General features: G+C 46.3%; 2 protein-coding genes and 2 pseudogenes across 5 annotated transcripts; 2 read left to right on the top strand and 2 right to left on the bottom strand.

The window, feature by feature from the left end:
* Positions 1-46,096: 46,096 nt before the first annotated feature.
* Positions 46,097-78,233, bottom strand: SLC15A4 (solute carrier family 15 member 4). The gene is made up of 8 exons (XM_030938929.1): positions 77,641-78,233; positions 68,904-69,199; positions 64,323-64,491; positions 63,773-63,850; positions 63,171-63,339; positions 54,039-54,194; positions 52,455-52,613; positions 46,097-47,233 (listed from the first exon to the last, which is right to left on the bottom strand). The coding sequence occupies exons 1-8, from the start codon at positions 78,184-78,186 to the stop codon at positions 47,073-47,075; spliced, it is 1,734 nt and encodes a 577-aa protein (XP_030794789.1). The 5' UTR covers positions 78,187-78,233; the 3' UTR covers positions 46,097-47,072.
* Positions 78,234-104,432: 26,199 nt separating this feature from the next.
* GLT1D1 (glycosyltransferase 1 domain containing 1) lies at positions 104,433-221,645 on the top strand. Of its 4 annotated transcripts, XM_030939930.1 has the most exons (13): positions 104,433-104,663; positions 112,767-112,915; positions 124,330-124,435; positions 135,797-135,848; positions 144,093-144,140; positions 148,997-149,033; positions 151,475-151,531; positions 162,542-162,637; positions 163,602-163,651; positions 181,479-181,522; positions 183,195-183,315; positions 191,598-191,696; positions 219,619-221,645. In XM_030939930.1, the coding sequence occupies exons 1-13, from the start codon at positions 104,596-104,598 to the stop codon at positions 219,778-219,780; spliced, it is 1,089 nt and encodes a 362-aa protein (XP_030795790.1). In that variant the 5' UTR covers positions 104,433-104,595; the 3' UTR covers positions 219,781-221,645. The 4 variants fall into 4 exon arrangements, with proteins under 4 accessions (XP_030795790.1, XP_010387071.2, XP_030795789.1 ...); XM_010388769.2 differs by lacking the exon at positions 144,093-144,140; XM_010388770.2 differs by lacking the exons at positions 112,767-112,915; positions 144,093-144,140 and having other exon boundaries at positions 104,498-104,663.
* On the bottom strand, positions 180,261-181,359 carry LOC104682211 (annotated as a pseudogene).
* Positions 221,646-250,218: 28,573 nt separating the features above from the next.
* LOC104682213 lies at positions 250,219-253,554 on the top strand (annotated as a pseudogene).
* The last annotated feature ends 34,804 nt before the right edge of the window (positions 253,555-288,358 follow it).

Below are 288,358 nucleotides of genomic sequence, written 5' to 3'. Positions count from 1 at the left end.
ATGCAGTCTTCCCAACCAGGGGTACTCATGTGAATCACGGAACATAGAAAGTGGCTTGAGAGGCTATTTTATCAATTCTCTCGAGGGTGGTTACATAACTAACACCTTTCTAGACCCCTGGGAGAAAAGTTCATTCCTTACGTACAATGGATGGCTCAAGGCAAGAGAGTGGAATTCTCTTGGGAACACTGGTTGAGAAAACTGTAGATGTCTAGGAATCATTGTCACTTTGTTTGTGATGCTGAAAAATGGGAAATGACTGACGTAAATGTTTAGACAAAAGGGGTAAAGATACATTCATATAATGGATTAGGAAGCAGCCAGTGAATATGTGAGTATATATGGATATATACTGATCCATTAATATTTCCATGATAAGTCAATAAATTTAAAAGAAAGTTATACCCACTAAGATGACTTTATTTGAAAAGACACATCAGTGGGGTGGCTCTCACCTGCAATCCCAGCACTTTTGGAGGCCAAGCCAGGAGGATCGCTTGAGCCCAGGAGTTTGAGACCAGCCTGGGCAAGATGGTAAGACCCCATCTCTGTAATTAATTAATTAATTAAAAGATCCTAGCAAGTGTTGGTGAGAATGTGGAGCAATGGGGACGCTCACGCACAGCTTAATGGAGATGTAACATAGTGTTTGTGGCTGCTGTGGAAACCAGCCCAGCGGCTCCTCCAACGCTTTCCATATGGCCCAGAAGTTTCACTCCTAGGTATAAACCCAAGAGAAATGAAAATATATATCCACATAAAAGCCTGTACACAAATGTACACAGCAGCATTACTCACAACAGCCAAACAGTGAAAACAACACAAGTGCCCTTCAACTGATGAATGGATCAGCAAAAAGTGGGGTATCCACACAACAGAACATGACTCAGCCATAAAAAGGAATGAAGCACTAGCACACGCCACAATGTGGATGAGCCTCGAAGACATGAGATATGGGATGCCAGACACAAAAGGCCACATAGTGTACAATTCTATTCATATAAAATATGAAGAATACACAAATCCAGGAGATCAGTGCTTGCCAGGGGCTGGGAGAGGGTAAATGCGGAAGGGCTAATGGGCAAGGGGTTTCTTTCTTAGGTGACGAAATGTTCATTGATTGTGATGACTGCATAGCTTTGTGAATATACTTAAAACTATTGAATCTTACACTTTAAATGGGTGAAATGTATCATATGTAAATTATATATCAATAAAACTACTGCAAAAAAATAAAAAAGAGTTATGGGTGAAATAGGATTTTTTTTTTTTTTTTTTTTTTTTTGCGGCACCCAGGCTGGAGTACAGTGGCACAATCACAGCTCGCTGCAGCCTCAAACTCCCAGGATCAAGTAATCCTCCCACCTTAGCCTCCCAAGTAGCTGGGATCGCAAGTGCATGCCACCACGCCAGTTAATTTATTTATCTTTTGTGAAGATGGGGTCTTGCTATGTTGCCCAGGCTGGTCTCGAATGCCTCAGCCTCCCAGAGCACTGGGACCACAGGGATTACAATAAGCCACTGTGCCAGGTCCTGGATTTGCCTTTTAAAAAATCCAAGGGTGGAGGTTTACTAGGAAGGGTTTGGGGTTGGCTCTATGATAAAAACTGCTGAAACTGTATTCCTAAGTGAGGAACACAGGAGAGCTCATGACACACTTCTCTCTACCTTTGTGTCTAACAATTTCCAAAATAGAAAAAATTTTAAAGTGAGATATGGTAGATAAAACTAGCTTGGCAGAACATTGACAAGCGTTAAAGCTCAGTGGGTGAACATCATCATACTCTTCTCTCTACTTTTGTGTAGGTGTAAAAAATTTAGTTATACAAAGATTTTTTTCTAGTAAGATGAAAAACAATATAAAGATTATAATCCCATTTGAGTGAAAACAATAATGCATTTTATACACACACTGATGTATACATGTGCTGATAGAAGCATGCCAGGAAGATGACAAGCAACTCTCAGTGGCTGTCTCTTGGTGGGCTCTGGTGAGGAATGGCTTTGTTTCTACTGTATATATATTTAATGGTTTGTGTTTTTACAGCAAGCAGGTATTGTGTGCAAAGAAAAAATGGAAATAGGTATTTTTTTTTTTTTAATTCCAGTAATTCCTCCTCGTCTCAGTGTCCTCAGCTAGGCCACGTGAGTCCTACCCGCCAGGCAAAGCTACTGGGAGGTTTAAGGCATTCACACCTCTGGGCCAGCCCCAGAGATACTCAGCTAAGAGACCACACTGCAATTCAAATTCCCTTCTCCTTCCTTCACAGAGTCCTCAATGGCTGGCTATGATTTCAGCGTTGGTGAATTACCAGTTCTTGGCCCATGTATCTTGCCACCATCTTTCTTCATTGTGATGTAGTCTTTTAGCCCTAGGCCTAAAAATGCTTCTTACAGGTGTGCACCAAGCATATCCAATACAAAATGGTTTGGCGGGTCACAGCGTGGGGCATGTGTCTGCTGGAGCACCGAATGGTTCTCCAGAGGTCTGCGAATTATTACTCTCCCCAACATGTTTGCCCTTCTCCAGGTGAACACCCCGAGCAGACAGGCTCTGACCTCCAAAAGTTTGCTGGACATGCTAGAAACAACTGGGAATGTGCCACAGGCTGTCACCAAGCCCAAGACCTCAGCATTAGTTCGGATGTGACTGCCTCTTGCATTCAAGGTCTCATCCAGGTGATTTGAGGCAGGGTCTCTTTCTCTTCCCCAGTTAGACAAGATGATGCCAATAAAGACGTTTCTAGTCACATGGAGAACAGACAGCACCACGGCATAAAAGGATTGCAGGCTGCACCCTCCACTGCCAAACAGAGTTTTGAAAATGACGGGCGGGGCATGGTGGCTCACGCCTGTGATCCCAGCACTTTGGGAGAATGAGGCAGGTGGATCACAAGGTCAGGAGTTCGAGAACAGCCTGACTAACTTGGTGAAACCCCATCTCTACTAAAAATACAAAAATTAGCCAAGCATGGTGGCACGTGCCTGTAATCCCAGCTACTCAGGAGGCTGAGGCAGGAGAATCGCTTGAACTGGGAGGTGGAGGTTGCAGTGAGCCGAGATTGCACCATTGCACTCCAGCCAGGGTGACAGAGTGAGACTCCACCTCAAAATATGTGTGTGTGTGTGTGTATGTGTGTATGTGTGTGTGTGTGTGTGTATATATATATATATATATATATATATATATATATGAAAGACACTTTTTTGTTAAATGAAAGAGTTTGTCAAGGCTTATGGCAAAACAATGGCAAACAGGCTTAAATAACCCTGGAATTCATTTCCACCCAGGACCCTGGAATTAAAGTAAATACACGGGTAGTCAGTAGGGAGCGAGGCCTCCGCTGTCCCTGTTAACACACATCGAGAGGGAATGGAGCTGGGAAAACCTTTCCCACCTAAAGCAAAACCAGTTTCTTTACCAAGTAAGAAAATTTCCTTTGTCTTCCACTGTCAATTTTGTCGATTTTGCCAGAAGCGAAAAGAAGAATATTTTGTTGTTGTTATGCAACAGTAAAAATAACATTGCTTTGCAAAAGCCTGGAATCAAAAGATACGAGGCTGGGGAAAGAAGCAGTTATCCCGGTGGCTTCATGAAAGTGCAGAGGCAGCTGGTGGAGCTTGTCTGAGCTGGATTTGAGTCCCTGGCCTGCCCCCTGAGACAATGAGACATGCCCTGACCCAGACAAGTTTTTAACTCGGTGCCTGTTCAGCTTTTTGGTCATTCAACATTGTTTTTAATAGGAGGAGGGAAACAAACTGATTTGCCTATTCATTCATTCATTCATTCATTCATTCATCATTCATTCATCATTCATTCATTCATTCATTCATCATTCATTCATTCATCATTCATTCATTCATTCATCATTCATTCATTCATTCAAGAAGCATTCTATGTGCAAAGTTCAGTTCTAGGCAAGGTAGAAGCTGCAATTAACAAAACAAGGAAACTCCTGAGGTCACGGATCTTCAGTTTTACTAGAGAAAGATAGAGAATAAGGAAGCAAATAAATAACTGATACTATCCATAAAAAGTTATGAGGCTATGCTGCAATGTGGAAGAAATTTGAAAGCATTACACTAAGTCAAAGAAGCTAGTCACCAAAAAAAAAAAAACAAACCCCACATATTGAATGATCCCGTTTATGTGAACCACCAAAGACATGCAAATCCATAGAGACAGAAAGTAGATTCACGGTTTTCAGGGAATGGGAAGGGAGAAACAGGGAGTGGCTGTTCATAGGTACTGAGCTTCCTTCTTGGGTGATGAAAATGGTTCTACAATTGATTAATTAGTGAAATAGATGTGCTGTGATGTCTGAGTTATATCTCGATGAAGCTGGTGAGCAAGAGTTAGGATGGTAGCTGGGTAAGTCATCACTGGGCACCTGCTGTCCCAAGGTGTAATGACTCGGCAACACATCCTCATTATTGATCCTGAGAGGTCAGTTGCGTGACTCAGCGGATCTTGGCTGGTTGCTCACGGTCCAGTCAGCTGGAGAGATGGCCGAGTAACCCAGGATGGGCTCACTCACATGCCTGCTGGGTGGCTTGCTGTCTGCTGGGGCAAGTGGGGTTACCAGGTCCATGTGTCATTGTCCCCAGGCCAGTCTGGGCTTGTGCATATGACACCCCCAGGATTCTGAGAAATGTCAGTGGTGTGTAAGGTTTCTGGAGGCCTCAGAACAGACACAGCATCACTTCTGCCCCATCCTTTAGGAAAAAGCAAGTCACAAGGCCAGCTCTGAGACTAGAGGTGTAGATTATTTTTTAACACCTTTATTAAGATGTTCTATTAGTCCTTTCTCACACTGCTCTAAGGACATACCTGAGACTGGGTAATTTATAAAGGAAAGAGGTTTACTTGACTCACCGTTCCACAGGGCTGGGGAGACCTCAGGAAGTTTACAACCACGACAGAAGGTGAAGAAAACATGTCCTTCTGGCCGGTCGCGGTGGCTCAAGCCTGTAATCCCAGCACTTTGGGAGGCTGAGACGGGCGGATCACGAGGTCAGGAGATTGAGACCATCCTGGCTAACACGGTGAAACCCCGTCTCTACTAAAAATACAAAAAACTAGCCGGGCGAGGTGGCGGGCGCCTGTAGTCCCAGCTACTCTGGAGGCTGAGGCAGGAGAATGGCGTAAACCCAGGAGGCGGAGCTTGCAGCGAGCTGAGATCCGGCCACTGCACTCCAGCCTGGGCCACAGAGCGAGACTCTGTCTCAAAAACAAAACAAAACAAAACAAACAACAAAAAAAAACATGTCCTTCTTCACATGGTGGCAGCTAAGAGAAGTGCGGAATGGAGTGGGGGGAACATCTCTTATAAAACCATCAGATCTCCGGAGAACTCACTCACTATCATGAGAACCAGATGGGGAAAACTGCCCCCATGATTAAATTATCTCCACCTGGGGATAATGCCACGTGGGGATTATGGAAACTACAATTCAAGATGAGATTTGGGTGGGGACATAGTCAAACAATATCAGATGTAATTCACATCCCATCGACTTCCCTCATTTAAGGAATACAATTCAACAGATTTTAGTAAATTCAGTGTTCTGCATACACCACCACAGTCAACTTAGGAACTTTCTTATTATCCCCAAAGAAACCCTTCACCTCTAGTCATTACTCCCAAACTCCCCAGTCCCCCTGATTCTCCCCCACAGTCCTTGGCAACCACAAATCTCCTTTCTGTCTCTATGCATTTGCATATTCTGGACATTTCACATAAACGGAATCATAGAATACGAGGCCCTCTGTGTCTGGCTTTCTTCACTCTTAGCATGATGTTCTCAAGATGCATCCATACTGTGGTATGGATCAATGCTTCCTTCTTTCTAGGGCTATGTGTAATATCCTGTTGCAGGGATGCCTCGCATTTAAGAGGTGCATAGTTTTGAAATAGGCTCCACGTGTTTATGAAGGAGCTGCAAAGTCAAATTGCAAGGAGCGTGGATACAGAAAGGGGGAGAATTGAGGCCATTTTGGCAAACTGTCTACCCGGCAGCATCAGTTCATTTACTGCTTTTTGCCTGCATTGATTTTGTTACAGGTGACAGTGTTCCCAGTCCCAGGCAATGCATCATGATTGGACCAAGCCCAGCAAGACTGTCTCATTCCTTTTGCCAATGACTCATCCAGAGGAAACATGTGACACAGTTCTGACCAATGACGAGTAAGGAGAGTCCGCCAGGGTCTCTGAGAAAGCATTTCTTCCCTCAGAGAGAAAGAGCTGCACAACAAGCCCTTTAGTCTCCTTTTCAAACGGTTTTCGAGGCTTATTTTGACCATGCATGATTTTTGCTTTATGCTCCATCTATGCATCTATCCCTGTGTATACTGAGTTGAAAAGTGAGTCCCTCAAAAGACCCAGAACCTCAGAATGTGACCTTATTTCGAAACAGGGTCTTCACAGGTGCAATCATGTTAGGATAAGGTCCTCCTAGATTAGGCTGCTTCCTAATCCAATGACTGATGCTCTTCTAAGAAGACAGAAAAACAGGCTTGGTGTGGAGGCTCATACCTGTGATCCCAGCACTGTGGGAGGCTAAGGCAGGAGGATGGCTTGAGCGCAGGGGTTTGAGATCATCCTGGGCAACAGAGTGAGACATCATCTCTACAAAAATGTTTGAAAATAGTAGAGTGTGGTGGTGCATGCTTGTGGTCCTAGCTACTCAGGAGGCTGACATGAGAGGATTGTTGAAGCCTAGGAGATCAAGGCTACAGTGAGTCATGTTCACACCACTGCACTCCAGCCTGGGCAACAGAGCAAGACCCTGTCTCAACAGAAAAAAAAAAAAAAAAAAAAAAAAAAAAAAAAAAAAGATTATAAAAAAAGAAAGAAAAAGAAGAGAGAAAAAAACAGACACAGAAAAACCTGGGAGATTGGGAGAACACTGTGTGAAGACAGAGCAGGGACAGGAGTGATGTGTCTACAAGCCAAGAGAAACCGGCCTGCCAACACCTGGATTTCTAACTCGCGGCCTCCAGAACTGTGAGGAAATGCATTTCTGATGGTTTAAGGCACATAGGGCGCTTTGTTACAGCAGCCCTAGAAAACTAATCCTCCACGTTATTCCATTATTTAAGAAATAGGCTGGGTGCAGTGGCTCACGCCTGTAATCTCAGCACTTTGGGAGGCCAAAATGGGTGGATCACTGGAGGTCAGGAGTTCGAGACAATGCTGGCCAACATGGTGAAACACTGTCTCTACTAAAAATACAAATATTAGCTGGGTGTGGTGGCGCATGTCTATAGTCCCAGCTACTCGGGAGGCTGAGGCAGGAGAATAGCTTGAACCTGGGAGGCGGATGTTGCAGTGAGCTGATATTGTGCCACTGCACTCCAGCCTGAACAACAGAGCAAGAATCCATCTAGAAAAAAAAGAAAGAGAGAAAAAGAGAGAGAAAGAAAGAAGAGTCAGATTCTTTACAACGAAGTCCAAGACTGCTCTTCAGGGAAGGAGATGACTTCTTAATGAGCCAGCCTGGGGACCAGGGTGCAGAGAGACAAAGCCTCCAGAGAGAGGAAAGGAGGGGGAAGCCAGAGGGAAGGACCACAGACAGGGCTTTGGAGAAAGTCTAGGATTAAACCCTGCTGACCACAGGCTCAAGACCCCTCCTGTCCCCAGAGGCCACAGCCCCCTCTCGGCTTGACTCCCCCAACATGGATCATCACGTTCCTTCACCTGCAAATGAGTGACCTTCAGCATGATGGCTTAAAAAAAAAGCAGCCAGCTTGCGCCACTCTCCTCACAGAGCTGAGCCTTTTTATCGTAGGAAAGAAAATATATGATTTCTCATTTTACAGGATTATGAGCCATTGATGCCCGCTTTCCATATGTTAGGAGCATATAAAAATTTTTGAGGGATGAAAGTGAATAACTTGAGGTCTGCACACAATAAAGTAATTTTCTTTTTTATTATAAAGCAGTTTGGTTTGAGATGACAAAAAGATGCTGTTAATATTTGGGTGGGCTGCATTTTTATTCCTTTGGTCAAGGACAATGAAAGACTCATTGAGACTCGGGAAGATCATTCAGCTGCCTTCCGCTGAGGCTTTGTAGCAACTCAAGTAAGAAGCTGGATGAGATGTTCCGGGGCATGATAAGACCCTGAGGTTTATCCCCAAGCTTGCTGCTTAGTTGGTTTGTGCACACGAATGTGCGCACACAGACACATGCACATGCATGCACACACTCATGTGAACACATGTGCATATACAGGCATACACACATGGACACACGTGCACAGTAAGAGAAACACATAGACACATACGCGTGCACGCACACTTATACACATGAACACACACACAGACACACATAGGCACATCCATACAATGCACATAGGAACACACATCCACACACACGCAGACACACACACAGCTTCCTCTCCCCACCACACCTCCCCAGGTCTCACAAAATAGATGTGATCAGTCTGCTGGGATATGGCATTCCACCTTGGGTCTATTACCATGGACTACAGCTAAAATTTGGACTCCCTGGGACCCAGTGCTGTTTTTCTATGGATCATGTAGACTTCTTAATGAAAGGCTCAAATCAGATGAAATCCCTAGATCCTAACAAATAATGAGAATACTCTTCCCACCTTGCCTTCCTTCCTGGAGCCCTGTCCCCTAGGAAACTGTGGCAGGTCAAGGACCCTGGCCATGTGGGTGGGATCTGTGGAGGAGAAAGCACTAGGAAAAGGCAGCTATTGCCCAAACCCGTGGGTACTGGAAGGCTGCCCCCCAATCCCCCTATGGAGAAGGCACCTGTTCCACCTCCCAGCAGGGCAGCAGGCTGGAGATAGATTCCTCCAGCCTCATAGGGCAATTAATGACAGCTCATGACTGCTTTTCCTTATCCATCATGATCTCTTCTGCTATGATAGGGCCCTTAATATACTTGGCCCTTTTTTTTTCAGGTGAAATTAAATAAAATAATATTAACCATTTTAAAGTGAACAATTCAGTGGCACTTGGGACATTCACAATAGTGTGCAATCACCACCTCTATCTGGTTTCAATAGAGTTTCATTACCTCAAAAGAAAATGCACATGAAGCAGTCTCCCCCCATTCCCTCGCCCCGGCAACTACCAATCGACTTCCTGTCTCTACGGATTTCATGCTTCTGGATGGTTCCAGTAAATGAAATCATATAGTATGTGTCCTTTTCTGACTGGCTTCTTTCCCTCAACATAAAGTTTTCAAGGCTCATCCATGTCGTAGCTCACATCAACCATTCATTATTTTTCATGGCTGAATAATATTCCACTGTATGGCCATATCACATTTTGTTTATTCATTCAACCATTCATGGACATTTGGGCTGTTTTCACCTTTTTGACGATCATGAATAGAGCTGCTATGAATATTCATGTACAAGTTTTTATGTGAACATTTGTTTTCCATATTTTGGTGGGGAGTGAATCTAAGAGTAAAATTACTAGGTCAAAAGGCAGTTTTGTTCAGTTTTTTGAGGGTCTGCTAAACTGTTTTGGTCTTAATTCAAAACTTTTTAATTTTTATTCATTTTTATTTGCTTCATGTATGTATTTATGTATGTGTGTATGTATGTATGTATGTATTTATTTATTTATTTGAGATGGAGCCTCACTCTGTCATCCAGGCTGAAGTGCAGTGATGTGATCTCGGCTCACTGTTCCCTCCACCTCCCGGGTTCAAATGATTCTCATGCCTCAGCCCTCCAAATAGCTGGGATTACAGGTGGCCATCACCATGCCTGGCTAATTTTTATATTTTTAGTAGAGACGGGGTTTCATCATGTTGGCCAGGCTGGTCTCGAACTCCTGGCCTCAAGTGATCCACCTGCCTTGGCCTCCCAAAGTGCTGGTATTACAAGTGTGAGCCACTGCACCCCACTAATTTAAATTTTTTATAGTTAAATATAACACAAATACAGAATGCCAAAAAATTGATAAATTGTTAATCTGTTATTAAATTAGCAATTATATAAATTATAATTTATTAATAATTAGCAATGTATATACATTGTAAATAATATATTATTCTAAGTTGAATACCCTGGCAACCACTGCCATACCACTCGCGGAGAAACCTTCTTTGTGCACCCACACACACAATTATTCTACCTGCCCCTAAGAGTAGCCGTCATCCTTATTTTTATACATCTTTTTAAAGATAAATTAACACTGTAACTTGGTAATCTTCTCATTTTCGAACATAAAGTTGATTTTATTCAGTAGCTGCCTAACATTACATTGTGCGGATGAGCCATCGCTTCTTTGACCAGTTTCTGTAGTCGAACATTGGGATTGTGTCTGGTGTTTTTCTGTGACCTTCAGGAAGCTCTCCAGCCCTCTAAGAATATTATTCTTCTGTGAAATGAGGGATGGGGAATGTGAGGGTTAGCATCTGGCCAACTGTAAAGCACCCTGAAAAATATAGGTTCCAGGCCCCCAGCTAAACCCGATCAAACCCTACGTGCTCAGGGAACACACGTGCTGGCTGGCCACAGCGGTCACTCCACCCTCTTTGTTCTTACAGCGTGACAAACGCTGCTTTCACTCATTGGTGGTCTATGGCCCCTCCCGTTGAATCCTGGTGTGACCCAGTGACAGCTCCAGATGACAGAGTATGGCAAAAGTGATACCATGGTACATCCTAGTGAAGGTCCTGGAAATAACACCCTCCAAGCTGGCTCCCTCTTTGGATAATGCTTGCTCTGGGGAAGGACAGCTGCTTCACCATGGTTTAAGGACATGCAAACTTGTCCACATGGAGAGACCCACACAGAGAGAAACCCACATAAAGAGACCCCATGGGGAGACCCCAGGAGTGCCCCTGAGGCCCACAGCCAGCAGCCAGCTTTAACCTTTAGACACATGAGTGAGGGACCCTGCAGACGCTTGCAGCCACCCATCTTCGGATCTTCCAGGTGAGGCTCCAGCCATCCATGGAGCAGAGACAAGCAGTCCCCACTGTGTCCTCTCCAAATTCCTGAGTGAAGAAATCTGTAAGCATAACCAATGACTGTTTGATGCCACTTTGTATGGTAATCCGTTATGCAGCCACAGTAACTGGAATAGTCTGATTTTTTTAAAGGAAGTACACTCCAGATGATCTATACAAGATGTTGTTATTCTGTGTGATATAAAGAAGTTTTGCTGGGTTTTTTTGTTTGTTTTTTGTTTTGGTTTTGTTTGTTTTGAGACAGAGTCTCACTCTGTTGCTCAGGCTGGAGTACAATGGCACGATCTCAACCTCCATCGCCTGGTTTCAAGCAATTCTCCTGCCTCAGCCTCCCAAGTAGCTGGGACTACAGGCACACACCACCATGCCCAGCTAATTTTTTTTTTTTTTTTTTTTTTTTTTTGTATTTTCAGTAGAGATAAGGTTTCACCATGTTGGCTAGACTGGTCTTGAACTCCCGACCTCAAGTGATCCACCCACTTCAGCCTCCCAAAATGCTGGGATTACAGGCATGAGCCACCGTACCCAGAAAAAAAAAAAAAAAAAAATTTAAAGAGTTGCTTCTTGGGACTTCTTGGGAGAAGATGGAAAAGACATTCCAGCAACTGCTTTCAAGAAGTTTTTAGCTAAGAAAAACAAAAACAACAAATAAATGTCTCCTTTCCATTTGTCAAAAGTGGGTGATTCCATACCGGGCAAGTGCAGAGGGGAGTCCGCTCCAACAAGGAGAAACGCATTCAGAATTCCTGCATTATCCTCCAGCTCAAAGTGGCTCCAGCAGTAGGAAAACTGCATTGCTGCCTAGGAAAGAAGCCCGGAAATGTGCAGGATTCCTGACTCAGCCAGCCAGCAATGCCGCTGGGGAAACAGCCCTTCCCTGTTTCTCCTCTGCTGCTGTTTGAGCGTGGATTCCCCTCCGGAATATCTCCTTTCCTGGTCTCAGGATGGCAGCCAAGGTCTCAGGCATCACTGAGGAGTCTGACTGAAAGGAGGGACTGTTCATTCCTATGCATCGCTCTTTTGTAAAAATGGGAGCATTTCTCAGGTGCCTCCAAGCAGCCTCACATGGCCCCCTTTGGCTGGAATCGTTTCACACTCTATTTCCTCAACCCGTCCCTGGTGATTAAAATGAGATTCCCATGACTGGCATAGGGAAGCACATGATTCCGGAGAGGGGGCTGAGCATTAATCCAGTAACATCAAGATTCCTTTAGAAAGGAGCTGACTATTTGCAGTGATTTCTTTTTTTTTCTTTTTTGAGACAGTGTCTAGCTCTGTTGCCCAGGCTGGAGTGCAGTGATGCAATCTCGGCTCACTGCACCCTCTGCCTCCTGGGCTCAAAGGATTCTCCTGCCTGAGCCTCCCAGTAGCTGGGATTACAGGCGCCCACCACCACACCCAGCTAATTTTTGTATTGTTAGTAGAGGTGGGGTTTCGTCTTGTTGGCCAGGCTCATCTCCAACTCCTGAACTCAGGTGATCCACCGGCCTCAGCCTCCCAATGCGCTGGGGTTACAGGCGTGAGCCACCGCGCCCGGCGACCATGATTTTAGGTGGGTTCCTTCAGGAGCTGTGAGGAGAGATGAGAGAAGGCTTCACGCAGGTGGTAGCGAGCTGGTCCCTGAATAATGAGCCTAACGCAGATGAAAGGTCCTGGAGAATTATTATTTAGTGGTGACTTCTGTTGAGACTTGTTAAGGCTAAGAACTCCTAAACCATTCTTCCCAATTTGTGGCCTCCAGTCATTTTTCCTGACTGACATCTCAAGATGTTTGCCTGCAGTCAGCATTTTACCAACCTTGATCAGATGTCCACAGACTACTGCACTGTTTAACAAGTACCCAGTGACACTTTCTTATCTGTGAAAGTCTTTAGCGGGACTGGGGACTGTGTGAATCTGATTGAATTTTCCATCAGCCTTGAGCTTCATCTTAGCAGTAACAACAAGCTCCCAGAGAGAGAAATCGACCCAGAGGTAATTAAGGACCATGTAGTATTGGGAAAATAATTATTGGGGGAGGAGGACCCCAGACAGTAGTTCTCAGAAGTCACGGTGGCCAGGTAATTCATTGGCAAACAAAGAGCAGAAGGTTGCTCCCTGGGAAGAAAGAAAATGATGTGGTGATGACTATCAAAGAAATTAGACATAGGAAATGGAGTTGTCATTGTTATGGGAAAGAAATCGCCCCTCTTCACTGATGGCACAGGAAACTTCAGGGCTTCCCCTGCTGTAAGAATAGTAGAGTGGGGTTGGCCTAAGAGAGGGATTGAATTTAGAAACAGCTGGTATTTGGAGGAAGAAAAATGTACTGTATGCTAAGTGCATTTCACATGGAATCCAGATAGCAGCTGAGCCGCACTGTCCTTCAGAGAAAAGGTTAAATTTGACCTCAATCCTATTTTATTTTTTTATTTATCTATTTACTTATTTATTTTGAGATGGAGTTTTGCTCTTGTTGCCCAGGCTGGAGTGCAATGGCACAGTCTCAGCTCACTGCAATCTCCGCCTCCTGGGTTCAAGCGATTCTCCTGCCTCAGCCTCCCAAGTAGTTGGGATTACAGGTGCCTGCCACCACACCCGCCTAATTTTGTTGTTGTTGTATTTTTAATAGAGATGGGTTTTTGCCATGTTGGCCAGGCTGGTCTCAAACTCTTGACCTCAGGTGATCCGCCCACCTCGGCCTCCCAAAGTGCTGGGATTACAGGCGTGAGCCACTGTGCATAGCCCTATTTCATAACCATAAAATTTTATCCATTATTTTTGCAAGTTCCCCACGTTTTACTCTCATGTGGTGTATTCATGTTGGATACTTGGGGTATACCCTGATACCCCAGACATTTGAAACTCTGGCCCTTTGCTACAGAAACCCATTCAAGGTGAACCTCTTGGATTTCAGTTGTTGAATACAATGAAGAACACCAGGAGGGGTCGCTCGTAGAGCACAGGCGAGAACAGACTCTGCTGTGGGGGCGAACCCCTGAGCTTGGGGGCTTAAGGCAGCTCACACTCTCACGCAGTGCAAGACAGGAAGTCCTGCTAATAACTGCACTGTACAGAGCATGTGGTCTCCACAATCATCACAGCAGAATGTGAGTGTGGCCAGCTCGCAATGGCCCCCAAGGATGTTGTCCTCTAAATCCTGGAACCTGCGGATAGGTTACCTTATATGGGGGAAAAAAAAGGGGGGGCTTTGCAGGTGTAATTAGGTTAAGGGACAATGTTGGGGAGATTATCCTACATTGTCCAAGATAAGGGACATGGGAGGACGTAGTCACAAGAGAACTCGTGCATGGGAGGCAGAGAGATGAACGGCACAGCAAAGAGACAGAGAGGAGATGGAGTATGGAAGCAGAGGTGCTGTGAGCCCAGGAATGCTGGCAGCTGCTAGAAGCTGGAAGAGGGAATGGCAGAGCCTCCTCTGGAACCTCCAGGAGGAACCAGCCCTGCTGACGTCGTGGCTTTTGTCCTGTGTGTTAGTTTCGTTGGGCTGCCAGAACAAATTATCACAAGCTGAGCGGCTTAAATGACAGAAGTGCATGGCCGCACAGTTCTGGAAGCCAGAAGCCCCAAATCAAGGCTTCACTGATGCGTGAGCCAGCTTCTCAGCACCTTCCCTTTTCCCACTCAGGATAGCTGGAAATGGTCGCTCCTCCTCCTAAATGGGGAAGAAATGCAGAGAAAGCTCCAAGCAGAGGGAAATCCCATCCAAAAGGAAATGTGTGATTCAGACCCAGGAAGTTGCCAGGGCTGTGTTGACACTTGGTGCCCCAGTTTCCCTATCGGAAAACGTGTATAATAAGAGGCTGTATCTCATGGGGTTGACAGGAGGATTCAGTGAGTTAGCCCAGGGCAGAGGGTTTAGTGGGCAGTGCCTGGTGAGCATCTAACACATGAGTGCTTTGATCGTCTGCATTGGGACGTTATTCGGAGCAGCCCCGTGTGGCCAGTTCTGGGCTGGGCACTGTGGGGGCAGACGTGAGCAGAGCCAGACTCTGCCCTCAGGTTTCTCGCCATCCAGGTGCGGGGAGGAGGCTGAACCATCACCACACCCCCATATGCACAGCACACACCTGGCTTGAGGCTCGGCCAGGGCTTATCCTAGAGAGTTCTGTAGAAATGAACCTCAGGCTGGGTGCGCTGGCTCACGCCTGTAATTCCTGCACTTTGGAAGGCCGAGGCGGGCAGATCACCTGAGGTCAGGAGTTCGAGACCAGTCTGGGCAACATCGTGAAACCTTGTCTCTACCAAAAAAATACAAAAATTAGCCGGGTGTGGTCACGCATGCCTGTAGTCCCAGCTACTGGGGAGGCTGAGGCACAAGAATCGCTTGAACCCGGGAGGCAGAGGTTGTGGTGAGCCGAGATTGCACCACTGCACTCCAGCCTGGGCGACAGAGTGAGATTCCCTTTCAAAAAGAAAAAAAGAAAGAAAGAAAGAAAGAAACCCCCAACCGGGAGAAGTGGCCGATGCCACAGCAAGCGGCAGTTTAAAGCTTGAGTGATGGTTTCAATCATTTCTCACTTTAACTAACCGCATCTTGCAAGTCCTCAGTGTACAACCGACCTGAAAAATCTGATTTGGGCAGAAACAACTCCATTTCAAAGCTGTTTGGGATTCAGGCTCTGAAGGCAGCAGGGCTGTGGCTCTGGACGTGTCCAGATGCCACCCTGTGGGCTGCCACCTGCAGCGGAGGAGGGAGCAGGGCTGGCAGACAGGGCTCAAGTGAACCAGTGAACACACGTGCGTGCAAGTGCCACCCGCCACTTGCTGTGTGTGCACAGACAGGACACTCAAACTCCCAGAGGCTTAGTGCTTCCTCCTGTCAAGTGGGCCCCATGCCATGCTGCTGTTGCAGGATTTGTAGAAGATACCTGACATGGAGTAAATGCAGCAGAGTCGCTGTTATTGGGTGGAAGTGTCAAGAAGGGGGCTTGGCTGAGCATTCCAGGAGTACAGTCATCCATGTTCATAGTCGGAGAGGTTGTGGCTGCCAGTGTGAGCTCTAAAAGAAAGACCCCAGCTTATGGGCTGACTTGACCTCTGGGGAAACTGTGGAGGGAATGGCCTAACTGCAAGCCCCCCTTCCCACTCTGCTCCCACAGATCTGGCCCCCCAGCTGCTCCACCGTCCTTACCGTGGAAACCAGGCACAATGCCTGCCCGTCCCAAGCCCTGGGCTTCACTCCGTTCCCTGCCCCCATGGAATTCCAGAAACAATACCTCCTGTGGGAACCAGGGCACCCACACCTTCTTTTCACTATAGTGCCGGCCCCCAGTCCCTGCTAGCACAGGCTGCTTCCAACGACAACCTCCATGTGGCCCCATGTGGCATGTGATGCCCTCTCACCTGCGGGGAGTACATGTGGCTGACAAACCATCGTTTACCTCATCCATTCTGTGCCAGGTGCCACATTTGCTATCTTTATACCCAAGGGTGGGAGTTCCCTCACCCATGAGGTGAATAGCAGGTGATCAAAGGAGATAGGAATGGAATCTAGGTTCACATGAACCTGGGTCTGCACCCTAGCCCTGCTACCAGTGGCATGTCCCTGAGCAAGTCACCCACCTTCTCAGAACCTCGGTTTCCCCATCCTTAATGTGGAGATAATAATGTCCAAGCCTTATGACAGGAATACACATGCACTAATTCATGCATAACCACGCAGGAGACGCGGTAGGCACAGCATGGAACCACATACACTACATGGAATGGAACACTTAAAATGGGTTATATGTAGATTACATCTCAGTAAAGTTGATTTTACAAACACACACAGAAAGAGCTGGGTGCGGTGGCATGTACTTGTAATCCCAGCCACTAGAAAGGCCAGGGTGGGAGGATCACTTGAGCCCAGGATTTCAAGACCAGCCTGGGCAACATGGTGAGACCCTGTCTCAAAATACAAGCAGAAAAAATTCTACAAGTTGATGGCTAGGTGTGGAATCCCTCTCTCTCTCTAGTGCCTAAGTGAAACTGCTCTGGAATCTGACAGCTCAGTTCAAAACCCAGGCTGCCCCATCATCAGCTTTGCTACCTTCAGAAAGCTGCTGCACTCAGCTGTGCTCCAGTTTCTCTATCCCTAACTTGGGGATATTAGCAAGTCTTTTCCCATCGGGCTGCTATGAGGATGAGATGAGATGACATGCCAAGTGCTTTGCATGGTGCTGGGAACACAAGGATTTTGTAAATAACCGTGAGCTCACACCATCTCCCTCCGAGGGATGCCCAAGGCCGCAACGCTCCCCAAGCCTTCAGCCAGAAAACAGGGACACTGTGCTCAAGGTGCCCCACCCTCCTGAGGGCTGCTGCCTGAACATCTTGTTTTAACAACTATGTGGTGAACTCCTACTGTGTGCACGGCACGATGGGAGAGGAAAGAAGCGGTGAGCAGAGACGAGCACTGCTCCAGAAGGTCCAGTGGGGTGGGGTGGAGCAGGGAGATGACAATTAATAAGGAAGAAAGATGGGGTGGGAGGAATGAAGGGAAAGGAAAGAACAAAATAAAAAGGGAAAAGTTGAAGGAAAGAAAGACAAAGGGAAGAGAGAGCAAGAGAAAAGAGAGAGGGAAATAACAAAGAAAAGAAAAATAAATAAGGGAAGGAAGGAATGAAGGAAGAAGAGAGGGGAAAGGAAGGAAGGGAGAGAGAGGGATAAAAGAACAGAAACAAAAGAAAGGGAAAGGAAAAGGAAAGGGAAAGGGGAAAGGAGGGAGGGAGGAAGGAAGGAAGGAAGGAAGGAGAAAATGAAGGAAAGAGAATGAGTTGCTTTGTGTTAGAGCCAAGGTCTTTCATGAAATTCTGAGCAGGGCTCAGGAGAGAGCCTGAGGTTTGCAGGTGGGTCTCAGACTAAAAGATTAACCCGCTCCGAAGTGTACATTCTTATTTGAGTGTGGACATCTGTCTCCAGATTGAAATCATCAAAGCTGTCTTCGACACAGCAATAATCTGTTTACAAACCTGTAGACATGTCCCTTGGCTCAGAATTCATTAAAGAGCAGTGGTTCTGCTGACACAGGCCGTCCCCCAGGGCGCAGCAGCCGGTCTTGGACTGAGAGGAATGGCTCCGTCTCCACCTTACGGCAGACTCTCCCCACCGCCCCGTACTGCCTCAACTAAATCAAACCACTACTTTTCTCTGGTTGTCTTCTCAAGATGGGGGATCTGCCAGTAACAGCTGTGCTTGCAAAACAGCTCTCTTTGAAAGAAACTAAGATGGATAGCTGTAAACTGATTGTAAAATTGCTTAGCCACAGAGATGGCTGGGATGCATCCAGATCACCGAGAGAAAGACCAGGCCATGGGGAGTCACAGGAAGAATAAATCCTGGAAGTGAAAAGAAAGAAATGCCTCTTTTCGTTTGTTTTTCTAATATTTCTTTTCAATTTGTTGAATACAAACAATTCAGCTTTTGCAAGACAATTTTCTTGCTCTTCCCGAGTTTCCTCCTGGGCTTCTAATGTAAGGATGTCTAACTCTGGGACAGAAAGCAAGGAAGGGAGCGCCCATTCTCTCCCTGCCCTCCTCCCACGCCCTCTGCAGAGGATTCCCCTGCTGCTGCTTGGGAAAATGGGTCTGAGCTGCAGAGCCACACTAGTCCGACAAGGGCCTGCCAGAGAATTCCAACTGAGGGGAGGAAGTAGGAAGCCCAGTTGGCCATGGATTGCATTCCTAAGTCCACACTCCCAAATCCACCAGTGGGGTAAGATGGTTGCTAAATTAACAAATCCTATAACACCTTATATGGTATGTGCAAGGTGGTAAGTGCTATGGAGAAAAATCAGGGAAAAGTAGCAGCTAGTAGCTTCAGTGCAGGGACAAAGAGGTTGCAATTTTTTTTTCTTTTTCTTCTTCTTCTTTTTAAATAGAGACAAGGCTTTACTCTGACTCCCAGGCTAGAGTGCAGTGGTGTGATCATAGCTCACTGCAGCTTTGACCTCCAGGCTCAGGTGATCCTCCTACCACAGCTCCTGGGTAGTGAGGACTACGGGTGTGCACCACCACATCCAGCTATTTTTTAAATTTTTGGTAGAAATGGGGATCTCACTTAGTTGCCCAGGCTGGTCTCAAACTCCTGGACTCCAGTAATCCTCCCACCTCAGTCTCCCGAGTAGCTGGGACTACAGGTACATGCCACCACACCTGGCTAGTTTGTACACTTTGTATACAGATGGGGTCTGACTACGTTGCTCAGAGTGGTCTAGAACTCCTGGGCTCAGGTGATCCTCCCACTGTGGCCTCCCAAAGTGCTGGAACTGCAGGAGTGAGCTGCCACACTCGGCCATTGCAGTGTTTCCTGCACATGTGCCATCCGAGGCAGAGGAAACGTGAAATGGAACGGAGACTGGTGGTGCCTGCCACTGTCAGCGTCTTCTCCTTCCTTGTTGTCTCAGTTACGTGTTGCTGCCTAACAAATCATATCAAACCTCAGTGGCCTCAAACAACCATTTATTATGATCATACCTCATGTGTCTGTGGGTCAGTCCTTCAAATGAGGCACCGCTGAGATGGCTTAGATGGTGGTGGCAGAACCTGCTGGGTCTAAGCGAGCATCTCCCACTCCCTCAGCTTCCTTACAACATGGCAACCACAGAGCGGCTGGGCTTCTTCTACAGGGGTTTAGGGCTCCAATAAGGTCAAGCCAGAGGCTGTCTTTCCTCTTCATGCTGACCTCAGAAAGAGCAGAGCATCCCTTCCACTGTACCCCACTGGTCAACACAAACACGGGCCAGCCCAGATCCAAGGTGAAGGGAAACAGATCCCTTGCAATGGGAGTGTCAAAAGATTTGCCGCCATCTTTAACCCACCACAATTGCATACAAATAGACAGCACCTTCTGGCTCCCTTGTGGCCATGGGGCTGAGTTTCATCTCATAAAAGTGATATGGGACATATGCTTCCATGCAGAATTCTATTTTATTTTACTTATTTTATTTATTTATTTGTTTTGAGACAAGGTCTCTCTGTAGCCCAGGCTGGAGTGCAGTGGCATGATGATGGCTCACTGCAGCCTGCACCTCCCAAACGGAAGCCATCATCTCACCTCAGCCTCCATGAACTCCTGGGCTCAAGCCATCCACCTGCCTCAGCCTCCTGAAGTGCTGGGATTACAAGCTTGCCTCCATCCTTCCAACACTTACCACATCCCTTTTGCTTACTAAACCACATTTGCCTTCTTTGTATCCTTCAAACAGACCTGATAGAAGATCTTTGTTCTTCTATCTGCCTGGTGGACTCTTCCCCCAAGGAAGGGCAAATGGGGGTCAGTTTTGTGGGTTCTCACCATTTCTTAACTCCCATTCCCCTCTCCTCTGAAGCTTCCCCAATCTAAGGGAGTTGCCCCTCCACCACCATCATGGCTCCTTTTTAGGCTCCCACGCAGCACTAATCTCTCTGTGACATTGTCTCGTTTTACCTCTTTACTGGTTCATCGTCTCTCCAGCTCCCCTCCCTCAGCCTCCAACTAGATTTTAAGCTCCATGAAAGCAGATTGGAAACTGTGTTCTTTCCTGCGCCTTCCACAATGCCTGGCACATCACAGGGGCTGGGCACATATTTATTGAATGAATAAAAGTTATGCAAATTTATCCGCGCTCAAATGTCTTCTTTGGTTTCCTGAAATAGATACTCCTGACCCCCAGGATTGTGTATAAACAATAGAGGTTACAATATCCACATCACACAGCCATACAGTTAAACATACTCTTGCCCATAAAAATCTTGCACCAATGAAGTGCTCACGAATGCTGGCAGCCCTGCTATAGCCCGTCCTCTGTCAGCATTGGAGGTTTTGCGCGTGTCACTTCTCTGAGAGCAACTCTGCCTGCTGAGGCTTTTCCTCTGATTATTCCATTTTCTTCCCAATTTATTCAAAGCCACCTGAATGGAAAAGGCTGGTCCCAGAGGCGTATAAGCCCCTCATATGTGTTTGAAATTTGTCCAGCCTCATCTCCCAGGCTTTGGGACCTCTGGGAATTGCCAGTCTGACAAAGAAGTCCTCCAGCTAAAGCTCATCCTCCCCTCCCCTCCCCGCCCCTCCCCTCTCCTTTTCACTCTCAATGCACTTCAACAAAATATTTGCTCTTTTTCTAGGAGCTTCCTTAGTCTGAAGTGATTGGAAAGAAGGTTGTTCTAGCATCTGCTGCTTCTAGAGAGTCAATATTTAGACGACACAAAAACAAAACACAACAGCGCAGCCACAATGCACCCACTGCTCTGGGGAGAGGGAACATCCCTTTGCTGGACTGAAACATTCCGGTGCCAGAGACAAGCCGCTGGCAGGAGCTTCAAGGCCTGATGCAGCCCAGGAACTGCAGTCAAAGTCCTGGCCTGATTTTTAAAAAGGGAAAAAAGGCTGAGCACGGGGGCTCACACCTGTCATCCCAGCACTTTGGGAGGCTGAGGTGGGCAGATCACTTGAGGTCAGGAGTTCAAGACCAGCCTGGCCAACATGGTGAAATTCCATCTCTGCAAAAAAGTAGCTGGGCATGGTGGTGGGTGCCTGTAGTGCCAGCAATATGGGGGTTTCTCCATGTTGCCCAGGTTTGCTGGGATTAAAACCATAAGCCACCATGCCCAGCTTAGATATGTTTCTATACAGCTTCAGTTAGCCCAGTGGCCTGTAATCCCAGGAGGTGGAAGAATTGCTTGAGCTCAGGAGTTCAAGACCAGCCATGGCAACATGGAGAGACCCCCATCTCTACAAAAAAAAAAATTTTTTTTTAATTAGCTGGGCATGGTGGCATGCACCTGCAGTCCCAGCTACTCAGGAGGCTGAGGCAAGACGATTGTCAGAGCCCAGTAGTTCAAGGTTTCAGTGAGCCATGATCGCACCACTGTACACCAGCCCGGGCTGAGAATGAGACCCTTGCTCAAAAATTTAAAAAGTTTCAGTTAGATAGGAGGATAGGAGGAAGAAGTTCAAGAGATCTATTATACAACATGTGACTAGAGTTAACGATGTATTATATTACTGAAAATTGCTAAGAGAGATTTTGTCTTCTCACCACAAAAATGCTAAGTATGTGAGGTCAAGTTCATGCATATGTTAATTGCCCAACTTGCCAGCGACTGAAGACTCCGATTCCATTTCACAATGTGTACCTATTTCAAAATACATTGTTATACAATAACCATATATAATGCTTGTTCTTTGAAATGATGTTGTAAACCCTTACAGAGCAGATCTTAGCTGGTTTGATCGAGGTGTCTGCACGGTTCATGATTGTGTCCAGTCGAGTTGCAACGGTCTAGCAAGTCAAAGCTGTGACCGACCAACTTCTAAGGTGGACCCCAATGGCCCCCACCCCCTGTGTCCACGCCCTTGTGAGATTTGCTCCTCTTGATTACAGGCTAGATGGAGTGACTTGCTTCTAACAATCAAATCTAGCAAAAGTGATGGGATATGCCTTCTGAAATCGGTTCCAGTCAGTCTCTGGCTTCCATGTTGCACAGGCTCTCTCAGTACTCCTTGGGCCCTCTCTTTCCAATCTCTTGCTCTGGGGAAAGCAAGCTGCCATGTTGTGAAAACCCCATGGAGGGGTCGGAGTCCTCAGTCACAAGCCAGGGAGACTCTGGGTCTTACCGACAGCTCTGTGAGTGAACTTGAAAGTGGATCTTCCCCGCCGTTGAACCTGGTGGCAGACTCAGCCAACATCTCAATCGCCACCTGTGAGAGACCCTAAGCCAGAGAACCCAGCTGAGCTCTCCCTGGATTCCTGACCCACAGAAACTGTGATACAATGAATGTGTATTGTTTTAAGTTGCTAAATTTGGGGGTAGTTTGTTACACAATAATAGATAACAAATAGAAAGTTCTAGCTGTAAAAGATATATTTCTTTTTTTAAAGATATATATATATATATTTTAAATAATATTTTATTTTATTAATAGAGATGAGGTCTCACTATGTTGCCCAGGATGATCACAAACTCCTGGGCTCAAGTGATCCTCCTGCCTCGGCCTCCCAAAGTGCTGGGATTACAAGCAGGAGCCACTGTGCCCTGTTTAGGTCTATTTCTATACATGCAGAGTAAGTGGGCCTCAAAGCGTTTCCATCAAGTTGAGGTGGATAAAAAACCATTTTCAAAACAGTGATCAGTTTCTGTTTGGTGCTATGATTCAATCAGATTCCAGACCGTTTGAGTCTTTGAAGAGCTACTTTGTAAATCCACCCAAGTGTCCTACAATGATAGAGAACTGTTTTGTAAAAGCTTGAGATTAGAATTGCATTCTGCTCACAATCACATGGAAATCTTTCATCAGAGTATTCAGACAACGACACATCACAAACCTTAGCTTTTTGGAGCTTTTAACAAACAACAATCCTTGAGAAAAAAAAAAAATTGGAAAGCAGAAAAACATCGAATTTTATCTCTGCGGAAGGACCGGAGGAACAAAACAAACTGAAGGATGAGAGTATGAACCTGCAGCGAGATCTAATTTTGAAATCATAGGATTGTGTTTTGAAATATCCTGACCTGGAGGAAGAATCTTTTGATAGAGTTCCTGTATTTAATTATATAAATTTATATTCTGTGTCAAAATGAAGTATAATTGAGAAAGCTTACCATTCAGCTGGATCTAAATTTGGTAAAATGTATCAAGAAATCTTAAGTAGAGGTGATTTGTTTGATAGGTTCTGTATTGGAAAAATATTTGTCAAAGAAAGGTTCCCTGAATAGAGGCAAAAAGACCCTTTCCTGTGAAAATATTTGGGCTGAATATTTTATTATTAATTTAAATATTTTAAAAGTTAGTGAAAGAAATTTTATGTAGCAGCTCTTGTTCTGAGCTAATATTAGATTACATTAAAAAAAAGTATTCTCTAGAAAAATAACACTGGTACAGTATTAGAGGCATATATGACTAAGAAAATAATGAAAGTGTGTGAATCTGCAGTAAGCATAATTAGCCTGTTTATTTTTTATTATTTATTTATTTAATGTATTTATTTTGAGACAGGGAGGGCCTGGCTCTGTTGTCCAGCCTGGAGTGCAGTGGTGCGATCTTGGCTCACTGCAGCCTCCACCTCCTGGGTTCAAGTGATTCTCCTGCCTCAGCCTCCTGAGTAGCTGGAATTACAGGCATATGCCACCAAACTCGGCTAATTTTTGTGTTTTTAATAGAGATGGGGTTTCACCATGTTGACCAGGCTGGTCTCGAATTCCTGACCTCAAGTGATCTGCCTGCCTCAGCCTCTCAAAGTGCTAGGATTACAGGCATGAGCCACCATGCCTGGTCTGTTATTTAAATTAATATTTTAAAAAAAATTTTTGAGACTGAGTCTTGCTCTGTCGTCTAGGCTGGAGTGCAGTGGCACATCTCAGCTCACTGCAACTTCTGCCTCCTGGATTCAAGCGATTCTCCTGCTTCAGCCTCCTGAGTAACTAGGATTAAAAGCACAATTCACCACGCCTGGCTAATTTTTGTATTATTAGTAGAGACAGGGTTTCACCATATTGGCCAGGCTGGTCTCGAACTCTTGATCTCAAGTGATCCACCCGCGTCAGCCTCCTAAAGTCCTGGGATTACAGGCATGAGCCACCACACCAGGCCAAAATATTTTAGTTAACATAAAGAATTTAACATTTTTTTCTATAATGTACATATGTAAGTTTTCTTTTTAATAGTTTTTCAAATGTTTTATTTGAGGAGGAGGAGTCTTCAGTGAGCCGAGATCGCGCCACTGTACTCCAGCCCAGGCAACAGGGCAAGACTCTGTCTCAAAAGAAAAAGAATCACATTCCAGAACAAATCCCTGCATGAGCCAGTCGCACCTCTGGCTCTCTCACCTCTTCTTCCTCTCCCCCAGGTCGCTGCTGCAGTGACAGGGGCCAGCCTGGGTTCTTTCTCCCCATGAATTGTGACACTTCCAGGGCTGGCAGTACCACTAGATCAACAATACAGTGTAGTCTCTGTGTATTCGAAACCCTTCCATCCCTCCTCACCCAGGGCTGGCGGTACCACTAGATCAGCAGTACGGTGCAGTCTCTGCGTATTCGAAACCCTTCCATCCCTCCTCACCCATGCTATTACTTTCCCGGGATGGCGGTATATTTTCTCAACCCGTGATATGAAGCTAAGCCATGAGCCCTGACTGTTTGGCCAACTGGACAAACAGAGGTTCCAAGCAAAGGCTTTCCACAGGCCCACGTGGTTGGCGTGGTCTCCTGGGTCCCTGCCCTGTAAAGTAAGAAGAATGCCTCCTGGGGCTGTCTGCAACTCCTTCACCCCGAGTTCTGGGAAGAGAGACAGGTGGAACCAACCTGAACCAACCTGAACTTGATCAGCCGAAGGGGAGCCTCCCAGCAGACTCCCAGACCCTTAAACATGTGTCCCCGTGAGCTGCTGATATGTTAGGTTGTTTGTTACACATTTCACAGCAATAGCTAACTAATACAGACAGTGTATAAGATCTGGATCTTATCTGTCCATTCATTCACATGGGCAAATATTTATTGAGCACCTGCCCTGTGCCACGGATGCAATGCAGAACAGAGCAAACTCCTGGTGCTCACATTCTAACGGCGAATACAGAATCCCATGGCATCAGAAAGCAAGTGTGTCTCCAGTGATGACAGATGATGCAGTGGAAGGCACAATGCTAAGTGAAATAAGCCAGGCACAGGAAGAAACACGCAGCACTATCTCACCTACCTGCGGAATCTTTAAAAAGTCAACAGGCTGGGCGCGGTGGCTCACGCCCGTAATCCCAGCACTTTGAGATGCCGAGGCGGGCAGATCGGCTGAGGTCAGGAGTTCAAAATTAGCCTGGCCAACATAGTGAAACCCCTTCTCTACTAAAAATACAAAAATTAGCTGGGCGTGGTGGCGCACATCTGTAGTCCCAGCTACTCGGGAGGCTAAGGCAGGAGAATTGCTTGAACCCCGGAGTCGGAGGCTGCAGTGAACAGAGATCACACCCGTGCACTTCAGCCTGGATGACAGAGCGGGACTCCGTCTCAAAAAAAAATAATAATAATAAAAACGTAAAAAGTAAATAGGGAGAAACAGAGTGAGGTTGCCGGTGCGGGGAGGGGAGGAGATAGGGAGGCACAGAACAAAGACAACAGAGTTGCAGTTATGGCTGGATGCTGCGGTTCACACCTGTAATCCTAGCACTTTGGGAGGCCGGGGTGGCAGATCACCTGAGGTCAGGAGTTCCAGACCAGCCTGGCCAACATAGCAAAATGCCATCTCTACTAAAAATACAAAAATTAGGTGGCATGGTGGCAGGTGCCTGCAATCCCAGCTATCCAGGATGCTGAGGCAGGAGAATCACTTGAACCCAGGAGGCGGAGTTTGCAGTGAGCCAAGATGGTGCCACTGCACTCTAGCCTGGGCAATAGAGTGAGACTCCATCTCAAAAAAAAAAAGAAGTTGCAGTTATGAAGGGGGAATAAGTCTAGAGATGGAGGCACAATGGGAGGATTGTAGTCAGTAACACTGTATCCTAAATTGAAAATTAGCTAAGGGTAGATTTTAGGTGCTCTTACCACACACACAAGAGGGAACTCTGGGCCAGCATTATGGTTCATGCCGTCTCAGCACTTTGGGAGGCTGAGACAGGAGGATATCTTGAGTCAAGGGGTTCCAGACCAGCCTAGGCAACATAGCAAGACCTTGTCTCTACAAAAACTTTAAAAAAAAAAAATAGCTGGGCATGGTGGGAGGTCAAAGTGGGAGGATCACTTGAGCCCAGGAGTTTGAAACCAGACTTGGCAACATAGTGAGACTCTCTTACAAAAAATAAAAAATTATCTGGGCATGGTGGCATGCCCCTGTGGTCCCAGCTACTCGGAAGGCTAAGGTAGGAGGATCGCTCGAGGCTGGGAGGTCAAGCCATGATCCACTGTGAGTGAGCCATGATCCACTGCACTCCAACCTGGGTGACAGAGTGAGATCCTGACTCTAATTAAAAGAAAAAAAAAAGGAGGTACCTATGGAGGGTGATGGGAATGTTCTTTTGCTTTCGTGTAGTAAAATCATTTCACCATGTACATGTGCATCAACATAGCATGTTGTACATCTTAAATATATGCAATAAGAATTAACTAATGAATTATTTTTTTAAAAAAAGAATTGTCTTCTTGGCTGGGTGGAGAATATGCTCTAGGGGGCAAGGGTAGAATCTTGGGATCGAGGTCAGAGGCTCTTGTAAGAAAGGGTCCAGGTACTGCACGAGGAAGGTGTGACTGGGATGGAAATTGTGGTGAAGGCTTGGTCAGATTTGTGGCTTACTTTGAAGATGAAGGCAATAGGATTATTGTGACTTGCGCATGGACTGTGAGAGGCAGATAGCAAACGTGTAGCACGTACAATGTGCCAGACCCCAGTCTAAGCATGCGGCACATAGTGATTTGTTTAAACCTCAGTGACTCGGGAAGGAAGGGACCATCATCATTGTCTTAGGTGACGTCCTCCAGGTGCAACTTAACCATTGGGAGTACGGCATTTGAACTTAGGCAGTCTAGCTCTAGAGGCCAAGTTCTTAACATTTATGTTTTGTGAGTTAATTCGGGAGGTGTAAGTCCACTTGGAGAGATGTGGACACTCTTGGGAGGGCCATGGTTTGTTCTTTGAGCCCACAGTCCTTGCCACTAGCCCAGGGCAGAGGGAAGAGGTCCAAGGGACAGAGACATGATCCAAAAACTTCTCAGAAGAGGCAGCTTTTAGACAGTGTCTTAGAAGCTGATGAGGTATTCACCAGCTAAAAAAGGGAAGACGGTCCACCGATTCCCGTGCTGGAGAGAAACATACCTGAGACCCGACTCAGGCTCTTTACATGCAGCCCTGTTCTGGAACAACCCAAACACCCAGTCGCTGGAGAAGGGATCGTGAAATTATGGTACCTTCCTATAACAGGGGATCGAATTAAAGTGAAAATGAATGGACGACAGCTAAGTCCATCAACAGGGCTGCATCTCACGGGTGAAATATTAACAGGGGATCGAATTAGAGTGAAAATGAATGGACGACGGCTAAGTCCATCAACAGGGCTGCATCTCACGGGTGAGATATCAAAGCAAATCTTAAAAGAAGACACACAGCCGGGCGCGGTGGCTCACGCCTATAATCCCAGCAGTTTGGGAGGTCAAGGCGGGTGGATCACCTGGGGTCAGGAGTTCCAGACCAGCCTGGCCAACATGGTGAAACCCTGTCTGTACTAAAAATACAAAAAATTAGCCAGGCATGGTGACATGTGCCTGTAATTCCAGCTACTTGGGAGGCTGAGGCAGGAGAATCGCTTGAACCTGGGAGGCAGAGGTTGCAGTGAGCTGAGACTTGTGCCATTGCACTCCAGCCTAGGCAACAAGGGCAAGACTCTGTCTTAAAAATATATATATATATTATTCTCATATTATTCCTCTTTATGCAATGTCTATGTTTTACATCATTTTTAAAGTATGAAGTTTTGTATAACTTGTGTAACTAAATAAGAAGGGGCTGTCCATTAGTGGAGAATGTGCCTGCAAAGCCCAAAGGGTGTTAATGACTGGAGGGAAGGGGACGTCATCGATGGCGATGAACTGAAGTTCAGTCCAGTCTACGCATCTTCACTTCCTTTACTCTTGCACCTACAGTGCTTTCCAAATGATGTAAGAGGAGTGATTGTGATCCCTCCTGTCCAAGCTCTGGGCATGGCTTCTGGAGGAGAAACATGAAAGTAGCCAGAAAATTGGCCAGGAGAGGTGACTCACGCCTGTAATCCCGGCACTTTGGGAGGCCGAGGCGGGTGGATCACTTGAGGTCAGGAGTCCACTTGAGGTTGAGACCAGCCTGGCCAACAGATGAAACCCGGTTTCTACTAAAAATACAAAAATTAGCCAGGCATAGTGGCACGCACCTATAATCCTGGCTACTCGGGAGGCTGAGGTGGGAGAATTGCTTGAACCTGGGAGGCGGAGGTTGCGGTGAGCTGAGATCGCATCACTGCACTCCAGCCTGGGTGACAGAGCGAGACTCAGTCTCAAAACAAAACAAAAAAAATGTAGCCAGAGAATAAAACTGACCCTTGGAGGGAGGAGTGTGTGTTGTTTATATGCAAATGTGTTTGTGTACGCATGCTGTGTGTGTGGTGTGTGTATGCACGCCTGTGTGAGTTTGTGTGTACAAATGTGTGGAAGCATGTGCATGCATGTGTATGCACATGAAGAGGCGGTTGCCAGGTTGTGCCACTGGCAGGTCCTACACTCGCTGCAGAATCAGGAGACGAAAGGGGGTCTTTGTACGGGCTCCAGCATCTAGCATTGGAGGGACTGTGGCTGAGGGCTGAGGACTGACCTCAGCCACCCCACTCCAGGGTCAGTGAAGATCCCTTCTTCCTGAGGCCCTGGAAAGTCCCCCAGGAGACAGCTGAGCCGGCCCTGATATATGGGCCTGCTAACCCAGCTTGGCTGGAAGGAGGCTGCCCGTCTTCGTTTTTATAACCTCTGGAATGAGGACTCACAGGCAGCACCCCACCCTCCATCACAGCCCTAATCACTGGCTACTAGAAGCCAAATGAAGCCTGATTCCAGTTTCCACACAGGCGGGATGCAAGCCACCATCGTCGGGAAATGATGTACAGCTGCACATCTGTGGCATGAAATAACATCGACCCAGAAAATGAGAAAGCTTCTTTTCAATCATGTTTTGGAAATCAATGAGCAAGTCTCACTCAGGCACGTGTATAGTTTAACACCTCCTCAACACTGGCTAATTTCTCTAAAAATGTTTGACTGATACCTAATAATTATGCATGTTTATGGAATACATAGGATCTTTCAATGCATGCAGACAATGTGCAGTGACTACATCAGGGTGTTTAGGATCTCCATCGTCATTTCTTTGTATTGGGAACATTTCAAGTCTTGTCTTTTAGCTATTTTGAAATAGGCAGGCAACTGAGTTTAGCTGTTTTCATGGTATTTAATGTTACAATTATTTTTCATCTTTGGTATGTTTCTCTTTGTTATTATTATTTTTGAGACAGAGTCTCGCTCTGTCGCTCAGGCTGGAGTGCAGTGGTGTGATCTCGGCTCACTGCAACCTCTGCCTCCCAGGCTCAAGTGATTCTCTTGCCTCAGCCTCCTGAGGAGCTGGGACTAAAGGTGTATGCCACCATGCCTGGCCACTTTTTGTCTTTTTAGTAGAGACGGGGTTTCACCATGTTGGCCAGGCTGATCTTGAACTCCTGACCTCAGGTGATCCACCCGTTTCAGCCTCCAAAATGCTGGGATTACAGGCGTGAGCCACTGTGCCCGGCCAATAATAGTGTTTTCTGTAGTGAAAATGGGATGACAGTAGATTTTAGGTGCTTTTACTACACTCAAAAAAAGGTAACTATTTGAGATAATGGGTATGCTAATATGTTTGACAGTAGTAATCAAAACATCATGTTGTATGTCTTAAATATATACTTTAAAAATGAATACAAATGATACATAAAGTGAAAAAAAGAAGAAACATGGTCTTCAGAGCAGACTCTCTCTGGTCAAACCCCCGCTCTCCTGCTTCCTAAATGAGCAATGCAGGGAAGGGGCTGTGTATCTCTGTGCGTGTTACCTTGTCTGTGTAATAAGAATAGTCGTGTCTGCCTCCAGAACAGACAGAGTTTCTGTCATATTGAGCCATGAAGCTGGCAGTACTATATTAGGGAAGCCCCAGGAAACTCATACGTGTGGACATAGCAACACTGATAGTGGCACAGATGGGTCTGATTTGGAAATGCTGCATTCCAGGTGGGCCCTGGGTCCCTTTTCTTGTACCACCTCTTTGCATGGTCCCCTCTGATGACCCAGCTCACACCCCACTGTCTGAGGGTCTGAGGCTTGTGCCCCGCATCAGCTTGTGACTATCTCTGGGCAGGATCTGGTTGGTCCTCCATTCAAAAGCCACCATCAAACCAACCCTCTGGCAAAGTGGCCCTGCCTGAAACTCATGTCAAGGTGAAACTGACTAGCACAAACCATTCCCTGGATCAGGGACCACCTATGGGTGGTGACGTAAAGCAGTGCAGGCAGAGTTGTGTGTTGAGTTGGTAAACTACTCCCCAGAGTGCTGGGAGCTTGGCTGTTGAGGGTTGTGGACTTGGATAAAAGCCTGAGATCCAGACAAAAGCCTGAGATCCAGACAAAAGCCTGAGATCCAGACAAAAATAGGTAAAACTGGTGGATTAGTCTGTTCTCACGCTGCTAATAAAGACATCCCTGAGACTGGGCAATTTATAAAGGAAAGGAGGTTGAATGGACTCACAGTTCCGCGTGGTTGGGGAGGCCTCACAATCATGGCAGAAGGTGAAGGAGGAGCAAAGGCACATCTTTCACGGCGGCAGGCAAGAGAGTGTGTGCAGGGGAACTGCGCTTTATAAAACCATCAGATCTCGTGAGACTTATTCACTACCACGAGAACAGCATGGGAAACACCTGCCCCCATGACTCAATTATCTCCCACAGAGTCCCTCCCATGACACGTGAGCATTATGGGAGCTACAATTCAAGATGAGATTTGGCTGGGGACACAGCCAGACCATATCAATGGGTAACACAATATGTAGCAGACATCTGTTAATCTGTTGAAGTTTCCTTCCTCTTACTTTGGAAACACCATCCCAAGGCAGGGTGCAATGACTCACACCTGTAATCCTAGCACTTCGGGAGGCGAAGGCGAGACAATTGCTTGAGTCCAGGAGTTCAAAGACAGCCTTGACAACATAGTGAGACCCCGTTTCCACAAAAATAACAATAAAAATAAAAAAAGTTAGCTGGGCATGGTGATGCATGCCTGTAGTGCCAGCTACTCTGGAGGCTGAAGTGGGAGGATTGCTTGCACCTGAGAGGTTGAGGTTACAATGAGCCACGATTGCACCACTGCACTCCAACCTGGGCAACAGAGCAAGACCGCATCCCTAGAAACAAAACAAAACATATCCCAGAATTTCCTTGGGGAGCCACAGTCCCCCAGTCTTTATCCATGTGGTTTGGGAGAGCTGGTCCTGATTTGCTTTCCAGGGCTGTGGTGTGAACCAGTCCTGGCCAGTGGGAGGTTTGCACATTCCTGGCTGTGGTGATGAGCATGTGTCTGTAACCCTTCCAGTTAGAACCAATGAGATCAATTCTAAGACTCTTATTGGAACTTGTGGGAAGGAAAAACCTGGTTTTCACAGGGCTCAATGTTGACAGAATAAAAGCACGGAGTTCCTGGTGACCAGAAGCTCTTGCAGCCTTGTAGGATAAACTGAGAGTGAAGTCAACACAGATAAAATCATACCCAAAAGATGGGAAGAGACAGAGTGCTGGTACCATGACGTGAGCTGCTGGATCCACCCATACCTGGAATCCATGTGTAGGCTTTTATTTATTTGCAGCATTTAGTTTCCTATCATGCTTAAGCCAGACTGTGTTGGATTTCTGATGCTTCTAGCCTTATATAGAAATCTCTCTCTCCAGTACTGATGAACCTTCATAGGGTTACATGCAACAGCAGACAGACCTTCTTTTTACTGCGGGCAAGGTTAGACCACATAAAGTCTCTGTGTCTTGGATGAACTTCTCTCAACAAGGTAAGAGCCACCTGAACTAATGAGTAAAGGAAGTAATGGCTTTACTTAATTGGAATGATATAAATTGCTATAATGTGAATTGTCTGCACAAGACAGAAATTCATGGAGGTGTTCTGTTCTAACCTGTGACATACCATTAGAAAGAAATTCATGGAGGTGTTCTGTCCTAACCTGTGACACACCATTAGAAAGGTTCTGAAGCAAAGGGTCTGTTTTCCCCTGATGCTGGACTTTTCAAAGCACAGCAATTTTGTTTCACTTTGAACGGCCATAACGAAGCCAGCAGCTTACTCAGCACTTTCTGCCAACTATTAACTTCTCTCACATCAATGGCCAGACACTCAGACCCTGCCCAGCCCGGGTGGGTGATGCCAATTCACTAACCAGCCAGGGAGAGGGTATAGTTGTGCCTACTCTGAGGGGCCAGAACTGCAACAAATCAGAAGAGATGCCCCTTCCAAAGGAGACAGCCTAGGGCCTAGAATCCAATCTTGACCAATTTTCTGATGTCTTTGGAAGTCTGGATTTTCTTTGTTTTCTTTTTCTTTTTTGAGACAGAGTCTCACTCTATCACCCAGGCTGGAGTACAGTGGCATAGTCTCGGCTCACTGCAACCTCTACCTCCCGGGCTCAAGTGACTCTCGTACCTAAGCCTCTTGAGTAGCTGGAATTATTGGCGCCCACCACCATGCCCGGTTAATTTTTGCCACTGCACTCCAGGCTGGGCGACAGAGCGAGACTCCGTCTCAAAAAAAAAAAAAAAAATTTGTAATTTTAGTAGAGATGGGGTTGCACCATGTTGGCCAGGCTGGTCTCAAACTCCCAATCTTAGGTGATCCACTTGCCTCAGCTTCCCAAAGTGCAGGGATTACAGGTGTGAGCCACTGCACCTGGCCAGAAGTCTGGATTTTATAATGTAAAAAAATCTTGTGATTCTTTCTCCAGTGTTGTGTTTAGTGGTGTGACTAGCGTTTCCCCAAAATTCATGCCCACTCAGATCTTCAGAATGTGGTCTCATTCCGAAACAGGACTTTAGCAGGTATCATGAAGACTGAAGATGAGGACTGGGCACAGTGGCTCACCTGTAATACCAGCACTTTGGACGCTGAGGTGGGTGGATCACCTGAGGTCAGGAGTTCAGGACCATCCTGGCCAACATGGTGAAACCCTGTCTCTACTCAAAATGCAAAAATTAGCTGGGCGTGGTGGTGGGTGCCTGTAATCCCAGCTACTCAGGAGGCTGAGTGGTGGCAATGCTGCCACAAGCCAAGGGATGCTGGAAACCACCAGGAGATGGAAGAGGCAAGAAGGGCTCCTAACATAGATAGAGCCAGACCTGCCAACACTGTGATTTCAGACTCTGGCCTCCAGAACAGGGAGCATAAATGCTTGAACCCAGGAGACGGAGGTTGCAGTGAGCAAAGATCATGCCACTGCAATCCAGCCTGGACAACAGATCAAGGCTCCATCTCAAAGAAAACAATAAAAATAAAAAGTAAAGAGAATGGAGATGAGATCATTGGGAATGGAGTGGACCCTAAATCCAATGATAAGTGTCCTTTTAAAAGACAGGAAAGGACACAGACACAGAGAGAAGGCCTCGTGAAGACAGAGGCAGAGATGGGAGCAATGCTGCCACAAGCCAAGGGACGCTGGAAGCCACCAGGAGATGGAAGAGGCAAGGAGGCTCCTACCACAGAGCCTCTGGAGGGAGCCAGACCTGCCAACATCGTGATTTCAGACTTCTGGCCTCCAGAACAGGGAGCATAAATTCCAGCTGTGTAAGCCACGAAGTCAGTGGAAATTTGGTCCTGCAGCAGCCCTAGTGAGGACACTGAGTTATTAGGTCAATTGAAGAAAATATTCTCCAAGCTGAGCAGGGTGCCCCGAACGCCACACACAGCCAGAGGGTGCCTGTTGGTGATCTCAGCCTCCTGTAGGCTCAGGATCTGACCCGCCCCAACCTGGTCCAAGGCTCAGGATGAAAATTTCCTCCAGCACAGCAAGCAGCTGTGGAAACGCCGGCTCGTGAAACTCACAGGGGCAAACACTTGTCCCTGGAAGAACAAGATGAATGAGGGGAGGGTGTCTGGATCCAACGCTCTGGGAAGTGCCCCATTCGTGGTTCCCAGACCAGTTCTGCCTTGGGAACAATTCCAGCACGTGTGCAAGGCGTCTGTCCAGGTCAGTGCCCCTGAGTTGGCCGTCTCTGTTCAGGTCTGCCCATGCGGGCAGTGCCCTCAGTTCACCAAGACAAACTTGCCGGAACTCAGCCTCTGACTCCACAGTGGGGATGCCTGGAAACCTGCTCAGCCCTGGCCCTTGGCTAACCCAGGAGCTGGCAGCTATGCTCAAGGAACCCTGCGTGTGGAGGGAGGATGGGACTGACGGATAGCTTCCCCCTGCCTACCCCATCTTGTGTCCAAGCAGACAGCTCTGAGATGCATTCGACAAGGCTCCTCCAAAGGACCCAGGGAGTCCGGCCCCGGGCACCCACGGTGGCCACCAGCTCTGGAACTTCTCTTTCACCTGCTCTCCTTCCTCCCTGGTTTCACTCCCTCATCCTCACTCCTGCTCCTGAGGCCGCATCTCAGGCTGTCTTCCAGGGAAGCCCAGGCTTGAGGTATGGTCATTCTCTCAAAGTGCAGGAGCAAATCTGCAAGGGCGTATATCCCCGCACATGACAGACGACTGGTGTGTTCAAAAATCGTACTGACTTTGAACCTAAGAGGTTTTGGAAAAACAACTTGAGTGACCAGGTTCCATACAAACATTCTGGCGAAAGCTAACGGTATTTTTCTTCTCTGCACAATTTCGTTATTAGAGGCATTCAAGAAAATTCCTTTGCCGTTTTTGAAAACAGCCTGAAGTTCTATGTTTCGGCCACTAGATAGCAGGCTGAATAAGAAATGCTGGACAGCTAATGGGAATCTCACCAACTGCTTGATCGAAGGTGGGGGCTGTCCTTAAAAAGTGGTTTGTTGGGAGGCCAAGGCAGGCAGATCACCTGGTTGGGAGTTCGAGACCAGCCTGCCCAACAAGGCGAAATTCCCATCTTTACTAAAAATACAAAAAGTAGCCGGGCGTGGTGGCAGGCGCCTGTAATCCTAGCTACTTGGGAGGCTGAGGCAGGAGAATCGCCTGAGTCCGGGAGGCGGAGGTTGCAATGAGCCAAGATCACGCCACTGCACTCCAGCCTGGGCGATAGAATGAGACTCTGTCTCAAAAAAAAAAAAAGGTGGTTTGCCGCTGGGGGCGGTGGCTTATGCCTATAATCCCAGCACTTTGGGAGGCTGAAGCAGGCAGATCACTTGAGGTCAGGAGTTCAAGACCAGCCTGACCAACATGGTGAAACCCAGTCTCTACTAAAAATACAAAAATTAGCCGTACATGGTGGTGCATGCCTGTAATCCCAGCTACTTGGAAGGCTGAGGCAGGAGAATTGCTTGAACCCAGGAGGCGGAGGTTGCAGTGAGCCGAGACCATGACACTGCACTCCAGTCTGAGCAACAGAGCAAGATTCCATCTCAAAAAAAAGAAAAAAAAGAAGTGGTTTTCTCCAGAGTCCTGCTCTGTGTGGAGTTTCACTGCCTCTACGTGTCAGCCCTGCCTCCCTCACCTCCCTCCCAGGCCTTCTTTCTGTTCACTGCATGCAACAAGCTTTCTCCCAACTTTGGGCTTTTCCCTTAGTTCTCCTGGCCTGAAACTCTGTCCTTCGATATTAGCAAGGCAGCTCCTGGTCCCTCGGTGTCCCTGAACAAGCCCACCTAAGACAGAACCCCTCCTTCAACTTCGTCATGCATCACATCATCTTCGATTGCTTCTTCAAAACCCTTTCACTTTCTGAAATGTGACTGTTTGCTGACACGTTTATTATTTGTCTCTTGCATGAAAATGTGAGCTCCAGAAAAGCTGAGTTCCTGTTCAGTTCACTGCTGCACTGCTGCGTCCCTGTCTAAAAGGGAGCTACAGCATAAACTGACAGGTGGCTGAGGGATATTTGTTGAGTGACTGAATGATAGGAGCGAATGAATGAACAACCTCTGATGCACAATAAGAACCAGGCTGAATCTCCTTCTCTGACTCTCCTTTTTATTGAGATAGGGTCTTTCTCTGTGGCCCAGGCTGCGGTGCAGAGGTGCGATCTCTGCTCATTGCAACTTCCATCTCCCGGGTTCAAGTGATTCTCGTGCTTCAGCCTCCCGAGTAGCTTGGCTTACAGGTACTCACCACTATGCCTGGCTATTTTTTTTTTCTCTTTTTGAGAGGGAGTCTTGCTCTGCTGCCCAGGCTGGAGTGCGGTGGTGTGATCTTGGTTCACTGCAACCTCCGCCTCCTTGGGTTCAAATGATTCTCCTGCCTCAGCGGAGACTTGAGAATCTCCTGAGTAGCTTGGCTTATAGGTGCTCACCATCACACCTGACTAATTTTTGTATTTTTTTAGTAGAGACACGGTTTTGCCGTGCTGGCCAGGCTGGTCTCGAACTCCTGACCTCAAGTGATCCGCCCGCCTCGCCCTCCCAAAGTGCTGGGGTTATAGGCGTGAGCCTCTGCGCTCAGCCTCTCTGACTCTCTTGGCACTGGTTCCAATGTTACTATGATTCACTGTGGATGAGTCCGGTTGAACTCAGCATGGTGTCTGGAACATTAGAAAAATGCTGACCTGTGTGGTTTGGTTTATGTCTTTGAAATATCTGAGCCCTAAAGAGCAGTAAGCGGGAAGTCCTTTGGGTGTACGAGGCTTGGTTTGGGTTAAAGATTTTAAATGCTGAGCATAAATCCATTCTGAAGCTTCTCTGACCCTCCCTGAACTGTGTCCGTTCCTTTCCTCTAGAAAAGACAAATGACTTATATAGAAGTGAAGTTGTAAATTCTGGTTCATTTGAAGGTGGGTTTGGATACGTCACCCACTTACATTCAGAGTAGTCAGAGATTGAGCTGGGCATGGGGGAGTGCCAGGGATGTTACAGCCTGGAAATAGACAATTCCAAGGGCTGAGAAGCGGAGTGACCGTGTGCAGCAGGGCCTGGCAGGAGAGGTGGGGGCGGCTGAGTCTGAAAGAGCAGGAACAGTCCTGCCTGTGTTCACTGTTGCAGCCTTTTGTTCATCATGGAGTTTTTTTTGCATTAATTTTGAGTTTTTAAAATATTGAGTTAAGTATTTTTTATCCTGGCTACTGAGATTTTTGGCACTTCCTTCAACTCCGTGCCCCATCTCAGCCCTGGGGCATAGGACAGCTTCACAATGCGGCCTACGGAGGAGCTGGGGTAGGGAACAAGTCCCTGGTTTCTCCAAATTCAAAAGACCCAGGAGAGAACGCTGAACTACCTTAGGGCTGTGAGATGATCACTTACTTCTGTAGCTTCAAAAACATGAGGAAGCATGTGAGTGCAGCATGGAAGATTAACTACATTCAAACAAATATTCTCCATTAATTTCCTATTGCTGCTTCAACAAAGTATCGAAAACCTTGTGGCCTAAAACGGCACAGATGTATTATTTTTCAGTTCTGGAGGTCAGAGTCGAAAATGGACTCACTGGTCACTCCAGACACTGTGCTGCTAAAATTCCTATGTGACAGCCCAGTCCCCAGTGTGATGGTATCAGGAGGTGGGGCTTTGGGAGGCCATCAGGCCTCGAGGGTGGCACCCTCGTGATGGGGTTAGTGCCCTTATGAGAAGGGATAGGAAGGAGAGGATCTCTGTACCACGTGAGGACACAGCATGAAACAGGAGGTGGGCAAATCAGGAGGGGCCTCACCGGCCGTCCAATCACCCAGCGCCTTGACCTTGGACACCACAGCCCCCAGGACTCTGAAGAATCTATTCCTATTGTTGAAGCCGCCGCTATAATATTCCGGTTATAGCAGCCTGAGCGAATTAACACATTGGCTAAAATCAAGGGTGCTGACAGAGCTGTGTTCCCCCTGCAGGTCCCAGAGCAGAATCTATTTCCCGGCCTCTTCCAGCTTCCAGAGGCGCCCAAACCCCTGAGCTTGTGGCCCCTCCCTCCTTCTTCCGAGCACGTCACTCCCACCTGGCCCTCGTCCTCCCATCTTCTGATTCTGATACCTCCCGCCTCCGTCTTTCACTCATGAAGAGGCTTGTGACCTTGGGGCCCACCTGGCTAGTCCAGGACAATCTGCTCATCTCCACGGCATCAACATAATCGCACGAGAAAGGTGCCCTCCGTCATGTGAGGTGACAATCACAGGTTCTGGGATCAGGGCAGGACACCTGGGGTTGGGGGCTGGGGGTGGTCATTATTCAGCTCACAGCAAAGCTGGTCTGAATCCTAACCCAAAGTTAATTGAAATGGAAAAAATTCAAGAGTTCTATTGCACAACACAGCTCTAGTTAACAGCCAGGTATTATGTTCTTGAAATTGATGAGAGGTCTCAAGTGTTCTTCATCACAAGTAAAATATGTGCACTAATGCATATTAATTAGCTCGATGTAACCACTCCACCAGGTATGTTTCCAAATGTGTTGTACACAATAAATATTAATATATACAATTTTTGTCAATTCAGTAAGTTTTTTTAATGGAGAACAAGCTCATGATCTAATGCCTGCTCCCAACACTAACTCACTTTAAGAGGCTGCCATGGGTGAAGGACTCTGTGAGGCACTTGCTTAGGACAGGGGCCTCGCCTCAGCTGCCCTGCTCCTGGCACTGGCCGGCAGGTCATTTTAAATGAGGGGCTCCTGGCTGGGCACAGTGACTCACACCTGTAATCCCAGCACTTTAGGTGGCCGAGGCGGGCAGATCACTTGAGGCCAGGAGTTCGAGACCAGCCTGGCCAACATGGCAAACCCCGTCTCTACTAAAAATACGAAAATTAGCCAGGCTTGGTGGCAGGTGCCTGTAATCCCAGCTACTCGGGAGGCTGAGGCACAAGAATCGCTTGAACCTGGGAGGCGGAAGTTGCAGTGAACTGAGATTGTGCCGCTACCCTCCAGCCTGGGTGACAGAGCGAGACTCTGTCTCAAAAATTAATAAAATAAAATAAACAAATGAGGGGCTTCCGGTGGGTGACAAATCTGCCAGATTGAATGCTGACAGCATCATCAGGGGATCCCGGAGGCTGCTGGCAAAAAATGCCAGAGGCGAGTCCTCCTGGCCCAGGGGGCCTGCTCCCGCTTGGAGAGAGGGCACAGCTGGCTCCCTGGAGCAGGCGTTTTCACACTGGTCTCCATCTGCACCGGTAGTCAAATGCTGCAAAGTGCCTGAGCAGGATCAGACATCTACAAACGGGTGCCCCTCCCCGGCCCACCGACCTCACAATCCCTCCAAGAAACCTATGTGGAGGGGACGATTTCCCGGCCTGGGCATCGGGAGGTGCGAGGGCCCAGGGGTGGGGCTCAGGGGTCGGTGCTGGGCAGGAGTGGTCCTGGGCACCAGCCCTCAAGGGTCCACCTGCTCCCGAGGAAAGCTGTGCCCATCCCGCGCACACTCGCTCCCTCGTCCCATCTCACGGCGTCTTCCCGCCTGCTGGAGGTTTCTGTGTAGAAGGCCGTGCCCTCCCAGAAAGGACTGGCGGTCCAAACCCTGTGGCCCATCACTGAGTGACAGCTCTGAGTGGCTCTTTCCCATTTCCCTGAGGGATGTGAAATTGCAGTGTGAGCATGAAGAGCAGCTCTCCAGAAGAGCTTCTGCCCGGCGAGATGGGATTCTGGTTACAGCGGCGTAATGAAGTGATCCTTCATCAGCCCGAACGCGCAGAGCACAGGTTTAACTTCTGGTGGGTATAAATGGGCTACTGCGGTTTTCCTGACTTCAGGAACATACGACCTTTGTGTTCGGGATGTAGAAAAATTAAAGTCCTAGACCAAAAATGAAAAGGAAATAAGGTGGCCTGCTGGGGCCTGTTTTCTCTGCTTGGGGAGTTTGATGACTGGAGAGCAGGGAGGGCTTTTCTTTCTTCCTAATTCAGTTCTCTGAAGCTGGTCATCTTGTTCATGTCCATATCTGTACTCAGGAAGCAAATCTGTGCAGTAATATAAAGAATAAAATTTCAAGTCTAGATCTGTAGGAAAAAAGTTTGATTTTGTAAGCTATTAGCACTGCCGGTCCTGGAGGGCGCAGTTTTAGCATTCTTACCAGCTTTGTGCAGAAGGCATTTTTGATTGACGATGAGCTTCTCCTGTGCTCCAGGAGCTTCACGCAGGTGGCTTCGACACCCTGGAATTTGGCTGCCAGGCAGCAAAGGTTGGTTTCTGTGCCACTGGAACAGGCAGGATCACAGCCTCTAAGGAGGTCCCAGTTCCCTTCTTCTGAGGACACCAGTCACATTGGATTTAGGTCCCACACTGATCCAGTGTGGCCCCATCTTGATTCCATCCACAAAGACACTTTGTCCACATGAGGTCACAGGTTCTGGAAGGACATGAAGGCTGGGACTATATTAGTCAACCCAGTACAGCAGCCATCTGCTTCTCTACCAGGATGGATGCTGAGAGGTGGCTATGTCACAGGAAGGCTGGCCCCCATGACCTCCAACATTCATGCTGGATTGGGCCTGCCTGGCCCCAAGTCCTGCAGAGCCATGGTGGATGCATGGCTTTTTCCACTCCCTCTTTTTTCTCCTCCAAGTTCACAGGCCCCTGTGTTTCCCCCTTAGACTCTGCTAACAGTGAGGACCTGGAGGCTTCTTTCTCCCTGAATGGCATCTTCTTGCCAGGCTCAGGATCCTGCTGTGTGTAAGGGCCAGTAAAAGCATCTGCACCATTTACACCTCATTTTCCACTCACTAAATCCAAACCCCAGCCTTCACCCAACACAGCGAGCTAGGTCAGGAATCCAGCCCTTTCCCACAAAAATAATAGTCACATGGCCGGGTGCAGTGGCTCTCGCCTCCAATCCCAGCACTTCGGGAGGCTGAGGTAGGTGGATCACTTGAGGTCAGGAGTTTGAGACCAGCCTGGCCAACATGGTGAAACCCCATCTCTACTAAATTCTTGGCCAGGTGCGGTGGCTCATGCCTGTAATCCCAGTGTTTTGGGAGGCTGAGGCAGGAGTTATTACTTGAGACCAGGAGTTTGAGACCAACCTGGGCAACATAGTGAGATGGTGACTCTACAAAATATAAAATAAAAAAGTAATTGAGTGTAATGTGAGTCTGTAGTCCCAGCTATTTGGAGGCTGAGGTGGGAGGAGTAGCTTGATCCCAGGAGGTTGAGGCTGCAGCCAGCCATGATTGCACCACTGCACTCCTGCCTGGGCAACAAAGCGAGACCCTGCCTCAAAAGAAAAGAAAAAAAAGCCGGGCGCGGTGACTCATGCCTGTAATCCCAGTACTTTGGGAGGCCAAGGCGGGCAGATCACCTGAGGTTGGGAGTTCAAGACCAGCCTGACCAACATGGAGAAACCCCATCTCTACTAAAAATACAAAATTAGCTGGGGTGGTGGTACATTCCTGTAATCCCAGCTACTTGGGAGGCTGAGACAGGAGAATTGCTTGAACTCGGGAGGCAGAGGTTGCAGTGAGCCGAGATCTCGCCATTGCACTCCAGCCTAGGCATCAAGAGCGAAACTCTGTCTCAAAAAAAAGGCGAGGTGCAGTGGCCCACGCCTGTAATCCCAGCACTTTGGGAGGCCAGTGTGGGCGGATCGCCTGATGTCAGGAGTTTGAGACCAGCCTGACCAACATGACGAACCCTGTCTCTACTAAAAATAGAAAACTTAGCCAAGCGTGGTGGCAGGCGCCTGTAGTCCCAGCTACTAGGGAGGCTGAGGCAGGAGAATCACTTGAACCCAGGAGACGGAGGTTGCACTGAGCCAAGATCGTGCCACTGCACTCCAGCCTGGGCGGCAGAGTGAGACTCCGTCTCAAAAAAAAAAAAAAAAAAGAAAATTGCCACTTTACTCCGATGCCAGACTTTCAGGAAGAAGCTTATTTTCATTTCTCCATTCTTAAGTGGAAACCTCCCTTGCCCTGCATTCCTCTTTTCTGTGAGTCCCTTGAGGGAGTCTCCTCTCTCCTCCAGCTGTCTGCAACCTGTCAGGACCCCACACAGAGCTCAGCTTGCCGGCAGGAGCCTGTGACAGCGTGGACCACCCCATCCTCTGGACATGCTCCCTTCACTTGGCTTCCAAGACAACTCCTTAGCCTGGGAACCTCAGGTCCCTACTCCATCAACATCCAGGCCCTCGCCGAGCTCACCCAAACTCAGGCGACAGGTGTCTACCCGCAGGTGACTCCAAATGCATCCTTTCCAACCTCAATCACTGCAATCAGATGTGCAGAGCTGCTTTTGGACATCTGTCTGGAGAAGCCCTTTAGGCTTGAAAGAAGGGATTCGTGATTGACTTGAGAGTTCCAGAAAAGGATTAATATACCAATACAGTTTTTATTTATTTATTTTTTAGACGGAGTCTCCCTCTGTCACCTAGGCTGGAGTGCTGTGGTGTGATCTCGGCTCACAGCAATCTCCACCTCCCAAGTTCAAGTGATTCTCCTGCCTCAGCCTCCTGAGTAGCTGGGGTTACAGGCGTGCACCACCACGCCCGGCTCATTTTTTGTATTTTTAGTAGAGACGGGGTTTCACCATGTTGGCCAGACTGGTCTCAAACTCCTGAACCCAAGCAATCCGCCCTGACGGCAGCTCTGGTTAAGCAACAGGGAGATGTTAGGGACGGGTAAGGGAAGTTATGCAATGGACCTGCCCAACTCCCACCATCAAAGCTCTAGAGGTCAAGGGGCTCATCCTGTGCTTCTGGGAAATGCAGTGCTACCTGTCGGCCTCCTCAACTCCCTATGCGTTCTGTGGCTGAATTCTGATGGCACTAGAGACACAGCCCGGCACAGAGACCAGCACAGAGACCAGCACACAGGTTTCTGTGCTGTTCTCACTGCTGCGAGGCTGTGACCAGGCCTAGTCCCTGAACATCTGGGGGTGTCTGCTCATCTCGTCTCGAGACACGTCTCTCACGACGCATTGGTTTGGGATTAGGTCAAAGAGAAAAAACAAGGTCCCTGGCATTGGGCTGGCTTTCACTCCAAGCAGCCCTGTGACAACCTGAGCTTGCTTAGCTCCTTTGGAAACCAGCAAATGCTGAGTTTTCTTGTTACCATCCAGCTTTCCATCATTCGGCTGTTTCTTTCGCCCTTTACATTCTGTACTTTTCATTTGCTTTAATAGATCCTCGTCCAACAAATCACTTGGTAGGCATTATCTCCTTTAAAAGGCCCTGCTTCCAAAAGAACAACATGTGAGAATGAACATTTTAAAATATTTACTCAAGTGACTTCATCGAGAATCCCCGTAAGGTGTCTGGCGCGTGTCAATAACAGTGCATCACTTTGTGGCACAGCGACTTCCTATCACTGCAGCACTTGGCCCCTGCTTTATGTGCTTTTTTCCCCAGGTGATGGGATTTTGCACCAAGTGAAAGAATTGGTGATATTGAGGATCATACATTTTTTATTACCTGGAATTCGGAAGTGATCAGGGTTTTGGACGGGCCTGGTATGACTGTGAGATGCTGGGCTGTGGGGAAGTGTGATGTGGTGCTGTGCGCTCCCCAATCCTCCTGGAAGCAGCATCTCGGCCCCTGGGTGTGGGGGGCACGAGGCCGGCCCCAGGGACCCTGAACTTGCACAGCCCGTCAGCAAATTCAGGCAGGACGTGCAGTCGCAGTCTCACCCTGGGGTCACTGACCACAGGCCTGGTGGGTCCCGTCAGTCTTAAGAACTTTTTCTCCTCATCTGCCCGTGACACCATGGAGAAATGAAAAGCCCTGTCCTGCCCAGCTTCCCCGAATAGAAAGTCGGGGTGAGCATCTTCACGTGGAGCGAGAAGACATTTGCTTCATGAGGCCAACGAAAGCCAGTTACACACACACCAAAGCCTTCAGGGCAGACCCATGTTTTGTGCTTATTTATTCAATTACTGCTTCATGCTGTAGAGTGAACCTCATCAACTACTATCTAAATTCAGATGAAAATGTAAAAAGTTATCTGATAAAAGAACAGGCTTTACTCTCACAGAACACTTCCGATGCCGGATGGGAAAGAGGCTTTCCTTCCCCGCATCACACGATGCTCCGGGGGACACGAGCATCCTAGAGTGTCCTGGAATATGCCCTGCCATCACCCACCTGGAGGCGGCACGAGCATCCCAGGGCTGAGGGCTCAGGTCCACGAGGCTGCCCCCCGGCAGGTGCCAGGCGCAAGTAGTGGGCTGTCACCTATGCTTCTGACCAACGACAAAGCAGGGACTCCCTCTTCAGGTTCAGCTGATTTGCCAGAGCGGCTGTGAGCTCGGGTAACACTGGACTCCCGTGTGCCCGTTTATTATCAAGGCTGTGACGAGGACACGGAGGAACAGCAGGTGGAGCTGTGCAGGGTGAAGTGTGTGGGAAGGGGACCGGGAAGGCCCCCGGGTATGCCACCCTCGGGGAACCCCCATGAGTTCGGCAACAAGGAAGTTCTCAGAACCCCAGGCCTCTGCGGTTTTATGGAGGCTTCATTATGGAGTCAAGAATTCCTGGAGGTGGGGGCGGGGAGGGCTACGAGTCCCCCACCTCCTATCACCAGGCTGGCTCCCCAAGCAAGCAGCCCCCCTCCTGAGGCTGTCCAGGAGCCACCACAGATGGCCTCATTAGAACAAAAGATGCTCCCATCACCCAGGAAATTACAAAGGCCTTAGCAGCTCTAGGTTAGGAGCTGGGGTCAAACGGTCAAACAGCAAATACGAAAATGAGGGCTTCTCCTAGTGCCCTGTCTACAGGGGTTGTGGGAGTTTTGTCCCAGGGATTTAGGGCCCAGACCAAATCCGTTTCTTATCTCATCACAATATCACAGGCTGGTACCCTGATGACTCTCAACCCTTCAACTGACTTTCTGGAGAGAATTTCCCTCGTAACATCAAGGGTGCATCTAGCTAGGAGCAGGAGCTGGCGGGACAGGTGGAAGTATGTGGTGGCTCCCTCACTGTTCACACAGCCCGGGCATCAGAGGCACGAGGCACAGGAGGAAGAGTCCGAGAGCTCTCCCAACACCACCCGCCTTTCCCCTTTCGTGCAAAGGCCTTCTGAAGAAAATCCGTTTGACACCATGGGTTACTTTTACATTTGATATATCCTGAAGACATGAATTCTGTCTCTGGAAAGTGGTATCCTTCCTAGCACAAGGCTTTTCAAAACCTGCCCCACTTGTTTTTAACCTGGGCTCACACCTCCGGCCCCTCTGAGATCCAGTGATACCATCAGTGCCATCTGTCTTCACTCTATTCTACCTCCATTGGTTGAAATTTCCTTGTCTTTTTCTGTAGTTCTTCTATACTTTGTATTACGCAACGAACAACAACGTGAGGGTTTTTTGGTTTGTTTTTTGTCTTCTCCAAATGCTGAAACTATTCTTCAATGCAGAGGAGGCTGCAGAATCAGCAGACGCCCCGGAGCATCCCAGGGCTGTGCAGCAGCGCCCTTCCCCACCCTCCCCTCAGTTCCCGACTCGGGAAGCTCTGTGCCTTCCATGCAGCGGGGAGGAATCCTCACGACACCCGTGAGCACACGCCACACCAACAGCGACCGAGGACAAACCACGCAAAGAGCCAGCTCATGGATTTCGAATTTGAGATGCTTTTTATAATAAAGTTATGCCAAAAATACAGCAACAAATACAGAAAAATTATTAACAAACGTAGAAGCCCCAGATACATGTACAATAACAGTACAAAAATGTGACCAAACAGCTCAAGTTCACATTTAACACTTCCAATTATTTTTCATTACACTATTTCTGTTTAGAAGAATGTTTTCCTTACATACAACCATGATCGGTCTTTAGTCCCAATCGTACCATAATAAAGCTATATATAAGCACTGGCTAGGTAAGGTGGGAAATACCCTGTGAGTTGCTCTGTGGCTTGAGATGGGACACATGGTCTCAAATGACTCTTATGCATGCCTTGCCTTAAGAAAGAAAAGTAATGTTGATGGTTTAAAAAGTAAGTACTTTTTGAAGCAGCAAATGAAACGTGTTTACTACCAGCCTAAATCAAAGAACATGGCAAGAGCAAGATTGTTCTTAGGAAGGAAACCATAAATATGGCATTTATGTAAAATCCTTGCAGCATCTGACCATGCTTTTATCTTAAAAAAAAAAAAAACCCTCACTTTCCTCAATATAAGTAGCAGTTTATTAATTTTTTTTTTTTTACGGTGAGATCACACAGCTATGGGAAGCAGGTGATACATTTGTTTAAGAAACTGGGATGCCGACTAACGTGTAGTTTCCCAAGACTTTGCAGTCTCCAGGTGTGGGTTTTTGTCAAAAAGGGAACCCAGCTAGAGGATTCACAGAGACCCTGAATGACAAACAACATACTCAAAATCTGCAGCTCTCCTCCTGGAGGGCCCAGCGTGCCAGGAGACACACTGCAGTAAGGCACTTACCTAGCTCCTTTGGATAGAAGGAAAGAAGAAATCAATCCAGGCAACATGCAAGTTTCAGTGAAGGCAGACGTGTTATGGGAATTTAAAGTCTTGCCTGTTCTCAGCGCACCCGTCAGTTACTGACATGTCAGCCTCAGAAACCGCACATGGCCTCAGGAAGGTCAGGCCCTCCCACCGGCGGGCATGCCATTGGCTCTTGATCGCTGATGGTCTCGATGATGGTCATATTTCACAGAAATAATGAGGAAAAGCAGGAGGGTAGCTCCTTGAATAGCAGCCAGGAGAAAAAAGTAATAGTTCAAATAGCAGCCGTTAATATTACCTGGAGAAAAACAAAAGGAAAGCGGCAGGTAAGCTGCACTGCTACAGGTATTTTTCAAGACTTTACTATTCAATCTGGTTCCTACTAAGGTTTAACTGGAGTCATAAAAAAAGAAACAAATGTTTTCTCTGTAGTCCAAAATACACAAGTATCTTGCTTTCAAAACCACTGGAGAAGCTCCCTGAAGTTAGATACATCTCCAACGGCGGCTCTGGAGGTGGGCTCTCTTCAGCCCCCCACCTGCCTCCAGCAGCCCATCCCCCTCTTTTGTAAGGTAAAAGGAGGAGGTTCCCTGAGGAAACTAGAGGAAAGGTAGCTGCCCAGTACTCAGGAAAATCCCTGCGTGGCCTGCAGAGAAACATGCGGTAGTGAAGGCGACAGTGTCAATGCAGAGTGTGCCTAAGGCCACGTGACAAGGCTGCAAATCAGGAGCAAGGGGACACCTGCCAACCCAGCCTCCTGTGACTGCTAACCCCCCACACCAGAACACCTGGACAAAGTAAAAACATTACCTTCCTGTGTTCTCGCCACCAGAAACAAGTGTTAGCCGGTCTGGTGTTATTTCCTTCCTGCCTTTTCTCAGGCAGTGTTCCTCCCTTCAACTACTTCAAGGGAACTTCCTCCATTTATAGTTATGATTGCCCTGGAACTGCATTGTTGAGGAAGGCAGACATGAAGGTAACAAAAGAGCACCTGACTATCTCCTTGTCGAATCCCGAGGTGAACATGTTTATAACTTGGCTACAGAACCTGTGTGCTTTTTAGCATCACAGATCACACTATGACACAGCCTGAACATCGTGAACTCTGGATTCACTGCATGGGTCACTGATGGGAAACCACACACCCAACCCACCAGGGCCAGCAGCTGGGCAATGAGTCAAAGGATGAGATGAGCTGGTTTTTGAATGTCTTAAACATGCTCAGGTTTTAGCATCCTCAACCTGACACAAGCAGATACCTCTGCATACTTTAATACAAAGAGTTAGCATAACACTGAATACCCAACCCAGTCCCACGCACTATGGAGGCATTTTACATGCAACGTTTGCATCCCAAGCAGGCTGGACAGTGCAGAGGCTGAGGTCATGGGCCATGCAGCTCAAGTGATAAGGCTTGAATCCGGCCTCTGAGATCTCTGTGCTCAGTTTCCTCATCGGTAAAAGGAGCAGCGTTTCAGAAATCGGCACTCAGAAAGGAGCCTGGACACGGTGAGCCTGGACACGCACCATGGTCATAATCCCCCTTTCACACAGGTCTGGAACTGTCCACTCTGCAAACTGGCATCTCTCCATCAGAGAATAGAGTTTGGCCAGCACCAGCTAACATCACCACTCAGTGTGGAGACATGGGAACGACGTGTGTGCAGAGAACGGCAGGACATTAGCTCATCACGACTGATCATCCAGGACACGTCCAGACCAAGCCGAGTGTCGCCCTGTGCTCTCCACCACGGCTGCTCCTGCCACCATGGCCGTCCCTCTTGTCTCCGTTCCACGTACATCACCTGCCACTGGCTGGAAAGCACTGCTGCACGTTTCCGCACAAGGTCGCAGGTGCATGTGGCCGGCAACATCACGAGGGAAGCGAGTGCTTTGGAATCGAGTTGCTCCATTTTCTGCTCCTCTTCAAAAACACTTTCTCATTTGTTTATTTTAAAAAGTGAGACTTCGGCCGGGCGCGGTGGCTCAAGCCTGTAATCCCAGCACTTTGGGAGGCCGAGGCGGGTGGATCATGAGGTCAGGAGATCGAGACCCTCCTGGCTAACACGGTGAAACCCCGTCTCTACTAAAAATACAAAAAAAAAAAAAACTAGCCGGGCGAGGTGGCGGGCGCCTGTAGTCTCAGCTACTCGGAGGCTGAGGCGGGAGAATGGCGGGAACCCGGGAGGCGAAGCTTGCAGTGAGCCGAGATCACGCCACTGCACTCCAGCCTGGGCGACAGAGCAAGACTCCTCCTCAAAAAAAATAAAAAATAAAAAAAAAAAATAAAAAAATAAAAAAATAAAAAGTGAGACTTCCTTTCTTCTGAAGATCTTTTTAAAGTTGAGTTATTCTGGCACTTCCTTTTTCTATCTGAACATATATCGCATGTTCAACAGTGCATTTACCAAATAAACACAATATAATACACGTCGGGGCCGGGCGCAGTGGCTTATGACTATAATCCCAGCACTTTGGGAGGTCCAGGTGGGTGGATCAACTCAGGTCAGGAATTCAAGACCAGCCTGGCCAATATGATGAAACCCCGTCTCTACTAAAAATACAAAAAATTAGCTGGGCGTGGTGGCTGGCACCTGTCATCTCAGCTACCTGGGAGGCTGAGGCCGGAGAATCATCACTTGAACCTGGGAGGTGAAAGGTTGCAGTGAGCCAAGATCACGCCACTGCACTCCAGCCCAGGCAACAAAAGTGAAACTCCATCTCGAAAAAAAAACACCCTCGCATCTGTATGATCTCACACATTTTTATAGAATGCTCATTCACACCAATTAAAGAAGAATACAATTTCCTGTGTCTACGAGTAGATCTGGAAAGAGAGCTGCTAATATCCTGAATTCTACCAGACTAAACCTTAATTTTTTTTCAACAGATGTTTTACAATATTCATTCAATCCTTACGACTTACCAGGCTCTGTCCTGGACACTCAATGGAGACGAAAACCCCAGCTTCCTGGAGCCTGGCACTAGCTGTCATTGCTGTCCCAACACTGGCATTTGACGCTACTGAGACAAGGTTGTCATCAAAATATCAATGACATCATTTTATGTGCCTATTTTGAAATACGCATCTCCTCAAATGTACCAGTCACGGAAAACTTCCCAAGCTAAAGCTGGCAGGCCACGTGAACTGAAGCCTGCGCTGTCCTGCAGGAGTGGAGGTGCGGTCCGAGCCCGCAGGCAGACACACACCACGCCTCGTCAGAGTCTGTCTTAGGGTGGCACTACACAGGGTATTTGGAAATGCCTAAGTCACCTGGGAGAAAACCTCCCGTGCATTCCTGGGCGTCTTCACAGACAGAAGGATAATTACATAGGAAGACAGCAAACACTGGGGTTTTGACATTTGACAAGACAGACTCTTGGGCCCTCGAGGAATGAGCACATCTGTCCCGCAGGCTCACAGGCAGGACAGGTATTCACAACAGCCCACACTGCCAGCATCTGGGTACCCACCGACAACGGCATGGATAAATGCCTCATGACCGCTCATATGAAGGAGCAATACTCAGAAGTACAGGGGAGACACTCACAGACAGAAGTGGTATGTGAAAGGAGACAGCCACAGTCCAGCACAGGACAGGCCAGGGTAACCTGTGGGGGCCAACGCTGGAACAGCACAGGTTTACCTTCTGTGGGGGGCAGTAAACTAAGGAGAGATGCAAGGAGGGCTTCCAAAAGGGCCTCCACTGAGATCCAGACTGCAAACACAGCAAGCTGCGCTTAAGATTAGAGACCTTTACTATTATGGTATGCACGTTCTCACCAGCTTAAATAACACTAACAAAAGGAGCCTGCTGGGAGGCAGGCAAGAAAAAAACAATGTAACAAAACTCTGGGGACTCTCCCTTCACAGTCCTGTGACTTTACAGAAAGCTATTTCCTGTGCCAGTCACGAGATGCTGAGGCAGGGCCCGGGATAAGGGTGGCACAGACACCCCCGGAACCTCGCCTGAGAGCTGCTGCTCCTTCCAAGGCCCACTAATTCAGGGAGAGCTCTCTCTGAGGAGAGGGCTTCCTGTGGATTTCCCACGTCACAGCCTTTATTTCTCCACCCAGGACGCCAAGGGCTGCTCGACAGATGAGCTCCAACTCTCCTTACTGGTGTGAACCAAGGAGGCTGCCATGCAGCCGAGGGGCACAGCCTGGGGGCTGCTGGCAAACACACCTCCTTCATGGAACACTTTCCATTCTTGAAAACAACAGACAGATCCTGGCCCACCCCCAGCACACTCGTCCTGAGTGCACCAGTGCAGGAAGTCCACAAGCAACCTGTCAGACAGAAATGATGAATGAAGGGTCAACTATGAGATGTGAAATTAAAGTAAGAATGAGGATTAAATGACTAGAAAGCAACGAGAATGACCAGCCAATCCTTTATGACACATGTAAAGATAAAACACAAACCAAGAACCAGAATCCTCGTCTTCAGAGCTATGGACTTTGGTCTTTCTTTGAAGGAAGTCTGTCCCATGTACCACAAGGGGATCTTACTCCTCGGGCTGTTCATCTTCAGGAGAAGGCGAAAATGAAATGCCAGCCCCAAATCCACTTGCCCTCTTCAGAGCAAGCAGCCCTGAGCTGGCCATGGAGGTGGCACCCACAGCCAGAAAACATCGGTGACAAGTATCCAGGGGACATTGGTGGCTTGGAGTTCTGGGCCTTACATTAGGACTCCACAGGCCTACACTCGTGGAAGGACTCTGGGAATTCTGCAGTTTCTGCAGAAAAGTCCCTAAATGTTCATCAGATTCTCAAGGGGATTTGTAACCTACAAGTGTTAAGTACTACCAGACCAGAGCAAATGCCACATGATTATACAAGAAAACGTAACAAGGTTGTTTTCGTAGATAAAATATTTTTACAAAGGAAAAGAAAGAAGAAACCTTCACTTGCTGGGTCCATTTAAAAGCATCGTAAACCTGGAGAAAACAAAACTCATCTTTTATGAGTGGTTCTGTTCAACACTCAAGATGCCAACTACTGGTATTAATTGTAAAAACCCATTATGATTGATCATGAGTAATACGTTTATTTTTAAAAGTAACTTACTATCTATCTTGTCTTTTTCATATCAGAAAAGGTGCTGTGAGGAAACGAAAATGAAAGTGCACCGCCAAGTGAAGGAAAGGGAAGCTTGGGGTGCAGACTCAGCTGCCTCATGAGGACTGCGTTGGATGGGGGTGGAGAAGGTGCCTGTCCGTCAAGGACATCCCCATAAGGAGCGGTGGGTGCAGCAGCTGCTCACCGGGCTGTGGTCAGGGCAGGCTCGGCCCCTGGGATGAGAAGAGAGACTTGCTTATCTCTTGAAAACCGTTCATGATATAAGGAAAAAAAAGTGATGCAAGCAGCACAGCGTGGTGCTGTGGAAGGAGCAGCGGACAGGCAGCTCAGGACAGGCCATCCACGTGAAAACACCTCCGTTCACTCAACCATCTCCTGAGCGCCCACGTCTCCCCGTCACTGGCTGTTTTCAAAAGGGACAGGATGCTGACTCTTACCAAAGTCTGTGTGGCTGCTCATCCATCCGATGGCTTTGATAGACACCAGCGCCAGCAGTCCAGAACCCACGAACGACCCGACACCAGAGAAGAAAAAGAACAAGCCCATTATGGCACTCTGCATGGACTTGGGGGCAGCTGAGTACGCAAATTCCAGGCCTGAGGAAAGAAAAGGAAGGGTCGTTTTAGTGAAAGGGTCACCTCAACACATGGGATCAACGCTTTCACCTAATATGGCAGAGGAAGCATGGGGTCTCCTAGGGACTGAGTCCTGCAGACAGGCACAACCTCTTTCCTTACTAGTGATCAAGAAATCAATGGCTACAGGCCAACTGTTCATTCTCCTAGCCATTAGGACAATTCCTAAAAAATTCAATGAGCAAAAAGTTAAAACTCCTTGCTCTCAAGCTTAAAGGTAACATGTGATTTGTTGGCTCTTAGACTTTTGTGTTCCTTAAAGAGATTAAAGAAACAAATTTCCTATATTGTCAAGGAACGGGAGTTTGAAAACAAAGCATACACACTAAACTGGGAAATCTACATACGGATTTTATTTCAAAGACAATATACTTTATCTTTTTTTTGTTGAGATCGAGTTTTGCTCTTGTTGCCCAGGCTGGAGTGCAATGGCACCATCTTGGCTCACCGCAACCTCCACCTCCCTGGTTCAAGCGATTCTCCTGCCTCAGCCTCCTGACTAGCTGGGATTACAGGACAGCGCCACCATGCCCGGCTAATTTTTTGTATTTTTAGTAGAGACAGGCTTTCACCATGTTGGCCAGGCTGGTCTCGAACTCCTGACCTCAGGTGATCCACCTGCTTTGGACTCCCAAAGTGCTGGGATTATAGGTGTGAGCCACCGCAACAAGGGCAATATATTTCAAAACTATTTTGGCAGGCCCATCTATAAATTTAGATTTTTATATAACTAGACACGGAGATTTGTAGTGTATTCTAAACAGAAGTCCATTCCATTGTGATTTACTCCCTTTACAAATTCATTAGCCAATTCTGGATGAGTTTTCTAAAGTGAAAACCACCACTGACTGCTACCCGCACATCCATCCGCCTCTGCATATCACTCATTTTCTCTTCTCTCTCACTCTCAGCAGCCGGGCAGATCGGCCCAGAATACACTTGTTCAACCACTGCAGGATCTCGCAAATAGGAAAAGGGAGGCCTGTGAGAACACGTTTCTAAAAATTAGATCTGCTTATTTACGTACACCTAAACGAAGCGCACTGAGAGCTGTGAGCTCAGCCCAGCCACCACGGTGGCACGGCTGAGGGCTCCGCTGGGAACCAGCCAACCACGACTGGTTTCTTCTTCTCTGTCCTGTGGCACTTATAGGGTAGTTAACAAACTTTCGTGAAAATATTTTGCGATACTGTTTTTACACAAAGAAAGGAGAACCTCAGCACTGGTGTATTTACTTAGCGATTCATATTCTAAACCACACACTGCCAAAAACTACAGAAGTGCTGTGCTGTCCTCGTCTCAACATATTCCAACAGCACAATGAGAAGGCCAGAGCGTTCATGCTTGTGCCTGGACTCAGACACCTCTGGCACTAAAGGTCCTCACCTGCGATACTTGCAAATATCTCGCTGATCCCAATCAGCACGTACTGCGGCACCTGCCACCACAGTGACAGATCGGCCGCATGGTAGACGACGTTACCAATGGTCTGATTAATGGTTTTCTCTTTAACAAGGTTCAGCCTTTTACTTTCCAAAATTCCTAGAATTCAAAAGTAGGTTAGTGTAATATTCATGTATTAACATTTAGAGTTAATCTAAAAATCTGATGTTTGCTACAAGACTTCATAGCGAACGTGATTCTGATGCATGAAAGGACCATGTCTAATCACAGCTTCCCCCAGGACTAACAGGCCCCCAGCCTTCAGCCTCCTAAGCAGGCTGAGTGGAGGTCATGCCGTAGCACACCTATTTCACTTCGGCTTTTTACAGCATCTTATATAAAATCAGATGTCCAGTACGTTTCATTTAATCCTCAAATATCTGGATTGCTCACCCATACCTCTTTTGTCTCTTACAAAGGGGAGTAGGAGAAAGTTAAATAGTCCTACTGTGGAATTAACAGTAGTGCTATTTTACCTAACAGCAGGTAATGTTGAAATGTTTTTCCAAACATAGTGATGGATCGAAGGTGATCTATTTATTTATTATTGTAACAACAAATGATGATAATCATGATGATGATGATGTCGGTTTTCCTGCATAGGGTAGGCTTAATCTTTGCAACAAAGTAAGCTGACTTCACAAATCAACCTCTGCTCTCAGCAGCACTGAGATCTCACTGTAGGTGCAGGCTAAGTTACTGGTCACCTGTCAAGTGCAACAGAAAGACAAGAGAAAAACAAGCAAGGGCAGCAGCTGCTACTCTATAAACAAAACTCAACCAATGGAAATAAAGTGTAAAAGCATCTACTTGTAGGTCCAAGTCCTTAGGTTAAAGATACCGCCAAGTTTTATAAAGAATTCTTATTGCAAATTAGGTCACAGGCCCTAATATTTAAAGTGTATATAAACATATGTTTATTTTAAAACGTGAGTATGAAGAAAGATCTGGTCAGAGGGCAATGGAATGAAAATATTTAAAATGCTCCTTCTAAAACCTGAGCATGAGAAAGGACTGGATATGATTCACAGGGCAATGAGAAGACAAACTCTGGAATTTCCACCCCAAATCTCAACGGAAATGCCAAGCAAAGTAAAAACATTCTCCATGATCAAGGTAGAGGGAGACCTTACCTTCCAGCCGACCCACAGTTGACTGCCACCAGAAAACCCGCAGCCCCACCCTGGAAGAGCGTCCAGGGAAACCCAATCCTTCCCCTCTGCCCTCCACGGTAGAAACATAAACGCCGACCCAGGCAAGGACAGCCAACTATTTAGAGCCCTTAGTTGCTCTGGAAAGGGGCATCTGAGGGCATCTTAATCAGGCAAGGCTGGTAGTGACAGTAGGGACTGTCCCCAAATGACAGCCTTCCTCCCCAACACGGCAGCTGACAGCAACCATAGCTCTGCACCCCTAGCCCTGGCATCAGTGCCTTCAAACACCAAGAATGAACTGTGTGGCAATGGCCTCCCCTGGACACCCAAGATCCCCAGCTCCCGCCTGCTCCCCTGGGACCGTAGCTGACTGTAGCCACTCCTTGAATGGGAACAGAACCAAAGCAACTCAAGCAGAAATTGAGATCTATTTTGGAAATAAACACGAAAGCTGAATACCACTTTTCTCCTTCAGAGGGAAGGAGAGCCTCGGGACGGCACACCAAAGTGTCTGCAGGGGGCGGGACAAAGGAAGGTTGCTCACGCGGACAGTAAGTCGATTTTATAACCTGAATGGGAAAGAGAGTACTACTGCCACCAGCACAGTTCTACCAGATAACTTTTCTTATTATTCAAGGAAACACAGGCTCTGAAGACTAAGGACGAAAAATGTAACAAAGAAACGAACAGGACATTGGCTTAAGAGAGACACAAATGATGAAATCAAGAATTAGGAGAAGAGAAAATGAGAAAACAAGTAAGCCTGATTATCGGTGAGGTTGTTAGCAGAGAGATGAGGAGCAGCAAAAGCGCACGCACAGCCGACACTGCGGAAACCAGGATTGGGACCGGAGCCCCCAGTCAGGAGCGAGGCGGAGACAGAGCCAATGGGGAAAGTGACCCTGTCTGGGAACAACTGAGAGCCCTGGAACAGCTGGGACAGGCGGAAAAGCAGCAGGGTTCAGGCTGAGTGACAGTGGCATGGCAAGGGGGCACCCAGTAAAAACAAGCATGTGATGCGACGCTGGATAATCAACACAGCAGTCAGGATGAATGAGCCAGATCCTTCCGATAAAAGTCACCCACTTATATCAGTTCAAAAAACAGAAACAAAACTGAACATTACGGTTAATACACAGAACTAAAGCATAATATAACCCAAAGATTATAAATAAAGGAGGGGACAGGCCAGGATGTACCAGACAAACAATCATAAAGGGAAGAGGTGACAAGAAAATACCAAGAAGACAGAAAAAGAATCAAAAACCAACATAACCAACAGGTCCCATGTACGAATTGTTCCTTGCGTGATGAGCCGCTTTTGTTGACTGATTCACAGACAGCACCTCATTTATTACTCACAGTAAGCTGGGGGAGAAATAACGTAAGCGCACTTGGAGATGAGGAGAATGAGACTTGGAGACAACTGGCACAGCTGAGGCTTCACACTGGACTCTCAACGATGCCACACGCGCTACCTTCCAACCCGACGGCTGTTTCACTACGGATGACACGTAGTATCCACAGAGAAAACACAAATCATGAACTTTAATGTGAATTAAAATACCATCCAGCTGCTAGAATCTCACAGGAATACACTTTTTTTGGTCCTTGTCAGAACAAGTAGATGAAAAAAAAAATACAGCTTTGTTTGGCATAAAGTTTACAAACTACAGACACAAATAGAAAGCCAGGCCCCAGACCGACTTCATGACAACAAATAATTCCTGAGGCCTACAACATGCCTGGGACGACTCGGACAGACACAAAGATCTGGGTCCTTGTGGAGCTCCGTTCTGACAGGCTTATATTTCAAGCCCACACGGTGTGTTAGAAAGTGTTCGGACAGGACCTGTCTGTGCCTTCCGATTCACCACAGACCCACTCTGTTATTCTTGGACCATGCACTCATCCACATGGCTTCAGGCCCGCTGCCAGTGTTGGAGTCTAAGACTCCTGCTGTAAAACACCTAATTAATATCGTTGGTAGTATTACAATACATGAATCATCCTATTCACCTACAACACTTATAGAGGGTGATATTTGGCCATAAAGGAAGCCTTGAAATCCCCAATGCAGGAATTATAAAAGCCATAATCTCTCCTGACTCAGCAAAATTTGCCACCACTAGCAAAAGTATAAACAAAAACATCAATATTGTAAAACTTAAAAATTCTCTGAAATTAGTCTTAGATCAAAAAGAAAACCAAACCCAGTTTCAATATTCACAGAAAACAAGAGAACATTATAACAAATCAAAGCACACGAGAACAGACCAAAGCAGTAATAACAAGCAAATTCATAGCCTTAAATTATCTTTTCATTATTAAATAGACTAAAATAAGTACAAGTGAATGAAAGCCAGGCACAGTGGCTCACGCCTGTAATCCCAGCACTTTGGGAGGCCAAGGTGGGCAGATCACAAGGTCAGGAGTTCGAGACCAGCCTGACCAATATGGTGAAACCCCGTCTCTACTAAAAATAACAAAAATTAGCCAGGCGTGGTGGCAGGCGCCTATAATCCCAGCTACTGGAGAGGCTGAGGCAGGAGAATTGCTTGAACCCGGGAGGCAGAGGTTGCAGTGAGCCGAGATCGCGCCACTGCACTCCAGCCTGGGTGATGGGAGGGAGACTGCCTTGAAACCGAAAAAGTTATCAAACAAATTTCCTCTCAGAGAGGTAATGGACTCAAGATGACTTCAAGCAAATGCTTGGAACTCCTTGAGAACAGAAAGATAATTATTGTCCCCTTAAAATATTCTCCTGCCTACAGAGAAAAAGAGAGTACACCAACTCTTTTTAAGAAGCTGTATCAACCCCACCAAAACCTGCCAAAAACAACCATAGACCAAGGCCAATGCTAGATACAGATGCACACGTGCTCAATGATACAGCAGCAGAGTCAGGTCAGATGATCAACATAAGCCTCTTTTAACAAACAGGGTTTGTTTTCTAAAACGCAGGAACAGTTAGATATCAGGAATCTAATACAATAATATAAATAAAATACATGAGAAGCCCAAGGCAGCCAGGAAGAGATGTAATTACCCTTGGATACCAAAAAAAAATCCAACATTCATGCTGGCTAGATGTTTAATGTCATCACAAATACCTACTTTAACAGGCAATGATAAACTTTCAACTTAGCTGTGAGCTAACAGTGGCAGTCCCATTAAAATCCAGGATGAGACTAACGTTGAATCAAAGAAAAAGAGAAAGAAAGAGAGAGATAATTATTACAAAGACAGAAAAAGAAACTATATTATTTGAAGACAAAGAATGACCATTTGAAAACAGTTCACTGAAACTCACAGAATTTTATAAAATCCCATATATGAGGAACCAAAAATACATAAAGTAGTTAGGAATAAACCTAACATAAAAGGTAGAGAACCTAAAGAAACTTTCCAAGATTCCATAAACAAATTTACAGGGAATTTTTTTTTTTTTTGAGATGGAGTCTCACTCTGTCGCCCAGGCTGGAGTGCAATGGCATGATCGATCTCGGCTCACTGCAACCTCCACCTCCTGAGTTCAAGTGATTCTCACGCCTCAGCCTCCGAGTAGCTGGGATTAAAGGCATGCGCCACCACGCCCGGCTAATTTTTGTATTTTTAGTAGAGATGGGGTTTCAGCATGTTGGCCAGGCTGGTCTCAAACGCCCAATCTCAGGTGATCTCACTCGCCTTGGTCTCTCAAGGGAAAATCTTTTAAATGGGAAAAAAAAATCCATAAGCTAAGAGATAAAAATGTGAAATCCTTAAACAACCATGATCTATTATGTAACAACACAAAAAAGAAAAACCTATTAGAAAAATGGGTACAACACAAACTATACACAGCATATAACCGTGTACAGTAATACTCCGTGTGGATCCAGGTAAACCATGACCCAGCTAAGACGACAGAGTTTGAAAGTTTTGGGAAAGAATCTTAAACATCACTAATAACATATGTCAAAACAACAATACACCATTTTTCAACCCTTCAGCTAAGAAAAGATTAACAGAGAAAAAAAATCAGTACTGGCAAGGATGCCAGAAAACGAGAATTCTCACACACTTCACTCTACTTTCAATCAGGTAAGTTACCCTCAGGAAACAGTAAGACAAGAGCATATGAGCTTATGTAAAAGAGTGACAATACGGTCTTGTTTGAAATAAGAATAACCTGGAATCAAATATCCATTTAAGAAGAGTGCTGGTTTTTAAAAACGATATAACATTCAAAAATGGAATATGGTATAGTTGTTAGAAAGCACAATTTAAATGTGTAACTATTGATACGGGAAGATGGTAAGCACACAGAAAACAAAAACAGGTTCTAAACTGTCAGGAGTTCCACTTGTTTTAAAATAAGTAATTTAGCCATACCCAGAAAATGTTCTAGAAAGACACAAAAACAGCTGCAGTGGTCACCTCTGGATGGGGGGTTATGGATGAACTGAAGCCTCCCTTTGGATCTATTTTTAATGACCATAAGTTGACCATATAATAACTTTTAAAAACTTGCTGTAGACCAGTGGTTTTCAACTCTTTTCTAAGGAAAGCTCTGACCTTTTTCCCAGAGAAAGGTTCTTGGTTGATTCTGCCTCAATTTCAGGATGTGCATCCATGCTCTGAAGTCCAGGAGTGACTCCTGCCTAGCAGGAGCTGTGGTTAACACAGTCCCAACGACACAGAAAGTGGGACAGAGCAGAACAGCAGGCGGAGCGATCCAGGTGGACCACCACCCACCTGTGATGATGGAAGGGCCTACCACCTTCCCGCAAGACAGTTCAGCTACATATACCACACGCCTTCATGTCATACGATGACTACACTTCTTGGGATTTAAGAAGGAACATAAGTAAAAACATTTCACTATAATGATTACTAGAACAGTGCAAACTAGACGCAGCTGCATGTGTCACATGGAAGATTATTAATGATACATTAAGTGATTTTTATAAGCAGGTTACAGAGGACAGTATAAACATGTCACACATCATGTATTTTTATAATTTTCCTCATGTATTTACATAAAGTTATTAGTGGATTTCCTTGGGTGGTGGAATCTTGAGAGTTTCTGTGTCTGTGTGTGCATATCTTTTATGTATGCGTGTGTGTATTTTATGGCTTATATGCCTTTTGGTCCTCTTTTTGCCATTAATATGCATAATTTTTATCATACTTTCATAGCTTTTTTACATTTGATTTTTCTTAATCAGGCTCCAATCAGCTTACACAATAGGATTCTGCTTTTGCAAAACCATAAAAGATGTATGTGTACAGACACACAAACAAGACAGACACCAAAATATCAGTAGCGAGCAGCTCTAAGGACATTACAGTGGATCTTTATTTTCTCCTTTATGATTCTAAAGTTTCCTCTTCTCCAACGCGCATCTTTTACTCTTGTAAAAAATTACTCTTGTAATTTAAGAACAGAAACCCAATTTTTTAAGGGGAAAAACTAAATCTAACAAATTAACATACTTTTTTTCTTAAGCTGAGCAGAAGAAGCCCCTTGGACCTGCCCAACTTGCATCTGAACATCTTTAGAGAAAAAGTGGCCTCCACCAGGTATGGCACTAAATGGAAGACCGTGATTTATTATGGGTGTAGGTGGTAAGCGACCAGCAAAATCAAGGTTCTTTCCCATTAAAATTTTGGTTTGCTATGATGGTTTCAAGTCTCTACTCAAAGACCATTAACATCCCTAAATAATACTCACTAGAGCTGGGAGTAAAATCACATCAAACATGGGCAGGTGTTTTATTAAATGTAATAGACTGTACTCATGTCAAGTTACAAGATACATGTAACTCTTCCCAACTACCGGCAGGTAAAACTTCTTCCCAACACTGGGTCACCTGGGAAAGAAAGCCTTTTTCAGAACGCACACACGCTGCGAATTTTCCACTTCTATGTCACCAATTCAGAGGCTCTGGTGCTGCTGCAGTCACACCAGGTCAGAGCCCATGCCTCACCATGGGCGCCAGCACTCAGTAAGAAGGCAAGCACTGTGCAGAGGCTGACTCTGGTCAGAAAGTGCTGGACTTGATCTATTGTGGATTTTGCTAGCCCTTTTTTTTTTCTTTTTTTTGAGATGGAGTCTCGCTCTGTCACCAGGCTGGAATGCAGTGGCGCGATCTCAGCTCACTGCAACCTCCGCCTCCCGGGTTCAAGTGATTCTCCTGCCTCAGCCTCCCGAGTAGCTGGGACTACAGGCGCCTGCCACCATGGCCAGTTAATTTTTGTACTTTTAGTAGAGACAGGGTTTCACCACATTGGTCAAGGCTGGTCTCAAACTCCTGACCTTGTGATCCACCCGCCTTGGCCTCCCAAAGTACTGGGATGACAGGTGTGAGCCACCACGCCCAGCCTGCTAGCGCTTTTTAAAGACAAAACTGAGGGAACGCAATGGGGAAATCTCAACAGTGACTGGTCTGGCACTTGTATCCTGCACAAACACATATAGAAACCACCAGAGTGGCCTGCGTCGCTCTCAAGGCAGCCCACAGAAGTGATTCAGCCATTTATGAAACTGAAAGATAGGATGTTAGGAAAGAAGCCCAAATCAAGTATTTACTGGAAAAGCCTCCAGAAACCAAGGAGATCTCCTTTCCCACAGGGAGGGAATGAAGACTTCCTTCCCTGGCATCAACCAGCGTGGTGACGGGGCACAGAGAAGGCACTCCAGCCCCGGGGGGAGAGAGAGGTCTGAGGCCAAAGCTGAGCCTGCGCTTTAGGGAGGTAGGACAGACAGGCAGACCCAGTCTCCAGTACAAAGACTTCCTGCATACAGCCCTTCTGCGTGTGCACTCTGCTGAACCGCAGCCTGCAGCTAGAGCCCTGCGGTCATTCAGTTCTTCTCTGCCTATGCTTATTTCCCCATGTGCCACAGCTCTGGAAGAGAAGCTGAATTATAAAGAACGCACACAGCAAAAACTTCACTCAGACATGACCTCACTTTAATTATCTATTTGAACAAAAGAAAATGCAATAGTCTTCTAAAATGTCCCAGTCTCTAGAATAGAGATTTCTTAAGCTCAGGGACTAATTTCTTTAAATCTATTAAGTACTGTATCAATATGTTCAGTCTGGCAAAAGTAGATGAAGGCTGCTATGAAGGCAGCATTGTTGGAGAATATTAAATTCCATTTCAGCAGCGCTTAACACTGAATTCCTCATAACAGCAGATAATATATAGCTGGTTCAAGAATATCAACTTTTCTTATTATGTAACTAAGCTGTTTTATCATTCAATAATTTTCAAATATTAATGAAGGGAGAACTCCAAAATAACTGAGAAAGTCAGCGATATCCAGCTTTATCAGCAAAAGATAAACAACTCATTTCAGCACATACAAATTACGAAAACAGAATGGAAACCCTCAAAAGGATAACTCTCCTCATCAGAGTTTAGAGACTTAGGCATTCGTTCTTACGAGGTTTATTTGTAGGGGGAGGAGATGCTGCCCATGAGCCTATAACAATCTAGAAACATTTTTGTCACCAGAAAAATGCACACAGAATTTTACATAAAAAATTCAAAGGACTCACAGACACCCTGACACTTGTTAATAAACCGAAGGTTAGTAATCTGAAGGTGGAATTCTCATCCTCGAGAATGATACAGTACCTTTAATTTGCACAAATTCATCTGTTCAGCATTCAACAGCCTAATTCTAAACCAGAAGGTAGAGAAAAACCTCCCTTTAACTCAGTCCAAAAGTCCCTTTTCAGAGCAACCCAATGGTTTTAGTACCAGAAGAAAACTGACATATCCTTAGGAAAATAATCTTCAACTTAAAGTTTAAAATAAAGGATCAGTGCTGTAAAATAACTGATACACATCCTCTTTCACAGACATGCACTTCCTGAACAACCTGGGGCATGACTGGGTGTCAACACTATATTCTGAATCCACTCTTACCTGCAGCAAAGGCCGAGCACATGACGAAGAACATGCCCACGGCGATCCTCTTCAGGGAGGATGGCAGCAGGCCATTTCTTCTCAAAATGGGATCGACCAGTTTGTCCTTCACAGGGATGAGCAGGAGGATGAGCACAGCATCAAACATGGTCAGCCAGGCTGCAGGGAGCTGGGGTGAAACACGGGAGGAGGCGTTTACTCCCCGCAATACACCACTCATCTGGAGAATCAACATCTCAATGGGAGAAATGCATGTAAAGAACAGTTCCTCTCCACAAGGTACAACCGCTTCAGTTTAGAGTCAGCGGAACTGGGAAAAGCTTCCTTTCTAAATGAATCTGCATTTGCTTTTCTGTGCTTTGAGGGGAAAATCATCAGGTGAAAACTACTAAGTAACGCTGAATTGATGTCAGTCAACCTAATCTAGTAAATGATACAACCAACGAAAAAATACTCTCTAAAATAAGTAAAAACTCTGTTTCAATAACAACGCTTTTTGTTGGTGCTGTTAACATTTATAACACATTTACAGTTGGTAGAAGGAATCCATTTATTACATAAGCCCGAACTGACAATTTTGAGATTGTTACAATTGTTCTTACCGTGTGAGGAGTGGTTGTAATATTTGAAATTTCTGGAATCCTCAAATGAAGACTCTGTAAAACATACGTTGTCTGCATCTAGGTATAAAAAACAGTATCATTATATGTGAACCAACTGTGCCCTCAAACACTCTAAGCACCCTGTCCCTCCCCTAAACTAGGCTCTGAGATGCGACAGCAGTGACTCCCAGAAACAGACAATGGCTCAAGTTTGAAAACAGAAAGGTCAATGATTTGGTCATTGTAAAGTCCTCTGGAGATCAATTTCGAAAAAGAACAGCCAGTTATCCAAAGGAGAAATCACATTAACAAGAGGGGCCTGGAAAACCCAGAAGCATACCTGTTCTCAGCTTCTTTTTCAGAGGCTTTAAACATAGTTAAAGCAGCCAAAATGACTCCATAACTAAAACCAAAAATGCCAGGATTCTGTAGACTCATGGAAAAAAAAAAAATAATCTAGTCCTAACTACTTTAAACATGGCCAAAACAAGTGCTAGGCTAAGACTTCATAGGAAGATAAAGGAAATTAAACCTGTTTGTCACCACTCACTTGGAAATACACTGTCCAGTAAGGTATCAAAGCCAAGAAAACAGGGACAATCTTGACCAGAGCTTTCACATCTTCCACTTTCTCTTCTGTAAATGGCCCTCCATGAGACATCTTACATGAATCAAACAGACTTTGTTTAGAAGATTGCTGAAAGACTCCAATGCCTTCACTTTGGGAAATAAAATGAAGGAATTAGTTTTCTTCCCCTCCCAGCAATCAATTATTTGGTCACAAATTAAGTTTGGAGGTAAGAAACCAGCTCACTGTATCGAATGTGCTTCAACTCATTCCATCACTTACTAATTGTACACACCCAACACAGCTACCTGAATTATTTCTAAATGTCACAGAATGTACTGAAACAGCTGACAAAGGGACTTTCTAGTCAAAGTGCAATTGGGCTACTGTGATTCTAGCGTGGCCAGAAGATCTGTGATGACAGTCTGAACCATGGCTAAGCGCAGCCCCAGCGCAGCTGCCGGCTCAGCAGTCTCCGCGTGGGGAGAGTCTGCAGCCCCACCGACACTGGGAAGGACATCAGCTATGCCACTGGATAGCATATGAAAAAATGCACTGGATTGTGTGAATTTTTAATCAGCTAATTTATCAAACATCAAGACCTGACGACCAATACCAATGCTGTGAATAAAACCCTGCTGCTTTAAACTGAGTCACTGGCAGGACAGAGGCAGGGTTCTATTCTCAGAGGAAAGCTGTCAGCTCTCCGGTTAAGGAAGAGCTGAGGGGCAGGGCAGTGCTGGTGGTGATGACAGGAGGATGTCCCTGGCTCTGTCCCAGGACAGCAGGAAATGGGGAGTGCCCAGTGCACCATGCCCCTACTTCCTCCCTCATTAACCATGTGGTGTTAAAACTCTTCAGGGCCCTATTGCACAGAGGAAGATGTCTGGGCACAGAGAGTGAGAAGGCTGCCCAAGGTATGGCCAGGACTCGGACCCAGGCAGTCTTGGCTTTACAGCCTGAGGCCCTGACCCCTGCAGGACACCACTGCCCCTCCACTCCCTGCCATTGCCCTCATATCTGCGGGTCACAGCAGGAACATGCACCTGGCATTCCCAGGTACTTGTACTAATGAGCTTCACTTACTCCCTCTGGGCCCGTTTCATTATTTAGAAGATGAACAGGCCCCATTAGACAGCTCTGCACTCTCTCCCAGTGCCAAAACACTCTAATGGGGAACGGGCACCAAGGATCTCAGGGGTAAAACGGGAAAACAAAGTGGACACTATTCTCTAAAGCCAAGAAGTACCAGGAGAGAGTTAGACTGTGTTTAACTGTGGGAAGCCAACAGAAATGGCACCTGTCAGTTTTCTAGTTTATTAACTCATGTCCCATTTTACTATGGTGCCAGTATTTTAAATTCTTTATCTTATAAAGCCAACATTTTAAGTCTGGACATTCAGAGCGGGGAAAAATAAAAGCGCTGAAAACTATGACTTAATATTTTAGCCAAATTTTGGACAAGAAAACTAAGTTCGATTCAACAAATACTGATTGAGTACCTGCTGTAGGCCTTGTATTGCTCTACCTGGAGTTTGCTAAGGGAGAGAGTTCCTGTCCTTACGGACTTAGTCTAGTGGGGGAAAATAATCAGAAACAAAAACACCCAAAAGTGAAAATAAATTCCAAAGACATTATACTGTCACTTGAAAACATTAACTTCTTCAAGTACTGCTTTTTTTCATAAAGGAAATTAAAAGTCCTTTTGTACCTAATACAGATACTATCAGTGGTTTACCACATCATATTAAATATGTTCCACCAAAAACATTTAAATAACAAACAACAAATTCATTTTCACACAGAGAATCATTCACACAGGTTACTGGTTATATTACTTTAGCTTTACATAATTAAAATATTTAAAAGCTGTGAAATCAATATGCATCTGAAGCTTTACTGGGTTATACATATTGTTAGGTGCACTATTTTGCAACACACAAAGGTCCAACACGCAGCCATGGTCACAGGTGACACCCGAACACCCACAAGAGCCCTCCACTCCTCCCCACAAAAGTTGACAAGCTCATTTCAGGACGCCTGTGCCCAAGTCTCTGTGAAAGCCACGTGTACGTGTTTGTATTCTCCAGGAAGAGAGTCCACTGGTTCTCACGGATTCCCAAAGAAGTATGTATCTCAAAAAGCTGTGGCACCATTTCTACTCTGGCCTGATGAATTGAACAAATGTGCCTCATTTCTCATTTAATAGCGAATACTGTATTATCTTCAAGACACAGATCACCCTGGACGGAAACTGAGATTGGGCCAGATGAAATTAAGTGTCACGGCTGTAAAATGCGGGTATGTCATGCTTCTTCACGGGCCAGATGAAACTAAGTGTCACGACTGTAAAATGCGGGTATGTCATGCTTCTTCACGGGCTAGATGAAACTAAGTGTCACGACTGTAAAATGCGGGTATGTCATGCTTCCTCACGGGCCAGATGAAATTAAGTGTCACGACGGTAAAATGCAGGTATGTCATGCTTCCTCAGGCTTTGGGGGCCCAACTTTTTTAAGGCACCCTCGTCACAGTGGTCACCACTGACACGGCCCTTATCGTGTGCCTGGCATCCTGCTGAGGGCCTTGCACACATCACCATGCTCAGGCCTCACTGTGATGCCATGAGATGAATCCATCTCTGCTGTACAAGAAGGAAAGCTGGGCTTCACAAGACCAGTAACCTGCCCAAGGTTACAGAGCCAGTTCATACAAACAGCAGAATTTGAGAATTCCTCAGACCATCACCTTTTCTGTAAGCTAACCCCCACTTTTTTCCCCTTATTTTTGCCCAAGAAGACTTTCAAAGACAATCCTAAGAGGAAATTAGTTTCCTAAGTAAAAGTAACTCCAAACCCACTCCATGCTGCCATTTGTGCGTTAAAACCCAAGTATGTCCACAAAGCAATGCTGTTCTCCTGCAGAAATGTCTATGGGCTACCACCCACACAGATACTAAAACTTGAAGGGTTGTTCCTGAAAAATACTTCTAGGATCTGAAACACTGCTTTTGTCTAATCAATTAAGGCCCTGGCAAAAGACTAGTGTCAGCTAAGATGGGGCTACTTAAATTTTTTTTTTTTTTTTTTTTTTTGAGACAGGGTCTCATTTTGTCACCCAGGCTGGAGTGTGGTGTGCAATCATGGCTCATTGCAGCCTTGACCTGACCTGCTGGGCTCAAGTGATCCTCCCACCTCAGCCTCCTGTACTTTAATTACTAAAAATTCTTCAGTGTGGTCCCACCATTTGCAGTTTTGAATTATGTGTCTGAATGCCACAATGACCCACCAGCATTTCCAATAGGTCATCTAGACTGGTGAGATCTGCCATGACTCCACACAGGGACAGCTGGAGAAATCAGAGATGTTCAGGAGCAAAGAAGTAGGCACACAGGGCCTTTTTGTGTAGTTTCAATCTACCACGTGGAAGGCATATTAGACACATTGGCTATGGCTGCAAGCACATCAGTAAGACAAACACAGACGAGCCGGAGGGAGGCAGATGTGTGAGTGGGCCTACAGAAGAACGTCCAGCAACCTGTGCCGTGCCACAGTGGGCTGCACGGCTCAGGGACACAGGACACTCCGATGGCTGAGTCATCAGCCTTCCACCCAGCAGCCACCAGGCATTTCTATGTTGATCAAAACATTCCATGAGGGGAATGACTACAAAAGTTCCCAGAGCCTTCTCCGGAATGACGGAAACAATCTATGCCTTGACTGCACTGCTGGTTACACAACCTGAGGAAGTTTGTCATAATTCACAGAACTGTACAGATATGAGGGGTAAATTTTACTACCTGCAAATTATTCCTCAATCAAGAAAAACACAAAAATTTCTGAGTTCTTTTCTTGGGCTTAAGTTCTGGACTTCATTACCTGGCATCAAACATCACCAACCAAACATGAGTCACAGTTGGTCAGTGACTTGGAGGGGTTCTGAGGACACAGGCCTTTCTGTTTTAACAGTTCATGGGACTTCGGTGCTAACGCTGAGTAAGTCCCATGAGATCATCTGGTTACCCTCAGTGCATCTCGCCATTCTGCTATTGCATCTTCCTGTCAGAGTGACAGACCTGACCGCTGTATGATGGAGCTCACGCTGACCTTCAGGTGAGAGGCAGTGGCTTACTTTTTAAAAAGCAAAGACAGGTACTGACAGCATAAGCAACTGCTTAGTTTTTCATTCAAATGTATTTCAAAGCTTTTTAAAATAAAAAGAAACATGTATAAAGCATGTCTTCTGTCTCCTCGATGCCCTCCACAAATTTCTATCTTTATAATCTGGCACTAAAGGAGCTTCTGTCTACACTAGCAGTGAGAGAAAGTGCAACGTGGGGTTAAAGCATGAGCTCTGGAATCAGGCCACTGGCCTGTCTTTAAGATGGGATAATAAGACCGCATCCACCTCCTTGGGGAAATGCAATGTTAAAGGAGAGAAGACATGTAAACCCTCAGCCCAGGCCCAGCACACAATAAGCACACAACAAACCTAAGCTAGGATGTTAATAAAGAGATCGATAAAGTCCTATCAAACAGCCCAAGATGAGAATTAAGTGCTTACCCACTACTCTGGCCCTCTCCACTTCGCTTCTGGAAACAGCAGGAATACGTCAGTATCTTGAACATGTCGGTGAAGGCACTGCCATCAGGAGGCTTGGTGATGAAAACGCTCTGGCCACAGAGGAAGACCACAAAAGCAAGGCCGACGCAGACAGTGGGGATCGCATAACCAGTGACAAAGCTGATGTTCTGCTGAATATAGGCAATGCCACCTAATGACAGGATCGCTCCCAGGTTAATGCTCCAATAAAACCAATTAAAAAATCTCCTAGTGGCTTCCGGACCTCGATCTTTAACCTAAGATAACAGGGAGGAAAGACACTTGAAAATATATGACAGTCTTCAAGGATGAAAAACATATACAGTCAAGTGGTTAAAATTACCGTTGTCATCACAACCTTTACAAAGTGCAACACAATCAAAATGGTGTTTACAGAAACGTTCACGGATCTCGACAAAAAACATACCCCACGCTTTTCATTACTACAGGAGCGGGGTAGGTTTCACTTAATTACACTAAATCCCAACAAATCCTAGAGAGTTTTTCCGAATATGTGGACCACCTACTGTAGAATTTTTCTAAGTATCTGAACCACTTGCCTTGGAATTACCTGGAATGCTCTTTAAAAAAAGAGTCGGCTGGGAGTGGTGGCTCACATCTATAATCCCAGCACTTTGGGAGGCCAAGGCGGGTGGATCACTTGAGGTATGGAGTTCGAGACCAGCCTGGCCAACATGGTAAAACCCCGTCTTTACTAAAAATACAAAAATTAGCCAGGTGTGGTGGCGGGCACCTGTAATCCTAGCTATTTGGGAGGCTGAGGCAGAAGAATCGCTTGAATCCAGGAGATGGAGGTTGCAGTGAGCCGAGATCGTGCCACTGCACCTGGGCAACAAGAGCGAAACTCCGTCTCAAAAAGAAAAACAATAACAAAGAGAGTCACAGGACCCACGCTCCAGACCTACTGAATCACCATCTCTGGGGCCCAGGCCCAGGAATCTGCATTTCAAGCAACTTCCCAGGTAACTTCTACTCACAGTTAAGTTTTAGAACCAATGTTATAAAGCTCCATGCGTTACTGAGCTACATGTGCGTACCATGCGGCATCCCGCAAATACGCTTAGCCCCAAAGAGAAACACTGCAGGCGACATTTGTTCAGTGAGGCCAAGCCACCACCCACACCAACCGTATCTGGTCTCCTGAGAATCAGAGATCTCGGTAAACTTGAAGCAAAGAGGAAATTACAGACTAAAGATAAAACCACATGCTATTTGTAGATTAGACAGGCTATTAATGGAATGGGAGAAATTCTGATAAGGGTGGGATTTCCAAAAGGCTCAAAAATCACTGACTTTCTGGACTCAAACAAAAGGACTGAGGTAATCACGCAACATCTAGGCTTATGCAGTTCACCAGGCTACTTCAATGAAGCCCAAGCGCTGGGAACAGGTCATTTGGGGGCAGACACACCAGAAGCCTTCTCTGCCCACCTGGATTTTTACCTCTACATAAGATACTGTGCAAATGAACCCTGTACTAGACAGAGACCTTTCTAGTGAGTTTCATTTCATAAATTTATTTCTAACAAACTTATGAGAAGCTGATACTGGATCTCATAAAAAGACTCTCTTGCTGTCTTAAAAACTTCTACTGTCTCATTCTTAAGACACAGGTTATGAAAGAGTTAGAAAATTCTTATTCCAATAATAGATCTAGTTTCTGGATCCACAGAACAATCTGCTCTACTGAATCACAAATTCTCAATGGGGCCAAAACAACCAATTATGGCTGGGCATGGTGGCTCAGGTCTGGAATCCCAGCACTTTGGGAAGCCAGGGCAGGCAGACCATCTGGGTCTAGGAGTTTGAGACCATCCTGGGAACACAGAGAGACCCCCATCTCTACAAAAAGTTACAAACATCAGCCAGGTGTGGTGGCGTGTGCCTATAGTCCCAGTTACTTGCAAGGCTGAGATGGGAGGATCCCTTGAACTGGGGAGGAGGTGGTGGTGAGCTGCGATGGCACCACCACACTCCAGCCTCTGTGACAGAGGCCCTGTCTCAAATGAAAAAAACAGATATGGTATGCAATGAGCACATGCATCTTTTTAGCAGTCATATATTTCATATGGTATTTGAAGCTCTACTTTTTAAAGATTAAATCAGAGGTGTAAAATTTATGGTTAAAATTGTGTGCTTCTCTCTAAAGGAAATAAAGCAAAAGAAAAAAAAATTGTGTGCTCCTCAAAAAGAGACTTGTTCGAAGTCCAAATGATTAAGCATGGCTACTGTGGTGATAGGTAATTAATTATATACAGTAACACCACTTCAAACTAAAAACCTAAGTTTAAAACAAAATCACATGTTCTCAAGAGTTCAAACTCTCCTCCTATCTATGACAATAACGAATAGAGGTCCTAGACCAAATGCAGACATCTCTATTGAATAAAGAGTATGAGGTGAGAACTTCTTAGACATCTAAGACACTTCTTCACTAGGACACAATGCGTTTAAATACTGCTCAACAACGGACACCCATTCTCATGCTATACTAGACATGGACAAGGAAGAAAAATGAAAAATGTGAGCAGAGAAATGGTTATCGAGAAAACAAAACTAGAAGTGTGAAAACAAACCAAAAAAAGTAATTTTTTGACAAGCATAAAACATACCAGTAAACATAATATCTAAACTTAATAGACACACAAATGATTTCATAACTGAAATGCACTCGGACCTTCCCTTTCCCCACAGTGACACTGCACACACCTTCCCAGAGTCTCAGATCTATGTCCTCTTCAGGTGAAGCATGAGAAAATCAGTATTTGATTAGTCTGGGAAAATCCTAACCTTAAAATGCCGTTCATCCTCATTTCCTGTGCAATTGTGGTGGCCAGTTTATTTCAGCTCCTCGAGCAATCCATCAAAATTACTTTATAAACCAAAATGACTAAGCCCTAAATAACGACACAGTGGGCATTTCTGTACCAAGGGAAGCTGGCTGCTGTGAAGGCCATCACATGCTTCCCAGCCCCAGGCGGGCAGGCCTCAGCCTCCCTGCCCATCGGCTGCATGGCATCACCGTGTGAGCAGCAGCCACATGCCCTACCAAGGGCAAACAAGGTTTTCACATGACTGGTCAAATGATACCACCAAAATCAATTTGGAGAAGAAAAGCTAAAAGAATAGAATTGTGTACAGCACACCAAACAGTTGGCTGACAGAAGAATTCCTTAAAGTGGAGTGTCAGTTTTTCCTCTGGAAAAAAAAATGCATCATTTGCTCTGTTTATCCGTAACATAAGATTTTCTTCTTTCAGGACACTATTTTAAGTAATCCATTCACCAAGAACGAGGGTGACTTTTGGAAAAGGTGCGGCACTGGGGGAAGATTCGGGGTTGACATGATTTACATGAACATACATCTCCCTTGGACCCACGGCTCACACACCCTCTAAAGACACCAGCGAGGCCTCCTCCTCAAAGCCACGCAGCCTCACCCCATTGTCTCTCCTATCAGAACGTTTCCCAGAGGCTCTACCTGGGAGATGAAGAGGCAAGTGACAAAGAACCATAAAAAGCACCTTAAAAATACAAATAGGTTTCCTCTCCGTGAGAAGGTCCAAACCAGGACAATTTAACCCTCGCCTGGGGCACAGCAGAGCGTGCTTCAGGCCTGCACACCTCAGGGTCCCCAGCCAGGCCTCCTGCCATGAAGCAGCGGCGCCAGGACAGGGAACTGCCACCTGGCCACAGGCAAGCACCCTGGCATAGGGCACTCTTCCCCTCAAATGCTTTTTCACTCTGATTCACATATCGAAAAATTTACCCTGTAAAAGGGTACAATTCAGTAGTGTTTAGCATATTCAGAGATGTACATCCATCACTGCCATCCAAGTCCACATTCTCATCATACCAACAGGAACTCCTGTTCCCTTTAAGTCACTCCCACGCCCCTCTCCCGGCCCCTGGCAACCCTTAATCTACTTCCAGTCTCTGTGGACTTGCCTCTTCTGGGCATTCCACATCAACGGAATCACACAACTGGAGCCTTGTGTGTCTGGCTTCCTTCACTCAGTGGAACGTTTTCGAGGCCCATCAGTACTTCCTTTCTTTTTTAATGGCTTAAAAATACTCCATTGTATGGATATATTACCTTGAGTTTATACACTCATCAGTGAACATTTTCTCATATTTTCATTAAAAAACAGTCCAAATGTATAGAAAAGTTGAATTGCAAAATGCACACTTCCCTACCCTTCACTTGGAACCTCAGCACTCTTTTTTGTATACATAAAAAATACTGGCCGAGCACGGTGGCTCATGCCTGTCATCCCAGAACTTTGGGAGGCTGAGGTGGGTAGATCACCTGAGGTCAGGAGTTTGAGATCAACCTGGCCAACATGGTGAAACCCCTGTCTCTATTAAAAATACAAAAATCAGACAGGCATGGTGGCTCACACCTGTAGTCCCAGCTACTCAGGAGGCTGAGGCACGAGAATAGCTTGAACCCGGGAGGCAGAGGTTTCAGTGAGCTGAGATCACACCACTGCACCCCAGCCTGGACAACAGAATGAGACTCGGTCTTAAAAAAAATACTTCTGGGTGATCTATTTACAGATAAGCTCCAGCAACCTATTTCATGCCCAAAATTTCATCATGAATCTCCTGGAAATAAGGACATTCTTTTTACGGCAGTGAGATTACCACACCTAAGAAAGGCAACATTGGTCCGTTATTAGCTAATAGGTGATCTGCAAACGATCCCAAGCATCCGAGAAGAATGGCCGTGAAAGCAGCTGGGACCCAATCACTCAGCACGCGTTGCAGGGGGCGGCCAGGTCTCCCGAGTAGCCTTTCACCCACAAGGTCCCCTTTACCCATGACAGTGTTACATCGGAAGAGATTAGGCCAGCTACCTTGTGGAAGAAGGCACATCTCCTTTCAACATCCACATTTAATTGTGGACGAAAGAGCACATACTGTGTCAGATTCATTTGAGATAACTGAGCACCATTTCCTCCTCATTTTAAGAAGTATCAATTACTCGCCTATTATCTCCTGGAGAGCACCAGCTTTTTTTTTTTTTTTTTTTTTTAAGTCAGGCTGCCAGGGCCCCAAACCAGCTCCCATAGGCACTTGCTGTGCAGCCTTGGCAGCCAACCCTTTAGGCCTCTGTTCCCTGTATAACAGGCATGATTGGCTGGGCGTGGTGGCTCGGGCCTGTGATCCCAGCACTTTGGGAGGCCGAGGTACACGGATCACCTGAGGTCGGGAGTTTGAGACCAGCCTGACCAACATGGAGAAACCCCATCTCTTCTAAAAATACCAAATCAGCCAGGCGTGGTGGTGCATGCCCGTAATCCCAGCTACTTGGGAGGCTGAGGCAGGAGAATCGCTTGAACCTGGGAGGCAGAGGTTGTGGTGAGCCGAGACCGTACCACTGCACTTCCAGCCTAGGCAACAAGAGCAAAACTCCATTTCAAAAAAGAAATAAATAAAGTGAAAGTTCTTATATGGCATAGATATGAATTCCTTCCTCTGGTAATAATTAGGTTATTCCAGGAAGTATAATGTCATTCTTTAAAGTAAAAATATATATATATATATTAAAAAAAGGCATAACTGCAGCACATACACCATCAACTGTTGCGAGGCTTAAGTAAGATCATGTGGGAAAAGCACAAGTAAGAGGCAAAATAGAAGCTTTCAAGTCCACTTGTGTGGCGTGGCCAAGTCTTTAAAAGATAGAGGCTGACTGTGCTACCAGCCCCGTTCCTCCATGAGCCAATGGCACCCCAAGGCCAAGAGCCTGGGTCTTGAGATCCAGTCCTGAAGAAGCATTACGGAGCGCACGCGCACTGGGCCCCTCTTAGAGCAGTGGTTAAAAAAGAATCAGAACTGGAACGGAAGTCCAGCTTGACCACTCACTACCTATAGGCAGTAAGAAAGTGATCTGTTTTTGTGCCTGTTTCCTCATCAATAAAATGGATCTAAGACTCCTGTGAGGTTCAGATTTGGTCATGTATGTAAAGCATAAGTCACTGTACAAATTGAACCCAGTTCCAATTCAGTACATTAGAAGACTATCATTTCTAACATCATTCTAAGGTGTCTCCTGACTAATGGATAGCCTTACACAGGCAGAGTGAAGCTCACATTCAAAGGACAGGCTTTTGAATCCTGGCTCAGTCACATATAAGCTGTGTAACTTTGGGCCAATGATTAAGCCTCTCAAGCCTCAGTTTCCTCATCAGTAAAATGGGCACCATACGTGTCAGGTAGACTAACCAAGCAGTCTTGTAGACACGTAGCATACGTGTCATGTGGACTCACCAAATACTGTACTTAGCAAGCACTGTGCCTGGTGCACAGTAAGCTCTCAGTAAATGTTCCTAAAAAACAGGCACTCACAGATACTTAGGCAAAAGCCTAACAGTCGCCTTCCCTACTGCTCACATGCCACGGTTTCAATGTCTGACCCTCCAAATCTCAAAAGAAATGTGATCCCCAGTGCTGCCGGTGGGGCCTACTGTTTGGGTCATGGGGACAGATCCCTGAAGAAAGGCTCAGGGCTGTTGCAGTTAGGAGTGAACTTTCCTATGACAGAGGTTATTTACAAGCCTAGCACCTCCCTCCCCTCTCTCACTTCCTCTAGTGCATGTGATCTCTACACAGCTGGCTCCCATTTACAAGGCCTTCACCAGAGCAGATGCTGGCACCCTGCTTCTTGTACAGCCTGAAGAACCCTAAACCAAATAAACCTCTTTTCATTATAGATGACCGAGCCTCAGGTATTCCTATATAGCAACACAAACAGGGACTAGACAACCCACCAGTACTTCCTACCCGTTCTACTTCCATGGCTGAACTCCACCCACCCACTTCACCCACCTCCACTGCCTCCACTCTAGTTAGGAGAGACTCCCACCTCACATCCCCAATGTCACCACTTCCTACACAACCCATTCTCTACAACAAGCATCTGCACACTTCTGTGAAGGGGCAGGCAGTTCACACTTTGAGTTTTATGAGACATTCCATCTCCATCACAGTTACTCAACTCTGCCACTGCTTAGTGAAAGCAGTCCCAGCATAGTGGCTGTGTGGCAGAAACAGGTGGGGCTGTGTTCCAACAACGCGTTATTTATGGAGACTGAAATCTGATTTTCATAAAATTTTCACTCCTCACAAATTATCCTGTTTCCGACCACTTAAAAATGTAAGAACCGGCTGGGTACCAGGGCTCATGACTGTAATCCCAGCACTTCGGGAGGCCGAGGCAGGTGGATCACGAGGTCAAGAGATCAAAACCATTCTGGTCAACATGGTGAAAGCCCCGTCTCTACTAGAAATACAAAAATTAGCTGGGCATGGTAGTGTGCACGTGCAGTCTCAGCTACTCAGGAGGCTGAGGCAGGAGAATTGCTTGAACCCGAGAGGCGGAGGTTGCGGTGAGCTGAGATCCTGCCACTGCACTCCAGCCTGGCAACAGAGCGAGACTCCGCCTCAACAAAAGAAAAAAAAAGAAAGAAAGAAAACATTAAGAACCATTCTTAGCTTGTGAATCCTCAGAAAAGAAGTAGACCTGACCTGCTACCCCAGCTGTAGTGCCTGCTCTGCACATGACATAAATAGTATCACTCCCTGCTGGAACCCAGTAAAGCTCCCGACTGCATCCCGAAGGCTTTAACACTCCTCATGTGATCCGGCCCCAGCCTTCCACCTCACTTCCCACTTTTGTAATATTTTCTGAAATGATCTGAGTTTGCTATTGCTCTTAAAGGCGCCTATTCTGCATATAATACTTGGTGGCCATTTCCTTTGCCCTCCTGAAGAGCTGCAGTGGTTCCTCCCTCACTTCTTGGCAGTTACAGCGGCAGGGGAGCAGCTTGATGCTAACTTGATTCAAACTCATTTTCATCTGAGCTTTCCTATCCAACCTAGCCCAAAACTCCTTTAAAGCCACAAAGACGCAATATGAGTGATTTCCCACTTCTTTGTAAAGGAAGCTAAGGCAACAATAGCGGCTTCCCTTCCCTCAGTTTCCCGGCCCGGGGCCCTGCCCCTGCGAATCCCCATGTCTGGAAAGCTTCTCAAACAACTGCTCTTTCCCAGCCTTCTGGTCTCAACTTACACGGCCTGAACATAGAGAGGGTTCCTTTCATTTAATAATTTTTATTTTTACTTTTTTATTTGGAGACAGTCTCACTCTGTCGCCCAGGCTGGAGTGCAGTGGCACGATCTCGGCTTGTACTGCCTCCCGGGTGCAAGCGATTCTCCTGCCTCAGCCTCCCGACTAGCTGGGATAACTGGCGCCCGCCACCACGCCCGGCTAATTTTTGCATTTTTAGCCAGCCTGGTTAGGCTGGTCTCGAACTTCTGACCTCAGGTGATCCACCCGCCTCGGTCTCCCAAAGTGCTGGGATTACAGGCGTGAGCCACCGCGCCAGGCCTCTCTTTTCTTTAAAGCCACTGTGGCCATCACTGTGTGTATATAGACCTCACCCCGCCCCAGGCAAACCCCTTCCAGCACCTATCACACCGGTCCCTCCAGTCTTGGCCCACCTCTGGCGGGCTTCCTCTGCACTAGACAGAAGCCCCCGGGGCAACGGGCTCCCTCTGCGGTCAGAGGCAGGGACTGGGGCTGGGACCGGGGCAGGGGCTAGGGCTGGAGAAGAGGCTGGGGCTGGGCAAGGGCTGGACAGGGACAGGGGCAGCGCGGGGGCGCGGCTCACCTGGTCGGCGCCGAAGGGCGTGATGTTGGCCTTGACGGTGGCCACGCCCAGGCCCACCAGCACCAGCCCCGCGAAGGTGGCCGGTGCGCAGCAGCGGCCGGCGGCGTCGGGACCGGGCGCCGAACAGTTGAGCAGGCGCGCGGAACCGCAGAGCGCGGTTCCGGTGGCGGGCGCGGCCAGCAGCGGGAAGGCCAGCATGCCCAGCAGGTAGAGCGCCAGGCTCAGCAGGATGGCGCGCGCCCGGCCCAGCCGCGCGTCGGCCAGCCAGCCTCCGAACGGCGAGCCCAGGTAGGTGAGGCCCATGAAGAGCAGCAGCGCCTGGCTGGCCTGCGCGCCCTCCCAGCAGAACGGCGCCCCGTTCAGGAATAGCACCAGGTTGGACGTGATGCCGTAGAAAGCGGCGCGCTCCAGCAACTCCGTCAGCAGCACGGCCCCGCACGCCGCGCGGCGGCCCGCGAACGCCCCAGCCGCCGCCGCGGCCGCCGCCGCCCGCCGCGCGCCCAGCAGCGGCGCCCGCTCGCCCGCGCTGCCCCCCGAGCCCTCCATGCGACGCCGCCAGCTGCCTTGCCCGGCCGCCGGGTCCCCTGTCCCAGAACCCAGCGACTCCGCCCTTCTCGCGAGAAAGCCGGGCCCGGGACGTCCCTATTGGGCGGGCTCGCCGCCGCTCAACGCCCCACTCGCCGGAACTTCCGGCCCCTCCCCGGAACCTAGGCGAGGAGGTGGCCGGTACTGTGGGTCAGCGACGGTTTGGGGAAGCTGGGGGTTGCGGAGCTTGGCCGCTGAGAGCCTCTTCTTGGTTTTTTGAGGCAGGGTTTCCCTCTCTCGCCCAGGCTGGAGTGCAGTCATGCGGTCCTGTCTCACTGCAGCCTCAGCTGCCCAGGCTCAAGCGGCCCTCCCACCTCAGCCTCCCGAGTAGCTGGGACCACAGGCGCTCGCCACCGCCTCTGGCTAATTTTTAAACAGTTTTTTGAAATGGGGTCTCGCTGTGTTGCTCAGGTTGGTCTCGAACTCCTGGCATCAAGCGATCCTCCCATCTCAGCCTCCCAAAGTCTTGGAATTACATACATGAGCCACTGCACGCAGTCAGACTGAGGGAGTTTAAACAAAGCCGGAGCCTAGCCCTCTTCGGGCTTCGGTTCGGCCCAGTAGGCAGCCAAAACTCACACTGAGACGGCGGCTGCGCTCCAGGCGGGTTTGCTCAGGCCGCCCCTTGCTCCCTGCCCTGGGCGTCAGTCCTGGAGAGGACCCGGTTTCTCAACCCGTGCACCGTTGGCGTTTTGAGCCACGGGACTTTCCTGTGCGTTGCAGGATGTTCAGCAGCAGCTTTGACCTCTGCTATCCACTAGGGGCCAGTTCCACCGTCTACCACCTCAGGTTAACAACGGAAAGTGTCTTCCAGACTTTGCCGAAGGACCCTTGGGGGCAAACGCCCCCACTGAGGATCACAGGCTTAGAACAAGTCAAGCTTCCAGCCCATTTCAGGCTTTCCTGGAGACTGCCCCTAAACCATCAATGGTTGCGTGGCTGGCTTCTCATCCTTCAGCCTTCCACAAAGTGTTGACTTCAGAGAAACTTTTTTTTTCAGCCCATCCGAGGCCCAAGTATCCCATTCATTCCGTCATGTTACTTTCTCCTTATTACCTGTTACTCGGTTTTTTTTTTGAGACGGAGTCTCGCTGTGTTGCCCAGGCTGGAGTGCAGTGGCACCATCTCGGCTGACTGCAAGCTCTGCCTCCCGGATTCACGCCATTCTCCTGCCTCAGCCTCCCAAGTAGCTGGGACTACGGGCACCGCTCACCACGCCCGGCTAATTTTTTGCATTTTTAGTAGAGACGGGGTTTCACTGTGGTCTCAATCTCCTGACCTCGTGATCTGCCCGCCTTGGCCTCCCAAAGTGCTGAGATTACAGGTGTGAGCCACCGCGCCCGGCCACATTTTTTAATTTATTCGTTTATCTTCCCAGCCTGCATGTGTTCACAGGCGTAAGCTTCCTGATGGCAGGGTTCTCTTGTGTTTTGTTCCTCACTATGCCCCTGCCTCTGGGACAGCGCTGGCACATAGTGGAGTGAAAGAGGGCCGCCCAAAAATGGCCCTCAGCATGTCTTCAGAAATTGAGACCCCGGCCTGGGATGATGGCTCACGCCTATAATCTCAGCACTTTGGGAGGCTGATGCGAGAGGATCACTTGAGCCCGGGAGATAGAGGCTGCATTGAGCAGTGACGGCATCACTGCACTCCAGCCTGGGTGACAGAGTGAGACCCTGTCTCAAAAAAAAAAATAAGAAAGAAAGGAATCGGAATCCACAGCTGCTGCAATGATTCAATTAGTGTAAGACCACCTCCTCTTCCATCATCCTTCCCTCCAGCTAAGACGAGGATGGAGCCAGTACCTGGGAAGTTGGCTTGCCAGTAGGTCATCTGGAGAAGTAATCCTGCCAGTAAGTCTTGAAGTTGCATGCATTCTCTTTTTAAAAAGCTTTTTAAAACGTTTGACAGACTGATGGTCAACACAGTGCTGCCACACTGCAGGCAATATATATTTAATGAATGTCTAATGAGAGAATAATTGAATGCCCGACTTGGACCTTTGCCACCTATCTGTTGATGCTTGTCATTTCCAGCTGTCAGCTCAAATATCACTTACCTAACCCTACCACACTAGGTTAGCTTCCCCTGTTTTAGGGCCTTGGAACTCCCTATACTTTTTTCCCACAGAACCTGTTATAATTTATACTTATTTTGTGCAACTATTTAATGCCTGTCTTTAAAGCTGGGATGGCTGGGATCTTTGTTTTAGCTACTATTGTAGTTCTAGAGGCTTGCACAGCGCTTGCCAATGATAAATAGGTGTAGAATTAACTGGATGAGTGAATGACTGACCATTTGTTGAATGTAAATGATGCAAATCACCTTATGTTTTCATATATGTGTGTGTGCATACATATACGTATATCTGTGTGTACATACATATGTACATGTATGTATATGTGTGTGTATATATGTGTGTGTCTATACATGTTCAAGAGCATATATTAGTATCCTAACTTATTATTCGATACTAATATATGTCCTTGAACGTGTACATGTAGACACACACACATATATGCCTTTTTTTTTTTCTTTTTGAGATAGAGTTTCGCTCTTGTCACCCAGGCTGGAGTGCAGTGGCACGGTGGCTCGTGCCTATAATCTCAGCACTTTGAGAGGCTGAGGCAGGCAGATCACTTGAGATCAGGAGTTAAAGACCAGCCGGGCCAACATGATGAGACCCCATCTCTACTAAAATTATAAAAATTAGCCGGGTGGTAGTGGTGCGCACCTGTAATCCCAGCTACTCAAGAGGTTCAGGCAGGAGAATCGCTTGAGCCTAGGAGGTGGAGGTCCCAGTGAGCCGAGATCACGCCATTGCACTCCAGCCTGGGTGATAGAGCAAAAGTGTCTCAAAAAATAGAGAAAGCAATAGAACTCAGACGTCAGTGAAAGGCTTATGTCAATGAGTCCAGTGCTGCTTCCACTTTGCGGTTGGCAGATGAGACAGAATCTTTGAGTATTTGCTGTAAGACTGATAAGTCTGACGCTCAGGCAAAGTCTAGAGTAAAAGTAACATTAAACATGGAATGAAAGCAAAGCAAATGCCTTGAATCACGTGATAACCCAGTATCCAAACAGTACTGAGTGCACTCTGCCGTTTTTGGGCGATAGTGAACCCAGTGTCCAAACAGTGCTGAGTACGCTCTGCCGTTTTTGGGTGATAGTAAACTAATCCAATTGTATTACCTCGTTTGAGAAGACTGAAGGTCCAAACAGTGCTGAATACACTCTGCCATTTTTGGTTGATAGTAAACCCAGTGTCCAAACAGTGCTGAATATACGCTCTGCCGTTTTGGGGCGATAGTAAACCCAGTGTCCAAACAGTGCTGAGTACGCTTTGCCGTTTTTGGGTGATAGTAACTAATCCAATTGCATTACCTCATTTGAGAAGACTGAAGGTCCAAACAGTGCTGAATACGCTCTGCCATTTTTGGGCATGGTAACTAATCCAATTGCATTACCTCGCTTGAGAAGACTGAAGCTAAGTTAAAAAAAAAAAAGCCAAGACCACATATTACAAGATCACATTTATAGGCAATGGCCAAAATAGGCAATAGGCAAATCCATACAGACAATGCAGATTAGTACAGTTTCCCGGTACTGGGGGAGGGGAGGGGAAGATTGGTGCACATCTCTGTGAATGTACTAAAAACCACTGAATTCTACACTTTATATACATGAATTATATGGTATGCGAATATGTCTCAATAAAGCTGGTACCAAAAGAAAGTGAACTAACAGTTACAGTTTGAAAGGTTTCAAGTATAAATTTGGATGCCTTGCTATTTGGGGAAAATGTGAGCTCTGGCAATGCTGGACTTGTGATTACCTGTTACATTAGTATGATCCCACCACGTTGAACCACGCCCTATACTATTCAAGCCTTTGTGTATTCCTCACAGATCACACCACAAGGCCTGGCCTATGACCTGTTTTGACCAAGGGAATACATCAAAAGGGTCTCTGGGCCTGGTCTGGGCACAGGCTTAAAGTCTGACACTTTCCACTTTCATGACTGGGGTGTCCTGAGCCGTCATATTAGAAATCCACCTACCTTCCATCATAGGTTGAGGAGGAGTCTGCAACTATATGGAGATGGGATTCTCAGCATCCCAGATGACCTGCCTACTGAATGCAGCCACACAAAGACCAGCAGAAGAACCACCCAGCTGAGCCTCAGCCCAGATAGCAGAATTGTAAACAAATAACATGGTTGTTATTTTAAGCCACTAAATTCTGGGGCAGTTTATTATGTAGCAACAGGTGATGGAAACACATTTGCTTCCCCCATAGCCACAATCTGCTGACACTCAGCAGCAGCCACTGTCTTTAGATGACAGACACTTTCTGACTTTCCTAAACCCTCCCCACTCACTATTGTCTTATTTTTCTTATCATAGAGAACATTCTCCATATCTGCATAGTCCAGTGCAGGAGCCACTAGCTGTGTGTGGCTATTGAAACTAGTTAAAATTAAATAAAATGAAAACTTCTGTTCCTCACTTACACTAGCCATATTTCAAGTGGTTTGTGACTAGTGGCTACCATATTGGACAGCATAGTTTAGTTCACACCATCATTGCAGTAACTTCTATCAGCAACTCCATCCTTTATTTATTTATTTATTTATAAATACATTTATTTATATATTTATAAATAAATAAATTTATTGAAAATAAATGTATCATGTATTTATTTTGAGATGGAGTCTTGCTCTGTTTCTCACTATGCCCCCTGAAGTGCGATAGCGCTATCTCGGCTCACCGTAACCTCCGCCTCCCAGGTTCAAGTGATTCTCCCACCTCAGCCTCCCGAGTAGCTGGGATTACAGGCACCTGCCATCATACCAGGCTAATTTTTGTATTTTTTATAGAGATGGGGTTTTACCGTGTTGGCCAGGCTGGTGTTAAACTCCTGACCTCAGGTGATCTGCCTGACTTGGCCTCACAAACTGCTGGGATTACAGGTGTGAGCTACCACGCCCGGCCAGCAACACCATTCCATACTAAAATGTAATGGATATGATTGACTAATTAGCCGACATCCATACTCTTTCTTTTTCCAAACAATCCTGATTCTCTTCAGGTATTTGTCTTCCTCAACCCACCCCTGCCCCCACCAGCTTCCCGTGTAGCTCAGGAGAACCTGACTTCATCCTTGTTCCCAGATGAAACTAGCCCACACCAGTACTAGTCTCATGCCTCTTCACGGTGTCTAGTTCAGGAACACAGACTCTAACGTTTCAGGACACGAAATTTCCCTGGTGCCTGTGGTTACTGACCCAGGATTGTAATGGAATGAGTTGACCCAGTCAGACAAGAGGCAAGGCCACTTATCTGCTGACTGTGGGTGAGACACATGCTCCCAAACTAGACATGAGTTAGGAAGCCTGCAGCTCTAATAGCTCCTGATGGCCATTGACAACCATGAGATGAACCAGCTTAGGATGAGACTGACTTGGGGGATGGCACAGGAGACTCACTGAGAAGTGAGATAATAAGTCTTAACATTGTTTAAGCCACCATGTTGGGTTTTCTGTTCTTTGTATTACTTGTGGCCCCAAGCCACCTATCATAATTCTATCAAAATTCTATCAGGGCAGCCTGAATTTGTTCTCATGCCTGACCCATGAGTTTTCTGCCTGGCTCCTGCAGTGATTGGGTTTGCAGCCCTTGTACTGAGCCCCAGTGATGGGATAGCTAAAGAATTGATGTAAGATGATTCCTCCCACTTTATTGGATATGCTTGCAATATACTCCTGCCCCAAAAAGTGATCCTATGAGTCTCTCCTTTGCAGCTAAAATTAATAAATGACCTGACCCATTCAGTCAGCACCTAAGGGATAGGTAACCGTGTCTTCCAAAATAGCGTTTTGTCTATTGGCTCTTCACCTCAAGGGCCCCCTGGAAAAGGGGCAAAGACACTCTTTGCAAAGGTGCCCGTGGTGTGGACTAGACTTGGAAACACAGTGTTCTCCCTTCTCTGGTACCACCTTGTCTCCTGAGCCTCACGCAGTGCGGAGCTCAAGTGGGTGCGATTTGAGGCAATGAGTTGAGAAACCGTCAGAGACAGGACATTCAGGGACTCCCTGACTCATCTGGCTGTTTCATGACATTTCTGCCTCTTGTTTCACATCTCTATTGAGTTGCTCACACCTCGCTGCCAGACAGTTGCCTCTCCTTACTCACAGTTTCAGCTTCCTCAAAACTTCGGGTTATAAGCAGCCATCATAGCCTTTCTGTGCCATCCATACATCACTCATTCACTCAACAAACAGCTGTTGAACACCTGCCCGCTGAGTCATGACAGCTCAGCCTCAGCTCAACTCAGCCTCTGCACTCTCGGCCAGGGCTTCGGCTTCTCCGATTTCCCAGTTCCCTTGGGAGGGACTCTGATAGGTCCTCCTCATCTTCGTGCATCAGGCCACAGCCTAAGTCATTAGCCATAGTACAGCCACAGGCCATGCCATACATCTTTTGAATCTCCTTAGGTACGGAGAGTTGCCATAAATTCTGTTTACTTCAAGGAGTTGCTGTTGCAACCCTTCTTTCTGGCTACAAATAATCTTGATAGAAGCAGAAGGTATAAAAAGTGAAATCAATAAAAACACAGGCAACCAACGGAATAGAATCAGGTATTAAATCCTTGAGCCTAAACCAAAGCCACACTAACCTACTTTTAGCATGAACTAATTCAGCTCCCAGAATGACTTGGCATTTATTTTAACAGAGGATGTGAGAGTGTATGGTCAGGGAGCTGGTTTTGATTTGACTTGTTTCAGGCACTCATTTTATTGGACCCTTGCGAGTAGCAACGTCTGTTTCTTGGGTACTTTTCCACCTGTGTTTAAAAAACCCCCAAGACATTTGCAAAAGTTGGGCTTCGCCAATAGAAGCAGGGAGGTGAAGAGAGAGTAAGTGAAAGAAAATCAACTTCTGCTTCCTTCTATTGCAAGAAGCGCAAGATGGTGTGACCACACCTAAGATCCTATTTTAACCACCACTTTCACAATTCCTTGTAAGCAATCTTAGCCAAAACTGTAATCATATAATAGTTCATTAGTAATTATAAGTGAATTTGTTTTCTAGATTAGGCCTTACAGGAAAGATGAAGGAAATGAATACAAAGAACAAGAACAGAATCACTAATACAAAAGAACTCATTGTATGAAGTGAAATCAGCCAGGCACAGAGAGATACATACCATATGTTCTCACTCATATGTGGAAGCTAAAAAAGTTGATCTCGGCCGGGCGCGGTGGCTCAAGCCTGTAATCCCAGCACTTTGGGAGGCCGAGATGGGCGGATCACGAGGTCAGGAGATCGAGACCATCCTGCCTAACTTGGTGAAACTCCGTCTCTACTAAAAAATACAAAAAAAAAAAAAAAAAAAAAAGTTGATCTCATAAAAGTACGTGTTTCAAAATCCTACCTTATGCCACATAATTATGTACAATTATCATGTCAATTAAAAATAATAATGAGGCCAGGCGTGGTGGCTCACGCCTATAATCCCAGCACTTTGGGAGGCCAAGGCCAGTGGATCACCTGAGGTCAGGAGTTCACGACCAGCCTGGCCAACATGGTGAAACCCTGTCTCTACTAAAAATACAAAAAATTACCCAGGCATGATGGCGGGTACCTGTAATCTCAGCTACTCCGGAGGCTGAGGCAGGAGAATCTCTTGAACCTGGGAGGCTGAGGTTGCAGTAAGCTGAAATTGCACCATTGCACTCCAGCCTGGGCAACCAGAGTGAAACTCCATCTCAAAAATAATAATAATAATAATGAAAGCCTGCCTGGTGCGGTGGTTCACGCTTGTAATCCCAGCACTTTGGAAGGCCAAGCTGGGCAGATCACTTGAGGTCAGGAGTTCCAGACCAGCCTGGCCAACATGGTGAAATCCTGTCTCTACTGAAAATACAAAACTCAGCCAGTCATGGTGGCAGGCGCTTGTAATCCCAGCTACTAAGTAGGCTGAGGCCGGGGAAATGCTTGAACCTGTGGAGGCTGCAGTGAGCTGAGATTGTGCCACTGCACTACAGCCTGGGCAACAGAGTGAGACTCCACCTCAAATAAATAAATAAATAAATAAATAAATAATAAAAAAAAAGCAAAAAAGAAAAATCTCTGTGTATGTTAATAAAGGGTTCTGGTCAGGTATGGTAGCTCATGCTTATAATCCCAACACTTTGGGAGGCCAAGGCAGGCAGATCACCTGAGGTCAGGAATTTGAGACCAGCTTGGCCAACATGGTGAAACCCCATCTCTACAAAAATTAGCCTGGCATGGTAACGCAAGCCTGTAATCCCAGCTACTATTCAGAAGGCTGAGGTGAGAGAATCACTTGAACTCGGGAGGCAGAGGTTGCGGTGAGCCGAGATCATGCCGCTGCACTCTGGCTTGGGCAACAGAGCAAGACTGCGTCTCAAAAAAAAAAAAAAAAAAAGGACAGGGAGGCGGGCTCGGTGGCTCACGCCTCTAATCCCAGCACTTTGGAAGGCCGAGACAGGCAGATCATGAGGCCAGGAGATCGAGACCCTCCTGGCTAACACAGTGAAACCCCGTCTCTACTAAAAATACTAAAAATTAGCCAGGCATGGTGGCGGGCGCCTGTAGTCACAGCTACTGGGGAGGCTGAGGCAGGAGAATGACATGAACCCAGTAGGCGGAGCTTGCAGTGAGCCAAAATTGCACCACTGCACCCCAACCTGGGCAACAGAGTGAGACTCCGTCTCAAAAAAAAAGATCAGCAATTCATCAATTCATGGGGAAAGGATGGATTGTTAAACAAATTATGTTGGAATGAATGAGTAAACATGGGGGAAAATAGGCTTCATATTTTGTACCAACATAAATTCCAGATGGATTAAATATTAAAATTAAGAAACTAAAACTATAAAAACACTAGGAGAAAATATTGACAAATATATAATCTTCGAGAGAAAATGCCTTCCTAAGCCTAACACTAAAGGCAGAAGGCATGCAATAAAAAATTAGTTTGACTCCATAAAGATTTAAAACTTATGTGCATAAAAAATAATAATTGCTGTTGAGAGCACACAAACTAAGAAAAAAAAATTGAGGTACATAAGACAATTTTTCTTTTGAGACAGTCTTGCCACCCAGTCTATAAACTCTCTTTCACAGAACTTTTTATATCTCCATATTCCTGAGTTCTATTTATCCTATTATAAGTATGTACAGAATGACAGTCTTTCCATAATATGCCTTTATTTTATTTTATTTTATTTTTGAGATGGAGTCTTGCTCTGTCACCCAGGCTGGAGTGCAGTGGCATGATCTCAACTCACTGCAACCTCTACCTCCCGGGTTCAAGTGATTCTCCTGCCTCAGCCTCCCAAAAGTTAATGTTCTTATTTTATAAAGAGTTCTAAAGAATATTATGAAAGGATAAACACCCAGCAAATAATATTGGCACAGTGAGTGGCCAGGCTCTTTAGTGGACAGCAGTTGTTGGAGTCCTATTCAGCATCCATTCTCCCTTCTGGTGACTGCACCTTGATTTTCCTTAGCTAATCAATGCTGCCTGTGATGTAGGTAGGGCGGCTTGACCCTCCAGTCCAAGAGTGGGCAGTTGACCTACACCTATCCAATCAGTAGTATCCCATCTATTGAGCTAAAGTACTTGGTTTGGGCCAGGCGCGGTGGCTCACGCCTATAATCCCAGCACTTTTGGAGGCCGAGGCGGGCAGATCACCTGAGGTCAGGAGTTCGAGACCAGCCTGGCCAACATGATAAAACCCCGTCTCTACTAAAAATAGAAAAATTATCCAGCCACGGTGGCACGTGCCTGTAATCCCAGCTACCTCAGAGACTGAGGCAGGAGAATCACTTGAATGCTGGAGGCAGAGGTTGCAGTGAGCTGAGTTCATGCCACTGCACTCCAGCCTGGGCAACAGAGTGAAATTCTGCCTCAAAAAATAAATAAATAAACATAAAGTAATTGGTTCAGAGATGGACATGTGATCCTAGCTGGTCAAAGCTAATCCAAGAATTTATTCTGGAATGAGCAGGAAGAAGTGATTCTCTTTTCTGTTGGGTTTGAGATTATGGAGATACATGCTTGGAGTTGCCAGAGGCCATCTTGTGAAACCAAACAACTAAGCATCCCAGAAGGAGATAGAGATGAGAGAAACACTTGTTTTCAAAAGACAGTTTAAATCCCAGCATTTTGGAGGCTAAGGCAGGTGGATCACCTGAAGTCAGGAGTTCAAGATCAACCTAGCCAACATGGTGAAACCCCGTCTCTACGAAAATACAAAAATTAGCCAGGCTAATTGTGGTGTCTGCCTGTATTCTCAACCACTTGGGAGGTTGAAGCAGGAGAATTGCTTGAACCTGGGAGGTGAAGGTTGCAGTGAGCCAAAATGGCGCCAATGCACTCCAACCTGGACAACAGAGCAAAAGACAAAAAAAAAAAAAAAAAAAAAAAAAAAAAAAAGGTCTGTTTATAGATCTTGGTTCTGATCATAGCTAAAAGTAGCTTTTTCTTCAATATTAGACATTTTAATTGCAAGACCATAAATTCTGTTTTTGGTTAAGCAAATGTGACATTCTGTCAATTGCAATAGAAAAAGTCCCAACCAGCTATGTACAAAAATCTAATCAAAATGGATAAAAGACTTAAATCTAAGACCTAAAACTCTGAAGCTACGACAAGAAAACATTGGGGAGGGCCAGGCGTGGTGGCTCACGCCTATAATCCCAGCAGTTTGGGAGGCTGAGGCGGGCACATCACCTAAGGTCGGGAGTTCAAAACCAGTCTGACCAATGTAGAGAAATCCTGTCTCTACTAAGAATACAAAATTAGCCAGGTGTGGTGGCACTTGCCTGTAATCCCGGCTGCTTAGGAGGCTGAGGCAAGAGAATCACTTGAACCTGGGAGGCGGAGGTTGTGGTGAGCTGAGATCACACCATTGCACTCCAGCCTGGGCAATAAGAGCAAAACTCCCATCTCAAAAAAAAAAAAAAAAAAAAGCAAAAAGAAGAGGCAACACAAGACAGGGGAGGCTGGGCACGGTGGCTCATGCCTATAATCCCAGCACTTTGGGAGGCTGAGGTGGGCAAATCACTTGAGGTCAGAAGTTCGAGACCTGGCCAACGTGGTGAAACCCCGTCTCTACTAATGATACAAAAATTAGCCGGCTGTGGTGGCGGGTGCCTGTAATTCCAGTTACTCTGGAGGCTTAGGCAGGAGAATCTCTTGAACCCTGGAGTCAGAGACTGCAGTGAGCCAAAATCACACCAGTGCACTCCAGCCTAGCGGACAGAGTGAGACTCTGTCTCAAAACAAACCAAAACAAAACAAATACCAAAAGTGGGGGAAGCCCTCCAGGACATTGGTCAGGGCAACAATTTCTTGAGTAAAACTCCACCACAGGCAAAGGCAACCAAAGCAAAAATAGACACATGGGATCACATCAAATTAAAAAGCTTCTTCACAGAAAAGGAAACAATCAACAAAGTGAAGAGACAACCCACAGAATGGGAGAAAATATTTACAAGCCACCCATCTGACAAGAGATTACTAACCAGAATATATAAACAGTGCAAATGACTCAATAGGAAAAATTCTAATCATCTCATTTTTAAAATGGGCAAAAGATCTGAATAGACATTTCTCAAGAGGAGGCACACAAATGGCAAACAGCTATGTGAAAAGGTGCTCAACATCATTGATCCTCAGAAAACTGCAAATCAAAACTACAATGAGGCCAGGTGTGGTAGCTCATGCCTGTAATCCCGGCACTTTGGGAGGCTGAGGCAGCCAGATCACTTGAGGTCAGGAGTTCGAGACCGGCCTGGCCAATATGGTGAAACTCGTCTCTACTAAAAAAAAAAAAGAAAAGAAAAATCAGCTGGGCGTGGTGATATGCACCTGTAGTCCCGGCTACTCAGGAGGTTGAGGCAGGAGAATCGCTTGAACCTGGGAGGTGGAGGTTGCAATAAGCTGAGATCACACCACTGCAGTCCAGCCTGGGTGACAGAGTGAGACTCCTTCTTGAAAAAAAAAAATGTCTTTTATCCAAAAGACAAGCAATAACAAATGCTGGTGAGGATGTGGAGGAAAAGAAACCCTTGTACATCATTGGTGGGAATGTAGATTAGTACAGCCACTGTGGAGAACAGTTTGGAGATTCCTCCAAAAACTAAAAATAGAGCTATCATATAATCCAGCAGTCCCACTGCTAGATAAATAGCCAAATTAAAGACAATCAGTATGTCGAAGAGATATTTGCACTCCCTTATCTATTGCAGCATTGCTCACAATAGCCAAGATTTGGAATCAACCTAACTGTCCATCAACAAATGAGTGTATAAAGACAGTGTGGTACATATACACACTGGAATACTATTCAGCCATAAAAAGAATGATATCTTGTCATTTGCAACAACATGGATAGAACTGGAGGACATTATATTAAGTGAAATAAGATAGGCACAGAAAGATAAATTGTGCATGTTCTCACTCATTTGTGGGTGCTAAAAATTAAAACAATTGAACTCATGGAGATAGACAGTAGAAAGATGGTTACCAAAGACTGAGAAGGGTAGCAGGGGGAAAGGAAGGAATGGAGATGGTTAATGGGTACAAAAATATAGTTAGATAGAATGAATACGATCTAGTATTTGATAGCACAGCAGGGTGGCAGGCACCTGTAGTCCCAGCTACTTAGGAGGCTGAGGCAGGAGAATTGCTTGAGCCTGGGAGACAGAGGTTGCAGTGAGCCAAGATTCTGCAACTGTACTCCAGTCTGGGCAACAGAGCAAGACTCCATCTCAAAAGAAAAATAATAATTAATTAAAAATTTAAAAATAAAGCAAAAAAGAAAAATCTCAGTGTATGATAATAAAGGGATCTGGCTGGGTATGATGGCTCGCACCTGTAATCCCAGCACTGTGGGAGGCCGAGGCAGGCGGGCCACCTGAGGTCAGGAGTTTCAGACCAGCCTGACCAACATGGTAAAACCCCATCTCTACTAAAAATACAAAAATTAGCTGGGCGTGGTGGCACGTGCCTGTAATCCCGGCTACTTGGGAGGCTATAGCAGGAGAATCACTTAAACCCGGGAGGCCGAAGTTGCAGTGAGCCGAAATCGAGCCACTGTACTCCAGACTGGGTGACAGAATGAGACTCCATCTCAAAAAATATGAAATAACTCACGAACAAATCTAGTATTTGATAGCACAGCAATAAACAACAATTTATTGTACATTTAAAAATAATTAAAAGTATAATTGGATTGTTAATAACAAAATGAAATGATAAATGCCTAAGGTGATGGAGACCCCATTTACCCTGATGCAATTACACATTGCTTGCCTGTATCAGAATATCTCATGTGCCTCTTAAATATGTTCACCTACTACGTACCCATACAAATTAAAAGGAAAAAATTTAAAAATTAAAAATGTGTGAACCAATACAAGCATACACACTCACAGAAAACAATACAAATGCCTTTCATGGAAAAAAAAGACAAATTACACCAATAATTTTAAAATGCAAAAAGAGGAGACATGGTTTGTCACTTGACCTGAAAAATAGCCCTTGTTGGCAATGTTCTGGGAAATAAGTATGCTCATAAATGACCAATGGAAAGTAAATTGGCGCAGCTTTTCTGGAAGGCAATTCATCACTTGTATCAAAAACATATTGGCTTACACTTTGAATGTGCAATTCCACTTCTAGAAATTAAAGAATGTGTGCCCAGAGTTACCGATAAAATGTTCATTACAATGTTGCATAAAATCGCAAAATGGGCTGGGTGCGGTGGCTCAAGCCTGTAATCCCAGCACTTTGGGAGGCCGAGACGGGCGGATCACAAGGTCAGGAGATCGAGACCATCCTGGCTAACACGGTGGAAACCCCGTCTCTACTAAAGAATACAAAAAACTAGCCGGGCGACGAGGCGGGCGCCTGTAGTCCCAGCTACTTGGGAGGCGGAGGCAGGAGAATGGCGTAAACCCGGGAGGTGGAGCTTGCAGTGAGCTGAGATCCAGCCACCGCACTCCAGCCTGGGCGACAGAGCGAGACTCCGTCTCAAAAAAAAAAAAAAATCGCAAAAATGATTGGAAATGGCAAAGATGTACAACAACAAGGCAGAGATCACATCAGTTCTAGTGCATACATATATTGGAATGCTATGTCGTTATTCAAATGATACGGCAGATGTAGGATTATGAGTTGGAAAAGTATTCATGACTTATTATTGTATTAGTTTTCTGTTGTTGTGTAACAAATAACCACTACTTTAGCCACTTAAAACAACACCCATTGATGAGTTCACAGGCTTCAGGAGGCTGGAGTCTAGGCATTGGCGTGGCTGGCCTCTCTGTCTAGGGTCTCACAAAGCTGAAATTGAAGTGCTGGCCAGGCTGAGATCTCATCGGGAGGTCAGGGCTCTCTTTCATGTGGTTGTGGCAGAAGGTAGTTCCTGAAGGAGATGGGTTGAAGGGCCGTTTCCTTGCTGCCTGACAGCTGGGGGCTGCTCTCAGTTCCTGGAGCTGGCCTGCCTCCGTCATCACGCTGTCCTCTTCATCTTCGGAGGAGCCGTAGAGGATCTCCCTGACATCAAGTTCCTCTCACCCTTTGAATCTTTCTGACCTGAGGAAATGCTCAGTCCTTTCAAGGAGACAATTATTAAGTGAGGCTTATCCTGCAATAATCTTCCTATTTTAAGATCAATTAATTTGAGGATTCAAGTCTCATCTGTAAATTCTCTCCGTGCCAGCCCCTGGATTGATGTGTGATGGAATCGGGAGGAGGTGTGTGTGTACACCATTGTTGGGAACTCTAGCGGGCCCTGTTAGAATTTTGCCTACCACAATTATTAAGTAATAAAGATCATAATACCAAAAATGTAGAGTGTTTCTATTTCTTGTAGCAAAAATGACAAACACAAACAAAACAAGAACCAACAAGAATACTGTGTCCATACAGCAGAGCTGAAGAAACACTGTAGCGTTTCCACTGCCTGTATTACCTACTGTGTCCATACAGCAGAGCCGAAGAAACACTGTAGCGTTTCCACTGCCTGTATTACCTACTGTGTCTATACAGCAGAGCTGAAGAAACACTGTAGCATTTCCACTGCCTGTATTACCTACTGTGTCTATACAGCAGGGCTGAGGAAGCACTGTAGCAGTGCGTTTCCACTGCTTGTATTACCTCTGGGAGGCATGGCACCTTCCTGTGTCTCCAGCTCTTCATCTGTGAAATGGTGAGAAGAGCTGTGAAATGGTGAGAACCGTCCCTGAAGTTTAGGATTCGGGAGGATTCATTGAAGGACACTGAACAGTGCTTAGAAAAATGTTAAGCTCCTGGTGCACACCCAGTAAAGTGGGCTATTACGATGATTGTATGTCAAGTCAGGAAAAACTTGATGCCAACATATTAATAGTAGTTATCTCCGGGAAACAAAATTTGGTGGGTTTTTTTGTTTTTTGTTTTTTGTTTTGTTTGTTTTGATGGAGTTTTGCTCTTGTTGCCCAGGCTGGAGTGCAATGGCATTATCTCAGCTTGCTGCAACCTCCGCCTCCTGGGTTCAAGCGATTCTCCTGCCTCAGCTTCCCGAGTAGCTGGGATTACAGGCGTGCACCACCACATCGAGGTAATTTTGTATTTTTAGTAGAGACAGGGTTTTCTCATGTTGTTCAGGCTGGTCTCAAACTCCTAACCTCAGGTGATCTACCCACCTCAGCCTCCCAAATTGCTGGCATTACACACGAGCCACTGCACCCAACCGTGTGATTTTTATAATTGTTTTTTGCTTATTTGAATTTCTTAAACATATCTTATTTTTTAATAAAAAAAAAGTTAAAATGTTAAAACAATAAATATGGGTCTCTGCCCACAACAGGTTGCTACTGAAAGCTGTTCAAATGGAGCCCATCATCCCTTGAGTAAACCTCTCATCCTTATGACTGTGCCTTGCACTGTTGAGCTCACTGTCTCCTTTGCAGGGACGACCATCTTCGGGATGAGCGGCTTTGTGCTGAAAAGTTAAGAATTGGGTCTGCACTGTCATCAGAACAGCAGTGGGAATTGAAACCCCGATTTCTTGCCAAAAGCTCAAATGGAAGAAATCACTTGTTTCTGGTTGGTTGACCTCGTCATGTTCATTAAACAACCCTCGCAGGAACTAGATACTTCTAGAATAACATATTTTTTTTCTTTTTTCTTTTTCTTTTCCTTTTCTTTTCTTTTCTTTTTTTTTTTTTTTTTTTTTTTTTTTTTTTTTTTTTTTTTTTTTTTGCAGCTGGTCACTTTCAAATGCTGTTAATAAAAGTCAGGAAAAGGAAACATAACTAGGGCAAAGAAACCACAATTCCACATGCACCTGCTTTATTCAGATGCAGACTTCTCTTTCCTCCCTCTCTTCTTCATCCTCTCTGTCTCTCTCTCTCCATCTCTCACCCCCCGCTGTCCTTTCCCGTCTCTGTCCTTGTCTGTCTCCTGTATCTCTCTCCCCTCTCTCTTCTTACCCCTCTCTGTCTCTTGTCCCTGTCTCTCTGTCTCTCTGTATCTCTCTGTATCTCTCTCTCTCTCACACACACACACACAACACACACACACACAACACACACACAACACACACACACACACACACACACAGCATTCGTAGCTTGCTGTACCATCGGGGAGAAATGATGGTACAAAAACTAAAAACTCTGATAGAAGCAAAGAAGCAGAGTGCCTTTCTCGTTAATGCTCTAAAGGAAAAAAGGAGAGAAGTTGTGTTGATTTTTCTCACAGAGCCACTTCTGAAGTCAGTATGCCCACCAGGCTTTCTCTTGAAAATGCTATCATTTTTATACAGGGTAGATAATAAAGTTTTGTTTTCCCTGACGCTAGGAACTAGAAAAATAGTCTGAGCAAACACTATGATCAAAGAAAAAAACAGATTTTGCTTTACATGTATTGTAAGACTCTTATGTTAGAATCATCTGGAGAAATCTTATGAGAGATGTCTACAACTTTTTCTGTTCTACTGCTCTCCTCCTCGGTAATTATTTCTACATTATCCCATAATAACACATTGCCTTTGTACCCTTTTATGTTACCTACTTGAGAGAATCATAAAAGACTCCATCAAAAGAACTAATTAACTATGATACTGTTTATAGTTTTTTCTCATTTTACAAATGGGTAAACTGAAGCCATGAGTGTGTAAAGTAATGGGTTCCAAAAGAGATGTCAGAATATTCCAGAACAACCAGATATATGTGAATTTCAGCTCAGCAAATCCCCTTGTAACAATGACTCCCATTAAAACATCAGAAATGGGCCAGGCGCAGTGACACACGCCTGTAATCCCAGCACTTTGAGAGGCTGAGGCAGGTGGATCACTTGAGGACAGGACTTCGAGACCAGCCTGACCAACATGGTAAAACCCCATCTCTACTAAAAATACAAAAAATTAGCTGTGCATGGTGGCATGTGCCTGTGATCCCAGCTACTTGGGAGGCTGAGGCAGGAGAATCGCTTGAACCCAGGAGGGGGAGGTTGCAGACAGCTGAGATCGAGCCATTGCACTCCAGCCTGCGTGAGAAAGCGAGACACCATCTCAAAGAAGTCAGAAATACATTCTTATAGGAATAAAATCTTGTAACAGTGCACATTTAAAGATTTGATGAAACTCAACAAACATTGATTGACTGCCTTTACCCAGGCATGTCACTGTCCCAGGCAAGCAGAGGTTATAGGTGCAAATGACTTGGCTATCCAGGAGGTTACTATCCAGTTGAGGGGAAGGGCTGACTGCTCCACGGTTATAATGCACAATGGGATCAGGACAGGAGACAGGGCCAAAAAGCCTCAGGGTTAGGGAAGATGGAGAATAGTCCCAGATGAGGCGATTGGGGGGCCTTCATCAATGCAGTCATCTGCCCAGGCAGCGGTGGTTCATCCCTATAATCCCAGCACTTTGGGAGGCCAAGGTGGGTGGATCACAAAGTCAGGAGTTTAAGACCACCATGACCAAGATGGTGAAACCCCATCTCTACTAAAAATACAAAAATTAGCCAGGCGTGGTGGTGCGCACCTGTGGTCCCAGCTACTTGGGAGGCTGAGGCAGAAGAATTGCTTGAACCCAGGAGGCGCAGGTTGCAGTGAGCCAAGATTGTACCACTGTACTCCAGCCTGGGTGACCGAGCCAGACTTCATCTCAAAAAGCAAACAAACAACCAAACAAACAACAACAACAAAAAAAAATGCAGTCATCTTTGAAGAGGGATTTTGTGGTGGTCCGAAGGGTGGCCCCACGAAAGAAATGTCCGTGTCGTACTCCCCAGAACCTGTAAATCGGATGTGCTCAGTCCACGTGTGCTGCTATAACAAAATACTGTAGACTGGGTGATTTTCTGACAACAGGAATGTATTTCTCACAGTTCTATAGGCTGGGAAGTTCAAGATCAAGGCACCAGCAGCTGTGGGGGCAGGGGAGGCTGCTCTCTGCTTCCACAATGGTGCCTTATTGCAGCATCTTCCAGAGGGAATGAACGCTGGGTCCTCCATAGCAGAGGAGGTAGAAGGGATGAACTCACCCCTGAAGACCAGGTGAGGCTGCTCTCTGCTTCCACAGTGGTGCCTTACTGCAGCATCTTCCAGAGGGAAGGAACGCTGGGTCCTCCATAGCGGAGGAGGTAGAAGGGATGAACTCACCCCTGAAGACCTTTGATAAGACACTAATCACATCCATGAGGGCAGAGCCCTTACAGCCTAATCACCTCCTAAAGGCCCCACCTCTTAATGCTGTTGCATTGAGGATTCAGTTTCAGCATCAATTTTAGAGACGACACCATCATTCAAACCACAACAGTGACATTATGAGAAAAAATAATTGTTGTTGTAACTAAAATAAGGATCTAAGATGAGAAAATCATCCTAGATTGTCCAGCGTGCCCTAAATCAAATGATAAGTGCCTTCATAATAAACTTACAGGAGGCTGGGCATGGTGGCTCATGCCTGTAATCCCAGCACTTTGAGAGGCTGAGGCAAGCAGATCACCTAAGGTTAGGAGTTTGAGACCAGCCTGGCCAACATGGTGAAACCTCATCTCTACTAAAAATACAAAAATTAGCCAGGTGTGGTGGCACACACTGATAGTCCCAGCTACTTGGGGGGCTGAGGCATGAGAATTGCTTGAACCCTGGAGGTAGAGGTTGCAGTGAGCCGAGATCCCACCACAGCATTCCAGCCTGGGTGACAGAGTGAGGGTCCATCTCAAAAACAACAACAACAACAACAACAAAAAAACAAACTTACAGGAGGCGATGCTCCAGCAGAGGAGGAGGCCATGTGACCCCGAAGGCAGAGACTGCAGTGATGGGGCCACAAGTCAGGAAACACCAACAGGCTGGGCCCCATGACTTGGCCTGTAACCGCAGCACTTTGTGAGGCCAAAGCAGGAGGATTGCTTGAGGCCAGGAGTTTGAGCCCAGCCTGGGCTACATAGGGAGACCCTGTCTCTAATTACATTAAAAAAAAAAAAGATGAATAAAAGAAAAAAGAAACACCAGCCACCAGAAGCTGAAAGATGCAACTAACAGGTTCCCCACTAGAGGCTCCAGAGGAAAGGGTCCCTCTGCTGACAGCGTGATCCCAGACGTCTGTCTTCCAGAGCCAGAGGAAGGGCCACTCTGTGACACCGTGAGCCCAGACGTCTGTCCTCCAGAGCTTCCAGAGGAAAGGCTTAGGCCATGGAGGAGTTCGTGGTTCTTTGTTATGCAGCCCCAGGAAGCCTTGAGTGAGGGAAAGTCCAGTCTGGAGGAGAAGGAGGCCATGCCCAGCAGTAGAGAACTACTTCCATTTTAGAAAACAAAATAGTGGCCGGGTGCAGTGGCTCACGCCTGTAATCCCAGCACTTCGGGAGGTCGAGGTGGGCGGATCACGAGGTCAGGAGATCGAGACCATCCTGGCTAACACAGTGAAACCCCATCTCTACTAAAAATACAAAAAATTAGCCAGGCATGGTGGCGGGCGCCTGTAGTCCCAGCTACTCAGGAGACTGAGGCAGGAGAATGGCGTGAACCCGGGAGGCGGAGCTTGCAGTGAGCTGAGATCGCATCACTGCACTCCACCCTGGGCGACAGAGCAAGACTCTGTCCCAAAAAAAAAAAAGAAAAGAAAAGAAAAGAAAAGAAAAAAGTGTTCACCATATTTGTTCTTCAATCCTGAGGAATTAACCATCCTATTGTGGTGAATTTTATATGTCAGCTTGACTGGGAGCATGGGGTGCCCTATTAGACCATTCTCACACTGCTCTAGAGAAATACCCAAGGCCAGGCACGGTGGCTCATACCTGTCATCCCAGCACTTTGGGAGACTGAGGCGGGTAGATCACCTGGGGTCAGGAGTTTGAGACCAGCCTGGCCAACATGGTGAAACCCCGTCTCTACTAAAAATACTAAAATTAGCTGGACGCATGCCTGTAATCCCCGCTACTCGGGAGGCTGAGACAGGAGAATCACTTGTACCTGGGAGGCGGAGGCTGCGGTGATCCGAGATCACACCACTGCATTTCAGACTATGTAATGACAAAATGAGACCTCGTCTCAGCAACAACAACAACAACAACGAACAGAAATACCTGATAGCTGTGTGCCATGGCTCACGCCTATAATCGCAGCACTTTGGGGAGGCTGAGGCAGACAGTCACCTGAGGTCAGGAGTTCGAGACCAGCCTGGCCAACACAGTGAAATCTGATCTCTACTAAAAATACAAAAATTAGCCAGTGGCACATGCCTGTAATTCCAACTACTCAGGAGGCTCAGGCAGGAGAATCGCTTGAACCCAAGAGGTGGAGGTTGCAGTGAGCTGAGATCGCACAACTGCATTCCAGCCTGGGCATCGGAGTGAGACCCTGTCTCAAAAAAAAAAAAAAAAAAAAAAAGAAAAAGAAATACACAAGACTGGGTAGTTTCAAAGAAAAGAGGTTGAATTGGCTTGCGATTCTGCAGGCTGTACAGGAAGCACCATGGCTTCTGCTTCTGGGGAGGCCTCAGGAAGCTTCCAATCATGGCAGAAGGCAGATGGGGAGTGAGGCGTCTCACATGGCCAGAGCAGGAGCAAGAGAGCATGGAGAGGTGTTGCACACTGTAAACTTCCAGAGCTGGCGGGAACTCACTCACTCTCATGAAGACAGAACCAAGGGGAGGGCACTAAGCCATTCATGAGAAATCCACCCCCATGATCCAGCCACCTCCCACCAGGCCCCACCTCCAACACTGGGGACTACAATTCCACATGAGATTTGGGCGAGGACACAGATCCAAGCCCATATCGGGTGCCCACATTGGACATAGTTTCAAGGTGGACCTGGGCGGGTGTTTCCAGATGAGATTGGCATCTGTGAACTCAGCTGAGCAAGTGCCCTCCCCAGTGTGGGTGGGCTTCATCCAATCTGTTGAAGGCCTAAGTAGAGGAAAAAAGGTCGGGCACGGTGGCTTACGCCTGTAATCCCAGCACTTGGGAGGCGAGGCGGGCATGCAGATCACTTGAGGTCAGGAGTTCGAGACTACCCCAGCCAAAATAGCAAAGCCCCATCTCTACTAAAAATGCAAAAATTATCTGGGTATAGTGGCATTTGCCTGTTATCCCAGCTACTCAGGAGGCTGAGGCAGGAGAATTGCTTGAACCCAGGAGGCGGAGTTTGCAGTGAGCCGGGATCCCACCACTGCACTCCAGCCTGGGTGACAGAGTAAGACCCTGTCTCAAGAAAAAGAGGAGGAGAGAGGAATTTGCGCCGCACCCCCATGCCCCTCTGTTTTCCTCACTGCCTCACTGCTTGAGCTGGCACATTTCATGTCATCCTCTCAGCCTCCACCCCCACCATTCCCCCCCACCCCCAAACTGGGATTTACACCATTGCTCAGGCCTTCAGACTGGAACTGAATTACACCACCAGCTTTCCTGGGTCTCTGTATGGCAGACAGCAGATCATGGTACTTCTCAGCCTTCCTGATTACATGAGCTGATGCCTCATAATAAATCTCCATTTACAAATAGAAATCTCTCATTAGTTCTGCTTCCTTGGAGAACCCTAATACAGGTATCTACTGGCGTTTGGGGGAGAGCATTTTTTCTTTAGGTAGGGATGTCCTATATGTTGCAAGGTGTTAAAACTTCTGGGCCTAGTTGTGAAATATTGATGACATTCCTTAATCATTCTGACAACAAATTTCCTTCTTCACCCCCAAATTTCCAAAAGTCCTCTGGAGAGCAGTGCTGCATCTGGTTCAACCACTCGTAAGCTGTAGAGAGACAAGAAAAGAGATAATCACAGAGTCAGGCCATTTTTACCTGCAAGAATTTAAAAAACAGAGTTTTTAAAGTTCTTCATGTTTCTTCTATTACTGAATTCCTTGCTTCCTTCGTTCCTCCTTCCCTGCCTCCCTCCCTCTCCATCCCTCCTTCCTTCACTTGTTCCTTTCTTTCTTCTTACTTTCATTACTTCTTTTGTATCATCAAGAATGAGTGTTGAATCCTACTGAATGTTCTTATTCCACCCACCGAGAGGGTCATATGTGTTTCTGTTACTGGAAAGGGGTCCTATTCCAAACCCCAAGAGAAGGTTCTTGGATCTCACACAAGAAAGAATTCAGGGTGAGTCCATAGAGTAAAGTGAAAGCAAGTTTATTAAGAAAGTAAAGGAATAAAGAATGGCTAGTCTATAGACAGAGCAGCCCGAGGGCTGCTGGTTGCCCATTTTTATGGTGATTTCTTGATGATATGCTCAAGGAGTGGATTATTCATGCCTCCCCTGTTTTGACGTTGCCATGGCATCCGTAAACTGTCATGGCGTTAGTGGGAGTGTAGCAGTGAGGACAACCAGAGGTCACTGTCATTGCCGTCTTGGTTTTGGTGGGTTTTGGCTGACTTCTTTACTGCAAACTGTTTTATCAGCAAAGTCTTTGTGACCTCTATCTTGCACCGACGTCCTATCTCATCCTGTCACTTAGAATGCCTTAACCTCCTGGGAATGCAGCCCACCCGGTCTCAGCCTCATTTTACCCAGCCCCTATTTGAGAGGGAGTTGCTCTGGTTCAAATGCCTCTGCCATTTTCTCTTTTAATCTATTAATTTATATTGCTATGGCAGAGGTGACTTACTGCAAACCTATTCTGTCACTTTAGTAACCACGATTGTATTTAGGTGGCAGTGTACCCAGTTAATAGACTGCATGTCTCAGCCTCCTTGGATGCAAGAAGTGGTCACGTGGCCAATACGATAAAGGCATAGGGCAGTTTGCATTTTTAGGAAGACCCTTTAAAATGAAATACACCATTGGAGTGCACCACTTTTGCCTTTCCTTCCTTCCTGCTGCCTGGAATGTTGATGTGATGGGTGGAGCTGCAGCAGTCCTACTCCTTATCAATTCCTCGATAAGGTGATCTTGAGACTAGAAGCCAAACACTAGCATGACGGAGTAGACAGAGGAAAGTCTAGGTTCCTGGTGATAGTACAGCCACTATATTAGGCTTGGGCCACCTACTTCTGAACTTAATTTACATAAAAATAAACGTCAATGTTTTTCTAAAAACAAGAATCCAGATCAAGGTTATCAAGGAATAGAAGTGAGCCTTCAACCACAGTGTGAAATGGCGCATTCGGATTTCATCTAAAGTAGGCAGCTGCTTCCCAGCTTCATTCAGCCACAGGACGGTAGCTTCATTTAATCAGATCTCTCATTTGTCAGCAGATACCAGATATTCCAACTTCTATATGAAAGCTCCCAATTTAAAAATGGTGGCTTGGCCAGGTATAGTGGCTCACGCCTGTAATCCCATCACTCCGGGAGGCTGAGGTGAGTTGACTGCTTGAGCCCAGGAGCTCAAGACCAGCCTGGGCAACATAGTGAGACCCCACTTCTACAAAAAATACAAAAAATTAGCCCAGCATCATGGCGCACATCTATGGTCCCAGCTACTGTTGAGGCTGAGTGGGAGGACCACCTGAGCCCAGGAGGTGGAAGCTGCAGTGATGCATAATCACACCACAGCACCCCAGCCTGGATGACAGAGTGAGACAGGCTTAAAACAAACAAAAAATAATAGCTCAGCTTTCATGAAAAACATGGTGTAGCCTAAATACAATACATCTAAGGATGATATTTAGCCCACAGGGCTGCCAGTTGAACTCTGCTTAGGGAGGTTCCTTTCTGGGCTCGTGCTGAAGTCACCTTTGTAAAATCAGAAATGTATCTATTCGCATTTAGCTTTTAATATCCCATGGGCAAGGTGAAATAGGGGAAGATCATGGGCAGATGCCACCCCTCTACTTCTGCACACCACACAAGACACTGCGTTTTATTGCCTCTTCATGGTGTGTAGCAAATATAGCAGGAGTCCACTCAAAACTTATTTAACACTGAGTCTTGCTTTATTGCCCAGGCTGGAGTGCAGTGGTGTGATCACCGCTCACTTCAACCTCCGCCTCCTGGGTTCAAATGATTCTCATGCCTCAGCCTCTCAAGTACCTAGGACTACTGGCGTGTACCACCGCGCCCATCTATTTTTCTATTTTTGGTAGAGACGGGCTTTTGCCATGTTGGCCAGATGGGTCTTGAACTCCTGGCCTCAAGTGATCCACCCACCTCGGCCTCCCAAAGTGCTGGAATTATAGGCATGAGCTGCCGCGCCCGGTGTCAAAACTCTCTTTCTAAAATTTCATCAGAAGGGGGTTGTGGCAGCTCTGTGCAACTTGTCCCCTTTCCTGTTTCCTCGTGTAATTCTGTTGGAAAGTATAGTTTAGCAGAATGATAATATTTTCAGATTGCTTTTGTCCTTAAAAAAGTATGTGGCCGGCCTGCCCAGTGCCTGGGAAGCTGAAATACCAGGAAGAAGAACAAAATCCTGGGTGTTCTATTGAGAGTGAGAGGAGGACAGGATTTTGATTGTTCTGCAATGATATAAAACTCTCCCCTACTCCATGCCACACTGAGAGACAGAGTGGTGGATCTAACTGGGAGAAGGCTTGTGGAGCTGAATGCACCCTCCAGGATGAACTTTTATGTCTTGATAAGTCTGGGGGTCACCATGCTGCATAATGAGACTAGAGACCTGCCACTGATGGTGGTTATCACATGTCATGACTTTCTTCATTCCCACTTTCCCTTTCTGAGGCTGGAAGATATTTGGGGGGTGAGAGAAAATCGAGTTTGAAGGTAAATGAAAATATTGGGCACCCACTAGAATGTTCCACATCTGTAAATACGAATGCATCTTTGTAAACACTTAACATCTGTTTTGGGGGGTGCTTGTTTAAATCCACAGATGGTATTTTGCCAGAGGCCTCCTTTAGTTCCCTATTTCTCTCACTCAAGGTATCCTGTTTTGGAGATCCAGACCAGGTGCAGCCCATGTACCTTGATGAACCCCGGGTTCCCCTCTCCATCATCTTACTCACCCCACAGGTGCGGCCCTGAAATGTGTTTCTACTGTCTCCTCACACAGTCCCCATGTTCCCCGCCTCTGGTTAGTTTTAGGGTAGTCTGGCCTGGGAAGGAATTTGGGACTGATCATGCCACGTCCCCTGGAATGGGACTAGAAAGGAATCCTGGGCTTCCTGGGGACCAAGGCCCCACTCAGGTTGTCATGGAAAATGAGGCTGAGAGCCCCTCTCTGCAGCACCCTGTGGGAGGGAACCCGAGGTCTCTGCTGGTCCTGGTGGGTACAGACCTGCAGCCATCCCGGTGCTCCGTGAAGCTCACTGATTTCCCCATGAAGCCCATGGAAGCCATCACTGGTTTCCATGGGAGCGGACCATGGCTGCTCCTGTTCCCTGTGGGAAAGGACCAAGGCCACCCCTGGTCCGGCTCACAGTGGGAAGGGACTGTGGTCACTGCTGGTCCTGGTCCCGGCGGAAGGGACTGTGGTCACCGCTGGTCCTGGTCCCCGAGGGAGGGACCGTGGTAATCGCTGGCACTGGTCCCCGCGGAAGGGACTGTGGTCACCGCTGATCCTGGTCCCCGTGGGAGGGACCGTGGTAATCGCTGGCACTGGTCCCCGCAGAAGGGACTGTGGTCACCGCTCATCCTGGTCCAGGTGGGAGCGGACCGCGGCTACCCTGGTGATGGACCCCACGGGGCGCACCCGCGCCAACCCGCACCCAGAGCTCGCGCCATCCGAGGCCCTTGGTTCCCGTCCTCCTCCCCGCCTGGCGCCGGAACCTGCGAGCTCGGGCGCGGCCTCGGGGAGGGGCGGGCGCGGCCTCCGGGAGGGGCGGGCGGGACAGACCCAGCCGCCCCGGCTCCCCCGCTGTCTGCGTCTGCGCCGCCCCCGGGGCCTGGTCGGCGGCGGCTGGGCTGGTCGATGGCCCCGGCGGCGGCGGCGGTATGCGGCTCCTATTCCTGGCAGTGCTGCGCCCGCACACGGGGAACGCGGTCACGGCCCAGCGCGTCCGGTAGGTGCAAGACGCCCGGGCCTGCGAAGTCGGGAGCGGGGTCTAGGGGGTGGGGACGCGGGACCCGGGGACGCGGGACGCTTAGCCAGGCCCGGTCCAGCGGCGCCGGGGCCGCCGCGAGCCGCGCGCACAAACGGACGGGCCGGTGCCGCCTGCTGGGCGCGCGGGGGTCGGTGCCTCCAGGCCGGCGCGCGTGTCCCCGGGTCTTTGTGCGGCCGGCGCGTTGGCCTCGCGCTCTCCGGAGGGGACTGAGCAGGTGAACAGGCCCGGGGCCGCCCGCGGAGGGGCCCGGGAAGGCCTCGCTGCAGAAGCAGGATGGGAGCAGGATCCGCTGGGATGCGCAGCAGGGTTCTCAGGGAAGCGCAGCAAGGTCTGCGGAGCTCTGGGCGGGGGCGCGTTTCCAGGCCGGGGATCGCGGTGCCAGCCTTGCCCTCGCGGATCGGGTGTCGGCTGTGTGCCGGCGTCCGGAGTCCTGTCTCCCGAAATCCCTTCCCCACCTCCCCTCCGCTCTCTCTATTCTCGGCTTCCTGGCTGGTTAGCTCCTTCACACATCTTTTTCTGCCTTTGTCTTAATTTGTTTACTTGTTGGTCTATGTTCTGGTCGGTGGAACGCAAGCCCGGCGGGGGCCGGGGGAGGGGCTGCCGCGTTAATCCGCCACCTCCCGCCTGCACCGCGGGCGCTCCGCCTGTATTAGCCGGATAAACATATTCCTTGAGGCGAAGCCTGGGAAGTGCCAGGATTAGAGCCTGCAGCTTAACAGAAGCCGTGTGTGTGTGTGTGAAGAAAAATGGACTTGCTTCATGAAATAGATTTTCCGATTTACTTCCCCTCTGCGGGCCTGTTTCCTCATCAATTTGTTTATTTTAAATGGAGTCTCCTGGCGCCCAGGCTGGAGTGCAGTGGCGCGATCTGGGCTCACTGCAATCTCCGCCTGCCGTGTTCAAGCGATTCTCCTGCCTCAGCCTCCCAAGTATTTGGGGTTACAGGTGCGAACCACCACACCCGGCTAATTTTTGTGTTTTTAGTAGAGACGGGGGTTCACCATGTTGGCCAGGTTGGTCTCGAACTCCTGACCTCAGGTGATCCGCCTGCCTTGGCCTCCCACAGTGCTGGGTTTACAGGCTGGAGCCACTGTGCCCGGCCTCCTCATCATTAAAATGAGCGATTGAGACTCCACCAACCCTTTCATGTCCCTTTCAGCTGATTTCTCCTAAAGCTCACAAGCAGAAATGACCAAGAGAGGATACATTCGTTTTCTGAAGTTTGCTGGAAAATTTATATTCAGGTTTCATGGTGCAGGTTTCTATTAAATAGGTCAGTGATGCTCCGCTTGGGTCTAGCAGTGAGGAGCCCTTTGTGTTCCTGGCTCTGTTGGATGGATCAGCATCCAGATACCAGTACGGGAGAGGAATGAAGGAGGTGATTTCACGTAGGGATTGGTGCTATTAAGAAAGCAAAACTAGGAGGCTGAGGCAGGAGAATCGCTGGAACCTGGGAGGCAGAGGTTGCAGTGAGACAATTGATCCGGGATCACGCCACTGCACTCTAAAAAAAAAAAAAGAAAACCTAGGGCGGGCGGGTGCAGCGGCTCAAACCTGTAATCCCAGCACTTTGGGAGACAGGTGGGAGAATTGCTTGAGCCCAGGAGTTAAAGACCAGCATGGGCAACATGGTGAAACCCTCTACAAAAAATAATTTAAAAATTAGCTGATGTGGTTGTGCGTGCCTGTGGTCCCAGCTACTCAGGAGATTGAGGCAGGAGGATTGGTTGAGCCCAGGAGGTCGAGGCTGCAGTGAACTGACATTGCGCCACTGAACTCCAGCCTGGGTGGCAGATCGAAACTAAAAAATAAAACAAAACCATTACTGGAAAGGGATCCTGATCCAGAACCTGAGAGAGGGTTCTTGGATCTTGCACAAGAAAGAATTCAGGGAGAGTCCTTAAAGTAAAAGCAAGTTTATTAAGAAAATAAACAAAAAAAAGAATAGCTACTCCATAGACAGAGCAGCCCCAAGGGCTGCTGGTTGCCTTTTTTTTTTTTTTTTTTTTTTTTTTTTTGAGGTGGAATGCCCTTTTTTTTTGAGACAGAGTTTCACTCTTTTGCCCAGGCTGGAGTGCAATGGCGGGATCTCAGCTCACTGCAACCTCCACCCCCAGTTTCCAGCGATTCTCCTGCCTTAGCCTCCTGAGTAGTTGGGATTACAGGCACCTGCCATGATGCCCAGCTGATTTTTGTATTTTTAGTAGAGACAGGGTTTCACCATGTTGGCCAGGCTGGTCTCAAACTCCTGAGCTCAGGTGATCCACCCACCTCAGCCTCCCAAAGTGCTAGGATTATAGGAATGAGCAACTTCACCTGGACTTGGTTGCCCATTTTTATGGTTATTTCTTGATGATATGCTAAACAAGGAGTGGATTATTCACGCTTTCCCTTTCTAGATCATATCGGGTAACTTCCTGACATTGCCATGGCATTTGTAAGCTGTCATCGCTCTCGTTGCCATCTTGGCTTTGGTTGGTCTTGGCTGGCTTTTTTTTTTTTTTTTTTTTGAGACTGAGTCTCGCTCTGTCGCCCAGGCTGGAGTGCAGTGGCTGGATCTCAGCTCACTGCAAGCTCTGCCTCCCGGGTTTACGCCATTCTCCTGCCTTAGCCTCCCGAGTAGCTGGGACTACAGGCGCCCACCACCTCGCCCGGCTAGTTTTTTTGCATTTTTTAGTAGAGACGGGGTTTCACCGTGTTAGCCAGGATGGTCTCGATCTCCTGACCTCGTGATCCGCCCGTCTCGGCCTCCCAAAGTGCTGGGATTACAGGCTTGAGCCACCGCGCCCGGCCTTGGCTGGCTTCTTTACCGCATCCTGTTTTATCAGCAAGGTCTTTACCACCTTGTATCTTGTGCCGACCTCCTATCTCATTCTGTGACTTAGAATTCCTTCACCATCTGTGAATGCAGCCCAGTAGGTCTTAACCTCATTTTACCCAGCCCTTATTCAAGATTGAGTTGCTCTGGTTCAGACGCCTCTGACAAAACTAGATAAAATGATAGAGAGGCATGATGATGGCTGGGATGCTTTAGAGAATGTGGTCTGGGAGGCTGTCTCAGGAGATGACACTGAAGCTAAGACCGCAAATAGGCCGTCACTAAGATCTGGAGGGACAGTCCCAGGAAGGGATAATATAGTGAGAACACGGGCCCTGGGCTGGAGGAAGCATGAGCTGTGTGAGAAGCAGAAAGGCAGCCAGGGTCACTGGACTGTAGAGAGTTTGGGGCCAGTGCTAGTAAATGAGCCAGAGCCAGAGGCCAAATCTGGCTTGTACATGTGGTGGGGAAAACACTTTGTGCTTAAGAAATAATTACCACTTTAAAAAAAAATGGTGAAACCCCGTCTCTACTAAAAATACAAAAATTAGCCAGCTGTGGTGGCACAGACCTGTAATCCTAGCTACTCAGGAGGCGGAGGCTCAAGAATGGCTTGAACCCGCGAGGCGGAGGTTGCAGTGAGCCAAGATGGCGCCACTGCACAACTGCCTGGGTGACAGGGTGAGACTCTGCCACACACACACACACACACACACACACACACACAAAACCCCAAAAACCCAAAACCCCAAACAATACAGCAGAACAACTATTGACAGGGCATTTCCATTGTATTAGGTATTATAAGTAATCTAGAGATGATTTGAAGTATACAGGAGGATGTGTGAAGGTGATATGCAAATACTGTGCCATTTTATATGTGGGGCTTAAGCATCCTCGGATTTTGTTATCCACAGGGGTCCTGGAACCAGTCCCCAACAGATACCCAGGGATGATTGTACTTATTACTTTTTGTAGTGAAAACATTGAAAATCTTTTTTTAAGCAATTTTGAAGTATACAGTATGTTGTTATTGACGATGGTCACCATGCTGTACAACCTGTTCCTCCTCCTGCCCCCCACTAACCCCCAACAACCTCCGGGAGCCACCATTCTGCTCTCCACTTCTGTGTGCTGGACTCTGTTAGCTCTTCATCTTTTCCCCCACAGTATCCATGTGGCTCCTCCCTCATCACCTTGAGGCTTTTTTTTTTTTTTTCCTGAGACCAAGTCTTTCTGTCACCCAGGCTGGAGTACAGTGGCATGACATTAGCTCACTGCAACCTCCACTTCCCTGGTTCAAGTGATTCTCCTGCCTTAGCCTCCTGAGTAGCAGGAATTACAGGGGTGCGACACCATACCTGGCTAATTCTTGTATTTTTAGTAGAGACGGAGTTTCACCATGTTAGCCAGGCTGGTCTCGAACTCCTGACCTCAGGTGATCCACCCGATTCGGCCTCCCAAAGTGCTGGGATTACAGGCATGAGCCACTGCGCCAGCCACCTTCAGGTCACCTTCTTTAGTGGGACCTCCCATACCCACCCTTCTCAAATGGCAGCCCCTTCCACCGCACACGCTCTCCCTGTCTCCCTGGGGCTGGTGGTTTTCCTCCCTCCCAGGTTCAAGCGATTCTCCTGCCTCAGCCTCCCGAGTAGCTGGGATTATAGGTGCACGCCACCATGCCTGGATAATCTTTTTGTATTTTTAGTAGAGATGGGGTTTCACCATGTTGGTCAGGCTGGTCTTGAACTCCTGATCCAACCGCCTCAGCCTCCCGAAGTGCTGGGATTACAGGCGTGAGCCACCGCGCCCAGCTGATTCAAGGGTAATTTTAAGTATACTTGATTGTGCTGATTTTGTAATCAATGCCCCAAGTAAGATGTGAACTCCATCTTCCATATAAATGCATTACAGAGGGGTTATAATAGAGACAGGCTCAAAACTAAATGGAAATTTTGAGAGTGTCATGTCAGAGGCGTGGAGACTCAAGAAGGGAGCGTGATGTGCCAGAGGTCCTGCCGTGAGGGGTGGTTGGAGTGGAGTGCACTTCTGCCATGCAGGGTGAGCTGTGTTCTGAGCTGAGGCGTTTATCCCAGAGACACACTCAGCCATTAGTTTATTCCCTAAGCAGAATAGAAATGGTCCCCATTCTTATGTGGTTGACAGTTGAACTGGATACAGTGAGCTCTTTGCAGGTTTTAATCAGAAAAGAGACCGGGTCCCATTTGTTGTGTATGCACACACGCGCGCACACACACATGTACACACACACCTTGAACAATTCAAAAAGATAATACATGCATGTGGTAAAAGCTATCCAACAATACAAAAGCTTGTGTGTCTCTTTCTCTCTCTCTCTCTCTCTCTCTCTCTCTCTCTCTCTCTCTCTCTCTCTCTCTCTCTCTCTCTCTCTCTCTCTCTCTTTCATTTTGAGACAGAGTCTCACTCTGTTGAGACCCAGGCTGAAGTGCACTGGCGTGATCATGGCTCTCTGTAGCCTTGAATTCCTGGACTCATCGATTCTCCCACCTCAGCCTCCCAAACAGCTGGGACCACAGGTGCATGTCTTCACACCCAGCTAATTTTTAAAAGTTTTTGTAGACACAGAGTTTCATCACGTTGTCTAGACTGGTCTCGAACTTCTGAGCTCAAATGATCCTCCCACCTCTGCCTCCCAAAGTGCTGTGATAACAGGTGGGAGCCACTGCACCTGGCCTGATTCTCCTTTTTGGACGCAATGATTGTTATCTCTTTTTAATGTATCCTTCTAGAGATATTCTATGTGCACACAGTGTATGTACCCAAAAGTATCTTCACTTTGCTCTGTTTTCATTAATAGTGAATGTTGGAATTCATTCTTAATACTTCATAGTGATCCATTGCATTCTTTTGATGGCAAAAGAACATGATTAGGTCCATCTACCATAATATAGCGGTGCCCTGTGGATGCACGTTGAGGTAGTTTTTAGTCTTTTTCCTACTTCACAGCTGCAGTGCGTATTCCTGGGTGCAGGCTTTTGCACATATATCCAAGTATACCTTTGGAATACATTCCTAGAAGTGGAGTTATTTGGTCACAGGGTTTGTGCATTTAAAATTTTCTAGCTGCTGTTACATTGCCCACTAGAGAGGTTCTACCAGTTTGCTCTCTCATAGATAATGTATAGGAGTGTTTATTTCACAAGGCCTCCAGTTAACTTTTTAATCTTTACAGATGTTCTGGATTAAAAAGATGGCTGATATTGAGCATCATTTTCTTTGTTCAAGAGTCCAGTGTATTTCTTTTTCTATGGACTGCAATTTTGTGCCTATCTCTATTTTTCTTTTTCCCCTTCCTTCCTTCCTTTCTTCCTTCCTTCCTTCCTCCCTTCCTTCCTTCCTCCCTCCCTCCCTCCCTCCCTCTCCCCCTCCCCGTCCCCCTCCCCTCCCCTCCCCTCCCCTCCCCTCCCCTCCCCTCCCCTCCCCTCCCCTCCCCTCCCCTCCCCTCCCCTCTCCTCTCCTCTCCTCTCCTCTCCTCTCCTCTCCTCTTCTTTCTCTCACTCTGTTGCCCAGGCTGGAGTGCAGTGGCACGATCTCAGCTCACTGCAACATCTGCCTCCTGGGTTCAAGCGATTCTCGTGCCTCAGCCTCCCCAGTAGCTAGGATTACAGGTGTGCGCCACCACACCTCGCTAATTTTTGTACTTTGAGTAGAGATGGGATCTCACCATGTTGGCCAGGCTGGTCTCACACTCCTGACCTCAAGTGATCTGCCTGCCTCAGCCTCCCAGAGTGCTGGGATTACAGGCTTGAGCCACTGTGGCTGGCTTTTTTTTTTTTTTTTTTTTTTTTTTGAGACAGGGTCTTGCTCTGTCACCCAGGCTGGAGTACAGTGGCACAATCCTGGCTCACTACAGCCTCGACCTCACAGGTTCAAGCAGTTGTCCCATCTCAGCCTTCCAAGTAGCTAGGACTACCAGTATGTGACACCATGCCCAGTGCATTAAAAATTTTTTTTATAGAGATGGGGTTTCACCATATTGACCAGGCTGGTCTCAAACTCCTGGGCTCAAGCCATCTGTCTGCCTTGACCTCTCAAAGTGCTGGGATTACAGGCATGAGCCACCTCACCCAGCCCTCATCTCTGTTTTCCTACTGTGTTGTTAGCCTTTTTTCTTTATTGATTTACAAATGCTCTTTATATATTAAGCAGATGAACTTTTTTCTCTAGTAAGAGTCGTAAATAGTTTCTTCCCCAGTTTCTCATTTGTTTTCTGATTTTGTTCATGTGTCTTCCAATTTTGTTCATGTTGTTGTCACTATTGAAAAAATTTCTTTTTTGTTTATGAGATATTTTATATTTATGTTAGCAGGAACTGAAACTAAGGTGGAGAGAAAGAAGAGACATGTTTGAAAGACATAAATATTGTGTGTGTGTGTGTGTGTGTGTGTGTGTGTGTAGCAGGTAGAATGGAAAGACCAGGAAGTATTTTTTGAATCTATGATAATAGGTGACTTTTGAAGTCTTTTCAAAGAACTGAGCAACAGAGGCCCGAAAACAATCTTTAGATACCACAATTCAGGGACAGGAGAGAAAACGTGGAATTAAGGAAATAGAAAAGGTATTGTCTGGTACGGCAAATGCCACTGGAGGTGGCAGTGTGTGCCCCATGTCTGAAGCTCAAGGCCTCCTGGGTCAACCTTCCTTCCAATGGCCTCGGTCGCAGCCATAGTCCTGGGTATCTGAGACGGGCAGATGTATGGTTAATGTCATTGATTCTAGGCCTTCTTTTGTATTTTAAGGCAAGGTGCTTACCAAGGGCAATTCAGTAAATAAGTAATCTTATGGAATTCATTCAAAATCTTAATCATAGTGGCTGAGCACAGTGGCTGATGCCTGTTATCCCAGCACTTTGGGAGGCCAAAGCAGGTAGATCATCCGAGATCAAAAGTTTGAGACCAGCCTGGCCAACGTGGTGAAATCCCATTTCTACTAAAAATACAAAAAATTAGCCAGGCATGGTGGTGCGCACGTGTGGTCTCAGCTACTCGGGAGACTGAGGCAGGAGAATTGCTTGGAGACCCGGGAGGCGGAGGTTGCAGTGAGCTGAGACCACACCATTGTACCTCAGCCTGGGCAGCAAGAGTGAAACTCTGTCTCAACAACAACAACAACAACTAAAAAAAAGCTTTACTGTAGCAGCAACCTGTTACATATTAACGTCTTCCTCTCATCTTCTCCTTTCTCTGTATTTTTTGATAAAGGGCCCATCTAGAGGCTGCAGGGCACGTGTGCGTTTTGAAAGATGCCTTTGACTTTGAAAGCCCATCTGAGATTGCAAACCTCATCTTGGCTGAGAACTGTGAGGCTGCCCTGGCTCTTCATCTCTATAGGGGAGGCAGGCTTTTGCAAGGTAATCCTCTTTCTCTTCAAAAGTAAAACACCAGAAATTCTGAAAACCAGAAGCACCTGTAATGTCCAATAATATGGGAAACAGTGTCTCCTGTTTATCCAGTTCAGAAATGGGAGACATGCAATCATCTCTTTGCTTTGCTTCTGAGTGTCCTCATGATGTGATGGCCAGCTTCTCTCTGAGAGAACCATCAGAAGAAAAGCAAGTTGGAAGTTGCCTTATTTTTCATGACCCAGGCATGTATTTACATGTACCTCCTCCCCCACCTTAAACACACACACACAAATGGAAGCCTACTGCTGAATATATATTCAGCATCTTACTTTTCACCACTCAGCCACACTTCTGGGAACCTTCTCCCATAGTGGCACTTAACATAGATCTATCTCATCCATTTTATGGAGATGCCATCATTTAAAGTCTTCAATTAATAAACATTTGTGTTGTCTTTCATTGTTCTATTTCACCCATTAGATTGTGTGTGTCTGTGCAGACATCATAGCATATGAACTTGGGAGAATATATCTGTACTTCCATATTTTTGCATCCATGCCTGAACAATCTAAACTAACTGTTTTCTGTATATGCAGACAGTGTTTCTGAAAGTATTATTTCTAGAGAGTTATTTTCTGCTGAACAAGTATATGACTTTGAATTTTTTTTTTCTTTTTTTTGACACAGGGTCTCACTCTGTTGCCCAGGATGGAGTGCAGTGATGCAATCTCAGCTCACTGAACCTCCATTTCCTGGGCTCAAATAACCCTCCCACCTCAGCCTCCCGAGTAGCTGGGACTACAGGCATGTGCTACAATGCCCGGCTATTTTTTTTGGTATATTTTAGAGACGAGGTCTTGCCATGTTGCCCAGGCTGGTCTTGAAGTCTTGGACTCAAGCAATCCACCCACCCTGGCCTCCCGAAGTGCTGAGATTAAAGGCATGAGCCACTGCACCCAGCCTTGAATTCAGTTTTAAGTGTAGTGAAACACAGTCTGAGCTTTGTCTCTGAATGTGAAAGAAGTGTAGAGTTTAACTTTCCTTATAGGCCAAGATGAAGTTCCAAACCCCTGATAGCTCAGTAGGAACCTTTGAAAGTTGTCGCTGACTGTTGCAACTCTTTTGTGCAGTCACAAAGCCTCGGCCCTGAGTTTAGTGATTCTGTTGACTGTGAGTTGTGTTGTCGCTGACTGTTGCAACTCTTTTGTGCAGTCACAAAGCCTCGGCCCTGAGTTTAGTGATTCTGTTGACTGTGAGTTGTGTTGTCGCTGACTGTTGCAACTCTTTTGTGCAGTCACAAAGCCTCGGCCCTGAGTTTAGTGATTCTGTTGACTGTGAGTTGTGTTGTCGCTGACTGTTGCAACTCTTGTGCAGTCACAAAGCCTCGGCCCTGAGTTTAGTGATTCTGTTGACTGAGTTGTGTTGTTTTCTTTTCTTTTTCTCTTCAACTTTTATTTTAAGTTCAGCAGCAGGACCTGTGCAGGATGTGTAGATTTGTTACAGAGGTAAACATGTGCCATGGTGGTTTGCTGTACAGATCATCCCATCACCTAGGTATTAAGCCCAGAACCCATTAGCTATTCTTCCTGATGCTCTCCCTTCTCCCACCCCACCCCCAATAGGTTGTGTCTGTGTCGTTTTCTGTAAAGTGATATTTATTATTCTTTTTTTTTTTTTCTTTTCCTTCTTTTTTTTTTTTTTGAGATGGAGTCTCACTCTGTGGCCCAGGCTGGAGTGCAGTGGCATGATCTGGGCTCACTGCAACCTCTGCCTAGCAAGCTCAAGCAATTCTTGTGCCTCAGCCTCCAGAATAGCTGGGATTACAGGTGCGTGCCACCACGCCCAGCTAATTTTTGTATTTTTAGCATAAATGGGCTTTCACTGTGTTGGCCAAGCTGGTCTCCATCTCCTGACTTAAAGTTATTCGCCCACCTTGGCCTCTCAATGTCCTGGGGTTGCAGGCTGGAGCTACCAAGTGCAGCCGGCCTCTGTTATTTATTTTTAAATGTTTTACACACACATGTGGAACATTTTATTCCCATAAGTGGGGTTAGGTCTGTACATTTAACTCATATCTTAGCTTTTTTCCAAATCCACAAAAGCTACATCTATCTTATTCTTTCTATTGGCTGTGAGGTATTCTACTGTGAGAATGCACCATACTTACTAATAAGTCTCTGTCTTGGTTTTTTGCTATTCCAAGCAAGGCTGAAGTATTTTCTATTTTATTTCTTTACTCCATTGTATGTGGATGTTGGAAATACAAATTCCTAGGAAAGCCTGTGGGCCAAAGGGCTGTGTAACTTTTGTTTTGATTGATAGTGACAAAATGCTATATGGAAAGGTTATTCCAGTTCATATTCTAACAGATGGGCAAGGACCTATTTCTCCTCTAGTCAGATGGCTGGATTTTTGTTTTTTCCTTCAAACTTAACAGTTCTCAATTTTACCGTGCTTGACCTCTGCTTCAAATAAACACAAAGTCATCTGAAGTTAGGTTTGCTTCTCATAAGAGTTGAAAGAGGAGAAGGGCCCTCTGCAAAACCAACCTGTTGCCCAGAGGAAACAAATCAATTATATTGCTCAATCTAATAAATATCGAGAACAGAAGCCATGCTACTCTTAGTCAATGTGGTTAAACTTTTACTTGTTCATTCCTAGTTGTTGTCCATATGGAAATTAAACAGTGTTTATTCCTCAGAGTTATGTTTTTGAAGGTTAAAGTCTCTCTGTGTAGCATCATGTATAAAAAGCACCAGAACCATTGTCAGTAAGAAGAGATGCCCCTCTGCACTGTGAGGTTTTCACTTAAAGTATCCAGGGACTTTCTCTGCATGAGCTGCAGACATCGAGTTGCCCTACGCTGTGATTAACTGGCTGTGTGATATTTGATTCTATGCATACACTATGCATTTCTTAGACAGCCTTCTGTTCATTAAACTGTATTTAAATATATATAGCACTTACTGATTTTTAAATTACTTACAGAGGTAACTTGGAAACTACGTAAAAATACAAAGAAGAAAATATGGTACCTGCAATTTCACCACCCAGAAATGACCACTGTTTGTGTCTGTGTTTTTGGTTTTATTTCTGTTTTTATTTAAAATTAATTTTGCAAAAAAAGGTATACTTTTACAATATAAGCTTGCAACTTCTTTTGAAAAATGTTTGTAGTCTGGGTGTGGTGCCTCACACTTGTAATCCCAGCGCTTTGAAGGCCGAGGCAGGCAGATCACTTGAAGTCAAGATTTTGAGATCAGCCTGGCCAATATGGTGAAGCCCCATCTCTACTAAAAATACAAAAAAAATTAGCTGAGCGTGGTGGCGGTCACCTGTAATCTCAGCTACTGGGAGGCTGAGGTGGGAGAATCACTTGAACCCGGGAGGCGAAGTTTGCAGTGAGCTGAGATCATGCCCCTGCACTCCAGTCTGGGCAACAGAGTGAGACTCTGTATCGAAAAAAAAATATATATATATATGTTTTTTTATAGATACAGATATATAAAAATATGTTTATATATAAATATATCAAATATATAAAAATATAAATATATTTATAAAAATAAATATATTTCTATATCTTTATAAATATATATTTCTTATATATAATATATAAAAAACTTTTTTGTGGAGTATTTAGTATGTGCTAAGCACTGTGATAAATGCTTTGAATGTAGAGATATTGCTGTATCTGACTCTTGCTCTGTAGTTTGTGTGTACATATATATATATATATATATATATTTTTTTTTTTTTTTTTTTTTTTTTTTTTTTGAGGCGGAGTCTCACTCTGTCGCCCGGACTGGAGTGCAGTGGCCAGATCTCAGCTCACTGCAAGCTCCGCCTCCCGGGTTTACGCCATTCTCCTGCCTCAGCCTCCCGAGTAGCTGGGACCACAGGCGCCCGCCACCTCGCCTGGCTAGTTTTTGTATTTTTAGTAGAGATGGGGTTTCACCGTGTTAGCCAGGATGGTCTCGATCTCCTGACCTCGTGATCCACCCGTCTCGGCCTCCCAAAGTGCTGGGATTACAGGCTTGAGCCACCGCGCCCGGCCTTGCGTGTATATTTTAAAAATTGTAATCATATACTTCTAATTTAGTAACCTATTTTACAATGTGTTAGAAATAGATTGTATATGTTTCCTCTGTCATTGAATGTTCTTTTGCAGCATAGTTATGAATGGTCACGTCCTATTCCATTTTTCCCCTCAGTTATAAATAATATCGTGATGAACAGGTTTCTGCATAAACCTTTGGAGCCCATTTCCTTTAGGATTTTCCAGAAATAATCTTGCAGGATCAAAGGGCATATGCATTTTTAAAGCTTTTGATACGTATTGCCAAGTAATAACTAGTCACATTTATGTAACCATGTATATTAAATATTGCTAAGTAAAACCTTAACATCTTGGACAAGTGGAAGTTTGCTTTTCTGTTTAAAATCAGTATTTGCTGAGCAAATAATTAAATAAAATAGCTAAGTAGAATATGCAAATAATGGGAAATACACATTACAGATATATTGCAGGTGTAATGCACATTTTTTTTTTTTTTTTTGAGACAGAGTCTGGCTCTTGTCACTCAGGCTGGAGTATAATGGCAAGATGTTGGCTCACTGAACCTCTGCCTCCTGGGTTCAAGCAATTCTCCTGTCTCAGCCTCCCAAGTAGCTGGGATTACAGGTGCGTGCCACCACGACCTGCTAATTTTTTGCTTTTTTTTAGTAGAGACGGGGTTTCACCATGTTAGCCAGGATGGTCTTGATCTCTTGACCTCGTGATCTGCTTGCCTCGGCCTCCCAAAGTGCTGGGATTACAGGTGTGAGCCACCGTGCCCGGCCGGAAATGTTTTAAAGAACAATATCAACTTTAATTCCTTAAGCTCTGGATTAATTATTATATGAAAGTCAAAGTAACACATTATATTTGTTTCTCCCTCTTGGGCATGTCTATAAAATATTTTTGACATGCATACCATTCCATCATTTCAAGTATATGAGAACAGAACTTCATAGGTGTCCTTAACTTAGATGGAATAGAACCTGTTCCCAAGTAGTATGCTTTCTGGACTCTTTCCTATGTATCCTAAATGGCACACAAGGAAAAACTTACAGGTTAATTTGATGCTGGCCAAGAGTGTGTTAGTGAAGCTCCTCCTGTTTCTTTTTATTTATTTATTTATTTTTGTTTTTTATTTATTGTTTTGAGGCAGAGTTTCACTCTTTCGCCAGGCTATACTGCAGTGGTGGGATCTCAGCTCACTGCAACCTCTGACTCCCGTGGTTCAAGCGATTCTCCTGCCTCAGCCTCTTAAGTAGCTGGGATTATAGGCATGCTCCACCACGCCCAGCTAATTTTTGTATTTTTAGTAGAGATGGGGTTTCACCATGTTGGTCAGGCTGTTTTTGAACTCCTGACCTCGTTATCTGCCCTCCTTGGCCTCCCAAAGTGCTGAGATTACAGGCGTGAGCCACCACACCTAGCCTTGTTTCTTTTTAAGAATATGCTTTAGGCTTGAGCCCAATAAGGAAGCAGATAGGGTCAGGTGGATGATTGAGAAGCCAAGTTTAGGGCCAGGCACAGTGGCTCATGCTTGTAATCCCAGCACTTTAGGAGGCTGAGGTGGGGGGGATCAAGAGGACAGGAGTTTGAGACCAGCCTGGCCAACACAGTGAAACCCCTTCTCTACCAAAAATACAAAAATTAGCTGAGTGTGGTGGTGGGCACCTGTAATCCCAGCTACTTGGGAGGCTGAGGCATGAGAATAGCTTGAACCTGGGAGGCGGAGGTTGCAGTGAGCCGAGATCACGCCACTGCACTCTAGCCTGGGTGACAGAGTTAGACTCCGTCTCAAAAAAGAAAAAAGAAGCCAATTTTAGGAAGCTATGATTTTCTGTTTTTCTCAGCAGACGACTGGGAGAGACAAACCTCTAGCACAAGCACGGATTTATGAATGAGACCCGTTACGTGGGTGGCTCTGAGTCAACCTACTTGGAAAATAGCTTGTGTACCACTCCTCATTCTCAGTGCATTTCAGCAAATACTGTTTGAGGACCTAACTTTGAGTAGCCATCATATTAGAGCATGGGATGCAGACATAAATAAGAGAATCTTCCAGTCTACAAATAAAACCCAAGACTTTATGATAATGGCATGACACAGAAGGAAAAGGATTTGCTTCTGAGAGACCTGGAGACAATTTCAGAAACGAGGGGATGACTGAATAGGGTTTTGAAGAGAGAATAAGAGTTTGCAAATATATCCTCGAAAAATGAAAAATAGAACTACCGTAGGATCCAGCAATCCCACTGCTGGGTATATGTGCAAAGCAAATGAAATCACTGTGTGGAAGAGATATCTGCAGCCCCATGTTCACTGCAGCACTATTCAAAATAGCCAGGACAGGGAGTCAACGTGAGTCCATTGATGGTAAATGGATACAGAAAATGTGGTATATACATGTAATGGAAAACAAAGGATCTTCTGTTGTTTGTAACAACATGGATGAGCTTGGAGGACATAATGCAAAATAAAATACAATAAGCCAGGCACAGAAATACAAATACCACATGGTTCTCACTTGTATGTGAAATCTAAAAAGTCAAACTCATAGAAGCAGAGAGTAGTAGAATGGTTGCCGGGTGCTCAGGATGATGAGGGGATTAGGGAAATGTTGGTTAAAAGTACAAAATTTCCGTTAGGGGCCGGGCGCGGTGGCTCACGCCTGTAATTCCAGCACTTTGGGAGGCCGAGGCTGGCGGATCACAAGGTCAGGAGATGGAGACCATCCTGACTAACACAGTGAAACCCCGCCTCTACTAAAACTACAAAAAAATTAGCCAGGCGTGGTGGCGGGCGCCTGTAGTCCCAGCTACTCAGGAAGCTGAGGCAGGAGAATGGCGTGAACCCGGGAGTCAGAGCTTGCAGTGAGCCCAGATCGCACCACTGCACTCCAGCCTAGGCGACAGGGCGAGATTCCGTCTCAAAAAAAAAAAAAAAAAATTTCAATTAGAAGGAATGCATTCAAGATTTATTGCACAGCATGCTGACTGTAGTAAATAACAATGTATTGTATACTTGAAAATTGCTAAGAGATGGGCCAGGCGTGGTGGCTCATACCTGTAATCCCAGCACTTTGGAAGGCTGAGTGGGTGGATCATTTGAGGTCATGAGTTCGAGACCTGCCTGGCCAACATAGTGAAACCCTGTCTCTATTAAAAATACAAAAATTAGCTGGGCGTGGTGGCGCTGCCTGTAATCCCAGCTACTTGGGAGGCTGAGGCAAGAGCATCACTTGAACCTGGGATGTGGAGGCTGCAGTGAGCCGAGATAGCACCACAGCACTCTAGCCTGGGTGACCAAGTGAGACTCTGTCTCAAAAAATAGAAAAAAAATTCCTAAGAGAGTAGTAGGTTTTAAGTGTTCTCATCACAAAATAAATGATAAATACGTGAGGTCATACATATGTCAATTAGCTTGATTTTTTTTTTTTTTTTTTTTTAAGAAATGGGATCTTGCCGTGTTTCCCAGGCTGGTCTCAAACTCCTGGGATGGAGCAATCCTCCTGCCTTGGCCTCCCAAAGTACTGAGATTACAGGTGTGAGCCACCACGCTTGACCTAATTAGCTTGATTTAGTCATTCCACAATGTATACATATTTTAAAACATCATGTTGTACACCATATATGTACAATAAAAAGAGAGTTTGCAAAAATATTTTATCTACATCATGTTATAGTACAGGACTTCCAAAATTTTTCAATTGCAATCATGGGTGAATTTATAAGAGTCTTATTTTTTGAGACAGAGTCTCGCTCTATCACCCAGGCTGGAGTGCAGTGGCACAGTCTTGGCTCACTGCAGCCTCTGCCTTCCAGGTGTAAGCGATTCTCCTGCCTCAGCTTCCCAAGTAGCTGGGATTACAGGCATGCGCTACCACATCCAGCTAATTTTTGTATTTTTAGTAGAGACGGGGTTTCACCATGTTGGCCAGGCTGGTCTTGAACTCCTGACCTCAAGTGATCCACCCACCTCGGCCTCCCAAAGTGCTGGGATTCCAGGCATGAGCCACTGCGCCCACCCTTATGATAGTCTTTTGCCATTAAGGCTAGCATGCTACTTATTTAAAACTATTTTCTTAACAATGGAATGAGCATAAAAAAAAACAGAAAACTAAGTGAAGTATCCCATATTCCATTCTTCTAAGTGCTAATTTCTGGATTTATGTGTTTAAAACTTCTTTAGTGTAAAACATGGTGAAACTGGCTCTCACTTACGGGGTCTGCCTTGTACCAGAATGTCATATATCATCTCACCAGTCTACTAATTAATATCTCCGTTTCACAGATGATATGGCTGGGGGTCAGAGAAACTGAGTAGCTTGGCCAAAGTCATGCCTGTTCTAGGTGGAGAAGCAGGATTCTAACCTGGGGCTGTCTGGAGAGAAAGTCTTGTGATTTCTCAAAATAGGCCAAATTAGCTTTGACATATATGAGTTATTGCTGCTGGGCTGATAGAGTAAGAAAGGGCTGTCATCTTACGTACTAAATATGCTCACACCTTTTAAGCAAACTTGTTGATAGTGTGTATCTTTTAGGTGTCTATTTTTCTGTCTTTGGGAATTTCATTGAAAACGACTTTCCCACTGTTTTCCTTAGCCTCCTTCAGTAGCAGTTTTTATTGGGGGAACATCCCAGATATGGTTTGACTGTGTCCCCATCCAAATCTCATCTTGAATTATATCTCCCACATTCCCATGTGTTGTAGGAGGGACCTGGTGGGAAGTAATTGAATCATGGGGGTGGGCCTTTCCCTTGCTGTTCTCATGAGAGTGAGTAAGTCTCTCGTGATGTGATGGTTTTATAAAGGGGAGTTTCCCTGCACACGCTGTCTTCTCTTGTCTGCCGCCATGTGAGATGTGCCTTTCACCTTTTGCCATGATTGGGAGACCTCCTAGCCACGTGGAACTGTGAGTCCATTAAACCTCTTTCTTTTGTAAATTGCCCAGACATATCCAGTTGCCATGCCAGTTGGGTATGTCTTTATCAGCAGCTTGAAGATGGACTAATACAGTCCCTTTGTGACAATAGGGTGTATCAGTTTCCCACTGCTGTTGTAATAATTTACCACAAACCCAGTGGCTTCAGACAACACCAGTTCATCACCTGACCTCCAGTTCTGGAGAAGAATTGCTCCCAGAGATGTCCACATCCTACTTCCCAGGACCCCTGAGGCTGGGACAGGGGAGTCTGTTCTGGAGGTTGGAAAGCTGAAGCGGGGCTCCCAGGCTGAAATTCAGGTGTCAGCAGCTGCGCTCCTTCCTGGAGGCTCTTGGGGAGAATCTGTTTTCTTGTCTTTTCCAGCCTCAAGGGGCATCCACATGTCTTGGCTCATGGCCCTTCCTCCATCTCCAGAGCCATCTGACTGGTGAGGTCTTCCTCACTCTGAACTTGACTCTCTGGCTTCCCTCTTCCACTTTTAACGACCGCTGTGGTTAGGCTGAGCCCACCTGGATAGTCTACCATAATGCCCCTCCCCTGTCCCAGCCTCATGGGTCTTGGGAATTAGGATGTGGACATCTCTGGGAGCAATTATTCTCCCTACCACAGATTCATGTCCTTCCCATATGAGAAAAATCTTCACTCTGTCCCAACATCTCCCAAAGCCTAAACCCATCACCCATGATGAACCATCTCTACTGGGTGGGCATTTCTATATCTCTCTGTATTTTTGGAAAAGTTCTTACAGGTCTACAGTAAGAAATTCAAACAATATAAAATGTTACAGAGTGAAATGTAAGTCTCACTCCTAACCCAGATTTTTTTTTTTTTTTTTTTTGAGGCAGAGTCTCGTTCTATCACCCAGGCTGCAGTGCAGTGGCGTGATCTCAGCTCACTCCAACCTCTACCTCCTGGGTTCAAGTGATTGTCATGCCTCAGCCTTCAGAGTAGGTGGGATTACAGTGTGCACCACCACACCTGGCTAATTTTTGTATTTTTACAAAAAGAGACAGAGTTTTGCCATGTTGCCCAGGCTAGTCTCAAATTCCTGGCCTCAGGTGATCCACCCACCTTGACCTTCCTAAGTGCTGGGATTACAGGCGTGAGCCACCACGCCTGGTCCATCCCAGATCTGTAGCCTTCCAGGTCTCTTTTCCAGAGGTGACAACAGTTATTATTTTGTGTACTATCACATCAGATGTTCTGTGCATAGAGAAATGTGTGTTTATGGCTTTTGTTTTTGTGCAAGCATCTTTTGTCCACCAATATGTGTTTTTCTTTTTGCCAGTCTTTCTGTGTGAGTACACACACACACGCACACACAGAGCTCCAAAAAAAAGAATTGTCTTCACCAACGCACAAGTAAGTTGCTTCTCAAATTGTGCTACTTTTAGCAGCCTTGCTGGAGCTGAACGTGTTATTGTTGGGCTTGATATCTGGAGGCTGAATTCATAGCAGTGGAATTCTAGGGTGAGAGAGACCTAGATAGAGAGAAAGAAGATGGGATCTGCTAATTTACATGACAAAAACAACTCAAAGGCCAATGAAAGGAAAGATCAGTATATTCTCCTTTAAATATCTTGATAAAAATAGCTTGTTTGCGAAATCTAACCAGGTGAACTCCAGTTAGATCTGGTCTATGGGGTGATTTGTAGGCCATAGTCTCTTTGAAATTTTTAGTTGACCTTTGGGAGTCCTTTTGGGGAGTCGCTTATGATGTGCTCATCAAAAGGCCTAATGCCCTGTCCTGCCCATCTGCGCTTATGAAATGTTCATCGAGGAAGCAGGGAGTGGACTCACCCACTGCCTCCCATCTGCACAGGACCCGTCACTCAGAATACACATACTCCCTTTGCAAATTCTTTCCCACTTTATGCGCTCAGCACCTTGTGTTATTTTGGCCCTCATCCTAGTTGTGCCTGTCATAATTTATCATCCCTGTTGTACTGAGCAGTTCTTGAGGATATCATCAAGGTTGTCTGTGCCTCTCTCTCCCCTGTTTTTGTCCCAAGCTAGCACGGTGCCTGTTGGTGTTGATGAACAATAGGACTCAGTTTGGAGAGTCCTTTTTTTTTGTTATGAATTTTGATGATGCCAGATTAGCCCATTTCCTAGGAATGATAAGCTTGGCTTTGATAGATGATGGCTAACAATATTTTTTATTTGCTAAAGTTTAAAATGAATTAATTGAAAGATAGCCCTGACAACAGTGGTCGGGGCCTCCCATGTTCCTCTTGATGTTGTGTTTATTGTAGTGATACCCATTCTGCTATCCAGGAGAGGTGGATGCAACTGAACATATAGCAACACACAGCTCCTGTGATCTGAGAACTTCAGTGTTTAAGATCCTTGCTTAGGAATGGTTGGTGAAGGCTGTTTCTAGGGGTGAATTCTGCTTTGTGACTGTCATCATTTTGCAGGCCACCGAATCCCTTTTGGAATCATCTTTGGAGGAACTGATGTAAATGAAGATGCCAACCAGGGAGAAAAGAACACAGTCATGGGCAGAGTTCTTGAGGAAGCCAGGTAATACTTGCGAGAATTTCACCCATGCCAAACATTTAAACTATGTGGATGGAATTAATGGAAACCAAAGACCGAGGGCACCAATTGTCGGGAAGGTTTACATCTTATCACTTAAAACCAATTTCATGTAACCTTTTCTTTAATTTGGTACATTTTTATTTTGCCACAAATCGTCATTGCTAACAGGTTATTGCACTGAAGTCTTCAACTACGGTTAATATTAGATAAGCCTCTTTAGAATGGTCTGCATGGAGCCAGGCATAGTGAGGCACACCTGTGGTCCCAGCTGCTTGGGAGGCTGAGGCAGGAGAATCGCTTGATAGTGAGGCACGCCTGTGGTCCCAGCTGCCTGGGAGGCTGAGGCGGGAGGATTGCTGGAGTCTAGGAGCCCAAGGCTGCAGTGTGCTATGGCTGCACTCCAGCCTGGGTGGTAGACCAAAGCCCTCTTCTCAAAAAAGAGGTGTTCTGAATGTAGAAAACACAGATCACAGACAAACTCCAGCCTTAGCAGCACACAAATTAGGGTCTAGTTTGCATCAGGTTTGCCCAAGTAGACTGTCTTTGGCATGGGTCTTATCTGTGTAGCTTTCTGAGCTATAAATGCCATTTGCAAGAAGGGTCACCAGTGGGACTTCTAAACTGTGGCTCAGGCCTTTTCCTTGGGGATGTCCCGCTAGCTGTCGCAGGGACCTGAGAGGTAGCTGCTGTGAGAACAGCTCTATGTGCTGTGAGTGGTGCTTCTCACAGGGGTCACTGTGATAATCCTTGGGGCTGCCCTGCACGTCTCTGATCCCAGATACTAACCATGGGCAGCAGCCTCCAGGTACCACAGCTACCTAGTATGTCTGCCTACAATTCTAATGCCCCCAGGGTGGGGGAAGTTATCCCCAGGTGAGAATTCCTTCCTGCGCTGTACTTCCCAACTTTATCCATGTCGACGTGGCAAAAAGAGGTTCATCGGAGGCCGTTGTTCTGCACTGGCCCCTGCACTGTGCCGCAGCAGACCAGCCCATGACAGAAAGGAGTCACTTGTGCTGAGCACTGTGTAATAAACTGAACTTTGAAATGGGTCAGTCTTCTTTCAGTCTCTTCTGTTTTCTCTTCTCTTTTCCTGACAGTCTCATTCTGTTGCCCAGGCTGGAGTGCAGTGGCGTGATCTTGGCTCACTGCAACCTCAACCTCCAGGGTTCATGCGATTCTCGTGCCTCAGGCTCCCGAGTAACTGGTATTACAGGCGGCCGCCTCCACACTCGGCTAATTTTTGTATTTTTAGTAGAGACGGGGTTTCACCATTTGGCCAGGCTGGTCTCAAACTCCTGGCCTCAAGCGATCCACCTGCCTCAGCCTCCCAAAGTGCTGGGATTACAGGCATAAGCCACCATGCCCAGCCTGAAATGGGCCAGTTTTCTAAAAAGCAAGAAATTCCAGCCAACTTCAGTCAGCAGAATAGGGAAGTCTTCTCTGCTTTAACCCTGTGGGGCAACTAACTCGGAAATGTCCCATCTGCATTTTGTTTTCTGTGTCTGCTTTCTTCAGCCCTTGTCTGTCTGTAAAACACGCCTCCTCTGCTCAGCTCATCAGAACACTCATTCTGTTTTGTAGAATGAGGTGCTGCCCAATTCTAGAACTGCTAATAAAAGCCCATTCTAATCTTTGAACTAAATTTGTTGTCATTGTGTCTTTTGACAAGGCATACTTAGAAAATTATCATATTTGTATAGCAATTTAAGGTGGATTGAAAGGCTTGATTAAAAAAGTCACTCCCATTTCTTTGTCTAACAAATGCAATAATAAGAATTAAAATAATGATAAAAGCAGGCCGGGCACGGTGGCTCAGGCCTGTAATCCCAGCACTTTGGGAGGCCCGAGGCAGGTGGATCACTTGAGGTCAGGAGTTCGAGACCAGCCTGGCCAACATGGTGAAACCCGCATCTCTATTAAAACTACAAAAATTAGCCAGGCATGGTGGTGGGTGCCTGTAATTCCGGCTACTTGGGAAGCTGAGGCAGGAGAATCACTTTAACCCGGCAGGTGGCCAGGTGTGGTGACTCACGCCTGTAATCCCAGCACTTTGGGAGACTGAGGCAGGTGGATCACCTGAGGTCAGGAGTTCGAGACCAGCCTGGCCAACATGGTGAAACCCCATCTCTACTAAAAATACAAAAATTAGCAGGGCGTGGTGGCCTGCACCTGTAATTCCAGCTACTCCAGAGGCTGAGGCAGGAGAATTGCTTGAACTCAGGAGGCAGAGGTTGCAGTGAGCCGAGATCGTGCCATTACACTCCAGCCTGGGAGACAGCGTGACTCTGTCTCAAAAACAAACAAACAACAACAACAACAACAAAAGAACCCGGGAGGTGGTGGTCGCAGTGAGCCAAGATCTTGCCATTGCACTCTAGCCTGGGTTACAGAGCAAGACTGTCTCAAAAAAATAAATAAATAAATAAATAATTTAAAAAATAAAAAAAAATCAAAATAATGATAAAAGCAATATGAATCTCCCATGATCATATGAAAATTGTGAAAAAAAGTAGAAATTAAATCAAAAGAACTAACTGTACATGCATACTCCAAAGAAAGAACTAACTGTACATGCATACCCCGAAGAAAGAACTTTTCTGATGAGTCACGAGGTGCTCAGTGGGCTTCCTCGGGGTTTCCCCAGACAGTCGAGGGGCTTCTGTGCAGTTTGTCCTCCCACATGTTCACTGGCTGCTGATGTTAGAAGAAAGCCTCACCTATGTCTAGAACAATAACCCTGAATGCACAGTTTACAGATGGCCCAACGAGTACTGCCTAACTATCCCTTCAACCTTTTTAAATCTTTGAATCGTTGTAAAAAACAAAACAAAGTAAAACTGATCATTGATTTTAACCCAATCAATCACTAGCCATCAGTTTTCTGTGGCTCACCTCGTGGCTGGGAAGCTCTGGCCAGGGAATTTGGGACACTTCAAGTCTTCATGTAGCTGGATCACCCTATTCCATACTGGAGACAGCACTCAGAGTTCTTTCTGGAGCCTCAGATTCCTTGCTTGGTAATGTAAGTGTCAGTCTCGCTTCTGAAATCCAGGATTACTGAGAGGTATCACTGCAGTTAGGACCCTAGTCCTTCCTGAGAACCCCTGAACATATGTTGTGGCAATGCAAGTATGGACCCAAAAAACCTGAGACAGGTCTCAGTTACTGTTTAGAAAGTTGATTTTGCCAAGGTTGAAGACACGCATCCAGCCTCAGGAGTCCTGATGACACGTGCTCAAGGTGGTTGGGGCACAGCTTGGTTTTATACATTTTAGGGAGACGTGAGACATCAATCAATATATATAGGAAGTACAGTGGTGTGTTCTGGAAAGGCAGGACAACTGGAAGCAAAGGCAGGAAGACTCAAAGCGGGGAGGGGTCTTCCAGGTCACAGGTAGGTGATAGACAAAAGGTTGCATTCTTTTGAGTTTCTGATTGGCCTTTCCCAAGGAGGCCAGATACACATTTATCTCAGTGAGTGGAGGGGTGACTTTGAATAGAATAGAAGGGAGGTTTGCCCTTAGCAGTTCCCAGCTTGACTTTTCCCTTTAGCTTAGTGATCTGGGGTCCCAAGATATTTTCCTTTCACACCACCTGATCATAATAGAGAGCACACACATGTGCCTGTGTGTGTGTTACAATAAAAAAAGGCATTAAAACACATTGGGGTTACCTTGGGGATCTTTTCTTATAGGTTTTCTTATTGCTGTTGTTCTTACAGTCTGCAAATTCATTACCTTTAGATTCCTGTAGTTGGTAACACACTGCCTTATGGAAGGAAAATAATTCTGTTTACAAAAAACAACATTGAATGAATCCATCTTACAGTATTATCATTAATATTATTCATTGTGTTGTTATTAAAGTAAACACTGATTTCTATTTTGGGGGATTATTGATCGAGGTTAGTGGGCAGGAAAGCGGCATGAATCAGAGTCCTTGTCCAATACAATATAGCACACTTTTCTGTAAAAGCAAGTATTGAACTTGTCTAGCTTTATAATGAGTATTTCGTTTTTAATCAAATGCTTTTAAATAGTTATATTTTTCCTATAGGGTCTATTTTTGAAGTTTTTTTAGTATTAAAATTTTTTTCTATATAATATAGTATTTGAACTTACTTTAGCTTCAGCTTTTTGGCTTATACGTATTATAATGTAATAAGTACTTGATAATTATGTTATCAATATCAAAACTAAATGAAGAGTATTTGAAACCTATGGAAATTGTTTGGTGAAGGATCATCCAGGTACATATTAGAAGAAAATATTGTTGGCCAGGTGCGGTGGGTGGCTCACGCCTGTAATCCCGGCACTTTGAGAGGCCAAGGTGGGTGGATCACTGTGGTCAGGAGTTTGAGACCAGCCTGGGCAACATGGGGAAACTCTGTCTTCACTAAAAATACAAAAATGGTGGCGGATGCCTGTAATCCCAGCTACTTAAGAGGCTGAGGCAGGGGAATCACTTGAACCTGGGGAGGCAGAGGTTGCAGTGAGCTGAGATCTCGCCACTTCACTCCAGCCTGGGTGAAAGAGGGAGACTCTGTCTCAAAAAAAAAAAAAAGAAAGAAAAAAGAAAGAAAAGAAATAATTATTGTCAAGCAAATGAGCAAGAGAGTTTGTATAAAATGAAACACCTCAAAAATAGCCTCATAAATAGGAAATATATAGCACACGATAGGTTAAACGAGGTGAATTTGCTGTTTTGTATGCATAAAATGGCTGAATATTGGTAGTTTCATAAGTTTTTTTTTGAGACGGAGTCTTGCTCTCTCACCCAGGCTGGAGTGCCACGGCGCGATCTCGGCTCACTGCAACCTCCGCCTCCCAGGCTCACGCCATTCTCCTGCCTCAGCCTCCCGAGTAGCTGGGACTACAGGCACCCACCACCACGCCCGGCTAATTTTTGTATTTTTGGTAGAGACAGGGTCTCACCGTGTTAGCCAGGATGGTTTCGATCTCCTGACCTCGTGATCCGCCCGCCTCGGCCTCCCAAAGTGCTGGGATTACAGGTGTGAGCCACCACGCCCGGCCAGTTTTCACAAGTTTTAAGCTGTAGATATTTAAGCCCAAAGATATTTTTTACGAAAAAATCACATGTGAAAGTGAGTAAATCTATTTCAAAATGGCAATGTTCAACTGAAAGTGCAAAAATGGTAGCTTTATGTTTGTCATAAGAAATGTGTGCTTTTTAAAAATTTAATTTAATTTCATTATTTTTTGGAGACAGTCTTGCTTTGTCCCCCAGGCTGGAGTGCAGTGGTGCGATCTCAGCTCACTGCAGCCTCCACCTCCTGGGTTAAAGCGATTCACCTTCCTCAGCCTCCTCAGTAGCTGGGACTACAGGTGTGCACCACCACGCCCGGCTAATTTTTGTATTTTTAGTGAAGATGGAGTTTCTCTGTGTTGCCCAGGCTGGTCTCGAACTCCTGACCACAGTGATCTGCCTGCCTCAGCCTCCCAAAGGGTTAGGATTACAGGCATGAGCCACCGCACCCCACCAATTGTTCAATTCTTAAGTTTCTCGGTTTCCAGTGTTCCTGGCAAAGGAAGGTTTATACACTCCCCTGAAGGGCCCATTGTCAGGCAATTGTTATTTAGCTACTTTTCTTTCTTTTTAATCTTATTTTCACAGGATAAAGTCTATTCCCCCAGACACAGTTTCCTTGCACCCCTTGTTAGTTTTCAGAGCAAATGGAGAGCTTCTCATAACTGAGGCCAGCAGAACAACCTGTGCTGGGCTCGAGCCTCCTTCCGCGTCAGCGCTGTGGAGCGCTTGGATTATGAAAGTGAGCCTTGGTGGGAAGTCCAGCGTGATCTCCTCTCCGTCCTTTCCTTACTTCTTGCTTTAGTAGGGGATCTGCAATGGAATGTGCCTCGACTGGTGACAGGGTTGCAGAGGAGGCAGAAGGAAAGCTTGGGGCAGACACAGGCGGGGGAAGCGGGGCCTTCTGGAGGAAGAATCTGCCATTTCTGGGTCCTGCTACAGGGAAGGAATCGTCCTTTCCTGATTCTCGTCTGCAGTAATTATTCCTGCGGTATTTGCCTGGTGATGATTTTTCCATTCGCACTGCATCTTGTTTATTAACTGGAATTCTACCTTACGGAAGACTTTCCCCTTTGATCCCATTTACTTATTTATTTATTTGTTATTCAGTATGGAAGGATCGTGGGGGCCGGGTGTGGTGGCTCATGCCTGTAATCCCAGCACTTTTGGAGGCTGAGTTGGGTGGATAACTTGAGGCCAGGAGTTCGAGACCAGCCTGGCCAACACGGTGAAACCCCATCTCTACCAAAAATACAAAACAAAAAAAATTAAAAGAAAGAAAGAAAGAAAATATTAGTCGTGCCCATAATCCTAACTACTCAGGAGGCTGAGGCAGGAGAGTTGCTTGAACCCGGGAGGCAGAGGTTACAGTGAGCTGAGATTGCGCCACTGTACTCCAACCTGGGTGACAAAGTGAGACTCCATCTCAAAAAAAAAAAAAATATATATATGTATATAAAATATATATATTTATAAAATATATTTTTATAAAAATATAAAATATAAATTATATTTATAATTTATATTTAAATTATATAAAATAAAAATATGAAATATATTTATACTGTATATATATATAAAAACATGGACTCATGGATATTTATCTTATTTTCCTTTACAGGTTATCTGTTACTATTTTTGTTTATTTGGTTGCTCAAATTGTCCCAGATTTGCCCACAGGAGATGCTTTGAGCTGATGCCTGAGTTTTTTTGACATGCTCTCATCATTCATCATTTTCTGAGCACTTTTCTACTTTCTGGTATCATAAAATGTTCCTGATTCATCTCCTGTCTACCGTGTCCTACTTCTGGAAATGGCTATTTCTCAAAGGAGTCCTTGGTCCTTTATAATTTTTGTTGTCTTTTTAGAGAATACTATTTAGAAACTAAGCTCTGTGCTTATTGCTTACTCAGTGTCATTTCTTGTAAGCCCCCTTAGAGCTTGGAAATGTGTGTATGTACATATGCACATATACGGCTATATGTGTGTTTATTTCATCACTAGAAATATGGTTCTCATTATTTGACATAGGTATGAAGCTTAGGGTTTGTGTTAGGCATCCAAATGGAAGTAAGAAGTAGGTAGAAGTCTGGGCAAGTTAGGGGAGGGGTCGGGAGTTTGTTGGTCAATATACAGATGCTATTTTTTTTTTTTTTTTTTGAGACAGAGTCTCGCTCTGTCACCCAGGCTGGAGTGCAATGGCATGATCTCGACTCACCGCAACCTCCGCCTCCCACATTCAAGCTATTCTCCTGCCTCAGCCTTCTGAGTAGCTGAGATTACAGGCATGCACCACCACACCAGGCTAATTTTGTAATTTTAATAGAGACAGGGTTTCTCCATGTTGGTCAGACTGGTCTCGAACTCCCGACCTCAGGTGATCCACCCACCTTGGCCTCCCAAAGTACTGAGATTACAGGCATGAGCCACCGCATCCAGCCTTGCAGATGCTATTGAAAACTGAAAACTGGTGAGATCACCAAGGGAGTAAGTGCAGACAGAGAAGAGAAGCCCAAGAACGGAGTCTTGGAGCAGCCCATTTTTGAGAAATCAGAAAGAGGAATTAGTGAGACTGAGACTGAGTGGCCAGAAAGATGAAATGGAATGGTTTGGTGAAAGCCAATGAAGAAGCATTCCAAGGAGGAAGGGGAGAGCATATGTGTCTGTTGCTATTGATAGGTCAAGTAAGATGAAGACTGAGGATGGAACCGTTTAGTTTACCAACATGGAGGTCATTAGTGACCTTGAGCGCAATTTCAATGGTGCAGTCAGGGGAGTTGCCTGGAGTGGTTTAAATGAGAAGAGAGGCATTGGAGGTGTTGAGTCAAGGTAACATTGGGGCTTTTCTTGTCAAGGAGAAAAGAGAAAAAGGACAGTAATTGAAGCAGGGACTGTGGGATTAAGATAGTTGTTTTTAAGATAAGAGAAATAATAGCATTTTTATAATGAGTAGAGGGGAAAATAATGATGTGGGAGAAAGGTAGGAGGATGTATATTATCTACAGGAAGTCTTGAAAGATTGAAAGTCCTGACTTTATAAAATATTTTGTTAAGAATTTTCTTTTTAACTAAAAAAAGTCTGTCCCAATACAATGTAGACAGTTTGGAAAGTAACGCCGGGTGCGGTGGCTCATGCTTGTAATCCCAGCACTTTGGGAGGCCGAGGCAGGCGGACCACGAGGTCAGGAGATCGAGACCATCTGGCTAACACGGTGAAGCCCTGTCTCTACTAAAAATACAAAAAATTAGTCGGATATGGTGGTGGGCGCCTGTAGTCCCAGCTACTCGGGAGGCTGAGGCAGGAGAATCGCTTGAACCCGGGAGGCAGAGGTTGCAGCGAGCCGAGATCGTGCCACTGCACTCCAGCCTGGGCTACACAGCGAGATTCCGTTTCCAAAAAAAAAGGAAGTTTGGAAAGTACTGAAGAAGCCAGGGAAAAGCAAATTACCTAATTTTTTTGTACTTTATGTGTACTTTAACCATGACTAGCTTTTTGTTAGGTGATCTTTTAATTACTTTTATTTGTATGATTGTGACTGTATTTTTGTTGTTATTATTTTTGAAAATTTGGGCTGAATGACACGTACTATATATATATACGTATATATATATGTATATGTGTGTATATATATGTGTGTGTGTGTGTGTGTGTGTGTATATATATATATATATATATATTTTGAGACAGAGTCTTGCTCTGTCGCCAAACTGGAGTGCAGTGGCGTGATCTTGGCTCACTGCAACCTCTGCCTCCTGGGTTCAAGCGATCCCCCTGCCTCAGCCTCCTGAATAGCTGGGATTACAGGCATGCACCACCACACCCAGCTACATTTTTGATAATTTTAAGGTTCCAAACATGGTTTGAATGGCTGCATAGAATTCTCTCATAAATTCTGTAACCGATTCTTTGAGATTGGGCATTTATATCTTTGTTAGACACAACACCACAGGGAACAACCTGTGTCTGTCTTTGTGTAGTTGTCTGATTTTATCTTTAGGTTGAATTCATGGAGGTAGAATTGCAAGGTCTAACGATATGAACATGTGAATATATTGATGCAGTTTCTCAAATTTCTCTTCAGAAAGAATATTTGCATTTTAATTCACCAAGTGGGTATATGTTTTCATTTTCTCTCCTTTGTTAACATTGGGCATTTTTATTTTTAAAACTGCCAACCTTATATGTGATGCAATTCTTTCCTGTTGTTCTAATTAGATTTAATTTGTTATTAGAGAAATTTTACTTTTCCTCACATTTTATGGTCCCTTGTATTTGCTCTCCTGTGAATGTCCCATTTTTCCCATCCTTTTTTTTTCCCTTGGGATGTTTGGCTTCCTTGTTAATTTTGAAGAGCTCCCGCCCAAGGATAGTATTCTTCTTTTCTCCGTGTCAGTTGCACATATTTCTTCCACATTAATTTGTGGTATTTCAGTAGTCTTTTAATTTTAATATAATCGAAGCTTTTTTATCTTTAGAATTAATTTCATAATTTTTTCTTTCTCCTTTTCATACCCTGCCTGTGGTATCCAATAATGTCATAGCTTTTAGTACTCAGAAAACCTTTCCTGGGCTGAGGCCAGTTGCTTGGTCACTTGTATCATTCCAGACTCCTCTTGTCACCTTACCTTTTTTTCACTTAGCTTCTGAACCACCTTTTTAGATATGTGATAGAAGGTAGGAAACTAACTTTTTCCATGTACTGAACCACTTCTCTGGCTTTGTGCTATGTCAAATTCTTTTTTTTTTTTCTTTTGAGACGGAGTCTGGCTCTGTCGCCCAGGCTGGAGTGCAGTGGCGCGATCTCGGCTCACTGCAAGCTCCGCCTCCCAGGTTCATGCCATCCTCCTGCCTCAGCCTCCTGAGTAGCTGGGACCACAGGCTCATGCCACCATGCCTGGCTAATTTTTTGTATTTTTAGTAGGGACGGGGTTTCACCATGTTAGCCAGGATGGTCTCAGTCTCCTGACCTTGTGATCCACCTGCCTCGGCCTCCCAAAGTGCTGGGATTACAGGTGTGAGCCCCCGCGCCCGGCCTATGCTATGTCAAATTCTTAAATGTATTTGAGTCTGTTTCTGGCCTTGTATTTGGTTTTGATCTTTCTGTCTTTTCTTCACTGCCAACACTGTTTTAATGATTATATTTTTAATTTATTTTGATATCTGTTAATACAAGTCTCATCTTTGAATTCTTCTTCTTCTTCCTCTTCTTCCTCCTCGTCCTCCTCCTTCTTCTACCTTCTTCCTTCTTTCTTCTTCCTCTGTCACCCAAGCTGGAGTGCAGTGGCGCAATCATGGCTCACTGCAGCCTTGACATCCCAGGCTCAAGTGATCCTCCTGCCTCAGCCTCCCGAGTAGCTGGGACTACAGTGTGCTCAACCATGCCTGGCTAATTATAAAAACTTCTTTCCTGTAGAGATGGGGGTCTCCCTGTGTTGCCAGGCTGGTCTTGAATACCTGGGCCCAAGTGATCTTCCTGCCTCAGCCTCCCAAAGTATTGGGATTACAAGTGTGAGGCTCTGTGCCTGGCCTGAATTCTTCTTTATCAAAGTATTCTGATTGTTTGTCACCCAATTATATGTATAGGTAAACTTTAAAATTATTTTGTCGAATTTCAGTGGAAGTTCACTTGTGGATTTTGTCTGAATTATTGATTTTGTCATGTAATTTGGTAACAATGGACGTTTCGGTAGTATCGGCGCTTCCCATCTAAGAATGGGCTCCACATTTCCATGGAAAAGTACCTGTTAATACTTCTGCACTTCATGGCAAACATAAAGTTAATAAATAGATTACCTTTATATTCTTAATTTTGAGGGCCCTTGTGCATTTCCTAAAGAAGCAATTGAAAGGAGGGAGATGATAACATTGAGCACCCATGTGCACTCAGTAAATTGTAATTGTGTCCCCATAGTCTTCCCTTGGCAGAGTTAGTGGAGTGGACAGGCTGCCCTTGAATGTTCAGGGTGGATTAACCAAGCAAGTTCCTTGCTTCTCTCCTGCATCTTGATTTCTTGCTTTTGATTTTATCCCTGCCTCTCCGAACTTGCGTGGAAGGAAGAGAAAAAAACAGGAAGTTTTAAGCTTCGTTTGGTTTACTTCTTGCATATACAACTTTTTTTGATGTGAGTTGAGATTAAACCTAATGGCCAATGACCACAAGTAATAAAGATTGATTGCATTTTAAATTTAGTGTCTTACCTTGTCTCTCATAATTTGTTCCAAAGAGCTGTTTCATAGTTCTTTTAATTGAATTCTGGCCTAATTGTTTCTACTATTTTTGTTCATTTACTAGATTTGCTGTCGCTTTCACAGAGTCAATGAAGGAAATGGCACAAGCGCAGTGGGTATGTGTTTATCTGGTGGTGTTGTTTTGGTCGTGCTGATGAAATTGCAGAATTCGGCCGGGCGCGGTGGCTCAAGCCTGTAATCCCAGCACTTTGGGAGGCCGAGACGGGTGGATCACGAGGTCAGGAGATCGAGACCATCCTGGTCTACACGATGAAACCCCGTCTCTACTAAAAATACGAAAAACTAGCCGGGCGAGATGGCGAGCGCCTGTAGTCCCAGCTACTCGGGAGGCTGAGGCAGGAGAATGGCGTAAACCCGGGAGGCGGAGCTTGCAGTGAGCCGAGATCCGGCCACTGCACTCCAGACCGGGCGACAGAGATAGACTCCGTCTCCAAAAAAAAAAAAGAAAAAAAAAAAGAAATTGCAGAATTTGAGAACTGAAAGGCAGCCTTACCGAGCTGATAGTGTTCCCATGGATGGTGCCTGTTGTGGCCACAATAGTGTGTTGTTTCCCATAGATTGATTTTGTGTGTGTAGATGCACCTAAAATGTCCCTGATATTTTTTGATGTTGTTATTGAACGACAAAAATAGCCCAGTAATGTGTTGTCTGTGTTTCTTTGTTGTTGTTGTTGTTTTGTTTTGAGATGGAGTCTCGCTCTGTCACCCAGGCTGGAATGCAATGGCACAATCTCAGCTCACTGCAACCTCCACCTCCCGGGTTTAAGCAATTCTCCTGCCTCAGCCTCCTGAGTAGCTGGGATTACAGGTGCGCACCACCATGCCCAGCTAATTTTTTTGTATTTTTAGTAGAGATGGAGTTTCACCACGTTGGTCAGGCTGGTCTCGAACTACTGACCTCAAATGATCTGCCCAGCCCCACCCCCAGCCTCCCAAAGTGCTGGGATCACAGGTGGAGCCACCGAACCTGGCCCTGTTTTCTTCTGTGTTCTCAGATCGGGTGATTATCAGCTGCAGCATAAATGTCGCGGCAACCTTGTATACATGAGAGTAACCATCGCTTAGGTGACAGAGGTAGTTTCCTGGGTTGGACCGTTTATTTGAAGAGCTTTAAACAGACAAGAGTTTGTAGATCCATAAGTTAATTCATTTATTGACTTTTTATTCATGATGGCTCAGAGGGCAGGTATATGAGCTGGTGGGAGCCTAACTGAATTCTCAGTAAGGAGCTATGTGAATGCACCATACAGCTGGTGCCTGCAAAACTAAAAAAAGCCAAAGGTCAGGTTCCCTTTGGTGGGCGAGGTTGCTGTCTCTGGCGGTGGGAACTGCACTGAGCCTGCTCCACCAGTGCTGTTAGGGCTTGTGCTGTGCCAGTTCATCCACTGTGCACTGTGTGTATGCCCTGATCATTTGCAGGCTGTGCCCTTCCTTTATGGAATTGCAATTTGCAAAATGGTGGTACTTGGGAACTGCTGCATTGGGACAAGGGCAGAACCCAGTCATCTGTGGTCTCTTCCAAAAGCTCAGGATGCTAGATATCTGTGAATGTGAAGTTGCACACGCCCCTGACTGCGCATGGTCTTACTCTTTATGTCAGACTTTTCCCAGGCAGAGCATGGAGATTGTATTTCCTAGTGCAAATTAATGACTTGTCAATCTCAGTATTAGAAAACCCAACAGGCATCCTGGTTTCCAGTTTTACTGTAGTACTTTTTTTTTTTTTTTTTTTTTGAGATAGAGTCTCATGCTGTCACCCAGGCTAGAGTGCAACGGTGCTATCTCAGTTCACTGCAACCTCTGCTCCCCGGGTCCAAGCGATTCTCCTGCCTCAGCCTCCTGAGTGACTGGGACGACAGGCATGCACCACCACATCAGGCTAATTTTTGTATTTTTAGTAGAGACACGGTTTCACCACGTAGGCCAGGCTGGTCTCAAACGCCTGACCTCAAGTGATCCACCCACCTCAGCCTCCCAAAGTGTTAGGGCTACAGGTGTGAGCCACTGCACCCGGCCTATCTGTTGGACTATCTGTCTGGCTTCTTAAGGTAGTTTTCAAACCAGTGGTTACCACAATGGGGTCCCTGGACCTCTGAGGTTCCCCCGGACTCTTTCAGGGCCTCCACCAAGTCAAGCCTTTTCTAAATAATAATGCGAAGCCTTTTCTTTTGGCGTTTCTCATGGTGTAAAACGCCATGATGAGTAAAAGTGCTGCTGCCTTAATACTAATAAAGGCAGGAGGCCCATCTGTGCTAATATTCACTGATTAGTCACCGTCACCCACTTAAGTCAATTTCACTTAAAAATGTCCTTGATGAAAAAATACAAATTATTAGCTTTTCAAATATTGACCTTTGAATACATGTTGTTACGGTTTTTTTAGTAGAGACGGGGTTTTGCCTTCTTGGCCAAGCTAGTCTTGAACTCCTGACCTCAAGTGATCTGCCCTCCTCGGCCTCCCAAAGTGCTGGGATGACAGGCGTGAGCCACCGCACCCGACCTTTTCTCTCTCCTCTTTTTTTTTTTTTTTTTTTTTTTCCGAGATGGAGTCTCACTCTGTTGCCCAGGCTGGAGTGCAGTGGTGCAATCTCCGCTCACTGCAACCTCTGCCTCCCGGGTTCAAGTTATCCTCCTGCCTCAGCCTCCCGAGTAGCCGGGATTACAGGTGCCCACCACCACGCCTAGCTAATTTTTGTATTTTTAGTAGAGATGGGATTTCACCATGTTGGCCAGGCTGGTTTCACACTCCTGACCTTGTGATCTGCCTGTCTTGGCTTCCCAAAGTGCTGGGATTACAGGTGTGAGCCACAGTGCCCAGTCCCTCTTTTTTTTTTTTGTTAAGAGATAGGCTCTCACTCTGTTAACCAGGCTGGAGTACAATGGTGCAATCACGGCATACTGGAGCCTCGAACACCTGAGCTCAAGCCATCCTTCCACCTCGGCCTCCCAAAATGCTGAGATGACAGGCACGAGCCACTGTGTATGGCCAAATTTGAATTTTCAAGTAAAGATTAGAATTTTGGAAAGCCAGCATGAGGTTGTTGGTTTCCCAATATCTGAAGGCTTTCCTGATGAGATCGGTGGTTATACTAACGAATGTGACTTTTTTGAATGTTGTATAATGAAATGTTTAAACATTTGAAAGATCTGGCCGGGCGCGGTGGCTCAAGCCTGTAATCCCAGCACTTTGGGAGGCCGAGACGGGCGGATCACGAGGTCAGGAGATCGAGACCATCCTGGCTAACCCAGTGAAACCCCGTCTCTACTAAAAAATACAAAAAACTAGCCAGGCGAGGTGGTGGGCGCCTGTAGTCCCAGCTACTCGGGAGGCTGAGGCAGGAGAATGGCGTCAACCTGGGAGGCGGAGCTTGCAGTGAGCTGAGATCCGGCCACTGCACTCCAGCCTGGGCAACAGAGCAAGACTCCGTCAAAAAAAAAAAAAAAAAAAAAAAAAAAAAAAAAACATTTGAAAGATCTGCATGACTCGGTGAGCCAGTATGTTTTAAATGACCGACATGTGACCTATAGAATCAGGTATAGGTGAAAGATCAGTTCAAAGTACCAGGTAGGCTAATAGACTTTAATATAACTGAATATAAAACGTTCCCTAATGCAGCTAAACTTTAAGAAATTGCCACTTGTTGAGTTTGGGTCCAGCGTGCAAGAATGATGTCTACAGTGATGTGAAAGGCTATCAAAGGCTATCAAGGTTTCTTTTCCTACTACCTGTCTGCAAGATGTAGGATGTTCTTTATAAACCTCAACCAGAACAACATACTGCAACAAATTAAATGAAACAGCAAACATGGGAACCCAACTGTGTTGGTTAAGACAGATATTAAAGAAATAATTGCCAGGCGTGGTGGCTCACACCTCTAATCCCAGCACTTTGGGAGGCTGAGGTGGGTGGATCACCGGAGGTCAAGAGTTCAAGACCAGCCTGGCCAGCATGACGAAACCCTGTCTCTACTGAAAACACAGAAAATTAGCTGGGCATGGTGATGTGCACCTGTAGTCCCAGCTACTCAGGAGGCTGAGGCAAGAGAATTGCTTGAACCCAGGAGGCCAAGGTTGAAGTGAGCAGAGATGGAGCCACTGCAAGACTCTGTCTCATTAAAAAAAAAAAAAAAAAGAAATATTTTACCTGTGGAAGCATGCTCCTTCTCCATGAATTCACTGCCCTTTTCTCTAACTTGTCAGCCTTCAATGTCATCCTCCACCACAAATCCTTCCTTGACCCTCCAGAACTGGCATAGATGAGTTCCCTTCCTCTGTCAGTTACCTTTTGCTGCTTAACAAACCAGTTGCCTTAAACACACAGGGTGGCCTCACTTCCATGCCTGGACCTTAGCTGGGATGGTGGGGACCCCTGAGGCCTGTCTCCACGGTGTCTGTCATCCTGTTTTAGGCTCAGCAGGAGGAGAGAACAGGCCCCAACCCACAAGCACATTCCAGGCCTCGGCCTGTGATAGGCTTGCCTCCTTCCCATTGACCAAAGCAACTCAACGGGTGGAGATACCGTCCCTACCTCCTAATGAGAAGATCTTTAATGCTGCCTTATTAAAAGGGTGCGGATGCAGGGAGGGGAAGAATCGATGGCCTCTGTTACCATCTGCCACACTTCCTGCTTGTCTCTAACGAGTGTAACCTGTTTTATTTCCTTCCCTGTGCTTCTCAAGCGGTGAGCTTCTTGAGGAAGGGACATGACATAGTCACTCGTGCATCCCTGGAGAAGAGTATGCTGTCTCATGCCCAATGAATATGCATTAAATTGATTGATTAGGAATGACTCCTCCTTTAGAACCTTCTTATTTATTTATTTATGTTTTGTTTTTTTTGAGATGGAATCTTGCTCTTTTACTCAGGGTGAATTGCAGTCGTGCAGTAGCTCACTGCAACCTCTGCCTCCCGACTTCAAGCTATTCTCCCGGTTCAGCCTCTCGAGTAGCTGGGATTACAGGTGTGCGCCACCACACCCGGCTAATTTTTCTTTGTATTTTTAGTAGATATGGGGGTTTCACCATGTTGGCAGGCTGGTCTCGAACTCCTGACCTTGTGATCCACCCATCTTGGCCTCCCAAAGTGCTGGAATTAGAGGCATGAGCCATTGCACTCAGGCAGAACTTTTTTTTTTTTTTGAGTTAAGAGTCTTGCTCTGTCACCCAAGCTGGAGTGCAGTGGCGCAGTCTAGGCTCACTGCAACCTTCACCTCCCAGGTTCAAACTATTCTCCTGCCTCAGCCTCCTGAATAGCTGGGATTACAGGCGCCCACCATCATGCCCAGCTAATTTTTGTATTTTTATTAGAGACCAGGTTTCACCATGTTGGCCAAGCTGGTCTCACACCCCTGACCTCGTGATCCACTCGCCTTGGCCTCCCAAGGTGCTGGGATTACAGGCATGAGGCACCGCACCCGGCCAGAACTTTTTATTAAAGAAATTTTTGGGCATACATAAAAGTAGCAAGAATAGTAGAGTGAGCCCTTAGGTGCCCACCACTCAGTTTACCATTCCTCGATTCTTACTCGACTTCCTCCTGAATACACACACACACTTATACTCACCTACACACACACATACAATGTTTTCTAGAATAATTTGGAAAATCACAAGTATCATGTCGTTTCACCTATAATTAGGTGCCATTTTACCTGTAAATGTACTTCGATAAAGACTTTTTTTAAAAAACATAAACACCATGGTACAGATAACTTTTATATTGGCAGACCACAGTCAGTAAGGAAGAAATAAAGAAGGGTTTAAGAATGTTCATACAACCTAACGTTTTTATCAGTACAGTTTGGAAGAGATCATGGAAAAGAATTTGGATGGAGAAAAGGAGAGGAACTGAATCATTTAATTCCAGATGTATTGAATTAGAAACAAATATTGGACTCAGAGGGGAATGGAGCTGAGAATGTGGGACTGTCCTTAGAGGAAGGCACAATTAGGGACACAGACGTGTGAGTCACTGGTGTCCAGGTGATGGTTAAAGCATGAAAACAGTCTTTTTTTTTTTTTTTTTTTTTTTTTTTTTTTTTTTTTTTGAGACAGAGTCTCAGGCTAGAGTGCAGTAGCATGATTTCGGCTCACTGCAACCTCTGCCTCCCGGGTTCAAGCAATTCTCCTGCCTCAGCCTCCCAAGTAGCTGGGATTATAGGTGCTTGGTGGATCACCACACCCAGCTGATTTTTGTATTTTGAATAGAGATGGGGTTTTACCATGTTGGTCAGGCTGGTCTTGAACTCCCAACCTCAGGCGATCTACTCACCTTGGGCTCCCAAAGTTCTGGGATTACAGGTGACTGCCACCATGCCCAGCTAATTTTTATATTTTTAATAGAGACTGGGTTTCACCATGTTGGCCAGGCTGGTCTCTAACTCCTGACCTCAAGTGATCTGCCCACCTCAGCCTCCCAAAATGCTGGAATTACAGGCTTGAGCCACTGCGCCTGGCCCATTTCCCACCCTAAACAAACACTCTGCTGTCAGGTATCATAACACTTACGCCGTTTCCCAGAAGGTAAGGGGGCAGATCATGCCTCTCTTTGGTCAAGGTCAAATTTCCTAGTACACACTCACTATACTCCAAAACATTATCTCAACATGTCATCAATATGAAAGTTACTAGTGACATATTTTACCTTTTTTTTTGTATGAAGTCTTTGAAATCTGGAGTGTATTTTACACTCACAGCACATCTTAATTCAAACCGGCTGCTTTACAGGTGCCCTGGATCAGCCGCCTGTGGCGGGGGCTGTTGTGTGCTCAAGGCAGCTCTGTTTCAGGATTTCTGAATCACTTACTCACACGGTATCTGATCATGGAGGACACATGAACAGACATGTGCCAAATGAGGGTTCGTTTGTAACCCGTGAGTGAACTTCAGCCCCCAGGGGTGCTCTTACAGAAATGTTGTCTTGGGAGCTACCTGTCTCTGACTGACCCTTCACAAATTAGTTTGACTGTATTTCAATAAAGATGGTTTTATCTCTTTTAATTTGAAATGCCTTTGTTTATGCTCAGGTCGTTATTTTTTAGTGTGTTTATATCAGCCTTAATTTGACATTGTACCTACTTTGTAAAATATACAATCCTAGTGGGCTCCTCACCAGGTCAGCATGCTACGCTGTTAATGCCTAACGCACGTGATCAACGTAGGTCATGGTTTGGGATATGGCATTACTGTGTTGGTTTGTGATATTACAATATATCTTTTAAGTGTTTTTTTTTTTTTCTTTATTAAAGGGGTCTCACTCTGTTGCCCAGGCTGGGTGGAGCACAGGGGCATGATCATGGCTCACTGCATCCCCCAAACTTGTGGGCTCAAACGATCCTCTCCCCTCAGCCTCCTGAGTAGCTGGGACTACAGGCCCATGCCACCACACCTGGCTGAAATTTTTACTTTTTTTTTTTTTGTAGAGATGAGGTCTCACTGTGTTGCCCAGGCTGCTCTTGAACTCCTGGCCTCAAGTAGTTCCCCTGCGTCAGCCTCCTAAAATGCTAGGATTACAGGCGTGAGCCTCTGTGCTGGCCAGTGTCTGATATTATAATACTGATGTGACCTTTTCAAGATACTGATTTGACCTTTCCAAGAATTTGATTCACTTCACATTTCTGATCCTGAGATATATGTTGTGGAAAGTTTGAAAATATCTTATGTAGGATTTTGATTTCTTGTTACAATATGTAATAGATATTCAGGATGCAAACTTGAGTACTTCTAGTTCTAGTCCACGTTTAGAGTGCTTTGTCTAAATTCATCAGCATTTCACCAGAAAATGTAAAAATTTCACCAAAAAGAAAAAAAACACCCACAAACAAATTAAATGTATATCTTAATGGAAGCTTCTACCAGGAGAAGCAATGATTATGGTTTAATATGTCTCCAGTGGGTTCAAAACCCCTCATGCCTGTTTTCACACTCTTTTTTTCCTAATAAGCATTCTTCTAAGAGGACATATAATCTAAACTCAAATATTTATATATGAGCTATATTTTTAAAATCCTGTTTAAGTAAATATTGCTTGAAGCAGTTATCAAATTCAATAACAACAAAAAAAGCACAGTGCCATTCATAATGGCCCATCAATATGCTTTGCAAGCATGGAGCTAAGTTTTCAGGTGTTATCTTTAGAGTGAGGTTTTCCTTTTTTTTTTTTTTTTTTCTTTTTCTGGAAACTTTGAGTTACCACCTTCTGGGGGCCTAATTTATCTACTTTGCCTTGGCACTTGTTAAAGAAAAGTAACTTCTGGAAGTTGTTGTATTAGGCAATACCTACAGTGTCATTTTACTTTGTGTACATTGACTCATCAAAATTCTTTTGGAAATTAAAATATAGAAGGCAAGACAGATCTCACTGGCTGTCACACGTGCAGTTCCTGTACAGGTGAGCTCCACAAGTCAGCGCAGATGTTAGCGCTGGCGTAATCGGAATGAGCTGTGTGTCGACTTATCCCTGAAGTCTGCAGTAGAAGCATGTTGTCTTATGAGCTACTTATTACTTCTCTCTCTTCCCGCATGGCCCATTGCTTTGTGTCTGATTACCTCAGAAAGTCATCTTGGTAGCAGCTGAAACTACACAGCCCACACCTGTTATTAGAGTTCCACCCTCCTGGAAACATAAAAACGCACTGAGCACATGGGCTTCGCCTCTAGAATTCCTCGTTTCTGGGCCAGCCCTCGCACCTCTGCAGGAGAAGCCCCAGGCGTGGATCATGTCCCAGGAAGCTAATCCTTTTTAATAGCGTCTATGAAGCTGAGCCTTCATTGGAGATTTCTGGATGGAACTGCAAATGTTCTTTACGTCTGTGTGGGTTTTTTTTGTTTCCCGCCATGTGAGATCCCTGGGAATTGAGAAGTTTTAAAGGAACTTAAAAGTATGAAAAATGCATCCATTCCAGACCATAGATCTTGAGTTTACTTTTTCCATGACCCGGGGCTCAAATGTGTGGTACCATCACAAGAATTGTTTCTAATTCATTAAATTGCCAAGGCAGAGCATGGTAGGGGAATCTTCTGAATAAAACGAACAGTCCTTCTGAGTTGTTTACTCCATACATTTAATTGTTTTAAAAAACGAAAATCTTCTCTGGAAATTTCCTGTTGGTGTTCCTGTTTCTTGCGTCTCCCCACTAGATTGGGTGCCTCACTCTCATCCTTTGATTTTGTGAAGGGTCATGGGTTGTTCTTTAAAAAATTATTTGACTTTTTTTTTTTTTTTTAGACGAGTGTTGCTCTGTCTTCCACGCTGGAGTGCAGTGGCGCGATCTCAGCTCACTGCAGCCTCCAAAAGTGCTGGGATTAGCGGTGTGAGTCCCTGCGCCTGGCTGGATTTTGTTAATTTCATCTCTATGCCTGCTCATGTTGGACCTGACAGAATCCTATCCCAGTCTAGTTTTAACATTTGTTTCTCATCTCACCCACGTCTATTCTTTTTTTTTTTTTTTTTTTTTTTAATCTACCCAAGGGAAGACTGGCAGTTCCGCTAGGTGCCACTGGGCTCTGTATGGTGACTGGTTTTAACATTTGTTTCTCATCTCACCCATGCATATTCTTTTTTTTTTTTTTTTTTAATTGTTCTACCCAAGGGAAGACTGGCAGTTCAGCTAGGTGCCACTGGGCTCTGTATGGTGACTGGTTTTAACATTTGTTTCTCATCTCACCCATGCATATTCTTTTTTTTTTTTTTTTTTTAATTGTTCTACCCAAGGGAAGACTGGCAGTTCCGCTAGGTGCCACTGGGCTCTGTATGGTGACTGGTGTTTCTGTGGGACAGGGAGGACAACAGGAAGGAAAATAAACACGATAAGTCCAAGCGTCATTCCACTGGGTTTCGATACTGGCTTTGCAGCCAGTCTTCCATTTCTGACCTGTGCCATCCATCTGTGATGAAGCAGGACACCCGCGCTTCTTCCTCATGTTCCAGAATCCCAACTCTAGAAAACCTCTTTCTTTGTTGTTACAATGTTGTGAAGTGTTAGTGTCTGGACATTTTTTTTTTTTTCTAGGAAAAATGATTACTTCCTAGTAAAAAAAGAAAAGGAAAATTGTTCTTTGTCGGGTACCATTGCAGGAGTTCAGTGGCAAGGCTGAATCTCCCCACACCTCCCCTTCCTTTTGAATATTATTTTCTTTTTTTATGCATGATAACAGATTTCTAAGGCAAAAGAGTAGAGGGAGGAAAAAAGACACTGTGACCTTGAAAAGTGCCCAGTTTCTAAGTGTTTTGTGGCATAAATCTATTTTGTAACTTTATGTATATGGGCCATCATGTCTTTTAAGCGATTTGTAATCGTTTTAGAAGTAGTTTTAACAAAGCCACAATCTGAAGTTGTATTATAATTTCAGAACAAAAACTTATTTTTGCCATCTGTAGAGCATAAAATTGTGCCTATATTTCAAAAATAATCTATTGCAGTTTCCATTTGCGGAAAGTTTAATTTTAGGTGAATCTCTGGGTTATATGTAGTCAAAGAATGGGAAGTTCTTTGGCTGATGTTATTCCAGCATGAAGAGGCATCAGTTAGCCCTTGGGTCTGTTAGAAGTCCATCTATTTATAGGTATCTATCCTATAGGATCCTGGCTTTTTATATCCAGTAATGAGCCAAAGAGGTAACAGTTGCTGCTAAACACACCTCAGTGTTTGCCATTGTGTGCACTGATGACCTAATCTGCAAGGCAGACCTTATCTGCAAGGCAGGACTTTGACTCTTGTTATTTCAAGGCAGATAGAACAATAATAAATATTGAGCAAAGAAAGCTAATTTGTATTTGTTACATTTTCATATAGAAAATGTTTTTCAAAATTAATATAAGCCAATTGGCTTTTGCCAGATTTCTTTTATTGCAATGATTAAAAATAACTCAGGTCTAGACTTCCGTTATACTGCAACTCAATTTCCTCTGTTTGCCTGGATGAGATCGGAAAATACCATTTATGAAATGCTTTTCAATTGACTTTAGAAAAACGATGCTCAGAGATGTGGGAAGATCAGCAGATAAGTCCAGAAATCTTCACATTCAGTCAATTCCTTCTGCTTACAGAGCTGAGATACAAGTTTAACTCAATTTTTTTTTTTTTTTTTTGGTGGAAAAAGGAGATTCTTGACAGGAACATTTTGAGTTTATGTATTGCTAATTGCAGAGCATATTTCCAATGAAAATAGTGACAGAAACTTTATGTTGCCTCCCCTTATATTTATCTAGGATTATGCTGAATCTGTTATTGTCAAACACTTACATTAACTTGAAAGTTACATGCCGTGGTGTTCTGTTGTGAGTGCTTTTCCATCCATCTTCAAGATGTTGCCAGGCGAGTGTTGTGGACACAGGGTTGTTTCAGGAAAAAACACTCCGAGCCTCCACTGCACTCGAGTAACAGCTCTTCCAGCTTTTCAGGGAAATTATAATTCAGCAGAAGGAATAGTTCAGGGCTCTGAACTGCAATTTCTAATTTCAGTGGGTGCCATTAGCCTTTTTTTTTCATTAAAGTTAATGTCTTTTTTAACTGGTAGAGAAGAGGTTTTTGAAACTCTCTCTTGAAGATTTACTATTTTAAGGGCTTTTGGAACACCACGCACATCCGCTTGCATGGTTAAGTGGGGAGCAGAGGCAAGACTTCTGGAGGCTTGAGATGCTTTCCTGTAGTTAAATACAAAATGTGATAAGGACAAAACCAACGCCACACCAAGCCTTGTGTGGACCCACCACCTTCTTTATTTTTTTATTTTTTATTTTTGAGGCAGAGTCTCACTCTGTCGCTTAGTCTGGAGTGCAGTGGTGCAATCTTGGCTCACTGCAACCTCCGCCTCCCGGGTTCAAGCGATTCTCCTGCCGCAGCCTCCCAAGTAGCTGGGACTACAGGAGTGTGCCACCACACCTGGCTACTTTTTGTATTTTTAGTAGAGACAGGGTTTTACCATTTTGCCCAGACTGGTCTTGACCTCCTGACCTCAAATGATTTGCCTGCCGCAGCCTCCCAAAGTGCTGGGATTCTATGGGTGAGCCACTGTGCCTGGTCATGCCACCTACCTTCTGCCTGGATGCTGCCTCTGCCAAACCTTTCCAGGTTTGGGGAGGGCCAGTCTCCTTCCTGTTGATTGACTTGCCCTTGGCAGGGCTGCTTCACCCTTGGCTTGTGTCCCAAAATATAAAACTAACATGGGGACAATTTCCAACGTGGACCAGCATACCCCATGCAGTGCCGAGGGCTCCCTGGTACCCTAAAGACCACACTGTATCCCTACACTGAGAAAGGACAGGGGTGTGCCTTCTGTGACCTCCAGGGATCTAGCTAGTTCAGTCATTGTATGCATTGATGAGGCTTATGTCACATGACAAAAAGACATCCATTTTTGGACTCTTTCACCAAAATGACAGCCTATTTTGATCACTTGAGAGAAAGCATCCTTGGCATGGACTTGCTCCACCAGCTGTTCCAGAGAGGGCCTCACCCTGCTCCTGCCTCCACCTTTCCATCTAAACGTCATCTTAAAAATATTCCTGCCACTGTTTCAAAATGAACTGGAGAAGTGGATTGTATTTCTCTCCAGCAGTTTTGTGACATTCTGCCAGCAAACACGGCAAGGAATAGTAAGATGATATCTCGGTACAAATGCCCAAGCCAGTCATGCAAGGGCCGCCTTTTCCTTGGTGCCAGGGAGGCCTTTGGGGAGGCCCTTACCAGACACTTTCCCTCCGCTGTCCTCCCTTGCCTGGAAGGATCTGCCTCCTAGGGCCTGTCTTTGCTTTCCCAACGTATTGGCAGCTCCTCCTTCTCCTCCTACTCCTTTCTTCATTTTTTCTGGGGATGGTGGAAGTACTCGTCCCCTCAGGGTTGCATAAGTCATACCATGCTTCCGCAGGCTTCCACCTCCACGCTGGGGCAGGAGCTGCTGCAGCTGGGCCGGCTCTGGCATGCTCTCTGGCTGAACCTCAGTAATGTCTCCACTAATACAGCAAGTGTAACATTGCAAAATTGCATTAGGCCTCATTTAAGAGACTCTTTTTGTGTGTGCTTCTTACCTTATAGATGCTGTATTTTTAATGGCAAAACCTATTAAAAGCAGAAGTAATGCTTTGCTCTTAGAGAGTGGTAAGTCTGTGAGCAGCTGTGTAGATGACTCTCAGTGATGTTTTCCAGGATGGCTTTTTTTGTTAATGATCTTCATTTTATTTCTAAGAAGCAGTTGTCATGCACTCTCCAATGTACTTCTCTTTTCTTTCTCCCCTCCTTTCAAAAGCCGCATGCTAAGGGTAAGATCTACGTCCAGAGTCAAGGTAAGCATTTTCAAATATTTATTTACTTATGTACAGGGATAGAGAATGAATAAACAGATGTATATTTATATGTGATAAATATATATATTTAAAAGGATAAGTTTGCACCCTTAAGAGACATATATTGAGATGTTTATGAAGGAGATAATATGATTTCTGAGATTTACTTAAAAATAATCAGTGAAATGGCTACTTTTTTTTTTCTTTTTTGAGACAAGGTCTGGTGCAGTCGTGCGATCTCGGCTTACTGCAACCTCTGCCTCCTGGGTTCAAGCGATTCTCTAGCGTCTCAGCCCCCAAGTAGCTGGGACTACAGGCGTGAGCCACCATGCCCAGCTCAATTGTGTTTGTATTCCTTGTAGAAACGGGGTTTCACCGTGTTGCCAGATTGGTCTTGAACTCCTGGGCTCAAGCAATCTGCCTGAGAATGGCTACATTGTTATAATTTTTCTAACATTAGAATAAAAGATAAATAGAAATTATAAAATAATGATTTAAAATGCAGATCACTTAACATTTTCCACCAGTAGAAGTATGATATACTCCATCGGCAGTATGTTTGGAAAAAACAAACCAAACCAAATGCGGGGCTTCTGTTTTGGCTGACTTGAGTTGGGGGACCTGGCACTCTGCTCCCTTCATCCTCCCCCTTCCTCCTGCCCAATCCTACCCCTATGGTGGCATCCAAAGCCCTTCATCAAACCCTCTGAGGTTTAAACACAGTTTTTTGTTTTTGTTTTTGTTTTTTTTTTGAGATGGAATCTCTTTCTGTTGCCCAGGCTGGAGTGCAGTGGCACAATCTTGGTTCGCTTCAACCTCTGCCTGCTGGGTTCAAGCAACTGTCCTGCCTCAGCCTCTCGAGTAGCTGGGATTACAGGTGCCCCCCAGCACGCCCAGCTAATTTTTGTATATTTTGTAGAGACAGGATTTTACCGTGTTGGCCAGGCTGATCTTGAACTCCTGACCTCAGGTGATGCGCCTGCCTCGGCCTCCCGAATTGCTGGGATTCCAGCTGTGAGCCACTGTGCCTGGCCTCTCTAAACAGAGTTTGTAAACCACCGTACTACACGATAGAAATAATGGAAAGCCTAGATCCCTGGAAGAATGTGTAATTCGCCCCAAGCTCAGGTTAGAACAAGTGCAGACGCTGAGGCCAGGCGTTCGTGCCTCCCAAGGACTTCCATGGTGCTCAGGCGCACCTTCGTGAGGCATGCCATCCTGTCATCACCTTGTCCTTGCTGCACTGGCCTCAGTGACATTTTTAGCAGGTGCAGCAGGAAAGACCTGGGCTCTGAGGCAGTGCGTAGGTTTGAACACAGCGTCTACCACTTCCACCCTGTGCATTTTGAAGCCCGTTTAACCTCTTTGAACCTCAGTGTCCAGCTGGATAAACTGGAGGAACCAGTCTGCTCAGTGGGCCTTTAAGGGCTACAGTGGAGTATGGAAAGTGCCTACATGCAGTCGGAGCCCAGGGCTGGCTTGAAGCGGACACTTGTTAAATAGCCATTGTCAGTATCATTCAGTGTGAATAATGATGATGCAGGTGGATTTTAGATGTGGTTAGACGACTTGATTTACTTACGTTTTATAAAATTTCAAAATGTTTCTGTTACCAAGATAACGTGTTAGATATTGCCTCTGGATTTTCTAAATTGTAAAATATTTGGTTTTTTTTTTCAGCAAAAATTAAATGTAACTTCTCTCTCTGAGAAAGTAATAGCCAACAGACCATCAGGCATGAGTTGGTGAGGGTTGAGAGTGAGGATTTTAAAGGGAGGTATAATTTTCACATGGAGCTTAGTTCACAGTGTTTTTGAAACCTGTGACTTCCTGGCATTTTTAAGGAACTCATGGTTTGTCTAACCCAGTTTGGGCCTGTCATGGACCCTGGGGCTGAAAGGGGTGGGTCTTTTCTCGTGTAGAATCCGTGGGCTCTTTTTAACCCTCCCGTGCTGAAGGATTCATGGGACTTCAGTGACGCCCTCAGAGCATCAAGTGGCTTTATAAAAACCAGCTGGTACCATTATTTAAACTTCAACACAAGTGGGCCGTGCACGGCGGCGCACACCTGTAATCCCAGCACTTTGGGAGGCTGAGGCGGGTGGACCACTTGAGGTCAGGGTTTCGAGACCAGCCTGGTCAACATGGCGAAACCCTGTCTCTACTGAAAATACAAAAATGAGCCGGGTGTAGCAGCGGGTGCCTATAATCCCAGCTACTCCGGAGGCTGAGGCAGGAGAATTGCTTCAACCCGGGAGGAGGAGGTTGCAGTGAGCCGACACTGTGGCACTGCACTGCAGCCTGGGCGACAGAGCGAGACTCCACCTCAAAGTGATAATAATTACAGTAATAATAATAATAAGCCTCAACACAAAATAACTGGTTGCATTTCAGCAATCGCATCAAAGTGAATTTGCTCTTTTTTTGTTTCTTTGACCCAGGAATTGCAACAACACCAAACGCCGCTTTTAACTGGAATACCTTTCTTCAACGCTCCGGTGAGATATGAGGTCTTCTTAGAGGATTTTGAGGAAGTGCATCTTGTCAGTTACTTTCAGGAGCTTGTGACCTTCGTGTGGTTTTGAAAAAGTGGTTGTCAGGGAGAACAAGGTTGATTTCCCTCTGTCTGTGACTTCATGAGTAGTTTTACCCTTTTGAGGAACAGCAGGGCTAGAAAGCCAGAGAGACAGGGGCTCCGGCCCTTTCTGATGCTGTTTTTAGCACCTGCTTCCCAAATTTTCAGTACCATTTCCTGTGACATTTGTTCTTTATAACAACCTCATGTGTTCATTTTATTTTACTTTACTAATTATACACATAATTAAATTACCTTTGTAGGAAAATGAGAAAATATCAGAATATGCAGCACATTTTTTTTTTTTTTTTCTTTTTGAGATGGAATCTCATTCTGTTGCCCAGGCTGGAGTGCAGTGGTGTGATCTAGACTCACTGCAGCCTCTGCCTCCCGGGTTCAAGCGATTCTCCTGCCTCAGCCTCCTAAGAAGCTGGGACTATAGGCATGTGCCACCACACCCAGCTAATTTTTGTATTTTTAATGGAGACGGGGTTTTGCCGTATTGGCCAGGCTGGTCTCGAACTCCTGATCAGGTGATCCACCCACCTCGGCCTCCCAAAGTCCTGGGATTATAGGCATGAGCCACCGGGCCTGGCCAAAAATGCAACAAAAATGTAAATCACTTGAAATTTCATCACCAAAAAGGAATGGCTATTAATGTTTGATGTAATCTTTCTCAACAATTTACATGTAAATCATGATTTTTAAAAGACAAAATCAAGCTTCACTTACTACTCTAACCTGCCTTCTTTGCTCATTATGTCAGTAGAATAGAGTGAACTCATCCTTTTTTTAAAAAAAATCTGAAGTTTCTATATAGCGAAATGAAGAGATCTTAAGTACAAAAGTAGGTAAATGTTTGACAAATGTGTATACCCATGTGACAAATACCCTAATCAAGACAGGTAACATTTCCACCAGTCAAGAAAGTTCTCTCATGCCCTCTTCCATGTTTAATTTCTGTCTCTTTATAGGTGACTCCTAGTCTAGGTTTTCTTATCTTAGATTAGTTTTACCTGTTCTTGAACTTCATCTAAGTGGAGTCATGCATTAAATAATTTTTTGTATCTGGCTTTCTTTGTTCAACTAATGTTTTTGAGATTTATCCCTATTGTGTGTATCTGTAGTCCTTTTCTTCTTAGTATTCTATTTTGGAATGGTGTATCCCATTCCATATATCACAAATTGTTTATCTCTTCTTCTATTGATGAACTTTTAGCTTGTTTTCCATTTTTAACCATTACAAATACATTTACTATGAATATGCTTGTGCAAGGTTTTTTAGTGACCTGTGTTTTCACTTCTCTTGGATAAATGCCTCTAATTTATCCAATCATATAGTCAAATAGCTTGACTATATGATTAACATTATAAAAAAAATATCCAAACAGTTCTCCAAGGTGTGCCATCTTACGCTTTCGCAGAAGCTGGCAAGAGCTTCAGTTATTCCACGTTCTCGCCCACCGGTAGAGTAGACAGTCTTTTCAATTTTAGTTGTTCTAGGTAGATAATGAAATGGTGTCTCATTGTCATTCTTCTAAGTTTCATTTCCCCGATGATTAATTTTGCTCAGCACCTTTTTTTTTTTTTTTTTTTTTGAGGTGGAGTCTTGCTCTGTCGCCCGGGCTGGAGTGCAGTGGCCGGATCTCAGCTCACTGCAAGCTCCGCCTCCCGGGTTCACGCCATTCTCCTGCCTCAGCCTCCCGAGTAGCTGGGACTACAGGCGCCGCCACCTCGCCCGGTTAGTTTTTGTATTTTTAGTAGAGACGGGGTTTCACCGTGTTCGCCAGGATGGTCTCGATCTCCTGACCTCGTGATCCGCCCGCCTCGGCCTCCCACAGTGCTGGGATCACAGGCGTGAGCCCCCGCGCCCGGCCGCTCAGCACCTTTTTATGGGCACGTTGGCCATTCATGTATCTTGTTTGGTGAGTGTCTAGCCAATTGTATGTGTGTCTTTTAATTATTGGTTTGTAGAACTTCCTTATATTCTAGGTCCAAACCTTTTGTCAGATAAATATATCATTAATTTTTCTCCCGTTCTCTGGCTTATATTTTCACCTACTTAACCATGTCTTTTGAAGAGCAGAAGAGGTTTAAATTTTATTGAAGTCTAGTTTATCAAACTTTTTCTTTGATGGTTAGTGCTTTTGAGTCCTGTCTAGAAAATCTTTACCTACCCTAAGGTCACAAAGATGTTTTTCTTTCTTCTTTAAATGTCTTTAGAAGTTTTAGTGCTGTAGCTCTTTCATTTAGGATTATAAATCCATCTGAAATTACTGTTTGTGTGTTGTATGAGGTAGGGATCTTTTTTTTTTCTTTTTTCTTTCTTAACAATATCCAGATGGTTCTGGTGTCATTTATTAGAAATGTTTTTCTTTGCCCATTGAATTGCTCTGGTGTCTTCGTTGAAAGTCATTTTACTGTATGTGGCGTTCCACTATCTATGCCTGTCTTTATTCCAATACCATGCTGTTTTGTTGCTATAGGTTAATAGTAAGTCTAGAAACCAAGTAGTGTTAGTCAATAACTTTGTTTCAAAATTATTTTAGCTATTCTAGGTTTTTTGCATATCAATTTAAATTTTGGGCTCAACTTGTCAATTTCTATAAAATCTTGTTACATTGAACCTCCACCTCCCAGGTTCAAGTGATTCTCCTGCCTCAGCCTCCCGAGTAGCTAGGATTACAGGCATGCCCCATCACACCCGGCTAATTTTCTGTAGTTTTTGGAGAGGGGGATTTCACCATGTTGGCCAGGCTGGTCTTGAACTCCTGACCTCAAGTAATCCATCTGCCTCAGCTTCCCAAAGTGCTGGGATTATAGGTATGAGCCACCTCACCTGGCCTCATGCTGCAAACTTCTAAGAAAAGACTGAAGATACAAAATCAGTTCTCTGCCCTCAGCCTACAGAAAGACGCCCCAAGTCTGTTTTCATGCTAAAGACTTGAAACAAGAAGACATACATACAGCCAAAAAACATATGAAAAAAGTTCATCATCCACTGATCATGAGAGAAATGCAAATCAAAACCACAATGAGAATATCACACGTCAGTCAGATGGCAATTATTAAGAAGCCAAGAAACAACAGATGCTGACGAGCTTGTGGAGAAATAAGAATGCTTTTACCCTGTTGGTGGGAATGTAAATTAGTTCAACCATTTTGGAAGACAGTGTGGCAATTCCACAAAGATACCATTTGACCCAGCAATCCCATTACTGGGTATATACCCAGAGGAATAGGATCATTCTGTTATAAAGATACATGCACGTGTATGTTCATTGCAGCACTATTCACAATAGCAAAGACATGGAATCAACTCAAATGCCCATCAATGATAGACTGGATAAAGAAAATGTGGTACATAGACACCATGGAATACTATGCAGCCATAAAAAGGAACAAGATCATGTCCTTTGCAGAAACATGGATGAAGCTGGAAGCCATTATCCTCAGGAAACTAAGGCAGGAACAGAAAACCAAACACCACATGTTCTCACTTATAAGCGGGAGCCGAACAGTGAGAACACATGGACACAGGGAAGGGAACAACACACACTGGGGCCTGTCAGGGGAGGGCGGGGGTGGGGGCGTCGGGAGAGCATCAGGAAAACTAGCTAATGCATGCGGGGCTTGATACCTAGGTGATAGGATGATAGATGCAGCAAACCACCATGGCACACGTTTACCTGTGCAATCAACCTGGACATCCTGCACGTGTATCCCGGAACTTAAAATAAAATAAAGTGAAACAAAAAAAGACTTGAAACAAAGCCTCTACCACATACTCTATGTGTCAGTTTTAAATTCTATTGAAAAAAAATTCCCAAGCATTTTATCAGAAATGATTTTCGTAGTGTACTCATCAATCTCAGCCACGCTAGCATGGTTGTTCTCAGTATTACAGATGAACCCACGCGACCTCAGCTGCTTTGTCATGTCAGTTACATGTCCCATTATTCAGAACGAGGGGGCCCATTTTCAGTTTCCTGCTGTAAAGCTAGTCTGTCTTCAATCTATCACAGGACGCAATGGCATTGTAACTAAGATTCATAATTTCCAGTAGGAGAATGATTTGTCGTCACGTTCCGTAGTCTCAGGGTTGACTGTTTCGTTGGTCTTGCTATTGAATGATTAAGGGAACAGCCAGGAGATTTTAAACACTCCTTAGAAAGCGTTTTCCTCTGGAGACCTACTTGGCTGCTGCCTAATCTTAATGTGTGCAATTAGAAGTTGTAAATGTATTCAGAATATATGGGCTTAGAGAGACTGGTTGTGGCTCTGGTAGCTGACAGTGGCAGATAATGGCTTAAGGGTAGATGTAGGATTAATCTCTGTCTCTGGGTTTTATGATCAGGCGTCTGTTCGCATTTGTGCTGTCATTTGTCTTTGTCATCTCTTAGGCTCTGGGGATGGGCCGTCCTCATCATCCTTACTTTATCTTCCCTTGGCCTCTGGAGCGTTGGAAACCTGTGACTGTGATTTGTCCCTCCCACTTGGAGCTGCAGACACTGAAAACAGAAGATAGAGTGAAGTTGGTAGAGATTATTAGTGATCAAATACCCTCTGCCTTCTCACCAACTATTAACCTTGAAATCAGGGGCAGTGGGTGGGAAGAGCCGCATTTAACACTGCATGTAAACAGTTGAGTAATTGAGTAGTCACCAGGGTTTGCTTCTTAAATGTCTGATGTCCGCGTCACGATGCATGCTCCTCTTCCGGCATGTCACAGGTTTTCTGACCATTCTCAATTCTATCTCTAAGCCCCAGCTAACAAATTACTAAGTCTCCTTAATTTAAAACCTTAAACCCCTCTTACGCTTACCATTATATCACATGCAAACAGTTGAACTAAGAACAAATATATAGTAAAGCAGGTTAAATGTAGTAAATGGCATTGTTACAATTTTTTCACACGATATTGGCAATAGCTATTCTGATTGAAAGATCGATGTGTAGACATCAAATTAGTTACCTGGTCTTTGAGTTTTTCTGTGCATTTCCAGATACATTTTAAGTGTGATAATTCCATGTTCTGTGAGTTTTGCCTTTAAATTCCAACGACCAACACAATCTAAAGTCATGATTCCTTTCAGGCTATCAAACCTAAAATGTATGAAAGCTTAAATTTGACTGGGTAACTCCTTCCTATTTTTCTGATTTCTGTTTTATTGTATTTCTAGTTTTATTGCTCATTTCTGTCTCTCTCTCTCTCTCTCTCTCTCTCTCTCTCTCTCTCTCTCTCTCTCTTCATCTCTATCTCTATCTCTCTGTCAACTCTATTTGTATTTCTATAATGGAAACTCAAATTTGCCTAACTCAGATTGTAGCACTTTTCTTCCTCAGGCTAGTCCTAAGAAAACTCACTTGTTTTTCATTCGGAAAACTAGTGTTAGTAGAAGCCTTTATTCTTGCACAGCCCCCCAAATCAGCTTTTTCAGCTGTAATTTAGTAAGTCTAATGTGTTCAACTGAAGTACTTTTTTTTTTTTTGTAATAACAAGTGAAAAATAATGAAGATAGTGGCCGGGCGTGGTGGCACACACCTGTAATCCCAGCACTTTGGGAGGCCGAGGCAGCGGATCACTTGAGGTCGGGAGTTCAAGACCAGCCTGACCAACATGGTGAAACCCTGTCTCTACTAAAAATACAAAAATTAGCCAGGTGTGGTGGTGCACGCCTGTAATCCCAGCTACCTGGGAGGCTGAGACAGGAGAATTGCTTGAACCCAGGAGGCAGAGGTTGCAGTGAGCCAAGATTGCGCCGTTGCACTCCAGCCTGGACAGCAAAAGTGAAACTTTATCAAGAAAGAAAGAAAAAAGAAAATAATAAAGACAACTTCTAGAATGGAATACGGGACATAGAGACTGCCTCAGCATGGATTGGGCTTCTGTTCCTGAGCCCGCCCATGACTCATACTTGGGAGATGAAGCAACGTGGAATGTAGCTTTTGGCAGCAATGTGCCAGATCGTGAAAACAACACATTTTGTTTTGAAGATAAAAATACCGTTCTCCAGGAAATGGTTCTATCGGAAAGATGTGTAAATGTGTGCATTTGTTAAGTGACGAGTTCAAATCTTGACTCATGGATAAACTAGACGTTAGAGGAAAGGCAAAGGTAATAAAAATAAGTTTGGCGCTAAAAGGAGAAGACAAAATTTACTAAAAAATTAGTTAGGTATGTACCTTGCCTCTGAGCATCAGCAGGCCAACCTTATTTAATAGTTCTTTGTTAAAAGCTAAGAATTTATACCACCTTAAAGCTGTCAGGGGCCTTAGGGACCAGCACTTTTAAACATTGAAGTGAAATCAAATAGAAAACATCAAAGTGGCTTGCATGTAGTCAGCCTGAAGTATGTTTTTAATCATATATAATACTCTGTGTCTATGTATGTGTGTATTTATATATCTCGTATGACTGAGTTGCAACACAATATGTTTATCTTACCGTATGTCATAGTCAAAAAACTCTGAAAATCAATATTGTACCTTATGGATTATTCTCTTCTCAGGGCCATCTTTCCAAAGGATCCCAGGACAGGGGTAGTTGGAGGGCCACTTGTTTACAGCCTACGTGACCAAAATGCCAATGTGTCTTCAGAACCTCGAGTTCTCAGTAGCTAAGTGTGTCAGAGTACAGGAACAAAATAGGTTTCCATCACTCATACTTCTCACACAGTAAAAATAAAGAATTAAACAGAGTCTCTTCACCTTGACGTCACCTGCGTTCTTTGCACAGTGCTCTGAATACCATCTCTGGATGCCATCTTTGTAGATTGTTGGTTTGTTTGGCATCTACTTTTTTTTCCCAATTCGGTCATACCGATTCTCGACTTTCCCCCTCTTTTTGGCACATTTGTGATTCTCCTTGTACCTTTCTTCTCTCCCTCCTCCTCCTGCTGTGTATGTGAATAGATATTCGTGCACATCAAGAATGTGATGGAAGTGACGTTGCTTCTTCTCAGTGTATCACATCTGAATATGTAAAGCATCAGCTTGTCCCAATAACGGAGCTCTTTTTCTGACTATGTAAACTCTGTGTGTGTGTGGTGTGTGTGTGTGTGTGTGTGTGTGTGTGTGTGTGTGTATACACCAGCCATGTGTGCTGAGCTAAGGCTTCCTCCCTTAGTTAAGCTGCTATCCCCTGGTTTCTCCGTGTACTGTACTGGCATTATATTTCCTTTGTAATTAATAAGTAATTTTTGAGAGGGTGCTCTTAATCTCTATCCTCATCAAACTTTCACTTGCAAATTTTAGCCTTCGTTAGTGGCTCTTGCCTAGCAGTGTAGGCTCAGACTGTTTCTCCTTCCTGACATCACAATCTTGAAAAGTTTTCTCCATTTTTAAAAATCATGTATTAAAATGAATAGCTTGACTCTTGACCTCATATTCAAATGCCTAACCTCAAATTCTTCTGCCCTCCAGTTCAAAATTCTGCATGTAGCATGTAGCTTAGACTTTTGGTCAAACAAGGACTCACTAAGGTTTGCATTCCTAAAGTTAGCTTGAGGATACTTAGAATATTAAGGAAAGGTCCAGGTGTGGTGGTTCATGCCTGTAATCCCAGTGCTTTGGGAGGATGAGGCCAGTAGATCACCTGAGGTCAGGAGTTCGAGCCCAGCCTGGACAACATGGTGAAACCTCGTCTCTCCCAAAAATACCAAAAGGAGCCGGGCATGGTGACCTGTGCCTGTAGTCTCAGCTCGGGAAGCTGAGGCAGGAGAATGGCTTGAACCCAGGAGGCAGAGGTTGCAACGCACCACTGCACTCCAGCCTGGGCTATGGGCTGAGACTCCATCTCAAAAAAAAGAAAAAAAAGGGTCTTAAGGAAATATTAAAAACTCAACATATTTCAATGAAAATTGGCAATGCAGATTGTCAGCGGCTTATTCAGAGGCTGTGACCATTTTCCAAGGCTTTTCTAAGAGCAACATCTCGACCTTAACATTTAGGTAAAGATTTTCTCTAGTTACGTATGAATTTTTTGAAGCTCTTGTGATTGTATTGGTGTCGCCATAAGCCATTATATTCACACTAGTTGTATTCCTGTTCAGGATTTGGAATAGCATATAGAAAATGAAAGTGTTTGAATTAAATAATGGACAAATGCCTGTCCTGGGAAAAAAACCTTGAACCTGCATGATTTTATGGCCAATTATACAGGTTATAAATGCTGAAGTTTTAGGTCTGCTTGTGTTAAATGTATTAGCAATTTCTATTGCATGCGTCATGTACTGAGCTGTAATAAGCCACCTCAGGATGTACCACCTGCTCCCATTTGTTCTGTGGTGGGGGGTATGGATCTTCTAATGCCTCCAAAGTCCTTTGCTAATAAGGCTTAGCTTTTTCCTCTATCTGCAGATGTCTTGGTCTGGATCCCTCACTTTTCTTTTCTTTTCTTTTTTTTTTTTTTTTTTTTTCTTGAGATGGAGTGTCACCCAGGCTGGGAGTGCAGTGGCACCACCTCCACTCGCTGGAACCTCCGCCTCCTGGGTTCGAGCAATTCTGCCTCAGCCTCCCCAGTAGCTGGGATTACAGGTGCGCGACACCACACCTGGCTAATTTTTGTATTTTTAGTAGAGACAGGGTTTCGCCACATTGGTCAGGCTGGTCTCGAACTCCTGACCTCAGGTGATCCACCCGCCCGGCCTCCCACAAGGTTGGGATTACAGGCACGAGCCACTGCGCCTGGCCAGGATCCCTCACTTTAGAGAGCAGGTGCAATATAGGAAATTTGGACTGTGAAGCAAATGTGTCTAAATTTACACCTCTTTTTCAGAAACTTTTATTACAAAATTAAACATATTTTCTCATTAAAAAAAAAAAAAGATGTACCAGCTGAAAGCAGCACCCCTGCATTTCTCCTGATGTTCTGCTTCATGTGTGTCTGCTGGGCTCACCTGGACTTTTACAGAGGGCTGAACCCTCACTGGGTCATGCATGAGCTCATAATGTGTTCAGGGCCTCATGCAGCCGGGAGTCTCCAGACTAAAGCCTCATTCTTGGCCTGGAGCAGTGGCTCATGCTTGTAATCCTAACACTTTGGGAGGCCAAGTTTGGTGGATCACTTGAGGTCAGGAGTTGGAGATCAGCCTGACCAACATGGCGAAACCCCATCTGTACTAAAAATACACAAATTAGCTGGGCATGGTGGTATGTGCCTGTAATCCCAGCTACTTGGGAGGCTGAGGGATGAGAATTGCTTGAACCGGGGAGGTGGAGGTTGCATTGAGCCAAGATGGTGCTACTGCACTCCAGCCTAGTTGACAGAGTGAGACTTGACCTCAGGTGATCTGCCCACCTTGGGCTCCCAGAGTGCTGGGGTTACAGGCGTGAGCCACCACGTCCCACCCCTACTCTTACTTTTATATTAATTTCCTTGCTGTAAACTAATTATTTCTGGTGGGGAAAATGGAGCTGAGCTCAGGCTGTAAAATGCAACTTCACTCTGCTGCAAAGAAAAAGGATGAGGCAAGGGGGAACTGACTGAACTATGACTGAAATAGGAGCCAGACATTCTAGAAGAGATTTAGATACAATTCCGGATAGGAGGTTTAATGTCTTGATAAAACTAGAAAAATGGTTTATATATTAATGTCCTCATGAACTCATATATGCATAGAGAGATCCACACGCCTAAATGAATGCATGTCCTGGAATCGACCCAAATGCCCATCAATGATAGACTGGATCAAGAAAATGTGGTACGTATACATCATGGAATACTATGCAGCCATAAAAAGGAACGAGATCGTGTCCTTTGCAGGGACATGGATGGAGTTGGAAGCCATTATCCTCAGCAAACTAACGCAGAGAAAACTGAAACACTGCATGTTCTCACTTATAAATGGTAGCTTAATGATAAGAACACATGGACACATGGGGGAAGGACACGCCAGGGCCTGTTGGAGGATTGGGGGTGGCAGGAGGGAAACCATCAGGAAGAATAGCTAATGGATGTTTGGGCTTAACACCTAAGTGATTGGATAATCTGTGTAGCAAACCACCATGGCACATTGTTAACCTATGTAATAAACATGCACATCCTGCACATGTACCCAGAACTTAAAATAAAAGTTCAAGAAAAAATAAACAAACACATCTCCATAGGTATAAAAAGAAAATGTATACAGATATCAAACCATCACATTGTACACCTCACATACATATAATTTTTGTCAATCATAACTCAATAAATATGGAAAAAGTAAAAAATAAAAATAAAAAAATATGTTTATATATGACAAAAGAAAGAAGCAGCATTGTTTCCCAGGTGGGGATCTGTCACTAAGGCTGCTTGTGGTGGATGGCCACAGTCTTTGCAGCCCTTCCCACCAGAAGTGGAACGGATCTCTGTACCCCAAGACCCTGGCTGGCCTGGGACTTCCGATGGCCAATAGAGTCAGTGGCAGTGGCGATATGTGATTTCCAAGCCTGGGCCGGGGAAGACTTCGTGTTTCCCACTCTCCCCGCTGCCCCGTTCACACCAGTACCCTCTAATCTGACCCCACAACCTCTGTTCTCATTCTTAAGAATGAGGCTTTTTGGCCGGGCATGGGGGTTCACCAGGATCACTTGAGGTCAGGAGTTCAAGACCAGCCAGGCCAAAATGGTAAAACCCCATCTCTACTACAAATACAAAAATTAACTGGGTGTGGTGGCGGAGGCCTGTAATCCCAGCTACTCAGGAGGCTAAGGCAAGGAGAATCACTTGAACCCAGGAGGAGGAGGAGGTTGCAGTGAGCCGAGCTGAGATTGCGCCACTGCACTCAGCCTGGACGACAGGGCAAGACTCTGTCTCCAAAAATAAAAGAGTAGGAGCAGCTGGCCTCGAAGTCAGAGGCCTCTACTTCTGAGTGCATCCATGATATCATGGCTGCTACAGCATCCAGAGCCCTCCCCACTGAAAACATTCTGAACTCTTCTCTTACAGAGATTAACCAAAGTGCTGATAATTTGCACATATTTCTTCTGATATGTGGACTTCGACAAGTTAAGGATCCTCTCTATCTGGTGGATGCATTTACAGGTGTGTTTGCTGGCTACCTTCCTCCACTGTGTATAGAATTCCGTGTGGGCGCCCATCTCAGCATTTCCGTCTTCAGGGCACTGGGTTTTCTTTCCTCATTCTTTGCACATGAGCAGAACTGTTTCTAGATTGTTACTTTGGAAAAGGACAGAAAAATAATGTATGGGATCAGCAGCTCTTTGGAGGAATTTCCGTTTAGTTTTCCACTGTCCTGTGCCCTCAGGTTCTGAGAAATTCATAACAATAGCAAATAATTATAAGACTAGGCCGGGCGCGGTGGCTCAAGCCTGTAATCCCAGCACTTTGGGAGGCCGAGATGGGTGGATCACGAGGTCAGGAGATCGAGACCATCCTGGCTAACACCGTGAAACCCCGTCTCTACTAAAAAATACAAAAAACTAGCCGGGCGAGGTGGCGGGCGCCTGTAGTCCCAGCTACTCGGGAGGCTGAGGCAGGAGAATGGCATAAACCCGGGAGGCGGAGCTTGCAGTGAGCTGAGATCCGGCCACTGCACTCCAGCCTGGGCAACAGAGCGAGACTCCGTCTCAAAAAAAAAAAAAAAAAAAAAGACTAAAAGAATTTTACCTGAAAATATTTCACACATGCCGATTTGTGTGATGCATTTGGAGTTTTGTTTATTGTTTAAGGTAATCTATATAGTCTTTGGTATATTCCAAAGCCGCATTGAATTATGGTGATATTGGAGAGTAGTCCTAGTTATTCAGTAAATTCGAAATCTGGACAATGGATAATACTGTAGAAAAAAATTCTACTTAAAATCATAAAATGTCAAATACAGAAATTCTAAAGAAATGTAATTTAAATTGACTAATACTATGAATGAAAGCCAAAGGACATGAACTAATTTATATTATTGAGAAATTTATATTGAAGTTAATTGTGCTTGCAACTGTGACGTAAAACCATTTTAAGTGTTCGTTTTGTCTTCTTTTTTCTTCCCAAGAATGGCATCAGGAGGAGCCCAGTGTGTACCTGGTGATTGCAGGCCCTGAAGTAAGTTGATGTGCAGTAAACATTTATCTCATCTGTTTTCCTCTTTGTATTTTTCATGTGTTTTCTACAATTAGTTTACATTGCTCTTCTTCTTTTTTTTTTTTTTTTTTTTTTTTGAGGCAAAGTCTCACTCTGTTGCCTGGGCTGGAGTGTAGTGGCGCGATCTAGGTTTACGGCAAGCTCCATCTCCCGGGTTCACGCCATTCTCCTGCCTCAGCCTCCCGACTAGCTGGGACTACAGGTGCCCGCCACCACACCTGGCTAACTTTTTGTGTTTTTAGTAGAGACAGGGTTTCACCGTGTTAGCCAGGATGGTCTTGATTTCCTGACCTCATGATCTGCCTGCCTCATCTTCCCAAAATGCTGGTATTACACGTGTGAGCCACCACGTCTGGCCTCCATCACTCTTCTTACCAAGTGGGTTTTCCTCTTTTGAAGTAAATGAAGTCAGTTTGCCTCTTAAAAATGAAAAGTAGGCCAAGGTTACAGATCATTACAACGACAATGAATCTTTACGACTAATTTATTGCTACAAAGGATAACTAATAACTTGTATGGAAATACAGAGGAGTCTGGCCGGGTGCACTGGCTCATGCTTGTAATCCCAGCAACTTTGGGAGGCTGAGGCCGGTGGATCACCTGAGGGCAGGAGTTTGAGATCAGCCTGGACAACGTGGTGAAACCCCTGTCGCTACTAAAAATACATTTAGCCGGGCATGGTGGTGGGTGCCTGTAACCCAGCTACTCAGGAGGCTGAGGCAGGAGAATCACTTGAACCTGGGAGGTGGAAGCTGCAGTGAGCTAAGATCGCACCACTGTACTCCAGCCTGGGCGACAGAGCAAGACTCTGTCTCAAAAGAAAAGAAGAAAAGAAATACATAGGAGTCCTATAAAAAGAAAATTAAAGTTATATAAAGTGAAAATTAGTTTAATTTGCTGCATAAGACAAATATTATATGTGATCCAAATTATCTTTGAAATTTCCTTAAATTGCTCGACAAACTTGGTGCCATTCCTTCCACCTAGCATCAGATGGCAGGTGACACCTTTGGGAGTCTTGTTGTGTGGAAAATGAGTATCTGTAAATCCGAGAAACATGCTGGGATGGGAGACATTGTTACCCGACCATGGTGGCTGTGACGGAGGAATGGAGCCCCCAGGAGCCGCTTGCAGACGCCACCTCCCATTCTGCGGGGACTCCGGGATAGTCACTCATGCCTCACCAGATCAGGATCCAACGCGTGCTGTGTTCCACGTCGGTCCTAACAGAAGTCCCAAGCACTTAGGATTTACAGAATCTGTGGCTGCGCTGGTCATCTCATGAAAATGAATCTCGTCTTTACTCCAGGTGGTTTGGAAAACAGAATACGCCTAGTTTTCCAGCCAGACAGGGTGAGCCGCTGCCAGTGACAGCTCCATGTCTTTGTGGGGTTTCTTTTTTTTTTTAATTTTTTTTTTTTGAGACGGGGTTTTGCTCCTGTCACCCAGGCTGACAATGGCGTGATCTCGGCTTACTGCAACCTCTGCCTCCTGGGTTCATGTGATTCTCCAGCCTCAGTCTTCCTAGTAGCTGGGATTACAGGCGCCCGCCACCACACCTGCCAATTTTTGTATTTTGAGTAGGGACCATGTTGGCCAGGCTGGTCTCGAACTCCTGAGCTCAGGCAATCCACCCGCTTTGGCCTCCCAAAGTGCTGGGATTCCAGGCATGAGCCACCGCACCTGGCCTCTTTGTGGGGTTTCTGTTCCAGGGTTCCTGCTGTGGCCTGAGTGTGTGCATCCCTCCAAATTCCTGTGTTGAAACCTATTCCCCAGTGTGAGGGTATTAGGAGGTGGGGCCTTTGGGGGTGATTCAGGCATGAGGGCAGATTCGTGCCCATTAGGGAGGCCCCAGAGAGCTGCCTCACCCCTTCCACCAAGCGAGGACACAGCAAGCATCTGGATGGGAAGCAGGCCTCGCAGACACCCATCTTTCCCGCACCTCGATGTTTCTGTTGTTTGTCAGCCTCTGCTTTATGGTATTTTGCAATAGCAGCTCCCATGGACTAAGACAGCTGCCTGGTCTGCAGTGTTAAATAAAAGTCTGTGTGGCTGCGCTGGTCATCTCATGAGAAAGAGCTTGCATGACTCCAGGCAGTTTGAAAAGCAAGACACACTTAGCGTTTCCAGTCAGATGGGGTGTACCACTGGCAGTGACAACTCCGTTTCTTCGGGGGGAGGGGGGTTCTGTTTCTGGTCCCTAAAGCAGCAGTGTCCCTGAAAATCCGAGTGAAGGGAACGCTACACAGCTGCCAGGAGCCTTGTCTGTTCTGTGGTTTTTCTTTATATAGTCTTTTCTAGTTCCCTAGGGACCCATAAAAGCATAACATGGCGTTACAAGCTTTTCTCATTATTTTCAAAGGCTTTTGGAAATATTTACCTAGAAAGGGCCACATAAGGAATTAAAAATGTCAAGGGCTAGGCCAGGTGTGGTGGCTCAGGCCTGTAATCCCAGCACTTTGGAATGCCAAGAGAGGCTGATCACCTGAGGTCAGGAGTTTGACACCAGCCTGGCCAACATGATGAAGCCCCATCTCTACTAAAAGTACAAAAATTAAAAATACAAAAATTAGCCAGGCGTGGTGGCCTGCCCCTGTAATCCCAGCTCCTCGGGAGGCTGAGGCATGAGAATCACTTGAACCTGGGAAGCAGAGGTTGCAGTGAGCCGAGATTGCACCACTGCACTGCAGCCTGGGTGACAGAGCAAGAGTCCATTTCAACACAAACAGCAAATAAAAACACCAAGGGCTAGAATCTGTGTGGCCACATTGAATACCATATGGAAGATAAATTACGCTTAAATGTGGCAGTTCGTTAACATATACCCACATATACACATACACACATATGTGCGTGCACGTGCACACACACACACACACGTTAAGTGCTAGCATTGTAGTAGTAACAAGATAATTTCCAGTGCGCTCATTCATGTTAAGTCCCATAGAGGTGCGGTTATCATTATTACCTTTAAAAATTCTCGTTTCATTTTTCTGTTTGAAGAGCACTGAAACAAAAACTTCTAGTTTGATGCTAAAATTCTGGCTAATCAAGAGAGAAGGCCTCAGACGCGGAGCCATGGGCGGGCAACAACAGTATCTAGCAGGCATTGAATAACGTGGTTTTCTTTTTCATTGTTTTCATTCTGATGATCACATCCCGTTTATAATGCTTGATACCGGCTTTCCAATGATGAAAATTTCCTTTCAAAATAAGTTGACTTCACAGAAAGTATTAAATAAGCAGCAGTGCATGTAGATAGGACAAACTATGAAAGTGCATGCGACTAGCCAAAGTTTGGGAGAGTTCTGTACGGTATTAGCGTGTGGGCTGGAAATACTTAAAACGAACCCCTGCTGGAGAAGAACATCCAAACACTGAACTGACCATCATCTGGTCACAACGTCTGGCTTTTTCTGGATCACATTTCCTTTCCAGGAAGCTGGTATGGGGGGCAAATGCAGGGGTACACAGCACTGGGTATGTGACAGAGCCCTCTTCCAGAGAAGTAAAGGCTCATTGTGCACATGTACCCTAGAACATAAAGTATAATAAAAAATAATAATATTTATATATCTATAAAAAAAAAAAGACTCGGGGCACATGTAAGCTGATTGCAGAGGCAGGAGAAGAGAGAGCTGCTGGAACAAAGGACGCTGCCTGCGTTGGTCTTTCCTCTTTAACTTGGCTGCCTGCTGATGAGGGAGCAGGTACTCTGTTTCTTAATGACTTCTTAAGTAATAGTCTTTTAGGAGAGACGCCATCGTTGCTGCTGTTGTTTTCATATGAAGCAATCAGAAATGTTTTTCACTTCCCGGAGGAAATATGTCTCTTCTACCACCTTTTTTTTTTTTTTTTCAATGAGACGGAGTCTTGCTCTGCCGCCCAGGCTGGAGTGCAATTGCATGATCTCAGCTCACAGCAACCTCCACCTCCTGGGTTCGAGCGATTCTTCTGCCTCAGACTCCTTAGTAGCTGGGACTACAGGCATGTGCTACCACGCCTGGCTAATTTTTTGTATTTTTAGTAGAGTCGGGGTTTCACCATGTTGGCCAGGATGGTCTCAATCTCCTGACCTTGTGATCCGCCCACCTTGGCTTCCCAAAGTGCTGGGATTACAGGCCTGAGCCACTGCGCCAAGTCCCCCCCCCCTTTTTTTTTTTTGAGACGGAGTCTCACTCTGCCACCCAGGCTGGAGTACAGTGGTGCAATCTCGGCTCATTGCAACCTCCACCTCCTGGGTTCAAGCAAGTCTCCTGTCTGAGCCTCCCGAGTAGTTGGGATTACAAGTGCCCACCACCACGCTCAGCAAATTTTGTATTTTTAGTTGAGGTGGGGTTTCACCATGTTGGCCAGGCTGGTCTCGAACTCCTGACCTACAGTGATCCGCCTGCCTCGGCCTCCCAAAGTGCTGGGATTACAGGTGTGAGCCACCGTGCCTGGTCCCTTTCTACCACTTCTTTATGGAACACGGCACCTCCCCTCTAACTTTGGTTTGCCTGCTTTTGAAAGCACAGTGAGTGTAAAAAGTGTTTGTCTTCCCTCCTAAAGTGGCTGTTAGGAATCTTGTCCCTGCAGGGCTGGGAGCTGATTCTGCAGGACAAGCCACAAGTCCAGAGGCTTCCTCTTTTTATTTGAGGGGTGAATGTGTGTGTGTTTTTATTAAAAATAACGCCAGTGAAATGCCTTTATTTTTAAGGGCTGGGAACTAATAAACACTGTGTGCATGTGAGCATATGTGCACGTGCACACACATACACACACACACCCCCTGTTGGCCTTGTGTGTCCTACAAAACGCATCTCTGTATTTTCTTTCCTTTCTTAATTCTGGAAGGAGGTCATTGCAAAATGGTTTTGAGCAAGGATTGCCATGGCTTTGCCTGTTGAGGAGTTGACAGGGACTTGACTTTCCAGGATTAGGGAACAGTCGGGGGCATGGGGCTGGCTGAAGGTGCTGCCGGCTCCTGTCGGTGATGGAAAGCCCTGTCTGGGGAAGCTTTAGCTCCGCCATGGTTTCCAGAGGCCCCCCCTCCATTTCCAAGCTAGTCTAACACATCTGTAACATATCTGATGACAAGATACGTGGTAGGCAAGTCCAGGTCCCAGATGAGTCCCCTGGAGCCCACACCCCAACTAGATCGCCGTCCCTGAAATCTCCATGTCCCCATCTGGAGCTGCACGTCCAGCCCAGCATGTTCGTTGGCTTGGGTGGAGCAGAGAACACAAAGTAGTGAGAGGAAAGGGTAGCTAGGAGAGGCAGCACTGCAGCAGAGTGTCCGAGACCCGGGTGGGAAGGACGGTGGTCTGAGAGTTTTTTTAATTCATTGCCATAAATTATTAAGAATTCTAAAGCACCTGTTTCATGAGGCACTTTGCTATCTATAATTAAAGCAGTCCTAGGAAAGGGAAAAGTGCACCCTTTGGTTATGGATTTGTTGCTTAAGCAGACAGGTCATACGCGCCAGGTTTGTGCCTGTTTACACGTAGCCCCGAGCTGTCCTGCGCTTTGCTGAAACTGAGGCCTCCACCTCCAGTTGTGGTTTACAGTGAGGCCGCCGGTCTTGCCAGCCTCGGTGGGCCTTTAGCAGAAGCAAAGGCTCTGGGTACGACCCTACTTTAAGATCTCTGCCTTGTCGAAGGTCTTTCAAATCTAAGGGGAAAACAACAGCCACCACCACAAAAACCTTGACGTCATTTCAGTGGATGAAATAATTTGAGTTTCTACATTTCTAAGGCCGCACTGAATCTAACAAATTACAAGCCCCATCCAATAACTTGTTTACTTCTTGGTTCCCTCTGTCCCACTGAAGCCTCCCAGACTGGGTGCCTCCCAGACTGGGTGCCTCTGGGCACGTGTTTCAGTGCCTCCCATGCTGCAGATAGGCTGGTGTCTTCACGTGTTGTTTGTTTTTAACTGTAAGCAGGGTGCCACTCCTCTCTGGGAGAGACAGCTTTTAGAAAGTGGGGGAGCCCTGTTTCCTAAAAGCCCTGTTTCTCAGTGTCCATGGTGTCAATGCGTTACCAAGGCCAGTTTCCAGTTCCTCAGCCGACATCACTGAACACAGAGTGGGGAAGCGATGTGGGTATACGCAGGCAGTGCCCGTGCGCAGGCGGAGCCGATTCCCCGCACGCATTTTACACAGTAACCCGCCACACGCGCACACACCCACACACATGTGCACGTCAGAAACAAGCTCTATTAAACAATACGCTTTCTTTTACTTCACGCAGTTCATGCATTCTGATTTTTAAAAAACTGTTCCGGGCTGCTCTTTGTGATGATATGCTATTCTATTCTATGCCATTTTGAGAAATGCTTGTTTTTATTTTACCCCAAAATTGATTTTATAATTTGCTACCTAGGGTGTAGTTTGAAAAGCTGTGACTTGGGTGACCCCGGGTGGAGGGTCTGTGTGTGAGTCTGTGGGTGTGTTGGACCTGCCAAAGGTATTCTCTGGTTAGGGCCAGTGCACTTGCTGCTTCCTTGGGGTGCAATTCTCTCTCTGCAGACCTCAGTCTGGCTCAGATGCCACCCTCTCAGATATGCTTCTCCTGAGTACTCAGCTGAAACTCCCCATCTTCCGTCATGATTAGAACATTTCCAAACATTGGTTAATTTTTAGAGGCAAGCATTCAATTTAACATCATTTCTGAATACAGAACTAGGAGGGGACTAAGACGATTTCATGCTTCAAGTTGACTGTTGCCTGCAGTGTGACTAGTGTACATTCTGAAGACTGGGAGGTGGATCTGAGAAGTGGGTGAGAGGTCAAGTCTTGGGACACATTAAAATTCTTATTGGAAAAACTATGGCATACATTAGATTTAACGCCCTAAATCTCACCACTATTTGTGACATCCAACGGGAACGCACTCTGCTTTGGCCCATTTCTTTCTCTGTTAACTGCAAAGCTCAATGAACACACTGTTTAGGTATCAGCTAGACACTTTGGAGGGCTGGAGTTTTTCCAGGTCACGTTCGGTGCCACTTAGTACAAAATTGCATTGACTTACTGTGTCTTCAAAGAGACATTTTTTTTTTTTTTTTTTTTTTTTTTTTTAAGATTGTTGCTCTGTTGCCCAGGCTGGAGTGACGTGGCACGATCTTGGCTCACTGCAACCTCCACCCCCTGGGTTCAAGCAATTCTTCTTCTGAGCATCTGGAATTATAGACACGTGCCACCATACCTGGCTAATTTTTTTTTTTTTTTTTTTTTTTTTGAGACAGGGTCTTGCTCTGTCACCCAGGCTAGAGTGCAGTGGTGCAATCTCGGCTCACTGCAAGTTCCACCTCCCGAGTTCATGCCATTCTCCTGCCTCACCCTCCTGAGTAGCTGGGATTACAGGCATGTGCCAGCACACCCAGCGAATTTGGAGATTTTAGTAGAGATGGGTTTTCACCATGTTGGCCAGGCTGGTCTCGAACACCTGACCTCAAACGATCCGCCCTCCTCAGCCTTCCAAAAGGATTACATACATGAGCCACTGCGCCGGGCTACTCTACCATTTTATAAAACGCTGGTAGAGTAGAAAATGCAAATTAAAAAGCAGATAGATGATATTCAAAGAAAGCCTGGGTGACCGAGTGACTCTCACAAAAAAAAAAAGTAGTAGAGATGTTCTTAGATTGCCTAAAATGTCGCTGAGGCTGCATTTTTAAAGTATATTTGTTTGTTTACGTATTTATTTGTAGAGATGGGATCTCTCTATGTTTCTCAGGCTGATCTGGAAGTCCTGGTCTCAAGCAACCCTTCCACCTTAGCCTCCCAAGTCACTGGGACCGCAGGCTCATGCCATCATGCCTAGCACTGTTTTAGTTTTCAGATGCCACACACATGTTTATTTTTGCGTTAATTCTTAGCAAGAACTTTTTAAAAAGATGAGTCGTAGTCTCATATGAAATTCATGCGATCATTCAGTGCTAACCGCTGGCAAGTTAGTTAACACTCCTAGACCACAGCCACATGGCTGTGTAGTAGAGTGGTCACACACATGTCATGGACCCTGGATCCAGCTACCTGGGTGCACAGTCCATCCCTCAGTTTCCCCATCTGTAAAATGGGGATGACTGAGCTAATACTACCTGCCTCACAGTTTGCAGCGGGGAGTCGACGAGTGAAGACTTAGACAGTGCCTGGAATAGCGCCTCGTTCCTAGGCAGTGTCCTGTGAGTGTTAAATAAAATACATTTTCATGCTTGATGTTTCTTTTCTGCTTTGATATGCGGAGATTCTGTTTTAGCTGCAGGATGGTTTGAGCGTGGCTTTGGTTTTCTATTAAAGCTTCTTTGATCTCTCAGCTCAACCATTTCAACGAAGCATATGGTGTCTGCTTGCAGGGGATCTTGTGTGGGTGCATTTTCTGATGCTCTTTGATAAGGAGCAGGGTATGAACATTTGGTTTGAGCATGACAGCTTAATGACTTTCCACGATAACTTCTTATATCAAAGATTATTTCCCTTAAGCCTAGGAGTTGAAACAATGTATTTTGCTCTAGAAAATAAATAAGCTTGGAAGGAGGAAATGAGAATTATCATTGTGGCTTGCAATGCTTTTGCCTTTTAAAATTTCATGACATGTGCTTTCATTAAATACAAATATCCCCCCTTCTTTTTTTTCTTTATCTCGCACTTTGTTCCATGTGGCTTCACTAAGAAATTTGAAAGTGAACTGATGTGGAAGGTAAATCCAGAAAAATGTAATGCAGTTTTTAGTTTCAACTTGAAAGTTGCTGTTAGGCCTTCAGTTAAGTTTTAGATGAAGTGTTTTTGTGGTTTTATACAATTTGATTTTTTTCCTTGATAAATTATTTTTCACTAAATAGTTATTCATGAGAGCAGAGGCATGCTAATAACATTAAAAATAAGAGAAATTTCTAACTAAAAATACTCATAAAATGTGATTTTGAAAATTAATATGTAGAGCCCAAAAAAGGCTTTCATTGGACTGTGTGCTTTTTCATGGTAAGATATTGTGGATAAAGAGTAATTCAGTTGTTTAGGATAATTCGAGCAAAAGGCATCAGAAATGGGAAATGGAAAAGTAGGGTCAGCCGGAGATCATTCTTTTTGCAGATATTATGAGCACAGAACTGTACGCAGGGCCCTGTGCATGGCCTTGGGAGGGACATGGAGATAGGAGAATGTGGGCAGGTATCAAAAGAGGTTGGTCCCTGTGGTAGGTGTTATGATAGCGTGGGGTGGAGATGTTACATCTGGACAGGGTGATGGGAAAGTGTCTCAGAGAGGGGGCATTGCCTTCATCTCAGAGGATGAATAGGTTTTGGGGACAGAGGATGACATTCCTGGTAGAGAGAATGCAGGGACACAGACACCGATATGGTTTGGCTGTGTCCGCACCCAAATCTCATCTTGAATTGCAATCCCATAATCTCCACGTGTCCCGGGAGGTCATTGAATCGTGGGGGTGGTTACCTCATGCTGTTCTTGTGATAGTAAGTTCTCAAGATCTGATGGTTTTATAAGGGGCTTTCCCCCCCTTGGCTCTGCACTTCTCCTTGTTGCTGCCATGTGAAGAAAGAGGTGTTCGCTTCCCCTTCCATCATGACTGTAAGTTTCCTGAGGCCTCCCCAGCCCATTGGAACTGTGAGTCAATTAAACCCTCTTTCCTTTGTAAATTATGCAGTCTTGGATATGTCTTCATTAACAGTGTGAGAACAGACTAATACAGACATGGATGGGGTGTAGTGGGTAAATTAATCAGTAGGTAGGCTTTCCATAATCTACAAAAGCTTATGAACTATACCTGATGAAATACTTTGAACAGAAACCAGAGAGGCAGCAGAGCACAGTTTTACAAATTCAGCCCCAGGAGTCAGCCTGACTGTGAGTACTGGCCCAGCAACTTTCTAGCTGTGTGATCCTGGTTAAGTTATAGAACTGTCTGAGCTTCAATGTCTTCATGTGTAAAAGGCAGGTAATAATAACCAGGCTGTTGGAAGAAATAAGCTAATGTATGTGAAGGACTCAGCATATGTTCTGCACAGAGTAGGTGGCCGAGAAGTATAGACTATTAACAGCAACAACAGCAATAAACAAAAAAATTGTGTATGGCTATGAATTTTTCTCTTGAAATAGATTTCTAGGAATTCTTTTAAATGTTCTTATGCATCCAAATTTACTGAAGGCTAACAGCAAATTTTCAGTGACTTGGTGACCTCGGGGATGTCAACAAGCTTAACATTACCAATCCTTTGGGTTAAATCTCAGGCTTTCTGGTCAACTGAAGGAGCTGGGATTTAATAAACACGTGAAACAGCTCCTTGCCAGAAGAAAGGAAACAAAGTTTCTGGAAAGCAGCATTATTTCAGTTTGTATTATAAACTGTTGGGATATCATCATATTCTTTAAACCAACTTGGTTTGTAATTCATAATGCCTACTGGTAAAGTGTAAATGAGAACAGAAATTGAATATGCCTTCACTCCTGGCTCATCAGGAGTAGCAGCTGGGAAGAAACTGCAGGCATGGCATTAGCAAAATACGTTTAGACCCTCTGCCTGTATCTTTCAATAAATGCTTAGAATTTTGTGTTACACTTGCATACATTTAGGAATTTTTTTTCAGTGTTTTAAATTTCTATTCATTGTCGATAACACCAGGAGAGGCATGGGTGTTGGTTGTTTTGTTGAAGACTTTGCTGTTGGATGAGCCAGATATGGTAACTATATACTGCAGCTTTGTCCTGAGTGGGCTGGAAAAGGTGAAACAGCACCCTAGGAAGGTCCTCTCAGTACCTCAGTAAGCAAACTTACCTGAGGCCAGGTCATTGCACAAGATGAGATCATTGCACAAGACGAAGTTGCACAAGACGAGGTCGTGTCATGGTGAGGTTTCTGGTGGTGAGGAGTGTGGCTTCTGCCCTTGGGAACACAGGGGTTCCTTTCAGGCAGTCAGGGAGCTTCTCTCTACTTCCCAATTCTGGAGTGTTCAGAAGTGTGGCAATGCCACTTAATCTCAGATGTGTAGTTAATCAAAAAAGTACACACTTGAGGCTGGGTGCAGTGGCTCACACCTATAATCCCAGCACTTTGGGAGGCCAAGGTGGGCGGATCACTTAAGGTCAGGAGTTTGAGACCACCCTGGCCAATATGGTGAAACTCTGTCTCTACTAAAAAAAAAAAAAAAAAAAAAAAAAAAGTACACATTTGAGATTAAGCTTGGCCGGGTACAGTGGCTCATGCTTGTAATCCCAGCAGTTTGGGAGGCCAAGGCAGGAGGATCGCTTGAGCCCAGGAGTTCGAGACCAGCCTGGGCCACATAGTGAGACCCTGTATTAGTTCTCACACTGCTATAAAGAACTACCTGAGACTGGGTAATTTATAAAGAGAATAGGTTTAGTTGGCTCAAGTTCCTCAGGCTGTACAAGAAGCACAGCCGGGGAATGCCTCAGGAAACTTTCAATCACAGCGGAAGGCGAAGGGGAAGTAGGCGCGTGTCTTACGTGTCTGGATCAGGAGGAAGAGCTCAAGGCTGGAGGTGCCACACACTTTTAAACAGCCAGATCTCCCGAGAACCCCATCACGAGACAACACTGGGGGATGATGCTAAATTGTTAGAAACCACCCCCATGATCCAATCACTTCCTACCAGGCCCCACCTCCAACACTGGGGGTTACAATTTAACAGGAGATTTGGGTGGGGACACAGATTCTAACCATCAGACCCCATTTCTAATATGTATATATATATTATATATGTACACATATATGTGTATATATGCATATGTACACATATACATATAATATACATGTGTGTATACATACAATACATATATTACATATTATGTACTATATACATATATATGTGACATTAAGCTTATAGATTATTTTGTATTGGTGGTGCTGTCTGTAGCTCTCATTGTTATTTTCTTCCAGTATTTTTCTTTCTTTTTTTTTTTTTTCTTTGAGACGGAGTCTCGCCCTGTCTCCCGGGCTGGAGTGCAGTGGCCGGATCTCAGCTCACTGCAAGTTCCGCCTCCCGGGTTTACGCCATTCTCCTGCCTCAGCCTCCCGAGTAGCTGGGACTACAGGCGCCCGCCACCTCGCCTGGCTAGTTTTTTTTTTTTTGTATTTTTTAGTAGAGACGGGGTTTCACGGTGTTAGCCAGGATGGTCTCGATCTCCTGACCTCGTGATCCACCCGTCTCGGCCTCCCAAAGTGCTGGGATTACAGGCTTGAGCCACCGCGCCCGGCCTTCTTCCAGTATTTTTCTAATAAGACATTGACATTTGACTTTTTTCTTCTGCAACACGTATAGCAGTTACTATGTCCCAGGCACAGTTCTAACAGCAACCAGAGAGGCAGCAGAGCATAGTTTTACAAATTCAGCCCCTGGAGTGGGCCTGAATGTGAATACAGGCTCCGCACTTCACATCTTCTAAGTCATTTACTCCTCCGAGCAATCCCAAGGTTCTAGAGTTCTCACTGGACAGATGAGCAAACTGACACGCGGAGAGGTCCGTTAATGTGCATGAGGCTAGTTTGGTGTCTGGGGGGCCTTGACCCTGGCCCTCTGTATCCGGAGTCCCCTCAGTCTGGTGCTGCCTCTTTCTGGTCTCCACATATCCACTATCCACTACGAGTTTGCTTAAAAATTTGTGGCCTGTCTTTGAGGAGCAATAAGTTTGAACAGGTTGCCATTAATTTTTGTGTGAATTCAACAATTGTGTTATTAGCCTTCAGGGATGCAACAGGACGGAACACAGTCCCTGCCCCAAAGACCTGTTCCTTCCAGATGCAAAGTAGGAGTCAAGTTGGGACTGGAGGATGTTAGGTTGTGACTAATGCAAAGGCTGCCCCGGCCTTTAAAAAGTTGAGGTGGAATTCACATGCCACGAAATTCACCATTTTAGAGTGCACAAGCCAGTGGGCTTTAGTCTATTCACAAAGTTGTGCAACCATCACACCTATCTCATTCCTGAATATTTTTCTCACCCCAAAAGGATACCCTCTATCCACTAAGCAGTCACTCCCCATTTCCCCCTCACCCCAATAACCCCTAATTAGATCCTAAGCAAGCCCTGGGTAACCGCTAATCTACTTTCTGTCTCTATGATTTGGCTGCTCTGGCCATGTCATAGACATGGAATCATACACTCTGGTCTTTTCTGTCCGGTGTAACTCACGTGGCATCATGTTTCCCAAGCTCACCCTTGTTGTGGCTTAAGTCAGCACTTCCTTGTCATGGCTGAGTGGCACTCCTTTGTATGGACAGGCATGTCACGATTACTCATTCATCAGCTGATGATCAGGTCCTGGCCTTTCCAACTGTTTCTGAGAAGTCATCCTGTTAAAAAATATTTTGATGGTCAGACCTTTAGTCATAGACTTCCTAAGGATTCCAACCTATTGTGCCTGAATGATTTTATGACAAAATCCTTCTGCACCATTTAAGCAACACTTTCACTGCAAAATTCGGTTGTTGTCCAATTGTCCCATTTCTGGAAACAACTCTGTCTCAAGACCTTAAGTTGACTGAAGGGGTCTCACTCGCCACACTCAGGTGTAACCATACAGGCTCCTAACCAGAGCCTATATGTATTCTTTGGAACATTCTCTCTCTTCTTTCTCTTTTTTGAGACAGAGTTTTGAGACCCAGGCTAGAGTGCAATGCCGCAATCTCAGCTCACTGCAACCTCCGCCCCTGGTTCAAGTGATTCTTCAACTTCCCGAGTAGCTGGGATTACAGGCACTTGTTACTACACCTGGCCAATTTTTGTGTTTTTAGTAGAGACAGGCTTTCACCATGTTGGCCAGCAGGTGGGTCGCGAACTCCTGATCACGTGATCCCCCCCTCCTCGGCCTCCCAAAGTGCTGGGATTGCAGGCTTGAGCCACCATGCCCGGTCTCTCTCTCTCTGTTTTTTTTTTTTTTTTTTTTTTTTTTTTACTACTATTTTTGTTATTTAATAGCTGGGCTCATAGTACCATTTCCTACTACTTTTTTCCCTCTGAATTGTTGAGTCTGGCTCTGCTGCCATTCGACGTAATTCGCTGGAGACTTAGCCTCATTTCAGGCTTTTGCTAACATGAATCTTTTTTTTTTTTTTTTTTTTTTTTTACTGTTTTAAGATCATTTCTTAGAACACAGTCATTCAGAAGCCACTGAGACACCAGGCAGCAGGAAGGAAGGTGGGCTGGAGCAGGCCCTGGGAAGGACCAAGGGCAAAGTAATAGCCGCGGTTGTGAAATTGCGTTTTCTTCTGATAAAGACTAATGTATGCCTGATAGCCTAGCAATAATCCGTAAGTTTGGTAGTTCACAACATTTTTAGAAAGCACATATGATTAACATTCAAATAAGGCACTATAAAAAGTTTTATAAAGAATGAAGTGTTTACTATAATTCTTTTAAGAAACTTTGGTTCATCTTGAAAGCTCAGTGAATTTTTAAAATATCAGAAGAAAAGGAAAATAAAATTTTTTCCCCAAAATACATAAGAACTAACTTACTGGCACTTGTATTTTAAGTACCTGGAAAAAAATGGAACAGATTTTTAAAGGCAGTTAATAACAGCTTGTATGAGGGCTTGTTTCATTTGATTTGGCACCAAGTCAAGTTAAGAGTCAATATGCCATGGAAGACGCTGTCAGGTATGTCCTCCACCTCTCATACTGCCCCACTTCTACCAGACCACACAGCACGTCAGCAACCGTCCTTGCTGCCCCACTCAGAATCACTTTAGATTCCAATTTTGTTTGTTTGTTTGTTTGTTTGTTGTTTTTTTGAGATGGAGTCTCGCTCTGCCCCCCAGGCTGGAGTGCAGTGGTGGCAATCTTGGCTCCCTGCAACTTCCGGCTCCCAGGTTCACACCATTCTCCTGCCTCAGCCTCCTGAGTAGCTGGGGCTACAGGCGCCCGCCACCACACCCGGCTAATTTTTTGTGTTTTAGTAGAGACGGGGTTTCACCATGTTGGCCAGGGTAGTTTCAATCTCCTGATCTCATGATCCACCCGCCTCGGCCTCCCAAAGTGCTGGGATTATAGGCGTGAGTCACTGCACCCAGCCTACGTTCCAGTTTTTAAGTGGCTTCTCAGATGACACCAACAAAGTTTCTTTCCCCTTAAAATAAGGTGGCAGTGAATGCTCACAGGTATCGACTTCTTTGATCAGGAACAAAGAACTCCTTCAGGAAACTCACTTACTTTCCTGGTCCTTGTTAACCTATTGTGTACATTCTTTTTATTGGCACACCTGTTTACTAATTATGATTGATTGCTATTTATGCCAAGGGAGCATTTCCCAGGTATCTCTCATCTATTTACTCACGACAAAGCGTGCTTACTTTATTTACATAGCGCCATGGGTTTTCTTTTTTCTTTTCTCTTTTTTTTTTTTTGGCAGGGGGTGGTACTATAACTTGTTGTTTATCAGGGCAGATCATACATTTGGATCAAAAAGAGAAACCGGCAAGTAGATCCTAAAACACATTTCTTAACCTGAGTCACATCTGAAAACATATAGATTTTAATTACATTTTGTTGAAAATTCATTCAAGTGGCCGGGCGCGGTGGCTCAAGCCTGTAATCCCAGCACTTTGGGAGGCCGAGACGGGCGGATCATGAGGTCAGGAGATCGAGACCATCCTGGCTAACACGGTGAAACCCCGTCTCTACTAAAAAATACAAAAAACTAGCCGGGCGAGGTGGCGGGCGCCTGTAGTCCCAGTTACTCGGGAGGCTGAGGCAGGAGAATGGCATGAACCCAGGAGGCGTAGCTTGCAGTGAGCTGAGATCTGGCCACTGCACTCCAGTCTGGGCGACAGAGCGAGACTCCATCTCAAAGAGAAAAAAAGAAAATTCATTCAACTTTGGTGCTTTTCCAAGGACTCATAATGTCAATTTCTGACATAAATCATAACCCTCAGTACATACATATTTTCAAAGGAAACAAGTCATCTTAAAGTAATATTTTTCTGTATGCTAATGGATACATTTTTGTAGCAAATTGAAAATTCTGAGTAAACTGAAAGTATGCTTAACAACAAAATAAATACAGCATGTATGGTTAGCATATACATTTCTTAGTAGCAGAGAATTTGTGTCTTACAACAAATCTGTAAACCCAGTTGCTTTCTTTCTGGAATTTTATATAGTGTCTCACCATGTTCCACAATGCTGGAAATGTCTTTTTTGCCATCAATCTGTGCAAGCATTTCTGATCACCTATTTTCCCCCAATGGCATGTAACTTTGTTTTAACTTTTCCAGGAAAATACGGAAACTTTATCAACCACTTACTAACTGAACAAAAAGTTAGATTACTACCAAACGCTCTTTAAATTTTGCTCTAACAGATGTTTTAAAAGTTCAGACATCACTGATGTTTTTGAAGCTAGCTGCATAAAACACACTAGGTGATTTCAAAGGATGAATCTTAGTATCTGACTCACTTGGCACATCCTTAGCATCTAGAATAAAATCAGCAGAAATAAAAGTAATATAATTTTCAAAGAATTCATACATACTGGAAGTCTTAGGAAAAACAGCTTCTAAATGCAAGGACTATGAGATGTGCCCATCTTACTACTAATAGTGCCACACATTTTTCCTCATGGAGTAACTGAAGCTTTCTGGCTTGTTTGAGGAACTTTAGTTTGTAGGAAAGCATAACCATAGGGCCAAATCTTGTTGGTTTCTATTCCGGAGAATGTTTCCAACACCTCTTTTTTTTCTGGTAATATTCCAGGACTGGCTTTGTTTGGCTTCCTAAGCCTGTAGTCTCTCGGTAACTGTCTCTGGTTTGTCATCCTCACGCTGAATGAGAGGCTCCCTGTCAGAGCATCAGTGCCCATAGTTTTGGGAGGGTTGAATTCAATGTTGTAGACTCGGCCGCTGGCGGGATGAATCCAGCGAGCAGTAAGGCATTGTTTAATGACCTAAAAGGACACATTCAGGTTAATCACTGTGTCGATCTGATCTGCTCTATCTAGGGCTTCTGCCTGTGAAAGTGTCCTTGGAAAACCATCCAACAGCTAGACTAGGTGAGATTTTGCAGCTCCTGAAGGGTCAGCTGAGATGACATAATCTGGAATGGGTTTCTCTTGGTCAATGAAAGCCTTGACGAACATGCCAATTTCTTTCTTTCTTTCTTTCTTTCCTTTCTTTCTTTCTTTCTTTCTTTCTTTCTTTCTTTCTTTCTTTCTTTCTTTCTTTCTTTCTTTCTTTCTTTCTTCTTTCTTCTTTCTTTCTTTCTTTCTTTCTTTCTTTCTTTCTTTCTTTCTTTCTTTCTTTCTTTCTTTCTTTCATGTTTATATATACTTTAAGTTCTGGGGTACATGTGCACAACATGCAGGTTTGTTACATACGTATCTATGTGCCATGTTGGTTTACTGCACCCATCAACCCGTCATTCACATTAGGTATTTCTCCTAACATTATCCCTCCTCCAGCCCCCTACCTCCCAACAGGCTTCAGTGTGTGATGTTCCCCTCCCTGCGTCCATGTGTTCTCATTGTTCAGCTCCCACTTATGAGTGAGAACAGGTAACAGGCCAATTTCTGTGCCCTGCAGCATGTTGTACCGGAGCAGGTCCTCGCTGGAGAGGTGCTTCAGCTCCAAGTGTTTGGTGATGCACGATGACACAGTGCCCTTGCCTGAGCCTGGGGCCCCCATAGTCACCGCGCACAGCAGCCGCGAGGACACCCCCATGGCCGCAGACTGGGGCCCACGCCACACTGACACCAGGGCTTTGGCCTGGCCCATGCTGGCCGGCTGGCAGCGCCACTAGCAGGTGGCTACCACTGACATTTATCTTTGTCTCTTTTCAGGTCGATCCAGTGTTTACAAGGGAAGTAAAAGCCAAAGTGAGAAGGTAAGAGTTGGTGGAGACCAGTCATTTTGCAGAATGGGAAGCCTGAGTGGCCCCTGAGTTACCTGAACTCACATTTATCCAGTCCCAGACATGATTCCAAGCAGTTTCCAAGTGTTTCCTTGTGCGGTGCACCCTCCCAGCGAGCCCATGGCATCCTAGGCACCGGTATTTGCCCAGGGAAATGCCAATAAAAACCACTTTGTGATTATAATTTTTAACCGATCACATTGGCCAAAATGGAAAGATTTAAACTCTTAAGGGTTTGGAAGAGTGGAGGGGTATTGCCCTTTGTCACAGCCTGCCTGGGGAGCACTTTGTTGGAGTGTTGGTTGTAAGTTGCATTTGTCAGCTGGGAACCCAACAGCACGGGCTTGAACACGTCGAGGTTTCACTGCTCACATCAACAAGTCTGAGGGTGGACAGTCAGGGAGCGAAGTGGAGGCTTCGCTGAGACCTCAGGGATTTGGCTCTTTTCTCTGTCCTGCCTTCCTCGGCCTGTGGCTCCCATTCTGAAGGTGACGTGGTGGCTTTAGAGCTGTGTCATCAGTCTGCGATGTAAGTGGGGCGATGGGAATGAGCAGACCAGAAGGATGTGGGTCTCCTTTGGGTCAGCCCCCTGTAAAGCAGTGTCCTCACAGCCCCGGGATTCCAGCCAGACTCACTGGCCACACCAACTGCCAAGGGCATGACAAAGACTGGTTTTTCCCCATCTGTAATCAGGGATCTTCAGATTACTCCTAGGTGCAGACGCATGTGTGCAAAAGTATCACCCGCTCGGGGAAGGGAGGCGTGGCAGAGCTGTGAGAGTGGTGGCCAGTGGTGGGGACTGGGAAGATCAAAGAAAGATGAAGATTTACATTGTGTGGTGAAAAAAATAGAACAAGGCAAAATGTCTATGACAAAATAGGTGTCAGCGCTGTGTGCTGAGAACAGGGCTTTTGTGACATTATCATCACTATTTAGTATTTCTATTTCCATTCTTTTTTCTTTTTTTCTTTTTTGAGACCGAGTCTTGATCTGTCACCCAGGCTGGAGCGCAGTGGCAAAATCTCAGCTCACTGCAATCTCCGCCTCCCGGATTCAAGCAATTCTCCTGCCTCAGCCTCCCAAGTAGCTGGGATTACAGGCGCACACTGCCACGCCTGGCTAATATTTGTATTTTTAGTAGAGATGGGGTTTCGCCACGTTCGCTAGGCTGGTCTTGAACTCCTGATCTCAGGTGATCCACCTGCCTTGGTCTCCCAAAGTGCTGGGACTACAGGTATGAGCCACTGCACCTGGCCTATTTTCTATTATTTCTATTCCTATTATCTTATTAGTATTTTAAAAAATTATTTGAAAAAAAGTTGAATTATTAGAATAATGTTTTCTAAATCATACAGAGAAAATGGCACAAACCTTATCTCTGACTCTCCTAGCCCTTGAGAGCAAGTGTCTTTATTGAGCATACTGAAAACAAAACCAGACATGTTAAGCACCTCCCCGCTCCCTTGTCAGGAACATGAGCTGTAAGGATTTCCACCCCAGTATAGTTCTCCCGGCTGAACACTTGGTCAACAGTGCTTACTTGCTGATCTGCAGTATGACACCCAAATTGTCATCTCTCCTCCTCCCAGCTGCCTATCCACGAGATTCTTGGAATTAGAGCCCCTCTTCCTGCTTTGTGTTTCAGGGCCGCTGGGGTTCGGTTGATCGGAGAGATGCCTCAGGAAGATTTGCACGCGGTGGTGAAGAATTGCTTTGCGGTGGTGAACAGCTCTGTCTCTGAAGGCATGTCAGCTGCAATTCTGGAGGTAATTATGTAACTCGAGTACTGAAAGTGGGAGTGTGAAATTGTCCATCACTCCTTTTCTTATTTATGGAGGTGGCGTCTTTGTCAATAGCATTCTGCACTTCTCAAAGCTAAAAAGGCCAAGCAGCATACCCGTTGGAGTTCAAAAGTACTTTTGAAGTTCTATCTGGAAGTTTAAAAATATCATTTCATTTCTCATTGCTATTTCTCCTTGCCAGCAATGATGTAAAATAAAACTGGGATGGCATTGCCTCTCTGACCCTCTAAATATCTCTGACAGGAAGGCAGCTAAGGTTACGAAAGATTGGGACAGGAAACAGGATGAAGGTGTTTTTGCAGGAAGCCTCCTTTTACTTGATCTTTTCTTTTTCTTTTCCATATTTTCTGTAACTCCAGAGCTTAAGGGAGGAGAAGAAAGGGCTGGACTTTGCAGGTGGCAGGAGACAGGGGCAGGGTAGTGATCATAGATGACGGGGTGGCGTGGGGGCCAGGGTGGATCTAATCTCTTTATCTAGCAGTCAACTCTATAAAATCACTTCATCTTTTTTGACAAAATATGTCTATCCCAGCACCACTCTGCAATTCCCCACCAGCGTATCTGTGTTTTCAGGACCGAGGTTGGAGTGGGAAGGCCGTGCTCTTGAAACCTGGGCAGGTTCTGGCTGGGCTGTGTCCCCTCTTCTGTAAAAGGTCCTGGCAATCCTTGCATCCCCTTTGCAATGGGACCACCTACAACATCTCCTCCTCCTTGAGAGGTTTTTGACTGGGGCATTTTACCATGATCTTCGGTGCTTGATGTTAGCTCCTAGAGAGAATCACCGGCCTGTGCCTAACAGAAAAAGACGTTCCTTCTCTTGTTTCGGTGTTAGTTCATTGCCTTGGGGGCTCCTGAAGAATGAACCCAGAAGAGGGCAGGCTGGACCCACTCATGCCAACACCAGCCTTTGGTACTGGGTTTTCCTTATGCGATTAGGGCACCCAGTACCGCATGCATGGTACCCCTGGTGGTTCTCAGCACACACGCTGCACACGACAGACATGGCGTAAGCATGCACTGATGGGCACATGATAAAGCCTGTTTTCCTGTCGAGAGAAACATGTGGCCACTGCTTCCCGAGGTCTTTGGCCCAGGTTTCATGTGTTCTTTCTGAATATGTGGATTTCTTATTATCAGTGTCTACTTAAATTAATGCTGTTACTTTATCATAAGTCTTTGGGATATCCATGTATCCCCTTGGATACCGGGTGAATGTACTGAACTTACTAACAGGAGTTAAGATCTGCAAACCTTAGGGGTCCAGAGAGAACATGATAAATAAAGTAGGAAAAAAATCCTCTCCCTACATTTAAGAATTGACTGACATTGTGTGCATAATATTTGCTCTTAATTTGGCATCATTTATAAAAGAAGAAAAAACCTCAAAAGAAAAAAACACAGAGGGAGACGGTAGCAGCTGTGTATCTGTGCTCGTGAATCTGCTGTTGGATGCTTTCAAAGTGCAAAGTGTGAGTTTGTAACGTGATCATCCTCAGCCAGACATCAGCACTTCGGCTTAGGGGTTGTCACTAGTATTAATCTTCATTGTCTTTTCAAATCAGCTCCCAGCTGCAGTCCTCCGAGCAATATGTTAGCTTTAAAAGTGTATATGCTGATGGTACCAGTATTTGAGCTATTGTGAATTGCTCCTTTGTAGGTAAATATACATTTTTTTTCAACTTCTTAAGGAAAGGTAGAGTGGAATTCGGGAATGATTTTACAACCAGCACACACAGCATTTCACTGCCGCTGTCAAACCTCATTTACTTCAAAGCAAAGGCAGCTGTTGGCAATTCCGACTGCCTTAAAATGTTGATGTTGTGTTCCTTTTGAAAACTCCCAAATAACCTTTGGGCGAAGGGTTTTGAATGAAGCTGATGTTAGAGGAGTGGTAAGGGTTCATTTCATTAGAATCAGTTCAGATAGCCGAAGCGTTTAACCATGGAATAAGTGCCTGTTGCTTTTGAAGGAAGTGATCTTTTGACTTTCAGAATTAGCTGTATTTTCCCATGGAAGCATAGAAACATCCCATTTGCAGAAACACGTTTCTTACTGATAAACTCCGAAAATCAAACTTGAGCTGGATGTGTGGGCAGCGGGGTGAACACTTCTACAACTAATCAGTTGTTTCCAGTTTTGTGCTTTTTTAGAGTTGAATCCTGCAGAGAATTACATTAAAAGTATATAAACAATGATTTGCTCATCCCAGCTGTCATGATTAGGCTCTTTTCCCGGCCCCAGAACACACACACGCGCACACACGCACACACACGCTCACACACATGCACCTACAGATGCATGCACGCACACACACACACACGTACACACATAGGCGCACACACATGCTCACACACATGCACCTACAGATGCACGCACACACACACTTTGCCTGAGAGAGGAAGCCCATCTTCTAAAGCAGAGAGGAGCACCTGCAGGAAGGAGGTGATTCCTGGCCCCTTGGCTTCCAGACTCCAGCCCTAGTGATTGAAATAGGATGTGAGGTCATTCAAGGTGACTCTGTGACTCTGTGTCACTTTAACCTCGACTAGTGTGTCAGCGTGTTTGTGTGTTTGTAAGTGTGTGTGTGGATTCGGCAGTGAGATGCCTTTGCCACTTTGAAAAGTGAAGGGCCTTTTGAGTTTTCATCATTAGGAAGAGGCTACTGGCGTGTATTTGGGATGGAGCAGCTGCAGGGAGGTGGGGTGCCGGTTCAAGGTGCCAGAATACAGCTAATTCTGAAAGGTCAGAAGATCAATTCCTTCAAAAGTGACAGACACTTACTCCATGATTGAACACTTTGGCTATCTGAATTGATTCTAATCAATTTGTTGCATCAGAGTTGTACCCAAAATGCTGTTGGCACCCCCGTTGAGAATCACTGTAACCCCAATTATGTAAGATCCAAATGCGCTGTGGGTACATCCAGCCCAACTCCATCGCCACGTGACAAGCAATGCTTGTCTGACTTGACAGACGCCCAGTAAAGACCACTAAAATGCAAGCCAACCTCTCTGCAACAAAATCTAGACATGGTGGTTTCCAGCCCCAGGTATGTAGCAGAATTACCTTGAAGCCTAAAAAATCATAGGTACAGGTGATGGTGCCCACCCCTCACAAATCAGGCTTCACTTGTTTTGAGGAGGGGCCTGGCTGCTGAGTTTCTTATGACTGTTCTGCAGGGTAGAACAGAGGCAGTGTCTGTGTAAACCTTTATCAGCTCTGCTGAAAATGGCATCCTGGCCACAAAGGCTTTTACAAAGAGTCTCATCTGAAGTTTCCCTCTGCCTGATAAGAGCTTGGAGAGCTCATCTAGGGAAAATAAGAAATCAAGTGAGTTCTCATAGGAGCAGAGAGTAGAATGGTGGGTAGCAGAGGCTGGGAGTGTGAGGAGTGGGGAGATGTTGGTTGAAGGACCTGAACTTCCAATTAGGAGGAATAAGTTCAAAAGATGTGTACTGCACATCATGGCTACTATAGTTAATAACAATATATAGTATCCTTGAAAATCGCTAAGAGTAGATCTTAAGTGTTCCCACCACACAAAACAAGTATAAAGTAATGCGTATGTTAATTAGCTTGCTTTAGCCATCCCACAGGGTAGATGTGTATCAAAACATCATGTTGTGGCCGGGCGGGGTGGCTCACGCCTATAATCCCAGCACTTTGGGAGGCTGAGGCAGGTGGATCACCTGAGGTCAGGAGTTCGAGACCAGCCTGGCCAATGTGGTGAAACCCTGTCTCTACTAAAAATACAAAAATGAGCCGGGTGTGATGACTTGCACCTGTAATCCCAGCTACTAGGGAGGCTGAGGCAGGAGAATTGCTGGAACCTGGTAGGCGGAGGTTGCTGAGATCACACCACTGCACTCCAGCCTGGGTGACAGAGCGAGACTCCATCTCAAACAAAACAAAACAAAAACCCATCGTGTTGTACACTGTAAGTGTAGGCAATTTTTGCTTGTCAGGTTTTCTTTTTTCTAATCAATTGAGTTCAGACACAAAGGTGTCAGGTGCATCTTGGATCCTGACATTTCATTTGTCTTAGTTCCAGAGTGGGATCCCTGACGCTGGCTCTGAACTGCTTTCTCTCCCAAGCCTGTGAGTCGCGCACGGTGCCCCCCTGTGGACTCAGGCGCACGTTCTGAGGGTGAGCACACTCACCTCCGTGCGCCATCTGCCCAGGCACCGGCCGTCTCCGCACCTGTCAGGCCCAGCTGCACACCATCGCCATTTCCAGGAGTTCTTCTCTCCTGAAGACGTTTCCTTTGTTAAAGGCACTTTTTGTTGGTTTCTCAAGAGGTGACTTCAGAACTAGTTTTCTGTAAATGTGCAACCCTCAGATTCCACGGAAGTCTCTTTGCCCTCTGTTCATTTCACGTCGTGAGCAGGTTGCATTGCGTCTTGTCTGCTGAACTGCGGTTTTCCTTGCAGGCAGGGCCGTGCCCTCCACAGTGTGGAGTCCTTCCCTGCGTCTCCCCTTGTGCCGTGGACTGTCAGATAGGATGAGTGTGTTCATGCCTTCTGTCATTCAGCAGAAGTGGGTAGAGTGCCAGGTCTGCCAGGCTCTGGAGACGCTACAGCGGACAGACGCTAAAGGGCCTTGTTATCATGGAGCCCATGTCCTTGTGAGGGACTGAAAGAAGAGCTGGGAGACGGGCAGGAAGCAGGCAAAGGGAAGAGTGAACAGAGAACTTTAGGACGTAGTAAGTGCTGAGGAGGAAGCACAGCAGCAGACAGACGGGACAGTGGGCGGTGGGGATGTGCTCAGGGAGGCTCCGTGGTGGCATGGGCTGAACGGGGGCCCCTCCCCAAATGCCTGTGTTGAAGTCCTCGCCCCGGCGTCTCAGAATGGGAACGTATTTGGAGATAGAGGTAATCAAGTGAGAATAACGTCCCTGGGCAGGGGTGTGGGGTGGGGAGGGGGAGGCTAAAAAGGGAAATTTATTTCTTTCTTTTTTTTTGAGACAAAGTTTCACTTTCGTTGCCCAGGCTGAAGTGCAATAGCCAATCTCGGCTCACCGCAACCTCTGCCTCCCAGGTTCAAGTGATTCTCCTGCCTCAGCCTCCCAAGTAGCTGGTATTGCAGGCACATGCCACCATGCCTGGCTAATTTGTGTCTTTTTAGTAGAGACCGGGTTTTACCATGTTGACCAGGCTGGTCTTGAACTCCTGACTTCAGGTGATTTGCCCACCTTGGCCTCCCAAAGTGCTGAGATTACAGGCGTGAGGCACTGCACCCTGCCTAATATAGCTTTAATATAATTTTAATTTACTTTATCTCGATGTCTGGTTCTAAGGTCACCTGTTTTTTACTTGGGATTTATGGGTGTGAAGTGCATTCTCAAGACCTAGGACAGGTCACTATGCTCTATAAAACTTAACTGAGTTAGGTAGGAAGCCCAGCTGCTACTAGAATCTCATTTGCAGTTATAACAATGCCCAGAGACAGATGTAAATTCTGTAGTATTAAACCATTTAATCTGGACAAGCACGGTGGCTCACCCCTGTAATCCCAACAGTTTGGGAGGCCAAGGTGGATGAATTGCTTGATCATTGGAGTTTCAGATGAGTGTGGAAAACATAGCAAGACCCCATCACTACCAAAAAATTTTTAAAAACATTAGCTGAGGATGGTGGCATGTGCCTGTAGTCCCAGCTACTAGAGAGGCTGAGGTGGGAAGACAGCTTGAGCCCAGGAGGCGATTGTTGCAGTGAGCTGAGATTGAGCCATGGCATTCCAGCCTGGGCAACCAAGTGAGACCCTGTGCCCCCTTCCCCCTGCAAAAAAGGTTATTTAATCTTCCCCACTACCCTTATGAAGGAGATATTTGTATCTCTGTTTTACCTCAGGGGAAACAGTCAAACAGTTGGGGGAGGTTAAGATGTTGACCCAAGATGGTACAATTTGTAAGCTTCCCTTACAAATGTTATCATTTGTTTACTTTTAAAAAGTATAAAATCTATAGAATAACTGAAAGAATGGTGCAGTGAATACCTGTGTACGCTTCACCCACATTCATCCTCCTGCTTCCTCTTCCTCTCCCCCGTCTCTCTCCATACACATACACTCTCTTCCTCTCTCTTTCTTTTGCCAGATCATCTGAAAGAAGGTGGTTGATCACAACACAGCTAATATTTCTCTCTGAAACTTTGCGGAACAGGTGTCCTCTCCTGCACCTGGCAAGACATGAGCACGCCTGAGAAAATTCAGTGTTAGTCAAATTACATCACTGGATATGCACACCATGCATAATTCCCTCAGTGTTGTATTTTTTTTTTTTTTCCCCAGGCAGGATCCACACAACATTCATGCATTGCATTTGGCTTTGTGTCTCTTTAGTGTCCCCCAGCCCAGCTCCCCATAGCTCTCCATGACATCGAACCCTCTGAAGGACCCTGGTCAGTTGTCCTAGAGAACATACAGATAGATTTGGCTGATGCGTTCCTTGGGGTTGGATTTACATCCCACCTCCAGCTGGGACTTCACGCAGGTGATGTGTGCTGCCCACCACGTCAAACGGGAGACACATCGGTCAGCTCTTCCGGCTGTTGGTGACAGATGACTCCACTGTGAAGCCTTACCTCTTCTCTGTGACTGATAAGTCATCCGTGGAGTGGTGCTTTGGGTTTTGGGGACACAGATGCTCCTCGACTTATGATGGGCTGCATCCCAATAAACCCATCACAAGTTGAAAATACTGTGAGTTGGCTAACACAGTGAAACCCTGTCTCTACTAAAAGTACAAAAAATTAGCCGGGCATGGTGGCGGGCACCTGTAGTCCCAGCTACTCGGGAGGCTGAGGCAGGAGAATGGCAAGAACCCGGGAGGCGGAGCTTGCAGTGAGCTGAGATCACGCCACTGCACTCCAGCCTGGGCAACAGAGTGAGACTCTGTCTCAAAAAAAAGAAAATACTGTGAGTTGAAAATGCGTTAAATGCTCGTAATCTACCAAGTATCATAGTTCAGCCTAGCTGACCTTAAATATGCTCAGAAGACTTGCATTTGCCTACAGTTGGGCAAAATCATCTAACATGAAACTATTTTATAATAAAGTGTTGAATATCTCATGGAAGGTATTATTGGATACTGTACTGAAAGTGAAAAACAGAATGGTTATATTGTTGCTGAAATATGGTTTTCACTGAACATGTGTTGCTTTTGCAGCACCATGAAGTAAAAAAATCTTAAGCGGAATCATTGTAAGTCGGAGACTATCCTGTTTCCCGATGACCTTTTACTCAATGGATTTGATCCGGATCCACTGGGATCCACTGTTGATCCCCGATCCTCGCCTGAATCACTTATTACACTGGGGGTTACAGTGTGATGGTTTTCTAATTCTGCTCTTCTGTCTACACTTAGTATTCACGCAGATTCTTCTGCAGAGAAGAGCCTTCCCTTTTCTTCCTCCTACTTTTCCTCTTCCTCCTCCTCCTCTTTCCTTTCATTTCCCTCTCATCACTAGGGGATCAGGTATTTTTGAAATGTAGTGTGTTACCATCTGTTACAATCATTATTCTTTTTGGAGTTGCAAAATTGTCCTGCTGTGGTGGGTGGGATCCCCTTGAAGTTGGCTTCTGTTTCCTTTCGACTTGACATCACTGAGCTTCGAGCACTGTAGAAAGAGAACTCGCAAAATGCCTCCTGTCCGGGCAGGCAGGGCCAGGGCTGCACGCTGTGCTGTCGGGCTGTCGTCTTGTGGACCAGCTGCTAGCAGCTGCCAGGCTGTGGGGTATCAGGTGCCTATCTCCAGACCTTCAGAAATGGAGTCGGCTTCGTGACTCATCGGAAGGATAAATCGTTTTCCTTTTACTTTTGTCTGCATGCCAGAGAGCTGAGTTTGGTTTTTGTGGCATTCATACTCCCTTGCCTGTGCTAGAAGGAAATGGCTCCTCAGGGAAAGAGATGATGGTAATTAAAAACACATCCTCCAGGTGGTTGGTGAAGAGGTATCAAATGAGCATTCAGAGAGGGGGGTTCTTTGTGACACTGCAATAATTGTGTCAGACAAGCGATTACAGTATATAGTGTTTCAGAGCTTCCAAACATAGTAAATAATTAAAATTCAGATGTATTTTGAAACGTGCTATTGAGATTGGGATATCGTTTTGGCAAGGCGTATTTTTTGTGAGGTGCCAGCAGTCCAGTTAAGCCAAGAAGTTATGCCGACCCACACTGGCTCACCTTGCCACAGAGGCTCTTGAAGTGACTGCCTTCTGCCCCCTTTCCTCCTGTCTCCTCCAGGCGATGGATTTAGAAGTTCCGGTGTTGGCCAGGAACATCCCTGGGAATGCTGCTGTGGTGAAGCATGAAGTCACAGGGCTACTGTTTTCCAATCCTCAGGTAAAGAAAAGTTCTTTCCCTCCATTCACTCACCTCGTCTGAATAGTTTTCCTCTGTGTTTAATGGAGAGAGTCTTTCTGTTAGCGCTCAGTGTTCCTGTCCTAGCCGGAGCTCTGCAGAGAGCGTGCCATCTTCTGTTCCCACCTGGGCAGCTGCCTGGGTGTGCCACTAGCAGAAGCCTAGGGAACAGGAGCATGAGTTCCATTCTTGATTCTGCTGCCAAGTTGCTGTACAGAGCTGGGAAAGATACGTCACCTCTGAGATGTTTGGATTTCTGATTTCTGACATGGGTAGTCTCAGATACAACCTTGTATTTATGGAACATCTGCTGGCTTTCAGAGGACGAGTGCTTATGTGATCACTTTTCATTCCTTGAAACAAATGCACAAACTATGCAGGGTTCCTGCGTAAATACATGAACATATGTGTACATCGGGAAATAGAAGAAAGGGCCATGTACCTGGCCCTTGGTTCAGCTGGTTATCCAGTGACTTCTGGGGTACACATGTGTGCCATCACCTCCCAGGAGCGTGGAAAGGTATTGCCCAGTGTAGGGGGCCACAGATGGTTCTGGGGATTCGTCCTCCAGGGTTTGCCTGCATCCGACACCCAGAGTGCCTCCTGCAGAGAGTGACCCTGGCCAAGTCTCCAGGCCTCACTTTGCCTTCTGGATAAGTGAAGCTTATCATAACACCTGCCTCTTAGAGTGGTGACACGCGCTGAATGCGTTGATGGCAGAGCTTTAGCGGTGTGCACGACGTGCTCAGAGCTCCCTAAACACCGATGTTATCAAGAGGGAAGGTGTTGGCTGGGTGCAGTGGTGCACTGGCTCATGCCTGTAATCCCAGCACTTTGGGAGGCTGAGGTGGGAGGATCATTTGAGGTCACGAGTTTGAGACCAGCCTGGGCAACATGGTGAAACCCTGTCTCTACTAAAAAGATTAAAAAAAAAAAAAATGCTGGTCGTGGTGCATGCCTGTAATTCCAGCTACTCGGGAGGCTGAGGCAGGATAATCACTTGAACCCGGGAGAGGGAGGTTACAGTGGACCAAGATCGCGCCACTGCACTGTGTCTAGGCAACAGAGCGAGACTCTGTCTCAAGAAAAAAAAAAAAAGGAAAGCATTGTCACTTCCTATCCCTAGTAAATAAAAATCTTTTTTTTTTTTTTTTGAGACAGGGTCTCACTCTGTAGCCCAGACACAGTGCAGTGGTGTGATCATGGCTTACTACAGCCTTGACCTTCTGGGCTCAAGCGATCCTCCCACCTCAGCCTCCTAAGTAGCTGGGACTACAGGCATGCGCCACCACACCTGGCTAATTTTGTTTATTTTTTGTAGAGACAAGATCTCGCCTTTTTGCCCAGGCTGGTCTCAAACTTCTGGCCTCAAGCGACCCACCTGCTTGGCCTCCTGAAGTACTGGGATTATAGGCATGAGTACCACGTTCAGCGAAAATTAGCTTCTTAAAAAAATATTAGCTTCTACTACTAACCGTCTTTATTAAAGCACGTGTGCTATTCCAAAATCCAGAAAGCTATGCTTCAAAACTGAAAACTCAAATACTTGAATATTCAGTTTTTAAGATTTCCTGCAGCAGATGTTTAATTCAAGTTCACTTTCCCTTTCTGTAGTGTGATGACGTGTCATGCTTTTCACTGTCTGCTTCTCACAGAGTTGTAAACAAATTCCAGCACAAACAACATGAAAGCGTCATGGGGGCAGTGGGTGATGGGGGGTGGCAGGGGGGTGGGGGGTGGCAGGGGGGTGGGGATAGAGATTCCAAGTCGTGAGGTATCAGCAAGTCGTGAATGAATGCACTGACCATCCCGGGAAGGGGAAGGGAATAGCAAAGGTGGGACCCAGGCATTTGTTATTGTCTACAAAAGGCGTAGGTAGCACTGAAGGCTTCTCTTTTGATAGTAATATCTAAAAGCCCAAATAATATCCGGATAGGAAGAGTTTTCAGTAGTTACTTGTTGATTCTCCAAACAAAGGCTTATTGCTTTTTACCATATTCTGTATCTCTCGAAATCAACTCCAGCCAAGCTTCAGGTCAGTGAATATTAATCTCCACTCTGGCAAAGTGTTCTGGATTTTTTTTTTTTTTCCATCTCCCAAAAGGCAACGTCTATTTACTTTATAGCTCAATTTCAAAGGACCAAAGAAAGCACTCCAACTTTATCGGTGAATGTCTGAATAGCAATCCCTTATAAGTGGATATATTAGGCTGAACAGGAGAATGAAAGCAGTTTGGCTCTTCCTATTTCACACAACCTCTTGTAAGATATTGCTTTTAATGTTTGCAAATCACTATTGTGCCTCCGATGTATTCAGGTCATTTCTGCCAGTTACCAGCTTCCTGTGAGCCATCAGACACAGCTCTGCAGCACTCAGGGAGTCTAGTTGCAGACTTATTTTGATTCCAGCACTTTCATGTTCATTTCACAAAAGATGTTAAAAAAAATCAAACTCTTCTGGTTTTATGTTGGGGGAGGCTGCGATTCTTAACACATGTTGAAAGAGTGCGCTAGACATGGATGTCGCACCTGGTTTGGTTTGGTTTTCTTTACAGTCTCCTTCCAGTTTTACCTAGCACGGGGTAGGAGCTGTTGCTTTAAAAACAATATGCATTTTAAATAAGTCAGGGACTATGGTTCTATGAATCTTGACTAAGAAACTCAGATGAAAGGAACCACTAGTGGGTTGCCAGTGTTGGCAAGATTAATGTTAAATATGAGGCCAGGCACAGTGGCTCACGCCTGTAATCCCGGTACTTTAGGAGGCTGAGGTGGGTGGATTACCAGAGGTTAGGAGTTCGAGACAAGCCTGGCAAACATGGCAAAACCCTGTCTCTACTAAAAATATGAAAATTAGCCAGGTGTGGTAGCGGGTGCCTGTAACCCTGGCTACTCAGGAGGCTGAGGCAGGAGAATCACTTGAACCTAGGAGGTGGAGGTTGCAGTGAGCCAAGATTGTGCTGAGATTGCATCAGTGCACTCCAGCCTGGGTGACAGAGCTGGGTGTCTCAAAAACAAACAAACAAACAAATAAATAAATAAATAAATAAATAAATAAATAAATAAATATTTCCATATGCGTTGGAACCTGCATTCCATTTTTTAAGAAGGAATGTCCATGTCAGAGCGGCAGCCTTAGTTATGTACACATATGGAGTATATTTTACCATGCTTGCTATTCAAATCAGTGTTAAATGTACAGTTAGTAGTTCTGCATTCACTTTTATTTTCTAATTGAGAATGTAAAGAAACCCGGTGTAAAAAGGTGAAGTTCAACATGTTAGACTGTACATTTAATACCCCAGTTAACTATTTTTCAAAACAGAAAACTGATTTTACATACAGTAAAGGATGTGGGTGACTGTTAATGGGCATTCCTTATTCTTTTCATTTTGTGAATCTTTTATAAAATGGTATTAGTCAGGGTTCCCCAGAGAAACAGAACCAGTAGGAGATATATATAAATATGTGAGGAGATTTCTTATAGCAATTGGCTGACATGATTATGGAAGCCAGAAAGTTCCATTATCTGTTGTCTGCAAGCTGGAGATGCAGGAAAGCCAGTGGTGCAATTCAGTACGGGGCTAAAGGGCCCAAGAATCAGGGGTGTGAATCCAAAAGAAGGAGGTCAGCATATGGAAGAGACACCTGCACCTCTATGTTCATCAAAGCACCATTCACAATAGCCAAGGTATGGAATCAACCTAAGTGTCCATCAGCAGATGAATATATGAGGAAAATGTGGTACATATACCCAGTGGACTACTATTCAGCCGTAAAAAAGAAGGAGCTATGTCGCTTATGGCAACATGGCTGGAACTGGAGGAAATTATAGTAAGTGGAATAAGGCAGGCAAAGAAAGATGAATATCGTACATTCTTGGAGTCTGAAAGGCTGAGACTCAGGAGCTCAGATGTCTCTGTGTGGAAGAAGATGGATGTCCCAGCTCAAGAAGCAGGAAGATTTCCCTTCCTCCACCTTTTTGTTCTATTCGGATTGGATGGTGCTGGCCTGCATTGCTGAGGGTGCAGCTTCCCTCCTCAGTTCACGGATTCAAATGCTAATCTCTTCCAGAAACAGCCTCACACACACACCCAGAAATAAGGCGTCACCAGCCATCTGGACGTCCCTCAGCCCAGGCACACTGACACATAAAATTAACCATCATGAAAACTAAACCAACAAAGGAAAAGAAATGTGACCTTTTTTTTTTTGAAACCATAACACACATTCTGTGGGTCAGGCAGTTTTTCTGGTAACCAGGACTCTGTCCCCCTCCACCCTTGCTGATACTTGTGTCCTACGGTGGCCTTGTGTGTGTGCCCCGTCCCCCTCCTCCTTTCCCAGCGCTTGTGTCCTACAGTGGCCCCGTGTATATGCGCTCCAGTGAGGGGTCACACACGTCATGCCTTCGAGGGTGGAGTGAGCTGCCTTGTATGGTGGGATCGGGGCAGTCACACGTTCTCCTAGCTGTCTGTTGCAGACCTGCAGGGCTAGCTCTGGGTCCAGACAGAATGTCCAGAGTCTTTGAATGAATATTCACATCTCGTCTAAGAAGAAACAGGACTAAGACACCAGCAATGGTTATAGCAGTGCATCAATTAGCCTGGGCAGCAGCAGTGAGGTCTTTAGGGAAAGACTTCCTGACAAACAGATGTGGGCAAGGAATGAGTGGAGGGAGTGGAGCACAGTGTGGCCTGTGCCGGGCAGGAGGTTCAAGCTTAGGTGTCTGGAAGTCACACAGGTATGCAGGGGGTGAAGCGGCCTGGTCAGGTGCAACCCTAGGGACCCTGGGTCAGACATGCAGCCCTTGCTGCTGTTGAAGAGCGGCTGAAAGTCTGATTCTTATGTGGGTATTACCAATTTATACATGTAGACAACTCAGTCAAATTCTAAAATGATTCCTTTTTTTTTTTTTTTTTTTTTTTGAGATGGAGTCTCTCTCCATCCAGCCCAGGCTGGAGTGCGGTGGTGTGATCTTGGTTCCCTGCAACCTCGGCCTCCTGGGGTTCAAGCAATTATTCTGTCTCAGCTTCACAAGTAGCTGGGACAACAGGTGTGCACCACCATGCCCACTAAGTTTTGTATTTTTAGTAAAGACAGGGTTTTACCATATTGGCCAGGCTGGTCTTGAACCCCTGATCTCATGATCTGCCCGCCTTGGCCTCCCAAAGTGCTGGGATTACAGGTGTGAGCCACTGCGCCCAGCCAAAATGATTCTTTTAAACATGATAGGGACCTAGTTACACATTCGTGGGGAGATTTACTGCCAGCCTGTGACCTCTGCTCTGGATCAGGGATACCCCTTTTCCACTGACAAATGAGAAATGTAACTCAGCCAGAGTACACTGTGCATACCAACGACAGTGGGTTCCCCGAGGAGGACACATCAAAGGTGACATCTGGTCCCAGGGTCAGGGCTGCCTCTGGCCATCAGTGTCCTCTTCACTCCAGACAGAAGAGGTGTCAGCTGTTGCAGGAGGGCCTGCTGTGGGTTCGGGAGTGGAGTGGGGTTGATTCCAGGGTCATACGGGCCAGAAAATAGGAAGGACTTGATGTGATAAAACAACAGTGGGAGGCCGGGTGCGGTGGCTCACACCTATAATCCCAGCACTTTGGGAGGCCGAGGCGGGTGGATCACTTGAGGTCAGGAGTTTGAGACTAGCCTGAGCAACATGGTGAAACCCTGTCTCCACTAAAATGCAAGAATTAGCTGGGCATGGTGGCGGGTGCCTGTAATCCCAGCTACTCAGGAGGCTGAGGCAGGAGAATCGCTTGAGCCTGGCAGGTGGAGGTTGCAGTGAGCCGAGATCGCACCATGGCACTCCAGCCTGGGTGAGAGTGAGACTCCATCTCAAAACAAAAACAAAAAGGTGTTTTTTTCTCTCTCTCTACGTGAAAATTAACGTGTGTTGGCTCCTATCATGCACAGGCATGTTAGGCAGAAAGCTTTTATGGAGTTCTTACTATATTCCCAGCACTGAGCTAGGTCCTGGAGGTGAAGAAATGAAACAGAAAGGGTGCAAGTCCTCAGGAATGCACAGTCGGCTGTGGGTGGTGCGCAGATGGCAGAGCATAGCATCAGGTAGCGCGCCCTCTGCATTATTGGCCCATCATGAGTGACACCTGTCTTAGTCTGTTCCGGCTGTGGTAACAGAGCACCATAGACTGGGGACTTAGGCAACAAACATTTATCTCTCACAGTCCTGGAGGCTGCAATCCAAGATGGGCACCTGATAGACAGCTGTCTTCTCCCTGTGTCCTCACATGGTGGAAGGGCCGAGACAGTTCTCTGGGGTCCCTTTTATAAGGACACTAATCTCGGCCAGTTGCTCTGGCTCATGCCTATAGTCCCAGCACTTTGGGAGGCCAGACTGCTTGAGCCCAGGAGTTTGGGGCCAGCCTGGCCACCATGGAGAAACCCTGTCTCTACAAAAAAAGTAAAATATTATCTGGGGGTGGTGGCAGATGCCTGTAATCCCAGCTACTCGAGAGGCTGAGATGGGAGGATCACTTGAGCCTGAGAGGTAGAGGCTACAGGGGAGCCGTGAAGGCGTGGCTGTCTTCTAGCCTGGGTGACAGAGTGAGACCCTGTCTCAAAACAGTAAGTTAGACACCAGTCTTTCCATCCTCATGACCCAGTCACCTCCCAAAGACCTCACCTCCTGCCGTCCCCTTGGGGGTGAGCAGTTCAGCGTATGAATTTGCAGACACAAACATTCAACCCACAATATGACCCCTTGTCAAATGTTCACCCTGTAATGGACATGGTTCCCGCTGCTTTACATGGATGGACTCCATGAACTCTCACAATGATGCCATGATGCCAGCACCTTCATAATCACCGTTGGACCGGTGGGGGAACTGAGGCATGGAGAAGCCCAGTTAACTACTTTGTAAGTGTCAGAGCCAGACGCGGAGCCTCGTCACCCTGGCAGGTTGTGTTATTAGTGTGAAGAGATTGCTAGGGACATTGAGCTGGGCCTCAAAGGACGAGACTCCCTAGGCAGGAAAAGGCATTCACAGTAGCGAGAGCCACCTGGGCAAAAGTTTCGGGGTGTGAGAGTGCAGTGCATTGGAAGAGTTAGGCGTGGTGCAGTGTGGGAGCTGGGTGTGAGAGTGCAGTGCATTGGAAGAGTTAGGCGTAGTGCAGTGTGGGAGCTGGGTGTGAGAGTGCAGTGCATTGGAAGAGTTAGGCATAGTGCAGTGTGGGAGCTGGGTGTGAGAGTGCAGTGCATTGGAAGAGTTAGGCGTAGTGCAGTGTGGGAGCTGGGTGTGAGAGTGCAGTGCATTGGAAGAGTTAGGCGTAGTGCAGTGTGGGAGGTGTTAGGGAAGGAATGGCCTAAGTGAAAGGGAACTCAGACGTAAGGAGCATGGGACATAGGGGAGTGTGGTGAGCAGAGTTCTGAGATGCCCTGTGGCCTCTGCCTCCTGGTGTTCGGCTGTTGTGGTAGGTTATGTGGCAAGAGGGATTTTGCAGATGTGATTAAGGTAACTAGTCAGTTGACTTTGAATCAATCAAAGATAATGAACTGTGTGGGCCTGACCTCGTCGTCAGAGCCTTTTAAATTTAGATCTAGAGGCCAAGGACAGAAGAATTCAGAGAGACTGGGACCTGTGGAGGGAGCCACATGGCAAGGAACTTTGGGCAGCCTCTAGGACCTGGGGGCGACCCCTGATTGACAGCCAGTGGGAGAAAGATGGCCTGGGTCCTACAACCACAGAAACTGAATTCTGTCGACAACTTTGTGAGCTTCAAGAAAGACTCCAAGCTCCAGACAGGAGCCCAGCCCAGCCCACACCTTGATCTCAGGCTCGTGGGACGCTGAGCTGAAAAGTCAGCTCTGCCATGTCTGTGCCTGAATTTTGACCTGCAGAAACCATGAGACAATACATGGGTGTCATTTTAAGTCCCAAATTTGTGGCTATTTGTTATGCAGCAATAGAAGACTAGTCCCAGAGGCGGGCGTGGTGGCTCACGCCTGTAATCCCAGCATTTTGGGAGGCTGAGGCAAGCACATTGCTTGAGCTCAGGAGTTCAACAACAGCCTGGGCAACATGGCAAAGTTCTATCTCTGCTAGAAAGAAAAAGAAAGAAAGAAAGAGAGAGAGGGAGGGAGGGAGGGAAAGAGGGAGGGGGGGAGAGAGAGAAAGAGAAAGGGAAAGAAAAAGAAAGAGAAAAAAAGGAGAGAGAAGGAAAGAAAGAAAAGAAAGAAAGAAAGAAAAAGAAAAGAAAAAGAAAGAAAAGAAAGAAAGAGAAAGAAAGAAAGAGAAAAAAATTGGCCAGATGTGGTGGCTCGTGTCTGTAGTCCCAGCTACTGGGGAGGCTGAGGTGGGAGGATCGCTTTAACCTGGGTGATGGAAGTTGCCGGGAGCCTAGATCTTGCCACTGCACTCCAGCCTGGATAACAGAGCAAGACCCTGTCTTAGAAATAAAGAAAAAGAGAACTAGCTCTAGGAAGAAGGCAGGGGAAGAGTTTTCAGTGGTGCCAATGCAGCTGGCTGCGGAGGAGGAAAGAATGTGTTCACAGTGGCGGAGATGGGACCTCCAGAAAGAGGACTGTTTCAGGTAATTAATGCATCATATTTGAGATTATGGAAGATCGTTCAAGGGGATTCATAGGGTCTTGTTGGAGAAAACCTTATGTTTGTTTCCCCTGCAATCACTGCGTCTTTCTCTATCCAATGAGGGGCTGGGAGTAGGAGTCCCTGGTGCAACTGGAGAGGAGGAGACAGCAGAGTGCTCCTGGGAGCCAGGGCTGAGCTGAGAGGGCGTGCAGACCAGCCAGCATCCCTGCCTGAGATGCCCCAGGGATGGCCGGCTGCACTTGGAAGAAAGTCCAGACTTTTTCTGATGGCCACCAAGCTGTCCCTGAGCTAACCACTGCCTACCACTCTGCCTTTGCTGCTCTGCAGCCACATGGGCATCTCTGCTCCTCCCTCACGGGTAACTTGAGTCCGCAGCCTCTTTTCACCACCCTTCCCCATCTTATTTTCTTATTTCCGTCCTGGCTTGCTCCCCACACCCTCCTCCCCAAACCCCTCAGACTGTTAGATCCAGGAGAGCAATTTCTCCAACTGTAAAATGGGGAAGCGAGGCCTCATCTTGGGGGTTTTGTGCTCTTCTGCATGCAGCCCCAACACCGGGGCAGTGCCTGGCACTGAATGTGTGTTGACAGGTGAGTGGTAAGCGCAAGGTCCCGGGGTGGGGGTGGCAGCTGTTGGCGCAAAGATGATGGGAATCTGGAGGGAAGTTTGCCTTAGGGAGCTCATGGGGACAGCCTACCGAACTGAATAAAAAAACCATTTTTTAAAAAAATGATGATTAAGCATATTCAGCCCTGGTAGGAACAGAATAGTCTCTATTTTTATATACCTCACCCCTGGAAAACTTCAATTTAAGCAAAGCTTTCCAGACCTACTAAAGATTGATTTTTCATTACCACCACAATCCTGTTATTTCTCCTTTTAAGAAGTAGAAAAGTGTTGAGCTATTTTCCTAGGTATTTTATTGCTCTGTTTTATAGCTTCGAAATTAAAATCCATTTGACATTTAATAGAAACTGTGAATCTATACACTCTCCCAGGGTCAGACTTTTAAAGCGCAACTCAAACCTATTTTGCTGGGAGGTTCTGTTTGGATGGTGCACAGAAAAACATAAGTTCTGGAATAATGACAATGACCAGAGCTAGCATTTGTCCAGTGGGTATTCGGGGCCGGGCTCTGGCTGTAGTGTTCTATGTGACTGGCATTTTCACTAAAGGTAGCTTATTTTTCTTCAAACACTAATGGCTTTAACATCAACAGTTGAACGTTTGGGAAACATCAACCTCCAAACTTTCATTCAGGCAGGGCTGGGCTGAGATCTCAAGTTTTGCACTTGGAAGCTGAGTGATCCTGGACGCTCCTCCTGTCCTCTGTTCGGTGCTTCTTCGGGAGAGTGGAGATAATGACCTCTTTTTGGGGAGTAGCTGAGGGAGGGCACATGCACTATTGGCTCTCTCTTCCCCGGGACAAAAACGGAGACTAGTCCACCGCATTCACGGCTTGCGGTGCTGCGCACCAGGGGGAGCCGTGGAGTATGGAAAGCGCTTATGTTTAAGTGCGGGGACCAGCCCTCAGCAGGATTCCCGCCTAGTGCAGGGCGCTGCGAACCCAGGGAGTAATTCCTGTCTGTCTCACTCTCACTTCGAGTCACGTTCTACTTATGGATTTGGGGAGGCGACTGGCCAACATTATGTAAAATATTAGTTCTCTCATTTTTAAAAAATGTTTTCACATAACGGCTATAATTCTTGGAAATTAAATGCATCCAGGGTGTGTAAGCTCCAGCCAGTGCACAGCACACAGTAGGTCCTCAGCATGAAATCCGAGATGGAGACCCTGCTGCGTTGATTGGATTTCCAGTTAAGCCTAGAGGAAACGTGGGGCAAAGCGTGTGTGAACTAAATTGGAGGTTAATGCAAAACTTACGTGGATTTGGAAGTAGTGTGACCCGTTTGCTTATTGTGCGATATTGGGAAGCATTTGAGAGCGGAATAATAATAATACAAGCACACCAGGCTGGGCACAGTGGCTCACGACTGTCATCCCAGCACTTTGGGAGGCTGAGACTGGTGGATCACTTGAGGTCAGGAGTTCGAGGCCAACATGGCAGAACCCTGTCTCTACTAAAAATACAGCAAATTAGCTGAGCAGGGTGGCAGGCGCCTGTAATCCTAGCTACTCAGGAGGCTGAGGCATGAGAATCACTTGAACCCAGAGGGTGGAGGTTGCAGTGAGCCAAGATCATGCCACTGCACTCCAGCCTGGGTGACAGTGCAAGACATCGTCTCAAATAATAATAATAATAATACTAGGACAACAGATGTAAACCTCATTGGAGCAGCGTAGGGACAGCCTGTGTGGGGGCTGTGATTGGGTGCCCAGGCTGGTGTATTGTTAGGGACACAGATTCTCCAGTGAGCTAGAGAGGGTGGGTCCCTTGCCTCGGGCCAGTTGGGTGGGTCGAGGAGCTGGGTGAGAACTGGGTCTGACTGCAGAGCCTGAGCTCAGGCCGGGAGCACAAATGGCCCTGTTCTGCCCCTTCCCTGCTGCTGCCCTGGCAGCTCCTCCTCACTGTGCCTCCCCTTTCCTGCTGTGCCTCCCTTTTTCTCTCCCTCTCCCTCTGTCTCATCGTCTCCTTGTCTGTCTGTCTCTGTTTCTTTAGCCTTCCTCCCCTTCAGTCTCTGTTTCTGTCTCTCATTGTCTGTTCCTCTGTCTCTGTTTCTACCTCTATCTCAGTCTCTAGCTCTCTCTCTTGCTCTCTCTGTCTCTCTGTCTCTCTCTCTCCCTCCCTCCCCTTCGCTTCTGTTTTCCACCTAACCGTTTTCTAAAGTTGTTCTTCTCACCCTGATTCTGTCTATGTTCGTGGCAGAAGGGACCATTTCTGAGCCCCATCCTGGGTGTAGATGCCCCTGGATGCAGCATGAGGTGGGAAGGAAAGCCCCTGGCTGACTGCGCAGCCCCTGTGGCAGGTACGCACCGACCTGGATGTGCACCGAGCTGAGTGTGCACCGAGCTGGGTGTGCACTGAGTTGTGGCGCGGCGAGCAGGACCAGGACACGGGTGAGCCACGAGGTGGGGCTCACTGCTCAGACACGGATGCTGGGCTGTCACCAAGGTGCAGAGGCCCTCAGGGCTCCTCCTGGCCGCCTCACTCCTGACCAAGCAGGGAGCATCCTGCTTGCATCGCGTCTGGAATTCTCTGAAAATACAGAGAGAGAAGAGCTTCCTTCCCTCTGTGAGCTCAGTCCCCACCTGTGAGAACAGGAGGAGGCATCTCTGCGTCATCCTGACACTTGCTTTCCGCCATCTCCTGGGCCCTCACGTGGGTGCACCTGTTGCTGTGCAAAGCCTGCTGGGCACCTGCCAGGAGTGTGAGCCCGCAGACTCCAGCTGGGAACTGTGATTAGTTGAGGGGCCAGGCATGGAGAGACCCTCCCCTCCCCCTGCCTCTGCCTGTGTGCGCTTCCTGGAGGCCTCCTGGTGATCTGTGTCAGCACTGACAAATGCAGTCCCTGGTAGGCGGTGTGCTTGCCTCGCATCAAAACAACACTGCTGTAGGAATCAACTCCGAAGGCCGTTTCTGGGGTATCCTGGAATTCAGAAGGAGGATGGTGACTTGTTGGCACTGGTAGAAGCCGGGCCAGGGTCCTGTGGAGGACCCCCGTGGGCTGCAGCCTTAGGGATAATGCCGCAGGGGGAAGCCTGCCTGGAGCCTCAGCCCCTGCTTGTTGCAGGTGCGTGCACAAGCGGCCGGGCACACCGTCCTGGGTCCTGGGCTCCCAAGCCCGCCGCGCTCTTTTCCCTGAGCCCTGCTTCCCATCTGTCCCACTTCTCCTGAGCTCTGTCTCCAAACGCAGCTGGACCCCATCTCCACTGCATTCCCGACCGAGGCGCTGTGGGCTCTTGCCCGGGGCTGTTCAGCAGCCTCCTCCTTCCAGCCCGCCCACTCCCTCCCCGCAGCCACAGGCACCAAGTGAAAGTCCGCTTCTATCCCGCAGCTGAGGACCCTCTGGTGACTTCCCCATTGGACCTAGAAGAAATGCCACTTCTTCCCCAGCTTCTAAGACCTTGCACGGCCCGCGCTGCCCCTCCTCGTTCCAGGCTTCTCTGTCCACTACCTGAGTTCTGCTCACCCTCGGTCTCTAACCGAGCTGTGCCCGCGGCGGGTGCCTCCTCAATTGTTTCTTGGTTGAAATCACCCTGGAAGGACTTTTCTTGGCCACCCAGTGTTACTGGGGTTCCCACTTAGGTTTCCTCTGTCCCTGCACGTGTGTCTGAATACACTGCACTCTTCACCATCTATAAACCCCAGTCCCCAGCCTGGAAGCTTGCCGAGGGCAGCAGTCAGGCATGTTTACTCATCAGCTCTCCCTCGCAGGGACCCTAGTGTGGACTGGATGGTCAGTGAGTACTGGAAGGGATTATGCCCCAGCGTACAAGGGACAACCCTTCCAGAGGGCATGTTTCGCTATTTTCATCTGATAGTGAGCGATGCAGCACGCCACACAGTTGTACTTAACTGCTCTCTTTTTCTTTTCAAAGTCGCAGATGACAGCAGTCATCCTGCCCAATCATTGGCACCTGTCAGATTTTATCCCCATGCCTAGCAAGTAGTCTCTGACAGTTTCATGCCTATCACAGGTACTGGTGCTGAGTGCCACGCAGCAAAACGACAGGATTGCCTTCTCCTGCCTGGGTGCTTAGATCCCATGTAAATCCCTTTGGCTCAGAAATTGTCTTTCTTTTGCCGTCCCTTCCTCTCTCCCTCCCTTTTTCCTCCATCTCCCTGCTTTCTTCTTCCCTCCTTTTCTTCATCTGTTCTTTGCTCCCATTTTCTTTGATTTCTCTCCCTCCTTCCTTCCTTTCTCCCTTCCTCCCTCCTGACTTCCTTCTTCCCCTCCTCCTCCCTCCCTCTCTACCTCCCTCCCAACTCTCTCCTTCCCTCTCTTCTTCTCTCCCTTCCTCTTTCTCCCTCCCTCCCTATCTACCTCCCTCCCTTCCTCCCTTGCCTCCTCTCTCCCTCCATTTCTCCCTCCCTTCGTCCCTCCTTTCCTGTCTCTCCCTCCCTAATTCCCTCCCTTCCTTCCTTCTTTACTCCCTTTCTCCCTCTGTCCCGCCCTCTGTCCCTTCCTCTCTCCTTTTCTCCCTTCCTCTCTCCTTCCCTTCCTCTCTCCCTCCCTTCCTCTCTCCCTCCCTTCCTCTCTCCCTCCCCTCCTCTCTCCCTCCCTTCCTCTCTCCCTCCCTTCCTCCCTCCCTCCCCTCTCCCTCCCTCCCCTCCTCTCTCCCTCCCTTCCCTCCTCTCTCCCTCCTCCTCTCCCCCTCCCTCCCTTCCTCCGCTCCCTCCCTCCCTCCCTCTCCCTCCCCTCCTCTCTCCCTCCCCTCTCTCTCCCTCCCTTCCTCTCTCCCCCCTTCCTCTCTCCCTCCCTCCCCTCCTCTCTCCCCCCCGCCCCTCCTCCCCCCCCCCCTCTCCCTCCCTCCCCTCCTCCCTCCCTCCCTCTCCCGCCCCCCTCCTCCTCCCCCCTCTCCCTCCCCGCCTCCTCCCCCCCCCCCCCCCTCCCCCTCCCTCCCTCCCTCCCTCCTCCCTCCCGCCTCCCCCCTCCCTCCCTCCCCCCCCCTCCCTCTCTCTCCCCCCCTCCTCTCCCCTCCCTCCCCCCTCCTCCCTCCTCCCCTCCCCTCCCCCGCCTCCGCCTCCCCCCCCCCCTCTCGCCCTCCCTGCCCTTCTTCTCTCTCCTCCCTCCCCTCCCCTCTCCCTCCCTCCCTTCCCTCGCCCTCCCCCCTCCTCTCTCCGTCCCTCCCATCCTCTCTCCCTCCCGCCCCTCCTCTCTCCCTCCCCTCCTCTCTCCCCCTCCGTCCTCCCTCCCTCCCCTCCTCTCTCCCGCCCCCCCTCCTCTCTCCCCTCCCTCCCCTCCGCTCTCCCTCCCTCCCCTCCTCCCTCCCTCCCTCCCCTCCTCCCCCCTCCTCCCCTCCTCTCTCCCTCCCTCCCCCCTCTCCCTCCCCCCTCTCTCCCTCCCTTCCTCCCTCCCTCCCCTCCCCGCTCCCTCCCTCCCCTCCTCTTCCCTCCCTCCCCTCCCTCTCCCTCCCCCTTCCTCTCTCCTCCCCTCCCTCCCCCCTCTCTCCGTCCCTCCCCTCCGCTCTCCTCCCTCCCTCCCCTCCTCTCTCCCTCCCTCCCCTCCTCTCTCCCTCCCTCCCCTCCTCTCTCCGTCCCTCCCTTCCTCTCTCTCCGTCCCTCCCCTCCTCTCTCTCCCTCTCCCCTCCTCTCTCCCTCCCTCCCCTCCTCTCTCCCTCCCTCCCTTCCTCTCTCCCTCCCTCCCCCCCCCTCCCGCCTTCCTCTCTCCTCCCTCCCCTCCTCTCTCCTCTCTCTCCCTCCCTTCCTCTCTCCCTCCCTCCCCTCCTCTCTCCCTCCCCCCCTCCTCTCTCCCTCCCTTCCTCCCTCCTCCCCTCCTCCCCCCTCCCCTCCTCTCTCCCTCCCCGCCTCCTCTCCTCTCGCCCGCCCCTCCTCCTCCCTCCCCCCTCTCCCTCCCCCCCCTCCCCCTCCCCCCTCCCTCCTCCCCCCCCCTCCCTCGCTCCCTCCCCCCCTCCTCTCCCCCTCCCCCCCCCCCCTCCCCTCCTCCTCTCCGTCCCTCCCCTCCTCTCTCCGTTCCCTCCCCCCTCTCCTCTCCCGTCCTCCCGTCCTCCTTCCGTCCCCCCGCCCTCTCTCCCTCCTCCCTCCCCTCCTCTCTCCTCCCTCCCTCCCCTCCTCTCCCTCCCTCCCCTCCTCTCTCCCTCCCCCCCTCCTCCTCGCCTCCCGCCCCTCCTCCTCTCCTCCCCTCCCCCTCTCTCCCTCCCCCTCCCCGCCCTCCCTCCCCGCCTCCCTCCGCCTCCCGCTCCTCCTCCCCTCCCCTCCTCTCTCCGCTCCCTCCCTTCCTCTCTCCCTCCCTTCCTCTCTCCCTCCCTTCCTCTCTCCCTCCCTTCCTCTCTCTCCCTCCCCCCCTCCTCTCCCCCTCCTCCCCTCCTCTCCCCTCCCTCCCCTCCCTCCCCTCCCTCCCCTCTCTCTCCCGCCCTCCCTCCTCTCTCCCGCCTCCCCCCCTCCCTCCCTCCCCTCCTCTCTCCCTTCCTGTGGCCACTGCCCTCATCATTCCTCATTAGTGAGCTCAACCTTCTTTTGAGTTTTGCCAGGAGAATCCATTGTTTGCACTTTATACAGGAGCATGGTCTCTGGTGTTCCCTGAATCTCTGTAGAGTGTCGCTACCACGTGTCTGAATGAGCAAGCTGTCCCTTGGGGACCTTGGACTGCAGTGGAACTGGGCTGCATTTGGAGCAAAGCCATGAGATGACCAGCATGCCAACAGGAAGTGGCAGCTGCTCTGATGGACCCCATCACCTCAGGAGGGCAGCATTGGGAGACCTTATTTCTTGCTCTCCTGGAGGCCAGAGCTGGTTGTTTTGGTCTGTGACCACTGCCCATGCAGTCACTCAGAGCCCTGGCTCCTTCCGTGACCTGGCTCCAGCTCCGTCTGTATGTAGCCGCTGGGGAGAGAGAAGACAGGGTCCACCATGAGAGGTATGTGTGACCTGGGCTGGAGGGAGCACATGCCCCTCTCCGCTCATGCTCACTTGGCTGGAATCTGGTCACATCACGCCCGCTGCGAGGGAGGCTGGGAATTGTGGCCTAGGAAGAACTGGGGAGCAACCGTATGACTGGGTGCTCCTCCTTTCATCCCCAAAGACTGAGGCTAACGTGTTCTGGGAGAAGAAAACAGAGAACAAGACCCGTCATAAGGAAGATGGCTAGCATCTGTTGAATGCTTGCTCTACAGATACAAACGTTATGCATAGATTATCTTGTTTAACCTGCACAATGACAAATGAGCTCTTACCAGCCCCATTTCCTAGACGAGCAAACCAGGCACAGAGGAGTTAACTTCCTCAAGGCCCAGAGCCTGGTAAAAGGTGCCACTGAGGGTCATACTGTGCTTGTCAGCTTTATTAAGGTTGATTGACAAATTTAAAGATTGTCAACATGTATGGTATACCACTTAGTGTTTTGCTATGTGGTATTGTGCAATGATTAAATCAAGCTAATTAACATTTCCATCCCCACACATACTTTTTTGTTGTAATGAGAATATTTAAGATCCACTCACTTAGCAACTTTCAAGTACACTAGAGTCACCAGGCTGCCCCATAGGTCTTCAGAATGTGACCCTCCTAACTGAAACTTTGGAACTGTTGACCAATATCTCCTCGTTTCCTCTCCTGCAGCCCCCCAGCCCCTGGTAACCACCCTCCCACTCTGTTTTATGAGGTTGACTTTTTAAGAATCTGCCTATAGGTAAAATTATGAAGTATTTGTCTTTTCTGGTTTTTGTTTTGTTTTGTTTTTGAGACGGAGTCTCAAAACTGGCTGGAGTGCAGTTGTACGATCTCGGCTCACTGCAACCTCTGCCTCCTGGGTTCAAGTGATTCTCCTGTCTCTGCCTCTCCAGTAGCTAGGATTACAGGCTCGTGCCACCACACCTGGATAATTTTTGTATTTTTAGTAGAGATGGGGTTTCACTGTGTTGGCCAGGCTGGCTGGTCTTGAACTCCTGACCTCGTGATTCACCTGCCTCGGCCTCCCAAAGTACCAGGATTACAGGCATGAGCCACTGTGCCTGGCCCATCTTTCTGTGTTTTTTAAATGTAGGTTTTAATTTTTGTGGGTCCATAATAGGTATATGTATTTTGGAGGTTTACATTTTGACAGACATGCAGTGCATAATTATGGCGTCAGGGGTATGTCTTTCTGTGTGCTTAACCGTTATACTACTGTCTATATTAGAATAAGTAGAATCTGATCTTAATTAAGTTTTATGTTATATGAACACTTTTATGGAAAAATTGAAAACATACAAATTAAAAATATCCATAACTTACAATTTGGAGACAGCCTCCTATTTTCCCAGAATGTTCTTGTTAGGACTCATGCAGGCGTGATGTATCCTTTCTGCAAAAGGCCCCTCTACCCAGGGAGTTCTGCAGCCTCTCAGTTGCTTGGCACGTGCCAGAAGCTATGCGGGCTCAGCTGTCACCACTGTCGGGCAGAGAAATGCACGGCAAGTCCATCCTGGTTGGTCTCTTAAGGGTGGTGAGACAGTAAAATTCTCCTTTCCCTTCTGGCATTTGCACACCAGAGGCTGACTATGCTGGTCAAAGGAGAGCTGTTATTTGAGAAGGGAAAACAGTGCAAGTCCTAGATAAATAAAAGCAGGGTGACTGACCACCAGAGAACCCGTGTTTTATTCCTGTCATTCCCGGGGCTCCACGTCTCCTGAAATGCATGATGCAGGGTTAGTGTGGCCTGAGGCATTGCTCTGGCAGAGGTAGGAAGGAGCAAGAGTGCTTGCCCTCTGTAAACTGAGTGGGTCCATGGATGTCCGTGTAGTCAAGGACTCCGGCCATCAGCCAGGTACCTGCTAGTATAAATGGACAGAGCTGGCGGGTGGGCCCCGATTGCAGGTTTGTGAGCCATGGCAGTGTCACCTAGGTGTGCTGCTCAGGAGCCCTCTCAAGAATTCAATGTGGCCTGAGCATCCCCCAAAACCCCCACCCCTCGCCCAACTCTGCCATTGCTTGCCTGCCTGCCTGCCTGCCTGCCTGCCTGCCTTCCTTCCTTCCTTCCTTCCTTCCTTCCTTCCTTCCTTCCTTCCTTCCTCCCCAGAGTCTCACTGCGTCACCCAGGCTGGAGTCCAGTGGCACGATCTTGGTTCATTGTAACCTCTGCCTCCTGGGTTCAAGCAGTTCTCCTGCCTCAGCCTCCCCAGTAGCTGGGATTACAGGCATGTGCCACCACACCTGGCTAATTTTTTTTTTTTTTTTTTTTTTTTTTTTGTATTTTTGATAGAGATGGGGTTTCACTATGTTGGCCAGGCTGGTCTCAAACTCCTGACCTCAAGTGATCTACCCACCTTGGCCTCCCAAAGTGTTGGGATGACAAGCGTGAGCCACCACCCCAGCCTGCTTGTGTTTCTTTCCTCTCCCCCAGGCATAACCAGAATGAATGGCAGATTTACTGCCACACTTTAATGGGCTGATCTTTCCCTCCAACTTCCTCCTGCTGTAACCCACCAAGCCGTCACACGAGCCCAAAAGAAAGTCTCCCGGGCCCCCTCTTCCCTCCCTTCCCTGCCTCTCACCTTCTTTCCTTCAAGATGCCCATCTTCTCCCCACCAACCCCTAAAGCACACCAGAGCAGCAGAAGCACCTTTCAGCCTGCCAGTTGTGTGTTGAAATGGCTAGTGTTCTGCTTGGCCCATCATCTGGAAAGTGAGCGAATGAGAAGCACAGAAAATATTCCTGAGGTTGTTTTTTTAGTTTCATTGGTGGCTCCCAGGTTTCCCCTGTCTGTGTGTGTGTGTGGGGAGGAGGGGTGCAGAGGGTGGTGCTCGGAGGGGGAGGGTCTGGGTCTAGATGCCTTTTCTGCCACTCGGTGATGTGGCCACTCAGTGATGTTAACCTCAGGCAGATTCCTGGGTGACCTAGGCTCCCATCTCTTGATCTGTGTGTGTGGAGGGTGAGAGGGCGCATAGGAATAGTCCAAATTCCTAGTTCCTTTTCTGCAATTTCAGAATCCAAAAAGCGCTTCGAAAACATGTGCTTGAAAAACCTGCGATTGGGGCCCACCCACCAGCTCTGTAATTTTTACTAGCAGGTACCTGACTGATGGCCAGAGTCCTTGTTCACACGGACGTCTACGGACCTACCCGGCTTACAGAGGACGAGGGCTATTGCTCCCTCTTACCTCAGCCACATCAACACCTTTGAACCACACTAACCCTGCACCATGTATTTCATGAGCCACAGAGCCCTGGGAATGGCAGGAATAAAATACAAGTTCTCCCGTGGTCAATGACCCTGCTGTTAGTTACCCAGGTCTATGCACTGTTTTCCCTCCTCAAATAACAGCTGTCCTTTGACCAGCACAATTTACCTCTGGTGTGCAAATGCCATAAGGGAAAGAGGAGTTTTACTGTCTCACCACCCATAAGACCGCTCTTTTTAGTGAGGTTGGTGCCATAATTCCTTTCTGAACTGATGTGAAGTTACCTAGGGCTTTGTTTGTCCTGCGTCACGGGACTATTCATACATTTTGGTTAAGAAACATGGATCTGTTGTTGACAGGCATGGCCTTAGACCTCGCTGGAGATGATACATAATAGAAGGCTATAGCAGCCGAATTACTAAAATCCCCCAGGTCCTGAATTCTGAAGCCTCATTCTGTGTATGTGGTTGGCTGCTGTTGTTAATTTCTGGCTGGATCCCGACCTCCACTGGAGGTTCTTGGCCAGAGGCTGGCTCCCTCTTCGCTAAAGAAGTGTTGAAGAAAGGATTTGCCCCTCATTGAGGCTGTCCTCGCCTCCACCAGCAGCGAAGATGAACCGGAAAGGAATTAGCGTTCTCACCTGCTGGCTCTCCTTTGTTTAGTGTCCCCACCTGCACCTGCACCTGCAACCCTCCTTCCGCATGCTACAGACTCCCACGTACCGTCACTCCTGAGCACCCACCATGTCTGTGAGTGGCCTGTTAGATACATGCTCAGGCATTGTCCTGGCAAAGGGCCTGAGCATGGAGCCTCCCTGGCTCAGCGTGCATGCACAGGGCCCACTGGCAGATTCACGGGGGTCAGTCTGGAAATGGACATTAGACTCAAGCATCGTGACTGGGGGCAGAGGGGTCAAGCATCGTGAGTAGCGGTCAGAGTCCCCACCCCGCCACCTTGTCCTCTGGCTCTGTATTGAGCAGTTGCTACGCACAGGGCTCATTGACCAAGAGGTTATTTCTGACCCTACCCTGTTGTCTTGCTCAGTCTCTATATGCAGAAGATTCCCATAGCTGTTTTTTGTTTTGTTTTTGTTTTTTTTCTTTTGAGACAGGGTCTCTGTCACTCAGGCACTATCTCAGCTCACTGCAACCTCCAACTCCCCGGTTCAAGCGATTGTCCTGCCTCAGCCTCTGGAGTAGCTGGGACTGCAGGCGCCCACAACCACACCAGGCTAATTTTTGTGTTTTTTGGTAGAAACAGGGTTTCGCCGTGTTGGCCAGGCTGGGCTCGAACTCCTGACCTCGAGTGATCCACATGCCTCGGGCTCCCAAAGTGCCGAGATTACAGGTGTGAGCCACAGTGCCTGGCCCCCTAATGGCTGGTTTTGATACTTATTTTAAAGTGAGCCCCTAACTGTAACCATGATGTTCAGGGTGAATGAACATCAGTTCTCCTATAAATCAATGACTACTCTGTGTTTTAAGAGGTGGATGGAGGGTTCATGCTGAAGAGTTTAGAGAAGAGTTGCATGTTCATTTGTGTGGTCCCGACTTTACCTGATGCAGGAGCCACTGGGAGAATGATCAACATACGCTGGCAGTCGGGGTGATGACATGGTCACATGGATGTGTTGTCAGCGGTGACAGTTTGACAGTTTGGATAGTGCCGTAAAATGTGACCACAGGGATGGTGTCGTGTACGAGAAAAGTACCACAGTCAGGTGCATGTTCCTCTTCTAGGCATTGAGGTCTTGAAGGAGGAGCCTCACGGCTTGCAGTTTCGAACACAGGAAGTCTGTCCTATGACCAAATGTGTGGAAAATGAGGCAGGCACAGCAGGCTGCCTTAGACCTGTCAGGCTTCCCACAACCCCCTGGGGGCGCTGTTGGGCACTGTTAGCAAATGCAGTTTCCTGAACCCCACCGTCCACCCACCCAATCAGTATTCTTGGGGGCTGAGGGCGGGTGTGTGGGGCGTGTGTGTTTTACAAGCTCCGTTAGAGAGTGTTACAGCAAGGTTTGAGAAGCAAAGCCACCGTCGAAGCCTTGATTAACTCAAAGGCTGCAACCAAAAAAGCCTGAGGAACACCCGAGATCTTTAACGACGGCAGCCTGTGCCAGTCTTGAGAAACTTCCCTGTCAACGTCTCCCATCAATAAGCTGTTGTATTTGAAGCAGCGGGAGAGGAGCTTCGGGGCTGTTTAATTTAACACACCAAGCCTGAAATTCAGAGTTTTCCTGTGATTGACTGTAGCTCATCTTGGAAAAATAAGTATGTATCACTTGCTGAAGGTTGTCAGAATGTAATGCTCTTTAAAACCATAACATTTTAAATCTGCCAGCCCCAGCATGCGTCCTGCTCAAGGCTTTCTCTTCTCGTGGAGTTTTTTTCCCTTCTGTTCTGTGGCTTTGAGGTGACATCATCATGAGAAGGATTGTAATGGGGTTTTTATAAAACGGGTACTGGCTGGGCGCAGTGGCTCACACCTGTAATCCCAGCACTTTGGGAGGTCAATGCAGGTGGATCACTTGAGGCCAGGAGTTCAAGACCAGCCTGGCCAACATGGCAAAACCCTGTCTCTACTAAAAATACAAAAATTAGTCGGGCGTGGTGGCACAAGCCTGTACTCTCAGCTACTTCGGAGGCTGAGGCAGGTGAATCTCTTGACCCCGGAAGGCAGAGGTTGCAGCGAGTAGAGATTGTGACACTGCACTCCAGCCTGGGCGACAGAGAGAGACTCCATCTCAAAAAAGCAAAAACAAACAAACAAACAAAACAAAACAAGGGCACGACTTCTTGTCCTCTGGATCTTGGTGAAACCTCAGGGAGATGGAGCAGGTCAAAAGGATTCAATGAGAAATGCTCCACCAGCAGCCCCAGACTCCTCAGAAAGGAAGAAGCTCTGAGGACGGTCCTCTACTAATTGAGTAATTACTCTCTAAAGACAAAACTATGCTCTTTTGCATTATTATTATTTTTTTTTAACATCACAAGTGCATTACCTGAGCCAGGGTTGGCACACCTGTGGCCCTGGACCTAGGTCTGGTCTGCACATGTGTTTTGTTTAGTTTGCTGTATTCTTACAATATTGAATTACTTGTTGATATTTAACATGGAACACTTTTACATAAATATCCAGAATTTAGACCTCTCTTGGAAAAAAAAAAAGAAAAGAAAGAAATGCAGCAACCAGCATAGGCCTGTATTTACCACGGTGGCTGTGTTCACCTCCCACTCCACCTGCTGGGCCCCGGAAGGCGTTTGCGCCTCCCACCGCTGATCAGGAACAGAGGTGAGGCTTGTGTTTTTTAAGTCTCTTGAGAGATGGAATTTCCGTACTTGGCTTTGCTTTGAGTTTTTAGCGTCTGCCCTCTGTAATGCCCCGTGAATTCTTTTCTTTTCTTTCTTTTTTTTTGAAACAGAGTTTTGCTCTTCTCGCCCAGGCTGGAGTGCAATGAATGGTGCTGTCTCAGCTCACTGCAACCTCTGCCTCCCAGGTTCAAGCGATCCTCCTATCTCACCCTCTTGAGTAGCTGGGATTACAGGTGCCCACCACCATGACAAGCTAATTTTTTTGTATTTTTAGTAGAGACAGGGTTTAACCATGTTGGCCAGGTTGGTCAGGAGGGTAATCTGCCCACCTCAGCCTCCCGCAGTGCTGGGTTTATAGGCATGAGCCCCCGCGCCCGGCCTCTGAGTTATTTTCATAAATAATTTTCAAGAGTAGATCACTGCATAGCCAATGGAAGATCCTGAGTGGACGCCCCTCCTCCAGGGTTACAGTGCGTGTGTGTGGCTGTCAGCCAATCGGCTTTTCCGCAGCTCCTGGCTGAAACCTCTGTGAAACCTGCAGCACCTGGGCTGGAAGGATCCCTCTCAGGGACACTCAGGGCCGCAAGTCCTGCTGTGTAGCTCTTCAGTGCATTTGATGAGGTGTCCGGTGTCAGATTCCAGAACTACTGCTGATGTCCGGCGTGGCATGTCAGGGCGGGCACAGCTCTCCTGCTCCGTGTGAGTGTCTGGCCCTGCCTTCCTGTGTGCTGCGTCGTCCTGAGGTGGGTGGGAATCGTGGCAGTGGATCTGGGCTCCCCACTCGACCTGGGTGGCCTCAGAGGCTGGAGGGGGCAGTGGTTCCCAGTGTTCTCTTCTTAGAAGGAGGAAACCACTTTTTCCAGAAGACACCGACTGCTGGTCTCTCCCTCCCATCTTGTTAAGTGAAAGGGGTCCCGAGCCAGACCCCAAGAGAGGGTTCTTGGATCTGTCGCAAGAAAGAATTCAGTGCGAGTCAGTAAAGTGAAAGCAAGTTTATTAAGAAAGTGAAAGAATAAAGAATGGCTGCTCTGTAGACAGAGCACCGTGAGGGCTGCTGGTTGCCCATTTTTATGGTTATTTCTTGGTGATATGCTAAACAAGGGGTGGATGACTCACACCTCCCATGTTTAGACCATATAGGGCAACTTCCTGACGTTGCCATGGCATTTGTAAACTGTCATGGCACTGGTGGGAGTGTAGCAGTGAGGACGACCAGAGGTCACTCTTGCTGCCCTCTTGGTTTTAGTGGGTTTTGGCCGGCTTTACTGCGACCTGTTTTATCATCAAGGTCTTTATAACCTCTGTCTTGTGCCGGCCTCCTGTCTCATCCTGACTTAGAATGCCTTCACCATCTGGGAATGCAGCCCAGCAGGTCTCAGCCTCAGTTTACCCAGCTGCTATTCAAGATGGAGTTCCTCTGGTTCAAACGCCTCTGGTAATCTCAGTGGCCCGACTTGGGTCAAACGTTGGCAGGGGAGAACAGGATAACAGTGTTCGTTCTCTATTGCATGCAACAAATCACCACAAACTCAGAAGCTTGAAGCCACACCCATCTGCCATCTGGCAGTTTCTAGTGGGTCCAGGCTCTGGGCACAGCCCAGGTGGGTCCTCAGCTCAGGGTCTCAAGTCCCACCAGGCTGCACTCTGGGTGGCCAGGCCACATTCTCATCTAGAGCATGGTTGGTGGCAGGGTTCAGTTTCCTAAGGCCATTGTTTTCTCCCTGGTTGTTGGCCAGAGGCCACCTCAGCTCTTAGAAGCTGACGGAACAGATGCCTCTGGATGTGTGATTGAGTTACATCTCAATAAACCCACTGGAAGCTAAAAGTGCACGTAACAGCCTGCGCAACACAGTGAAACCCCATCTTCAGAAAAAATACAAAAATTAGCCAGATAAGAAGCACGTGCCTGTATTTCCAGCTACATGGGAGGCTGAGGTGGGAGGATCTCTTGAGCCCAGGAGGTTGAGGCTGCAGTGAGCTGTGATCGCACCACTGTACTCCAGCTTGGGTGACAGAGCGAGACCCTGTCTCAAAAAAAAAAAAGAAGAAGAAGAAGAGAAAATGCACTTAATACACCAACCTCCGGAGCATCACAGCTTAGCCCAGCCTACCTTAACAGTGCTCAGAACTCTTACACTAACCTACAGCTGGGCAAAGTCATCCAACACAAAGCCTGTATTAGAGTACAGTTTTGCATATCTCATATAATTTATCAACTACTGTACTGAGAGTAAAAATAGAATGGTTGTATGGGTGCCTGAAGTTCAGTTTGTACCGAAAGCATCTCACTCTCACACCATTGGAAAATGGAAAAACTTGAAGCTGAACCATCATAAGTCAGGACTGATTGTGGTTTGCTGCCCCTCGGCCTGGCAACACGGGTGTCCTCTGCTCTGCTCTGCTGAGATGATGTCCTGTGTGACATCACCCTGTCGAGGGAGCCACATCCCCGGACCTTTACCATATTCTGTTGGTTGGAGGCAAGTCCACCCACACTCATGTCACAGGCCAGGGTTCCTGGGGTCAGCCCAGGGTGCATCTGCCACACCACAACTGGCTCGGACAAATCAGAACCAACTTTTGGAAGTGGAGACAGGGTCTTCTTCCCAGACCGTGTTGCAGAGGGGTAGAACTTCAAACATTCACGGTTCTCTTGTTGAAGAGGAGGCGCTGAGTGCCTGGCGAGAGTGTCGGTTATACATAGCTGTGTAACTAAGAATCCCAAAAGTCAGTGCCTTACAACTACCACTATTTTATTTGTTTGCAATTTTCTGAGTCTGCAGTTTGAGCTGGGTTTGCAGGGTGGTGCTTCTGCTGGTTTGGGGCGTGGCCTGGGGCCACTGGTCCAGCGAGGTTCTTCTGGCAGCTGGCCTGGAGCTGGATAGTCCTAGACGGCCTCACTCGTGCTGGTCATTGGTCAGTGCCCGTGTTCACATGGCCTCCCTTCCCCCAGGAGGCTAGCCCAGGCTTTGCTTTACCTGGCGGTCTCCAGGGCTCTAACAGAGCTGGGGGCCATGGAAGCTCTAAGAGCTTTTGAAGCTTTGCATGGAAGGCAGACCGCATCACTTCTGATATGTCCTGTCAGTCAAAGCAAATTACCGACCAAGTCAGAGTCATCGGGTCAGGGTGGGGAATAGACCACACCCGCTCAATGGGGAGAGTGGCAGTGTCATATTGCAAAGAGACATGCATACAGGGGTAGAGGGTGTGGCCACCTTTGCAAACCGTCTACACTGGCAAGCAAACGACAGAGTCTGTGTCCACGTGGATTTCTCATGTCCACAGGCGCGTGTCCAGCAGATTCCCAATGTAGCTGCATAGGAGCTTTTAGTCCAGAAGAAAAGAATCCCAGAGCTTCAGGGAGTGACTTATGATTCAAGAGAGTGTTTGCTTTTTCTAGTGGTTTTCTTTTCCTTCTTTCTGCCAGTCATCCAGGGTTTTATTAAGCCAGCAGCCAAGATGTTGCTTACTCATAACCCCCCTCTCTCTTGCTTTATTTAAGTCTGTGTTTTCTCGTTCACTCTTCTCTGCAGAGAGAAAAGAAGAGTATGTTTTATCACAACCTGTTCCTAGAAACTCTGTAATTCAGGATTTTGTGGTAAAAGGGCCATACATTCTGTAAGAATAGCAAGCAGAGCGGGGAAGGAGGGCACTGGGTTTCCACCAACGTCTCCACGTGAGAGAAATCAAAGATATGGCCGGCATCATAAAATAATATACCCAGCTATAAGCATCTCAAATAATTTTAATCAGAATGTTGTTCTGCCCTGAAACGGGAATAAACGTATTTTTATTATAAAACGACCACCAATTTACTATAAAGTATAAACATAATCTATAAAAATATAATTCTACTGTACCATAAATATTACTGTGTATATTGCCAGCTATAAAAGGCATTCAACATTTAATTAACAATAATTTGGAGAATATGTTTATGTTCCTTTTTAACAGCAAGAGCATTGTGTATTGATCTTAGACATTGCTGCCTTCTTGGAATTTACGTGGGCTGTAGGGGAATAACCATGGTAACGAGAGCTAAGTATGTGCTGGGCTTTGCTCAACATTCTTTGTTTGCAGTAACTCGTTTGCTATCCTCTCAACACCCTAGGAAAGAAGTATGTGATTACCCCTGATTGACAGTTGAGGAGCTGAGGCACAGGGAGGGTTAGAAACTGACCCACTGCCGCTCACGTGAAGGGTAGGGTGTGAATATAAACCCGCGCCTCCTGCATCAAGAACTCTGCTGTTGATTTATGTGCACGCATGGAGAGTAATGACTGGTCCCCTCCTCTCCCTGAATACCCTTTAACAGTCAAAATACTTCTAATTTTTTTCTCCAATCCTGAAATCCTGAAGGGCTTTGATATTAAAACCAGGTCAGCAGGAGCACTCTCTCATGGCTGCGCCAAGGGTCTGCAAGCCTTCCTCAGTAATGAGCCTAAGCGGAAACACAGCCGGAAGCTGAGCTGCAGAAAGACCAGAAGAACAAAGGGCTGTTACATCCCCCTCCCTCACTTCTTCATTCTGGGAGCCCCTGGGACTTGGGGCAGGGCTGGGTTTACCGATTAAGTACCCATCACTCCTCCACAGTTGGGAAATGTGGGGCCCAGAGAGGCTCACTAGCTTGCCCAAGGCCACACAGCAAAGTGAGGTCATTCAGAAGAATTTGAACCCAGATCTGGCTCTGAAGCACTAGTGCTTTCCACTGCACCAGACACTACCTGTATTGTGAGGACAGGCTTGGCTCTGCACCCAGGGAAGAGGACAGAACAACACAAAGGAAAAGAAATGGGGTGGGGGTCATGTTGTGTGGGACTCAGACTCTGGGGTAAGACCGAAGTTCACATCTGAGGCTCCACTTATGAGAGGGAAGAAATTGTGGATCTGAGAGTCCTTGGGAAGACAAGTGGTCTTGTTGATCTAGGGAAGGGAGTTGGTGGCTCCAGTATTTTTTATGATGTTCATCCCAGCATATGTGTGTGTGTGCATGTGCATGTGTGTGCGCGCATGTGTGTGCATGTGGGTGTGTACATGTGTGTGTACATGTGTCTGTGTGTGTGTGTGTCTGTGCATATATATTATTTCCCATTCAGTCTCAATGTTTGCATTAACTCCCATCCCTCCTAAAAGTCACTCTCTCCAGGTCCAGGAGGCAGACAACGGCAAGACCAGCAGCTAATGCAGACACAGGGTCTTGGGTGCATTTGCAAAATCTCCCTTCATCAGTGATTTATGTCTACTTCTCCCTCCTTTTTCTGCAGGAGTTTGTTCATCTGGCAAAGAGACTGGTTAGTGATCCTGCATTAGAGAAGGAAATTGTAGGGAACGGACGGGAATACGTGAGAATGTATCATTCATGGCAGGTGGAAAGAGACACCTACCAACAGCTCATCAGCAAGCTGGAAGGAAGCACTGAAGACTGAGGGCCCTGCCTCATCAGACACCTGCTCTCCGACACACGGCTCTGGTGGACACTCAGAGACAGAGTTCTGGGTAACGTGGGTCCCGTGCCATTCATATAAAACCAGCCTCAGCAGAATCCTAGAAAATGTTGGTCGTGAGTCCCCAGAGCCACTGCGTTTATCCCATATCCTTCTGTGCGTTCAGATGCTGTCCCAGGTGTGTTCACCGGCCAGTCCTGATGGAGGTGCATGAGTGACTGGGTTGACCGGGACAGGGAAAGGGGAACTGGTTTTCAGGGAATTTGGGAGAGAATTTGATTACCTGCTTTAGGGCTTTGGTGCAGACAATAGAGGCTTATTTTCAAGCAGTCACGGTTCAGACTCCCCCGACCTGCCTTCTGACTGACCTCTACCCATCATTGCCAGTTTGAAAGGCAAAAGCAAAACACAGACATGTCAGCTGAGCTGGGTCCTAGCAGGATTTTTGTTGTGATCTCAGGACTCTGACAGGCATATGGGTGGCCCCAGGCTTCTCTGAACAATAGAAAGTGCTGTGAGTGAGCTCACGCCCAGCACCTCTCACTTTTCAATGGTGGAATTGAAAGTTGTGCTTTTTAGAAAAGTGGCCAGGCTGCTTGTAGGCCCTGCCCACCTCTTGGCTGAATTCGAGTGGAAAACCAGGTAGGAACAAGTGCCACGTCACATGTAGCCTGCAAAACACTCAAGTGACCCTGAGATGGAGGCCTGGGACTTTGGGTCCAGGGTGGGCCCTTCCCCTTCCCACATCAGGAACCCAGGGATGGGTGTTGGAAGGGTCACCAGCCTCCAGCCCTTGGCAGGATGGAGCTCAGTTCTGGAGGGCTTTGCAGCCACACAGTGAGGTCAGCCCGTGCCAGCCCTGCCATCATGGTAATGGTGGCCTCGCCCCATCCATGTCATCCATGTCACATGAGAACGTGCAGTCTTCCTTGTCCTCTGCTACTGGAATTTGCCTGGGAAAACCTCCACTGAATACTGAAATGGTTGCATGCCGGTAGGTTCCTTACAACAAATGGGGAAGGCGGTGTTTCCCACCTCTTGTGGGTAGAAAGCAGTCTGCTTTAGGGAGGCGAGAAGGCACAGCCAGGGCAGAGCGTTGCCATGGGAAGCATTCGGTGAAAGCGGGTGCAGGCGCTTAGGAGGGCCGAGGGAGAAGATTCCACCGGCGCTGTCTTGGCTTCAAGTTTTAGGATGTCTGAACTTTCTGCTTTCATGTTTTCAACCGTCATTTTTTTTTTTTAATGGCACAACCTACATCTTGTTTTTAAAAGAAGTAGCCTGAAGTTAAACTTCTTAAGCTCTGGTGCCCTGGGGATGAGAACAGCGAGCTTGGATCTTATGCCGTGTAATTTGATGTTTCATTCTACTGCCTCCATCGTGGAACAGAATCGCTTTCCAGAAAGGCAGTTAGCTGGAAACAGCAGAGGCTCCCAGCAGTGAGAGGGCTGGTCAACAATGCCTCCCATCGTACCCCCACCCCTTGTGTTTGTCCTCTGAGGGACCCAAGGGTTATGGCTTTCATGTCTAGGCGTGGGACAGAGGAGGGAGAGGCAGAGCCTGGGCCCGGAGCGGACAGCCTGGTCTGAATCTGGAGTAATTAATACCACCCAAAGAAAAGGTCCTGCCAGGTCCAGTCTTGTCTTAGATCTGAAGATGCTGCTATTTACAAAACGCTGATCATCCAAAAGCTTGAATCTGTTCCTCCTTGAATGACCCTGTAGATGCTTGACCTCCACCGTACCTCCACATCACCATTTATGTCTTTGTAGGAAAACGTGCACACGCCCCATGCACTGTGGGGGAAGGGCGTGTTTTTACATTAATAAAGTCTGTCACCATTAGCCATATGAAAGTAGCCTCTGTTTCTTCCCACAGTCAGCAGTGTTCTGCAGGGAGCAGATCCCTTCCCCACCCGCCAGACCTCACATCTTCAAAGGAAGCACAGACACTCTAGCATCTAGTTAAGTGGGGGTTAAAATGCAGCCACTATTTTAATACCCAAGTATAGATGTAAAACCAGGGCTTTTTCATGAGGGTTCTACATGGTGTCAGTTTCATACTTGGTTCACTTTATGTTTAAACATTTATTTATTTTTATTATTATTTTTGAGACAGAGTCTTGCTCTGTCACCCAGGCTGGAGTGCAGTGGTGCGATCTCAGCTCACTGCAGCCTCTGCTACCTGGGTTCAAGTGATTCTCCTGCCTCATCCTCCTGAGTAGCTGGGATTATAGGTGCCCGCCACCATGCGTGGCCTAAACATGTATTTGTTTTTATTTGTATATGGTATTTGTATTTTTATTTGTATTTTTAGTAGAGATGGGGTTTCACCATGTTGGTCAGGCTGGTCTCGAACTCCTGACCTCAAGTGGTCCGCCCGCCTTGGCCTCCCAAAGTGCTGAGATTACAAGTATGAGCCACCACGCCTGACCTAAACATGTATTTATTTTTATTTGTATATATTCATGGGGCACACATGCAGTTCTGCTCTGTTGATATATTGCACGGTGGTGAGGTCAGGGTCTTCGGGGCATCGATCACTGGGCAATGCACACCATGCCCGCCAAGCAACCCTCATCCTCCCCTCTTCCCTCTCAGCCCTCGAAGGCCCAGCATTCCACACTCTGCTTCCATGTGTACACATTATTTAGCTCCCGCTTACAAGGAAAATTTGCAAGATTTGTCTTTCTGTTTCTAAGTTGTATCACTGAATATAATAATGACCTCCACTTCTATCCATGTTGCTGCAAAAGACATGATTTCCTTCCTTTTCATGGCTGAATAGTATTCATTGTGTATATATATTCCACATTTTTTTTTGGACGGAGTTTTGCTCTTGTTGCCCATGCTGGGGTGTAGTGGCACAATCTCAGCTCACCTCAATCTACGCCTCCCAGCTTCAAGAGATTCTCCTGCCTCAGCCTCCCAAGTAGCTGAGACTACAGGCACGCACCACTATGCCCAGCTAATTTTGTAGTTTTAGTAGAGACAGGGTTTCTCCATGTTGGCCTGGTTGATCTCAAACTTCCAACCTCAGGTGATCGCCCACCTCGACCTCCCAAAGTGCTGGGATCACAGGCGTGAGTCACCGCGCCCGGCCCCACATTTACTTTATCGAGTCCTCCATTGATGGACACTTAGGTTGATTCTGCATCTTTGCTATTGTGAATAGTGCTGCAATAAACATATGAGCACAGGTGTCCTTTGGATATAATGATTTCTTTTCCTGTGGATAAAATGTTCAAACATTTTGTGTGTAGTTTTTAGTTTGCTGATGTACAGGTTTGAATGACTCAAAAATACATTTCAGGATAAAACTGAGATACTATAACCTTTACATATTGAGGGAAATACTTTTAATAAAAATAACACTAAGCCAGGTTCAGTGGCTCATGCTTGTAATCCCAGCACTTTGGGAGGCCCAGGCAGGCGGATCACTTAAGGCCAGGAGTTGGAGTTCAAGACCAACCTAGCCAACATGGTTCAAAACCCTGTCTCTATTAAAAACACAAAAATTAGCCAGGCATGGTGGCACATGCCTGTAATCCCAGCTACTAGGGAGGCTGAGGCAGGAGAATTGCTTGAACCCAGGAGGTGGAGATTGTAGTGAGCCGAGATCATGCCACATCACTCCCATCTGGGTGACAGAGCAAGACTGCCTCAAACAGAAACAAAACACTATATATATATGTGTGTGTGTGTGTATATATATAAATACACATATATGTATACACACATATATTGTGTGTATATATGTGTATATACACACTATATATATACAATATAATATGTACATTTATGTATATATACATATATTATGGGTATATATACATATATACACACATATATATAATATATACACACATATACATATATGTATCTAATAACTTAGTGTCATGTAGCGAGAGGCATGGCTGACACTGGGTTGCAGGTCCGAGTGATGAGTTGAGGCTTACAGCTTCTCCTTAAATACCACTCTTCAGCCCCTTCCCACACTCTCACAGTAAAGCAGTAAGACAGGGTACCTTTTCCACCTTCAGAGGTTCATCGTGCGTCTTACAGTTTACAAAACCAGACTGCATGGGCTCCCTTTGCCAATGGGATTGCGCGGGCGCAGTCAGAACCTTGCCAGCCCTGCGGATCTGGAAAGTGGTGAAGACCACCCTCCTCGGATACAGTTAAGGCTGGAATTTTGAAAACGTGAGCTCACAGCAGGTGTCTTGGTGTCAGGTGTTCGTTGCTTTCCTCTTTTGGCCTCTGCAGTAGTACTTTGCATGGAGCTACAGGACCTCTTCCCTTGACGCGTCCCTGGTGGTTGAACTTGCCTTTTTTAGCATTTATCTGGAGCTTCTTATGAGACGGGAGAGCTAGCTCTTCTTATCCTTTTCCTGATGAAGAAACGTTTGTCTTCCCCCTCCCTCCCTCTCTCCTTTTTTTGTTTCCTTGCATCTTCCCAGTCCCCATCCTCACTTCCCCTCTCTGATTCTAATGTCACTTTAAATGGTCGGTCAGTGGTAGGAGCTGATGTGGGAATGGTGTGAGCTGAGATCTGCCTACCTGGGATCAGCCGCAGCTGGCAGGGCCACTGGAAACAGCGGCTCCCAGCCTTGTCTTTGAGAAATCTGGATACTCAGGCGGCGTCCCTGACCAAAGGAATCAGACTGTCAGGGGAGACCCAGGCCCGAAACACCCCAGTGGGACCCCATGTGCAGCAGAAGCTGGCAGCTGCTGACTGACATCATCCGTTCGAACAGGGACCAGAATTTCATGGAAAACAAGGACAGTCTAAGAAAAGGCTGGATTGTGACTTCATACTGAAAAATGAAGCCCAAAATTATGAAAATAGGTTAAATCTGTCTTATGTTGAACAAAATTTGTGTGGGCATAACAGGAACAGTATCCTGTGGCTCACACCTATAATCCCAGTGCTTTGGGAGGCCAAGGTGGGAGGATCACTTGAGCCCAGGAGTTTGAGACCAGCCTGAGCAGCATAGTGAGACCCCATGTCTACAAAAAATAGCAAAAAACTAGCCAGATTAGCCAGACATGGCAGCACATGCCTATAGTCCCAGCTACTTGGGTGGCTGAGGCCGGAGGATTGCTCCAATCCAGGAGTTTGAGGTTGTCGTGAGCTATAATGGCCCCGTTACACTCCAGCCTGGGAGACAGAGCCAGACCCTGTCTCTATTTAAAAAGGAAAAGAAAAGAAAAGAAAACGACATTATGAGTATAAGGCCAAGAGATATTTCTTTTTCCTTTTCTTTTCTTTCTGGTTTTTTTTTTTTGAGATGGAGTCTCACCCTGTTGCCCAGGCTGGAGTGCAGTGGTGTGATCTCGGCTCACTACAACCTCTGACTCCTGGGTTCAAGCAATTCTCCTGCCTCAGCCTCCCAAGTAGCTGGGACTACAGACAAGCACCACCATGTCTGGCTAATTTTTGTATTTTTAGCAGAGACAGGGTTTTGTCATGTTGACCAGGCTGGTCTCGAACTCCTGGCCTCAAGTAATCTGCTTACCTTGGCCTCCCACAGTGCTGGGATTACAGGCATGAACCACCGTGCCCAGCCAGGCCAAGAGATATTTCATACAAATAAGTAAGAAACAACGTGCTAGGACCTCATCAATACCCCTCAGAGATTCTCTTCTTCCTTTGAAACTGAAGTTTTCTTCTGCGAGGCCTGTCCCCTCATTCTCCTGCTGGGTTTGTCCTCAATTCTTAGCCAGTTTCCAGCACTGCCAGAGCCTAACGTGCCTGTGGTCCAAGTAATTCTCCAACATCCAATTCACCAATTTCAACAAATCCTGCATCTTTTGCAACATTTGCAATTTTACCTTTCAATGTATTTACATCCTGTTAGTATTTATTTTAAACATTTTACACACCTAAGAGTCAGGAAGAGGGACCGACTCGACACTGCTATGGAGTGGCAGGGCATCAGGATAACATTTGGTTCAAACAGACGTAAGATCCATAATAAACAGTGGCTTAAGCAAAAGAGGATGCATATTTTCTCTCTTTCAAGAGATTCACCGAGCAGGTATGGGGCAAAGATCCAGGCTCCTTCCATCCTGTTCTTCCATCCTCAGTATGTGGCTGTCTCTACCTCACGGTGCAAGGTGGCTGCCCATGCTACAGCATCATGCCTGAATTCCAGGCTGCAGGAAAATGGAAGGCAGGAATGAAAACGTCTCTCTCCTTCCTTTCAGGACAATCTTCACCTCCACTTACTTCCCATGGCCACACCTAGCTGCAAGGGAATCTTGGAAATGCAGGGTTTTCTGAGCAGCCATGTGTCTGGTTGAAAAGCTGGGATCTATGACAAAAAAAGGGAGAATGCATATTTTAGGGGCAGCTTGCAGCTGTAGCAGCTATTGAGATGAACTGGGTTTAGTGTCTCCAATGGTTACAGGCATCCTACTTTTTTTTTTTTTTTTTTTTTGAGATGGAGTCTCGCTCTGTTGCCCAGACTAGAGTGCAGTGGCTGGATCTCAGCTCACTGCAAGCTCCGCCTCCTGGGTTTACGCCATTCTCCTGCCTCAGCCTCCTGAGTAGCTGGACTACAGGCGCCCGCCACCTCGCCCAGCTAGTTTTTTGTATTTTTTAGTAGAGACGGGGTTTCACCATGTTAGCCAAGATATCTCGATCTCCTGACCTCGTGATCCGCCCGTCTCGGCCTCCCAAAGTGCTGGGATTACAGGCTTGAGCCACTGTGCCCGGCCCCTACTTTTTATTAATCACTAAATACCTTTTAGTGCCAAGAAAAGTGTTTTCCAGCAGGTTTTAGTTTAGCCTTTGAGTCCACTGTGACACAGCCCACCTTTCCTCCCCAAGAGCCTCATTTGTAAAATGAGTCCTCAGCCAACTGCTTGTATTGATTAGTGCTTCAAACCCTGCAGCTCATAAATTAAAAACTCAGAGTGAAAGAGTACATAGGGTTTCATCTGAATCTCCTAAGATGTCCCTCCATGTTAGGTGAGACACAATCTTGGAAAACACAACACAATTAAATGTATCAACTGTATTTATAATTTGGGCCCTTCTTTTTTTTTTTTTTTTTTTTTTTTTTTTTTTTTTTTTTTGATACAGAGTCTCACTGTGTCACCCAGGCTGGAGTGCAATGGCATGATCTCAGTTCACTGCAGCCTCCACCTCCTGGGTACAAGTGATTCTCCTGCCTCAGCCTCCCGAGTAGCTGCAACTACAGGTGCGCGCCACCATGCTCAGCTAATTTTTGTGTGTTTTTTGGTAGAGACAGGGTTTCACTGTGTTGGCCAAGCTGGCCTCAAACTCCTGACTTCAAATGATCCTCCTGCCTTGGCCTCCCGAGTAGCTGCGACTACAAGTGCACACCACCGTGCTCAGCTAATTTTTGTGTATTTTTTGGTAGAGATAGGGTTTCACTGTGTTGGCCAAGCTGGCCTTAAACTCCTGACCTCAAATGATCCTCCTGCCTTGGCCTCCCAAATTGTTGGGATTACAGGTGTGAGCCACTGAACCCGGCCCAGTTTTGGCCCTTCTGAATGTTTTTATGACTACCCTGAATGACTAGGTGCATTGTTGTTCCTGTTGGAGGATCTTGGGAAATAGAAATCTCTTCTGAAGGGATCCATGAGTCAGCTTGACTAAAACAAATCAAGAATTGATATTAAAAATGAGATACAATGGAAGGCCATCTTAGGCAGAGTGTAGGTTCTAGAGGTAGCATTTAAAACCAAAATCTCGTATAGTCAAAATTCTCCTTGAAAACTCCCCAACGTATGGCATGTCTGATCACGTATGTACATGTCTGATCACGTATGTACATGTCTGATCACGTATGTACAGCCCTGCACATCATATCCTATGCACAGTCAAGATTTTCAGCCCCTAAGCTCAATGAAAGAAAGTCAACCTCTGACCGTCTGACTCTCCAAGCCATTCTGTTTTGAGGTTCAGAACTGAATCTCCAGCAGGAAATGTGGAAATATTCCCATCTTCCTGTGGAGTTTATTTTTTCCTGTTCTGACAGCATCTATTTAACCATTCATTCATTCATTCTATAAGTTTTTATTAGAATAATTGGTTCAGGCTGTGTTTTGGGGGCTGGGGTTACCTTCCGGGTGCTTCACTAATTTAATTAATTAGTATTAATTAAATCTTGTTAGAATGCATTCTCCTTTTTTTTTTTTTTTTTTGAGACGGAGTCTTGTTCTGTCACCCAGGCTAAAATGCAGTGGCATGATCTTGGCTTACTGCAACCTCTGCCTCCCAGATTCAAGCGATTCTTCTGCCTCAGCCTCCTGAGTAGCTGGGGATTACAGGCACCCACCACCACACCAGCTAATTTTTGTATTTTTAGTAGAGATGGGGTTTCACCATCTTGGTCATGCTGGTCTTAAACTCCTGACTTTGTGATCCACCGACCTTGGCCTCCCCAAGTGCTGGGATGACAGGCGTGAACATTAATGCATTCTCATGGAAAGTGTTCCACGATGTTACGGAGTCATCTCTAACAAAGAAGTTAGGATCAAAAGTCACTGGGAACGTGACCTAAGGGCTATTCAGCCTCAACAATTTTTCAGGATAAAAACCACATCCAAGATGCTGCAAATAATTTCTTTTTTTTTTTTTTTTTTGAGGCAGAGTCTCACTCTGTCACCAGGGCTGGAATGCAGTGGCCGGATCTCAGCTCACTGCAAGCTCCGCCTCCCGGGTTTACGCCATTCTCCTGCCTCAGCCTCCCGAGTAGCTGGGACTACAGGCGCCCGCCAGTTCACCCGGCTAGTTTTTGTATTTTTAGTAGAGACGGGGTTTCACCGTGTTAGCCAGGATGGTCTCGATCTCCTGACCTCGTGATCCGCCCGTCTCGGCCTCCCAAAGTGCTGGGATTACAGGCTTGAGCCACTGCGCCCGGCATAATTTCTAAGAGAATCTTTGTAAAGGAATTTCTGGGAAAAATGAATACAAAAAAAAGGGAGGGGTTTGTTAAAAGGAACAACTTCATCTGCCTCCGTGGCCACAATCTATTTTAAGGAGATTATTTTATAATTTACTTCTTTCAGACTCATAAATGGTCCTTAAAAATTTAGGCTGAGAGAATTGTCCTCCTAAAATATAACACAATTCTGCTAAATTACAAAAGCTTCAAAAGCGTTCTCCTTAGAAAAGAAAAAAGAAAGAAGAAGAAAAAAAAATCCCATAGTCATGCCTTTTTCATTAGAGGCCTTTGAAATCACCCTAAGCACCTTGGGAAGCCTCAACTAGTAAAACTGTCATGCTTCATTGAAAACAGATTGTTGTCTTTAGCATGTGTATGTTCATTTTACCATCTCATATAAAAATATGGCAGAAAGGTTAACAGCCAGATGTTTGCAAGAATCCAGAGATCAGGGTGCCAAGCAGTATAGTTCAGCAGTCCCCAAACTTTTTGGCAGCAGGGACTGGTTTCGTGGAAGATAGCTTTTCCGTGGACTGGGGTGGGGGGGATGGTGTGAGGATGATTCAAGTACATTGCATTTATTGTCCACTTTATTATTATTACATTGTGACATATGATGAAATAATTCTACAACTCACCATAATGTGGAATCACTGGGAGCACTGAGCTTGTTTTCCTGCAACTAGATGGTTCTATCTGCGCACGATGGGAGACAGTGACGGATGATCAGGCATCAGATTCTCGTAAGGAACACGCAACCTAGATCCCTGCATATGCAGTTCACGATGGGGTCCACACTTCTGTGAGTATTTAATCCTGCCGCTGACCTGACTGGAGGTGGACCGTGGTAATAGGAACAATGGGGAGTGGCTATAAATACAGATGGAGCTTTGCTCGCTTGCCTGCTGCTGTGCAGCCCCGTTCCTAACAGACCACAGGCCGGTCATTGATAGTACAGTCGACTATAATAGGTTTCTGACTCAGTATTTGGTGCAAATTCCTTGATTTTAGAAATATATGGAAAAACAGCTTACTGAGTCTAATCACCAGCTGGATTTGGGTTTGTGAAGAAAGTGTCCCTCTCTGTGTTTCTCTGTCCTGTCTCTCCCGATGTCTAAATGCACTCAAGGGCTTAGCCATTCTGTCAACAACTGCCAGTCATGAGAGGATTTAGAACAAAGCCACGTTTATGACTCAGACACTGTCAGATGGGGACAGTGCTCCACTTCTGTCCACCGCAGAAAACATTAACTGAACAGCTACTGTGTGCCAGGCAGTGCTCAGTGCTGACAACATTGAACTTCTCGAGCTCTGTGATGCCTGAAAAATACCCAGGTTCATTCACCTGGCGAGTTACAAATAACTCCACCACAATGCAGGTTTTGATCAATAGGAATTTTACTACTGGACTGAAGTAAGGAGAGCACTGGGGAGGGTTCCTCAAAGCAGCGTCTCCCTTGGGGGAAGTGACAGGCGGGCCTATGGGGTCGGCGACAGGGGAGATGGTGTGGTGTTGCATGTAGAGGTTGGGCCGCAGCTGCAAAGACACAGTGAGTCTCATGTCAGCACAGGTCACGTGTGATGGTGATGAAGCTGTAGCGCCTCCCGGGATGGAGGCTTTAGCACGGCACTGAGGAAGGCTCAGTCAGGCTCATCTGTAAGTTGCTGGGGCTGTCAGGAGAGAATTCCAGCCAACAAGGTGACCACATTCTACCCAGGGTTTGGGGAAGGACAGGCTGTGGGGCAGGAGGCTGTAAAACCAGCTGATGCTCAAGTGGATTAGCTTCCCATAGTCCCTGGAGATGTTCCCTGCCTGCTGACCCTGGAAGACAGCAAAGGTCAGGTCACCCCTCATTGCAAAGAGCCCCTTCCCCGAATGGGATGAGACTTGCAGACACTCCTATGTTTACCTGTGACAAGGCCAGATACAGCCCCTCCAAAATCTCAATCTTTGCCTCATTGGTGACTGAGCTGAACTGTACCCCCATGGTGGACCAGAACAAAATGCATGTGAACCAAACTTTATTAAAGCCCCTCTTCTTCTCCCAGGCCTGCCTCACTCCCCAGCCTGAGCTGAGATGGCCCCCAGCAGCCCCTCCTAGGAGCAGACAGCCCAAGGCAAAACTATTTGGATCTGCTGTCTGGTTTTTGCCACCCTCACCCCAGCTCCTCACACTGCACCAGCTCCTCGCACTGCACCAGCTCTTCCTAGCTTGCTTGCGCCTCCCAAGAAAAAGTCCAGGCTGCCTGACCCTGGAGACTGGCAGAACTCACAGTTAGAGCCCTCTCCACATTGCCGTCATCCCATCCTGCCCCCTTAGGGATCCGTTAGAATAAAGTCCCTTCCAGAGTCCAGGTTTACTTGTTATTCGACAGTATCTTATCCACAATAGTTCAGTTAATCCTCAAACCACCCCATATATTTACAAGTGAGAAAGCCAAGGCCCTGAACCTGGTCCTGAGATGGGGGGAGGAAGGGCAGGAGCTGGGAAGCATGGCCAGCTGGCCTGTGTCCACTGTGCTGTCTCTCCTTTTCCTTTTTTTTTTTTTTTTTTGAGACAGAGTCTCACTCTACTGCCCAGGCTACAGTGCAGTGGTGCAATCTTTGCTCACTGGAACCTCTGCCTCCCAGGTTCAAGTGATTCTCCTACCTCAGCCTCCCAAGTAGCTGGGATTACAGGTGTGCACCATTATGCCTGGCTAATTTTTGTATTTTTAGTAGAGGTGGGTTTTCACCATGTTGGCCAGACTGTTCTCCTGACCTCAAGCGACACACCCACCTCGGCCTCCCAAAGTGTTAGGATTACAGTTGTGAGCCATGGCCCCCAGCCTACTGTGCTCTCTCATCCTCTCTCTGGTTCTCTCTGTCTCTGTCTCTCTCTCCCCCAACTCCTCCCTCATACAGTTGCCAGCTGTACCCTGTGATATCCAGTTTGCACATGGGCTAGACAAATGTCCAACTCAGGCCAAAGGAAACCATCAGTTTCCATATTCTCACATTTACTTTGAATGAAGTGCATAGTATAAGTGTTACCAGAAAGGGGTCCTGATCCAGACCCCAAGAGAGCGTTCTTGGATCTTGCACAAGAAATAATTCGGAGCAAGTCCATACAGTGAGAAGACAGGTGGGAAGGCCTCCCTGGCAGAACTCCAGCCGGCCTGTGTACGGGGAGGAGTGCACACTGGGGTGGAGCTACTGAAGTCTACACTGTTTGCAGCACGGAGGAGCCTGACCCATCTTCTGTAATGAGCCCCAGCCAGGACTCTGTCTTTGTGGAGAGTCCCTGTTTCCTCTTTTCTTCCGTTTCACCCAATAAAACCCTGCCCTACTCACCCTTCAAATAGTCTGCAAGCCTCAGTTTTCATGGCCATGTGACAAGGACCCTGTCTTTAGCTGAATTAAGGAAAAATCCTGCAGCAAAAGCAAGTTTATTAAGAAAGTAAAGGAATAGGCCAGGCCCGGTGGCTCACGGATTATGCCCGTAATCCCAGCACTTTGGGAGGCCAAGGCAGGTGGATCACGAGGTCAGGAGATTGAGACCATCCTGGCCAACATGGAGAAACCATGTCTCTACTAAAATACAAAAAATAAGCCAGGCTTGGTGGTGCACGCCTATAGTCCCAGCTACTCAGGAGGCTGAGGCAGAAGAATCACTTGAACCTGGGAGGCCCAGGTTGCAGTGAGCCGAGATCGCACCACTGCACTCCAGCTGGGCGACAGAGCAAGACTCCGTCTCAAAAAAAAAACAAGTAAAGGAATAAACAATGGCTACTCCATAGGCAGAGCAGCAGTATGGGTTACTGTTGGCTATTTTATGGTGATTTCTTGATTGTATGCTAAATAAGGGGTGAATTATTCATGAGTTTTGCAGGAAAGGAGTGGGCAATTCCCAGAACCAAGGGATCCTCTCCCTTTCAGACCATATAGGGTAATGTCAGGAAGTTACATTTGTAAACTGTCATGGCACTGGTAGGAGGGTCTTTTAGCCTCCTAATGCATTATAGTTAGCGCATAATGAGCTGTGTGAGGACGACCAGAGGTCACTCTCGTCACCACCTTGGTTTTGGTGGGATTTGGCTGACTTCTTTATGCAATCTGTTTTATCAGCAAGGTCATTATTATCTGTGTCTTGCGCTGACCTCCTATCTCATCCCGTGACTTACAATGCCTTAACCTCCTGGGAAGGCAGCACAGTAGGTCTCAGCCTCATTTTAGCCAGCCCGTGTTCAAGATGGAGTTGCTCTGGTTCAAATGCCTCTGACATAACGATTGTTATTTGTTGATAAGAGGCATGGAGAGGGAATTTTGATTATTGAGTTCTCAATACAATGAGACTTTATTGGTTTTAGAATGTCTTTAGTAATCTACAAATAACTATTCTTTGGATAAACCTCATAAGCTATGATACTGCCTGTGGTAAACATTTGTTCTGTTTTTTAGTGGCAGAATAATAAACTCAGATATTAACTGGTAAGTATTTTGTTTTGCACACATATACACATACATGCACATATAATTCACTATGAAAATTACACTATTCTGAGCTTACTGCATTTGGGGGTGGAGGTGGCCATCGACACAGCCAAATTCAGGTCATCAAGAGTCAAATTCTTGGCTCTGAGTGTCTGAGGAGGCTTTTGAATGTTATGAGAGAGGAAACAATAGTCTTGAGAAACAAAGCTACTGAATTGCAAAGCAGGGTTTTTTTGAGAGAGAATGATTTTAATGTTCAAAATGCAAGGTCTAGATGGGTATTAGACTCAAAATCCTGAAGGACTCAGGCTTAAAGTCTGTGCTTTAATTAACAGATTGGAAAGAAAATAGATGAATCAAGTCCCCCGGGTTTATGAGAAGGTGGCCCAGGCTGGGATAGGGGCCAGGGTGGGAGCCGGGAGTGGGATGCAGGAGGGGCGGGGTGTGTGCCACATCCCCTCTGTCGCCATCCCTGAGATCAACTAAACACAGTGATCTGAGAGTAGAGGACACAGCTGGGGGAGGTGTTGGGCCCAGTGACCTTGCGGCAGGGGAGGAAGAGATGATCTTGGTGCTGTCTATTCTCAAGTACAGAGTATGAATAGGAAATTTTGGTTGTGGCAAGACCAACAGATCTGAGATGACTGCCATTCAAATGATAGCTGTCACTCACAGTTCCCAAGAGGAGGGGACACGTCTCACCCCACAGGATGCACCAGGGTTGCTCAGGAGACACAGAGAGAGGAATATGCAAGGAAGACACTTTATTGTGGTTTCCATGGGCAGGAATAAGTGAGGCTTAGTATTGACTTGCTTGAATAGTTCTGAGCATAGGGGCTGCCTCTAGTTGTCTGGTGCCTGGCTTTGGGGTGATTGGGCAGGTGGATACTGACCTCTAGGGTGTGAGAGCCTGATAAGGAAGGTAGTTGTAGGTATGGACTCTGAATTGATTGGTTTGTATTTGAAAAGTGCTCCTAAGTGGTGGGAAGTGGTGGTGAGGGTTAGGGAATGAGGGAGGCAAGGCAAGGCAAGGCAAGGTGACCTTAGACACCTCAGACGTCCTGTCCAGAACCAGGAGTGCCCAGCATGTGCTTACCAGGCAGATGTTAAAGCATGAATTTTACAGAAGGTAGAAGATTACCACATGAGCAAGGTTACAAATAGAAATTTCAAAATGTTACAAATACAATTCTACCAATGAAACTATGTTAAGTTTCATTTACCGCCTTAATGAGGGGACCAGTGGAAAACAAAGTCAGTTTGAAGAAGATTATGAGACACCAATGTCTATATTCTCAGTGAAGTTTTCAAAAACGGTCAAATAAGACCAATCAAAGTCATAATCTTTGTGGTTGACTGGTCTAAAGCATTTGCATCACCCTTTGACTAAGATCATTTTTAGTCTTTAATGTTGCAAATGTTTAAAATGTCTGAATTATCATCAAGAATATATATATATATATTTGTAGTTATTGATATGTATCAATATGTAGTTATTGTAGTTATTGATATGGTTTGGCTCTGTGACCCCACCCAAATCTCATCTCAAATTATAATCCCCATAATCCCCACATGTTGAGGGCAGGACCTGGTGGGAGGTGATTGGATCATGGCGGTGATTTCCCCGATGCTGTTCTTGTGACAGCGAGTTCTCACAAGATCTGATGATTTTATGAGTGTTGACAGTTCCTCCTACATACTCTCTCTCACCTGCCACCATGTAAGATGTGCCTGCTACCCCTTCCACCATGCTTGTAAGTTTCCTGCGGCCTCCCCAGCCATGTGGAACTGTGAGTCAATTAAACCTCTTTTCTTTGTAAATTACCCAGTGTCAAGCAGTTCTTTATAGCCATGTGAGAATGGACTAATATGGTTATTAATGATATATCATATACAGCCTCTTCCTCAGAACTCTTCCTCTGGTCACAGTTTGTTGGACCAGGAATAAATGCTTGTTTCAAGACAACAGGCAATCAGAATCTTTCCCTGACAATTTGGAGCCACAAAGGAGAGAAGAAAATATAAGAAAGGGTACAGAAAAAAGCAGAATGTGAGAGAGGGAGCGATCCAAAGGCACTCCAGTCCCTGATTCTGGTCGTTCCTGAGATAGTTCTTATCTTTTGGTTCCAACTGACCTCTCTTACCTTTAAAATAAATTATGCTATTTGCTTACGTTAGTATGGGTTGGATTGCAATGAAAGCGGTTTATAATTACTTGAACGCTGTTGGTGAACAAGGCTATTTGGAAGTCTGGAATGGGATTAGTCCAAGGCACTGACAGGTCAAGTGTAAAAGCTTCCATCTGAGTGCAGTCAAGCTTTGGGTTTGGTGAATCCCGTCACTAAATCCATGGGTTTTGCTCTGGCCATGACTGAGGGTGCTCTCATGCCTTTCTGAACCTGTTGCGAGATCTTCTCACTGGTGACCTTTTCTCACTGGTAAACTTTTTGCTTCCTCTACGTGAATTCACCCTCAGTGGCAGAGAATGCTAATTGCATACCCAATACCTACTGTCTCTTCTTTTCTTACCAACTAAACCCCAGTTTTGTTCAAAGAAGCCAATGTGCTCAGGTAGCAATACTACATCCCTCCGGTCTGCCTGTGATCATGAGTCACAGTCCCAGCATATATGTTGTAAACAGAATTTACTAGATGTGACATTACCAGAAACAGATGACTTTTACCCTTTGCCTATGGCTTCTTCCTGTCCAGAACTCAGGTGTGATGGCTGGAGCTCCAACAGTCATCTTGCAAACATGAGGAGGTAGGGAGGTGGCAGCTGGATCATCTTGCAGGAGATTGGAGCAGTGTTCTGCCTCAGCCTTCTTTTTTAAAAAAAACTTCTGTTACATTTTTCTAAACTTTTTGTCATGGAGAACTTTGAACATACATAAAGCATGCAATAATACCATGATATACTTATGTAACCATGCCACAGAAATAGGTGGCCCCATCCAGCTTTGAGAAGAGTTTCATACAAGGATGACTTACACAGTTGCGGCAGAGTCTAGGAACATCGCATGGATTGGTGCATCTCTGGGACTAATAGAGGGGGAAGCTTCAAATCTATAGACCCGAAGAGCAGGGGTGGGAGCGGTTCCCATACCTGGAGAGAGAAAGCTGTGTGGAGAGGGCGCTTTGATAGGAGCTGCAGCCTTGTGTGGAGGGGTGCAGCCTCTCCAGTCCCAGCCCCCGCAGGGAGGAACACCCACTCTCCTCCTTCTTCTGCTTGGCTGCTGGTACCCCCATTCCTAGAAGCCACTGGGTGAGCAAGCGGCTCATCCATCCTTACCAGTGAGTCCCTGGCGCCGAATGCAGGACAGGGAAGGTGGGACAGGCGTCTGCAGGGGCCACAGGCACATTGAGGGACAGAGAAGGTGGCGTGTACTCAGGAGGCTGAGGCAGGAGAATCACTTGAACCCAGGAGGCAGAGGTTTCAGTGAGCCAAGATCGCACCACTGCCCTCCAGCCTGGGTGACAAGAGCAAAACTCTGTCTCAAAAAAAAAAAAAAAAAAAAAGAGGTCACCACAACTTAGAAGTTTAAAACAACAGAGGTTGTCACTCCAGTCTGGAGGCTGGAATCTGAAATCAGGGGTGGCCAGAGCTGTGCTCCCTTCAGAGGCTCTAGGGGAGGCTCCCTCCTGCCTCCTCCAGCTCCTGGTGACTCCACATTCTTTGGCCTGAGGCTGCATTGCTCCCATCTCTGCCTCTGTGTTCACGTGGCCTCCTCCCTGTGTCTCTCTGTCTTCTCCTCTTCACTCTCTTGTCAGGATCCTCATTCTCAGCTTTAGGGCCAAATCCAGGGTGACCTCATCTCAAGATCCTCACCTTGGCTGGGTGCAGTGGCTCATGCCTGTAATCCCAGCACTATGGGAGGCTGAGGCGGGTTGATCAATTGAGGCCAGGAGTTCGAGACCAGCCTGGTCAACATGGGGTAACCCTGTCTCTACTAAAAATACAAAAATTAGTCCAGTGTGGTGGTGGATGCCTGTAATCCTAGCTACTCTAGAGATTGAGGCATGATAATTGCTTGAACCCAGGAGGCAGAGGTTGCAGTGAGCTGAGATCATACCATTGCACTCCAGCCTGGGTGACAGAGTGAGACTCTGTCTCAAAGAAAAAAAAAATTCTTGCCTTAATTATATTTGCAAAGATACGTGCTCCAGATAAGATCTCATGCTTTGGTTTTGGGTAGACATATCTTTGGAGGGCCACGATTCAACCCACTACACCAGCGCAGATACGTTTTAGCCAAGTTAAGACCATCCATTTATGTGCCAACTCAGGACCTCCATGTTTCCAGAATAAAATGTGCATGTCACCCTCCAGAGCTTCTCAATGCACCTGGGCCCCCTGCACAAACAAGCTGTCCACTATGTGGATTGCTTAGGCAGTTAGCCACTGCTATAGCAGGGGTGGGGGCGAGAGGGTGGGGAGTGGGGACATTTTACACCAAATCCTGATGGAATCAGTCAGAGCATTTGTTCTCTGCCCTGTGGAATTAGAAGGCAGGTTGGTGGAAGAAAGGAAGACATCAAAGTGCTGGCTAAAGATGCAAGCACCTCAAAATCACCAAGCTCTCACGCGCTGCTAGCGGGATTGTCATTGGTAGCTTGGCACAAGCTTTCTTTAGAACTACTTGGTTTTATATATATATATACACACACACACATATATTTATTATATAGAATAGGTAAACATGCATATATGTTTATTGAAATGATGCATATATATGCATAAACCAGAGCTGGTGGTGGTACACACATGTGTATTTGGGTGATAAGGTTATGGGTAATTTTTATTTTCTTACGCATTTTTTTCTGTAGTTTTTCAGGTTTTCCAAAGTGAGCATTTTTTGATGGGTTAAAAAATGACATTTTAAAAAGAATTAAGGGAACGAAGCAGAAAACATAATTACTAAGTTCTGACTCATCCCTCAGTGACTGTGACTCCGGTTCCTACCAGGTCCAAATGCCAATAGGAGAGATGAATGTGTCGTTTGTGGAGTGAACTAGCTGAGGGAATGGCGTAAAATGAAAGGCACCTTTCCCTCTTCTTCCCCGGTGTCTCACTGGAGGTATTTCATCCTAAAAAGTCATGAAATCTTGATCCAAAGCTCAAATCGTGTTTTGTGTAGGTATTTCCCGGGCTTCTGGCTTAAGGCTGTGTTTTGGTCTTCTAGCCAGTACTTAACGAAATGGCAGAGAAAAAGAGTTGGACATAAAGGTCGAGCACACCTCAAATACAGTGCTCCAGGATTAAATGTTGAAATGTTCGTTTCATACACAGACCGGCACGTGACTTTAATCTGTGAGGGTTTTAAGAGAGAGATCAGGAGTCACCTCCCACTCAAATATGGCACGGTGTTTAACAGATCAATACAGCCGTTGCAGTTCTTAACTCAGTCGAAATTAGCTGTTTTGCGACTGTCAGTGTATCAACCGTGCCAAGCTTTTTGAAGACCCTACCGGGTGAAATCCTGACACTCGGTGGCGAGTGTACTTGGCAGATTAATTGCAGCGATTTGGGATGCCACCTTTAATTCAGAGTCGACCCGAGTGATCTAAAGACGTGATGGCCAGCCTGAGAGTCCCAAATTAGCCAAATGTGAATTACTTCCGAGCTCTCAGAGCTAAACTTGCCTTTCCTTGTTTAACAACCTCAGTTACTGAAATTTGAAAATCTCTCAAGAGAAGACTTTATTTTTTGCCGATGGAAGGTGGTGATGCTGAACTACATGGGAAAAAGAAAACAGCTCTCTTTCCCTATGAGCAATTTATAACTCAAGTCAATTCAAAACATGTAATTAATAGCCCATTCTAATTGGAAGCGAAAGCATAATCCATCTTTGGATGCTCCTGTTCTTCCGCTGCTGGCTGGATCTTCACTGCTGAGCAACGAAGCTCACCGACACGGCTGCAGTCAGAGGAGGTCTTCTCGGTTCATCTTTTTCGTCTCTAACATTTCTGTGGAAAAATAAAGAAACAGTTTGTCACAAGCGATGGAGGCTTCCATGTGGAAATCAACTATTTAATGCCTCAGTGGGAACTGAGAATTTTTCATTAAGTTGTCCGGTGTAATTTCATCCTTCCAGGCAGCTTCCCTCTTTCTCCTGTTCTTTCAGGTCAGACGCAAAGTCAGGAGAAAGTCAACAGCTCTATCTGGCGTCCCGCTGAGTGGCCGGGCAGCTTTCTCAGAGGGAACGCCTGGCGTTCATCGTGTCCTGCTTTGGTCTTGGTCGACTTGTCGGCATTTTCATGACTTGTTCTTCTTTCCCAGGGAGGTGGGTTATTATCCCCAGGCCCATTCCACCTCTCCAGTGCCCATCCGTTCTGGTCTCATGCACGTTTGCCTCAGAGGGGTTCGCTCCTCCACTCATTTGTTTATTCAACAGCTTTTGAGCACCTATTATGCATCAAATGCACTCCTACACATCAAGGAATCTGACCTCAAGAAACACAGGCTCCCTGTCCTTATGGGGGCCTGTGTTTTAACAGGTAGAGTTGAACTGTGAACCAGTAAGCCAGTACATTTGAAAAAAGGGAATTGCAGGTAATGATAGGTTTTATTTATTTATGTTGGGACAGCGTCTTGCTCTGTCACTCAGGCTGGAGTGCCGTGGTGACCACGGCTGACTGCAGCCTCAAACTCCTGGGCTCAAACGATCCTCCCACCCCAGCCTCAAGTAGCTGGGGACCACAGGCACATGCCACCACACCCAGCTAATTTTTTCCTGTCTCGCTGTGTTATCCAGGTGGGCCTAGAACTCCTGGGCTCAAGTGATCCTTCTGCTTTGGCCTCCCAAAGTGCTGGGATTATAGATGTGAGCCACTGCACCCAGCCAGGTTGTAAAGAAGATAAAACAGGGCTGGCCTGGTGCGGTGGCTCACGCCTGCAATCCCAGCACTTTGAGAGGCCGAGGCAGGCGGATCACGAGGTCAGGAGATCGAGACTCATCCTGGTTAACACGGTGAAACCCCGTCTCTACTAAAAATTCAAAAAATTAGCCGGGCGTGGTGGCAGGCTCCTGTAGTCCCAGCTACTCAGGAGGCTGAAGCAGGAGAATAGCGTGAACCCGGGAGGCGGAGCTTGCAGTGAGCCGAGATCGTGCCACTGCACTCCAGCCTGGGCGACAGAGTGAGACTCCGTCTCAATAATTAATTAATTAATTAATTAAAAATCGAAAAACACAAAACAGGGCTACAGAGTGACTGGGGCTTGTATGAGTTGGGTGAGACTTGGTCTCAGGTGATGGGAGCAGGTGCTTGTGAGGAGGGGCATTGTATTGAGGTGGAATTGTGATGAGGTCGTACTTTCACGGCTGAGGTGAAGCTGTCCAGACACAGGGAAGAGGACGTGCAGAAACCCCAGGTAGGAAGGACTTGGACTGTTGGAGGAACAGGAGAAGAAGGGCTCCCCTGTGGCTGGAGCTCAGGAGTGAGCGGTGTGGAGGCAGGACACGTGCTCAGGGTTTATGGGTCTGAGATCATGGGGGTCTGGCTGGCAGTGGCCAGTTGGTGTTTTTTAACTCAACTCTCAAAGGACGCCATAGGAGCCGTCTAGGTAGGGGAGTGGCATGGTGAGATGTTGCTGCTCTGTGGGGAGTGGGCTATAGGAAAGTGAGAGCAGCTGGGTCTCAAGTCAAGCAGCAAATGAAAGTGACCAGCTGCTCTCTATTCAGTGAACATTTATTAAATCCGACAACACACATTTATGACAACATGGTGCACTAAGTAGGTTCTTTTTTAAATTTTGAGACGGAATCTCACTCTGTTGCCAGGCTGGAGTGTAGTGGCGCGATCTCTGCTTGTTGCAACCTCCGCCTCCCAGGTTCAAGAGATTCCCCTGCCTCAGCCTCCCAAGTGGCTGGGACTACAGGCCTACCATCACGCCCGGCTAATTTTTTTTTTTTTTTCGTATTTTAGTAGAGACGGGGTTTTACCATGTTGGCCAGGATCGTCTTGATCTCCTGACTTTGTGATCCGCCCACCTTGGCCTCCCAAAGTGCTGGGATTAGAGGCATGAGCCACCGGCCCGGTCAGTAGTTTCTTAACAAAACACGGTGGGACTTAGGAACGATAATAGCAATAGTTTACACTTACAGTAACATCTCAGGGGTACGTTAGCAGCGGGGATGCAGAGAGACGTGGGCAGGAAGAGGTGTATTTTGGGTGTGGAATTGGTGCATCCTGCTGTTCAATTAGGTGTGGAGGATGCAGGCAAGTGAGCCATGGGTGCTGCTGTAGTTTTGGCTGGAGCAGCTGGGGGTGCCGTTCATGAAGTGGGCAAGTCTGGGGAGAAGTGGCTTGGAGCAGGTAGCTGAGAGAGGAGGGACTTGGAAGGGGTGGCTAAGACAAGAGTGGCTTGGAGGGGGTAGCTGATAGAAGAGTAGCTTGGAGGTGGTAGCTGAGAGGGAAGCAGTTTGGAGGGGGTGGCTAAGAAAAGAGTGGCTTGGAGGGGTAGCTGAGAGAGAAACAGCTTGGCGGGGGTAGCTGAGGGAGGAGTAGCTTGGATGGGGTAGCTGAGGGAGGAATAACTTGGAGGGGGTAGCTGAGAGAGAAGCAGTTTGGAGGGGGTAGCTGAGAGAGAAGCAGTTTGGAGGGGGTAGCTGAGAGAGAAGCAGTTTGGAGGGGGTAGCTGAGAGAGGAGTGGCTTGGAGCGGGTAGCTGAGAGAGAAGCAGTTTGGAGGGGGTAGCTGAGAGAGGAGCAGCTTGGAGGGGGTAGCTGAGACTGCTGTTGCCTCGCTGGTGTTCCCTTGTCCTCAGCCTCAGAGCCCAGCCTTTCTCAGGGGTGGCAACTTGCTGAGATCAAAGAGTCTGCACCTTCTGGATTTCCTGGTAGCTGGGTGTAGGCATGTGACTAAGTCCTGGCCAATCAGATAAAAGTGGCATCTTCAGAAGGAACTTCCAGGAAGGGCCTTTAAAGGTTCTGGTTCAGCCCAGAGGGGCCACCTCTTGCCTCTCCTTCCGGCTTCCTGGAATGACTGTATGCTGGTTGGAGCTTCAGGGGCCACTTTGTGACCTTGGGGTAGAAAAAGCCTCGTTCCCCGATTACTTCATGGGGCCTCTGTGTCAGGCCTGAGCTGTCCATTTTCAATGCCTTTTATGTGGGAGAATAAGGCCCGTTATGTTTATGCAGCTGTTCTTTTGTGATTTCCGTGCTGTGCCACTGAGTCTACTCTTAGGGGGAGAAATGAACAGTAGAACAAAAACCAAGAACCCGTGTTGTTAGAATGAGTTACAGGTGCCTTTTAGATCCCCATCCAGAGGTGTGGAATAGGTAATTACATACACGTGAATGGAGCTTAGGGCTAATTCATTGATTAGTTATTAACCGTGTTGCCACACGATAAGAAACAAGTCTCTTTTTCATGTCCTACAAATTACTTTCCTCATGAGCTTGCAAAGTCAAATAACAAGGACTGTCCTTCAAGAAATGTTCCAGATGAAATGTATTTGTACCATAATGACCATTACAAATCAACTGGTCACCCTGTTTGCATAGGTACAATGTCTGGGCAATTTCCATTCCACCCTTCCATACAGCACTGACCACTGAGCACCTGAACCCAGGTTGGGGTGAGGAGAAAAGGGCCAGAGGGCAACACAGGGGGACACTACAGTGGGCTCTTCCTGGATCTGAGCAACTGCATGTTTCTCCATAGAGAAGGATGGGCATCAATGAGATGCGTGAGGTGTTTTTATTGTTTTTAATTTAAACTTATTTATTTTTTAATGTTTCTAGGTCTGCAAGGGCTTTAGGGAGATGGCAAGCAATGTGATGTCTAGCCTTTTACATGAAAAAATCTTTTACTTGTGTTGCCCCTCTAGATAAAGGCCATCTGGAGTTTAAGCTTAATTCAATCATGTTTTAGTAGGCATCCAACAGAGTCTGAACTACAGAGATCTTTCATACCACAGAAAGGCCCAATTTATTACTGGGATCCAGGGGAAATAAAATAGAAAGCAATAACTAAGATAAGTGGTCCATCAAAAGTTACACGTGCTAACAGGCCCACACAACACACACTAGCGCACAGATCTCTAAGACTTGCACGGAGAAACGCTGTACCCAGGTTTGCAGAAGCGGTTGTTTCTTTTCTTCTCTCCTTGAATTTAATTAGAAACGGAAATATGTAATACTAACACCAAGAACTACGTCTTTCTTCTCAAACTGGTTTGCAGATCCCTAGAAATCAGGACATATTTTTTATATGTGTTGGAAACTGGAAACATATTTCATGCATTAATTCGCTAAATCCTTCTATCAACGCTATGAGGCATGAGCTTGTATTACGCCCATTGCGTAGGTAAGGAAACTGAGATACAAGGGATTCAAATGACTGGTGTGAGAGCTGGGAATTCACACCCGCAGGCTGGTCCCAGAGACCCTGAGGGCAGCCCCTGTGCTGGGCTCTTTCTTGACAGGACTGGGGAGGCTGAGAACTGATGAGGGTACGCTGCCCCATTTCCATCTGTATTAGTATCTTACTGCTGCAGTGACAAATCACCACAAATCTGGTGACTCTAAACAGCATGCATTTATTATCAGACTGTTCTAAGGTCAGAAGTCCTAACATCAAGGTGCTGGCAGAGCTCCCTTCCTGCTGAGGGCTCTTGGGGAGAATCAGTTTCTTGCCTCTGGCAGCTCCTAAGTAAAGGCTGCCCAATTCCCTGCCTCATGACCGCTGATGTGGCTTGGATCCATGTCCCTGCCCAAATCTCATGTAGAGTGGTTATACCTGATGTGTGTGTGTGGAGGTGGGGCCCGGTGGGAGGTGACTGGGTCATGGGGTGGATCCTCTATGAATGGTTTAGCACCATCGCCCTTGGTGCTGTCCTGGTGACAGTGAGTTCTCGTGAGATCTGGTGATTTGAAAGTGTGCAGCGCCACCTGCCTTCCTCCTGCTCCAGCCATGGGAAGTGCCTGCTCTCCCTTTCCCTTCCACCATGATTGAAAGCTCCCCGAGGCCTCCGCAGAAGCGGAGCAAAAGCCACTCTGCTTCCTGTACAGCCTGTGGAAGCATGAGCCAACGACACCTCTCTTCTTCATACATTACCCAGTCTCAGGTATGTCTTCATAGCCCTGCGAGAATGGACTCATATAGCCCCTTCTTCCATCTTTACTGCCAGCCGGACAGCGTCTTCAGGTCTCTCTGACCTCTGCGTGTCCTTGCATCTCCTGTTGTTCTGGGACTCTGTCTCCCTAATATAAACATTTTGATTCTTGGGATGATCCCAGATGATCTCCTCACATAATCACCCGATGTGGTTTGGATCTGTGTCTCCACCCAAATCTCCTACCCCGTTGTTCTCCCCAGGGTTGGAGGCGGGGCCTGGTGGCAGGGGATTGGATCATGGGGACAGAGTTCTCATCAATGGTTTAGCACCATTCTCTCCGTGCTGTTCTCAGGAGAGTGTGTGAGTTCCTATGCGGTCCGGCTGAGTGTGTGGCACCTCCACCCGCCTTTGACCCTGCTCCTGCCATGTAAGATACCTGCTTTCACTTCACCTTCTGCCATGAATGAAAGCTCCCTGAGGCCTCCCCAGGAGCAGAGGCTACCAGGCTTCCTGTGCAGCCTGCAGAACTGAGCGCCATTTAAACCTCTTTTCTTTGTAAATTACCCACCCTCAGTTATTTCTTTATAGCAGTGCAAGAACAGACTAATACGTCACCCCTACAAAATCCATTTGGCCATGTCAGTAACACCTCGACAGGTTCCGGGGATTAAGATATGGACATCTCTGGGGTGTCATTTTATATTTACCACATAATCTAAAGAATGTGTGTGTGGAGGGGGAGAAGAACGTGGAACTAACCTTACTAATCTGCCTTCCTGGCTTTTGCAAATCTGTTTACTGCAGGTCCAGAATGTGAATGTCTCACTTAGAAAGTCAAGCAGCGGCCACATGTAGTGACTCATGCCTGTAATATCAGTACTTTGGGAGGCCAAGGTGGGTGGATCACTTGAGGCCAGGAGTTCGAGTCCAGCCTGGCCAATATGGCGAAACCCTGTCTCTACTAAAAATACAAAAAATTATCCGGGCATGGTGATGTGTGCCTGTAATCCCAGCTACTTGAGTGGCTGAGACATGAGAATCTCTTGAACCCCAGAGGCAGAGGTTGCATTGAGCTGGGTACCACTGCACTCCAACCTGGGTGATACAGCATGAGTCTGGGAAGGAAGGAAGGAAGGAAGGAAGGAAGGAAGGAAGGAAGGAAGGAAGGAAGGAAGGAAGGAAGGAAGGAAGGAAGGAGGGAGGGAGGGAGGGAGGGAGGGAGGGAGGGAGGGAGGGAGGGAGGGAGGGAGGGAAGGAAGGGAAGGGGAAAGAAAAGAAAAAAGAGAAGAGAAAAAGAAAGAAAGAGAAAGAGAAAGAGAGAAAAAGAAAGAAAGAGAAAGAAAAAGAAAGAGAAAGAAGAAAGAAAGAAAGAAAGAAAGAAGAAAAGAAAGGAAGGAAGGAAGGAAGGAAGGAAGGAAGGAAGGAAGGAAGGAAAGGAAGGAAGGAAGGAAGGAAAGAAGGAAGGAAAGTCAAGCAGCAAACGAAAGTGACAGGCTCCTTTCAACTCAGGGAGCATTTATTAAATCCCACAACACACATTTATCACAACATCGTGCAGTAAGTAGGTTCTTAGTAAAACATGGTGGGACTTAGAAATAAGAGGAATAGTTGACACTTGCATTGTCCTCCCTTTGTTCTAAGCACTGTTCTGCATATGTTAGCATGTTAGATTCACACAACTCCACACATTCTAGGAGGAAGGTGGGAAAAGCCTTCTCAGAGGGTGATGGTCTTCGTATAGTGCTGAACTTCTGCCTCAGCTAAGGCTATTTATTCACTTTTTTCCTACTACCTTTAAGGTATACAATCCATAGAATTAACTCCTGATAGGGCTCGACTTCTATCTTCAGCTTCCTTTGATGACTATTTCAATGGGAATAGGAGCAAACAATAAAATTGGACCTGAATAGTTTGAATTTATCAGATGTCAATGAATAATTTCACTTACTAGCACTTGTGAAAGTTTAATTGTTCCTTTCTAGCCTTTGGCTTTCATTAAAGCAATCAACAAAGTCCTAGGTGCAGAGCCTGGGCAAAGGAGGGGGTAAGGCCACAAATTAGTGCAGTGGCAAGGAAGTGGGGTTATTTTTGCAGCCTTATCACCTCCCCTGCCTGAGCTCCACGCCTAGGACTTCGTTGTCTATTTCTTCATGCCTGAGTTGAAAACACAGCCTGGTCCCTTGACTTGCTTTTGTTAACAGCATGCAGTAGACCCAGTGTCTTGTGTGCTATTCTAGACCAGCCAGCCCCCAGCTGACCAGGCATCTGACCACAGATATGTGAGTGAGTCCAGTCACAACCAGCCGAGCATGACTTAGATCAGCAGAGCTGTAGACTCATGAGCAATAGTTATAGTAATTAATAAACCATCATAATAAATTACAATCAATAAACCATCATAATAAGCAAACTGTTTTCACTGTAAGTCACTAAGATTTAATGTGTTAGTTTTGTGATGCAATAACAGATAAAGAGAGGGTATCCTTGGGCGAGTTCCTCAAGCTGGGTCTAAATGAATCACAGAGGGCTGGCAATTTGTGTCAACACAACATTAGCTGGTTCTAATTCAGAGATCATAAGAAGATCTACAGTTATTACAAGTCAACTGAGTCCATATTTTAAAATTGAGACACTTTATAAAGAAATCCTAACTTTGAGCTCTTTCCACAAAAAGATGAAATATCTGTTGATGCTAAGGGTGTGTTTTCCAAAGACAGCCGTGTGTGGAGCTATTGCCTGCCGCATCTGCCCTCACCTCCTCGATCCTCACTCTGATTGTCAGGTGTGGTGTTGACAATGCAATATGGAATGTCAGGATTCTAACTCCTGGCTGATTTCATCCACTTACGGTTGTGCATGCTGAACTGCCTTGTACTGAGTTCTGCTTCTGCCATTTTCTTTTTTTTTTTTTTTTTTTTTTGAGATGGAGTCTCGCTCTGTCACCCAGGCTGGAGTGCAGTGGCCAGATCTCAGCTCACTGCAAGCTCCGCCCCCCGGGTTTACGCCATTCTCCTGCCTCAGCCTCTGGAGTAGCTGGGACTACAGGCGCCTGCCACCTCGCCTGGCTCTTTTTTTGTAGTTTTTAGTAGAGACGGGGTTTCACCGTGTTAGCCAGGATGGTCTCGATCTCCTGACCTCGTGATCCGCCCGTCTCGGCCTCCCAAAGTGCTGGGATTACAGGTTTGAGCCACCGTGCCCGGCCAACTTCTGCCATTTTCTAGGTGTAATATCAGGTATATTGCTCACTCTCTTTGTGCCTCAGTTTCCTCACCTGTAATATATGGGATATGAAGGTAACCTGCTTTAGAGGTGTGTTGTGAGGATCAAATCCATTGTGATGTGGAAAGTCATTTGGCCGGTGAATTAGTCTGTTCTCACACTGCTATAAAGAATACCACCTGAGACCGGGTAATTTATAAAGAAAAGAGGTGGAATTGGCTCACAGTTCTGCATGACTGGGGAGGCCTCAGGAAACTTACAATCATGGTAGAAGGGGAAGGGGAAGCAAGGCAGTCTACATGGGGGCAGGAGAGAGACAGAGCATGAAGGAAGCCACACACTTTTAAACCATCTCATCTCCTGAGAACTCACTATCATGAGAACAGCATGGGGGAAACCATCCCCAAGATCCAATCACCTCCCGTCAGGTCCCTTCTTGGCATATGGGGATTACAATTAGAGATGAGATTTGGGTGGGGACACAGAGGCAAACCCTATCAGCCAGTGCCTGACATCTTGAAAGATCTCTCTCAATGTTGGCTATACTTATGATAATAATTGTTTTTTCATGTTACCAGCGGGGCCTGGTAGGTACTGGAGTTTTCAACTCCTCTCATTTCCTCTTTTTCTGCTTTATTTCTCATTCTGTTCCTGCATTGTGAACCTACCCCAGTAAAAAGAAAGGACAGCAGTTTGGAAAATAGATTTGGGATATTTAGGATTTTTAATATATAGATTTTCACTTCTCCGTTGAGGTCCCCCATAGAGCCCTAGCAGGAACTATCCCTGAGGCCATGTTGCTTTTAAGAAAAACCCATGCTACTATCTGCTGTGTATCCCTTGACCCACATGTCCTTGTTTCCCCAGTCCCGCTACCTGTGGTAATGACTGCTTCATTCTTTATGTCTGCATATTTGAGCTCTTTAGAAAATACTCCACATGTAAGTGAGATGATGCCGGATTTGTCTTTCTGTGTTTGGATCTCACTTAGCATGATGTCCACCAGGTTCATTCATGTTGTGGCACATGGCAGGATCTCCTTTTTTTTCCTGAGATGGAGTCTCGCTCTGTCACCCAGGCTGGAGTGTAGTGGCACGATCTCAGCTCACTGCAACCTCCGCCTCCTGGGTTCAAGTAGTTAAGATATGGACATCTCTGGGGTGTCATTTTATATTTACCACATAATCTAAAGAATGTGTGTGTGGAGGGGGAGAAGAACGTGGAACTAACCTTACTAATCTGCCTTCCTGGCTTTTGCAAATCTGTTTACTGCAGGTCCAGAATGTGAATGTCTCACTTAGAAAGTCAAGCAGCGGCCACATGTAGTGACTCATGCCTGTAATATCAGTACTTTGGGAGGCCAAGGTGGGTGGATCACTTGAGGCCAGGAGTGAGTGCCTCAGCCTCCTGAGTATCTGGGACTACAGGCATGCACCACCACACCTGGCTAATTTTTGTATTTTTAGTGGAGACGGGGTTTTACCTTGTTGGCCAGGATGGTCTCGATCTTTTGACCTCATGATCTGCCTGCCTCAGCCTCCCAAAGTGCTGGGATTACAGGTGTGAACCACCGCGCCTGGCCGCTTTTTTAAAGGCTGAATACTATTCCATTCTCTCTCCCTACAGAACCACGTCGTCTTTATCTATTCACCCACTCATGGGCATTCAGGTTGTTTGGTGTCTTGGTTATTGTGACTGTGTTACTAATGCTGCAGTGTGGGTCAAAGGATACAAATGAGCAGATATGCAGAATAAACAGGTCTGGAGGTCTCAGGTGCATTAGGAGGACGAACGTTAACAAAATTGCATTGGGCTTTTGTTAAGTATGTAGATTTTAGCTGCTCTTGTCACAAAAAAGGAACCATGTGAGATGACAGTTATGTCCATCTGCTTCACCGCACTAATTGTTTTCTTTTCTTTTCTATTTCTTTTTTCTTTTGCAGTAACCATTTTTACTATCTGTATGTACCCCAAAACATCACATTGTAAACCTCAAATATATGAAACAAAATTTGCCAATTAAAAAAAAGCCCATCTGTGTATCTGCTTTCAAGGGGAACTTGGCAGAAAATATCAAAATCAAAGATGTGATAACCTGTGACTTGGCATCTCTCTTCCTATAGGCTGCCCTAGAGCAGCCTCCCTGTGTCAGGCATTACATGGATGGTCACAGCAGCATTGTACATATATGATTACTTTAAAACATCAATTTACTATAAAAAAATTACCACTTATCAAAATTGACATGTTATCTCTGTATAGTTCCATGAAATTTACACAGGTATAGATTGGTGCAACTGGCACCACCATCAGGGCACTGGAAATTTCCTCACATTAACCCTTTGTAGTAACATACTCCTTCCCCCACCCCTTACCTCTGGCCCTTGTCATCTGTTCTACATCACTATGGGTTTTTTCTTTTCTTTTTGGGGATATCACAGAAATGGAATCATATGGTACATAACCTTTGGAGATTGTCTATTATTATTTTTCACAGTGCGAAACGTGAACTAACTGAAAAGTACACCAATAAGTGAATAGTTACATAAAACAGTCTATAAACATCCTGTGAAGTGCCATATGCCAGTTAAAATAGCATAAAGTAGGATGAGTACCAGCCAGAAGGACCAGGAGCAGGATTGGGTATCATTTATTCTTTATTTTTGAGGATCTTTCTTTTCCCTCTGGAGACATCTGAGCTCACAATCTGGGACAATATGGTGGAATCCTTTTTTTGTTTTTTTTCTTTTCAGATTTTGGCTTGTTGTGGTAGCTGAAGGAGCTCAGAAAGGAAGAGTTTTGGAAATTTAAGAGTTTCGTCTCAGACAAGAACCTTTGACATCTAAACTCAAGCCAATCACCTGGCCTGAGCTAAAGAAGCCTTCCAAAGAAGATGTAGCAAAGCTGTTGGACAAACATTATGCAGGAGAACAGGCATGGAAGGTGACACTGAACCTATTTCCACAGATCAGTAGCAAAGATCTCTGGACGAAGGCCCAGGAAGAGATGAGAAATAAGCTAAACCCATATAGAAAGGACATGAAAGAAAACTTTCAACTTGTATGGGAAAGGGAAACCTGTGTTCATGTCCTTGAGCATTTCTACAAAGAAACCATGAAAAATGAGTCCAAGTATTGAATGATGCATATACTGCTGAAGCTAGACTACTCACCTGTGGTCCTGGAAGGCTCTGATGGAATTGGAAAAACAACCCTTTTAAGAAAAGTGATGGGCTGTGTGCAGTGGCTCACTGCCTGTAATCCCAGCACTTTGGGAGGCCGAGGCGGGCGGATCACCTGAAGTCAGGAGATCAAGACCAGCCTGGCCAACATGGTGAAACCCCGTCTCTACTAAAAATACAAAAATTAGCTGGGCGTGCTGGTGCATGCCTGTAATCCCAACTACTTGGGAGGCTGAGGCAGGAGAATCACTTGAACCTGGGAGGCAGAGGTTGCAGTGAGCTGAGATTGCACCATTGCCCTGCAGCCTGGACGACAGAACAGGCTGAGACTGAGAAGACTCAGTCTCAAAAAAAAAAAGAAAAAAGAAAAAAAAAAGTGGTGTTGGACTGGGCAGAGGGAAACTTATGTTATGGAAGGATAGATTCACATTTGTTTTTTTCCTTAATGTCTGTGAAACGAACGGTATCACAGAGACCAGCTTACTGGAGCTCCTCTCTAGGGACTGGGACTGGCCTGAGTCTCCAGAGAAGATTAAAGACGTTTTTTTCCCAGCCAGAGCAAATTCTGTTCATCATGGATGGCTTTGAGCAACTGAAGTTTGACTTGGAACTTAAAGCTGACTTGTATGATGACTGGAGGCAGCAGCAGCCAACACAAATTATCCTGAGCAGTTTGTTGCAAAAAAAGATGATTCCAGAATCCTCTCTGCTTATTGCGTTAGGAAAAGTGGATATGCAAAAAAACTATTTTATGTTGTAGCATCCAAAACTCATAAAGCTCCCAGGATTCACTGAACTTGAAAGGAAGCTGTATTTCTCCTACTTCTTCAGTGAGAAGAATAAAGTCTTGAAAGCCTTTAATTTTGTGAGAGATACTGGACCGCTCTTTATCTTGTGCCACAATCCCTTTATATGCTGGTTGGTCTGTACTTGTATGAAATGGTGCCTAGAAAGGGGAGAAGACCTTGAAATAAACTCCCAAAACACCACCTCTTTATATACATCATTTTAAACAAATGTATTTAAAGCAGGAAGTCAGAATTTTCCACCTAAGGTGAACAGAGCCCAACTAAAAAGCCTGTGTGCTTTGGCTGCAGAGGGAATTTGGACACATACACTTGTATTTTGCCATGGGATCTCTGGAGGAATGGGTTAGCTGAGTCTGAGGGCTTAATGTGGGTGGGTATGAAACTTCTCCAAAGGGGCTTAATGTGGGCAGGTATGAAACTTTTCCAAAGGAGAGGTAACTGTTTTACCTTCATCCATGTATGTATCCAAGAATTTTGTGCTGCCATGTTTTTTCCCTCAAACGACCCAAAGATGATCCTAACCCAACCATTGGAAGCATAACCCAGCTTGTAAGAGCCAGGGTGGCTCAGCCTCAAACTCACTTGACCCAGGTGGGGGTATTCGTGTTTGGAAATTCAACAGAAGAAATCATCAGGTTGCTGGAGACATCCTTCGGTTTTTCATTGTCAAAAGACCTAAAGCAAGAAATAACCCAGTGCCTTAAAAGTTTAAGTCAATGTGAAGCTGATAGGGAAGCGATAGGTTTCCAGGAATCATTCCGTGGTTTATTTGCAACTCAGGAAAAAGAATTTATAACACAAGTGATACATTTCTTTGAAGAAGTTTTCATTTATATTGGTAACATCGAACATTTGGTAGTATCTTCATTCTGCCTGAAGCATTGTCAGAATTTAACTATACTTTGCATGTGTGTAGAGAATATTTTCCAGATTTCTCAGGATGCGTCTCAGATCACAATAAGAAGCTCGTCTACTGGCGGGAGCTTTGCTTAATGTTCATTACCAAGAAGAACTTCCAGACGTTAGACATGGAAAACAGTAGGCTTGGTGATGCCTCCCTGGCAATTCTTGGCAAAGTGCTGGCTCAGCCTGCTTGTAAGCTCCAAAAACTCACATTTACTTGTATGCCTAACTTTGGAAATGATTCAGAATTATTTAAGACAGTTCTTCATGACCCTCATATGAAATTTCTGAGCCTGTATGGCACTAGCCTCTCCCATACTGATGTCAGGCACCTATGTGAGACATTGAAGCATGCAATATGCAAGAGAGAAGAGCTGATACTGGCATCTCCCATGAAGGTTGTGAAGACATCGCCTCTGTCCTGGCCTGCAACAGCAAGCTGACACATCTCTCCTTGGTAGAAAAATCCCGCAAAGGACGAAAGAATGATGTTGCTGTGCCCTGGCGACGCTGATGTTGATGTGCTGCTGTCTCACCTGTGTCTCCTCCTCCTCCTTTTCTGTGGTAAATCCCTATCCCTCCTTGATCTGGGATCAAATTTCCTGGAAGATAATGGAGCGGCACCTCTGTGTGAAGCGCTGAAGCACACAGACTGCAACACACAGGAGTTGTGGTTGATGGGCTGTTTCCTTACTTCTGTTTCCCTAAGGACATTGCTGCTGTTCTTATTTGCAATGAAACACTGAAGACCCTGAAACTTGGGCATGATGAAATAGGAGGTGCTGGTGTCAAACAGTTATGTGACGCCATCCTCACTTTAGAGTGTCTTGCAATGCAAACATGGCCGATCACCCATGCCTGCTGTGAAGACCTCACTGCGGCACTCACTGCCTGCAAAACATGGAGGAGCCTGAACCTCAACTGCGTTACCTTGGACCCTGATGTGGTGGCAGTGCTGTGTGAGGCTTTGAGCCACCCGGAGTGTGCCCCCTGCGGATGCTTAGTGTCACTGTAGCTAAAAGGAAACTTAACCATCTTCCCTACTTCCGAAGATTTAAGGCTGCACAAATCTGCCTTTGATGAAGAAACTCAGAAGAGGCTGATGTCTGCAGAAGAAAAAATTCCCCACCTGACCAATTCACATGAACCTTGGACTGATGAGGAATGCAAGATCAGGGGTGTGCTCCTCTGATGGAGAGCACCTTGAAGTAATCTTCTCACAAAGGCTTTCCTTGGTCACAGTGGGCACTTCTCCTCCTTGGCACCTCTGTCTTGTAATTGCACGTCATGGCAGCAGGTCTGTGATTTCAGGGCTACTCCCTGACGGTGTTCTACCAATATGATTTCAGAGAGTGATTCAGTGTGTATGTGCTGATTGTCTTTGCCTCAGTTCTATATGCCCTTATCTTTAGAAATCCCATCCTACCTTGCAATATTTGGAAGAACAAGTACGTTAAATGAGTGCTAAACACACTGGAAAGCTCGGCTTTATTTTTTTAATGGGTGTCTTGGTGTGTAAGAGCATGCCTTTGCAGGCACCACAATTCTCTGATACTTCTGACATAGAAGTGACTGATAGAATCAATGTATCTATAGTTTGTATTGCTAGCACCCAAACTTTCTGTTTCTAGTTTGTCCAGATACAGATTTGATCAGTTTTCTTGTCCAATTAAAAAAAGCACTTCCAAATCTCTACTTATCCTTTCATGTATGACACTCCAATAGTTTATTTTCTAAGAATTCAGTATTACTCAAATGTATCTACACTGTTTTTGTATATTTTAAAAGACAATATTAAACACCTCACTGCCATAATTTTTTTTAAACAAACCAAATAGCATAAAGTAGACCTATATGTACTAACATAGAATTCCATGACATACTCTTGTATAAAAAGTCTCTAGCAGTGGCCAGGTGCCATGGATCACACCTGTAATCCTAATACTTTGGTAGGCTGAGGTGGGCCGATAGCGTGATCCTTGAAGTTCAAGACCATCCTTGAAGTTCAAGACCAGCCTGGACAATATACAGAGACACTGCCTCTACAAAAATACAAAAATTAGCCAGGCATGGTGGCACTTGCCTGTAACCCCAGCTACTCAGGAGGAGGCTGAGGTGGGAGGATCACCTGAGCCTGGGAGGTCAAGGTTACAGTAAGCCAAGATCCTGCCACTGTACTCCAGGCTTGGTGATAGAGAAAGACCCTGTCTCAAAAAAAAAAAAAAAAAATCAACATATATATTCAGTATGTTATCATTTATGTTAACTCCTTCTTTATGTAGTCCCCATATAAATTTATAGGGAAAGGAAAGCACCAAGTAGTTAGAAATGGTTACCTGATAAGGCTCAAGCATTCTTTGTTCATCCCTAAACCTCATTCCTGAAATCCCCCAATCCTCAGACCCGCTCCCAGCCCTGAGACTGTGTTATCAATGTTGTCCTAGTGATACAGAATGGCTGGGCTCCCAGCTAAGCTCCACCCTCAAGCTGGAACCTCTACCCTAAATGAAAGCAGCTGACCCTTATACAGAAGGGCTGGTCTCCCAGCTAAACTCCACCCTCAAGCTGGAACCTCTACCATAAGTAAAAACAGCTGACCCTTATACAGAAGGGCTGGGCTCCCAGCTAAACTCCACCCTCAAGCTGGAACCTCTACTGTAAGTAAAAACAGCTGATCCTTATACAGAAGGGCTGGGCTCCCAGCTAAACTCCACCCTCAAGCTGGACCCTCTACCCTAAGTGAAAGCAGCTGACCCCATTCCAAATGACTGCCTTTTTGGCCCACCCTGCCCCCTGTCCTGTGCCCACAAAAGCCTAGACCAGCAGGCAGGAAAAAAAGAAGGGAGCAACACAAGCTGCTGATGGGCCAGGATGGAAGCGGCTGAGTGGGGAGCTGAGAAACAGCAACTGAGCCAGGGAGAATTTCAGATGGTGCAGCTTTGGAGGGGAGCCCAGCCAGAGACGGCTGGGCTTCAGGGAAAGATCACCTTCTTCCTGCACCATCTCCTTTCCAGCTCCCCTTCCACTGAGAGCCACTTCCACTGTTCAATAAAGCCTTCCACATTCATCATCTTTCAAACAGTTCATGTGATTTGGTTCTTCCTGAACACCCAGCAAAAACTGTGTCAAAAAGGGCAGGTGAGGAGTCTGTCACCCTCACTCTTCACTGAGCTGTTAATACTTAGCTGTCCGCAGACTGCAGGCTGAGTGAAATGAACCACTCCGGAAGGGTCAAGGTCAAGGGAAAAATCCCGTCTCAATAGAGTCTTCAACCTGCTCCCCACGAGTCACTGATCCTGGAGTACACTCCATTGGGAAGTTCCCCGCCGATACTGAATAGGGCTGACCTGGGTCACCAATAGGGTATTATAAATAGTGCGTGACATCCAGGGCCACACACTCTCTCATCTCTCTCTTGCATCACTTGCTTTGGGGGAAACCAGCTGCCATGTTGAAAGGACTCTCAGACCAGTGGAGAGACCCATGTGATGGAGAGCTGAGACCTTCTGCCCACAGTCAGGAACAGAGGCCTCCTTCCAGCAGCCTGTGAGTGACCCACCTTAGAAGTGGCTGCCGAACCCCAGTTGAACCAATAGTGCAGCCCTGGCCAACACCTTGATGGCAACCATGGGGAGTCCTGAGCTAGACCAATGCCTACGCCAGTACCAATTTTTGAGCTACAGCAACTGTGTGCCGTAATAAGTGTTTGTTGTTGTTTCAGGCTGCTAAGCTTTGGAATAACTTGCTGTGTGGATGCATCAGTTATCTATTGCTATGTAACAAATTACCCCCAAACATAGCAGCTGAACACAACTAACATTCAGTATCTCACAGGTTCTGTAGGTAAGAAGCCTGGAAGCAGCTTAATCAAGTTGCTCTGGCTCAGGGCCTCTCATGATGCTGGCCGGGGGTAAAGTCATCTCAAGGCTTGATGTGGAGAGGATTGGCTTCCAAGCTCTTTCACATGGCTGTCAATGAGCCTCAGGCCTCTGTCACCTGGACCTCTCCATGGGGCTGTTTTGTGATGTGGCTCCTGACTCCCTCTAGAACAAGTAATGACAGAGAGAGAGAGTGAGAGAGAGAGAGAGCACACCTGTCACCTGAAGGAGCACTGTTCAGGCTACCATATCAAGATACTACGGACTGTGTGTGGCTTACACAACAGGAAATCTATTTTCTCCCAGTTCTGGAAGCTAGAAGTCTAAGGTCAAGGTCCCAGAGTGTTGGTGTCTAGTGAGGATTCTCCTCCTGGCCTGTAGATAGCTGCCTTCTCTCTGTGTCCTCACATAGTAAAGAGAGAGAGAACGCTCTGGTGTTGCCTTCCTTCTTTCTTTTTGTAAAGAGTCTTGCTCTGTTGCCCAGTCTGGAGTACAGTGGCACAATCATGGCTCACTGCAGCCTCAACCTCCAAGTCTCAAGCAATCCTCTGGCCTCAGCCTCCCAAGTAGTTGGGACTACAGGTGTACACCAGCATGCCTGGCTAATTTTTGTTTTTTGTTTTGTTTTGTTTTGTTTTGTTGTAGAATTGGGGTTTCACTGTGTTGCCCAGGCTGCTCTCAAATTCCTTGGCTCATGCGATCCTCCCATCTTGGCCTCCAAAAATGCTGGGATTACAAGCATGAGCCACTGCACCCAGCCATAATTTTTTAAAAAGTATTTTTAATAGATGGGGGCTCACTATGTTGCCCAGCCTGGTCTCCAACTCCTGAGCTCAAGTGATCCTCCCACCTTAACTTCCCAAAGTGTTGGGATTACAGAAGTAAGCCACGGTGCCTGGCTCCTCTTCTTATAAGGACACAATCCTATCAAATTATGTCCTTACAACCTCATTGAACCTTAATGAGCTCTGTAAAGGTCCTATTTCCAAATGCATTCACACTGGGGGTTAGGAGTTTAACATATAAATTGTAAAGGGACACATTTCACCTCACATTGCTACCCAAGGTGGGAGTTACAGCCTTTATATGACCCAACATTGGAAGTGACATATCATCACCTGTGCCATGTTCCATTTATTAGAAGTAAGTCCAGCTCACATGTGAGGAGAGGGGATTACACAAGAGCATGAATGCCAGGAGGCAGACATTTGTGGGGTCATCGTAGAGGCTGCCTAGTACATTAGCAGATAACCAGCAGAAAGGGCACAAAACATATTTCTGCTGTCAACTTCATTTCAGTCATTTAGAAGCATTCAAAAATGTACTGCAGTTTAGAAAATAGCAGTTCTTTCTTTTTAAATTTAATCCATGTAATAATACATTCACATGGTACAAAAATAATACCTTCCCCTTCCTCTCTTCACCTCCAAAGAGGCCATTACATTTATTCATTATTTGTGTATTATTACATGGTATCTTTATGCAAACACATGCAAATACAATGTGTATTCTTATTTTCCACACTTTTTACCATAAATAGTTGCCTGCTGTAATACTGTATTGCGACTTGCTTTTTTTCATTGAAATGTATCTCTTTCTACATTAATACACGGTTTTCTCATTCCTCTTTTTCAGATGTGCTGCATTGCATTATTTATTCTGATGTATAATGCAATTTATTCAATCAGTCGCCTACTGATAGACATATGAGTTACTTTCCATCTTTTTCTATTACACAAAAAAGCTGCTATGAATATTCTTATGCACAGGCATTCTCACATGTACAAGTATTTGGGTGGGATAAATTTACAGACACAGGATAGATGGGTCAAATGTCTTTGTACTTGTAATTTTAATGGATATTGCCAAATTAAATTGGTTCACATTTTCGCCAGCTGTGTGTGAGAGACCTTGGGTCCCCACGGCCTTGACGATGCAGTGTGTTACTGTGCTTTGGGATTTGTTCCAATCTCCTAGGTTAAAAAAATGGTATCTCAATATGCTTTTATACTTGTGATATTATGAAGTCAGGTTGGACCCTTTTCTCATATGTTTAAGAGTAATTTTTTTTCCTTTCTGTGTCCTGTCTATTCATGTGAAAATGACATTTCCAAGTTTCTTTGTTTTTTTTTCATACCAGGTCCTTCACTAGAGTTTCTTGGCCTTCATCTTTATCTCCAATACTGTGGCCCCCAAGACTACCCCCAGGCTCAGTGGCTTCCTAGAAGGCCCACGACTGAGCGAAGCAGGTATGCTCACAGCAACAGTTTATTACAGTGAAAGTGTGCAGACTGAACCCAGCATATGGAAGCAGTGCATGGGGGAGCCCAGGAGAGTTCCAGTTGTTCTCTCCCGCTGGAGTCACAGGCACAGCACTTACTGCCCCCAGCCATGAAGTGTGGCAACACGCACAGACTCCTGCCGGCCAGTGAAGCTCCCCTAGCCTTGGTGGGCAGAGTTCTGACTGGGTGATGGTCCTGTAGACTCACCTGACCACCCTCATGGCTGACCTTATTCTCCAGGCCCTACAGAGGTTGAGCAGATAACTGCTTTGTCCAAGACCCCCCACCATGAACCACATTGATTAATGTGGGAAAAGGGTCCCCGGTAAACAAAGATGCTCTTTTCAGGCAGGACATCCCAAGGACTTAGAGGCTGGCTGGTCAGCAGCCAAGCCTTTCTTGGGGCAAGGTTAGTCCTCTACTGCACAATCCCCACCCATTTAGATTCTGTGCATGCTTCAAGACCCAGCCAAAAAGACCCCCCAAAAACCCACCTCATTTGTGCAGCCTTCTTCAGCGTCCTCAGTGAGCATGAGTAAGAATTAATTTCCCAATTTCTATGCTCCCAAAGCCCTTTCATGACCCTCTGTGACAGATATTAGCCTTGCACACTGAGAGGCTGTGAAGAAGCCCCTTGTTGATATCACCCTTTAGATGTCTTTGCATTATCAAAAAAAAGTACACCCACCCCACTCTCAATTCCAAATGTCTCATCATTCTCTGGTCTCCACTTCTCACCTGTGTAGCTCACTGCCCCCCGTTCTTCAAATCCTGACTTTCTTTTATTTCACCTGGATCTGTACTCCGTTGCTCCTACTTCCTTCTCATGTTTCATCACTCTCCTCTTGGGGAGGAGAGGTTGACCTCCAATCAGAACACACACGGTCCATCTTCACCTCTCTGTGCTGAACTTAGACACTATGTTCCACAGTAATCATCGAACTCTTGTCTATACCCTCAATGCTCTGGGCTCTCTCTCCATCTGTTAGATTTGCCTGCAAAAACAGCAATTCCAGGTAAATCCAACTGTGTATCTACATCGCCCCTGCATGCAGGCAGCTGAAAGTAACTGGGGAAACACCCGCTCATGCCTACTGGCCTTGCTTCAATTTTCTGGCCATGAATTTCAGTGGATCCTCAGTGCAGTCTAGAAACCCCTTTACAGCTCCCAAAGCCATTTGCTTTCTGTTCACTGAGTACGATAGAAGTAGTAAGAGAAGAATTTTGTGAGTTCTCAGAGCCATATCTCTCAACCTACAGATAGGTTCCATCCTATTACAATGGATGAATGGTTTGCGCTCTGATTTAAGGTCACCCCTTCTCCTCGGTCAGTACATTCCATCTATCAACTACGTGAGGATATTCACATTCCAGAAGTGGTTCTCTTGTCCCCTTGCAATATTATGCTTCTTCTCACCACTTGATGAGTCCTGCGATATCTTATAATATCTCTAATTTTTAAGAAAATTACTATCCCACCTTTTCTCTTTCCTCCCCTCTTCTTTATTTTAGCAAAACCCATTAGAAAAACTGTCCACAGTATTTTCCTCTCTTCGCTCTTTTGTTAAGCTACTCTTTTGCTCCCAGCACTCAAGAAAAGAAGTTCCTGTCCAGAAGACCAGTGATCTCAGTGTTGCTAAATTTCATGTTCAATTCTCTGTCTTCATCTTGATCTGCCTTTAATCAGCATACAGCACCATTGATCGTTTCTTGTTTCTGGAATCAACTTCTTCCTTTGGGGACCCCACTCCCTCCTGTTTCTTACCTCCCTCCACTAGCACCTCCCTCCCCATCTCGTGGGCAAGTTCTTCCTCATTTTTCAATTCCTTAGGTCTCTTTTTTCTCCTCTCCTCTCTTCCTTCTCTTTAAATACAATCTACAGGCTAATGACTCTCTTGTCTATGTATCTGGCCTGGACATCTACCTCGGACTCAAGATTTTCACATGTAGCACCTTTCCGGATATTTCTCCTTGTATATCTAGCATAGATCTCAATTTAACATGCTTAAGGCAGAACTCATGGGTTAGTGCGCTCATGCAGCCATCTTCCCCATCTCTGTCAATGGCAACTTCATTTATCCTGATGCTCCAGCTGAAGACACTGGAGTCACCTGGACTCCTCTGTTTCCCTCACGCCACACAATCAGCCCATCAGCAAACCCTTCTGGCTCTGGCAGCCTCTGAGGGCTTCTCACCACCCTCATCTCTGGGGATTGTTGCACTGATTTTCTGCCTGTTCTCTCTTGATGCACTCTTGCCCTCCTCCAGATAAATCTACTAAAAATAAGTCAGATTATGGCACTCTTCTGCCCCAAACCTCCCCGGATTATTGCGATGGTCTGCTACCTGGTCTCCCCTCTTCCATCTTTGACTCCCTCTCATGTATTTTTTGCAGAGCAACCAGAACGCTTCTTTCAGGACATCAGCCAGATTGTGCCTCTCCTGTCTTCAGAATCGTCTGATTATTCCCATATCACTCAGAGGGAAAGTTAAACTCACCCTACCCCATCCTTGACCCCTGTCTGCTCTCTAATCTCACTTCCTACCGTGTTCCTCCTGCCCAGCCAGCTCATCACTCGTGCCTCAGACACTCTTTCCTGGGATTCTTTGTGTCTTTCTGCATCATTTCCTTCACCTATCTTCTCAAATACTCTCTCTGACTACCATGTAAATAAGAGCACCCCTGCTGCAGTCATTCTGCTCCCCTTACTTATTTTGCTTTGTAACACTTATCACTCACAGCCCCCACACTCACACCCCCACACACTCGCCCCCACATGTTCACACCCACACACACACTCACCCCCACACCCCCCGCACACATTCACACCAGCACCCACACACCCACATCTCACACACAGACTCACACACCCATACGCACATCCACACCCCCCCACACAGACTCACATCCCCCCACACCTCCACACTTACACCTACACACCCACACACACTCACCCCCCTGCCACATACACTCACACCCACACATCTACACTGCCCACACAGGTTCACACACCCACTCCCTCCCACACCCCCACACCCAGACTCACACCCCCACACACTTCCACACAGACTCACACCCCGCACACTTACACCTACACACCCACACACACTCACAGCCCCCATGCCCCCACATACACTCACACCCACACCTACACATCCACACCCCCACACGCAGACTCACACACCCACACACACATCCAACCCCCCACACGCAGACTCACACCCCCCACACAGACTCACACCCACACCTACACTTCCACACCCCCACACGCAGACTCACACACCCACACACATCCAACCCCCCCACACGCAGACTCACACCCCCCACACAGACTCACACCCCCCCGACACAGACTCACACCCCCCCACACAGACTCACATCCCCCCCACACAGACTCACATCCCCCCACACACAGACTCACACCCGCCCCACAGACTCACATCCCCCCCACACAGACTCACACCCCCCCACACACACAGACTCACACCCGCCCCACACACAGACTCACACCCGCCCCACACACAGACTCACACCCCCCCACACACAGACTCACATCCCCCCACACACAGACTCACACCCGCCCCCACACACAGACTCACACCCCCCCCCACACACAGACTCACACCCGCCCCACACACAGACTCACACCCCCCCCCACACGGACTCACATCCCCCCACACAGACTCACACCCCCCACACAGACTCACATCCCCCCCCACACACACAGACTCACACCCCCCCACACACAGACTCACACCCGCCCCACACACACACTCAGACTCACACCCGCCCCCCACACACACAGACTCACACCCGCCCCCCCACACACACACAGACTCACACCCCCCCACACACAGACTCACACCCCCCCACAGACTCACACCCCCCCCCACACAGACTCACACCCCCCCACAGACTCACATCCCCCCCACACAGACTCATACCCCCCCACACACACAGACTCACATCCCCCCACACAGACTCACATCCCCCCACACACACACAGACTCACACCCGCCCCCCACACACACAGACTCACACCCCCCCACACACAGACTCACACCCGCCCCCACACACACACAGACTCACATCCCCCCACACACAGACTCACACCCGCCCCCCCCACACAGACTCACACCCACCCCACACACACACAGACTCACATCCCCCCCACACACAGACTCACCCCCTGACACAGACTCACACCCGCCCCCCCACACACAGACTCACACCCGCCCCACACACACACAGACTCACACCCCCCCACACACAGACTCATACCCCCCCACACACAGACTCATACCCCCCCACACACAGACTCACACCTGCCCCCCCCACACACAGACTCACACCCCCACACACACAGACACACCCCCCCACACACATCCAACCCGCCACACACAGACTCATAACCCCCCACACACAGACTCACACCCCCCACACAGACTCACATCCCCCCCACACACAGACTCACACCCCCCCACACAGACTCATGTACACATCTCTTGTATTTGTCTCTCTCCATTAGCATGTAAGTTCCAACAGAGAAGAGACTTTATATACATATATAAAGTCTTTTTTTTTTTTTTTTGAGATGAAGTTTTGCCCTTCTTGCCCAGGCTGGAGTCCAATGGAACAATCTCAGCTCACTGCACCCTCTGCCTCCCGGGTTCAAGCGATTCTTGTGTCTCAGCCTCCAGAATAGCTGGGATTACAGGCACCCGCCAAAACAGCCGGCTAATTTTTTGTATTTTTAGTAGAGATGAGGTTTCGCCACTTTGGCCAGGCTGGTCTCAAACTCCTGGCCTCAGGTAATCTGCCCACCTCGGCCTCCCAAAGTGCTGCAATTACAGGCGTGCGCCACCATGCCCGGCCCAAGACCTTGTATTTTTTTCATGACTTTCTTCCTAGCAACCTGAATGGTACCTGGCATGTGGCAGTGGTCAGAATATATTTGTTAAACAAACCAATGTGCTTTATGTTCTTCCTGTGTGTTCTTCAAATTCTTTAAAGGCCCTTTCTTCTCCCTAAGACAGCCAGACTTTTGAAAGAGACTGGCTGCTGTAAGGGCAGCAGATGATCAATTCTTGTATTCAAGGCCAATGGTGCAAGAAAGCAGCAGAGGCACCTTAGCAGGCCAAGCTTTCTCTGCCCCTGCTCTGTGTACAAGGCAGCATGGCTGGGGGAGGAGCTGGCCTAGAAGCATCCTGCACACAGGAGCAAGATGGAGACCACGAGCACCCTCTGTGGCAGAGCCTGGGAGCCGGGTACAGCTGGGTCAGGGCCTGCTTTCCTTCTCGCCCCTGTCCAGTGAGGGCTGCTGACCGAGAGATGGTGGTGAGACTCTTCGGCATGAGCAGTGCCCCAGACAGGCTCAAATGACTTGCAGGATGACCCGATGTGAGGGCTCAAGACACTTGGAAGAGTGGTGGTATGAAAAGAAAGCTTCCTATTCTTGGCTAAAGGGGGATTAGGAGAAAACTGAATTCCAACAGGTGTATGAAGAGGTGCTGAACCTCACTAATCATCAGGGAAATGCACATCAACACCTCAGTGAGATGCCACCTCACACCTGTTAGGTGGCTGATATGGTTGGGCTCTGTGTCCCCACCCAAATCTCACCTCCAGTTGCAATCCCCATAGTCCCCATGTGTCAAGGGAGGAGCCTGGTGGGAGGTGATTGGATCATGGGGGTGGTTTCCCCCAGGCTGTTTTCATGTTGACAGTGAGGGAGTTCTCATGAGAGCTCATGGTTCCATAAACAGCAGTTTCCTGTGGGCTTCTCTCACTCTCTTCTGCTGCCTTGTGAAGAAGGTGCCTTACTTTCCCTTCACCTTCCGCCATGAGTGTAGGTCTCCGAAGGCCTCCCGAACTGTGAGTCCATGAAACCTCCTTTGTTTATACATTACCCAGTCTCAAGTAGTATCTTCACTGCAGTGTGAAAATGGACGAATACAGTGGCTATTAGTATTAAAACTGTATTAAAACGATGTAAGGTGTGTTGGCAAGGATGGGGGGAAAAGGGAACACTTACACATTGTTGGTGAGAATGTAAATTTGTACAGCCTTGATGGAAAATGGTATGGAGGTTCCTCAAAAAGTAAAAAAAAGTTAGAACTCCCATATGATCCAGGAATTCCACTTCTGGGTATGTATCCAAAGGAAATGAGATCAGTGCGTTGAAGAGACATCTGTACACCCAAGTTCACTGCAGCACTATTCACAGTAGCCATGCCATGGAATCAACTCACATGTCCACCAGTGGATGCGTGGAAAAAGAAAATGTGGCATCTGTATACACACACAGGAGTATTGTTCACCCTTAAAGAGAAGGTAATGATGGGAATGATGCCATTTGGGGTAACGTGGATGAACCTGGAGGACATCATGCTAAGTGAAATAAGCCCTACACGGAAAGACAAATACGGTGTGATCTCACCCACAGGTGGACTCTAAAGTCGTCAGACCCATAGAAACAGAGCAGAAGGGTGCTGACCAAGAGTCAGGGGTGAAGGAAATGGGGAGATGTTGTTCAAAGGATACAAACTTGGAGTCATAAGAAGAACAAGTTCTGCAGACCTAATGTGCTGTGTGCTGATAGAGTTAATAGTATTTGCAAAAAGAATAACTCTCAAGTGTTTCGACCACACAGAAGGTAACTATGTGAAGGGATGGATATGTTAACTAGCTCGGTTGTGACAATCATCTCAAAGTGTATACATGCTTCAAAACCTCACACTAGACACATTTGAATATATACTATTTTTGTCAATTATGCCTCCATAAAGTTGGGAAAAAAAAGAAAAGAAAAAAAAAAAACCCAGCTGAACTTCCTTCTCAGGAGACCAGATAGGTGAGCACAGCCCCTTCAGGTAGAATTATGTGAGTTGAACATGGCCTTGCTGCCCTGAACTGGTGTGTGGACTCCTGGGGCTGAGACTGAGCCCATCTGACAATCTTTGTACACAGTGGCTGCCCATGAGTCTTTATCTCCGTGCTTTGCACCAAGTTGGTGCCCAGTGAATGCTTGGTAAACTGTAAGCACCGTATGTCTCTTCATGTATTTAGCAAACACTGTGGTCCAGGTTAGAGGAGTATCTCAATTAGGGCACCTCGGGGATTCTCCAATGGCTCAGCTAAAGACAGCTGGGATTTAGTCGGGGCAGCCCTGGCTCAGGGCCGTGGTGTTAGGCAAAGTTGACTGCTGTAAATAGCGCTTCAACACACCTTATGTCCTGCTCACATAATAGTGCCACTGCGTTGGGGAACTCCTTCCACATGGTGTTCAGGGACCCAGGTCCTTTCCATCTTGGGACTCTGACCTCCTGTGGGGCTTCATTCAGCTGGCAGATGGGGCAAGGGAGAGATCAGGTTGAGAAGGTTCTTTTAAGCCAGGTCTTCATTCAACCATGAATTCACTCCCACTCACATTCCACTGATGAAACCTCAGTCATCTCACTTTAACTACAGGGGAGACTGAGAAATCCTGTCGAGCTGCGTTCCCAAGAGGAAAGGAAGTTGGTTTTGGTGGACATCTTGCAGCTTCAGCCACAGCCGTGGAATGAAGCAGGTGCATCTCCTTCCTCTCTATCCACTCCCTGTTAGGTAGGATCCAGGTGGGCTGAGTGTGCTGGCTTCAACAGCAGGGATGTGACGTCAGGGAGGACTCCATGCAGGAGGAATGGAGATGCGTCTAAGCTGGGGGCAGACGGCAGCTTCGAGGGCTCCCTGATGAATGAGCAAACGCTGGCTCCAGCATCTTTACTGCATCACCTGTAAGTGCATTCCTTGCTGTGCAAACTGTTGCTAAGTATTTTTAGTAAGGCCAAAAGTTCCCCCTAAGCACCATAATTATCTTGGTTGGAGATGTCAGGAGAGTTTACCGTTAAAGAAGGAGGCGGCTCCTGCAAGTGTGATAATAAGGTACACTCTGTGCTGCTTTTATGGCTGCGGAACAGAACATTCCCGCAGCCGCCTTTACATATGGACAGGGGACTCAATTGTCCTTTGGGGAGCTGTAGAAGGGTAATTGCTCTTCAGCAGACCAGGGTAAGTTATTCTAACCCACATGGCGCACACCTCAGGAGGCAGGAAAATAAATCAGCACTCTGAAAATCTTCCCTCATTAGGCCAGGCTCTGATGAGACCCCGTGGGTCTTGCTGGTCTGAAGGCAGCAAGCAGACTGGCTTCCACGGAATTAGAATCAGCCTCACGTGAGAGCTTTCTTGGACTTGGGGGCAGTGTGAGGGGAATAGACCCTGGGAGCTTGGATCTTCGCAGGCAAGGAAAAGTCATTTTTGAAAAAGTGAGCTTATGGCCAGGCATGTAATCCCAGAACTTTAGGAAGCTAAAGTGGGAGTTTGAGCCCAGGAGTTTGAGACCAGCCTGGGCAACATACTAAGACCCCATCTCTACAGAAAAAATTATAAAAATTAGCAGGGTGTGGTGGTGGGCTCCTGTGGTCCTAGCTACTCTAGAGGTTGAGGTGGGAGGATGATTTGAGCCTGGGAGGTTGAGGCTGCAGTGAGCTATGACCACACAAATGCACTCCAAGCCTGGGTGACAGAGCAAGACCCTGTCTCAAAAATAATAATAGCCGGGCGCGGTGGCTCACGCCTGTAATCCCAGCACTTTGAAAGGCCGAGGCGGGCGGATCACAAGGTCAGGAGATCGAGACCACAGTGAAACCCTGTCTCTACTAAAAATACAAAAAATTAGCTGGGCACGGTGGCGGGCGCCTGTAGTCCCAGCTACTCGGGAGGCTGAGGCAGGAGAATGGCGTGAACCCGGGAGGCGGAGCTTGCAGTGAGCCGAGATCACGCCACTGCACTCCGGCCTGGGCAACAGAGTGAGACTCCGTTTCAAAAAAAAAAAAAAAAAAAATAATAATAATAATAATAATAAAATACCAAGTGGGCTCAGAGAGAGGTGATCAAGTGTGATGCTCAACAAAGTATATTCGGGACGTAGATTCCCCCAATTCAAGGTCAGACATTACCAATGACCGGCTTTGTGATCTTGGGCAGAATTCTTAACCTCTCTGTGCCTCAGTTACCTACATGGAGAATGGAGGTCGTAAGTCCCATATCAGTCAATTTAGATTGGTTTGTGCTACAGAAACATAGGACTCCCCCCACCCCCCACCATCTCGGTGACTCATCAGAGATTTATTTCAGGGCCACATTTTGTGTCTATTGTGATGTCGCATCTTGTTCATTCTGTGAACTGTGTTAACAGAACAGCTCTTGCCTGGGGTGTTGCTGGTCTTGTGGGAGAAGAAAAAGAAAGGAAGTGGGGGAGCTTTTCATGGCACTTAAAACTCCAGGGAGCAGCAAAAAAGTCACTTCTGTTCCCATTCCAGTGAACTGAGCAAGTCATATGCTGTGTCGATGTGGGCGGGGCAGTCATGTTCGATTCTCCCATAGGGACTGTTCTTAAGGAAGGAACGAGAGTGAATATTTTAAACAATTGCACAGTCTATCCCAGGTCCACAGGCATTCATTGAAAACCTTGGTGCTCCGTTGAGCTTTAAGATTTAGAAATTTAGGCCAGGTGTGATGGTTCATGCCTGTAATTCCAGCACTTTGCGAGGCCGAGGTGGGCAGATCATGAGGTCAGGAGTTTGAGACCAGCCTGGCCAATATGGTGAAACCCCATCTCTACTAAAAATACAAAAATTAGCTGGGCATGGTAGCAGGTGCCTGTAATCCCAGCTACTTGGGAGGCCGAGGCAGGAGAATCACTTGGAACCAGAAGGCGGAGGTTGCAGTGAGTCGAGATTGCACCACTACACTCCAGCCTGGGTGACAGAGTGAAACTCGATCTCAAAAAAAAAAAAAATTTAGAAATTTAAAGTTGTATGCACACACATACACATGCACACACACAATTCTACACATAGATGGATACATAATAATATATGGTATCATACTCAGGATTACCTCCAATCTGAGGTAGAACCCTATAATATAAAAACAATATTTCTGTAGTAAAACATGTAAGACAGCAACAGTAAGTGTGCTATAAAAGCACTTTATATAGTTTTGCATTATTGCAAATTTTCCCACCCAATATTTTGATGCAAACCTATGAAGAAAAATTGTGAAGTTGAGAGTGATTTTTTTTTTTTTCAAAAAATTTTCAGAATTGTGGATAAGACATTGCAGATCTGTTAGGAGGAAAAAATACTGTGTAAAAGCCCTTACTGCAACTCTGGCATGTAGCAGGAACTGTATCAATTAAATATTGATATTAATTTATAAGAGGTAGAAGGGTTTGGAACATCCCCTTAGCAAAACCAACGACAGGTGAAAAGATGATTGAAGTAAGACTGACAATCTGCAGAACACCGTGTCGGACACCTGGATGTCCTCAGCTTGACGTGCTCCCTGCCCTTAGAGGAAGTATGACGTCTCTCTTTTTCTTTTCTTCTGAACAAGGATAGATGAAATCATTGGATTTAATTGTCTCTACTTTACTGTGGGATTCTTCTAAATTATTAGTTGTTCAGCAAAGCCCTTTCATCATTATTGGAAAATTATATTCTCCTTTGGATCTGGGGACTGCCACTGAGGCATTCCCTTTCTGCTGCCTCTCTCAGCCCCCACGGTGACCTTCCCAGGCCTCTGTGCCATCTTTCTAAGGCCTGCTGAGCAATGACAGCCAACTGTATCAAGCTATTTCAAAAATACTGGCCTAAAGCCGCTCTTCCCTGGAAGGACATTTGCATTCACATAGGACTGGAAGCATCTGAACTTAAAGGAATTTCTAAAGCAGAAATTGCTGGCCTCCAGCTACCTGGATGGAGGGAAGGATCATTTGAGTCTGAGGACCCCCTAAGGTCAGAAAGCTACCTTGGGAGAAATTTGATTGTCAATCGGATCTCTCAGCTTTGCACGAAGACACATTTGCAGCCCACGACCAATGCTGCGCCCTCAGCCCTGGACAGTGGCCCGGCTTGCAGCTGCTTTGCCAGGGAACCCTAGGGACCCTGAAAGACAGGCGATCCTTCACAGCCCCCTTTTCCTACTAACAACCAGAAAACCCACTCAAAGGTCACTTTTGTTTTTGAAAGATGTGACATTTTTTCAGCGAGTTAATGACAAACTGGGGAATTGCAGTGTGTAGGTCTGTGGCGCTTGGTTCAGGGAGAGACATATGGCTCATATTTGAGTTTCAGACTTTGGGGAAATGAGTAGGATTTTTCACTGCACATGCTCAGTCCTCAGTTTGCCTCTGTGAGTCTCAGCTTGTAACGCCTGGGTGTCAGTCGGCCCTTTCTGCAGGCAGCTCCTGGCTGGACAGCGGGTGCTTTGCTTTCCTCTAGGAGTTTTTGTTCAGGTAACGTGCTTTCTCTGGATGCACCTTGCAGACACAGTGCTCACATTCTTCCTCTGCAAAGACCCTTCTCAGCTGGTCTCTTCTTGCTGCCCCTCAACACTCCATGTCCCCAGCACTCAGAGTGACCTGCAAAGGTTGCAGACAAGGTCCTGCCAACCAAGAGCTTCTTGCTGCACTTACAGTAACACTCCAGCTTATTTTATTTTATTTTATTTCATTTTATTTATTTTTTTGAGATGGAGTCTCACCCAGGCTGGAGTGCAGTGGCACAATTGGCTCACTGCAACCTCGGTTTCCCGGGTTCAGGTGATTCTTGTGCCTCAGCCTCCCAAGTAGCTGGGATTACAGGTGCCTGCCACCATGCCAGGCTGCTTTAAAAAATTTTTAATACAGACAGGGCTTCACCATATTGGCCAGGCTGGTGTCGAACTCCTGATCTCAAGTGATCCATCCGACTTGGCCTCCCAAAGTGCTGGGATTACAGGAGTGAGCCACCGCACCCAGCTGTGTTCCAGCTCCTATCATAGCCACCAGGTCCTCCGAATGTGGCCCTGCCCATGGCTTCTCTCTTATCTCCCAGCATGGTCCTCCCTGCTCTCTCCTCCAGCCTCACTGGCCTCCCCGGACACACTGCCCCTGGACCTAGCACTCCTGGCTTCCTGCAACAACCTGCATCCCTCTGCTCACAAGGCTGGCTCAAATGTGCATCCTCCATGCAGACCTTCATCAACTACCTGTCCCCAACAGCCACCAGTCCCAGGACTTTTTCCGTAGAGCCACTCATCAGTTTCGAGATGACCTTGTTTATTTACACCCTTTTTCATTGTTTGCCCTCACTCTGCCCCTTATAATGCTGATTTCCCCAGAAGCCTCAGCCTCAGGTGCTCCTAGTTTCAATCTCTAAAGAAAGGTTCTCTCTTCCTAGAATTCCCGTGAAATGTCTAAGGATTGAGCCTTGTTGGCTGACAGAGTTGTGTGCCTATCCCTGAACCAATCACTGTGGCTGTTTAGATTCTGTCTTCTGCTTGGACAGGTAGGAGTCACACCTCCCCTCCTGGGGGTGGTTTAGGAGGCCCATGCAAGAAGGAGGTTTTCTCAAAGGAAGTCCAGGGTGCTGCTGCCAAGAGAAGGGGTAATACTGGGTTCGCTGCTGGATCCTGCACTGTGAGTGCTGCTGGGCCCATCGTAGGTGCACAAGAGAGATTTTAAAGAATGAATACATGAATAAGCACCTCACAGGGCTGCTAGAGAATTAAATGAGATGGCTCATGCAAGGTTCTCAGCAAGGCTTTGATGTGAAGCTGGTGTCCTGTGAGCACTGACTATCATTATTAAGAGGGTTTACTGGGAGGCGGTGCCTGCAAGCTGGTATCCTCCAGGTCAAATCTGAGCCACAGACCAATTTGGTTTGTATTTCAGAATGTTTTTAAAAATTTAATTGACATGAAAGCATTGGAGGGGTTTATGTTAAATCCTGATTTCTAGATAGTTTTCCAGAGGCCTGCGATCCTTCAAAATCAGAAAATTTGTCAACACCAGCCTCACCTTTCACATGACCACCACTGGCTGGTGCCAAGTGGCACCTACCTGCTCTTATCTGATGGGATTGTGTCTCCAGCTCACAGCATCCCCCACCACTCTCACTATGTTTTTTTCTTTTTGTAGAGGCGGGATCTTTGCTGTGTGACCCAGGCTGGTCTCAAACTCCTGGGCTCCAGCAATCTTCTTGTCTTGGGCTCCCAAAGGGCCAGGATTAAAGGTGTGAGCCACCACTCCCAGCCTTGTCACTACTTTTTATCTGGCCCTGGTAGCATCTGAGTTTGTATGATGGATGGAGATGTGGCAATCAGAGTAGGACCCTTGATTCTTTCCCTTCCTTCCTTCCTTCCTTCCTTCCTTCCTTCCTTCCTTCCTTCCTTCCTTCCTTCCTTCCTTCCTTCCTTCTTTTTTCTTTTTCTTTTTTTTGACAGGGCCTTGCTCTGTCTCCCAGTCTGGAGTGCAGTGGTGCAATCATGGCTCACTGCAACCTCAACCTCTCAGGCTCAAGAGATCCTCCCACCTCAGCCTCCTGAATAGCTGGGACTACAGGCGTGCATCACCACATCTGGGTAATTTTGTTTATGTTTTGAAGAGAGGGAGTCTTGCTCTGTTGCCCAGGCTGGTTTGTAACTCCTGGGCTCCTTTGTCAGCCTCCCAAAGTGCTGGGATTACAGGCGTGAGCCACTGTGCCCAGCCCCTTGATTCTTAAATGTTTTAGTTTCTGAAGCAGAGGCTGGCTTGGGGCGTGGGGCCTGCAGAAAACCCAAACTCCTTTTCCTTGTTCCTCTGCAGCCACAGATATAGTTTTGGACCCCGCACAGCTCTCTGGTCTGAGCCGTAGAGCAGTGTCCTTGGGGTTTCTTTCTGCTTGAAGCAGCCCCAGTGGGTCTGTGGATGTGGTGATGGTGCGTAATGTTGGCCGGCTGCCTCCCCTCCAGGAAGCTGCCAGCCACCAGCTCTCTGCACCCAGCCTGCAAGTGAGATGAGTCCACTCTTCCCGTAAATCCTAGTTGCCTTCTAGCGCTCAGATGCCTGGAAGTCTCCCTGCCCGTAAGAAGGCAGCATCCCACCCTGGCCTCCAGCACTCCACGGTTAGCCTGGAGAAGGATGGGGACAAATATGAGTCTAACTGCCAGACCGGAGGATGAACAAGAAGCTCTTGGGCACTGCTGTTCCCCATCAGCTATGACCAGGACTCGTCACCCCTCAAAGCAGAGAACAACAAAGAACTCCTTATCCCTAACTTCCAGCCCCTAGATCTCCCCCTCATTCCCCACCGTGCCTCACATATGTGGGCCAAGCCAGCCTCTAAGAGCCGAATGATGGTTGTAACCTTTCCGTGCACACGCAATTTACAGTTCCTGCAGTAACTCAGTGGAGGCCCCTCTGAGCAGGAGTAGTCTGCAGAGCAATTAGGATGAAAAAGCGTGTGGGCTGCCGATGGCTATGAAGCTTTCTACCCTGTCCCACAGGAGAATTTATGTTGCTGTAGGATGCAGCAACTGAATGGCTGGCACAGGGCTTACTCTGTAACTCTTGGCTTGTTGCAAAGGCAGATAAATTTCTCCCTGTTCTGTGAAAAGCAGACAGGAATGAACGGATCTAAACAGACCTATTTTGGCCATGAGTCTTTTCTGAAGGACTAGTTATTACAATTAGCTAGTGGAATAGTCAGAAACCCTTAATGGAGGTGTATTCTTTACAGATACAGCTGGATGAAGAACTTTTTTTTTTTTTTTTTTCCTGGAGTCCCGCTCTGTCACCCAGGCTGGAGTGCAGTGGCGCAATCTCAGCTCACTGAAACCTCCGCCTCCCAGGTTCAAGCAATTCTCCTGCGTCAGCCTCCAAAGTAGCTGGGACTACAGGCGCACACCACCACACCCAGATAATTTTTTGCATTTTTAGTAGAGATGGAGTTTCACCATGCTGGCCAGGCTGGTCTCGAACTCCTGATCATGTGATCCACTCACTTTGGCCTCCGAAAGTGCTAGGATTACAGGCGTGAGCCACTGTGCCCAGCCAGCACTGGTTTTAAGAAACTGTCTGTGGAGCTACATTGAGTGCTGCTGGGAGAGGCAGTGATCCCAGATTTTACTCTAAAATCTAGAGTAAGGGAAAGTATTTGCACAGTCAAAAAAACAGAAGTAGGATTCGTCCTCCTTGATTTGCTACTCTGTCCCCGGACACCCCCCTTCACACACAGACTTAATGGCAACAGACATGTACACGCATGCACACAGGTGCACATACACCGTCTCAGCACCCATCAGCACCAGGAAAACAACTTGTCAGTGAAATGCCTTTTGTGGCTACTAGGATGCAAGGTGCTACATTGTCATCTTAGTTTCAGGTTCTTGTTTGCTCGATTTTCTTTGGAGTTTCAATATGACTCAGCGCCTGACAGCAGGACTTCTTATGTTTCTTCTGTTCCTCATCCCATATCGCTCCCTTGACTACTCCTGGGCTTGTCCCTGTCTGTAGTGGGTGGAATGTCATTCCCCCAAAAATCATGTCCACCCAGAGCCTCAGAATGGGACCTTATTTGAAATTAGGGTCTTTGCAGATTCATTAGTTAAGGGTCTAGAGATGATATCATCTTGGGTCTAGAGATGACATGGATTTAGCATGGTCCCTAAATCCAATGACTCAGTATCCTTATAAGAAGAGGAGAAGGCTGGGCACAGTGGCTCATGCCTGTAATCCCAGCACTTTGGGATGCTGAGATGGGCAGATGACTTGAGGTCAGGAGTTTGAGACCAGCCTGGCCAACATGGTGAAACCCCAGTTCTACTAAAAATACAAAAATTAGCTGGGTATGGTGGTGCGTGCCTGTGATCCCAGCTACTTGGGAGGCTGAGGCAGGAGAATCTCTTGAACCCGGGAGACAGAGGTTGCAGTGAGCTGAGATTGCACCATTACACTCCAGCCTGGGTGACAGAGAAAAACTCTGTCAAAAAAAAAAAGAAAAAATTCCCAAGGCCAGTAGGCCTAAGGATAAAAGAAAAGGCACAGAGGGTTACCCAGGGAGAAGAGGGCCATGGGATGGCAGAGGTGGGGATTGAGGTGATGTGGCCACAAGCCAAGAATTCAGGGAGCCCCAGAAGCTGCAGGAGGGAAAGGCTCCCTCCCCAGGCCCTTCAGAGGGAGCATGGGGCTCTGCTGCCATCTGGGATTTGGACTTCTAGGCTCAACTATGAGGGAACACATTTCTGTTGTTTGTGGCATTTTGTTATGGCAACCCTAAGAAGTGAATATGCTGCCTGAGGAGTAGGAGGAAACCCGCTGACTATCCGCTTGTCATCCTGGTCATGCCACTGCCCTCCTTCACGTGACTGTGTGCCTCTAGGGGGTTCTGATCATGGTGTGAGGCTGGAAGGATTTGGTGTTTGTTGAATGAGTAAGCACAGGGTGAATGAATGAGAGGAGTGTGGCTGGGTGGCCTGCTACACAGGCCATTATGCGAATGGGGCCACTGACACTGCCTCCTTGCCCATCTTTTGGGCTGAGAACGAACAGGGAGAATGAACCTTGATGGCAGACCCCTTGTTTCCATTACAAAATGTCAGATTAGTAAGGCTCATTCTTGGGCACAGATGCCCAGGGAAGCCCCTTGAGGTCATTCTATGAATGAAGTAATGTTGCCTGCTGAAATCATGAAAAGCAACCCAGGAGTAAGTATATCTCCCATTGGCGAAAACTGCTCAGACTTCAAAGCACCCCATCCTATCACCATCGCAGAGTCTCTGTGGGTATGTGACCACCCCAACCCCATTCAATTCTAAAACTTCCATGGCCACAGGCAATCCTTCTGGTTATATAGTAAACACCAGATACTTCAGGCACATTTATGGGGGACTGGGGACAAAAGCACAATATATAGTTGATGCTTCATTATTCTCTATTAGTAGATAAACATCTATTATCTAGTGCTGTTTACCTCATTGGACATTTTTAAGCTCGCGATTACTTGGATGAAAACAAGTTTTGAAAGGCAGAGGATGAAGAGAGGAGTTGAATCTTTCAGGAGTGTGGCCCAAGGAGGCAAAGGGGACTAAAAGGCAGGTGGAAAGGTGCGGCCAGTGAAGAGTCTTACACCATGGATGGCATTTGCTGTTTGGAGGAAAGGCACTCAGCAGGAAAGGCTAAGGAGAAAGACATCTTCAGCTGTGAGGATTTCAAATCACACTTGCTTCATTTTACCCAGTTTGTAGTTGGTAGAGAAATAGGGAGACTTCAGGACCAGGCAAAATAATATTTGTTTCTCCTGCTTACAAGAATTCTTGGCCAGGTGTGGTGGCTCATGGCTGTCATCCCAGCGCTTTGGGAGGCTGAGGCAGGAGTATCACTTGAGACCAGGAGTTTGAGACCAGCCTGGGCGACATACTAAGACCCAGACTGTACAAAATATAGAGTAAAGAAGTAATTGGGTGTGATGTGTGTCTGTAGACCCAGCTACTCTGGAGGCTGAGGTGGAAAAATCACTTGATCCTGGGAGGTCAAGGCTGCAGTGAACCATGATTGCACCACTGCACTCCAACCTGGGCAACAGAGCAAGACCCTGTCTCAAAAAAAAAAAAAAAAAGGAAAAAGAAAAGAAAAATAATTCCGTGTAAATCCAAAAAGACAATTACTAATAAGCCATTTCAGAAATGAACCATAGACCTCTTGTTCTAGTGTGAAGAGAGGCCAGTGGACATTTAAATTTGCCCTTTTTCTTGGTAATAGCATCCTGGCCTTCTTTTGGGAAAGCTCTCCTCTTGCATGGGGCCTCTAGGCCACGCCCAGGAGGGGAGGGGAGGCTCCTACCTAACCACTCAGAAGGTAGAATCTAAATGGCCAAGGTGATTGGTTCAGGGATGGGCACATGACTCTTGTCAGTCAATGAGGCTCAATTCTTAGACATTTCATGGAAATGCCAAGAGGAGAGAACCTTTCTTTAGAGAATGAAAGCAGGAGAACGTGTGTGTGTGAGGCTTCTGGGGCAATTACCATGTTGGAAGAGGCTTCCTGAGAGTCATGTCATTTCAGAGGAAAGCTGAGCCAGAAGACAAAGAGAATCTAAGTCTTGGTGCCCTCCGGACACCGTTTTATTTTACATGTGCCTATGAATTCCCTTTTCTGCTTAAAACAATTTGAGCCAAGATTCTGTCATTTACAACTGCCTGGGTGTATCCTAATCAATCTAGGCATCATGAGTATCATTAATAGCAAGCCGAGGGTTGTTTTCATCAGGAAACAGAACAAATGCAGATGGACAGATGCCTTCAAGTATGCTCATGCAAGCCTTTGAAAAATAATTTTTAAATAAAATAAGCAACAGTTTTTCTGCACAGTTCTGCATAAATATTGATTAAATTCTTCCCAGACCTTATTTGATCTGAGGCCCACACTTGTCAGTCAGTATTGTATTTTCAACAGACATTTAATAACATACTAAGAGTCTCATCGTTACAGACTTTTCTTCCTAGTTGATGCTTCCTGATGACATAGAGAGGCACTTTAATCTCATCAAAAACTTGTCTCCAAGCTACATTTTCAGGAAGATTTGCTTTGGGAAGCATTCCTGCAGCCAGCTAATTCCACCTGTGGGATGTGACTTACTATTATTATCTCATGGATCGACCTATCATTTCTAGAAGACTAAGGGGCTTATATTTTGGGGTTCATCCACGGTTCTTTGGGTTGCCAGTGACAGAAATGGATTTTGACTAACTTCGAGAGGAATGGGCTTTATTAGAGGGTATCTTACAAAATGGAAAAGTAGAATGAAAATGAGACTTAAAATGGACAGGAGAAAATCCAGGTAGCAGAGCAGGAATAGGAAATAGAAACCAATGGCTGGTCTCTTGAGGGCACCAAAGAGACATCCTATAGTGGAGGAAACTAAAGCATCCTGGTTGAGAGCTTCACCAGACTGCATCTGAGAGGGGAAAAGTGGCTGCCCCAAAGGAAATTTGGAATGTTATTGCCAGAAAAAGGTGGAAAAGTTTAGCCCCTTCAAGATGTTTATAAGATACCTTGCCTTTTTTTTCTTTTTTTTTTGTCTGAGCCAAAATAAATAGCATTTGCCACTACAAAGTTTGTTGGAGATGGCCAGATTTCTTGGTTGCAGGCAACAGAAGTTGACTCATTACTGAGATGAGAGGCTCAGAAGACAAATGACTAATGATAAATGCTTGGGAAGTGAACAGAACCAAGGGAACAGCAAAGAGTGAGGTGTTGGATACATCAAACAGGATACATCCTGACAGCAAAACAGGAGCTGACTACTCCATCCTCTTTGACCTCTTGGTTGACAGAGGGATTGCATTCAGAATGTTTAATAACTAGTATGAACACTGACAAATCAGAATGGAACTGGCCATAAACATCTGGGATGCCCCTGTTGGTGGATGCGAAATGAACATCAGCCACAGCTGCAGGTAGACATAGTTTTCACTTGTAAAGAATTTAGTTTTCTTTTTCTGAAAGCTGGAGAAGTAAAAATTTAAAAACACTGGTTTCTTATTTACATTGTCTTTCCTTCCTATATATTCATCTCTGGAGAATTTTGGAACCAGTGTGTCTAACAAGGAGAGCTTTGGGCTAGGGATTCTGACATTCTGTCATTTCAACTCTTCTTCTTCAACTGGGTCCTGTTGTCTTACCTTGGTCTATTTTCCTACCGTAAACGTGAGACTGGGGACCTTTATATTCAGTGAAATTCAATTCCTGTTTGCCTAGCATCTCTCAACCACAAGTGACAAATTTATTAACTGTAAAAAAGCAACAGTCTCCGAAAAAGACAGCTGCTTGTCTCTTGCTTGTTTTGTTAGACTGAGATGCAAAATCTCCCAGAACTTGAAGATTTCAGTCTCTCACGTTGAAAAAAGTTAAAAGTGCACACATGGGCTTCCTGTTTAGCATTTCTGCTGTCAGAGCCAGCTTTAGTTAGATGAAACCCCTCCCCCAAACAAAGCCAAACACTGTCTCTTTTCATCTTAGGGAACAGCAGCTTAATTGCTTTCCCCATTTAGTAACCATTTAGTAACCAAATACATTGATATGTCCATTAATGAAATGTTTTATGCTATTTGGATTCTTTGAGAGGAGAAGAAAAAAAAAGCTAACCCAAATCTATAAATCAAGTTAAATAATTTCTATTCCCTTCTGCAGGCAACTTTTTTTCACTCTGTGTGTTATATTATCTGTGTGAAACAGATGCTGGCAGAGGAAAAAAATGACAGGACATTCTAAGCAAATTTAATGAAGTAGCTCCAAATATTGTATCAAAATAAATGAAGTGAATAATGCAAGAACGCTTTCCTGGGTCTCTTTTTTACAACAATAACCATTGTGTGAGCCACACACCAGAGGCAATTCAGACAGATGGCTGAGTTTGAAGGTGCCTCTGTAACGTATTACACAGCAAGAAACAATAGGCAGCCTCAATTGCTATATTTAATTTAAGTAATTATTGGAGTCCAGGAACTGAGAAGAAATGGGAAAAGAGTGAAGAAAAGTTACAGCCCTTTCATGTTCAAGTTGTTGCTTTACATTTAATGAGATAGCAGCAGACCTGTTTTTGTATTTTAATTCTTCTAGATCTCTTGGTGGATGACCCATGGGAAATGTTTTTGCTCTAGGGAATAACATTTCTCGGAAGCTTGTGCCTGTCATCCCAGTGGGATTTTGTCACTTTTTGACTGTTGAACACCAATGATCCCTTCAAGAGAGTTGGAAGCTGAAGGCGTGAGATTCTTCTCACAGCTGGGTCAGTACATGGCTAGGGCTTGGTCAACCTGAGTCTTTCTTCAGGAATTCTGATTCTTGAACCAGAAGTGCAGCGAGGCTGAGGGCTATAGGCGGTCACACCCATGGCAGGAATAGAAGTGGCTTTTTTTTTTCCTCTGCTGTGGTATCCAGCATCTCACTCTTTGCTGTTCCCTTGGTTCTGTTTACTTCCCAAGCATTTATCATTAGTCATTTGTCTTCTGAGCCTCTCATCTCAGTAATGAGTCAACTTCTGTTGCCTGCAACCAAGAAATCTGGCCATCTCCAACAAGCTTTGTAGTGGCAAATGCTGTTTATTTTGGCTCAGACGAAAAAAAAAAAAAAAAAGGGCAAGGTATCTTATAAACATCCTGAAGGGGCTAAAGATAAGAAGACAATGTTCAATGACTTCATTTAACTCTTACTTCATTGAACTGTTCTAAATAGTTTATATCTACTCAATCTTCACAACTATATTTTGAGATCATTATTATTCTCGTTTTACAGGTTAGAAAGCTAAAGCAGAGGGATGGTAGATAAATTACTTTGGTGTATAGGACTGGAAGGGAAGGGCCAAGAATTGAACCCTGGTAGTCTGGTTCTAGTTTAGCTTTTTAAGTGCCATATTCTATTGCCTCTACAAAACAATAAAACTACCCATACTCAGGATGATTGCAAACCACATGTCTGCCAGTGGGGAGAGTCTCTTACAGTGTGGCCACAAGAATAGTGGTTGATTTGGTGGATGCAGCTGATTTTGGTGCTACTGGAGTTCCCTAGACATCCCCCAAAATAAAATACCTGAGAGCAATTCTACTTCCCCTATTGCCAATTGTATGTATACTCCATACGATAACATTAATATCGCAACGTAGGCTAGATATATTATTTATTTGGGGAATAGTGGAGAAAATATTTGCTGCTTTTTGCAATAATCTGGTGACCATGGCAGTTCTGTGTAGGTCCTGGCTAGGCTTACTGTGCCCAGTCCCTCTCAAGCCCTGTAGAATTTGAATTCTTTCTGTCTTAAATAGTTCTTTCTTAAATAGTTGAAGCTTAACTGTGCACGGGTGATGCTTTGTCATTTTCATATAATCTGTGAACAATATAGGGAGATACCAAAAATTACACTCAAAATGGCATGTGAGATTTAGGAGCTGTGGCTTACTTAAGTCATTTTTGAAACCAGGAAAGGGAGTTCTGAGTTTGCTACCTCACGACTACTTCAGAGTAACATAGCCCGGGCTGCAAGAGCCTTGGTAAACCCCATTTGAGACTTCCTGTAATCCGGAACAGACAGAATACCATTTCCTGTGGGGAATTAAGAGACTGTAATAAATGTCCTCCTGACCAGACCTATATAATCCTTTGCTGACAACATATCATTTGTGCTTCAGAATTTGTAACTAGCATAAGATTTATGAATCAAATTACTATTTTTTCCTTTTCCTTTTCTTTCCTTTTTCTTTCTTTTATTTTCTTTCTTCGGAGGCAGGGTCTTGCTCTGTCTCCCAGACTGGAGTGCAGTGGCGTAATCATGTCTCACTTCCGCCTCAACCTCCCAGGCTTATGCAATCCCACCACCTCAGCCTCCCATGTAACTGGGACTACAGGCATGTACCATCATGGCTGGCTAATTTTTTAATTCACTTTGTTGCCCAGGCTGGTCTTGAACCCCTGAGTTCAAGCAATCCTCCACTTCAGACTCCCAAAGTCCTGGAATTACAGGCATAAGTCACTGCACACTGCACCCAGCCAAAGTACTTTTTCTTAATTCTCTTTTTTTTTTTTTCTTTAATCAAGCCTCAACCTCTGTTCTTCATGGGTCTACTTAAGCCTTGCCTTGCCACCTTCTCCTCAAGTACAGCTTTTGGAAAAGCTTAGCCAACTTCACCCTGATACGGCTTGAAAATAGAATCCAATTTGTCTCAAGTGATCTTGATCCTAAACTCCTCCTCTTCAGAGCATGGGAAAATACCAGAGCTTGCATCTGGATGGGCGGGAATAGCCTTGTTTATTATTTAGTGAGTCAATCAGCACCATGGACAGATCTGCCCATCAGCCCCTGCCTTGTTGTGGTAATGACCAAGTTGGGTGACTTCTGGGCTCAGCCTTGGTATCATAAATGCATGGTCACTACTCACCCAGCCCAGTTAGCAAATTGAGAAGCTGCAATTAATATGATAACTTTTCACACAGGACATTTTATCTATGGATATAAATGACAGGAAACATGCATTGTTTTCAGCTGTGGAAAACTCTGAATCACTTAGAAGTTATAGCCTCACTTGAACAGCTGAATGCTTTGTAAACAAAAATGTAAAAAGAGGAAATTAAATTGGGTCCTCTCTATAGTGGGCATATAGAGATATAAGTTGGGTTTGTTACCTTGAGAGTGTGTGTGCGAGAGTGTGCAGGCACACCACGTCTGTGCATAGGATGGGGGTTACTAATGCAGGCTCTGGGGCCAGGTGCACTAATTTCATAGCCCACATCTGCTATGTATGAGCTGCATGAACTTGGGAAAGTTCCATGGTTTTTATGAACCTCGATTTTCTCATTTATAGATTAGGGATGGTAAAATTTGCCACCATAGGGTAGTTGTGAGAATGAAATATGTGAACTATCCTTGATCAGTGTTTGCCACATAGTGCTCTACACATTTTGCTTATTTTTCTTTTTTTCATATTTATAACATACAGTTGTCTATAGTTTATATTATTATCATTTTTGTTATATTGATAGAGTTATAATTTAAGTTTAGGAAAATGCACAGAACTGCATATTTTTATTTTTAATTTGTTAAAATTTGTATTTATTTTTATTTTTGAGACAGAATCTTACTCTGTTGCCCAGGATGAAATGCAGTGGCATGATCTTGGCTCACTGCAATCTCGACCTCCTGGGCTCAAGTGATCCTCCCACCTTAGCTTTCCAAGTAGTTGGGACTATAGGTGTGTACCACCACAGCTGGCTAACTTTTGTATTTTTTGAAGAGACAGGGTTTGCCATGTTGCCCAGGCTGGTCTTGAACTCCTGAGCTTAAGCAATCTGCCTGTCTCAGCCTCCCAAAGTGCTGGGATAACAGGCATAAGCCACTGCACCCAGCCTACAAATTTTTAAATATGTAACCACCCATGAAACCACCACCCAGATTAAGATATAAGACATTAGCAGTACTCCTTGAAGGCTTTCTCATACCCCTTCTAGGCAATATAACCTTGACAGTAATCACTATTTGGACTCATATCATTATATGTTATTTCGCCTGTTGTTGACCTACAAATGCAATCATATAGTATATTGCTCTTTTGTGTCTTCTTTTGCTTAACATTATGTTTATGAGCACTCAATTCACTTTACCTGTTATTTTTATTTTAACCACACTGTCAAAGAGTATAACCTCCTTCATTTATTATTTCCTGCAATCCCAACATGATTTATTTGTTAGCTACGAAGAATTGCCTATCTGAAGGTTTCACATACAGATTGAAACTTCCTGATTCTCCTGAAAATTTGAAAAGCTTGAAGACACTGAGCTTGCATTTCCACATGCCCAGTGTGTAAGGGGTGGTCACCCCTTTTAGAAAAACATCTCCTCAGTCCCTACCCCTTTTAATTGTCTTCCTGACACTAAACCCAATTGTCAGTTGCTATATATCATGATGTGTGTGCTCATGTGTTTCTTATGGGAGAGTCAAGAGGGAAGCCAATCATTCTTGTGTTCCAAGAACAATGATAGAGAGGCTAATTCTCTGTGTAAGTAAAGATTCTGTGCACCTGTTTAATATGCAAGCAACGTGCTTCTGTGCTGAAGAAAATGCAGTCAGGTCTGACGACTCACACATTTCATTACCTGGCTGGCCCTGGTAGGTACTTGAGTTTTCTGCCCCAGGGGGACAGTATGGAGACAATGTTGCCATCCAGATTCCAACCTTGTCTTTGCCATGTATCACCACCCGTGTAAACTGATGAGAGTGACTTCCCTTGTAAACCTTAATATTCTCACTGAAAAAGCCAACCACAATGTTAGCCACTGTTCTGCTGGCTCTGGATCACAGCTGCCTGTGCCTTCTTCCCCAGAGATCATCATAGTGCCAGAGACACTTATTTTGATGATGGTGAGGTCTGAATCTTCTGCTCCTGGGGCATAAATGGTCCTGGAAGCCTGGGGTGACTTTATGTGTCCAGAGAAGAGACTCCACAGATCCTTTATACTATGGGTCCTATAGAATGCTGTGTGATAACAGGAAGCCACATTGACTCTATCATAAAGATTAGGGAACCACCATAGCCCTACCCAGGTGTATCAGTTAGCTCCTGCTGCATAATATACAAGCACTAAGCCCGATATACAAGCACTAAACCCACAAGCGCTAAACCCACTATTAATAAACATTTATCCAATACATGCATCTGTGCATTGGCTGGACAGTTCTTAAATCTTGGCTGAGTTTACTGAGGTTGCTGTGGTCAGCTGGCTGCACTGTCTTATGTTTGCAGCCTTGACAAGGGCAACTGTTCTACATGACTCATTCCTCAGCAAGCTAGCCTGGACTTGTTAATATGGAGCCAGAAAGTTCTAAAGAATGAGCAGAAGCATTCAAGGGTTCTTGACACGTAGGTTTGGAACTGGCACAATGTTATATCGACTGTATTTTGTGAACTAAGGCAAGTGGAAAGGTCAGCTGAGATTCAAAACGTGGAGAAATACACTCCCCACCCCACCAATAGAGTTCAGAGATATATTGAAAATAACTACGCAACGTATATATAATATCAAAGTATCATGTTGTATGCGTTGAGTACATAGGATCTTTATTAAATATTTCAAACTGAAAAGAGGGAAGTGGTGTGCACATGGGGAGAAGAATGTAATCAACCCATTATACCAGGTCCACACCACTAGACAATGGAGTCCACACTGGCCTCGAAGCTTGGAGACGCTTATGGGGTCCACACAAGGCCGGGAGAGCCCATAGCAGCCCTTTACAGCCTTGGAAACCAGTACTATGTCCATGGGGACTGAGGTGCTGTCATAACCCCAGAGAAGCAGAGGCCCCATGAACTCCTTCACTAGGTTCCTACTGAAGGCCATTTAGGTTGTTCCCAGTGTTTCATCAGGACAGTAAGCTCTGCAGGGAATAACCTGATGCCTTTATCTGTTGTGCAAATGCACAGGTCCAGTTGTAGGATAAATTACCTCATGTACTTTGAAGAGTCAAGTCTTGCCTTTTTTCTGGGGGTCACTTGGCGAGCTGTCTAAGTAACTGCACGTGGGGTCCATACAGGAGCGGAGCTCCTTGCAGCCGGCGTCTGGAGGCTCATTCTTCATCGGTGGCAGCAGTGTCTGGGGCCGGCAGCCACCCTCTGCACTGAATTCATTTGCTCGCCACACCTCTGCAGCATTCGGCGCTGGTCTACCCAACAGCATTCTACTGGGTGTGGCTTCTGTCTCACTCTGCCATGCACATAGAGCAGAGGGCTGCTTTAAATCCAGTCACCGCAGAATGGTTCAGAACACAGAATCCTGCAGGTCAGCACTATTGTTTAAAGAGAAGATTCTTTGCCCATCACTGACCTTGAGAGCTTGCCCAGTGCATGAAGAGGAGTGCCAAATACTAAGAGGAGAACTATTGATCCAGGACTGGAAGGAGGAAGGACGGCAGAGAGTCGTAAATGCTTATTAATGGCTTGGGAAGGGACCAAGGCTGGGATTTCTGGCATGAAGATAAAAGGGCAGAGAGTGAAGTTAAATAATTGGAATATAAAATTTTAGCAATGGAAGGCCACTTCCCAAAGCTGGCTGTACATCAGAATCAGCTGGGGGAAGCCTTTACAAATGCAAACTCCTAGGCCCTGCCCCAATCAATCAACTGCAAATTCCTTGGACAGGGGGTGCTTTTCTATCTAGATTTTGTAAAAGCTCTTCTCCAAGTAGGTCTCAGGAACCACTGACCTAGCCCAGTGCCATAATCCACCCCTCAGCATCCGTGAAGGGCTAACCTGGTAATATTTACAGCTGTGATAACTCCTGTTGACTGAACGCTTCCTATAGCCAGCCAATGTGCACCATTTCCTTACCCCTCCTCACAACCCTACGATGTTTGAACAACTATCATCCCATTTCACATATGAAATGATTGAGGATTAGAGTGAAGTAAACAAGGGCATAGTCATCAAGGCATAGAGAGTCAGTAAACTTCCTCAGCTAGGAAGTGGTAGAGCATAGATTCCAACCAGTGACTGTCCGCCCTCAAAACTTCCGCTCTTTAAACCTTCATTGCATCTTCTGTACCATGGGTTTATTAGCACCAGCAGCAAGCTCAAATCCATGTCCCTATGACCCCAAAGCTCCTGCTCTGAACCCACTGGCTTTGCTGCAGCAATGGCGAGTATACTTTTGCCCATTTGAAATGATGCCCACTGACTTTTCTTACAATCTCTCTATGTTCTAGGTCTCCCGTCCCTAGAGAACCCAAGAAACAAAGTATACATATATGTTAAATATGTGTGTTATTTATGCATATATGTGTGCATGTATGTTATGTACATGGGAGTTTTCTATGTATATACATGAATGTAAATACACATAACAATGTACATGCAGGTACAATGTATATGTGTGATGTTATATAAACATAAGTATATGTGTGCATGTATGTATTACGTACATGTATGCTTTATATGTGTGCTGTGTGTGTTAAACACATGTGCATACATAATTATCTCCACACATATCCAGCTGAGATAACCTAAACTCAGGCCTCTCTGCCCTGCCTCTCGTTGATCCCGTGAGAGGGCATTTGGAGTGGTCTGTCAGGGCCTGCGACAGAGACTGCTGTTTGTTTCCAGAATCTATGACTTCTCCCCCCCATTTAGCAAAAAGACCCCCTGTGCTTTAGCCAGGCCCACGCTGCTCAGCTGGAGATGCCTCCCGCCTCCCCTCCAGCTGGAGTGACCGGGACAAGTTGGTGCTAATGGAGCAGAGGGAGGTGCCTGGCATTGGCCAGGTCCCAAAGGAGCTCGCTCAGCCACCACTGCCTTTTATTTCCTCCTTTCTCCCTGCGGGCTGGAATGAGGGCACTGAGGTTGTGACACAGTTTTGTCCCAGTGGCAGGGGTGACCGTGGCTCTGGGGGGTGGAGGCCAGGGGGTGCTACAACAAACCGTGTGATGCAAGGGATGGTCCCTCCACGGAGGATCACCCACCCCAAAATGCCAGCAGTGCTGGGGTGGAGCAAGGCTGTAGGTGAGGGTGATTCTTGGAGGAGCATCTTGGTAGAAGGAAATGCATCCCTAGATGAGCTTGTGGGTCAGAGGCGGAGCCTCCCCTGGCCATGGACCATTCCTTTCTAAACTAGCACTTGAAATAAATGTCTCAATTTTCTTTTCCCTGGAGGTGTGGCTTGTACCCTATGTGATATGGGGCCTTATCAAAATGTAGGGCATCCTAGATTCCCCAGCTGACGGTGCCTGGATGTCACATAGAGAACAGACGTCCTTTTCTTATCAGGTAGCATCTGAGAGGAAGACCAGTTTTATCAGATAGGATGTTTAGTTGTAAGCAAGAAATGGACCTCATTACTAAAGTAAAATACACTTTACTGGACAGCCACTGGGAACTCGCAGAATCACCAGGGTGTTTGGAAATAGGGAACAGGGTGGCTTTAGAGGCTGGAAGGCAGACACTGCAGAATGATCCCAAGCAGAAACAACTGGGCAAGTTGCTCCTGGTGGGATGGGGGCATTCTATCTGCTCCTTTGTCTCTGGGTCATTTGTTTGAGAGTCCCTGGCCCACGAAAGAGGATCTGCCTGGTTCCCCTGGATCAGGCTGCGCCCACCTGCTGGCCGGGCACCCAGTGCTGGCAGGAAGGCCCCAACCCTTTAACTTCAGTGGCAAAAGCTCGGCCACTGGCCTTTACTGGTCTTTTTTTTTTTTTTTTTTTTTTTTTTTTTTTGAGATGGAGTCTCGCTCTGTCGCCCAGGCTGGAATGCAATGGCTGGATCTCAGCTCACTGCAAGCTCCGCCTCCCGGGTTTACACCATTCTCCCGCCTCAGCCTCCCGAGTAGCTGGGACTACAGGCGCCCGCCACCTCGCCCGGCTAGTTTTTTGTATTTTTTAGTAGAGACGGGGTTTCACTGTATTAGCCAGGATGGTCTCGATCTCCTGACCTCATGATCCGCCCGTCTCGGCCTCCCAAAGTGCTAGGATTACAGGCTTGAGCCACCGCGCCCAGCCTGGCCTTTACTTTTCTATCAAGAATATGCCCAAGGAGGACAGGTGATGCCCCAGGGAATTTGTGAAGGTAATAAAAAAGGGGTTCGGAAGCTATTATGCCCTACCCAATAATCACTGGTTACCCAAAATGTGTAGCTTTGCTACTTGCTAGCTGTGTGACTCTGATAAAATTCCTTCGACATTTGGAGCCTGAAGATCAAGACTAGAATCTTTAATGGACTGGAATCTCCAATGATTCATATTCTCCAACACAAAGTTACTGAAATCTTCCCAAGCAGGTGTACGATATGATTAATAGCTGCTCGTAGCAGATTATCCTCCTTGCCAAGATCTATATATTGACACTTAGAGCTCAGGCTATTTGTCTGTCCAATTATATATCAACAAATGGAAAATTTTAATTGCACATATTGATTACATCTCAGTTATTTGAGGAGCAGCAAGACAGATGGGGAATTATTTTCAAAACCTTGGTATACTTTAAAGCATCTCAAAAGTAGGGAAGAAGCAGGGATTTGCTAGGCTATGGATCCAGATGATTTTTGTTGCTGTTGTTAAGCATAGTTATTTTCAAATACCTAAGGGACAACAGTGAGTTCTGCATATTCCTCGAGGCTCTTTAAAACTGGGAGGATTTAGATTTTATTTATCAAAGGAGAAAAACATAATTCGGGAAGTCGTCTCACAGGTGCCTGAGCTCTGCTCCAGGGCCCCTCCAGGCTCAGTAACTGTCCTCCCCACGGTAAATCATAGGTGACAGTCATGGCGGGGAGAATGCCCCTTGGGAATGGATGGAACCAGCCCGAGAGAGCAGCAAAGTTTACCTCGTGTGGTGTCTGAAGCCACTGCAGGTGCCAGGGCAGGAGGAGGATGGGAAGGAACCTCCCGCCCTTTCAGGACAGAGGCGCCCAGAAAAACCACCCTGAAGGTAGATAGGGATGGTTCCTTTTCATGGAGCAA

This window comes from Rhinopithecus roxellana, chromosome 10 (genome assembly GCF_007565055.1).
Source record: "Rhinopithecus roxellana isolate Shanxi Qingling chromosome 10, ASM756505v1, whole genome shotgun sequence".
Classification (NCBI taxonomy): domain Eukaryota; kingdom Metazoa; phylum Chordata; class Mammalia; order Primates; family Cercopithecidae; genus Rhinopithecus; species Rhinopithecus roxellana.
Note: the sequence above shows the minus strand (reverse complement) of the source record. Positions and strands in the feature narration are given on the sequence as shown.

Coding starts and splice junctions, on each gene's coding strand:
- SLC15A4 (XM_030938929.1), bottom strand. CDS start 78,186: ATGGAGGGCTCGGGGGGCAGCGCGGGCGAGCGGGCGCCGCTGCTGGGC. Junction 64,492..68,903: donor GGAGAGGGCCAGAGTAGTGG/GTAAGCACTTAA, acceptor TATTTCCCAAAG/TGAAGGCATTGGAGTCTTTC. Junction 63,340..63,772: donor TTACAACCACTCCTCACACG/GTAAGAACAATT, acceptor GTTTCACCCCAG/CTCCCTGCAGCCTGGCTGAC.
- GLT1D1 (XM_030939930.1), top strand. CDS start 104,596: ATGCGGCTCCTATTCCTGGCAGTGCTGCGCCCGCACACGGGGAACGCG. Junction 144,141..148,996: donor CACGTGCAGTTCCTGTACAG/GTGAGCTCCACA, acceptor TCCTTTCAAAAG/CCGCATGCTAAGGGTAAGAT. Junction 163,652..181,478: donor TGGTGATTGCAGGCCCTGAA/GTAAGTTGATGT, acceptor GTCTCTTTTCAG/GTCGATCCAGTGTTTACAAG.